Below are 206508 nucleotides of genomic sequence, written 5' to 3'. Positions count from 1 at the left end.
CCCCAACTCGAGCTCTCCTCCCCCAAGTCGGGGCAGGGAGCCCTGCCGTGGGGCCCCGTGTTCTCGGGCATCTCCTGGTGCGGGTCTCTGTGGCCCCCCGCCAGCCCCCACCCTGAAGAAGGCTGGGGACGGGCTCATCTTGGGCAGTGAGCTGCAGCTGTCGCCTCAGCCTCACCCACTCCAAGACCCCGTCTCAGGGTCCTGTTCGCTCTTAGGGTGCCTCCTCCCCTAGATCATCATCTAGTGACCCCCCCACGACCAGCTGGAGAGAAAAAAGGAAGAGTAAAGCAGGTCAGTTTCTCCAGATTTTCTTGTTTTTGTCCAACATTCCATCTCTGGCTCTCTCTCGGGTCACCTTTTCTGAGTTTGGGGGAGTCCCATAAAGACTCAGTGAGGAGGTGACCTCTTGGCTAAGGGACGCCTCCCCTTGAGCTCCTTTTCCACTTCCAGGGTCTGACCTAGCATGTGCCACCTCAGGCTTCCGGGACACAGAACGCTGAATGCAGGCTTGTCTGTCATGGGGTAGCTGGGAACTGAGCAGCCCCCCGAGGATGGGGGGTACAGTGGCTGCTAGGTATGGTGGTAACGGCCCGGGTGATCGGTCCTGCCCACCCAATGGCTCCTTTGGAGTGACCTGCTGAGACTGGCAGCTTCAGCTAAAGAGACCCCGGGTGTGTTTAATCTCTATTGGGTTTAATTTTCAACTGTGCCATTCAGTTGGCAGGTGGCAGGGTGCGGAGAGGACAGCAGAGGAACAGGCTTGGTGGCTGCCAACCACCCGGCTCCAGGCTCTCCCGGCTTGCACACCTGCCAGACACCAGGGCAGGAACAGTGTGTGGGTACTTCCTTTTGGGGTTAATTTCTATGAGAGGACGGGATTCCTGCTTAGTGGCCATGGTGGCCAGCAGATGGGCTTTATCGGTGGGGGCGGGATCCTCTGCTGACCGCCCCGTGCCTGAGATCTGCCCTCCTTGGGAACAGGAAGGCAGGAAGCAGCCCGGAGAGTCTGGCTCGGGGCTGAAGAGGGCAGCAGGCCTTGCCTTGCACGTGCTTGACTCGAGTTCCATCACTGGCACTAAAAATTGGTTTGAGCCCTGCCAGGAGTGATCCCTGAGCATAGCTGGGTTTGACTCCAAAACACAAATGAAACAAAATGGTCTAGTTCATCAACGAAGCCATCAGAACAGAGTTTGACACAGAAGGGACAAGAGAACTCCCTTCTCGCTTCTCCCACCCAGTGTGCAAGCAAGGCTGCAACTCTCTGAACCGAGCTGGCCTCCCGGGCCACAGTCAGGCCAGGGTCTCCCATCCAGATGGGTCCACTATCCGGACATAATCTTAATGCTACTTATACGGAGGAAAGGGAAACAAGACACTTCAAAGGCTGTCCCGTACAAATCAATTTTTAATAACTTCAACTTGCCATCCGCCCACGGGTTGCTGATCGCGGGTTTCGGTGGAAACACTGCTTGCCCAGGCCCAGCAGTTTCTGGTGATCGGAGATGACCCAGCCCCACCTGAAGACTCTGCCTCTGTTGGTGGCAGCGTGCTGGTGAGCCGCTGGAGCCGGAACTCCGGGCCAGGGAGAGCTAGCGTCCCCAGTAGACCAGAGGCAACAGCTCTCCGGCTGGAGTCCCAGGTCCGCCGGGGGCTGCCCTCCGGAAGGCTTTGGAAAGTGCTTTCAAAAGGGAAGATCTCAGAGCAGGTGTGGGGCAGGAAAGACCACAGCAGTCCCAAGGAGGACCCACAGACCGGTGCCCCTTCCTCAGAAGAGGTGGACAGGGGGGCCTCTTGGGCCTCTCAGGAGGAGATGCCCCTCCCGGGCAGTCCTCTCCCTCCGGTGCCAGGCCACAGTAGGAACAGGTCCTCCCCAGAGGAAACTCTCTGCGGGCTGGATGTAAACAACAGCCGGGTGAGGGGGTGGGACACGTGGAGGAGAGCTCGCAGCGGCAGGAGAGGCTTCCAGAGGAGGGGGCGGCGAGGTGGGGACGCTGCTGGAAAGGGAACCAGCCAAGCAGGCACCTGAGAGCTCCAGAAAACCCGTCAATGTTTATTTCACACGCATCCCTAAAGACAGTTCAGGCCAGACTCGGGTGGGAAGCTACGGAGGTGACTCTGGAGTGCTGAGGGGTCCGTGGCAAGCTCCTGGGGCGAGGGCTGAGTCCAGAAAGTGGTGGCGGGCAGCAGCGCACCCCGTGGGCTCTTACCTCCTGATTCCAGAAGTCAGCACAGGGTTTAGAGAAGAGGAAAAGAGGTGCCCGCTCCCGCCATGCACGACGCCTGAACTCAGGGTGGTCCTGAAGGCAGGACAGGGGGCCCTCGAGGGACAGGCTCAGCGTAATTCCAGCTCAGAGGAAGCTGCATCGGAGAGTGTTTTCAGAAGCTTTGGGAAAATGAGCCATCAACCCTCAGGGTCTTGGGCTTCACCCTAAGGTTTGTCCCAACAGCGTCTAAAAATTAATCAGTAGCTACGACTTGTTACCTCAACTGGAAATGCGTGGGAGTGCCAAGGCAGCCATCCCAGAAGCCCCCACTTTTTTTTTTTTGGCTTCTTGGGTCACACCCGGCAACACTCAGAGGTTACTCCTGGCTCTGCACTCAGGAATTCCTCTGGCGGTGCTTGGGGGACCATATGGGATTCTGGGGATCAAACTCGGGTCAGCCGCGTGCAAGGCAAATGCCCTACCCGCTTACTACGGTTCCAGCCCCGCCCCCACATTCTTGATAACTTCTCCCTATGCCCCCCCAACCCTCCCCTCGTCAGGACAGCCCTGGTCTGCCCCTCCTGGTCCCTGCTGTACAATCTCTGATGCCATCCTGACAGACTCAGTGTCTGTGTTTTCTCCAGCCTTGGGGACAGCCCCTTGGTGGGTAAGGACAGTCAGTGGCGGGTCAGTGCCGTGTGGTCTCAGGAGATAGTGGAGAACTCCTTGAGCAGGACTTCCTGGCTGAGCGTGTGGAAGGCCAAGTTCCTCCGGACGTTGGTGCTAATGGATCGGACCTGGGAAAGGGCGGAGGAAGGTGGGAGGGCACAGGCAGAGAGAAAACCAGGAGGGTCGGTTAGAAAAGCGGCACAAAGCCAAGAACACAGGACCTCAAACTTCTCTCTTAAAAAATTCACCCTAGGGGCTGGAGAGATAGCACAGCGGGTAGGGTGTTTGCCTTGCACGCGGCCGACCCGGGTTCAAATCCCAGCATCCCATATGGTCCCCTGAGCACGGCCAGGGGTAATTCCTGAGTGCAAAGCCAGGAGTAACCCCTGTGCATCGCCAGGTGTGACCCAAAAAGAAAAAAAAAAAAAGTCACCCTAAAGGCCAGTACCCAGGTAGTCCGAGAGCCATGAGAGTGGGAAGGAAATGAGAGGAGGGGAGCTGAGGAAAGCTGCGAGGAGAGAACCTGAGACTGGGCAGCGGGCAAAGCCCAGACAGGCAGCAAGGCTAAGGTCAGGCCTTGGCCGAGTGCAGAAAGGGGACTGCTCTGCCCAGTGCTCTGGTGGGAGGGGAGAAACTGAGCATGGATGTCTCAGGCTCTGGACTCCGTCACGTCCCTCTCTCCTTGTATCACCTGGGAGAAAGTGCATGTTCAGAGGTGGCGGACTGTCTGTCCGCGCTGGATGCAGTCTGTTAGGAGACCAGGGTGCAGGACCCAGCTGCTTAACCCCAATCTCACACTCTTCCCATGGCCAAAAATCTCTTCCCACTTCAGAGGGGAGAGTGCAGTCTCCCTGTGTGTCCCCATGTGTCCCCTTAGCTGCTTTCTGCCCACAGACCTAGAACTTCCAGAAAGCACTGCCTGGATCATCAGGAAAGAACAACTGGAGAATGGGGCCAAAGGCCAAACTCCTACTCTGAGCAGAGTCTCGGGAAGGAGTTTTGGCCGTCGGAAACAGACGTGTGTGTGGTATGAAGGACCCAAGTGGGAGGTGAAGAAAGGATGGATCTGTCCTGGCCCCCAGCCCAGGGAGACTGCCTTAGATTTCCGCTTTGCTGTGTGGAGTGTGATGAAGCCTTCAGGCAGGAAGCAGAGGAAGGGCAGCTCGGCACACAGCAGGCAGCTCCTCAGACCCAAGTCAGGGTGGATCCTCTTTTCCCGCGGCAAAGGTTCGGATGCATGTGGACTGGGGAAGGCAGCGGTCTCCCTCAGGAGCTCCTCAAATCTCTCCTCGGTACCTTCCTCGTCTATGACATCTCGGGCCCTGGAACTAGTCACCCTGCTGTCTCCTTACACTCATGGCGTCCCTGTCCCCAACGGACTCGCCGCAGCTGTGCGGAGGGGCTGAGGACATGCAAAGTAGGGACAGGGACCTGTGTGTCCTGGTTTCAGCCGTCAGCCAGAATGTTCTGTACAATCAGGCAGCTGGACTGGCAGGATTACAGGCAGCCCAAACTTTTCCGAGAGCAATGCTGAGCACAGGCAGGAAAGGCCCATCAACAGGGAGCTAAGGGCCCCAGGAGAGGGCTCAGAGGTCTGGAACGTGAGTTCTGGGTTTGGGGGCTCCATCATGGCCTCCCAGCATTGCAGAGAGCATCCTCTATGGGTGTGGGCACCCCCCACCCACCCTCCAGGAAATAAAAAACCCACAAAAGAACTAAAAACCAAGGAGAGGAGCCAGAAAGAAAAGACAGGGCACTTGTCTTGCAGGTAGTTGACCAGGTTCGACCCCTAGCAAAATATATGGTCCCCTAATCTCCACCAAGAGTGCTCCCTGAGCAGACAGCCGGGAGTAAGCCCTAAGCACAGCTGGTTGTGACCCAAAGACCCACAGACAAAAAATGCAGGGGCGGGGGGCCTGGAAAGATAGTGCTGAGGTTAAGACACTCGCTTTGCTCCAGCTGATCCTGGTTTGAACCCAGGTACTTCATAAGGTCGAGAATCAAAATCAAACAAAACCCCAAAAACCCGGGCAAATGGAGTTCTGTGGAGACGCTGACGAGCAGTGGGGTCTGGGCAGAGCCTGGTGTCGGGTCGGCCGTGTTCACGGCAGGCAAGAGCACTACCTGCTGTACTGTCCCCAAACCCCCACGGGTTCCTCTGAGGACAGGGAACAGAGCGATGAGCCAGGTCCAAGCTCAGGCCTAGCTGGAACAGGGCCATGCACAGTGGCTGTGGCCTCCAAGTAAGCAATGCCAATGCCACCTCAGGCCCTCACCCCCGCCCACCTGGTGGCACTAGTGCCCTTGGCAGTCGCTTTTCTCTCTCTCTCTCTCAGGCCCAGAACTGGTGCCAGCAGATGCCCTAAGTCGCCCCAGCCGCCTTCAGCAAACTGCCGCCGCGGCACCGAGACGCGAGCAGCTCACCAGCTCTTTGAAGAAGGCCGCTTCCTTGTGCTGCTCCGAGTAGCGCTCGTACTGGTCCAGACCGTCCTGCAGCTTCAGGGTGAGGGTGTCGTAGTTGGCGCGCACCACCTCCAGCACCTGCGGGCACAGCCAGGCGAGACTCACGTCAACTAAACCCGAGGGCCCGGCCCTGCTCCCTGCCCCTGTGACTGCCCCACAGGGTGGGATTCGGTCTGGGGTGATCCGCCTCAAGGAACTTGGCTCTGGAAAAGTCTGGCCCCGGGGAGCAGTCCCTTAGGTTTCCTTCTCGCTTCCTTCCTCTCTCCTTTTGCAGGGCGCTGATTGAACTCAGGTCTCAGACAAGCAAAACTTCATTAGTGAGCCACATCCCTGGCCTGCAACCATTTTATTATTATTATTATTTTTGGTAGGGTCTTTTTGGTTGTTGTTTCATTTTGTTTCTGGGCCACACCTGGCAATGCTCAGGGATTATTCCTGGTTCTGCACTCAGGAATCACTCCTGGCAGTGCTTCGGGGACCATACAGGATGTCAGGGATTGAACAGGTTTGGCCTTGTGCAAGGCAAATTTTGCCTTACCTGCTGTACTGCCGCTCTAGCCCCTATTGTTTTTTTGTTTTGTTTTGTTTTTTAATTTTGGGTCACACCCAGCAATGCACAGGAGTTACTCCTGGCTCTACACTCAGGAATTACTCCTGGCGATGCTCAGGGGACCATATGGGATGCTGGGAATCAAACCCTGGTCGGCTGCATGCAAGGCAAACGTTCTACCCGTTGTGCTATTGCTCCGGCACCCCCCCCCCCCCATTGTTTTTTAAAGTTACTTGCAATGCCAGGGCTTGAACACAGAGCACACACATGCACGGGATATACTCCACCAGCGCCTCCAGCCCGAGAACCACTTCCTAGCCTGTCCTGTTTGCAGCCTTTCCTTCTGGTCTAGCGAGGCAACAGGGCTCCCAGTGCCCCTGTGCCAGAATGTGCTCAGCCGTCTCTGGCTCTGTAGCCCTCTCCGACCAGGGCGACCTGGTTGCTGAGTAAGTCTTAATCACATCTCCCTCCTTTTCCTTTTCTGGGAACCACATTTCTTCAGTCCCGGGATGTTCCTAGTGCCATCTGCCACTTGTTTTCCTCAATGCCAGCTCAGTCCTCCTCTCCATTTTCCGGACTGAATTCTTGGGCATCCCAGACAAGGAGCACAGGGAATACTTTCTAGACACCTCTTGTGCGCAGGAGATGGGGGTTCTCCCCAGCGTGCTTCTGATTCTCTTTCAGGGTGGGTCCAGACTGTTGTTGCCCAAGGGACCTTGAATCTTTGCAGTTCCAGAAGGAAGGGGCTACCGAAGCCAGCCCCTGATGTATGACATCAGTGAACAAGACCCGGAACCAAAAGTGGGTACACCAAGTTAGAAGTGAGCTGGGCCGAAAGGAGAGGACAGGAGAGCAACTGGGTGACAGCTATTCTGCGGTTCGCAGGGGTCTGGGGGGGAGGCCATGGATACTGGAGCGCTCCCAGGCAGCAGGCTGCTAGTGAGACGTGACGGAGAGCTGGGGAGGCTTCGGTGCACAGAAAGTGAGGGCACCAAGGCTGGGAGATCCCATCAGAAGGCTGAGGAAGGGTGCCTTGGGGACGTTTCCCTTACCGATTCTCTCTGTGCCAGGGCAGACTGGACCAGGTTGAAAAAACACTTCTGCCTGCTAAGAACTGTTGAGGAGAAAGTGAGAGAACATAGGGAAGTGGAGGCCATAGGGAAGGCTGTGTCCTGAGTTTGGAGGAAAGGGACAAGGAGCACAAAGGCCTGGCTCAGGTCCCTGCCCTCCTACCTGCTAAGGTCAGTTCGCTTCTGGTTTCATATGTCAGCTGTGGTGGCAGAAGGACTGTACCCAGCAACAGCAATCAAGCACAGAGCAACTGTTTTCGTGACTGGGAAACCGACGGACAAGGTCTTGGCTCAGCAGTAAGAGGCTCAAGGGTTGGAGGAGAGAGAGAGAGAGGAGGGGGGGAGAGAGAGGAGAGAGAAAGAACAAGAGGAGAGAGAGAGAGAGAGAGAGAGAGAGAGAGAGAGAGAGAGAGAGAGAGAGAGAGAGAGTTCCTCGACACACTTTCCCAAGTGAACCCTGTACTCCAAGTAGCTGGTCAATGCCCGCGACACAGCCACTCGGGCTAGACTTCTCTCAGGGGTGTCAGTTCCACAAAGCGAATAGCACGTAAAAACTGAGTCTGAGAAGGTGCAGCCTGACCAGGGCCACTCCCTCCTGAGTCTCGGGTGAGGCCACCTTGATTGTCCATCTGGGTTTTCTCTTCTTGCTAAGATCTCACTCAGAGCTGTCTCTTTTGGTTTGTTTTTGGGCCACACCTGGCAGTGCTCAGGGCTTACTCCTAGCGGGACTTGGGGAATAATATGGGGTTCCGGGAATTGAATCTGGGTGAGCCATGTACAGGGCAAGCACCTTACCCCCTGTACTATCACTCTGGCCCTAACTCAGAACAGTCTTGAGGCAAAAGAGAAAGAAAGAGCTGGAGGCATGATTTGCATGCAGAAAGCCTGGGTTTAATTCCTAGCACCCTACTGTCCCCTGAAAGCATATCCAGGACAGTCCCCTCCACCCCAACCCCCAACACAAGCATCAGTCCCTGAGCCAAACAGAAAGAAGAAGAATATGGATCTTTCTTTCCCAGTAAAGTTGGAGTAAGCCTGAACGTAGTCACTGTGGTCCAAACAACAAAGAAAACAAAGCCAGAAAAATTACAATTAGCAGAAACTTCTGACCTCTGACCCTGTGGTGTACTCTGGTTGGCAGGCTGGTCTAACCTGGGGCATGTTACTGAGTTTTTTTGGTTTGGGGGCCACCCCAGCGATGCTCACGGCTTTTTACTGGCTCTGTGCTCAGGGACCACTCCTGGCAGTGTTTGAGGTACCATTTGGGGTGTAAGGGATCACATTCAGGTTGGCTGCACACAAGCAAGCACCCTGCCCACTGCACTATGTCTCTCTGCCCACTTCTGTTTTGTGTGTGATTGTCCTACCTGCTGTACTCTCTGTGGATCCGTGTTACTGAATTTGTAAGCTAAACTTGATCTTTCAAGAGAATCACCACAGAAGGAATTCAGACTCACTCCTGAATGTAGGAAGCAAGATCTGTGGAGAACTGGGAAAATAACTAAAAGCCTGACTTGATGGCTGGGCTCTGGGACTGTCCATTTCCACCACTGGAAGCCCCTTCTCAGTCCTGTTGAAAACTGGTGTAAACTTACCAACAAAACAAAACAGAATACTCCAAATTTAGTCTCAACAAAAAATGGTTTTGGTTGCTATTTTATTTTGCTTGGTTCCAGGAGTCAAATCCTAGGATCAAATTTATAGCACACAAGCTTCTACTGAGCTATAGCCCCGGTTTGGTTGCTATTAATTGCTTACTGTTCTCCTAAAGATTGCAATTCAAGGTCTTTAGTAGTTGGGCTTCTTTGACACGATTATCAGCTGGTTTCCAGTCTTGGAGCAGGGATTTAGGAATTCCTTCTACAATGAATGTTTGTACCATATGGCCAGTATCCCATTCTCCCAAAGAGATGTAACCACCCTGTTCCCATTTCCACGCCATCCTGCTTTCACTCCGCCCAACTCCCAGTCAGAGAGAAATTAATCTCTGGACGGTTTGAAACAGATAACAGCAGTTAAAAGAAGGAAAGAAGATAAAGGCTCTTTAGATAATTTTCATGATTATCCCCATTCATCTTTCCCACTGAACTTCATTTCCGATGTTTAGTCACTACTGAGAGGGTATGAATTTTCAGCCCCATTTCTTTCACAAATCAAGGAAGGCTGGCCTGAGAGCAAGCGGCAAAACCACAAGCATTACTGGGCCTGAATCTGGACAAGGTCTTTGTTTCTCTCTCCATTAGTTAGACGGAACAAACTGGATTACTGCTTATCCTACAGGCTGATGGTAGAAAAATAATGAAAGAGCGTGACCCATGGTAAATTGTTGGAAAATAAAATTCAACTCTCACAAAGGTTTAGGACTTTGGAAAAAACCTATTCTGGTGCCAAGTGAACCAAGGATTGAGCCATAGCTTTGCTTTCTATGCCCTTCCTTTAAAAGTATTTGTGACTTTAGTGGGCTGGAGCGATAGCACAGCAGTAGGGCGTTTGCCTTGCATGCGGCAGACCCGGGTTTGATTCCTACGCCCCTCTTGGAGAGCCCGACAAGCTACCGAGAGTATCTCGCCCGCACGGCAGAGCCTGGCAAGCTACCCGTGGCATATTTGATATGCCAAAAACAGTAACAACAAGTGGAAGCGTTACTGGTGTCCGCTTGAGCAAATTGATGGGCAACGGGGATGACAGTGATACAGTGATACAGTGATACAGTGACTTTAGTGTCCAATACCTAAAAGAAATATTGCTAAGCATTTTTGTAGACCTGCAAAATTGTGCCTGACATATGGACTGCTAGAGAGGAGAGAGTGCAAGTACCCACAGGCAGTTTTTACAGCAAATGCAAACTAAGAACGCCCTCTTAGGTCTACAGAGGGACAATATAACAGGTCAAATAGAGGTGGTCCTTTCACAATGCTGGCATAAGGAGAGTCAACTGCATCCACCCTGCACAACATACCCTGCAGTTGAAAATTCCCATATCACTTACAAAAACTTGCCCCCCACACCGTTTCTTCCATATCTATGGGCTCAGCATCTACCTACAGGCTCTATGAACCAATATCCACATTATTCAAATCTGTACTGTCCAGGTCAAATTGACAAGAAGGCTGACACCTTTTTCCTCCTGCTAACCAGGAAACTTGCTCACTTCAATGAAAGAGAGAGGAGAGCGAGAGGGCGAGAGGGCGAGAGGGCGAGAGAGAGAGAGAGAGAGAGAGAGAGAGAGAGAGAGAGAGAGAGAGAGAGGAGAGAGAGAGGGAGGGAGAGAGAGAGAGAGAGAGAGAGAGGAGAGAGAGAGGGAGAGAGAGAGAGAGAGAACACAACCTGGCCTGGAGAGAGAGCTTGGAAGGTCTGCGGGTATTCTACTTAATGTGGGAGGCCCAGGTTCAACCTCAGCAATGCACAGACCCCCAAATACTGCCAGGAGACTCCAGAACTAACCAATTAACCAACCACACAAACAATGAGAATGACCTACTCAGGGGCACTACTCTGTACTTGTTATAAGGGGATGACGATGTGCTCTATGTATTTTGGCAAGAGACCAAAGGGAGAGATCAGATTCTCTGGCCTTCCACTGTTTCTCTTTCTCTTAACCAGAATTTCCAGAGAGCTGGTTATGCATCTCCTTAGGAAGAACAATCGTCTGTGACCTTACAGCATCACCTTCTAGTGGCGTTCTTCTAATTCAGTATGGTCAGATGTCAGAGAGCTTGAAGGGTAAACCAGAAAGTAAACAAAAGAACTGCAATGTGCTGTCCAAGCAAAGATCTTAGTGGGTCACCCCTGATGGGCACTGAAAAGGAGCACGGACAACAGTTAGTGATATTCAAAAAGTCTAGTTTTGAGTTAAGGGTATGGCTGTAGCGTCAGTCTGCCAGGACACATATCTAGCTTCCCACTGACGAGCAGGGGTTGCTTCAGTTTCCTCATCTATGGAAAGGGATAAAAATGATGTTCATCATGTGTGGAGCGAGGAGGCAAGCATGCAGAAGGCCTGGGTTTGACCCCTGGCACTGCATGATCCCCTGAGTACCTCCAGGAACAACCTCTGAACACTAAGCCATGAACAGCCCCTGAAAACCACCAAAATAAAAACATCATATGGGACTTGTGAGGAATTGAAGTAGGAAATATTGTATGCCGCCAACTCCAGTTCAATCCACAGCAATGCACAGTTCCCTGAGCACTGCCTGCAGTACCCTCCACCCCAGCACAGAGCTGAGAGTAGTCCCTGAGAAACCATGGGTGTGACCCTATGAACTAAAGAACTAAAGCAATACTAGCTGTAAAGTGCTAGTCGTATTTGAGCCACAGAAAGTTCCATCAGTGATAGCTATTATTCTCTTTCATTTTACTACCACTCTATGAAAAAACTGCCAAAATTCTACACCCTGGCATTAACAAACTCTCCCCTCCACACAATAAGGTACTGCGTTATAGGAAAGAACACACTGCTTTAGGGTTTGTGCATTAGCAAATGGAGGAAGAATGGCAGACCCTCTCTTAGACAAACATGCTTCTAGTATTAATTTCCTCACTGAAAATGTATTATAGGTAGAGTCTCAGCACCTGAAAGAAGAGACATACATTACAGATTTTTCCCAATACCCTAACAGAGTCCAAAGGAACCATAAGTATTTAACATGCCTGGGGACAAATTTAGTAACACTCAGGACCAACTAAAAAGGAAAGGAATCTAATCAAGGTCATATTGCAATATTAAAGTTAGACCCTTGGGACTGGAGCGATAGTACAGCGAGTAGGGCATTTGCCTAGGATGTGGTTGACCTGGGTTTGATCCCCAGTATCCCATATGGTCTCCTTAGCACCGCCAGGAATAATTCCTGAGTGCAGAGCCAGAAGTAACTCCTGAGCACAGCCAGGTGTGACCCAAAAAGACATGAAAAAAAAAAAAAGCTAGACCACGTTAGGGATAATTTATACTATTCTCAGGAACTTTAGTAGGCTTCTAAGAACTACATAAGCTCTGTCTTTAAGGAGTTAATCTGAAAAATAAGGAATCAAGAGTGTACATCACAAAAGGGTATATTTACACTATAAGCTAATTATAGGGTCAAGTCAGTAGCACTAAGAGTAGTTTGGAGTCAGCGGTATTAACTGACCAGTAATGGGCACAGGGAAACTTGGGCTGGGGCAATAAACAATAGATAGGACACTTGTCTTACCTGGGCTTGATCTTTGGGCACCACATATGATCATCTGAACCCCATCAGGAGTGATCCTGAACCCAGATCCGGCACTAAGCCCTGAGCATTGCCAGGTGTGTCCCCCCAAACAAAAAGTTAAAAAACAAAAATCAGGAAACTGGCTAGGAGAGATAAGCGCTTGCCTGTCAGGTGGTCAACTCTGGTCAGTTCTGATCCCAGTCCTTTGAGCACTTCCAGAAGTCATAGAGCCAGGAGGAAGCTCTGAGTACCACTGGGTCTGGTCCCAACACAACAAGAATGGGTAGGAGGGACAGTCTAGGGGTTATGGCATTTACTTTGAAGGTGGGGTGGCTGACCCTGGTTCTATCCTTGGTACTACCTATGGACCCCCGTACCATCAGGAGTGACCTCTGGGTACATAGCTAAGAGTAAGCCCTGAGCACCACTGAGTGTGGACCCAAAAAGAAGGAGTGGTGAGACTAAGGAAATACACTCTCCTATTTTACATGATGACTTCAGTTAATTTTGGAGGGGTGGGGGGCATACCCTATAGTGCTCAGGGACTACGTGATACCAGGGATTGAATCTAGGCCTCCTCTATGCAAAGAATGCCTGTGAGTCCCTCCTGGGCTCTGTGTGAGAGAGCCTGAGCGAGAGACTTCAGTGAGGCCAGGCTCCGAGACAGCATCTGCAGGGAGGCCATTAGCTGACAGGTCTGTGACTGCAGCCCTGACAACTCAGGTTCCATTAGGGCCCCATCATCTCAGGGGCAAATTGTTCCAGGCTCAGCAATGATGCTGAAAGAAAGAGCCCACACAAAAGACTGACCAAGGTTGAAAGGATGGGGAGTTTTGTCACTTTGTCACAAAGGATGTCACTTTGCTCCTCAAACGTACAACCCATAGTTTCAATTTCACAGAAATCAGGTTTGAACCAGTCTGAAGTGCCTTTGTAAGGTGTATTCAATTTAGCAATGAGTTTCCACTGCACAAATTCAGCTCTACTGTGCAATGTTAACTGTCCAAAGCAATCTAAGTACATACATATGCTGATCTTTGAACAATTAAGTTCAAATTCTTTTTTTTTTTTTTTTTTTTGCTTTTTGGGTCACACCCAGCGATGCTCAGGGGTTACTCCTGGCTTTGCACTCAGGAATTACTCCTGGCAGTGCTTGGGGAACCATATGGGATGCCGGGGATCGAACCCGGGTCGGCCGCGTGCAAGGCAAACGCCCTACCCGCTGTGCTATCGCTCCGGCCCCCTAAGTTCAAATTCTTGCTAAGTTATTTTTAGTAGCTGTCTGCATACAGTTTCCCACAGATTTACATATAGAAGTCAAGGAGAAGAAACAAATTTATGAGTTCTGAGGTTAACTGATATCCAGTAAAACTGCTGACTTCCTTCAGATACTGTCTGCTTAACTTTCTGTTATGTAGGATCAAGCATGGTCCAAGTTCTGACGGGTATTGCATATAGGAGGCACAGGACCAGGCAGACAGGACAAAAAATAACCTAGCCAACAGTTTCCAGCTAGCTGCTTTTGTTTTTGTTGTTCTGGAGCTATACCGGCTGTGCTTAGGGCTTACTCCTGACTCTGCACCCAGGGATCACTTCAGACAGAAGGACCACATGGGTGGTCCACACAGGTGCCAGGGTCTGGGTTGGCAGTCTGCAAGGCAAGTACCCTACCTGCTGTACTATAGCTCCGGTTCCACTTTACTTTGCTTTTCCTCCCTCCTTTCCACACTTCCTTCACTTCTCTCTCTTTATTCTTCCCTCCCTCTTTTTCTCTCCCACACCCAGAAATGCTCAGAGTTCTGTGTTGACGTGTGTGTGCATGTACACATTCATGCATGTACATGTGAATATGTGCATGTTGAGCTCTTCTGGAACCAGAGCTTCATCTTTCAATGGCTTTTTTTTTTTTTTTTTGCTTTTTGGGTTACACCCGGCGATGCACTGGGGTTACTCCTGGCTCTGCACTCAGGAATTACTCCTGGCGGTGCTCAGGGGACCATATGTGATTTTGGAATTCGAACCCGGGTCGGCCTCGTGCAAGGCAAACGCCCTATCTGCTGTGCTATCACTCCAGCCCCTCAATGGTTTTTGTGATTTTGAAAGGTACAAGGGTTGAACCTTTGTTCAATGTCTTTGCCTGGCTCCAATGCAAGGCTGGGATCTAGACCCAAAATCAGAAGGATAAAAAAGGGAGAAAAGGATCCCCTGTGGACATGCAGTCCACACACTCGATCACTGAGTCACATCCGCTGTCAGGGAAAAAGAGACCTTCTAGTTTATGAGACTATTAAAATGCTCGTTTTATATATATATATGTTATGTATGTATTCATTAAATATATACATTACACACACATTTTTCATATCCATTCACGAGTCTCCCCTCCAGTAACTGAAAAGAGTGGAAGGAAAACAGAGAATGAAGTAAAATGGGACAATACATGTGAGCAGTTAATGAATGCAAGAAAGAGTTCTAGGGAGCTGTAGTGATAGTACAGTGGGTTAGGGAACTAGCCTTGCTTGTGAGTGACCCAGGTTCAATGTCCAGCACTTCATATAAACCCTTGAGCTTGCCAGGAATAATCCATGAGCACAGGACTAGGAGTAAACTCTGAGTACCTCTGGGTATAGCCCAACAATGCTCACCTCCACCAAAAGAAGAAAAAGAAAAGGTAAGCCCAGATAGTACAGGAGGTAAGGTTTGCATGCAGCCAACCCAGGATCAATCCCAGGCATCTCATATGGTCCCCTGAGCAATTTTTTTTAAAAAGAAAATTAAAAAACCAAGAACAAGAACAAGAACAAAAAACAAGTAGCAAGGTTAGTAAAGATGGAGTTTAAGACCTAAAGCACTGATCATTCCCCTGATCCTGAAAGAGCCCCCTTCGGGCTATGCTAGCATTCGACAGGGACGGATAGAGATGTTACTGGTGCCCACTCAAGCAAACTGATGAACAACAGGATGACAGCGATAAAATGAAAGCACTGATAGGGGTCAGAGAGATAGTACAGCAGGCAGGGCACTTGCCTTGCAGTGGCTAACCCAGGTTCAATTTCTGGCTTCCCATATGGACCCTTGAGCCCTCCAGGAGTGATCCCTGAGTGCAGAACCAGGAATAAGCCCTGAACACTGCTGGGTGTTGCCCAAAAACAAAAAGAAAAGAAAAAAAAATAAAGCATTTATAGAACATTCAACAACAGAATAGATACTCTTAAAATGTTGTGCTTTCCTTTTTGAATCACATCTGGTGCCTGGGACCATGCAGTGCCATGGTCTCAACTAGGGTTTCCCTCATGCAATGCACAGGCTCCAGCCTTTGAGCTAGCTCCCTGGCCCGCTTTGGAAGTATTTTAAGAACATTCAACGGGACATTGGGACTGAAGACAGCAGGGAAGTCGCTTGCCTTGCATGTGGCTCACCCAGGTTTGATCGTTGGTACCATATATGGTTCATTGAGACCTTGCCAGGAGTGATTACTGAGCCTGAGCCAGAGAAAGCCCTGAGCACTTCTGGGTATGGGCCAACGCAAACAAAAAGAGCATTCAAGGGGACAGACTAAGCGCCAGATCATAAGACATCTCAAGAAATTTAAAACTATTAAAATCATATAGAATTTATTATCTATCCATCAGGGAATTAAATAATTAGCAAAAATCTTTCTGGAAAATCTCCAAATAACAGGAATGGAAAAGACATTTCTAAATATCACAGAAGAAATGAGAAAATATTTAGAAAACGGCATAGCAAAACTTATAATACTGTAGCACAAAATTTCAATATTAGAAAGATTCAAAAATCAGTGAAAATCTTTACCCTAAGAAATGAGAAAATACCAAAGCAACATAGCTTTTAAATAATATATAAAAGATTAATTCACCTACTGCATGCTTGGCACGCAGGCGGCCCGGGGTCAGTCCCTGCCACTACACGGTCCCGAGTACCACTAGGAGTGACCTCTGAGCACAGAACTAAGAGCAGCCCCCAGCATGGCAAAGGATGGCTCCAAGATCCTCACCACCACACACATCTTATAAATCAGTAAAAGAGAAAATAAATTGAAAATAATTTTAAAATTGATAAACTAAAAACTGATTCTTTGAAAGATTTAATAAAATTCAGGTGACTCCCGTTATTACTTATCTATGAACAGAACAGAGAAGATATGCAGCACCCATATTTTTAACAACAGAGGGGACATCACTATAAATCCTATAGACATTTAAAAGATAACAGAAACATGAGCTTATGCCAATAAATTGAACAATCAGTATGAGTGAGAAAATTCCTTAAAGAGACACATGAACTAAAACTGGTTCAACAAAGAGCAGAAAACTTATTTATATCCTTAAAGAGCCAAACTATGGCTCAGTAGCACACCACATACTTTACTTTGCACTTGTGAGGCTCTAGGTTTGATAGAACCACATATGGTCTCCTGGGCACTGCCAGGACTGACCCCTGACCACAGACTCAGGCAGTGCCCAGAGAACTATATGGTCTGTTCTCCATTCTCTCTCTCTCTCTCTCTCTCTCTCTCTCTCTCTCTCTCTCTCTCTCTCTCTCTCTCTCTCTCTCTCTCTCTCTTTCTCTCTCTCTCTCTCTCTTTCTCTCCCTCTCCCTCCCTGTCCCTGTCCCTGTCCCTCCCTCCTCTCTTTCTCTTCTCTCTCCCTCATTCTCCCTCCCCCCAACACTTTTCTAATCATCTGATTAAATTGAAAACAAGTATTTTTATCAGGAAGTTACAGCTGGAATACTGAATGCCCTGAATAAACACTAAATAAATACTGAATGCCCTGAATGACCTGATGACCTCTTAGCACCTGAATTACAAACCATAATGCGTGAGAAAGAGAGAGAGACAGAGAAGAAAGGTACCTGCCAGAGAGGCAGGCAGGGGAAGGGGAGTTTGGAGGAGTTGGGGCAGGGCAACTGTGGACACTGGTGGTGGGAAGTGCACACTGGTGGAGGGATGGGTGTTGGAACACTGTATGACCGAAACCCAATCGTGAACAGCTTTGTAATGGTCTCTCTCACAGTGATTCAATAAAAAAACTAAGTAACATCTTAAGTGTCAAACAAAACTGAAAACAAGGATCTAAAGGGGAACACATATCTCTAGGCTGAAAGAGATGATGTCTATTGATAGGGTTTCCCTTCGTGATCACCTTGTATATAATATGCGGGAGTCTTTTTCATCTAGTATACTTAGGCTCAAACTCAATTTCAGAACCAATTAAGCGGGCCAGCTCTCCCAGGCCATCTATATCGTTTAGGCCTGCTACCACAGGGCTCTCCGCTGCCCTGAGACTGATCTGAACGACTGGCTCTGTCCTTCAGCAAGGTGGGCCAGATAATGAACCTCACAGTGGGTAATTAGTAAGAGGCTGGTTAAGGGCGCGGTGACAGTGACTTTCTTTAATTTCCCTGGGCAATTAATTGCCCCAACCTCTCTGACTTTATTCGGATGAAGCCCTAGACACCCTTTGTGAAGCTTTCTTTTCACTAATTTCAGATGCTGCATGTCAGGCTCCTTACCCTCCCAGTCAAGGCGTCTGATCACACTGGGCAGCAGAGAGGTTGGTGTGCTGGGGTGCCGTGTCAGGTCACCTCCCTCTCTGGGGCTCGCTGCCGGCAGGACACTGTGCAGCACAAACCAGGAAGCACATGTCTCCTCATTTTAAGGTTTTTTTTTCCCTTCACATCTGAGTTTGACAGAAAAACTCCACCTCTGCTCTTAACTCATCATGTGATATGGTCTGGGTCTCTCACCTATCCTCCTAACAGAATCATTTTCTCTCTCTACATATGTATGTATGTATGTCTATATCGTTCCTATTTTTTTAGTATATTGGAACAACATAGATATACATACATATATAAGTCATGCCTGGTGGTGCTTGGGGGACTATGTGGTGCCAGAGAACAAATCTGGGGCTCCTTGTATGCAAAACATATGCTTCAGCCCACTGAGATACCTTTCTGGCCCCTGAACAAAATTATTTTTTATTTTATTTTATTTTATTTTTTTATTAGTTTATTTTTAATTAGAGAGTCATTGTGAGGGTACAGTTCTTGAACAAAATTATTGAAGAGAAATCCTATTTGTGGGTTCTCCATAGTTTCCCTTCTAACTGGCTAAGCCTTCTGTTTGTTTTGGGCCACACATTGCAGTGCTCAGGGGGGTCATACAGTGCCAACAACGGAACTTGTCTTCTTCACACAAAGAATGCACTCCAACCGTTTGAGTCTTTTCCTTGGTTCTGGGTGAGTCATTTTTAAGATTACAACTTTCTAAGAGCAGGACCACTGTATGATAGCTTAAAACATTTCCAATTAATTTCAAACAAAAAACTTTTCTAGGGCAGCTTCTGGCCTCTGATATTATACACTGGAAAACAGTGCTCTTCTGCACATACCTCATGGAGTTCATGAGTTCTGAGACACATCCTGAGAAGGAGGTCATGGGGGAGATAAAAATTCCCAAGGATACTTTTGGAAGGAAGGGGGTGGCTAGAGAATGAAAGAGGGGAGACCTATATATACACTTCTATTCCATAACTGGCACGACGGCTCTTTCTTGGGTGAAAGCAAAAAAAAAAAAAAAAAAAAAGCAAGGACTGCAGTCTCCTATAGCCTCTTGGAAAACTGGTAATTTTCTTGTTCCTGGAATTCCAGTTCCTGGAATCCCTACACGCTCTAACAAACCTCGAATATACTGCCAATGACACTTCCCTGGCAATGGAGCCTGTCTGAGGGTGATCGGAAGTTTACATGATGGGCATTTTAAATTCATGCCTAACTGGAGAAAATGCAGTCTGTGGCAGAGGTGGAGAGCTGAAGTCTCCAACAGAGATCACTTTATTCAAACAGCTTGACTGTAGGGCATTAATTTTAAGATTCATTTTCACTCTTTCTTTTTATGTATGTATGTATGTATGTATGTATGCATGTATGTATGTATGTATGTATTGTTCTTGCTGATAAGCTACCGAGAGTCTATTGCCCACTCGGGAGAGCCTGGCAAGCTCCCCGTGGCATATTCATATCCCAAATACAGCAACAGACATATACATACCTCTTGGAGATCCCGGCAAGCTACCGAGAGTATCCCACCTGCACAGCAGAGCCTGGCAAGCTACCCATGGCGTATTCGATATGCCAAAAACAGTAACAATAGGTCTCATTCCCTTGACCGTGAAAAAGCCTCCAATCGTTGGGAAAGATGAGTAAGGAGAGGCTGCTAAAATCTCAGGGCTGAGAGTAATAGAGACATTACTGGTGTCCGCTCGAGTAAATCCTCGAACAACAGGATGACAGTGATACAGTGATTCACACACGCACACACACTCAGTATGTGTGTGAGGTGCTCAGAGGCTATGCCTGGCTCTTTTTTTTTTTTTTCTTTTTGGGTCACACTTGGCGATGCACAGGGGCTACTTCTGGCTTTGCACTCAGGAATTACTCCTGACGGTGCTCAGGGGACCATATGGGATGCTGGGAATCGAACCTGGGTCGGCCGCATGCAAGGCAAACGCCCTACCCACTGTGCTATTGCTCCACTCTAGCCCCCGGCTCTGTTCTTGTGGCACATTCCTGGCAGTGTGTTTGTTGGTCTGGGTGGCCTTTGTTGACCTTTGTTGGCCAGGTCACCATCCTGGCTCAGTTGGCTGATCTGTCTCTCCCCCTGAGATTCTATATTTTGCTCTTTTGGTTTTTAGGGCACATCTAGCAGTGCTCAGGGCTTACTCCTGTCTCTGGGATGTATCACTTCAGGTGACTGGTGGTGCTCAGGGGAAGATATGGGGTGCTGGGGATCAAATCTGGGCTGGCTGTGTTCAAGGCAAATACTGTGCCTACTGTATTGTTGCTCCAGCCCCTATAGTTTGTTCATTTTAAACAAATGGAACTACTACTTTAAAAACAACTAAAATTAATTGTGCTACCTTTTATGTTTTGAAATACATCAACATGTAATCTATTAAAATAAATTAATGAAAATATTTGGCGGTGGGCACTCTTAGCAGTGCTGGGGCCCTGTGCCACACTTGGTGATGCTTGCCCTGGGGACGTAAGACTATACCTGGCCGTGCTGGGAGGTGGGCCACAGTGTGGGGGGACCAAGAGCCTTGCATGCACAAAGGCTTAGGCTCTACCACTTGAGCTACATTCCTGACCTTAAAAACTCCTCATCCTAGTATCCTAGTGCCAGGGGTCACACCAAAGACCTCATATATAGAAGGTGAGTATTCTGCCACCAAGAAACAACCCCAACACTATTAACATGGTTTTTGTTTTGGCCACTAGGGCAGATGGTTCAATGCAGTACTTCTTGGACCCTGCAATGATGCAGATTACCACAGCCACCCAGAGGTGCTGGGGGGCCTCCAGAACTTTACCAAATGATGCCAGGAATTGAAGCAGGGGCAGGTGTGTGCAAGGCATAGATCTCAACCACTGTGCTATCTTTCTGGTAGCCCAAACATTATTTTGGTCGGGGGTTACACTGGTGTTGTTCAAGGCTCACTCCTGGTGCTATGCTCAGGGATCACTGGCAGTGGTGCTTGGGGGACCATATGCCATGCCAGTGTTAGGTATTAAATCTGGGCTGGCAGTCTGCAAGGCAAGGACCTTACCTCCTGCTTCCTGCTGTACTTTATCTCTACAGCTCCCCCAAGACATCTTTTTAAAAAGTCACTGTGTGAGGCTAGAAATGTGACTCAGTGGTAGATTTCATGAGGTCCTGGTTCACCAGGAAAAAAGGTCACTATATTCCTATAGTATGTGGAAGAACTTTATTTTTCGCATGACCTTCTTCAGTGTTGGAAAGGACAACAAAGATGCCCCTAGTTTATGAAGTTACTGTATTGTACCAGAGCCCCTACTGGGAGTTTTTTTTTTTGGGGGGGGTGAGGGGTGGGGACAAATACCAGAAGGTGCTTAGGGTTACTCTTAGCTCTGTACTCAGGAATCACTTCTAGTGGGCCCAGGGTACCATATGTGGTTCTGGGGATCAAACCTGGGTTGCCCACATACAAGGCAAGCACCCTACCCACTGTACTATCTCTCCAGCCCATATCTGTAACCACTTTAAATCCAAAATACCTTCTTCTCTCTTCAGGGGTTCTGGTAGTCAAGGCTAACCTTCTGTTCCAAGTGGAGCCATCTTAGTGGCACATAGTGAGCTGACCTGCTGATGTACACCACGTCAGATGCCATATGTATCATAAGAGTTGATTTGTGGTTAAGCAGCTTGTAAGAAAATCCCTCTGACTCTCAGTCTTTCTGGCTTTAGTGAATATGGTAAACGAACAACTCACACCATCTTTTCTTCCTGTCAAACAACAGGGCAACTGAAATGCCAGGATCTAAACAAAGCAACAAGGAAGACAGGGTCAGCCAGCACCCGTGCCGCGTGCCCTCACTCAGTAAGTGCTGCCACCACAGCCATCCATCAGGGCTCCAGAGAGGCCATGCAAAACTACAGCCGTTCTACAAAACCACGATGCCAAGTACAGCAATCTGAGTTATGGCTACTGTGGGAGTCTTAAGTCAGCTCTCGAGCAGGTCTGTCTGCCAAAACTGCTCTGCGTGGTGGCTAAGGCACTGTTTTAAAGAAGCAAACATCAAAGTGGGTCTCAGAGATAACTGCCCTAGGGAGGACGTATGTAGCTGACCCATGGGAAAAGGGAATCGAGCATACTTCTGCAGAGAAAGCCCTGCTTCATCCAACTTAATTCTCCCCAAATTCTTCCCATCCAGTGGTATGCTATAGCTGGCTCACATGGGCTTGGTCTAACAGGGCCAAAGGTAAATTGAAGTACTGTTGAGAGTCACTTGGCCTCAGGCTGGCAGCCGTGGCGGAATCACACATGTCCAACCCTACAAGTTACTCTCCTACCACCACTCACTTCAGCCACTTGTTAAATACTGTAGCAAGCCAAGGAATCAACAACTATAGAGCTAAAACTCTTTTTTCTTTCTTTATGGGCCATATCCGGCCGTGCTCAGGAATCACTCCAGGCAGTGCTTGGGGGATCATATTGGGAGCGGGTGATCAAACCTGGGTAGGCAGCATGCAAAGCAAGTACCCAGTGTATTTGCCCAAGCTCCTGAATCTCAGCTTTTCAAGATGAAAAAATTCTAGAGATCGCTTACACGATAGTAACCACAAAGTTAACATTACTGCATATATCAAATCAACTAAGGTGGAACTTTTTTTTTTTTTTTTTTTTGCTTTTTGGGTCACACCCAGCAATGCACAGGGGTTGCTCCTGGCTCTGTGCTCAGGAATTACTCCTGGCGGTGCTCAGGGGACCATATGGGATGCTGGGAATCAAATGCGGGTCGGCCGCGTGCAAGGCAAACGCCCTACCCACTGTGCTATCGTTCCAGCCCCTAAGGTGGAACATTTTGATATGTGTGGTTATATGGACAATACCTGGTGATGCTTGTCGAATGCTATTCCTGGATGGGTGGTTGGGGTTTGCGCCTAGTGGTGTGGAAGTAGGGGAGGGGATGAAGAAGACGGGTGACAGAAATCACATGGTCTGGGGTTGAGATCCCCATGTGTAAATGATGCACTCCCACCCTCCGTCCCTAGACCCTGGTTAATTGTCTTGGTTTGTTTCCTGAATCACACCTGGCAGCGCCCAGGACTATACTTGGCTTTGTGCTCAGGAGTCACTCTGGATGGTCACCATGCAGTGACAGAAAGTGAAGTAGGGTTGGCTGCCTGCACTTGCCTTGCATGCAGCCAACCCCAGTTTGAGCCTTGGCACTGCAAATAGTCCTCAGGGTATTTCCAGAAATAACGAGCTCTGAGCACTGCTGGGTGAGGCCCCCTTCCAAAAAAAAAAAACCCAAAAACCAAAAAAAAAAAAATAAATAAAAAGTGATTTAAGGGCCTGGAGCGATAGTACAGCAGGGAAGGCATTTGCCTTGCATGTAGCCGACCTGGGTTCAATCCTCAGCATCCCATATGGTCCTCCAAGCACTGCCAGGAGTACCAGGAGTAGCCCCTAAGCATTGCCGAGTGTGACCCAAAAAAGCCAAAAAAAAAAAAAAGTGATTTAATTAAAAACCATTAAAAACAAACAAACAAATTCACACCAAATTAGTTTCATTTCAGATAGAATAAGGGAGCTCTTAGAACACGTATTTAAATTACAGGTATAGATTTCCTATGCATTACTTTAGGACTTTAAAGTATTATGTGTAACATACAACACAAGTTTACATTCTTTAAAAACTTTTATTTTTATTTTATTTTATTTTATTTTGCTTTTTGGGTCACACCCAGCGATGCTCAGGGGTTACTCCTGGCTTTGCACTCAGGAATTACTCCTGGCGGTGCTTGGGGGACCATATGGGATGCCGGGGATCGAACCTGGGTCGGCCGCATGCAAGGCAAACGCCCTACCCGCTGTGCTATCGCTCCGGCCCCACATCCTTTAAAAACTTTTAAAAAAGAAAGAAAATAAGAAACTGGGACTAAAACAAAGACACCCTACTGGATGGGAGAAAATATTTGCATGTCACATATCAGATAAAGGGCTCATATCAAATATATATATGTGTGTGTATATATATGTATATATATATATAAATACAAAGTTCAACAACAAAACTAATAATCACATCTAGAAATGGGGAAAAGGGCCTGGACAAATTTATAGGTGGTTAAGGCATTTGCCTTGCATTCTGCTGACCCCGGCTTGAATCCCCAGCACTACATATGGACCCCCAGCACTGCCAGGGGCCACTCCTGAGAGCAGAGCCAGGAACAGTCCCTGAACACTGCTGAGTGTGCCTGACTTTTCCACTCTCCACATCCTCCCAAAAGGGGAAGAGAAAATGAACAGACACTTCCCCAAAGAGGACAGACAGATGGCCAGCAGACAGTATCAAAAAGTGTTTATCCTGACTTATTGTTAGGAGAATGACAATCAAAACAACAATGAGATATCATCTCACACGGGTGAGAATGGCATCTATCAAAGAAACTGGAAACAGGGCTGGAGATACAGTGCAGGGGGAAGAGTTTGCTTTGTATGTGTCCAACCTAGTTTGGATGCTGGCCTACAAATGGTCCCCAAGTACTGCCAGGAGTGATCCCTAAGCACAGAGCCAAGAGTAAGCCCTAGCACCACAACCATCGGATGTGGTCCAAAAATCAAAAAACAAATAGTTTGAGGAAAAACATGAACTTAGATTTGGCCATGACTTCTCTTTTCTTCCTTTCTTGGTCTTGTTCTGCTTTGCGTCCACATGCACCAGTTCTTAGGGGTTACTCCAATGCTTTATTTACAGGGTCACTCTAGGGCTAGGGATCAAACCTGCATATACAGCATGCGCTCCTGCCCCCGTAGCTATCTCACTGGTCTTGGTTTTCATGTTTTCTAATGGGGTTATACCCACAGATGTTCCGGGGCCACCAGGACCAAACCCAGAAAATGCTGCCTGGTAGAAGAGGGTAGCCTTGTGCAGGTTAGGCCTGTGCTCAAGCACTTGAGCTACTTCTCTGGTCCTCACTGTGGCTTTGACTTACATTCCCCCAATAATTATGGCTGCTGACATTTTTTCACGTGTTTTACTGGTCATCTTTGCTGAAACAATTGCTCAAATCTTTTGTCTAATCTTTATATTTCTTATTTTATTTTTGCCATTTTGGGTTTTTTTTTTTTTTTTTTGCTTTTTGGGTCACACCCAGTGATGCTCAGGGGTCACTCCTGGCTCTGCACTCAGGAATTACCCCTGGCCATGCTCAGGGGACCATATGCGATGCTGGGAATCAAACCCGGGTCGGCCGCGTGCAAGGCAAACGCCCTACCCACTGTGCTATCACTCCAGCCCGTTTTTCTTTTTAAGGTCATATCCAGTGGTGCTCAGGAGTCATTCGTCCACACTGTTCACAGTATCACTCCTCCTGGTGGTGCTCATGGGACTGTATGTGGTGTTGGGATTTGAACTAGGGTTGGCTGTGTGCTAGGCAAGACTTAACTCCCATATTGTCTTTCCAGTCATGGTCATAATTTCTTTTCTTTTTTTTTGCTTTTTGGGTCTCACCCGGCGATGCACAGGGGTTGCTCCTGGCTCTGCACTCAGGAATTACCCCTGGCGGTGCTCAGGGGACCATATGGGATGCTGGGAATCGAACCCGGGTCGGCCACATGCAAGGCAAACGCCTTACCCGCTGTGCTATTGCTCCAGTCCCCATGGTCATAATTTCTTAGATATGGCACCAAAAGTACAGGCAGCAAAAGAAAAATAGACTAGTTCTTCACTGTTTTTAGGTCACACCCGGCGATGCATAGGGGTTACTCCTGGATCTTAACTCAGGAATTACCCCTGGCAGTGCTCAGGGGACCATATGGGACGCTGGGATTAGAACCCGGGTTGGCCGCGTGCAAGGCAAACGCCCTACCCGCTGTGCTATCGCTCCAGCCCTACTAGTTCTTCACTGAAACAAAAAAACTTTAATGCATTAAGAAACACGTAGTCAATATAGTAAACATTTCACCCATTAAGATTAAAGAAAGTATTTACAAGCCACATATATGATGAATGATTACTATCCAGAATAGATAAAGAAGTCTTAAAACTCAATGACAAGGGCCAGAGAGATAGTATAGTTGGTAAGGCACTTGTTCTGCAAGTGGCTGACAGAGTTTGATCCCTTGTACCACATGTGGTCCCATCTAAGCACTGCCAGAAGTAATTTCTGAACAGAGCTAGGAGTAAGCTTTGAGTACCCTCTGGTATAACTCCTATGCTAAAATCAAAAAGAAAAATTTAGGGGAGAGATAGTACAGCGGGTAGGGAGCTTGCCTTGGAAGTGGCTAGGCTAACCTGGGTTTTATCCCCAGCATCCCACAGAGTCCTTGAGAACTGCCAGCAATGATTCCTGAGTTTAGAGTCAGGAGTAATCCCTGTGCACTGACTGCTAGATGTACCCCCACAAAAAAAAATAAATGAAAGATTTAAATGGTAAATACATACCTATTTCTACCCCACATATTCTACCCCACATATACAAAATAAAGTTTTACAATCAATCCCAAAAATGACACCTAGGTATACAATATAAAAATTAATGCAATTTATTCACTTGGAAGTGCATAATCAGTCATGCTGAGGGAATTAACTGATTAAAAAGCTTTGCCCTTCATGAAGTCAATGAGAATTAACCAGACAAAAAATGTCATCTATCTTCTGGACATCTGAAAAGAAACCCCAAAATGAGAGACTGGGCTACTGAAAATGAAGTAGGAATGGATTTACAAGTGTCACATTGAAAGGCCTCAAAAAGAAGCTGGAATGTATCTGAAGGTGGTCAGAATTAAAAAATTATCTCTTGTCAGAGAAAACAGCAGGCAGTTCTAGCCAACAGTCCTCTCTTAACTGCTATCTTAGCAAGTGCTATGAATTCCAGTTAACACCTATCTGCGGTGGTTGGATTTTATTTTAGGAGTACTTTAGAATCTACTTGGGGATTAAGTTCCTGATTCTTTTCTTACTAGTTAGTTTGCTGCTAAAACTGCTGGCTCTTCGGAAAGCTGTGAATACACTTAACATTAAGTGACATTAGTTCATAAGTGAAGAGAGAAGAGCCCCAACACATGCTGGAGATTAACAAAGCAGCCAAATACTTCTAATCTGAGAGGGCTAAGAATAAAACCAAGTACACCCTAATGCTTTCATTTAGCACCCTTCACAATCACAGAAGCAACAACTATTTTGAGGGCAGTTTTGAAAAGGGTCCCAGAATATTATCATTCTTCCTCTGCTCCCCAAATAAAAAGGATTGGTAAGAGAGGTAATGAGTATACACATTCTCGGAGAGTCAGAACTACACTTGGGATCATTCATACTCAGCATCACATCATGTTTACAGTAGGCATATAATTATTATTGAGGAACTGCTATCTCTCCCCCATTCCTGAATAGGCTTGGACACTCTCCCTCTACACAAAAATTGTCTCCTTCTGGCCCATGGACTCTTTTGAGAGTCACTTTCATCACTTCATTTAACTTTGAAAGAAGTTGAAGGAGGGTGAGGACATGTGTTTGCTAATCATCCTCTTCCAGATTGCCTCACGCGGCAGATCGGATTTTTATTATTGGTCTGTGACTGCAACTGCTGCAGAAAGACTTCAGCCTGACCTTCCCAAGCTGCTGAGGGATGAATACAGCACGTGGCTGGCAGAGAAAATTGTCTTCCTTCTTAATTTTTTAAGCAAAGCTTTTGGACTAGCCAGAACTGATGATGGTAAGAAAGTCACCCTTTGAATATACAAGACTCAAGATGTTCAATCTGTTAAATCATAGTTTGATACAATAAAACTTTGAACTGATCTAAAAGATAAAACGTAGCATCTCCAAAGCATTTCACAGAAGAGCAGCCTCATTAAAGGGCAGGTCTCAGGTCTACTCCATAAGCAAACGAGGACAGAAGGAAATGAAGTCCACTTATAAATGCAGTTTAAATATGAGGATGGGTACACAGCTGGCCTCATCAAGAGAACAGATATGTCAAAGGAAACAAATGATAGACTAATAGATCCTATCCATCTGGCTGAGTAGAGCCACTAGTAGGCATACTGAGGAACTTCTATTAGGAAGTCTTGTTTGGTGCTTCACTGGGTCAAACTAAGCAGGCTCTAGAACACTGAAACACATAGCTTTTTTGCTAGGAAGAGGTTCATGTAGACCCTCACCTTGTAGACACCCTGCACTCTCCCACTAGGGAGGTGGGTGGGATGGGAGAGGAACTGTGTACAGCCTGTCTCATTTTGTGCTTTTGTGTTGTTAGGGCTCAAGAGTCTCATTCTGAAACATCAAGTTCAATCCCAAGCCATGCTAAAGCCCCATCTGTACTTTATATAAACTCAGAGCTGAGGACAGGCACTTTGTGGGAAGGGAAAACCAGGGCAAACTCAAGGAAAACAGGCACACATACACAAGGCTAAATACATCTTCAGTTAAGTTCATACCATATAAAAACCGGCTCAGAAACAAATGCTTAAGGTAAACAGAACTCAACTTTAAAGAAATATGCACTGATAGGCGTTCTATTTATAAGAACCCCCCCCAAGGCCATGAATTAAGCTGAACTAAAGGTTTTTTCTAACTGGAAGTTTCATTCTATTCTAAATTTTCATTTTTTACTTTCAAAAACCAACATGACTCTCTTCCTAAAGTTTAAAAAAAAAACCTTCTCACCCACTCTAAAATAATAATTCACCAATTTTTCACCTACATATCTTCTACACAGTTAAGTAAACTCCTCATAGAGCACAAAGCAGAAGCCACATGCTATTTAAAGTACTATCAACAAATCCCTTACTAATTCCTCTTAGCAGCCTGGCACTTGTCTCTCCCACTAGACGCTCGGTTACAGAATCCTCTGCTGTCAGAGAAAGGGAACCCCTCAATCTCAGCTACCACACAGGTCACTCTGGGAAAAGCAGTGGCTTACCTGCTCCTCTGACAACTGGGATATGTGATTCACAGCAGCGTAAGATTCAATTTTGGGGTTAAAGTGGTTGATGATGGCTCTGAAACAAAGAATTAATGTTAACATAGCACTTCATGGAAGAGGATATTGAGGTCAAAGACAAATTCTGAGGGCTGGAGAGACAGCTCAAGAGGCTGCAATGCATGTGCTGATTATAGGAAGCCCAGGTTTGATCCCTGCTAACACATGATCTCTTAAGTACTTCTAGGAGTTACCTCCAAACTTAAGATGTGGCTACAATGTATGTATATGCTCTGATTGAGAGTACTAGCATATGGTAACAGCTATAAAAAGGAAACCATCATCTTATTGAGTGAGATCACAGGGAAGGTAAATTGCAAACTTTGAAATGGGAAGGGTTAGATAATTTATTAGAGAAAGAAATAGAACCAGGGGCTGGAGAGATAGTAAAGTAGGCAAAGCACTTGCCTTGCATGCGGCAGACCTGGGTTCAATGCCTGACACCCCATGTGGTCCTCTGAGCCCAGCAGGAGTTAGTTTTGAGTACAGAGCCAGAAGTAACTGCTGAGCACCACCAGGTATGGTCCAAAACAACAACAACAAACAACAACAACAAACAACAACAAACAAAAGAGTAGAGTCAAGGATCTCTGCTCTGCAAATAAACTAGGGGAAATCCCAACACTAGACTTAAGAAAAAACAACAGCAACAAAAGAGTAGAGTCAAGGATCTCTGCTCTGCAAATAAACTAGGAATCCCAACACTAGACAAGAAAAAAAAAAAGAAAAGAAAAAAAAAAGAAAAACGAAACCCCACAAAGAAATCAACCCTAAACCAAGCGACCTTAATATAACAAACAGGACCTAGGGGGCTGTCCACTAGGGGGCCCTGGCGTTTCAGTCAGAAAGAAAAGTCCACTCTGACTTGGAGACTCCTTCAGTCAAATTGGGCTAACAATTGTAGGCCAAAAAAACAGCCTCTGAAGATACTGAGATGATCTAGACTCAGAACCAATCTTCATACTTATTAATATCTGAAACCAAAATTTTACTTTGGGTGAGTTAAATCAAGTGATTGCTTTTTCTTTTTCTTTTTGGGTCACACCCGGCGATGCACAGGGGTCACTCCTGGCTCATGCACTCAGGAATTACTCCTGGGCAGTGCTGGGGGACCATATGGGATGCTGGGAATAGAACCCGGGGCAGCCGCATACAAGGCAAACACCCTACCTGCTGTGCTATCACTCCAGCCCCAAAACTGACTGCTGTTTTAAAAACTCTATCACTCCCTCCTACTCAAGGTCACCAAGTGCTACCAAGTTGGCATCTTAAAAATCACTAAAATCTGGGGCTGGAGTGATAGCACAGTGGGTAGGGCGTTTGCCTTGCACGCGGCTGACCCGGGTTCGATTCCCAGCATCCCACATGGTCCGCTGAGCACGGCCAGGGGGTAATTCCTGAGTGCAGAGCCAGGAGTGACCCCTGAGCATCGCTGGGTATGACCTAAAAAGAAAAAAAAAATCACTAAAATCTGAAATAAATTTCTCTAAAACCAATGCCTTGATAATAAGTCCTTGTCACTTCTTGTTTGGTACAACAGGGCAAAAAATGGTTTGAGGCTACAGGTTTTAGCTTGAGTTCATAGTTACATAAAAATGACTAAATAAATGAGAAGAGGAACTGCAGAGATAGTCCACAATAAAATAAAAATAATTAAATGAGAAACGGGCTGTAGGCTAAGACACTTGTCTTACACATGACAAACCCCAGTTGGATCAGCGATACCACATACGTACGGTTCCTTGAGCACCACCAAGAGTGATCTCCGAGTGCAGAGCCAGGAGCAGGCCTACTGCTGGTGTGGTCCAAACCTTCCCCCCACCTAACCCTCACAAGTAAATATATAAAAAATAAGTTCTTTTAAGAAAATATTTTCAAATTTTGCTGCAGACACTCTGCCCCCTTTCTGAGTTGGAGTTTAATAATACCCATTCCAATGGTGAGGTTGGAGGGGCTAGGCTGAGTGACTTATTTCCAAAGAGTAAAATAACCAAAGAGAAAAAGAGTAACTTTACAGTAAAGACACAGGGAAAATTGTCAATATTTTGAATAATGAAATTTGAGAACCTGTTATAGACCAGAGCATATGGGGGAGACAGGATAACTAAGCATAATATAGGATTTTGCACTGGACCTAGACCAGAAAGAGAAAGAATTTCAACATAGTATGGAATGGACTCTGTGTACTATTTTTGCTTTTTTCTATCATTTTAAAATTATTTCCCCAAAACTGTATTAACTTTTATGTGTAATGGATAATAAATATAATATTAACACAAATTATAATAATTATAAACCATTTAACTGAATTCAAGTAACAAAAGTATAAATCAGAAACTTAAATCATGATTTAGAATCTTAGTTTGATCACTTGTGATTCTGAGTAATTTCTGGAAGTCTATGTCTCATGAGAGGAATAAAGTAGGAATAATACCTATCATATTACTAAACACAACACCTAGGAACAGCACATTAGAGGCATACAAATGTTTGTTGTTGAAGTGTGACTAAATCTTGGGAGGCCTTTAACACATTTATGTAATAAAGCAATGTCAACTATCTAGTGCAATTCCTGGTACACAGCTGGTACTCAATAAATATTCAATGAATGAATAAATCAAATAGGATAGAAATGGGTCAGGAAAAAGAGGCAAGTTCTGGTAACAATCTTTTCCCAGAAAATACCAAGAAGGTTAGAGATATGGTTTGCAAGTTAAGACTGTGGCTTGGTCTAAATAAATCCAAAGTTGGAAAGAATTTGTAAACAAGTAGGAGTCAAATACTTTTCTCATTCAGAAAGTAAAGTCTGAGGACCTTGGGAGGAGCACCACAGTCCATGCACAGGAAGGAAAAGCCAATCTTAGTGAGAAGACTGAGAGAGTTCGTTAGAGGAACTGAGAATCCCTCCAAGCCTCACAACAGCCCCAACTTAGACTTTGAGTCCCGATGTCTAGCACTCAAAAATAACAGGATTGAAGGGAAGAAATACAGTAAGCAAATAAATTTGTTAGACCTCAGCTATAGCAAAAGTGAGTCTGCACTCCGTAAAGACACTGATTTCACATTTTGTAATTATTCCCCTTAAATTTCAAACCCCACTCCTTCTCTTCCCTGCGCTTATGTTGTTGCTACAACGACCAGGGTTGCACATTAGGTTATAGTACTTGTATACTTGGCCAACGTGCTCACCTAGGGTTCCAATTTTTTATTGGTTCAGTAGCACCCCATGACTCCCTGAGCAAGCATTGATTAGAAGTACCCTTGGAGTAGTGATCCAGAAGTATTCCCCGAGCACCACCAGGTCTGGCTCCCAAACCAAATAAATACATTATAAACTATAAAATTATTTTTTATTGTTGCTGGGGGTGGGACTTAAATCACACTTAGCAGAATTCAGGGCTTACTCCTGGTTCTGTTCGTAGAGATCACTTCTGGTGGTGCTTACGGGACCATATGTATTCCCAGGGGCTGAACCAGGGTCAGCCTCATGCAAGGCAAGTGCCTTACTCCTGTACTATCTCTCCAGCTTAAACACTGTAAACTTGGGGCAGGAAGAAGTTTGCCTTGCATGCGGCCGACACGGGTTTGATTCCCAGCATCCCATATGGTTCCCCGAGCACCGTCAGGAGTAATTCCTGAGTGCAGACCCAGGAGTAACCCCTGTGCATTGCCGGGAGTGACCCAAAAAGCAAAAAACAAACAAACAAAAAAATTGTAAACTTTTTGCTTTCATTTTTTAAACTATTATATACACATTTTAAAAAACTATTTAAATTTTTGGGGCCGGAGCGATAGCACAGCGGGTAGGGCGTTTGCCTTGTACGCGGCCGACCCGGGTTCGATCCCCAGTATCCCATATGGTCCCCCAAGCACTGCCAGGAGTAATTCCTGAGTGCAAAGCCAGGAGTAACCCCTGAGCATCGCTGGGTGTGACCCAAAAAGAAAAAAAAACTATTTAATTTTTTTTAAAATTTTACTTTAAAATTTTAAAAGAAAATGCAAGATAACATTCATGATCTTGGGTTAGGCAATGGTTTCTTAGCTAAGATGCCAAAAGTACAAGTGACAAAAGAAAAAGTAGGTCAAGAAATGGGACATTACTCATATGTGAGAAATAAAGATACAAAGTAAGGGAACAGAAAATGTCCAACAGAAGCAAACCTTTAGATCAAACCACAGAACTGAGGGTACCATGGTTGTGCAGGGGTGCGATAGAGTCCAATGGACTCTGGTGGAGGAATATTGGCACTTTGGTGTTGAGTGTAGCTGTCGTGATATTGTATTTCTAAAACACACAGTACCTCAATAAAAACTAAATTAAAAAGAAAAGTAGGTCAAGCTTGAAAAAATTTTGTGCTTTAAATGATACCATCAGAAAGTGAAAAGACAACCCAAAGAATAAGAGACAGCATTTGCAAATTACATGTATAACCAGGAATTCCAATAAGATATCACTTCACATTCACCAGAATGGGTATATAAAACCGATAGCAGTAAGTGCCAACAAGGTGCTGAAAGAATTAGAACTCTCATACATTGCTAGTGAGACTGTGAAACAGTGAAAGATCAAGTGTAAAACAGTAGCAGGTAAAGTGGCTTAGCATTTCCTCATATTTATATAGAGTTACCAAAAGGATCCAGAAATCAGTCCGAGATACATTCCCCAAGAATGAAAATATTATGTCCACACAAAAACTGATTTACAGGGCTGGAGCGATAGCACAGCGGGTAGGGCGTTTGCCTTGCACTCGGCTGACCCGGGTTCGATTCCCAGCATCCCATATGGTCCCCCGAGCACTGCCAGGAGTGGTTCCTGAGTGCAGAGCCAGGAGTAACCCCTGAGCATTCGCTGGGTGTGACCCAAAAAGAAAAAAAAAAAACATAAAAAAAAACTGATTTACAAATATTCTTAGGTGAATTAATCACAGTAGCCAAAATGTAGAAATAACAAAAATACTCATTAACTACAAAATGGATAAACAAAATGTGGAACAGTTATAATAAAATATTAAGCCATAAAAAGAATTATGTAAACCAAAAACTACTACAATAAGGATGAACCATAGCACTGTAGCACTGTTGTCCCGTTGTTCATTGATTTGCTCGAGTGGTCACTAGTAATGTCTCCATTGTGAGACTTGTTACTGTTTTTGGCGTATCGACTATGCCACGGGTAACTTGCCAGGCTCTGCTGTGTGGGCGGGATACTCTTAGTAGCTTGCCAGGCTCTCCGAGAGGAATGGAGGAATCGAACCTGGGTCGGCTACATGCAAGGCAAACACCCAACCCGCTGTGCTATCGCTCCAGTCCAAGGATGAACCATAAGAATACATTAAGTGAAATAAGCCAGATACAAAGGCCATATAGTGTATGATTCCATTTATAGGGAAGGTACAGAACAGGCAAATTTAGAGAATTAGAAAGACAAGTGGTTGCTTGGGCTGAAGGAAGGGTTAAAGGAGGATTGACTACTATTTGGTATTGAGTACCTAATGTAGAAAGAGAAAATATTCTCAAATTAGAGAGTGTGGTGATGGTCATCTAATCTTATGAATGTATTAAAAAAAAGTGTTATACATATTAAAAGTCTCCTTGTCAAAGCCAGAGTGATAGGACAGCGGTTATGGCATTTGCCTTGCAGTGCTGGTCTGGGTTCAGTCCCTGGCACCCCATACGGCCCCATAGTCCAGCGGGAGTGATCTCTGATACTGGTGTGATGGGGTTGTGGTCGGGAATAACGTTGTAAATTATAGTACCTCCATAAAAAAATTGATAATAAAAAGTCTCCTTGTCTAGTTTTTTTTTTTTTTTGGTGGGTAGGGGCTACAGCTGGTGGTGCTCAGGAACTTCTCCCAGGGATGGTGGGGAAAGGGGCACACAGTCCCGGGGATGGCAAAGCATGCTGAGCTTTGCCAACCAGACATTGAGCCATCACCCAGCCCCAGCTTCAGCTCCAGCACTCCTTGTTAAGCTGCTTCCCTGAACAGGGACTGGTCAGGACTGGTATCTAATTCTACAAAACATTCATGGAACTCAGCGTACTTTGGTCAGATAACTTTTCTAGAGTTTTGGGGTTTTTTGAGGGATAAGGGGCACATCTGGCAGTACTCAGGGCTTACTTCTGACTGTGCTCAGGGATTACTCCTAGTGGGGCTCAGGAGTGCCGGGGATAGAACTCAGGTCAGACACATGCAAGGTATGTACCCTACCTGCTGTATTATTACTGTGGCCCAGGAAAGATACTTTCTATTTTGTTTATTATTGGGCCACACTGGATAATCAGGGATTACTCCTTATTTGGTAATCAAGGGGTTACTCCCAGAGATGCTTGGGGGTTCATGCAGTGCCAGAAACTAAATCCAAGCCTCCTGCATGCAAAGCATGTGATCTAGCTCTCTGAGTTGTCTCCTCAGTCCCAAAGAATTTAATTGTAACTACTCTTTACGAGCTCTTAATCAAACTGGAATTAAGAGCTTCATGGACCAAATTAATTTTGCTCACCAATAAATTCTCAGGTCTTTAGCAAAATGCCTGGCATATTGAAGGATTAGTCTAAAAAGGGTTTTTGTTTGTTTTATTTTGGGGGGCCACACCTGGTTGTGCTCTGGGCTTACTCCTGGCTCCGAGCTCAGGAATCACACCTAGTGGAAATCAGGGTATGATATAGTGTACTGGGATCAAATTCGGGTCAGCTGCATGCAAAGAAAATGCCCTACCTGCTGTATTATTGCTACAGCTCTAAGAAGGGTCTTTATTGGTGCTGATGGAGTGCACGGTGATGCTCAGGGTTGCATTCCAGGAACTGAACCCAGACCTCAGACATGCAAAGTATGCTTTGCATGAGCTCAGTCCACAGAGCTGTCTCTCCAGCCCTAAAAAGGATTTTCATTTAGTCCCATCACAAGTAAGGAGATCCAAGATTAGCATCCTTCCAAAGTATGAAAATAACAACAACAATAAAAAAATGCTTAATCAACAACTCCAGAAAAAAAGGTGGTTTTGACATGAACAGTTGTTTTCAAAGGAAAAACAAAAGTTGTCACTGAAAACAGTAAAATGAAAGCGTTCTCAATCTCTTATATCATACCTGGGCAGTAGAAAAAAAGCTTTTTGACTTTTCTTTTTTTGCTGGGGATGGGGGCAGGTGGTGAGGTGGAGGAATCAAACTTAAGTTGGCAATGTGCAAGGCAAACACCTTGTACTATCTCTCTGATCCTTCCTGGCATTATTTTATTAAAGTAATCTAGGAGCTGGGGAGGTAGCTCAAAGGTCAGGGATATATGCACTGCCATGTGCAAGGTTCCGAGTTCTAATCTTCAGCACAGTGTTCCCCACCAAAACTGCTGGTGTAGCCCTGGAGGGCCTGAAAACCATTGGGCCTCAGGAATCACATCATAGGACCTTAGCATTGAGCGAACACTGGCTAAGAATCATTCCCAGGGCCCTGAACACTGCCTAGGCCATCTCCTCCAAAGATTACCTTCAGAAAGTGTCCATGTAGGTGGACGGAGTGGGGGAATGCACTATATTCTCAGAGTAAGTTTGCTAATGCTAATAATTAGTGTCAAATGGGAAAAGAAAAAGATGGGGCTGGAGCGATAGCACAGCGGATAGGGCGTTTGCCTTACATGCGGCCAACCCGAGTTCAATTCCCAGCATCCCATATGGTCCCCTGAGCACTGCCAGGAATAATTCCTGAGTGCAGAGCCAGAAGTAACCCCTGTGCATTGCCAGGTGTGACCCATAAAGAAAAAAAAAAAACAGACAAGTCATAGTAAATGGAAAGAGCCAGCAACAGTGAGGGGTGGCTCTGTACCCAAAGCACCTCTAAGGGCAAAAATCTGGGCCACCCTTCAAGGCAACTTTTCTGACTCCTGAAGACAGAGGTCACTTATACAAACTGAAGCAAAATGCAGTGGACAGATGGTACACCAAGGCTGAGTTGCAAACTGGCTGGGGATTTCTTGGTCCACTTTTGACTTATCTGACTGATGACTGCAAAGCAGCTTTCTTTATCCTAGTGCTGGGTGGATGACTGTTGAGACACACAGCTAATGCCCAACTTACCTAAGAAAAACATGCAAGTATTACCTTAACACAGAAGGCAAGGTAGCTCAAGGGAAAATGTGGGTTTGTCCTCATAAACAGTCTAAATTTAGAGCAAATCCCCAAAGATAAAATTTCCAGCAATCAAAAAATCCTCAGCTATTTCGCATTGCATTCAGGATCTTTCATGAAAAAAAAAAGATAATAGTTTCACCTGGAAGCCTAGAATACAGAGATTCTTGTTCCCTTACCTAGACATTCAAAGAAAACAGAATATCTCTAAAAACTACTATGTAAATCCTTCTGGAAGTATGAGAATAAAAAGATGTAAAGGGTGTTTCATTTTCATTTTCTGATTTATTATTATATTATTTTTGCTTTTAGGGTCTCAGAGGTGTCCAGGGCAAGTGCTCTACCACCAAGCTACATCCCTAGTCCTAGGCAAAGGTTATTTACATGAAAGTTTCTTTTCTTTTCTATTTTTTTCTTTATGGGTCACACCTGGCAATGCACAGGGGTTACTCCTGGTTTTACACTCAGGAATCACCCCTGGCAGTGCTCAGAGGACCATATTGGATATACTGGGAATCAAACCTGGGTCAGCCATGTGCAAGGCAAACACCCTACCAGCTGTACTATTGCTCCAGCCCCTACGTGAAAGTTTCTATGGCTTTAATTCTTTTCAGTTTCACCCTGAAACTATTTTTATAAGGCGACCAGATTTGGACCCAATAAAGACCTTAAATGGAGAGTATGCTTTTCATGCTGTAGGTCCAAGTTTGATGTGAAGCACTATATAATTTTCCCATGGAACAGACACACATACACACAAACACTCCCCCCAAAAGGCTAACAATGGGTAAATATTGAAGCCTGATAAGCCCCATTAAAGTATCACTGTCGCCATGAACAGCAATGACATGATATATATCATATATATCACAGAGATATACACACATATGTATACACATATATGTATACTGTGTATACACGCATACATATATGATATAACAAGCAAGTCTTTAGAAGAAATCCTGTTTCTTGGGGCCTGGAGAGATAGTACAGTAGTTAAGGCACTTGCCTTGCATGTGGTCATCTGAAGTTCAATCCCTAGCATCCCATATGGTCCCCTGAGGAGTAATTCCTGAGCACAGAGCCAGGAATAACCCTGAATATTACCACGGGTGTGACCAAAAACCAAACCAAACCAAACAAATAAAAATACTACAATGGTATGGCGCTTGCCTTGCACATGGCCAACTCATTTTCAATCCCCGGCATCCCATATGGTCTCCTGAGCACTGCCAAGAGTCCTTCCTCAGTGCACAGCCAGGAGTAACACTTGAGCATAGCTGGGTTTTGTTCCCCACACCCCCCAAACCCTGATTCTTGGGCCAGAGAAACAGAACAGAGAGTAAGGCCCTTGCCTTGCAGAGAGATTTGATCTCCAGCACCACCTATGGTCCACCAGGAGTGATCCCTGACCACTGGGCCAAGAGTGAGCCCTGAGCATCCCTGGGTGTGATCCAAAAACAGAATTCAAAAATCTTGATTCTGGGGCTGGAGCGATAGCACAGCGGGTAGGGCGTTTGCCTTGCACGCGGCCAACCCGGGTTCGAATCCCAGCATCCCATATGGTCCCCTGAGCACCGCCAAGGGTGATTCCTGAGTGCATGAGCCAGGAGTGACCCCTGTGCATTGCCGGGTGTGACCCAAAAAGAAAAAGAAAAAAAATCTTGATTCTTTTACTTTTATGCTGTGTGATCTTGGGCAAGAGATCAGCCTCTGAGTACCAGTTTCTGCATCTCCTTCAATTTCCTTTCCAAAACTTTCCTCTGTACTTTCTTACCTCTAACTTGCTCTAAACAAAACTCCTCCAATTCCATCCCTAGCGAATTCCCCCTTCTGAGACCAAAAGCCCAATAGGGTGATTTATATTACAGAGCATATTTTCAAATATCTGGAAATAAAGAAAACCAACATTCATTCTAGGCTTCTACCTAGAAAAACGTCAAACAGGTTGAAGAATGGATAAAGATATCTAAGTAGTATGTGGAAGCAGTTAAAATAGTTCACCTGAGGTTGGGTTACTTAATTTTAAACTAACATTTCTTTTCAGCTTCATGATTGCCCCACATACTCTCATTTCATGCAGTAATAAGTTTCCTTCTTCATGGAGTCAATGAATCTTCAGCCCATCTAATTCAGCAGCAACAAAAAAAGCAATTTCCCTTGATGCCTGTTAACAGCAGTGCATTACAAGCCTCAGAGACTCTGCTGATTAACATTAAACAAAATAAAACTCAAATAAGAATACCTTCTAACCTTTTCACTTTGAAAACTATATAGTCAAAACTTCACCAACTGACCTGCTACAACATCTAACGTGTTTTCCTGAACCAGGCTATTGTTGTTTTGCCAATGTTCTCTTTTTTAAAAAAATTTTTAAATTTTATTTTCATAAAGTTTGTTCACACTAATTGATTACATTCAATGTTTCAACTCCAATCCCATCACCATTACACCTTCCCACCACCATTATTTCAAATTTACCTAATATCACTCAAGCTTGCTTGCCACATGCAGATGCTAGATAATTTATTTTGTACTGTTTGTTATGAATAGCATGAGATGTCACTCCTGGAATTCTAAAATTTTAAATAACTGGGGTCCGGAGACATATCTACCGTGAGCTAATCGGTTCCAAGATTCATTTGTGAGTTTCTGGATCATGGCCATTAATGAACTTAAATGGCACCTGGAGGCAGTTCGTGGGCATGACAGCAAGGACCTCAAAGAGGCAGAGATGGGAAGGAGTGGCCCATCCCTGATCCCTTGAGGCTTGGAGTTTTCAGTCACTGGTCCCACATACCTGGTTTTTCATTGGGTTCTGGAAGTTCAAGGCTGCCAGGATTCATTTGGGGCAGGTGGAGGGACCTGCTCTCATCTGAAGCACCCCGGTGAAGTCAGCCTGGCACAAGGTTCGGCGACATCTCTGGGTGAGCCATTCAGTTCCGAGATTCATTTATGAGTCTCTCTTGCCAGTGATCTCTTTCCTTGTATTTTTAGGCCACATATGGCAGTACCTTAGGATCACATAGTGCTGGTATCCAACCCAGGCCTTCTGTATATAAAGCACACACTCCAGCCCTTTGAGCTACGCCCCCTGCCCCAACCCCCTTCCCTGATCTCTTTCCTTATACCACTGTTCCTATGGTTATTCTGTTCAGGATCAGAAACTCAAAGTGGAACCTTATTATAGAAGGCATATTGGGGGTGGGGCACAGGGTGGCCATGGTGTGGAGAGTGTCATACCCAGCACTGCTCAGGGCTTATTCCTGGCATTCATGATCACTCCTAGTGGTGCTCAGGGGACCATATGTGGTCATGAGGATTAAACCAGGGCCATCCACATGCAAGGCAAGCACCTTACCCACTGTACTATCTCTCTGGACCCTAGAAAGCACTTTGACAACCATCAGGAAGGAAGATCTGTTGATCAGTAAAGCAGTTATTTACTCTGTGTAAACTAACCTAATTACTAAAGAGAATTTATGTGTATGCCTTAATGTACTAGTTGAAAATCATGGAACAGGGAATGTGTATTACTGACTACACCATAGTACCTTTCATATTTTAACCTGGAAAGTGATTTGGGTCAGCACTGCTTTTTATTTTGAGGAAAAAGAAAAGTCATACCAGACACATTATTTGTCTACTGAGATAATGATTAGTCACTATTCAATGACTGCTTTCATTCAGGACTGCACTGGACAAAGGGCCACAATTCACTGAACTGCAGGGAAAGCGGGAACAGTTAATATGTCTGAAATATACACACCCACTCCTGGGGGACAGATGTCTCATTTATAAAGCTGTGTGTATGCTCTGTGTTGGGCAGCTTGGGTTTTCTATCTGGATGCATGACTTTGTCCAACGGAGGTTTCCACCTCATCAGCAGTTGGAAATTAAGCAATTGGTTACAGCTACTTTGTTTGAAAAACAAACAAACCTCTAGCTATGAGGACCCAAAGACAGATTTAAGTCCAACAAAATGCCACAGACTTTACAACTTGGCTAAATTATCTTCTCTAGCACCACCATAAGAGAAGAGTAAAATTTCTTTCTGCTTCAGATATCAGCCTGACATGTTTTCACTATTTCAACGTTCACAATAAATATTGATGGATTAGAATGAATCACAAGACTTGAAGGAAACACATAGTCAAATAACCTATTAACACTCCCACCAAAGATGTCACTATAAGGGAGGTGTCTCAAGGGTTTGACTCTGCACCACATGGTCTTCCTTTATAATAGCTTTCTCTCAATAAATAGGCTCCAACTTTCCTAAGGAACAAAATACCTACAGAATTAGCCTATCCCGACCTGCTCAGATCCTTAGTCTGTACTCAGATTCCCTTACTCCATCTTTAGTGGCAGGCCAGTTGCTGGCAGAATTCCTGGAATATAAACTATTGACAATAGGTTTGGCCCTGAATAGCCTAACTCTAGAAGCAGGATTCTACATTCACAGAAATAAAAAGGAACAAAGCAGGCCAAGCAAAAATGCCAATTAGATTTTCTGTCAACACTTCAGACAATAAGAAAATCTTAATACACATCTGCTAGGACTTCTGAGGCAGCAGAAATCAGCTCAAAACCCCAAGAAATAATCTGATTTTAATTAATGGTAAACATTCCAATCCTTTGAATGTGACTGGCGAGAATTTTATAAAAACCGGCATAAGCCCAAAAAAAAAAAAAACCCCAGAAGTATTTTAATTACAACTCATTTTCTCTATCCCAATTAATTATGACATTTAACTTTTAAGCATGGGAATGCAGAGAACAGGAGGGGGAAAAAAACACCCAAATCTCCAACAGCTAGCAATTGACCATGGTTGGCTTCCTGTCCTATCATTCAAAAAATAGAAGGATGGGGGAAGCATGAGCATAAAGATGTATGGATCTGTAACTGTACCCTCACGATGACTCTCTAATTAAAAATAAACTAATAAAAAAAATAAAAAAAAACAAAAAAAAAACAAAAAATAGAAGGAGGTGAGGCCAGACAGACAGAACAATGGGGAAGGCATGGCACTTGCCTTGCATTCAGCTGACCTGGGCTTAATCTCTAGCACCAGATACAGCCCCCAGATCACTGCCAGGAGTGATTTCTGAGTGCAGAGCTAGAAGTAACCCCTGAACATTGCCAGGTGTGGCCCCCAGACAAACAAACAAAGAACCACATATGGTCCCCTGAGCATTGTCAGGAGTTGCCCTTGAGCAGAACCAGGAGTGACCCCTGGGCAGCATCCAGTATGCCTCCCCGCAACAAAAAACAAAAAACAAAACCCAGAAAGAGAATATTTAAATGAATCACATGCTAGAGAGGCAAATTTTTCTGTGGATCTCCATACTAGAGAGAAAAAAAGGCACAGAGATCTTATTTTTAGAAAAGCTGTGCATGTACCTCAATGACAGAAAGGGAAGAATGGGGATCTTGGTGGACAGAGAAGGAGAAAGCTGTCAAGATTTCTGAGCAGTCCAGTGTGGGCCATATGGCCACCACCCTAGAAAGAAGTGGCCCTGATGTTCACATACAGGAGAGAGGGGATGATGGCCATATGGATCACATACGGTTTTCAAGAACGCCAAGCAAAGAATGAAATTAAAAGACATGGAAAGAGGTTTATGCTCCATCTCAGGGGGGCCTTTTAGAACACCTCAGGAAAGGCAATCAGCTAGTCTGCCAAAGTAATTAAGCCAGCGAACATTTACCATAAAACCTACATCAGTTAAGTGAACAGAGATGAATCTTATTACAGTGCACTGTCAACTCAGAGCCTGCAGGTGCTAACCACTGAGACGTGGCATTACTCGGCCCTGGCTGCTGGCCCGCGCACTGTGACAAAGACTTTCGCTGTCTTGTCAGCTCCAAACACACAGGCTATTTTCACCTGCCCTGGCAATGACCATCTTTTCTTCAGAAAGGACCTAACATCAATGATTTCCTCTAAGGAAACCAGGGCATTGTATGGGCATGTGGCAGGGTTGGCTAGAGAAAGGAACCTTGAGAGGCCAAGAGGCTAATTGTGGGTCAGAGAAAGTGGGGAAGCTATTTCAATGAGTAAGGTAAGGAGAATGGAGACTTTAGAAAATCAAGAGTAAATGAAAAAGGGCCAGGGAGATAGCTCGGTTATCTCCTTACAGGAGTACCTCCTTACAGGCGTAGGCCTCTAAGTTCAGCTCTTGATGCTGCTGGCATGTGCTATAAGCACAATGCTAAGCACAATCTTGGCAGCTCTGCTGTCTATGACCCCTGGAGATTCAAGGGATTTCTGGCTGCAACACAGCTAGACATCCCTTGCACAACTAAAGAGTGCAACCCTTGGTGAGCGTAGGGCAAAGAATACAACTAAAGAAGTGCAATTTTTGGCCAACACCACAACCTGATTTTTTTTTTTTTTTTTTGCTTTTTGGGTCACACCCCGCAATGCTCAGAGGTTACTCCTGGCTCTGCACTCAGGAATTACCCCTGGTGGTGCTCAGGAGACCATATGAGATGCTGGGAATCGAACCTGGGTCGGCCGCGTGCAAGGCAAATGCCTTACCCGCTGTGCTATTGCTTCAGCCCCTCACAACCTGATTTTTTACTCCTGGCAAGCACTACAACTTATTGTGCAGTCATCAGAACAACAGCAAAGGGAAGTGAGTATGTTTGTGTGTGTGCATGCGCATGCCAATAAAGTGAATTTAACATGAAAAAAAAAAAAGCACAGACTTTGGTAAATAGCACAAAGGGTCAATTAAGCACACGTGTTCCATATGGGAGGGCCCAGGTTTGACTCCTAACATCATACGGTCTCCTAAGCACCGCTGGTGAGTGATCCCTAAGCACAGAGCTGGGAGTAGTTCCCTAAGCATTACTGGATTGTCACTCACAAACAAAATGAATTTAAAAAATATGCTGAAGGGCTGACATAATAATACAGTGGATAAGGCACTTGCCTTGCATGCATCTGACCCAGGTTCAATCCCTGTATCCCATATGGTCCCCCAAGCACCACCAAACATCTTTTTTTCTTTTTTTGGGTCACAGCCGGTGGTGCTCAGGGGTTATTCCTGGCTCTGCACTTAGAAACTACTCCTGGCAATGCTAGGGTGACCATATGGGATGCCAGGGATTGAACCCGGGTCAGCTGCATGCAAGGCAAACATCCTACCTATTGCTCTGTCCCCATCAGGCGTAATTTTTTTTTTTTTTTTTTTTTTTTTTTTGCTTTTTGGGTCACACCTGGCGATGCACAGAGGTTACTCCTGGCTTTGCACTCAGGAATTACCCCTGGCGGTGCTCAGGGACCATATGGTATGCTGGGAACCGAACCCAGGCCGGGTGCAAAGCAAACGCCCTACCCGCTGTGCTATTGTTCCAGCCCCATCAGGCGTAATTCTTGAATCAGCATCACCAGATGTGACCCCAAATTTTTTAAAAATGTATTTTTTTAAGGTGCTGAAAGTGTTGAACTATTATGCCTAAGTGAAGCTAATGGTATCTCTCATTAAAAAGGGAAAAAATTTAAAATTTCATTGCTATATACTCTATCCATAGGAACACAAATACTACTCAGGAAAGCTGCTTTTCCAAAACTATAAAAACCTTAATATCAGTTCAGTAAACTACAGAGCTAAAGGGTCACTTTTCAATAACCTAATCAATACCTATTAATGAACAAAATCCATTCTTGGTTAGTAAATCCCACAATTTACAAATGGTACCTGGAGCAGCTTTTGACCTTATTTCTGTCAAAGTAGTTATGATTCAAAATGAAAGCATCCAAAGCCAAATAAGTAGCTGACTAAGGAAGAGATTCCAGAGCTATTTCCCATAAGTGGGCGATGTATCTACGTCCTTCTTCCCCACTCATAGCCTCAGGTGCTTTGGGCAAGGGGTGGGACATGTACTTTATTATTCACTCCAAAAAGGTAGTTCCCAGGTGACACTGAGTAAAATAATTTTTTTAACTGAAAACAAAGTTGTTAGCCAAATAAGTTTGGGAACCTCTGCTCATTCAACCCTGACAAGAAGATCTTTTGTTGTTTCTGGTTTGTTGGTTACACATGGTGGTGACTCCGATCACTACTGGAGGAGCCTAGAGTATTATATATGATGGCAGGCAGCAATCCAGGATCAGCCGCGTATAAAGGAAGCACCTTAACCTCTTGTTGTCATTCTGACCATGTTTTATTTATAATTATTCATGTTAAAATTTGTGGTGGGGCACAACTAACAGTGCTCCTGTCTCTGTACTCAGGAATCACTTCTGGAGGTACCTGGGAAAACATATATGGTTCTGGGGCTTGAACCCAGTTGGGTACAAGACAAGAGTCTTAACCTCTGTATTATCTTTCTGGCACTGCAAGAAGACGTTAGTACCTGCAGGAGCAGAATTAAAATTCATAGAAAAAAGAAGCTTTGGGGGCTAGAGAGATAGTATAGCAGGTAGAGTGCTTGCCTTGCAAGCAGATTACCTAGGTTTGATCCCCAGCATCCCACATGGTCCCCTGAGCACTGCCAGGAGTCCTGAGCACTGCCAGTGTGGTCCCCAAACCAAAAAATCCCCCCAAAAAACCCCAACTTCATAAAAACTTTTTCAAAACTCATCAGAAGCCAGAAATAGTATGTCCATAACTCAGAGGAGTAGATGAGTAAGTGAGTTAGGAAGGTTAGGCCCTGCATTCAGAAATCAATACACCTAACTCCAGACAGAAGAGCACAGAGACAGTGCTGATGGGATGACGGAGAGCGGGGCTGGTGACTGACACTGGTGTTGGAGCCCTCACAGCACACACACGTGCAGGCACTCATGCACTCGAGTTTCTTTCTAGACCTGGAACAAAAGCAAACGAAAAGCTGTGGCAGGGAAAGCGCTGTTGCAACCTTCCTTTCTACCATAATTCTTTGTTTGCAGCAGCGCCTGCAGTTTCCTTAGACTCCAAGGCAGTGGGAGGTGGGGAAAGGAGGGGCGATGAGAACACTACTACTCAGAAGCAAGCAGCGCTGCCCAGGAGAGGGCTTAATAGGAGGATAAATTTGGGGCCTGGTTCTTTGACAGTACCTCCAGTAATAGCTGGTAAAGCAGGGGGTGAGAGCCAGCTCTAAACATTCATCATAATAGTGCAACGAGATGAAGGTCTTTGGGGGAGAAGCTATGAAATTCCGAAGTAACAGAATGAAGCCTGTATGGAGGGCGAGGCGGCTACTCCGGCAGATTGTCTCTATGGGAGGCTGGGTATAATTGTTTTATGCTCACGAAGAAGCTATTAGCTGCTTTTCTTCCAGAATACCAGAAATAGTGGCTAAATTCTCCCCCTTCTGAAGAGGTGACACTACCAAAAAGAGAAATTTAGTTTCAAAGTGAACACAGAATGTTGTTTATTCTATGCGAACCATTTTAGAAAGAGAACTACTACATTTCTCTACCTCCTTTTGTGAATAAACTGCTTTCTCAAAAATCAAGGAACACTCAGTCTCTGGAAGAAAGTTCCATGGTATCTGAAGCTAGGACTGGCTCAAATTACTTGTGATACTTGGTAGTTCAGTCTGCCTGAAAAACATACAGACTATGGGCAGAATCTACGCTAGACAAAGGGGAAGGTGAATAGACTTAAATCCCCGACAGCAAGGAACTTGGAGATTAATGAACAGACACATACCCCAAACAGATAATTCCATCATGACATGCTAAGGGGCCAGACAGACAAAGCAGATAAAGGGTTTAACAGTAACACACAGCATGGGTACTTAGCCCATTCTGGGCACTTACGAAAGGTACCCTGACAATGTGAGCAGAGTCAAGAAAGAAAAGGTGAAAATGTTCTGGCGCACTTTGTTACAGGGATGAAGGCTGATACCCACTTTTACTAAATCACACTACAAACCCCTACCAGGTAAGTTAACTTAGGTTCAGGCATTTAATAATCAGCCAAATGTTCCAAGTAGACAAAAGTCACAGCTTCCTTCCCAGGGGCTTGATCCAGCTACAGGGTAGCAGAACAGCTCTAAGAGTCATGAGACCTTTATCTGTTGGGGCCCTGTTTGCACCTTTTTTGTTCAGTGCTAATTCAAAAGACACTCAGAGAGAGGCCATAGTAGGTTCTGTACCTCTGTGCTCCCGAATCAAAAAAAAAAAAAACAAAAAACTCACTGTCTGTGTTGAAGGCAATCTTTTCAGTCTCATATGGGAGAGGATGGAGCTCAGCTGCGAGGTGCCCGCCCTCTGCAGTTTGTCAGTCTCCAGCTGGCAATGCAGCTGCTTCACTTAAAGCCACTCTGAAGCCTCCAGTTTCTGACTCCACTAAACCACAATGGAGAGACTAAATGGCAGTGTTGCAGCTGTCTGTTATTTAGAACAGTTTCCCTAGTTCTCTTTTGGCTTTCAAGACAATAATATTCAGTTGGGAAAGTTCTTATAGCACGAAAAACAAATGAGAACCTTTTAATCTCATGAGAAGTCTGAAAAAAAGCACCAACCAAGAGCAGTTAGGCCTCCAGATACCTGGAACAGAAGTAGAAGAAATAGCACCAGAACGCAGATCCCTTCAGCAGGGTCTCTAGTTTATTTACATAACTGACAGCAACCCATCACTCAGCAATAAGGTTTTTTAAGGCACCCTTAAAATCACTTATAATTCAGTAAATCTGCAAGAGAAAAATAGGATTAATTGTCCTCACTTCCTTTTTTAAAAAAGGAAGAAAAATAATGTACAATGCTATCAATAATTCACTTTAAAGTGGCTTTAGTTGTCTCTAAGCCCCATTTCAGATAATTAAAACCTTTTGGCTGTCCTCTTATTAAGCCTGGAGGGAATTAGAAGCCAGTAAATTCTACTGTGTTGGGATAAACAATTTAGTTCATTGAGAAAGGGGACTCTAGTGATAATGCCAAAGTACATTCCTGGCTATCCTAGGTTAATACGTGAGCTTTTTTTATTTTTTCTTTTTGGGTCACACCCAGCGATGCTCAGGAATTACTCCTGGCGGTGTGCTCGGGGGACCATATGGGATGCTGGGAATTGAACCCGGGTCGGTCGCATGCAAGGCAAACGCCCTACCTGCTGTGCTATCACTCTAGTCCTAATATGTGAGCTTTCACGGCTGCACTGAAGTGGACTATTTTTGTGGAAACCTCCCAGGCAGTAATCAGGGGGCCCAGGAACCATCCCTGGTGATCCTCTACTAGTGAGGATGAAAGTTCACTGCTAGGACCGAAAGACATAGTACTTGGAGGTGATAAGAGCTATCTCCCCCAAAATGCTTGGAGGCCATGTAGTGTTGGGGATCAAACTGGGATCCAGTACAAGTAAGACATGCACCCTATCCCCTGTACTCCCTTCCTGGATCCTGAAGCAGGGTACTATAATGGGGCTCTAGAGACACTCTGGGGAGCATAATCAGAGGGGGGAGCCTGACAACCACTTCTTAGGCATTTCAACAGGCATGTCCATAGTTTAGGACTTCAGGTCAGCTGATGATTCTGGAAGATGAGGTAGCAATATAATACCCTGAAAGATAAAACCATTCATTGCAGTCATTCACTCAATGACATGACATTTATTGCATTTTACTGCACTGTGCTAGGGGCAGATAGTATAGACGTTCCAAAAAAAGCAAAACTCAGTGTATGTCCTTAGAAGGTCAACATCTAGTAATGGATAGACATGTAAAGTGCCATACCACTCAACAGTGGATGTCAAGTGCTCAAAGAGAGAAATGCAGAGTCCAGTGGCACTGCTGGTGTGAAACATGCATCCACAAAGAACTGGGCAAGTTTCCAAGGAAGGTGACATCTTGTTAGATTCTGAAGCATAAACAAGATTCTGGTAGGTAAAAAGAGAAAGCAAAAGACATGCTAATATGGGGTTTGAGGAGGAGACTCAAACAGACAGTGCGTGTGGTCCCTGGCAATGCAGGGAGAAACCTCCTGGGTAATGTACTGGGAGTAGCACCTGAGCACTGCCAGGTCTGGGCCAAATGTAATAAATCATGTGCAAATGTATGAAGGTGTGAAATTTTAGCTTTGCAGTTGAATTATCGAGATCTTAAAGAGATAGGTGAAAGTGGGGCTGGAGAGACAGCACAGCGGGTAGGGCGTTTGCCTTGCACGCGGCCGACCCGGGTTCGATTCCCAGCATCCCACATGGTCCCCCGAGCACCGCCGGGAGTAATTCCTGAGTGCATGAGCCAGGAGTGACCCCTATGCATCGCCAGGTGTGACCCAAAAAGCCACCCCCCAAACAAACAAACAAACAAAAAACTCCAAAAGATTACTTTCAAATCTCCATGTATCTTTCCTTGACTAAACATTTGTTTCTCTTTTGTAGAGGTAAACATGCCTCTCAATTTGGTAATTTCTTACTCACAGCTTTAATAGTTTAGTAAAAAGGAATGCATCTGTAAATAAAGTATATGCTTTTCTTTTCTTTTTTTTCTTTTTGGGTCACACCCGGCGATGTGACAACGGGTAGGGTGTTTGCCTTGCACACAGCCGGCCGAGTTCGATTCCCAGTATCCCATATGATCCCCCGAGCAAAGCCAGGAGTAATTCCTGAGTGTATGAGCCAGGACTAACCCCTGTGCAACGCCGGGTGTGACCCACAAAGAAAAGAAAAAGAAATAGTAAGAGCTAAAGGAAAAGAATGGACCAAGCGGGAAGAGAGACAGAAAACACCAAAAGTAAGCTTTAGGCAGCTGAATGGATAGGAAAATGTTAAACTGTGTGGTTCAAGGCACATCAGAGGTATTTGTGAGACACCCATGTGGGGCATAACATTTCAGAGGCAAGATCACATTGGTAGTAAAGATAGGGAGGCTTGTTTACATAGGGAGAAACAAAGAACCAGAAACCAGGCTCAAACAGTGAAGAGGGAAAAAAAAACTGAAACAAGAAAAGGATCTCACACTCATCAATTTTATTCAAAATAGCATTAGAAGTCCTATCTAAGGCAATTAGGCAAGGCAAAAGAAACAAAGGCAGCCAAATTTTAAAAGAAGTAAAACTCACTATTTTCAGGTGGCATGATATTGTGTACAGAAAGCCTTTTTAATACCACACACAGAGAAATAATAAAAGTAAAGTTGCAGCATCAAAGTCAACTGAGAAAAATGTATTTCTAGTATGCTAGTAGTATATTTCTAAATGCTAATAAATATGAGAAAGAAGAATTAAGAAAAAGGTCTTGTTTGAATTTTCATTTAAAAAAAACCTAGAAGTAAGTTTTATCAAAGAGGTGAAAGATTTGTGTACTGAAAACTGTAAGATATTAGTGAAAAAAAAGTGAAGGCATAAATTCATGGTAAAATATTCCTTTCTCATGGATTCGATGAATGTTGTTAAGATGTTCATACTACCCAAAGCAATCTAAAAATGCAATTCCTATCAAAACTTTAATTACATTTTTTCATCACAATTGAACAATCTTAAAATATCTATGGAACTACAAAAGACCCTAAATAGCCAAAACAACCTTGAGAAAAAACAAAGCTGGAGGCATTAGACTCCCTGATTTTAAAGCTATTATAATCAAAATGGATGGTAATGGCAAAGAAACAGATACACAGATCAAATCAACAGTACAGAAGGCCCAGAAATAAAATTCCTAGGAAAAAACCACAGGGAGTAACTCCTTAATATTCTTCTTGGCAATAATATTTTATTTTTCTAAACTTTTTTATTGAATCACTGTGAGATAGAGCATTACAAAATTGTTCATGATTGGATTTCAGTCATACAGTATTCCAACACCCATCCCTCCACCAATGTACAGTTCCCAGCACCAGTGTCCCTAGGTTCCCTCCCTGCCCACCCCGGCAGGCCTCCCCCTCTCTCCCTCCCCACCCTCTGCCCCTCCCCCCTCTCTACCTCTCTCCCTCCCTTCTTTTGGGCATTGTGGTTTGCAATATTGAACTGAAAGGATATCAAGAATATCTCTGTACCTACTTTTAACCCTCAGACCTTGATCAGTACGATCATTCCTAGCTATTATTGTCATACTAATCTCTTCTCTATCCTATCTACCCTCAGTCTCACTCACACTTTTTTTTTCTTTTTGGATCACACCCAGCAATGCTCAGGGGTTACTCCTGGCTCTGCACTAGGAATTACTCCTGGTGGTGCTAGGGGACCATATGGGATGCTGGGGGACAATATGGGATGCTGAGGATGGAACCTGGGTCGGCCGCATGCAAGGCAAATGCCCTACCCGCTGTACTATTGCTCCGGCCCCTCACACACACTTCTGATTAGTTCCAACCAGGCAATAATATTTTAATTTGACTCCAAAAACAAAGGTATCAAATAAGGAATAAATGAGATTATATTAAGCTTAAGAAGATTTTTTTTTTCATAAAAAGGAAACCACTTACAAAAGGAAAAGGCAACCTCCTGAATAAGAGAAAAATATTTGTAAGAGATATACAGGGGGTTAATATTCAAAATATATAAGGAACTCAAACAATTCAATAGCCAAAAAATGTAAACAATTAAAAAAGACAGATATAAAGTTCCCAGTTGAGAAATGCTACTCTAAGCTCCCGCACTATTTCTCCAGATCCAAAAATGACACGAGAATTTAATTTTTTTGGTGAGTGTCATCTGACTGAAAACCTAACATCTGAATCTGAAAACTGCTTTGTTGATAGTGACAAATTTAGAGCCTCATTTACTATTTATACCATACCTCTTTGAATTTGGTGCCAAAATGTGGAAGAGTAAAATTCCTTAACCTGGACAAATATAATTTTGAAGTCAGAGGAACTCTGAAAAAAGATGAGCCAGTTTTATCAAAGTGAATACAAGTGTTAAAGGAAATAAAAATTTTGCTTTGTTTTGTTTTGGGGCCACACCTGATAATGCTCAGAGTTGACTTCTGGCTCTGCACTCAGGAATTACCACTCCTGGTGGTGCTCAGGGGGACCATATGGGATGCTAGAGATCAAACCTGGGTTGGACGAAAACAAGGTGTAAAACACCAGATAAAACACTGTACTATCACCCTGGAACCAGGAAAAATATTAAGGCATCTATTAAGTTATTAGAAAATTATAATACAAACTGCCCCTCCGTCCCCTCCTAATTTTTGCCCTCCCACCCCCTTCCTAAGGATCCCCAGCCATCTAGTCCAGTGGCTAAATTCAAGTTCAGTTCCAGGATCACCCAGCAGTGCTCAGGAAGCTTCCAGAAATGTACCCAGGGATGCTTGGGGGACCATTAACCAGGGATCAAACTGGGATTAGCCACATGAAAGGCAAGTGCTTTCCCATATACTAGCCTGCTGGTCCTTCGACTATCTTTTCTCTCTCTCTTTTTTGGGGGGTTTGGGGGATGAGGCCAAACCTGGCTTTGTGCAGGGCTTACTCCTGGAGGGCCAGAGGACCATATGTGGTTCTAAGGACTGAACCAGCTGGGCTGTGTGCAAGGCAGGTGCCCTACCCACTGTACTATCACTCCAGCCCCTTGACTTATCTTTTCAACTGAGATTTTATGAAATACAAATACAGATAAAATATTTTTTTTGCTTGTTCATTTTTGTTTTTTGGCCACACCCAGTAGTACTCAGGGATTATTCCTGACTCTGCCTCAGGCATCATGTCAGGAGAGCGTATAGGGTACTGGGGATCGAATCCAGGTCAGCTGCATACAAGTCAAACACCTTACCAGGTGTACTGTCACTTCGACCCCATAGATAAAATATTTCTAATTAAAACTTATCTTCTGAATCAAGATGTGCTCCAAGTGCAAAATACCCATCTAACTTCAAAGACTTAAAGGTATTCCTTGTTGAGTGTGTATAAGCAGCACAGTGACTTCCAGCGAGCACTATAACCAGGATTGCAAAACGAAGTTCAACTCTCCCACAAGCACCAAATTCAAAAACTGGTATGAGTTCCACAGCCAGGAGTGTTTGATCCCCTAAGTCGTCCAAACAAACAAAGCAACAAAAGGAATGGAGAGAAGATCATATTAAAGAATACCTGATACCTTGTTAAAATTTTAATATGATTACATGTTGGAATACTTTTTTTTGGTATACTGGGCTAAATACAAATTAAAATTTATTTCAGGGGCCAATGATTATGGCTCAAGCAGTACCGTGCATGCTTTGTACTTAGGTTTGATCCCTGGCAGCGTATGCACTCCTCCAAAAACCACCTGTGTGGTCCCCACAAAAAAATAAGTTTAAAAATCAATTTCACTATTATAAATAATAGTTACATCTGGCTCACAACATATTTATATTGAATTACTGTATTATGTTTTTGCTTTTTTAAAAAAATTTTGCCACATCTAGCTGTGCATATTGGATATGCCAAAAACAGTAACAATAAGTCTCTCAATGAGAGACGTTACTGGTGCCCACTCGAACAAATTGATGAGCAACGGGATGACAGTGACAGTGACAGTGACTAGCTGTGCTCAGGGCTTACTCCTGGCTCTGCTCAGAGCTCACTCCTGGTGCACTCAGAGGACCCTATAAGATCAAACCGTGGTCAGCCCCCTGCAAGGCAAGTACAATCCTGCCCACTGCACAATCTCTCTGACCCCTGAACTATCTTATTTAAGCTTTATTGCAACTGTTTTCCTTCTTATTGGCCTCTTCTGCTTCTTCTGGAATTTATCACCAATGGAAAACAATCTTGTCTCATAAACTCACTTACTCTAGCAACTCTTTGTGGAGCCCAACTGCCCCCTTTTGTTTTTATTACTATTACTGGTGGTGAATGGGATTGAACCCAGGGCCTCAGACAAACAAGGTAAGTTCTCTACTGCCGAGTTATACACCCTCCATTCCACTTGATTTTTGTCTTGACAACCATGTGGTATTCAAGTAAAGACAGTTTACATCTTCCTTTCCTATCCAAATACTTCTTTTTTTGGTGGTGGTTGATGTTTTGGGGGGCTCACACATAGCAAGGCTTGAAGACTACATGGTATCTGGATTTGAGCCCTAAATAGACCTGCTAGATTTAGTGCTAAAAATGACCTCCTCCTTCCCAGAGTGACCTCCACAACTGTACAGAAAGGAGGAAATACAGCAGCAACTTTCCAGAAGCAAATAATGGGTGGTAAGCAGTAGTCTGTCAACTCCTAGAGATTTTTAGAAAGCTATAGTGGGAGCACAGCTGTCCTGGTCACATTCTATCTTGGGTACAGCATGACTGCACCCTGGCCTTCAGATGTCCTTCTAAAGTCTTAACCACAATGACAATTGACACCATAAAGTCTTGCTGTACCATCAGTGCAGACAGTACCAGTTCAGGAGCTGAGGGAGCCTGTTGGGTACACAGTAAATACATAATAATTAATTAAGAGTTAGCCAAGATTGACCTACAAATCCCAGCCAGGGAAAAGTGCTCTGTGTCTACTATGTATAGTCAGCAAATTGCACTTTAAATCCCTTTTGGGCTGAATGACCATAAAGACACAGGATTAAGATGTGACATACTGCTGACACAAGCCTTTATCTCAGTGTTTCATTGTTGCCTTTTTATCTACTCAGATACTTTAAATACCATCTTAGAAATTTTTCCCTTCAAAAATATGCCTTTTTTTTAAACACAAGGACAATTACAGCTTTTCATTTTATTTTTATAATTTTTAAAATTAAAAACATTTATTTTATTTTTTTTTTTGGTCACACCCATCAATGCTCTGGGGTTCCACCTGGCTCTGCATTCAGGAATCACTCCTGGCGGTGCTCGGGGTATCATATGGGATGCCGGGGATCAAACCCAGGTTGGCCATGTGCAAGGCAAACGCCCTACCCGCTGTACTATCACTCTGGCCCCCAAAATTAAAAAAAAATTTTCCTAAAGTTGTTCATAATTGTTTACATTTAATATTTCAACACCAATCCCACCCCATTACACCTTCCCATCATCATTACTTTGAATCATCCCATAACCCACCCAGCCGGCCCCTTAGGGCAGATGCTAAATTATTTATTTTGTATTGCTTGTCATGAATAGTATGAGGTGTCATGTGGTCACAAAAGTGGCTGCGCCCTCCTAGAATTCTAAAATTTTTATTTATTTATTTTCTTTTTGGGTCACACCGGGTGATGCACAGGGGTTATTCCTGACTCATGCACTCAGGAATAACTCCTGGAGGTGCTTGGGGGACCATATGGGATGCTGGGAATAGAACCCGGGCTGGCCGTGTGCAAGGCAAATGCCCTCCCCGCTGTGCTATTGCTCTAGCCCCCTAGAATTCTAAATTTTTTAAATATTTGGGGTCCGGAGGCATATCTGTGGCATGTTGCTCTCTTCTGAGATTCATTTGTGAGTCTCTGAATCATGGCTATTAATGCACTTAATTGGCACCCAGAGGCAGTTCTTGGGAGTGACTGCCAGGAAACAGGAAGGGTGGGGAGATGTAGGGAGGTTGTCCATCCCTGACTCCATGAAGCCTGGAGTTTTCAGTCACTGGTCCGCATACATGGGTCTTTCAGCAGGTTCATTCTCATGTTGGGGGATCAGGACAAACCTGTGAAGGTTAGCTGTGAGTGTGGAAGCGACTGGGTTCTGGAGGTTTGCAGCTGCCGGGATTCATTTGGGGCTGGTGGAGAGACACACCTGGCCTCCTCCAGGTGCTGGGTAGCGAGACATCTCTGTGGCGTGCTGCTCTCTTCTGAGATTCATCTGTGAGTCTCTGACTCATGGCCATTAATGCACTTAGCCTGCTTTTGATCTCTTTTGAGATTTATTTATGGGTCTCTGAAGCAAGGCCGATAAATGAGCATGTATAGCTGAGCCGGAGGTGGTTTGTAGGTGCGACTCCCACATACCTAACTTTTGGCTGTATAATTTCTCAGGAAACTTGGTCCAAAGTTGTTGGGGTCTGGCCAGAGGCACAGTGGGAATTCTGGGTATCAGGAAGCCTGAAGGCACCGTCAGGCTGCTGATGTACTCACCCCACGGGTAAAGGATCATCTGCTGGGCGGCACCATACCTCCCAATTACAACTCTTTAATAATTACTTGCTAGACCCTCCAAGTATTGGAGAATATGCTAAATCAGAACAAGAAAACAATAAACCATTTGATATATGTGGCTGAGAAAATCCCATTTCTGATTAAATTTAGTTTAACCCCAAGCAAAATGATTAGAAGTTCTGTTCCAATGATAGGCTCCATCTAGTATATGTGCATTATTTATCATACTAGAAGAAAAAGGGACAGATTTTTACAAAGAGGGATACAAGTCAATATGAGGTTTTAACAGATGGGGTCTTGGTTGGGGGCCACAGCAGCCTCTTCAAGTCCAGTGCTAAAAATCATTCAGCTGAAAACACTGAAAGTCCCACAAATATTTGCTTGCCAAAACACTCGAGAAACCAGCATCTTACTGAATGTATGAGTCTGGGTCAGAATGATGCCCACACGTCTGCTCAGGGTAGTCAGCACTTAGCACACTAAGTTGCCATCACAGATCAATACTGAATATTACTGCCGCAAGCAATACATTAATATTACCATGATATAACTTTCCTGTTTAGAGATATTGAACAGAGATAGTTTGGCATTCAAGCAGTTGCTTCAAGGTGGACATGGGAAGCACTACACACAGGGCTCAGACTATTGGAGAGAGGCAGAAAAGAGTCACAGTATCCCTGACACTGTCTAGTGTGACCAAGCTTTTTATTTCAGTCCAAATAGAGATCAGCCTCTGGATGATCTGAATTCTGGCCCTAGGATTTTGCCAATGCCATACTCATAAGAATCATGCACAATGTAGCTTTCCTTTTTCATGTTTTTTTTTTTTTTAATTGGCAGTAAGGGGGCGGCCTATAATCTGTGGTGCTCGGGACTTACTCCTGGATCTGCACTCAGGGATCACCCCTAGCAGTGCTTGAGGGACTATATGTGGCAACAGAGATTGAAATGTGGTTGACTGCATGCAAGGCAAGTGTCTTACCCTCTGAACTATCCCCACACTATGTAGCCTTTTGAGTTTAGCTTTATTCAAACTGCACAATCCAATTAAATTTATCCATGATGTTACATTTATCAATAGTTCACTGCTTTTTATTGCTTAATATTTCGTTATATTGATGTACCATGGTTGGTTTACTTCCTCAGTTGAGGGCCATCTGGGTTGTTTTCGGGGTATTTTTTTTTTATTTGTTTTGGCCACATCCAGCAGTGCTGAGAGCTGCTCCCAACTCAGAGCTCAGGGGGCCATGTGCTACTGGGGAATCACTTAGCCCACTGACCTTCTCTCTGGTCCTGTGCCCGTTTTTTTTTTTTTTTTGCTTTTTGGGTCACACCCAGCAATGCTCAGGGGTTACTCCTGGCTTTGCACTCAGGAATTACTCCTGGCAGTGCTTGGGGGACCATATGGGATGCCGGGGATCGAACCCGGGTCGGCCGCGTGCAAGGCAAACGCCCTACCTGCTGTGCTATCGCTCCGGCCCCCCTGTGCCCAGTTTTAAGAGTATGTATAAATAAAGATTGTGTAAACATTTGTTCAATCCCAAGTTTTCATTTTATTGAGTAAACATATAGGAGTGGATTGCTTTTTATTGGGAGTGGGAATCCTCAGGTGGCCTGGGGCCCCATGAGTAATTCTTGGTCAATATATATAATGCTTTTTTTTTTTTTTTGCTTTTTGGGTCACACCTGGTGATGCACAGGGGCCACTCCTGGCTCTGCACTCAGGAATCACTCCTGGCGGTGCTCAGGGGACCATATGAGATGCTGGGAACTGAACCCAGGTCGACCGCGTGCAAGGCAAACACCCTACCCGCTGTCCTACCACTCCAGCCCCTATAATGCATTTTGAAAATAGTTGTATTTATAAATTTTATCTCTCTCCCTCCATTCCTCCTTACTTCCTGCTTTCAGGAACTGAAGCCAAGGTCTTCCATATGAAGGCATAGGCATGTGCTCTCTTGCTGAGCCACATCCCTGGCTCTTAGATGCTATTTCTAAACAGCAGATACATTCTCCCAAAAGACTAACTATAATGCTATCTCTGTGATGCTTCTCATCCTGGTCCATCTATGGTCCATCTACTTCTCTGCCCTCCTGAGTATAGAAACCATCTCCAAAACCATACCACAAACTCCATTAACATTTTGTTTACTCTCAGCCAAGGATCATTAATAACAATGCTAAATATGCCAGGTTTCCTCATCAGCACCCTGCAGCATCCCAAGAAACAACACTCGAACCGGCCCCCAGTCCACACTACAATTTACATTTACTCCACTTCTTTTAAAGCACGAACTGCATCAAATTGCTTCTCTACAGCCTTAATCAATTTTCAACTGAGCCAAGAATCTTCAGTATATCACCTTTAGTAACAACAGAAAAACCAAACAACTGTTCCCAACTAATTAGCAGTCAGTGTATTTTCTACAAATCATGAACTGTGGTAAGGACCACAATAAAAACATCTGAGGTGTTAGTTATTCCCTAACACTAAAAGCAATGGTAAACTTTGTTCCTCCTAAAAGAGTGTCCGATCCTAAAAACAGTCTTTTAAATAAACTATTAATTAAACTAGAGAACAGGGGGGGAAAAAAAGTCAGCATAATTAACATACAAAGCAACAGTATGGCCTAATTAATCACCATGAAGAGCAATCGAATGAAATACTATGCATTTTTATGAAGCAATTTAATCTGGCAAGTAATTAATCACAGAAACACTAAGCAAAACAAATGGATTTCCCTTTAAGGAAGTCACATTTATCATCTATAATATATCCCAAACTCTAATTTGTTATCCACCTCAAACTGTCTGGGAGAAAACGAAGTGTCAGCCTTGGTAGAACACTGACTTCTGGTGAAAAAGAACATTTAGCTTTCAAACATCCAGAGCTTCAGGATTATGGGAGAGAGGGCATGCCAAGAGGCAAAAGGTCATGTTTTTTGCTTTGGGGCCACACCGGGTGGTGCAAGGACAACTCCAGCTGGGGTGGTGGTGGTGGGGGGGGCGGGGTTGGATCAAAGTGGGTCAGCCCTCTGAGACATTCCCCTGGCCTGAAGGTCCTAACCTCCTCAAGAGTTCTTTCTACTAGGTCAGATAGTCAAATCCATATTGCTAAATGTCTCATGAAAAGAAAATATTCAACATTAAGGGCGATAATTATAGATAGTACCAAAACCTAAACAGAGGACCCTCAATAGCAAGGGGAAACACCTTTTGATATTCAGAACAAGCAAAAGTGGGAAAAGGGAGAAATGGAGTATTTAATGCACTGAGACCTAAAGAAAATTTCCTTTTTCCTTCCTTCTCTTCCACTCTCCTCCTCTCTTTAGTTCTTTAAACAATGGCCTGCTTTAATGGTTTTCCAATTTTGTTTTGTTCTGTTTGGGGGTCATACCTTTTGGTACTCAGGGCCCTCTCCTACCTCTGAACTTAGGGATCGGATCACTCCTGGCAGGCTCAAGGGACATTAGGGAAGCCGAAGATCAAACCAGGGACTGACACATGCAAAGCAAGCACCTTACCACCTGTACTATCTTAACTCCTGAATGTCTCAAGTTTTAAAGACCAAGTGACACATAATACCTTTTAAATTTTTTAAAATCAGAGGCCAGAGTGATAGTATAGTGGGTTGGGTATTTGCCTTGCATATACCCACCTGGGTTCAATCCCCAGCATCCCATATAGTCCCCACGCACCTAAGTGCAGAGTAATTTCTGAGTGCAGAGCCAGGAGTAGCCCCTGAGCATCATCAGTGTGGTCCAAAAACAAACCAAAAAAATTAAAAAAAATTTTTTTAGTTAGCTTTTCCATTTTCAAAGCTACAGTGACAAATATTAGCACACAAAGTAAAAGGCGATCTTCCTATTTCTTTCCTACTACCCTGTCTGCTAGGTTTTAAGAGTAGATAAACTTACTCTTTCTTTATCAAGGACCCAATGACACTTATTTCCCTTTGGTCTTTTTTTAGCATACCCCTGTGTATTAAAGCACTTGACAGAATCCCACACATCTGCTGGCTGAAACCAAAGTACCAACACTTTAACGACCTGCTCAACCCCCAAAGCTCTTTCCCATGAAACACTCAACACTTACAACTGTACAGGGAAAAATCACAGGGTAAATCATACTTTTCACACTTCCATTCTGACTTTTCTCACAATTTGAGAAAAGACAACATGGATACCATAGTTGACGCAGGGCATTTCCCTTGAAATTTAACTCTTTCATGCACCCCTCTGAACCTTTTGGCTCTTTTCAGACAAGTCCACTCACTGGTATCTCAACTCTTCTGTTGTTTGTCCCTTCAATCCATTTTTCTTTTGAGAGTCCCAGTATCTTTTTTGGGGAGCTGTGCTGGGAGCTGTTCCCGGTAGTGCCTGGGGGATCAATAAGTAGTGCTAGGAATAGTACCTGGGCCAGTTGCACACAAGGCTAGCCTCTTACCCCTGTACTGAGAATGCACACTGTGGTATCGGGGATCCTAAATGGCAGGGCCACCAGAGAGGGCATGGGAGATGAGGTAGTGTCAGGGACTGAACTGTCAGCCTATACTTCTAAGGTAGGTTCTATGACATAGAAACATGCCTAAGTTTCAGCTATGCTCAATTTGGTTTTTTGTTTTCCTGATTCTTTTTTTAGTTTTTGGGTTACACCCAACAATGCTCAGGGGTTACTCCTGGCTCTGTGCTCAGAAAGTATTCCTGGCAGTGCTCGAGGTCATATGGGATGCTGGGGATCAAAGCTAGGACACTCATATGCAAGGCAAGCACCCTACCCACTGTACTATTTCTTTAGCCCCTACATTCAATTTTTTTTGGGGGGTCACACCTGGCGATGCACAGGGGTTACTCCTGGCTCTACACTCAGGAATTACTCCTGGCGGTGCTCAGGGGACCATATGGGATGCTGGGATTTGAACCCAGGTCGGCCGCGTGCAAGGCAAACGCCCTACCTGCTATGCTATCACTCCAGCCCCTACATTCAATTTCTTATGGTGGGTGGTTCACAGATGTTTGTGTTGTGATCCATCTTTATAAAAAATTTATATTCATAAATAATTATTTAGAATATACCAAAAAGTTAAACGGAGGGAGAGGGCAAACAGTTCATATATTTTAAGTAAACTTTTAAGTAAACAGAAAATTTGTTAAGACTTAAAAAAACAAATTTGGTTTTATTTTGAAGGTTCTTCGGTCATATCATCTAGAGATCAGAGGTCACTCCAGCAATGCTTAGGGTACCCTGTAGGGTGCTGGGAATTAAAATGAGGTTGGCCACATTAAGGCAAGTGCCTTAACCCCTGTACTATCCCTATGGTCCCAAGAAACAGATTTTAATACATTCCTACCTGAATGTTATCTAATAAATTATGCCATAGGAAAGATGAAGCACTCAAATGCCCAGTGAGAAATCTTCCACACCCTCTTATCCAGAATGAGCTACTCCTGCTGTCTGTTCAGAGGGGGCACTACCATAAATGCAGGAAAGGAAAAACCAATGAGAATCAACTGTCTTTGGAGAGTCCCGGAGATTGAGAATTTTCATCATAAGAAAACAGTGTCAAATGAGAGAGAAATTAATATTCTTGAATGCAGTGGGTAGTAAAAAAAAATGCATTTGCACACTCTGTGTTTGACATCCCACTCACATGTTATTGGTTTTAAAAGAAATTATATAGAAAACAATTAGAACAAAAAGAAACCTCATTAAGCCTCTTACAACACAAGCACACTTTGCTAAAGCATGCACAAAATCCAGGCTCCAGGGAGAAATGCATAATCGAGGTAAAATTAATCAAAACCTACATAAAAAGGATAGCAAGAGACAGTTTAACAAGAAAATCTTTCCTTAGTGTTAGAAATTCCTGAAGTCTGATTCACTGAGTGCATAATTCTGCTTATTATTATCTTCTACTATGTAACACTATATTTATAATTAGGCTGATATCACAGTAAAATGACAGTAAAATGCAGACACAATTCATTTAACAATTAATCTACTGGAGCTAAAAATTCTTACCATGTCATTAATTGCCTGCATAAAACGCAGACTCGGTTTCAGTTTTAGATTATCACACACCTTCTTTAAAAACCCAGGGGAAATGCAATGCACAAGGCAAGGCTTGTTTAGGGGAGAACAGGCAGCAGTGAGTTTCATACTTTTTTCTGATGGACCCCGACTTTATTAAGGCCACCAAGCTTCCTACTAATTAAAGAGAAATAATGAAGAGCATGTTCTTTCTCTCTGAATCTTTCCCACCCTCATTCCAAACTGCCTTTTTACTATCCTTTACCTATATATTCAAATTTCTCAACATCTCAATTTTAAAAATAATGTTTGTGAGAATTTAATTTTTTTTCTAGTATATCAATTGGTAAATCAATCCCTCTGCTGGGATTCTGGAAGAGTAGGAGGATAGAAGGAGATCTGAAACACTGTATGAAGTTTGCTGTCCCTGGTTTTTCTATAAAAGGATTTTATTTTTCTAGTCTGGCCCTGGCTGATGACTGCCCACCCACAGTTTTTCTTCACAAATCTATTCTTTACGAAAAAGCTTTGCAGTTAAGTCTTAAGGAAAATTTTTCAGCCTCTCAGACCATTTTACATAACAGTAGAAAGTCAAAACCCAGAAAGATGAGAGGTTATTGCCAAATTATCCACTAAATCAGTAGCAGAATCAGGATGAGATCAAAGCATCTGAAAAATTCAGAGGGCGTATTTATCAAATGTACTGATGATACAAAGATGCAAAGGGAAACCGTTATATAAAATGGCAAATTGGGGTCATAAAAAACTCTAGTAAGTTGGGGATTTGGGATCAGATATGACGGTGCTCACACATGATGGGGCTATTCCTGAGATGGTGATCAGGAGTAATCCCTGGATGTGTTTGGAGGTCCATATGCAGTGCTGGAGTTGGCAGCACGCAAGGTTAACCTTCTGTACTATCTCCTTTTTAATTATTTTTGACACACCTGGCAGTGCTCAGATCACAGCTGGCAGTGTTCAGATTACACCTGGCAGCCAGGTGCTCAGGGGTCTCTCCTGGTAATGTTCAGGGGACTCTGTGGTGCCAGGCATGGAACCAGTGGCTCCTACACACAAAGGATGCACTCAATCCTATGAGTGCTCTTGCCAATCCACAGATTAGCTAATTTTTAAGAAAAATTTTTATTAGTGGGGCTGGAGCGATAGCACAGTGGGTAGGGTGTTTGCCCTGCACGAGGCCAACCCAGGTTCAAATCCCAGCATCCCATACGGTCCTCTGAGCACCGCCAGGAGTAATTCCTGAGTGCAATGCCCTGAGCACACCAGGTGTGACCCAAAAAGAAAAAAAAAATTAGTGAATCACCGTGAGGTATAATTACAAACTTATGAACTTTCATGTTTGCATTTCGTTTACATCCCTCCACCAGTGCCCATTCTCCTCCACCAATGTTCCCAGTACCCCTCCCACCACGCCCACCCCAGATTAGCTCATTTAAATGCAAAGTTTTTTGGTTACGATTTTGTGACTGCCACACTCAGTGGTATACTGAAAGAGAAGGGCATGGGGTATGCAACCCAGGGTGCTGCACTTTTCAAAATTTTTATTTCTGGGTTGAAGAGATAGCATAGGGATTAAGGCATCTGCCTTATTTATGGCCAGCCCTAGTTTGACCCCTTGGCACCACGACTTCCCAAGCACTGCCAGGAGCAATCACCCCCCACTCCGATACACAGTGAGTGTGAGCATCACCCACAAGTAAAAAAATAAAGGTTGATGTAATTAATTTGGTTGAGGGGGCTCTCACACAGTGCTCAGGGATGTAGGGAGACCACTCCCAGGAACGCTGGATCCAGCTGTACCAACTGCAATGTTCGATGCTTAGGTGTGGCAAAATGCTGTCAGATGTCTGGGCTATACCTGGCAGTGCTTCGGCGGCCATGTAGCACCAGGGATCAAAAATCATGTCTGTGCAAACCCCCTGGCCCCTGAACAATCTCTGGGCCCTGCAGTCTTACTTTCCTATTAACTTAATAGAAAAAAATATATACATCATATGAGAGATGTGTCCGATGAACAAAAAAGTTGCTTTCATATCTGATTTTTGTTCTGGGGCCACACCTGGCTGTGCTCACTGTTTATGTCCAGCACTGCACTAAGGGATCATTTCTGGTGGTGCTCAGGGGTGCTGAGGGTTGAAGCTGGGTCAAGCTGTGTGCAAGGCAAATGCCTGACCCTCTGTTCTCTCTCTCCGGCACCTACTTTCATATCTGAAAATAAATTACTGCAGTTCTTTCTTTTTTTTTACTGCAAATTTCATATCAACAGAATAAGAAACAAAACCTACATGACCGTCTTAATAGATGTGAAAAAATATTTAAAAAACCCAATACCTTTTCACAATTACAAACATGCAACAAGTTAGGAACAGAAGAGAATTTCCTCACTCTAATAAAGGATGTCTAAATTTTAAAAAGCTATGCTAAAATATATTTAAAAATCTTTTCTGTGGCAGCAGGGTGGAGGGTGTGATTGGGCAACACCCACCCGGGCTCATGGCTTACTCCTGTTTGTGTGGTTCAGGGGTTTTTCTTGGTGATGCTTGGGGAACCATATGCAGCATCAGGAATAAACCAATATCAGCCACATCAGGTAAGCAACTAAACCCCTGTACTCTCTCTCAAGTCCAATAATCACTTAAAAAAATAATTAAGGTCATTTTCATTTATTATTTTGGTTAAACCTGGTGCTCAGGGCTTGTGCCAGAGATCACTTCTGGTAGGGCTTGGGAATCAAACCTGGATTGGTCAAATGCGAGGCAACTGCCCTACCTGCTGTACTGTAGTTCTGGCCCCCCAATAAAAACTTTTTTGCTTCGTTTTGATCCATATCCAGAGATTCCCAGGGGATACTCCTAGTTCAGTGCTCTGGGGTAACTCACAGGGGTTCTAAAGGCGCTATGTTGAGGAAAGACCCAGGCCTCCCCCATACAAAGCACACAACTATCCTTTCAGCTATAACCCCCGTCTCCATAGTCACTATTTTGGAGGATCATACCAAGCAGTGTAGTGTCTGGGGACATTCCTGAGGTTTCCAAACACATGCAACCCAGTTCTTGGAGCCATCTCTCAGGTCCATACTTTTTTTTTTTTTTTTGGCTATGCCACGGATTGCATCCAGGGCTTTATTCATGCAAAGCAAGTGCTCTACCAGTGGGTAACATCCTGGTCCTAAATAGTATAATCTTGTATCCTGGGTCTCTTGTAAGTCCATGTAAGGTGGGGGGGGAGGGGGGCGGTCAGTGGACTTGGCTACAGAAGGGATTTGCTAGTCTACAATTAAATTCCATAGAAATCATCAGAACCAGGCTGATAAAATCCCCAGATTTGCACTTTCAGGACAATAACTAGAAAACAAAATAAAACCAAAAAGCAGAGGGCTAGGGAGGTAGCCCAGTGACAGAGTATTTACCCTTGCAGTGTGAGGCCCTGGGTTTAATCTCCAGCACTGCTAACAAACAACAGGCTAAGAGTCAAACTGAGATAAGGTGTTCAATCCATCCTTTCATCCACCATATTATGCTATCTCTAAAATATGCAGAGGAACAAACAAATCCAAAATACAAGAATGCAGGGGAAAATGTGAAGGGTATACATTTCCAGTGCTTAGGAGGAAACATAGCCTGTTTCATGACATAACTGGCAATAGCTTGTGGTGGGGGTCCACTAGGCAATGCATGGACACTACTCCAGGTTTGGAGCTCAGTGGTTGAATCCTGGTCTCCCACATGCAAACCATGTACTCCAGTCCCATAAAGCCATCTCTCTGGCCCAGCAATGATCTTTTATTTTGGGTGTCACACAGTCAGTGCTCAGGGCTTATTCCTTGCTCTCCACTCAATTATTACTTCTGGTGGGGCTTGGGGGACCTATGGGGTACTGGGGATCAAACCCAGGCCAATCATGCTCCAAGCCAAGTGCCCTACCGGCTATGTTATCTCTCTAACCCACTAATAATCTTTTCTTTTTTCCTTTTTTTTCTTTTTAGGTCACACCCAGTGATGCTCAGGGGTTACTCCTGGCTCTGCACTCAGGAATTACTGCTGGTGGTGCTCAGGGGACGATATGGGATAGTGGGGATTGAACCTGGGTCTGCCGCATGCAAGGCAAACGCCCTACCCACTGTACAATCTCTCCAGTTCCCTAATAATATTTTCTATATAGCACTAAAAGCACAGGCAGCAAAAGGAAAAAATGTGCAAACTGGATCTGTCTTGTTTCTGTGTATATACGAGGCCTTGGGCTATATCCCCAGCACCACCAAAACCAAACCAAAACACCAAAATTTAACAACAATTAAAAATCTGATTTAAAAACTAGCAAAGAATGTGAATTTTTTTTTCTTTTTTGGGTCACACCCGGCGATGTTCAGGGGTTACTCCTGGCTCTTCACTCAGGAATTACTCCTGGCGGTACTCAGGGGACCATATGGGATGCTGGGATTAAAACCCGGGTTGGCCATGTGTGGTTGGCCGTGTGCAAGGCAAACGCCTACCCACTGTGCTATTGCTCCAGCCCCAGAACGTGAATATTTTTTCAAAGAAGATATATGGGCAACAAATACATGAAAAGTACACCACCACTAATCATTAGGGCAATGTCAATCTATAAGAAATCATTATCAAAACTATAAGAAATTACTTCATATCCATGAAAGCAATTGCTGTTGTGGATATGGAGAAAGTGAAACATTTGTGCATCACTGGTGGGAATGTGAAATGGTACAGCTACTTTGATAAAAGGTATGGTGCTGTCTCAAAAGCCTGAAAATAGAAAAAATAAGAAAAAGAAAAAAGAATAAATTGAAAACAGAATTAACATATGATCTAATAATTACACTTCATGGTATATACTCAAAAGAACAACATCAGGTTCTCAAATATTTATGCCTATGTATACAGTAGCAATGTCTACAAGAGAAAAAAGTAGAACCCAAGCAAGTATCCATCAATGGCATTAAAAAAAAAAGTGCAGAAAGTGCAGGGGCCAGAGAGCTATTACTGCAGGGAGGGCGCTTGCTTCACATGCAGCCTATCTGGGTTCAAACCCCAGCATCCCGTATAATCCCCGAGCACCACAGGAGTAATTTTTGAATGCAGAGCCAGGAGTAACCCTTGAGCATTGCTGGGTGTGGCCCCTCCCCAAAATAGACGCTGTGCACACACAGTGGAATTGTATTCATTTTTTAAAAAGGAAATTCTAACACCTGTTATAACATATTCAAGAACTCTGAGGATGTTATGCTAAATAAAATAACCCCATCACAAAAAAGACCAATATTGCTTAATTCTTCTAAGAGATTTCTAGCGTAGTGAGCTGGAGGAGGAAATGCAATGAGGAGTTACTGTACAATGAGTACCGGTTCAACTGAGAAAGATGATGTAAAGGTCCTGAGAAGGATGGCAGTATTCGCTGCACAACAGTGGATATATGCAGACTTTAAGAGGTTAAGCTGGGGCCAGAGAGATATATCGTGCAGCATGTGGTCAAGCCCAGTTTGCTCCCTGGCACTGCACATGGTCCCCTAAGCACACAGCCAGAGATGAACCCTGACACACAGTCTGAGTAACTACCAATCCTGAGTACCACCAAGTTTGGCCTCAAATAAAACAAAAACGAAAGGTGAAAATACTATACTTTCTGTTAAACCTATTTTCAAAAAGATATTTTCTAAGTATCCAAGACCCCAAGGGAACTTCAAGCTGAGGTAAGAAGGTTTTATATGCTAAAGCACACTATCCTAAACTCATAACAGACCTATCTAAAAATCACTGTATTTCATTTAAAAATCTCACTCTCTTAAACCAATTTTTTTAAGTGCACTGCAGTTCATGAAGCCCATAAATGACCTGATTTTAAAAAAAAAAACTATTTTGTAGCATTAAACAAGTTAAAACAAAACAGATAACTCACCACATGGGATTCAGTGTTTAATTTTTCTTTTCTAGTTATAGTTTTAAGAGACTGGCAAACAACAACTATTAGAATAATATGTAATGCTCCCAGCCACTGGGGAAACTAAATTATAACAACCTCATTTTGGTGCTTTGTTTTAATCTGCACAATGCTTTTCATTCTCTGTAATGGTCCAGCAGGGTCTGATTAACAGATGAAAGGTCATTACTGATAAATTCTAATCCACTGGATAATCTGAGCCTGCCTGCACTTCAGAGCAACAACTGGACTAGACAGAAGATTATGCTCATGGACTGCTTGCTTGCCCAATGCCTCTGTTGCTTTCGTTAATCACTTGAGCTCATATTTACTTTTAATGAAACTAAATTGCATCCTTCAGCTAAAGTGGCTAGTGTCAAACTGCTCCTCCTCTTGCACTCATCAGAGAACTGTGACTAAGGGACAAATACTGTAGTCCAAATATGTGCAAGGGCAAGGGATTTAGGGGTGTTTTGTCTGGCTGAGATCTCACATTCCCTTCCCAATTTTTTTAATTATTATTTTTGTTTTGTTTTGGAGCCATATCTGCAGTGCTCAGGCTCTGCACTCAGCGATCACTCCTGGAGGCACTCAGAGCAAACACCCTATCCGTTGTCCTAAATCTTCAGCAGCCCCTTCCCAACTGTTTACTCCTGGCCATCAACAGTGAGTATATGATTATTGATTCCTGCCTGAGGGCTTTCCCCCATGACATTCAGAATTCTATACATAGCATGCTCCAAAGAGTGTTATGCTCAATGAACCTCCTTATCTAGAGGTGGCTGAGAGTTATTCTTGTTCCTTATCCTTTCCAGTGGAGTGTATTTTTAATGCTTCACCCCTCCCCCTTTGTTTTAAGGGTGAAGGGGAACAGGTATGTAAGCAGGAAGGATGGGGGAACTAACTCAGTACTGAAACAAACAAACAAAAAAACCACATGAAACAGAGACACTGAGGCAAACTTACTACAGGAACAACTATAAGACTTACAAATGAAATGCATTAAATTTTTTTTATCTCAGACTCAGGCTTATCACTAACCAGAAATACGTAAAATGTTGTTCTCAAAGGAAAACTAAACTTTAGCTGAATGCATTCCAGGAAAGGGGGGGGAATTAATATATTAATTATAGAGTTCAAACTTCATCCACCTTAAGAAAATTACAGATCAGGAGAAAAACCTATCTGCAGTGATTCAGTCACTATTTCTTTCTGTGAGCAACCAGAGAATACGATTGTGAACCTGGTGCTAATAAAATGCTCATTAAGTGAAAAGCATTAAGATGTTAACTTGAAGAGATTCATTAAGGGTTTCAAATTACTTACCTTGAAAGCTATTTGCTTAGATGAAGGTCAGGCTTTAGTCTACCATTTTTCTTTTTCTCTTTTGACTAATTAGGCTAATAGTGAGCAAACATCCTCCTTATGTATTGGACCTCAGTGGGGTAGCTTGCTAAGCAGTGGTAGGAAGTAAAAGCATAGCGCACGGAGATAGCTCAATGGTAGAGCACTTGCCCCGGCGTATGTGAGGCCCTGGGGCAGATCCCTGGCACTGCATTAAAGTAAATAAATAAAGTGGCAGCGGGAAATATTTAGTTAGAAGTCTACCAGCTCCGAAAAAAATGTTTCCTTCCAGCCTATACATAGCACCTCAGAGTATTTTTCCTTTGTAGATCATTAAACTGTGGAGAAAATGAAGTTACAATTATAACACCAAGTGGAATTTTTGTTTGCTTGATTCTTTTGCTTAGGGGCCATACCCAATGTGCTCAGGGTTTCTCCTGACTCTGTACTTAGGAATTGCTCTTGGGGGACCAGATAGGCAAATGTGCTTACTTGCTCTACTCTCGCTCCAGTCCCTCAAGTGGAATTTCTATTTATTTATTTATCTATGGCTTTTTTGGGTCATACCCAGCGATACTCAGGGGTTACTCCTGGCCTCTGCATTCAGGAATCGCTCCTGGCAGTGCTAGGGGAACCATATGGGATGCTGAGGATTGAACCGGGGTTGGCTGCATGCAAGGCAAACGTCCTATCCACTGTACTATTGCTCTGGCCTCTCAAGTGGAATTTTTAAATGCAAGTAATAATTTATTTACTGACAATATGTCTCCTGCATGCAAGGCATGCACTGCACCACTGAGCCACACCCCCAGCCTCAATATTTTAGCCTTATTATGGCAACATATGAAACAGTACTCCTATGGGAAGGGACAAACATATGACCTTGGTGTTTGTGACATCAGGTGCCCCAATAAAAATAGTAGTGTTTGAGCAACTGCAGTTTAAGAATCTCTCTGAAAAGCCAAACAGGGAGAGACAAATTGTTTAAACAAATAATTTTTGACAATTAAAGAACTAGCATGACTAAGCTATGAAAGGTAAGTGAAAAGCAAAGAGGCTGACACATAAGCAAATGTAGGCCTCCAAGCATATAAAAGCACTGTTAACATTCACTGTCACAATCTGAACTCAAACAACAGCTGTAGTCTCTCCGCTGCCTTTCACCTGCTGGGGGCAACAGTGGTAGGGGTGCCAGTAGTGCAGTGCCTTCCAGCGACCTGCCTCAGCCAGGGACTGACTTAAAGTTCATTTCTATGGCCTTATAAAAGCCATCAATGGGCAAACCAATCTCAGAGGCACTCCAAAAATAAAACAACTTTCAAGTTTCAGGATAATGGGGCTGTGGATGTAGGTCAGAGGTTTGAACTCTTGCCCTGTATGTGTGATTCCAGTACTACAAAAAATAATTTTAAAAATTTCAATAAGGTAAAATATATGATTACTGTGCTGAGTATTTTGACACCTAATCTGATTTTTTGGTGTTTTTTTTTTTTTTTTTGCCACCTGGGCTGTGCTTCAGATTTTCTTCTGGTTCTGTGCTCAGGGATCACTTCTGGCAGTGCTCAGGGGACCATAGGAGGTGCCAGGGATTAAACTGGTATTAGTTAGATGCAAGGCAAGAGCCTTTCCCACTGTACTAACTGCCCAACCCTGTTTTTTTGGGGGGAAGGTGCAGGGGATCACACCCAGTGGTGCTCAGGGATTCAGGTGCTCTGCATTCAGGAATCACTCCTGGCTGACCATATGGGATGCAGGAGATCGAAACCGGGTGTTTTGCATGCCAACACCCTATCCTACTGTACTATGGGCACTCATTCAAAGATCAGCTCAGTCCTTTGTGGACCACTCAGAAAAAGGATAGGCCAAAAGCTTAAATCAGCTCTTAGAAAGAATAAAGACAGGAGCTGGAGAGACAGTACAGCATGTTGGTGCTTGCCTTGCACATGGCCAACCCAGGTTCATCTCCTGATATCCCATATGGACCCCCTGGGCACTGGTAGGAGTAAGCCCTGAATATGACTGGGTGTGCCTCACTCCCCACCCCCAAGGACAGCAACCAAGACTGAAGCCAAATAAGGAAAGGCAACAAAGTAGGAGACAAGGCCGACATAAAGGAATGTGATTGAGGAAAGAGCCCCAGATGAAAAGGAGCTGAGTGGAAAGCCTAAGTAAATACATTAATAAATAAGAACAACATAAATTATAACTATAGCGCACTTCATATGCTAGCCCACATTTGTCATACTGCCCTTGGGTCACAAAGGGATATTTGGGAGAAGACAGTATGTAATTCCTTGTTTTTACAGAAAATCACATTCATCATAAGGTCTTTCCATACTATCTGGCTTATTTGCTAGGTACAGATATGCATTTATTTGTAAGATTTATAAAACTATGTTTGCTGGGGCTGGAGAGATAGCACAGCGGGTAGGGCGTTTGCCTTGCACGCGGCCGACCCGGGTTCAAATCCCAGCATCCCACATGGTCCCCTGAGCACGGCCAGGGGTAATTCCTGAGTGCAGAGCCAGGAGTAACCCCTGTGCATCGCCAGGTGTGACCCAAAAAGCAAAAAAAAAAAAAAAAAAAAAAAAAAACTATGTTTGCTGCAAAATGTCTCTGGAGTCAGGTGAGGCAGATCAGCCTTCAAGCCTATCTTGTTAGCACATCTCATCTCCATGCTCCCTCTGCCCAGACCTCCCAACACATACATTTCACACTTTTCTTTTTGTTCCCAGATGTGCCAAGAACTGTAGTATATTAAAGCAAGCACGGGATATTCCACATTAAAAGAAAAAAGAAAGAGAAAGGGAAACAGAGAAATACTTAATTTCAGCTCTGTCACACATCAGGATCTATACCAAGTTGTAAATGTGTATTACTATTACTAGGATTATCTGGCAAGGCTTACATCTGGAGCTAAATCAAGTTTCCCCATCTGCTGGGTTTGCCTCTTCTACTCAACATTAATTTTTCAATTGTTTGCAAGAACAATTTAATAACTGTTGAGAAAATGGAAAATGATAGGCACAAAGGGAGTGAGGAATATAACAAAAGTCAGCTTTGGATTTCATAACACTGAAAACACATTTTCTCCATTTACAAAACAGCTCACTTTTTGAGTGAGTAGTATCTCCTGAAGACCCTAAATTAATTCTATTTCTGACTCAATATTATTGTCCATTAAATACAGCATTCTATAAATGCCTTCCATTTTATAATAAACTTTTAAAATAGAAATGACTTAGCCCCATGAGTTCCATTTGTCTCTGTTTACCACAAATAGAATAGCCATGCAAAGCAAAACGTCAAAGTTCCAGATCCGCATGAGTCATTCACGGAACTCACAGAACAAAATTTCAGAGAAAAGCTTTGAGATCTTATCAACATAACACACTCCAGCAACAAAGACTCCTAAAAAGGGTTTGCACTCATCTCTTGGTAGGAAATTCACAGAATAGTACCGTGAGCTGTTTCAGCAGGACAAAAAGGAAAGCCTCACGTACTCCTGATGTTCTTGATCAAATCTCTTCCATTTCTACGGACAGCAGGTCTTAAAATTATAGGGTGCTGAACAAACTTCACTTAAAAGGTATAAAAAAAACACACCTCAGGATAAACCAAGATAACTTCTGACTCTTACCTGATATTAACCAATGCATGGGTCACCTTGCTAGCTGCTTCTTTCCACTGGCCTGCATTGGTAGAAAGCCTCAGAACTGAAAAGAAGAACAAAGATCTATCAAACCCCTAGTTGGAAATACAAGCACAGGGAATGAAGACGCCTCTAAAAATAGCTCTATTCGAATACTCAGAGCATATACTAATTTTCTCTTCATCCTAGAGTTTTTAAAAGCATATATATATGTGTATGTGCATGTGTGTATACGTACATATGTATACTTCTTTCATATAACTTGTTATAAGTGATAGAGCTAGAATTATAACCTGAAGGGAACGACTGGAGTCTACAGTTCAGGTGGAGTAGTGAGTGGCTCAAAGTAGGACTTTTGACGCAATCGTCAAATCCTTTTCCAGTCTTTTGCACTTAGAGAATAGCAGCAATTCTTGCATGAAAGGCGTAAGTGAAAGTTAAATGAGTTAATATGCATTAAGTCTTAGACTAGTGTTTGGCAAGTGGCTGATTTCCAATGCTTTCTAAATGCTTTCCAATGCCCCTGGGCATGGCCTCAAGCACCACATGGTCCCTGTGCTGCACCAGGTGTGTGACTGCTAAGAGCCCTTGGGCACTGCAGAGTGCCTGCCCACCACCACCACCCCCAAAGGAAAAAGAAAAGGAAAAAAAGAAAAATGTGGAAAAATTTCCCAAGAACTTCATATCTGAATACTACAACTCACCCAAGATCCTTCTAGAAAAAAAGAGTAGCAGCAGCAACTCTATCAGAAATAGGGCCTACACTGCAACTGGGTAGTTTTGGCTTTATATCTGTTCTAATAATAACTTATTTTTATAAATTCATACATTTTATGAAAGAGAAGGCAGGAGCCTTAATAAAATGTTTTTTCAGAGTGTTGTTTTTCTAATTAACAAGATTTAGTACAGGGGAATTTGTTATGGCTCCAAGTTAGACCACTATAGTCTGAACTCTGGTTTCAGGCAGTGTATGTGTAAATTTATTCATGTAATGAACTAAATCAGGCCAGACAGCTCTCTTTCAGCTCAACTGTAAAGATTATTTAGATGTATTTATTTTCTCCTAGGTCTTCCACTAGTTCTCTAATAGGAGAGACCCAGTGGTGCTCAGGTATCACTCCTAACAGTACTTAGGAAACCGTAAGCAGTGCCAGGGATCTAACTTGGGTCAGTTTCACGCAAGGCAAGTGCCTTTTCCTGCATTCTATCTCTGTGGTCCCAGGTTTAAAAAAAAATGAAATCAAATGGACTCAATTTTTTAAGTTAATTTTTTTAGGGGGAGGCCACATCTGGCAGTGCTCAGGGCTTACTCCTGGCTCTGCACTCAGGGCTCACTACTTGGCAGGGGTCAGGGGACCATATAGGTTCCCAGGATTGGGCCTGGGGATCAGCTTCCTGCAAAATAAGTGCCCAACATGTGATACTATTACTCCAGCCTAAAGTTAATTTTTTAACTAAATTAACACGGCCCAGAGGAAACACCCAGCTCCTATGGATGTCTCATGTAAGATAGTGAGATTTCTTGTTACACATAGTCCAGTAAATGTGAAGCTAAATAAATTTGTGGAGGAATGAAGGATGTATGAGTATGTCAAGCAAGCTGTGATAGCACACTTGTGAAGAAAGAAGGTATCCATTCTCCACTGGTCTTTTGATGATGATGTATCAATGTTTAACCAGATTGTTAATCACTAGTTAATCATTGTATCACTGTCATACCATTGGCTCGATTTGCTCGAGTGGGCACCAATAACGTCTCCATTGTGAGACTTGTTGTTATTGTTTTTTGCCTATCGAATACACCACAGGTAGCTTGCCAGTCTCTGCCGTTCGGGTGAGATACTCTTGGTAAGCCTGCCGGCCTCTCTGAGTTAATACTTGAAAAAATAAGTTTTATTCTACACAATGGAATACTATGCAGCTGTTAGGAGAGATGAAGTCATGAAATTTGCTTATAAATGGGTAAACATGGAGAGTATCATGCTAAGTGAAATGAGTCAGAAAGAGAGGGACAGACATAGAGGGACTGCACTCATTTGTGAAGTATAAAATAACATCATATGAGGCTGACACCCAAGGACAGTAGATACAAGGGCCAGGGGGATTGCCCCATAGCTGGAAGACTGCTTCATGAACAGAGGGGAGAAGGCAGATGAAATAGAGAAGGGACCAATAAGAAAATGATGGCTGGAGGAACCAGCTGGGATGAAAGTTGCATGCCGAAAGTAGATAATGGACCAAACATGATGACCTCTCAGTGTCTGTTGTTGCAAGCTATAATGCCCACAAGTAGAGAGAGAGTATGGGGAATATTATCTGCCATAGAGGCAGGGGGAGGGTGGGAAAGGGGGGGTATACCCGGGATATTGGTGGTGGGGAATGTGCAGTGGTGGAGGGACGGGTGTTTGATCATTGTGAGATTGTAACCCAAATGAAAGCTTGAACCTATCTCACAGTGATTCAATAAAATTAAAAAAAAATTTTATGAGGAACCTGGTTGTTATACTGCTGTTCATTGTGTGATAGGTTGTGGGAGACCTCCAGTGCTTGCTTTACTAGCATTAAGGGTAGAGTAAGGGGCTTGAGAGTCAGAACAGCAGCTAAGGCTCTTGTCTCGAATACACTGACCCAGGTTCCATTTCTGGCACCAAATATAGTCCTCTGAGTCCTGCCAGGAGTGACCCACAAGTGCAGAGTTAGGAGTTTACCCTGAACACAGCTGGGCATAGCCGGCCCAAAACAAACCAAACTAACTAAAAAAAAAAAAAATCGGACTGAAATATGAAGATAAAGAACATTGCTCATGATAAGAGGGGTGTGAGCTTTTAGCACTATGCAACTTCTAAATTTGGAGAAGTACTGTCCCAAATTGGGGCTATGTTTCCAAAAATCCAATGGTCACAGAAACAATAGCGGCATTCAATAAAAATGTGGTGCCAGGTGCCACTGCCTTAGAAATGGAACCTGAGGCAGGACCTAATTTGTGATGTATCTTGGTCAACATGGTAACCTAATGACTATGTCTAATGAAGCTTCTGTGGGGGTAATGGAAAGCAGTTTTTATCAGATCATAAGCCTGACAGAATTGCAATCTCTATTCCTAGCTTACAATCAATCTACTTGGACCCTTAGCAAAAATATTCTTGTGGGTCAGCATTTAAAATGTACTTGGAGACAGATAGATATAGTATAGTGGGTAAGGCATTTGCCTTGCACGCAGCCAACCTGAGTTCGGTCCCCAACACCCCATCTGGTGCCCCAACCTGCCAGAAATGACCTCTGGGCACAGAGCCAGAGTAAGCCCTGAGCACACTGGATGTGGCCCCCAAACAAAACAAAACAAAACTAAACACTTACCTTGAATCCCACCAAACCTGGTTCAAAATGCTCGCATTATATATCTGTATCTATATCTATATCTGTATCTATATCTATATCTATATCTGTATCTGTATCTATATCTATATCTATATCTGTATCTGTATCTTAATCTATATCTATGTTTCCTAGTCACCACTAGGGGTCACATGTGAGCACAAAGCACAGGAATAGCCCCTGAGCACCACTGGTGTGGTCCCAAAACAAAATTGAAAAATAAGTATCTTAATTGTTTGTATCAACAGACCTTTCTGAAATCATATAATCCTGAAATAGGTTTCTAAACCTATTCCCGAGACAGAATCTTAAACATGCTGGAGAGGTATATTGTACAGCAGGGTACCTTTTATGTGGTCGACCTGTGTTCAATTCCTAGCACCACATATGGTCTCCTGAGCACTGCTGAGGAGTAATCCCTGAGCCTGTTAGAGCCAGGAGTAAGTCCTAAGCACCACGGAGTAGATGCAAATTTAAAAATCTGAAATAAGAGGTGTCAAAATACTCAGCATAATACTTGTGTATTTTCAGTAACATACAGAATTTAAAATCGCATAAACTATAAATACTTTGGCTCTGATATGGTTTAGTCCTTTAGTCATTTTAAACATAGAAAATACATGGTTATTGCCTGCTCACTTTATGTTCACATCTTCCATACTCATATCAATATACATCAGGTTTGCTGCCTTAAAAAACAAAACAAAACATCATGCTAAGTGAAATGAGTCAGAAAGAGGGACAGACATAGAAGAATTGCACTCATCTGCGGAATATCAAACAAGAGAATGGAGGCCTAACACCCAAGAATAACAGAAGTAAGTACCAGATTTGCTCCATGGCTTGGAGGCCAGCCTCACACGCTGGGGGAAAGGGCAGCTCAGACAGAGAAGGGAATACCAAGCAAAAATGTGGTGGGAGGACCCGTTCGGGATGGGAGAGGTGTGCACGGAGCAGACTATAGAAAACACATTGGCCACCCAAGACTTCTATTACTAACCACAATGCCCAAAGGGAGAGAGGGAACAGAGGGGAATTCTCTGCCAATAAGGCGGAGTGGGGAGGAGAATGGCGTGGGAAGGGTGGGAGGGATGATGGGGTTAACAGTGGAGAATGGGTACTGGTGGAGGGATAGATACTCAAGTTGTATATGACCGAAACACAAGCACGAGAATATGTAAACCTGTATCTGTACCCCCACGGTGATTCATTAATAAAAAATTTTTTAAAAATAAAATGCTATAAAAAGAACATAATATTTATGTACTCTTAATTTAAAATTATATCTAATACCCTGCTCTTAATACAGAATATATTTTAGAAATTATAGAAATATATTTCTGAGTGAAAGTCTTCTCCATAGCTTGTCATAGCACTATAATTTATTGATAATGCGTATGCTAAATCTCTCAACTTTCGAGGTTGCCTGACTAATGTATATGAACTATCACCACTTGTCAACAGAATAAATTTCTAGCTCTGTTGCTTTCTTGGCAAGGCAATGTCTTCATTTGATAAGCTATGTATGTATAGAGAACCTCCATATTTTCAGTAGGTTAGTGTTCTAAAACTCATTTCCAAGTTTGTGATTTAGAACTCAGAATACATTTTTCTATAATTTAATTCATCACCAATAGATACATTTATATCAAATAAGCTAATTATGTTTTATTTTTATTATCATAATTTGATTTATAGAATACCTTTATTATTCAAATTATATGATATAAAAAGTGATTAAAATAGAAGTTACCTGCAAAAAAAACAAAACAAATTTTACAGTGATTACTTAATGTCTTTGTATAAATACCATTTTATGGAATTATGGAAAACAACCAATTTATGTTTGGAAATCTACATCGTACAGAAGCACATCTTTCTCTTGTTTTTTTTAACCACATTCAGTAGTACTCAAGTCTTCTGGCTCTGTGCCCAAGGATCATGCCTGTTGGGGCTCAGGGTGCTATATGAGATGCTGAGATCAAACCGTGGCCAGCTGCATACAAGGCAAGCACTCTCCCCTCCCCACTGTCTTATCTCTCTGGGCCCAAGAAGTACATGTCACATGTCTTTTATATTCCCCTACAAAGAAGCCGTCTTAGGAGCCAGAACGATAGTGCTCACGAGGACCCCTGGAGAGGCTGTAAGGACCTTATGTGGTACCAAAGACTGAATCTGGGAGAAGCACTGTAGCATTGTCATCCTGTTGTTCACCGATTTGCTCAAGCAGGCACCAGTAACGTCTCCACTGTGAAACATGTTGCTATTTTTGGCATATTGAATACACCATGTGTAGCTTGCCAGGCTCTGCTGTGTGGGCAGGATACTCTCCGTAACTTGCCGGGCTCTCCGAGAGGGACAGAGAAATCAAACCTGGGAGAAGCACTGTACCTCCTGTATTATCTTCTCCAGTTCCAAATTTAGGGGGAAAATATTTATATATGATTTACTGTAGCTTAAAAATAAAATTCCTGAAACTGTGATTCTCTTCATACTTTTTTTGAGCTGGGAGGTAGCTTGGTACATCTCACAATGCTCAAGGGTAGTGCTGGGAATTGAAGTAGAGTCAGCAACATACAATGCAAGTACCTTAATACTATCTCTCCAGCCCCATAAATTTCTTTATATTTATCTAAAGTTGATTACCAACTTATTTTTGTTAGACATGTGATTTGACTTTTTAAAAATTTTTTATTAGAGAATCGGTGTGATGTACAGTTACAAACTTATGAACCTTTGTGTTTGCATTTCACTCATACAGTGATCGTTTATCCATCCCTCCACCAGTGCCCATTCTCCTCCACCAATGATCCCAGTATCCCTCTCACCACCCCCACCCTATCCCCCACCACCACCCCCTGCCTCTGCGGCAGGGCATTCCCTTTTGTTCTCTCTTCTTTAGGGTGTTGTAGTTTGCAATAGAGGTATTGAGTGGCCTTCATGTTCAGTCTATAGTCTACTTTTAGTTCGCATCTTCCACACAGAATGGGTCCTCCCAATATCCTCTACTAGGTGTTCCCTTCTCTATCTCAGCTGCCTTTCCTCCAGCATGTGAGGCCAGTTTCCAAGCTGTGGGGCAGACCTCCTGATCCTTATCTCTACAACTCTTGGGTGTTAGTCTCCCACTCTGTTATTTTATATTCCACAGATGAGTGTAATCTTTCTATGTCTGTCTCTCTCTTTCTGACTCATTTCACTTAACGTGATACTTTCCATGTTGATCCACTTACATGCAAATTTCATGATTTCATCTTTTCTAATAGCTGCATAGTATTCCATTGTGTAGATGTACCAAAGTTTCTTTAACCAGTCATCTGTTTTTGGGCACTGTTTTTTTTTTCCGATTTTGGCTATTGTAAACAGTGCTGCAATGAACATACAAATGCAGATGTCATTTCTACTATACCTTTTTGCCTCTCCACGATATATTCCCAGGAGTGGTATTGCTGGGTCAAATGGGAGCTCAATTTCTAATTTTTTGAGAATCGTCCATATTGTTTTCCAAAAGACCTGAACCAGTCGGCATTCCCACCAGCAGTGAAGTAGAGTCCCTTTCTCCCCACATCCGCGCCAATACCCATTGCTTTTGTTCTTTTGGATGTGGGCCAGTCTCTGTGGTGTGAAATGATATCTCATTGTTTTTTTTTTTTTTTTTTTTTTTTTGCTTTTTGGGTCACACCTGGCGATGCACAGTGGTTACTCCTGCCTCTGCACTCAGGAATTACCCCTGGCCGTGCTCAGGGGACCATATGGGATGCTGGGATTTGAACCCGGGTCGGCCGCGTGCAAGGCAAACGCCCTACCCGCTGTGCTATCTCTCCAGCCCCCTCATTGTTGTTTTAATCTGCATCTCCCTGATGATTAGTGATGTATAGCATTTTCTCATGTGTCTTTTAGCCATTCGGATTTCTTCTTTGAGAAAATTTTTGTCATTTCCATCCCCCATTTTTTGATGGGGTTGGGAGATTTCTTCCTGTAGAGTTCAAGCAGTGCCTTGTATATCCTTGATACCAACCCCTTATCAGATGGGTATTGGGTGAATATCCTTTCCCATTCTGTAGATTGTTTTTGTATTTTGGTCACTGTATCTTTTTTTTTTTCTTTTTTTCTTTTTTCTTTTTGGGTCACACCCAGCCATGCTCAGGGGTTACTCCTGGCTTTGCACTCAGGAATTACTCCTGGCGGTGCTTGGGGGACCATATGGGATGCCGGGGATCGAACCCGGGTCGGCCGCGCGCAAGGCAAACACTCTACCTGCTGTGCTATCGCTCCGGCCCTGGTCACTGTATCTTTTGAGGTGCAGAAGCTTTTTAGTTTAAGGTAGTCCCATTTGTTAATCTCTGTTTTCACTTGCTTGGCCAGTGTCGTATTGATTTGTTTGATTTTATTTTTCATTTAGGTTCACACCCAGCGGTGCTCAGAGCTTATTCTTGACTTTGTGCTCAGGGATTCCTCTTAGGGCTTCAAGGGACCATATGAGCACCAGGAATGGAACCCAAATCAGCTACATGTAAGACAAGCGCCTTACCGACTGTACTGTCTTCCCAGCCCTAGAATTGTGATTTGTTCCCTTCTCTTTCTAACCTCGCCTGCCACTGCCCCTCCCAAAAAAGGGTTTCTGCTAATGAATTAAGCAAATATTCATTATTTTATATGCTTTTTGAGGCATGTAACGTTAGATACTTAATCTTTGTTTTATTATACAATCAAGAAATAGTGATGTGTATTAATGTTCGTTCAACCATACATTTATATAGTCTGATTGTAGTTCCACAGAGAAACAATTTGTCGGTGTTTACTTTGCTGTAAATATCTGGTGCAAGAGCTTAAACATCTAAGTAAATAATGAAATGCAATTTATCATCATTGAAATTGTTTTTGCTTAAGATTAACTTGTAATGGGCTGGAAAGATAGTAAAGGGTTTAAGGAGTTTTCATTGCATGCAGCCAACCCTGGTTTAATTCCCAACACCATGTATGTTACGTGAGCACGGCCAGGAGTGACCACTAAGCACTGCTTGGTGTGGTCGTAAAACAAACACAAATCACTTGTAGAAAACTGCATGGATGAATTATACTTCATATTAATAGTATCTGAGGTAAAGTATGTAAAATGATTTTTTTTGGGGGTGGGGTTTGGGTCACACCTGGCAATGCACAGGGGTTACTCCTGGCTCATGTACTCAGGAATTACTCCAGGCTGTGCTCCGGGGACCATATGGGATGCTAGGATTCAAACCTGGGTCGGCTGCGTGCAACGCAAACACCCTACCCGCTGTGCTATTGTTCCAGCCCCTAAAATATATCTTTTTAAATAAAAGATTAGAACTGAAGTTTCAGCATTAAAAAACTTTTTTTTTCTTTTTGGGTCACATCTGGTGATGCACAGGGGTTACTGCTGGCTCTGCACTCAGGAATTACCTCTGGTGGTGCTCAGGGAACCATATGGAATGCTGGGATTCGAACCTGGGTTGGCCGCGTGCAAGGCAAATGCCCTACCCGCTGTGCTATTGACCCAGCCCCAGCATTTTTAATTTTTTAAGGGTCAGTGAGATACAGTGTGTTAGTCATGAGAGTTGTGTGATATTAAAATGCTCTCTATTTTTGAAGGACTGCCCATATTGTTTTCCAAAAAAGGCTGGACAAGCTGGCATTCCCACCAACAATGAAAGAGAGTCCCTTTCTCCCCACATCTGCGCCAGTACTCGTTGTTCTTGTTCCTTTTGATGTGTGCCAATCTCTGTGGTGTGAGATATCTCATTGTTGTTTTGATTTGCATTTCCCTGATGATTAGTGATGAAGAGCATTTTTTCATGTGCCTTTTAGCCATTTGCATATATGACCCCGCAATACCACTCTGGGAATATATCCCAAGAATGAAAAAAAGCACAGTAGAAATGACATCTGCACCTGTATGTTCACTGCAGCACTGTTCACAATAGCTAGAATTTAGAAACAACCCAAGTGCCTGAGAACAGACAACTGGTTAAAGAAACTTTGGTACATCTACACAATGGAATACTATGTAGCCATTAGGAAAGATGTCACTGTCACTGTCATCCCGTTGTTCATCGATTGCTCGAGCGGGCACCAATAACGTCTTCATTTGTCCCTGTCATGTGCTAGCGTAGCCCAATGGTGTCTGCTCGCTTCAGGAACCCGAAGAGCATGTTGTTGTTACTGTTACTGTTTTTGGCATATTAAATATGTCAGGGGTACCTTGCCAGGCTCTGCTGTGTCCTGCCAGGCTCTGCCATGCAGGAAAGATGAAGTCATGAAATTTGCTTATAAGTGGATGGTCATGGAGAGTATCATGCTAAGTAAAAAAGAGAGGGACAGAAACAGAATGACTGCACTCATTTGTGGAATATAAAATAACATAATATGATACTGATACCCAAGGACAGTAGAGACAGGGCCAGGAATATTGCTCCATGGTTCGCAGCCTGCCTCATGAGCTGGGGAAGAAGGCAGCTGGAATAGCAAAGGGATCACTAAGATCACTAATGATGGTTGGAGGGATAGTTTCAGATGGGAGATGTGTGTTGAAAGTAGATAAAGGACCAAACCTGATAGCCTCCCAGTATTTGTATCGCAAACCATAATGCCCAAAAGCAGAAAGAGAATATGGGGAAACTGTCTACCATCGAGGCAGGAGGAGGGGTGGGGTGGGGGTTGGGGGAGACCGGGGACATTGGGGGTGGAGAATGTGCACTTATGGAGAGATAGGTGTTCGATCATTGTATGATTGAAGCTCAAACATGAAAGCTTTGTAACTGTATCTCATGGTGATTCTATTAAAAAAACGCTCTCTGGGGGCTGGAGCGATAGCACAGCGGGTAGGGCGTTTGCCTTGCACAAGGCCGACCCGGGTTCAATCCCCGGCATCCCATATGGTCCCCCAAGCACTGCCAGGAGTAATTCCTGAGTGCAAAGCCAGGAGTAACCCCTGAGAATCACTGGGTGTGACCCAAAAAGCAAAAAAAAAAAAAAAAAAAAAAGCTCTCTGGAGGTATGATGCCGCCAAAAGGTCAACCTGTACCTGCAGGGCGAGTCCATCAGCAGCCTGATGGTGCCTTCATGCTTCCTAACACCCCAAATTGCCACTGTGCCTTTGGCCGAACCCCAACAACTTGGGGCCAAGTTTACCAAAAATTTAACAGCCAAAAGTTAGGGAGCCATGCCTACAAACCCTCTCCAGCTCAGCTATATAAGCTCATTTATTGGCCTTATCTCAGAAATCCATACATAAATCTCAAAAGAGACCAAAAGCCATAGTTAGTCTCAGACCCACACATGGCTGAACAGACTAGGATAAATCAGAGGGGAGCAGGCCGGCCTGTGCCTGCCCAAGCAGAGCCCCCAGCAGACGCTTGCTTCCACAATCCAAAATCGTTGCCATACCCCAGGCCTGACTCCACCATCTCAGGACCGACCTCACCAAGATATAATCTGCTGAAAATTCAAGTATGCGGGTTTTGTGACTGAAATCTCCAGGCTTTCATGGAGTTGGGGTGGGCTACCTCCCCCCACTTCCCAATACATATGGAAGCACTCGCAGTCACCCCCATGAACCAACTCCAGCACCACCCTGTAAACTCTATTACTGGTCTTGCTTCACAGACCCATAAATAAACCTCAAAAGAGGTCAAAAACCAAAGACACCACAGAGACAGTGATCTTTCCGGGCCCCATACCGAGCCAATTTTACCAGGGCACCCCAGATGGAGCAGGAGCAGCCTCCCTACCTACTCCAGATGGAATCCCAGTGACCAAGAGCTTCCACAAGCAAGGCCCAAGTATGCGGGTTCCAGGATTAAATCTCCATGCCCCATGGCTGCAGACACTGGGCTGTCCTTCCCTGGGGCTCTCACCTGCTTGTCAGCCTGGCTGTCACCCCAACAATGTGCCTCCAGGCACCACCTTAGTGAAATGGTCCAAAGACGCCCAGTTGAATCCCAAAATGGATTAGTGCCCTACATAAATGTCTTGGAACCCAACCATTTACAATCTAGGATTCTAGAAGCATGCGGCCACAGCACCCAAGATGTTAAAAATGAGTAATGAACAATAAATGATCTAGCATCTGCCCCTGGCAGGCAGGCTTGAATGGTGGTGGGAAAATTCAAGAAAAACATAATGCCCAAAAGTAGAGAGACAGTATTGGGAAAATTGCCTGCCACGGAGGCAGGGTGAGGACTGGGATGTGTGTGTGTGGAGGGGGATATACTGGGGACACCGGTGATTTAAAGTGTGCACTGGTGGAGGGATGGGTGTTCGATCATTGTATGGCTGAATCTCAAACATGAAAGCTTTGTAACTGTATCTCATGGTGAGGAACCAGTTGGGATGGGAGAAGCATGCCGAAAGTAGATAATGGACCAAACATGATGACCTCTCAGTGTCTGTGTTGCAAGCTATAATGCCCGAAAGTAGAGAGAGAGTATGGGGAATATTGTCTGCCTTAGTGGCAGGGGGAGGGTGGGAGCAAGCTACCGTGTGTATCCCGCACGGCAGAGCCTGGCAAGCTCCCCGTGGGTATTCGATATGCCAAAAACAATAACAAGTCTAACAATGGAGACGTTACTGGTGCCTGCTCAAGCAATCAATGAACAACGGGATGACAGTGACAATGCTACAATGTGGAGTTCATGCCCAATTCAATCAGCTTAGTTAATGGCTGAATAAAAAACTGTACTTCTACATTTTTAAAAAATGCTCTCTATGACAATTAAACATTCAAGTTTAGATAATTTTGAATCAATGTAGTATTTGGCACTGAAAATAAATAACATCTAGTAGAGGAAAGAAAGTTTTGTGTGTAGCTCAGTTCCACAGTTAGTACTGGTTTGGATAAAGTTTAACTTCTGAATCTCAATTTTTTCACTGATTAGTATAAAAAGACAGACATGCAGATACTACTGAGTACCAAAGCTGCCATATTAATATCAGACAAAACAGACTTTAGAACAAGGAATAAGGGTGAGTAGCTAACACAGCTGGTAGGGTGCTGACTTCACACACACAGCAGACCCAGGCTCGATCCTTGGCACCCTATATTGTCCCCCAAGCCATGTCAAGAGTGATTCCTGTGCACCACCAGATGTGGACCCAAATTAAACCAAACAAAACCCAAACAGAACAAGAAAGATGATTAGGGATTGTAGGATAACATAGCCTCAGGTAGTTTAGGTTTATTGGGCTACTCCTGTTACAGTGCTCCCATTCCTCTTTGTTTATTTGTAGCTTCTTTCTTAGTGTTCTGTTGACTTGTAAATATTGTGTTTCTCTTTTCCTTGAGTCCTTTGCATAGTTTATTCAGAGCCATGTCCTTTTTGTATGGACACAGGAAGACTTAGCAAATGCTATGCTTTTGTAACCTGGGAGTCATTTGACTCTACCTGATATTTTCCTCCTGGGCATCTGTTCTCTGGACCTAAGCTTCAGCTGCCCTTACGTCCTCGCACCCCCAAAAGCAGGGTCCCGACGAGGGACGGGACTGACCCAGGGCAAGTGGTGAGTTGTGTGCTAGCCTGGCATCGAGATGGGCCTGGTCAAAGTGCCTAATGCTTAACTATAAGTTAAGAGCTTGGTCATGGACAAATGTTGTCATGATCCAAACAGTGATAACTAGATTTGGACCCTGCTAGGGTGAGGAAGTATTAATCTGGCCTGAGTGCTGTAGTTAGTTGAGTCTGGCAAGATGTTCCCAGGAGAGCAGCCTTGCAAGCCTCAATGTATCTCTTGCTATGTCCATACAAAAATAACTAGTATTAAGATGTTAATGAGTGTTTGGACTAAGGAAAGGAGAAAAACACCTTAAGAGTCAGGAAGGGCTTTGGAATGCCCGAAGGGCTTTCTTATGATGATTTTGCTACCTGGCTGTGTGTAGCCTAGGGGCAAGGGGGAGAGAGAAAGAGGGAGGCGAGAGACAGAATCCAGAAAGGCTGCAGCAGATTCAGAGAGAGGACAGAGCTAGAAGTGCGGGAGATGAGAAAGATGGAAGATTGAATAAACGGTAACTAATCAGCAACCAGCTTGGTCCTCGTTCTTCCTTCACCTGTCCTTGACCACCGGCCGTCCCGATCCAGCCCATACACAGCGTGGAGTTCCAGAGTACCAAATGCGGGCGGTGAGACAGAGCCGCCCAGAGAGCCCGCGAGTGCACACGCCCATCAGCGTGCTTTAGTTTTTTACAAGGGATAAAGAGGGACATTACCTAATACTAAGAGAAGCACTTCATTCAGATATGATCATCCTAAATGAAAATACATGAACGAAAGAGTGAAATAGGCTAAGGAGATGGCTCAAAGGGTTTTGCAGGTGGAAACTCCAGGCTCAATCCCTGGCACCTCTAAGAACAAATTCCAAGCAGAGAGAGAGAGAGAGAAAGAGAGAGAGAGAGAGAGAGAGAGAGAGAGAGAGAGAGAGAGAGAGAGTGTGTGTGTGTGTGTGTGTGTGTGTGTATACACTTTTTAAAGTAGGGGGTGCTGGTAAGATAGTATGTACAAGAGTTATAGTGGTTGCCTTGCATCCCACTGATGCTGGATGGACTCCCAGGCATCACATATGGTCCCCTGAGCACTGAAAGGCACCATTCACTCGTCAGTACAGTCAGGAGTCAGCCCTGGTCAATACTAGATGTGGTCACAAATCAAACAAAAAATAGTTTATTATCTCTTATTAACGAAATGAAAACCAAAGCACAATGTTTTATCATCTTACCTGTCAGAATGGCTATTATCAAAAAGATATAAAATAAGTTTTGCCAGGCAAATATTACATATATGGGTATATATATGTATACATACATAAAGAGAACTCTCATATACTATAGCAATACTTGGTGCACTGATTATGAACCACAATACGATGATTCCTCAAAATATTAAGAAGAAAACTTACATACAATCCAATCATCCCACTTCTGACTGTCCAAAGAATAAGAAAATCTTAATTAGAAGAGATGTACACACTCCATGTTCATCAAAATCAAATCATTCCTCAGTTTCCAAGAATTGGAAATAATCTAAGCATCCATAGACAGACTGATAAAGATTTAGCACATCTATATGGTGAAGATGGGGCTTCTGGCCAACATAATACAGTACAGAATGATATTGGTATAAACTTAGCATTATATGTTACAAACCAATGATACTTTTTTTAAAAATGGCCCAAAACCCAAAAGTGGGGGGGAGGGGGGAGGAAGAGAGAGAGAGGGGAGAGAGAGAGAGAGAGAGAGAGAAGAAAAGTGTCTGCCATGGAAGAAGGCAGTGGAGGCGGTGGCAGGAGGGAAACTGGGACTACTAATGGTAGGAAATGTACACTGGTGAAGGAACCAGTGGAAATTTATTGGAAAATTATATGACTGAAACCCAATCATGAACAATTTTGTAACTGTGTATATCACTATGATTCAATAAAAGGAATTTTTTTTAAAGGAAAAAGTCCAAAAGACCCCCAAAAAAGCCCCCAAAAATAAAACCAGAAAAGAGGAGCAGGATCGATAGTTCAGCGGGTAGGGCGTTTGCCTTGCACGTGCCCGACCCAGGTTCGATTCCCAGCATCCCATATAGTCCTCTGAGCACTGCCAGGAGTAATTCCTGAGTGCAGCGTCAGGAGTAACCCCTGTGCATTGCTGGGTGTGACCCAAAAAGAAAAAAAAAACAGAAAAGATGTAAGAAAATCCAAACTATAGACCAATATCCTCTAAATATTAACAAATCAAATTAACAATGTAAAAACATTAACAATGTTTATAAAACATTAACAAATTAACAATGTAAACATTTTCCTCACAGAAAAACAAAGTCTTTTAAGATAACAAAATTATTATTGGCAATAATTACATTATAAGTAATTATAATTTCAGGGGTGAATTTTCCCATCCCTTAGCTACCATGGTATTTGGGAGTCACAGAGATATAATGGATCCACTCACACTTGGGACTAAAATAGTTACCGTTTGCAGGACTTACAAGGAAATATGTCTCTGGATACTCATGCCCTTCAGATGAGATTGTTCAAGTCTTCAAAGATAAACTCCCAGTTTAATATTAAAAACTTAGCTCAGGGTACTGCAGGGTCTCAATCTGAGGTCATGGTGGCCAAGTACTACCCATGCTATTGGCAGCGTTGGTAAGGCCTTATGTATCACGTACATTTTATTGATTATAGGTTCCTGCCTCTTGCATAAAAGACTAGCCAATGCTGAAGGCCTGACTCATCATGTCTATTTCAATTTTTTTCAATCTACAAACGGAAAAGGAGGGAATGTTGGATTATAGTTTATGTTTAGGCTTAAAACTGAATTGTAAACCAATGCCTGGTTACAGTGTTCATGCATCTGACTCTGGTACTCACCAAAGGGTGTGCACTGATGTTTCTGATCAGTCACTGCACTGTGGCATGCGCACACATTTGGTCTCTGTGTACAGGTGATGGTACACTTTGTTGTGGTGTTAAGAGTCCCAAATGGCAGTGCTGCCAGGATCAAAATGCATGCATAGTCCCCTGGCTGCAGAGAAGGAGCTCCACCACTAGGCTATCCCTGGGACTTCACGTGGGTGAATTTTACTTTATACATTGTTTATGCCTCAAAAAACTTGACCTAAAAAAAGTGTTTTTCCCCTCATCAGAAGTTTTATCATTCTTTATATAAGAGAGAATGCCAAAATATTTGTTGGGCCTCACTTAGTGAAATACTGCAAACTAAGTGAAATACTAAGTGAAATACCCAAAAAGCAAATAAATAAATAAATAAATAAAAATAAAATTTAACTCTAGCTCTATTACCCCATTAAAAAATTTAGAATTCCTGGAGTGTGTGGCCGCAAATGTGGCCATAAAACATCTCATTCTCCAAGCCACTGATGTACCAGGAATAGCATACTACATTTGATGGGGTTTAATGTAGAAGGCAACCGATCTCAATAAAAAAAATTAGCACACATAATCAACCTGTAACAATATGTTAGTAATCTCTTATACAAGAGCTTAATGTCTCCAGGGTGAGATATAACAATCCTCACACACTTTCCTCTAAGGAAAGTTTTTTAGATCATTTTTAGCGGAATATTCATAACAGGCTACAAAAAATTAATTATTTAGGACCTGCCTTTGGGGCAAGCTTGGTAATGGTGGGAAAATTTGAAATAATGGCAATACAATTGGTGTTGGAATACCGAATGTAATAAATTATCAGGAACAACTTTATAAAAATTAAAATTAAAAACTAAAAAAAAATTATTAAAAAAAAGTGCAAGGATTAAGGCACCTGCCTTGTATGTGGCCAACCTGGGTTAGATTCCAGCACCCCATATGGTCCCCCAAGTCCTGCTGGAAGTGATCCATGAACATAGAGCCCTAAACACTGCCATGTATTGTTCAAAAAAACAAATACATACCTCTGGAGTCTCACTTAACCCTCAGGAAACTCTATACTCTTGACACTGGTAAAGTCAGAAGCAAAATATACCAGGGCACTTTTTTTTTTGGGGGGGGGGTCACACCCAACAAAGTTCAGAGATTACTCCTGGCTTTGTACTCAGGAATTACTCCTGGCAGTGCTTGGGGGACCATATGGGATGCTGGGAATTGAACCCGGGTTGGCTGTATGTAAGGCAAACACCCTACCTGCTGTGTGCTATCACTCCAGCCCCGTACCAGGGCACTCGAGTACACTGACTCAATAGGAAGTGTACTGGAGGAGTCTCATAGACTTCCTAACTCCCAGCAAAAATTCACATGCATCGATGTGACAACTGGAATTTGTTATTCTGAGGGGAGCAAACCTGATGCTAATTTGGTCATTAAACCGAGAATGAGAGAGATTAGTAACAGAAAAACCTGGATCCTTATAAACTTAGCTGAGCATGTGGTCACAGCATTTTGGAACTGTTATCTCTGAGAATTACTATAAAGTGAAATAATGGCTTGAGTTCCTTGATATTGTTAGTAAGCATAAGGCCCCATTGCCACTACTAATGTCATAGCAAAATTATACATGGCTCTAGTATTTCTCGACTGCGGTCAGAGAGACAGTCCAGTAAGTAAGATACTAGCTTTGCATGTGGCTGCTCTGGGTTCAATCCCTTGTACCCCATAAGGTCCCCTGTATACTTCCAGGAGTGATCCATGAGCCAGGAGTAAGCCCTGAGCACCTATAGGTGTGTCCCCCCCAAAAAAAAAATATTCCTCTACTGATTTAAATATGAAAGTCTATTTTTTTAAAATATTGGGGGGGTAGATAATACAGTGGATATGGGCACTCGCCTTGCATGCAGCTGACCTGGGTTCAATCTCCAGCACCCTATATGGTTCCCCGAACCCTGCCAGGAGTGATCCCTGAGTGTAAGCCAGGAGTAAGCCCTGATTACTGCCAGGTAAAGAAACAAAAAATTATTTTTGGAGGGGAGGGTCATACCCAGCAATGCTGGAGGCTACTCTCAGTTCAGTGTTCAGGGACTGCTCCCAGTGGTGCTGAGGCTATCATGCAGTGGTGAGTATTAAACCCAAGTCTCCTGCATGTAAAGCATGGGTTCCAACCCACGGTTCCTCCCAGTCCCTCAAGCTGTTTCTCCCATTTTCCTAAGCACTATTTCTTTCCTACTATCTGTTCCTACTCTACTTTCTTCCAAATCCTCTTTACTTTTCTCATTATACAGAAGTCTCAAGTAAAAAATGGAGTTTTCACAGTCTTAAAAGGGATCAAGCAAACCCATCTATAGTGACAAGAAACAGATCTATACCAGTTACTCAGGGATGGGGCTGGGGGAGTGGGTAAGAGGTATTAATTGGTAAAAGGGATATTAGAGAAGAAACTTAAAGGGTTATAAAGAAATTTTTCAGAAGGTGACAGATTAAGTTTATTATCTTAATTGTAGAGACAGCTTCATGTTTGTATATATATATGTCAAATCTTATCAAAAACTACACAGGCAATCTTGACAGCAGAGATATGGCCCCATCATCACAGCTCCAAGCGATCATAAAACTGCAATTCTTCCCAGGTAGACTGGTCTGGGCTGTGAAATCTGGGGCCTTATCTGACTGGAGATGGACAGATTCCCCTTTCTGCTGGAAGGCCCAGCAGCCTGCAGCCACAGCTGATACCCTCTGATTTAGAAAAGGCCCAGCTCCACAACTGAACCTCATCACACTGCCCTGCCAAGCCATCAAATTGTTAAGAGATTTAGAGCTTGTAAACCACATGGTTGCACATGTGGCCTCAGGCTACCTGCAAATTTCATAGCACTGTCTGTCCAGTACGGTAACAGCAAATCAGATCGGAAAGTTGCGTAGAAGATCACCAGGCTCAGTGAGTCTAAACAACACAAAAGGCTCAACTAGCATTTCCAGAATAGTAGATCCTCAAATACTGACTTTAGTAACATCACTGTGAGATATAATAATGATCACGAATTGACTTATTTATCTAAGTTTTGATAATTCCATTTGTCTTGTGTTGAAACAAACAATATGAAGTAATTTTGATTGTGCCTTCAAGATGGCATGCTGGGGTAGTAGGTGGGAAACCTGGGACACTGGCAGAGGGAAGGGCACACTGGTGGTGGGATTGGTGTTGAAACATTAAATGCCTGAAACAACTGTTCATAATGATGAACAATTTGGTAAATCATGGGGCTACAATAAAAATAATTTTTTTAAAACTATACACATTAAGTGAGAAAAGTTTTCTACATTATCAATTATACCTTAAAATAAATACAGTAAATACAGTATGGAGATACTAATAGGTAGTTTTACTACGTGACTATTTCTGTGCAAACAACAAAAATCTTTTCTCAACTTTCAAAGTCTAGATAGGACTGACCAGACTCCCAACTCACATTTACCAGGGTGCCTGACCACTGTCAGAAATAAGTAATACTCACTAATGTCTGCAGAGTGGAATTTCTGTGAGCCAATCACCAAAGTTTTATGGAAAAGATTTTTAGCTAATGCTCACTTCCTCTTGTAAGCTAGGCTAAAAATATATAGGTATTAAAACTCCTTAAAATCCTGTACCTTTTCAAATCACACAATGTTCCTTTGGGATTCAAGCTCTTCTATTTGTCGCTGTCAATTCCCGCCTACTCTTTCACTCCCATCTCACTGGTATTCACTTAATCCAAATTTTTCTTATTCTTTATCTGTGCTTTGTTTTTGAGCACAATTGGTGGTATCCAGGGGTCATTCCTGAGAGGATCATGGGATGTAGGCAACAGAACCGTGGGCCCCTGTGTGCAAAGTCATCTCTTCCAAACTCCCACCCCCTTTTCTGTATGTGAAAGAAGTCTACATATACCTTCTGATTGCCTGAGAAGAAACAACCACTGTTATTTCTTCTGGAGAGGGAAAGGGGGTAGGGTCTTATGGAGAGGTCACAACTGACAGTGACTGAGAATACTCCTGGCTCTGTGCTTAGGGGTCGCTCCCTGTGGTGCTAGGGATGAAGCCAGGGCAGTCACATGCAAGGCAAGCACCTTACTCATCTTAACTATCTCTTCACACCCTATATTTCTTTTTTTTCTTTTTGGGTCACACTCAGTGATGCACAGGGTTTAAGTCCTGGCTCTGCACTCAGGAGTTACTCCTGATGGTGCTCAGGGGACCATGTGGGATGCTGGGAATTGAACTCGGATCGACTGTGTGCAAGACGTTTGTCTTACCCACTGTGCTATCGCTCCAGCCCCACCCTGTATTCTATGCCAAGCCAAAACACCAAGGAAAGTTTTTGTAGACATCCTTTTATACTCCCAAATCTGACCTCTGGATAGGGAATAAGAGTAAAAAGAAAAAGAGAGCTTACCCATGGAGTACAGATTGTCAAAGCTCTGGTGCATGCGAATAATCTCATAGTAGAGCTCATCATAGCTGCTAGGGGTAGGCAGGAAGGTGTCGCCGTATGTGATAAACATATTAAATAGGTTCACAATCTAAAAAAAACAAAAGCATCAGTCTATGAAGACCAGAAAGATTTGTTTGTTTTTGGGTTACAAAGTAGTTCTTCGAGCTTACTCCTAGCTCCATGCTCAGTACTCTCAGCAGTACTCAGAGGGGCTTTCCAGTGCCTGAGACTAAACTGAGGACAACTGGTGCAAGACAACTGCCTTATCTGTTGTACTATCTCTCTAGACGAAACCCAAGAGGTATGGTCAACTTGTATGAACTGTCAAATTTACAGGAATTTTATGAGCTGATGGTTAAACATGGCTATCATTCAACAGGGCGTGTAGAATATATGCTTTACTTTTATGACGTCTGGGGCCGGAGTGATAGCACAGCGGGTAAGCTGCTTGTCTTGCATACAGACAACCCAGCTTTGATCCCCAACATCCCATAAGATCCCCTGAGTCCCATCAGGAGTTATCCCTGAGCACAGAGCCAGGACTAACCCTTTCAACATTGACAGGTGTGCCCACCCCATCCCCCAAATTACACTTTTGTGAGGCCTGAATTCCATCCCCGACATTGCAAAGAAAAAAAAAGAGATTAATATTAGAAATTAAACATATATTAAATAAATTATATTAAAATAAAGATAAGGAGCCTCTGAACTACCTCTGATGCCATATAAGATCATTAACCTGCCATGATCCAGAAACTCATAAATAAATCTCAAAAGAGATCAGCAAACTGCAGAGATGTTTCTGGACCCCAAAGTCACCATCCAGTTAAAAATTTAACCTCAGTGTATCACTCCATCAAAATTTCAGAATTCCTGGGGCTGGAGCAATAGCACAGCGGGTAGAGTGTTTGCTTTGCACGTAGCCGACCCAGGTTCGATTCCAAGCATCCCATATGGTCCCCCCAAGCACCTCCAGGTGCAATTCCTGAGTGCATAAGCCAGGAGTAACCCTTGTGCATTGCTGGGTGTGACCCCAAAACAACAACAACAACAAAAAAAATTTAGAATTTCTCGAGCACACAGTTGCATTTGTAGCTACGCAACATCTCATACTCTACACTACTGACACACCAGGAGTAGCACACCACACTGAATGGAATGTAAAGTAGAAGGTAACTAACCTCGATTAAGAAAATATTAACACACAAGGTGTAATCTGTAACAATATGTTAGTAATCTCTTATACAAGGGCTTAATAGCTCCAGGGTAAAATACAATTCACATGCTTTCATCTAAGGGAATCTTTTTTGATCATTTTTAAAAGTTAATTATAACAAACAATAAAATAAGTGACTTAGGTCCTGCTACTGGGGCAGGCTTGGGTGGTAGCTGGGAAAACTAGAAATAATGGTAATGAGAAGGTGTAATGGTGGTGGGATTGGTGTTGGAATACTGAATGTAATAAATCATTGTGAGCAGCTTTATAAAAATTAAAAATAAATAAATAAGTAAAATAAAGGTAAAGGGCCGGGGCAATAGTACAGTGCGTTGGGCATTTGCCTTGCACATGATCAACCAGGGTTAGATCCCTGGCATCCTTTATGGTCCCCCAAGCACTACCAGGAGTGACTCCTGAGTACAGAGCCAGGAGTATCCCCTGAGCATTGCCAGGTGTGACCCAAAAAGCAAAAATAAAATAAAGGTAATATTTAAACTGATCACTCCTACATATATTCTACTTGTTACTCTTATTGTTCTTGAGATTATTTTATACCTGTTACAGTAACAACAAGTCTCACAATGGAGACGTTACTGGTGCCTGCTCGAGCATTCGATGGACAACGGGGCGACAGTGCTACAGTGCTACATTTATGAGGTGGAACTATCATAAAATGGTGTTCTAACTTCACATTTTCAATGATGGTATACTGATAGCTTGAAATTGACCATGATAAGTATGCTTTTACCATTTGAAATCAGCAATTCTACAATAGGGCTTTTTCCTCCAAATATAGTACACATTTACAAACACCCTAAGTAATATCCCGGGAAGATAGTCACAAGACAGAATTCCTTCCTTCAACTCCAAATAACCTTTTAGATATACAATGTACTACAATGTTCAGAAACCAAGTATGGCCATGACAAATTCATTCATCTTACCTAGAAGTAGAGACTTTTTTAAGCCTTTTGTTTGGGGTGGAGGCAGGAGTGGGGGGAGTAGGGGTAGAGGATTGGGTCACCACCCAGTGGTGCTCAGGGGTATTCCTGGCTCTGTATTCACGGATCAGTCCTGTCAGGCTTGGAAAATTATATGGGGTACCAGGATCAAACTCAAGTTGACCATGTATAAGATAAGTACCCTACCTGCCATTCTGTCTCTCCGGCTATTAAACGCTATTTTTTTAAAAGCTATTTTCCAAAGTAGAAATTACAGTAATAGAGTAAAATTTCAACAAGGATTGAGTCTCACTATACATACTATCTTATACCTGCCTCTGCAGTGTACTTTCAGGAAATACTCAAAACACTTTCAGGAATGAGAAAGTATCTGAGATACAGCAAAGATATAAGATTGGAGAGCACAAGTCTGCATATTCTGATCAAACAGGAAATAAAGACTTGGATCCTCCTGCAGGTTAATCCCCAAACCAACAGCTCTTATTCCAAACCGGCTCAGCCTCCCTTAGGTATGAATTCAGAGAAAAAAATACTTTTTTGCTACTCACCATAAGGGCCAAGGTAAAAATGTTGTGTTTGGCCAAAAGGACGGTCTCATTTGACATAAGGAACTTCAGCAAATTTATCAAAGCTTTGGAAAAGAAAGAGAGAGAGAGAAAAAAAAACATTTAAAACATAATCTATAAAGTTAAATGAATAATGAATACAATGAAAGTAGACTGGTTCTACAGTAAGTGAAATAGGGCTAAAATAAGTCAGGCTATCAAGGACTTTTATATGTGTGAGTATGTGTGTTGTGGGGGGTTGGGGTGGTACTGGATTATACCCATCAGTGCTCAGCAGTCCTTCGGTGATGCTTCAAAAGACCATGTGGGGGGCTGAAGCGACAGCGGCGAGTAGGGTGTTTGCCTTGCACGTGGCCGACCCGGGTTCAATTCCCAGCATCCCATATGGTCCCCTGAGCACCGCCAGGAGTAATTCCTGAGTGCAGAGCCAGGAGTAGCCCCTGAGCATCAACGGGTGTGACCCAAAAAAGAAAAAAAAAATACCATGTAGTGCTGGGGATTAAACCAGAATTGGCCGTATTCAAAGCAAGTGCATTAATCACTATATCTATAGCCTCCTACCAAGGACTTTTAAAACGGAAGTAAGGGGGGCTGGGATGTGATTCAAGTGGCAAGCTCATATGTTGCAAATGTAAGGCCTAGGTTCACACAGCACCACATGGTCTCCAGAGCTTTGGTGTGCCACCTTCCCCATATGTGTGCCACTGGGTAAGGGCCCTCAACTACAACCAAAAAAAAAAAGGGGGGGTGGGGACTAAAAAGCAAGCAAGAGAGGTACGTTTGGAGCACTGATCCTCCCAAACATGTGCCTGCTCATCTCCCAAAGGTTTTTAAAAATCAACTACTTTTTGCCACTTTTTAAATAGTAAGCTCAGAAATTTGACTATAAAACAGAAATCTTCATGTTCCAAATTTACTCCCACATGGCGATTTCCCCTTCAAATGTGCTCAATTTACAGGCAAAATTGAGCACCCCCCTCCTTCGCCCCTGGCATGTCATTAAGCTTTAGCTATGTATTATGTTTCAAACATCATTACCTGAAGGGATATAACTTAATCCTAACTGGTCACCAGTTTGCTAGCAGTAGCATAAAACCTACAGCTGGACTTTAGCTCTGAATGGGAGGCAAAAATAATGAGCTGCTTACTCTGGCCTCTATTAATGATGGCAATATTTACTGAAAAGGCCCCTATTTTGCCTGTCAATCTTTTTTTTTCTTTTGGTTTTTGGTTTCTGGGCCACATCTTGTAATGCTCTGGAATTACTCCTGTCTCTGCACAAGAATTACTCCTTGTGGTGCTTGGGGGACCATATGAGATGTGGGTGATTGGACCCAGGTCAGCCACATGCAAGGCAAATGTTCTACCTGCTGTATCAAGCCCCTCTGCCTGTCAAGCTTTAATGTGGGTGTGATTCCTAAAACCCAAGCAACCCAAGTAAAGAGACTATTAAGTTCCTACGTTAACAATGTAAGTATAAAAATATTTTTGTGGGGCTGGAGAGCCAGTACAGTGTGTAGGGTACTTGCCTTGCACAGTTGGTCCCAGGCACACATATGGGTTTCTGAGCCCCACCAGTAGAGATCCCTGAGCACCAGCAGGTGTGACCATCCCCCACTATACAACAAACTAAAAAACCAAAAAAATTATGGAGATATTTTTGCAGCTACCAGGAACCTTACTCTTTAACCCAGGACTGTGAACTAAGTGCTCATTCCATATCCATTTAGAATAATGCTCCTGTATTCAATTTCCTAGCTATAAAGGACTGATGATCTTGTCTTCCTTTCAGCCCTCATCCCCATACTTCACAGACATAAAACAGGCTTGACATGACCCTTTCTTTTCGAAGACCATATCTGCTTCTTTGCAATCAAAGAACTTCATTCTCACTCACTGTCTAACTTTGTGTGAAGTTTACCACTCTAAGTGAAGAGATGTAAGCTTTGGTGTGAAACAGCAGGGAATGACGAGTAGGAGTAGGACTCTGTAGACACCTGCTGCCTGCCACACGAACCCTCTCACTCTCAATCCCCTGAAAGCACAGGTACAGTAAAGGAAACAGCAGGCAACAAAAAGACATGAGTGTCTACATTCTCTAAAGCCTGTACTTTCCCCCAGAAATAGCAAAAATGCTTTGGATGAAGGAGGTAGGCACCATCGTTTATGAACTCTTCACCTCTGCCCTGACAACTTAAATTCCTGAGGTTTCATAATAGAAAGGCAAGTGATAGACAGCTGGCCCTTTTGATGCTGTTAGCAAGTGATCTGTATGACCAGACCAAAAAGAGGCTCTATGGGAGTCCATGCTTAGCTCCTACAAGGAGCACAGAGAAATGAGACTAGCGAAATTCACATAAAGATGATTAACCTCAGCCAAAGCCTCTCTCCTGAATGATCATCTTGCTGAGTTATTTAAGAGCTGCTCACTCCAACCCCTAACCTCAGAACTTACATAAGCCCTGATGGTGGATAAATCACCTGACAATCAGCCTCAGCCTCTATAAAGTCACAAGAGACAAGAAAAAATGGTGGGCAGGACAAGTGGCACTCTGCACAGCGGAACAGCTGGAGAGGACAAAGCAGCTTCTATGTACGGATGTCAAGGGTTTTTGTTCCCAGTACACGCAGCACAAAGATGCAGCCTCAGCGCTGGTTATGTGGTAATTAAGGAGTAAGAAATCCAGAAGAAAGAAGTGGGAGCAATGATTTATTGCTCCTCCGTTGGACTACAGCTAGTCTTCATCTCTGGGATTCAGAGCCAGGGATGACAAAGTGATAAATATGAGAGCAGGAAGAGAGCAATTCTGACACAGGCTAAGAGGTGACCTGTTTCCCAACTGCCACAGACATCACAGAGAAGGTGATACTGAGTGTTAGCCATATAAGTTACCTGCAGTCTGCTCCTGACTATTCAGTACATCCTCTCCCCTCCAAATTAAGCCAAGAATTTCTCACCCGAAAGCAATCATTTTCTAGACTGGAGTTTCTCAGTTGGGAGCCACATGACCATGCCCAGGATAGTCCAAGGAAGCTACAGGTAAAAATGTAAATAGAAGGGGGCTCTGCATAAGACTAGGGGGCTACCCGGCGACCATGAGCTTCAACAAGCATGACTCCAGTATGTGGGTATCAGGACTATTCTTTTGTTTTTGTGTTTTTGCTCTTTGGGTCACACCCGGTGATGCACAGGGGTTAACTCCTGGCTCTGCACTCAGGAACAACTCCTGGCGGTGCTCGGGGGATCATATAGGATGCTGGGAATTGAACCTGGGTCGGCCGCGTGCAAGGCAAATTACCTGCTGTGCTATTGCTCCAGCCCCCACACGACCTTTCTTGACATATAAACTGAACAATGGAAAATAAACGATCTAGCATCTGTCCCTGGACGGTAGGCTTGAATGGTGTTTGGAATATCCAAGCAAAATATAATGCCCAAAACTAGAGAGAGAGTATCTGAGCAATTGTCTGCCATAGAGGCAGGGTAAGGACTGGGATGGAAGTGGAGGGGATAATGGGGATACTAGTGATGGAAAGTTTGCACTGGTGAAAGGATGGGTGATCGATCATTGTATAGCTGAATATCAAACATGAAAACTTTGTAACTGTATCTCATGGTGGCTCAATAAAAAATTTAAAGAAAAAAAGAAAAAAAATACTAGGGGCTAACCAGTAGGACAAAGGGGACCAAAGAAAGAAAACAAGGTTGGACAGGGGGCACAGTCAGAAAAGAATATCAAAAACACTGCTCTAGAAGGAATTTAATAGGCAGCTAACACGAACAAAGCAACCTTAAAGTTGGTCCCACAAGCCTCTGACAAGATTACAATTCCCATCTAGAGGCAATGTCCTAAATATCTCATGAAATAGTGCTTTCCCTTCAACAGCTCCTGCCTCTGTACCTTTGTACTCATCCTATGAACCATTCAATGTCTTACAGCATTACATGCATTCTTCTGATATGACAGAATGGGTATCCTAAGTTTATCTGGCTTCAACATAGCAGACAAATATATGTATATACACACACACACACACACACACAAACACACATACACACACACATATATATATATCACTGTATCACTGTTATCCCGTTGTTCATTGATTTGATCAAGTGGGAGGCAGTAACTTCTCCATTTGTCCCTATTGCATGCTAATGTAGCCCGATGGCGTATTGGGGGCTCTTTCAGGGTCAGGGGAATGAGGACCGTTGTTACTGTTTTTCGCATATCAAGTATGCCATGAGCAGCTTGCCAGGCTCTGCCATGCAGGTGGGATACTCTCACTAGCTTGCTGGGCTCTTTGAGAGGGAGGAAGGAATCAAACCTGGGTCAGCCACGTGTAAGGCAAACACTCTACCCGCTGTGCTATGGTCCAGTCTCTCTCTCTCTATGTGTGTGTGTGTGTGTGTGTGTATGTATATATATGTATGTGTGTATGTATATATATACATATATGCATGTGTATATGTACACATACATATACTCTCTATATATGTATGTGTGTATGTATATATATACATACACACACACATACACACACATACATATATAGAGAGAGTGCTAAAAGGAACCATATAGGCAAGTAAATAAAATTCCCTCCATTTTGTTAAGGAATCTTACCCCCACCCTTCACCCCAACTAGCTAATGACCAGGCAGGACTAAAACCTATTCTCCCATTTAGTGATTTCTTTATGATTTCATTAAAATACACTTAAACAGGGCCAGAGAGAGAGCTCAAAGGGCTAATACTCATGTTTTGAAAGCAGGATACTTAGGTTCGATCTCCAGCACCACAGAGGTCCCCTGAGCACATAGCCAAGAGTCGTTCATGGTCACTACCAAGTGTGTCCCAAAAGCAAAAACAAAAACATGATTAAACACATATAGGTGCTAGATGGAGTTAAATGCTCAAAGGCAGAAAGCACACCTGGAAACAGTATGCTTACTCAGACAGGCCCACTGCTCTGCTACCAGCACTTTTATGGAGGCTAGCTTACAACTTCATCCATCTGTGCTGGTCTGTCCAGGTTATTTCCGCCCATTCTGGTACCCTTTTCTATGGGTTCTCATACACCTTTATTAGAATGCAGGTGAAATACTTTTCTACTCCTCACTCTCAACATTCAACAACAGTAACTTTTCTCGTCATAAGCCCCCTAAGCAGGCTGTCAATACTTCCATCTCACTCCTTTACTCTCCCCTCACACACCACTCCCTCCTCTTCTGTTTTCACTTGCTCTATTATTTATTAAAATACAAAAACAGGGGCTGGAGCGATAGCACAGTGGGTAGGGCGTTTGCCTTGCACGCGGCCGACCCGGGTTCTAATCCCAGCATCCCATATGGTCTCCTGAGCACCGCCAGGGGTAATTCCTGAGTGAAGAGCCAGGAGTAACCCCTGTGCATTGCCAGGTGTGACCCCAAAAAACCAAAATAATAATAATAATAATAAAATAAAATAAAATACAAAAACAGAGTCAAAGAAACCACTCAACAGGCAAAGCAGCAAGCTGGGGTTAAATCCCCCACTGAACATGGTCCTTCAAGCACAGCTGTGAGAAACCCCCTGAGCCATAGAGCCGGGAGTATCCCCTAAGCACTGTGGAGAACTCCCCCAAACAAACAAAAAAACAATTTTTTTTTCCCAATGCAACGGACACAGTAAATTTTATTGCTTACATAATGACATTCCCTGGACAAAGTGATGACGACGGAGACAATGACAACATTTAAACTCCTATCACAAACTGATCTGTTACAGACTTCCAGTGGTTTAACAAAGTGAATGTAAAATATATAAAGAACAAAAATACTCATATTTTTGCAACACAAAGCAATTACCTTTTTAAAAAAGTGTCTGTGGCAATTGAGTATTTATTTCTGGCAATAATTAGAAAACATGTAAACACACATACAACAAAAATCACACATTTGCCTATCCACCCCCAAAATCTGCGTGTGGGGATTACAGTGTAGAAGTATGCAAATATAAAAAAAAGCTAGTGCTCACAGGATTAACACTGGGAACTCCAGCCACCACCTCTGCCTCTCTGACAGGTTTCAGTCTAGGTTTCAACAAGCCTTCAGCGTCTGCAACACCATTTACTCTTCCTATTACTTCTACCTCAGCGGGCGCTCTTAAGTCTTTCATCCTTTCTGACATCTATTCCGGCAGCATCCACAGGATTTACTCTATATAATTTGGGTGAACCAGCAGCTACCACTACAACTGCATCAACAGGCCTTTCTTTAGGGGTGGCCTTACCTGGTCTGGGAAGTTCACTTTTCCAGAATACAAATGCGGCAACATCAGGACTTGAACAGAATGCGTTAGGATTGACTTTGGGAACTACAACTGCTACTTCATCTGCGGGCAATGAAGGCCTTGGTGGCATAGATTTTAGTAGCTCATCAGATAAAAAGAGTGATAAAATGGGAACAAGACCAGAGGATAGAAAAGCACTGAAGGATGAAAATCTACCTCCTCTCATCTGCCAGGACGTTGAAAATCTCCAGAAATTCGTGAAAAAACAATTTTTGAGACAAAATGGATGAAACTTAAGTTGATTATGCCATGTGAAATACTGAAGTGGAGGTGGAAGACAATTATTAGATGGTTTCAATCCTATGTAGAATATGAATTTCTAATGCAAACTGGGCAGAGACAACAAAACACTGAAACTGTGAAACATACAGCGGGAACAGAGGGAAAGGGGATGGAGGGAGGAATGAGCAGACAGATCTTTTGGATTTGGGGAACAATTATACACATATATGAAATTAAACACCTGAAATTCCATAATACTGTAAACCAATGACAAGTCAATGGAATCATTAAATCTTTAAAAATTAGGGCTGGAGCAATAGTACAGAGGATAGGGTGTTTGCACGCGGCCAACCCAGGTTCGATTCCCAGCATCCCATATGGTCCCCTGAGCACCGCCAGGAGTAATTCCTGAGTGCAAAGCCAGAAGTAACCCCTGTGCATCGCTGGGTGTGACCCAAAAAGAAAAAAAAATTAATAGGGCTGGAGTGACTATACGTAGTAGGAAGGGCACTTGCCTTACATGGCCAGCCTGGATTAGATTTCCAGCACCACAGTTTCTCCCTGAGCCACACCAATAATGATCCCTGTGCATAGAGCCACAGAAAGTCTCCTGAGCACCATCAGGTATGGTCCAAACACCAAGAAACAAAATCAAATGAAAACTAATAAAATTAAAAGAACAGTAGTCTAAAGAAGTAGCTTAGTGGCAGAGTGTACGCTTGCTGTGCATGAAGCCCTGTGTTTAATCCATGATAGAAAAGAAAAAAGAAAAAAGAAAAGCTCAGCATAGGAAATAACTCACCTAAAATTATTTCTACTGGGGGGGGCTGGAGCAATAGCACAGCGGGTAGGGCGTTTGCCTTGCACGCGGCCGACCCGGGTTCGATTCCCAGCATCCCATATGGTCCCCTGAGCACCGCCAGGGGTAATTCCTGAGTGCAGAGCCAGGAGCAACCCCTGTGCATCGCCGGGTGTGACCCAAAAAGCAAAAAAAAAAAAAAAAAAAAAATTATTTCTACTGGGGCTGGAGCGATAGCACAGCAGGTAGGACGTTTGCCTTGCACACAATCAACCCAGGTTCAATTCCCAGCATCCCATATGGACCCCTGAGCACTGCCAGGAATAATTTCTGAGCGCAAAGCCAGGAGTAACCCCTGTGCATCGCTGGGTGTGACCCAAAAAGAAAAAAAAAAGAATTATTTCTACTGCCCTTATTCAGAATTTCCTCCTTCAAAATTATATAGTGAGGCCAGCAAGACAGCTTAAAGGGCTGGAGTGCATGCTCTGCATGCCAAAGGCCTGGGTTGGATCCCAGCACTACACGATCTCCTAAACACTGAGCCAGAGAGTAGCCTGTGAGCAGTGCTGGATGTGGCTTCCAAACAAAACAGAATAGAACAAAAGTATATAGTGGACATGAATGTCATTAGAACATGGAATGTGATTGGGCCAAAGGGAAGCCAGGTCTCCTTTCCTTGGTGCAACATTAGAACTGAGACAAAAATGAAACTCATAGGTATAAACAATTAAAAAACAAGGCTTCTGCATAAACTGTTAATAGTATAGAGATTCAGACAGTGAAAGCCAAAGAAGACAATGCTTGATGTCAGGGCAGGTTCAAAGACAGTAGAAAAGAGGTACTCAAAACCTCAGTGCCAAAATTCAAGTAGACAGAGCTCATGCCGGCTGGCTCCTGGTTCACCTCCACTCTCCACACAGACACATTTTTAGAAAACTGCCCTTGATCTACTTGATGCCATCTGGGCACCTGACCAGTCAAACAGTTCCAATGACACAGAGAGAAGCAGCAATACACAGAGGGAAGAGTTACAATAACTATGAGAGATAAGGCGTTGTTGGTTTATGAACACAGCATGAATATAGTATTAACAAGTCATGTGTTTTTTAGAGTTCGATATCAAGTATAATACTTGCTGTAATTATTTTAAAAATAAGAGGAGCTGCCGCCATGATGTGATCCCGGGGGCTGCATGTGTGTGTGGCCTCTCCGCAGCTGCACGAGCATGACTCCAGACGCCAGCTAAATTTTTCGGCATGGGCAGCTCCTCGCAGAATGTCTCCAGACTGAGAACTAAGCCGCAGCCCCATGCCCACCCAGGAGGGGAAAGGTATTTCTCTCTCGCCTCTTCCTTGTGGGGGTGAAGGGTGTGGTGACCGCCATATTATGACGACCACAGATGGGGTTTACAAGCTTGCAATGATCCAATATCTGGAAGAAATCTCCCTGGACTTAGTTGCTAAAGTACAGAAATCGAAAACCTCGTATCTCTTCACAACAGATCTGACTCTAGTGGGGTACTCCTAACAATAATAGTGAGGTTTGTGTTGAAATATTGTAAGTAACGGGGCCGGAGCGATAGCACAGTGGGTAGGGCGTTTGCCTTGCATGCGGCCGACATGGGTTCAATCCCTGGCATCCCATATGGTCTCCCAAGCACCGCCAAGAGTAATTCCTGAGTGCAAAGCCAGGAGTAACCCCTGAGCATCGCTGGGTGTGACCCAAAAAGAAAAAAAAAATTGAATGTAACCAAAGTAAATAGAAAGTAAAATGATGAACATACATGTGCAGATGTTGTTTCGATTGTACTTTTTTGCCTCTCTGGGATATATTCCCAGCAGTGGTATTGCTGGGTCAAATGGGAATTCAATATCTAATTTTTTGAGAGTCGTCCAAATTGTTTTCCAGAAGGGCTGAACCAGTCGGCATTCCCACCAGCAGTGAAGAAGGGTCCCTTTCTCCCCACATCCTCTCCAACAGCGGTTGCTTTTGTTCTTTTGGATGTGTGCTAGTCTCTGTGGTGTGAGGTGGTATCTCAAAGTTGTTTTGATCTGCATCTCTCTGATGATTAGTGATGCAGAGCACTTTTTCATGTGCCTTTTGGCCATTCGTATTTCTTCCTTGGTAAAGTTTCTGTTCATTTCTTCGCCCCATTTTTTGATGGGGTTGGATGTTTTCTTCTTGTAGAGTTCAACCAGTGCTTTATATACCATTGATATCAACCCCTTATCTGATGGGTATTGTGTAAATATCCTTTCCCATTCTGTAGATTGTCTTTCTATTCTGGTCACTGTATCTTTTGCGGTGCAGAAGCTTTTTAGTTTAATGTAGTCCCATTTGTTGATCTCTGTTTCTACTAGATTGCTTAGTTCCATGTCATCTTTGAAGATACCTTTATCTTCAATATCGTGGGAGACTAACACCCAAGAACTGTAGAAATAAGTACCAGGAGGTTGACTCCATGGCTTCGAGGCTGGCCTCACGTTCCGGGGAAAGGTCAACTCAGAGAAGCGATCACCAACTACATTGTAGTCGAAGGCCATGTGGGGGAAGGGAGTTGCGGGCTGAATGAGGGCTAGAGACTGAGCACAGCGGCCACTCAACACCTTTATTGCAAACCACAACAGCTAATTAGAGAGAGAAAACAGAAGGGAATGCCTTGCCACAGTGGCAGGGTGGGGTGGGGGGGAGATGGGATTGGGGAGGGTGGGAGGGACACTGGGTTTACGGGTGGTGGAGAATGGGCACTGGTGAAGGGATGGGTTCCCAAACTTTGTATGAGGGAAGTATAAGCACAAAAGTGTATAAATCTGTAACTGTACCCTCACGGTGATTCTCTAATTAAAAATAAATAAATTAAAAAAAAAAAAAAGAAAGTAAAATGAAATTTATCGCTTTAATAAATTTCAAGGCGGGGGGCGGGTACGGGATGGGAGGTGTACTTTTTTTTTTTTTTGGTGGTGGGATATGGGCACTGGTGAAGGGATGGTTGTTTCAGCATTGTATAACTAAGACTTAAGCCTGAAAGCATTGTAATTTTCCACATGGTGATTAAAAAAAAAATTCTTAAAATAAATAAATAAATAAATAAATAAAAATAAAGATAAGAGGACATGATGTAGGGTCAATGCCACAGTACAGTGGGTAAAGTGCTTGCCTTGCATGTGTCACCATGATCGTGATAGTTGGAAATGATCACTCTGGACGAGAACTGAGTGCTGAAAGTAGGTAATGGATGTATATGACAACCTCTCAGTACCTGTATTGCAAATCATAATGCCCAAAAGGAAAGAAAGAGTGGGCGTGTGCGCTCACAAGAGAAAAAAGTGCCAGCCACAGAGACAGGTGCAGGGGGTGGGACAGGCGATGGGGTGGGTGGTGGAAGGGAAACTAGGGATACTGGTGGTTGGAAATGTACAGTGGTGAAGGGACAGGTGCTGGAACATTGTATGACTGAAACACAATCATGAACAACTTTGTAACTGTGTATTTTAGGGTGAGTCAATAATAAATAAATAAATAAAAACCAGAGTTAGGGAAAATAAAACCGAGAGATCAATGTGTTTACTTCCAGTCCTATAAATACTCCATTTTATTTTATTTTATTTATTTATTTATTTTTTTTTTTTGCAGAGTGGGGCATACTCAGTGATATGCAGGGCTTATTCCAGGCTCTGCAATCAGGAATTACTCCCAGTGCTGCCGAGGGGATTGTATGGGATGCTGGGAATCAAACCCAGGTTGGCTGCATGCAAGGTAAATGCCTTACCCACTGTATTCCTCTCTGTGCCCTTCATTTCAATATTCTGTCTGGCTGGAGCGATAGCACATCGGGTAGGGCGTTTGCCTTGCATCCGGCCGACCCGGGTTTAATTCCTCCGTCCCTCTCGGAGAGCCCAGCAAGCTACCGAGAGTATCCCACCCACACAGCAGAGCCTGGCAAGCTACCCGTGGCGTATTCAATATGCCAAAAACAGTAATAACAAGTCTCACAATGGAGATGTTACTGGTGCCTGCTCGAGCAAACTGATGAACAACGGAAGGACAGTGCTACAGTGCTTAGCATAACTGACTAGCAGCCATTGACATCAGAGTGCACCTCACTGAGTCCAGGACCAAGTCCAGGAAAAGGAAATGAGCTAAAAATTATACAGAGTCAATACAGTCATGGATCCTTGGGCAGAAAAGCAAATTCAAATTGAACTCTAGGAAGCAGTTAAAACCAGCTAATGCAGTTTTCAGAATTAGAATCCAAATTCACAGTCAATCAACAAAATTTTTATTTTTGTTATAAGTATAAATTTAAGTAATAACAACTATCTAGGAAATCCTTGGAAATGCTGAAGTTGATTCCTAATCTTTACTATCTCTACTAAAAGGATTCAAATACATGGAGAAAAATAATGAAATTTTATCAGTAAAATATTATAAGCATTAAATATTTAAATATTGCAGATTAAATATGTTTAAGTTTAAGGAAGGGAGTGTTCCACACACACACTTCCTTCTTTGTTGGGAAGCCTTTTCCACCAGGCACTTTGGAAACTTTATTTCTGGACTCTTTTTCAGGAACTACTAATTGGCTCCAGGTGCGGCCGCTCTTGACACAGTACTAGAGGCAACTGTCAATCTTATGCTTAGCTGTAGGCCCAAGCTCTTTTCCTTGGAGAATCTTGTACCTCAAATATGGCAGCAGCGTGCACTAGTACTGACTTCTTTGTACAGAGACATAAGCAGAATAAGGATAATGTACAGGTTCTGAAAAGCTGAGCCAGGAATGGTTAGTGATTAGTGATTCCCTGAGTCACAAGTGTATTCCCAGAGGCAGAGACAACCAATCTATTTCTTAAAGGGGAAGAATCAGTATCACCCACCTAAGAACCTCACTACCTTCTCACCTAATAAGGAATCTTATTTGCAGAGTTGTTCTAGTATTTGTACATCCTGCATAAGAAGGTCTTTCCTAGATGTCTTCCTATTCTGATTTGAATTCAAGGAGAAGGAAAAAAAAGGAGCAGCAAATTGTATTGTCATGTAGAAGAGAATGAAAAATAGATGTGGGAACTTCTCCAGGACTGAAATCTGTGCCCCACATTTAGGTAAACCAGGTGCATACATGAACAAGCCAACCATGTGAAGACACAATTAAGTAGTAGCTCAAATGCCAGCCTCAGAGAAGCAGAGAGGAGGCTTAATTACAAAACCAAGTGAATGACATTTAAATAAGATTAAAAACAGGAGGAAGACAGAGGGCCTCCAGCAGAGCACAAATAAATGTCTCCAAAGAATCTGGTCAGAGAGAGTTGACTGTTTGAATAGCTTTTAAATGCTGTGAAGGGAAAAAGAAAGCGAAGACAGCACTCAGCCAGACCCTGTTTGAAGGCCTGGCATAGAGCTACGATGAGATGCTACCAATCAAGTCAAAACACACTCATTAGAGAAATGGGTACTTTCACAATGACTGATAGAAGAGAAATTTGGGCATCACACTGTTTAGGAGAGAGGTAAAGGAACTCAAAGAATGAGCTACAAGTAGTACTAGTGTAATAAGCTAGTCCCTCCTCTCCCCCCCCCCACCCTGCCAAACAAGAGCCATTAACAACTCTATCAATTCTAACATCTCTGGACAAGATCACCAATTTTATTGTGTAAATGCCAACATAAGGAGCACTTAAAAGCCAATACAGACTAGAAGAATAATTAAAAATAAACTAGATAGTGTGTCAAAATGCAGGCATCTGTATAGCTGCAAATCCAAGCATCTACTGAAAGTGGCCAACACATAGATTTCCAAATTGATGTGGCCTACCACCATAAAAAGCACCCCCAAATGCACCCAAGGCTACTACCACTCCCTGGATCAGTCCAATCACGGGGAGGGAAGGGTGGTGAAAAGGTTCGGGGAGAATGGCCTAATGAATCAAATATAAAAACAAAATGGCTTTAGCTGTGGAGCTCATCAGTGTCCTTAGCAGAACAGAATACAAGTCAGTACATCTAGTTTGGGGATTCTGAGAGATGGTGGAATAGGAAGCACCAGAGATCTCTCTTCTGCACGTAGACACAATCTGTATGATGTAGCACTGTAGCACTGTCCTCCCATTGTTCATCGATTTGCTTGTGCGGGCACCAGTAACATCTCCATTGTGAGACTTGTTGCTGTTTTTGGCATATCGAATATGCCCCGAGTAGCTTATCTGGCTCTGCCGTGTGGGCAGGATACTACTCTTGGTAGCTTGCTGGGCTCTCCGAGAGGGGTGGAGGAATTGAACCTGGGTTAGCCACCGCATGCAAGGCAAACGCCATACCTGCTGTGCTCCAGCCCCTGTATGATGTAACTATCTTGGAACTTTGGGCTGTACTGATGGTTTACAATTTCCCAGGGAAGCTTTAAATTTTGTTTAATTAGCTCATGCCCCGTCTCTATTCAGCAGTAAGCAGCTGTACAGCGGGCTCTGAAACAGCTCAGGGGAGCTAAACAGGGCCTGTCCTCAAATATTCTGGAACTATGTACTACCTACTGAATACTGCCTCTAATCACAGAAGAAGGAAGAGTGGACAGCCTCCCCTACATGCCCACAAAACCCTCCTAGATAAATGACTACCAGGAAACTTAGAAGACCTTCCCTGTGCCCTACAAGCCCTTTATTTTCACTTTGCTATTGGGAGCAACGTCAATAGTCCGCTTACAATAATAAATAGAACATTCAGACATAAGAAACACAAGAAAACATAAGACTTACATAATAGAATAAACTGACTAGGTCTAACAGTCATATACAGAATTCTCTACCAAATAACAGCATTCACATTCTTCTCTAGCACACCTGGGACATTTTCCAGGATAGAACATATGTTAGGCCACAAGTTATATCTCAACAGATTTTTAAGGAAATGTAACAGAAAGGGTAAAGTATCTTTTGTTTTTGTTTCTGGGCCACCTCTGGTGGTGCACAGGGCTTATTCCTGGCTCTGTGCTCAGGATTCCTCTTGGCAGCGCTCAGGAGATTGACTAGATGGGGTGCCAGAGATGGGACTCAGGTCAGCTTCATGCACGGTAAAGACATCTTACCTGCTGCACTACTGCTCCATAAACAACACTCATTTAAACAACCACATGATTGGGACCCAATAAATGGCTCAAAGGGCTAAAATGCATGGTTTTCATGCAGAGGTCTTGGGTTCAAGTCCTGAGTACCATCAGGATTAGGGAGGGAAGGAGAGAAGAAAGGAGAGAGGGAAGGAAACAGAGAAATTTGGAAATACTGAGAGACAAAGTAAGACTAACAAAATGCCAATGGCTAGTGGGAGAGAATTTCCCTTCTTGCAAACATGAGGTCTTATGTTTAATCTTTAACACCATAAAAAAGAAAACACACAAAATATTACGGCAAAAAGCAGTGCTATGCAGAAATGTACAGCTATAAGCACATCAGAAAGGAATGGGGAAATAGCTCCAGTGGTAGAACACATGTCTCACATCTACATGGTTCTAAATCCAATCCCTGACACTGCATGCAGGAAACCTGCCCAAGCACTGCCAGGTGTTGCTCTGTGGGCCCCAGGTCTGAGCACCAAACTACCCAGCAGCATTCCTGGGCTGAGCATCTCTGGAAGTAGCCTGAACCTCCCAACCCTAGCACTCTAGTGTGGTACTTACTAAACATGCAGGGGCAAGCACAGAAGATGGCAAATCAAAATCCTAATTCACATCTTAAATTATAAAATAAAGAGCATCAGAACCCAAAATTAGTAGAAGTTTGGAACAGAAAGAAACAAAAATAGAAAACAGAAAAACAAGAGAGAAAAATCAATGAAACTAACAGTTGTTGTTGAAACAATAAAACTGACAAACCATTATTAGCTACTCAAAAAATAGAAAAGACTCAAATTACCAAAATCATAAATAAAAACAGGAATGTTACTACCAAGTCTATGAGATAAAAAGGACTATAACCAAATACTTGGACAACTATGTGCCCCAAAGCTGAGTAAACAAAATAAGTTGGATATATTCCCAGAATCACAATATCTACTAAAGTAAATCAGAAAAAAAGAAAATCTGAATAAATATAAAGAAATTGAAGCAGAAATCAAAAAAATCCCTCAACAGGGGCTGGAGCAATAGCACAGCGGGTAGGGTGTTTGCCTTGCACGCGGCCGACCCGGGTTCGATTCCCAGCATCCCATATGGTCCCCTGAGCACCGCCAGGGGTGATTCCTGAGTGCAGAGCCAGGAGTAACCCCTGTGCATCGCCGGGTGTGACCCAAAAAGCAAAAAAAAAAAAAAAAAAAAAAAAATCCCTCAACAAAGAAAAAACATAGAGTTAATGACTTCACTGAAATATTCTACGGAACAGCTAGAGAATTACTAGTATCAAATCCTCCTAAAATTGTTGGAAAGCACCGAGGAGGTCACTTTCTAACTCATGAAATGGGGTTAGCACAACTCTGATACCAAAGCCAAACAGATAACACAAGAAAACTATAGACTAATATCCTTTATTGCATGGATGCAAAAATTCTCAATAAAATACTGACAAACAGAATTCAGCAGCATACTAAAAAGATTTACATGGAAACCATATAGTACTTAATCACTAACTACAAGGATAGAAATTATTTTCAAAAAATGATCCTGGGGAGCCAGGAATGTATGGCTCAGTGGCAGAAATACATGCTTTGGACTTGACAGATAGCACAGGGATTTAGGTATTTGTCTTGCATGCTGCCAGCCTGGTTCTATCCCTGGCACCATGTGGTCCCACAAGCACCAAAGAAATGCTACCTGAGCACAAAGCTAGGAACTATGCCCAAGCACTGCTGGTGTGATCCAAAAACCACACAAATAAACAAAAACCAGGTGCTCTGTATGTATGAGGCCCTGGTTCTAACTCTGGCACCAAAACAAAGACGGGTGGTGGGGGTTGTCAAGGAGGAGGAACTGAACATGATCAATATGTATACAGGAATAAAGATGGATCTTTACCTAACATCATAAACAAAAATGATCTCAAGGGGGCCCGGAACAATAGTACAGTGGGTAAGGTTCTTGCCTTGCATACGGCTGGCCCGAGTTTGATCCCCAGCATCCCATATAGTCTCCTGACTCCACCAGGAGTAATTCCTGAATGCAGAGCCAGGAGTAACAACTTAGCATTTTTTTGTGTGTGCAGTTTTTGGATCACACCAGCAGTACCGAGTATGACCCAAAAAGCAAAAAAAAACCAAAAACTAAAAACAAAATGATCTCAAAGTGATTACAAACCTGCAACCATAAAACCCTTAAATAAAATATAAAGCAAAGCTTCATAACTTTCAATACGGCAACTGGATTTCATGAAGTTTTTAAGCTTTGTAAAGACAGAAAGTATATGGTAGGGGCTGGAGCAATAGTACAGCGGGTAGGGCGTTTGCCTTGCACTCAGCCCACCCGGGTTCGATTCCCAACATCCCATATGGTCCCCTGAGCACTGACAGGAGTAATTCCTAAGTGCAAAGCCAGGAGTAATCCCTGTACACTGCCAGGTGTGACCCAAAAAGCAAAAAAAAAAAAAAAAAAAAGTATATGGTAGCTGCAGGTCAGTGAAGAAAGTAACGAAGAGTTATAGTTTCGGATTTATCAGATAAAACAGTTGTAAATATGGATGGTGGTGATGGTTACATAACAACCACAATATAAGTACTACCACTGAACTATACACTTAAATGATTAAGATGGTTAATTTTGCATTATGTGTATTTTACCACAATAAAAAAGTCAGCATGTCATCAGGCTGCACAGCCTGAAGGCTCAATGCCATTCTCAACAAATGGGAAAATGAACAAATCCTTTCTTTAAATGAAAGCCAGGTTTGTCTTACTATTTTTCCTGCTGCTAAAGTGAATCCACTAAAATGGAAAATAAGGTTCAACTGTCTCCAGTTCCCCACTTACTTGGGGACACTGCAATTCTCACAGTTACCACCCACCCTGTTCTTTATCATGAAAATGAATTTTTATGTGAAACCTCCCTTATGGAACTTAAACTCTTGGAACTGCAGGACCCCATACGTCTCATAGCCATGCTGCTGCCTCTAATTAAGCATGGTGAGAAGTCACTGCTCTCTTCTAGGGTCCTCTAGGACCTGCTTCTATTTTTCTAAAATTGTCCAAATCAATGTTAACCAAACACTGCAAATCACCCTTTCACAAATCTGTCAAAAGACCGTTGTTTCAAGAGAGACATCTGATATTGAACAAAGACATTCTGCCAAAGTGAGGGGGATCAGTAAGAGGCCTGTCAAGCTCACTAGAGACCCAAGAAACAATGATACTTGAAGAAACCCAAACATGGCCTACACTGGCCATCTTTTCGGCACAGAAATGGCCCAGCTCCATGACTAAGCTCGAAAAGAACACGATGCCGCCAAATCTTCCCAGGTAGACAATATCAAGCTGACAGGTCTGGGACCTTCTCAAAATGGGGAGGGAGAGGCATATTCCTTTTTTCTGCCTGAGGCACAGCAGCCCAAAGCCATACCCAACACTCTCCAACACAGCTCCACAACAGAACCTCATTAAACTGCCAAGCCACCAAATCGTTCTGACTCCATACCTCATGGGTATGCACAATACTGCCAAATTTCAGTCAACCCAGTAAGATCGCAGCAAATCTGATGGGAAAGTCACGTACAAGTCCACCAAGCTCAGTGAGAAAAAAGACAAAAAAAAGCAGTAACACAGAAGGCTCAACTAGTGCCAATCGGCCTAGTAAATCCTCTGACAATAACTTCAGTAACATCATTGTGAGACATAACAATGATCACAAATTGACTTTTATCAATCTAATTTTTGATAATTTCATTTGCCTTTGTGTTGTGAAAAACAATGTAAAATAAATTTGTTTGTGCCTGCAAGGGGGCAGGCTGGGATGATGGGTGGGAAACTGGGGACATTGGTGGAGAGAAGGTCACACTGCCAGTGGGACTGGTGTTGGAACAATAAATTCCTCGAGCAACTGTATTACGAACTTGGTAAGTCACAATACTGTAATAAAAAAAATTATTTAAAAAAAAGAAACCAAATGAGGGGATATGGTGCTGCAGGCAGGTAAACCTGTACCTATGGGGCGAGAGCAGCCTGATGGTGCCTTCAGACTTCCAGATACCCCAAAATTGCAGCTGTGCCTTTGGCCAGACCCCAACAATTTGGGGCCAAGATTACCAAGAAATTAAACGGTCAAAAGTTAGGTATGTAGGCCACACTGGCGTCTGCCAGGTGGTGGTCGCTGCCATCTTCACACTCGTAGCTCAGCAGGCGCTGATTCTCGACTTGTGATGCTGCGGCTCTGTCTGGGGCACTCGAGAGGCTGAGTGGAGCTGCCTGGCCCAGGCAGCACAGTTTTGTCCATTAAATAGCAAAAATGACCAACACAAAGGGAAAGAGGAAGGGCACCTATTATATGTTCTCTAGACCTTTTAGAAAACATGGAGTTGTTCCTTGTATATCTGTACATTCGGATATACAAGAAAGGTGATATCGTAGACATAAAGGGAATGGGCACTGTCCAAAAAGGAATACCCCACAAATGTTACCATGGCAAAACTGGAAGAGTCAACAATGTTACCCAACATGCTGTTGGCATTGTTGTTAACAAAATAGTCAAGGGCAAGATTCTTGCCAAGAGAATTAATGTTCGTATTGAGCATACTAAGCACTCTAAGAGTCAAGACAGCTCCTTGAAACGGGTAAAGGAAAATGATCAGAAAAAGAAGGAAGCCAAAGAGAAAGGGACTTGGGTTCAATTGAAGCACCAGCCTGCTCCACCCAGAGAAGCACATTTCGTAAGAACTAATGGAAAGGAGCCTGAGCTGATGGAGGCCATTCCCTATGAATTCATGGCATGAGAGGTATTTGTTTAAAAATAAAGAGACTCCTGGACTAATAAAAAAAAAAAAGTATGTGGGAGACACACCCACAAACCACCTCCAGTTCAGCTATATAAGCTAATTTACTGGCCTTATTTCAGAGACCCATAAATCTCAAAAGAGATCAAAAGATGCAGTTAGGGGCTGTAGCACAGAGATAGATGGGAACCCATGACTGAGAGCTCCAGGCTCGCTTGGATCAGGACTGGGCCTCCTCCCGCCATGTTCCCAATTTTCCAGAAGCTTGGCAGTCACACCCACTAACTGCCCCGGATGCCATGTAATCTCATCAACGGCCAACACCTATAGAGACTATAAACTAAAGCTCCTGGAAGAGAGAGCTGAAGAATGTCCTGACCCCGCGCTAGGCTGTCTTCACTAGGGCACATTGGAGGGGGGCGGGCTGAGTCTCCCTCCCAGCCCCAAACAGAACCCCAGCAGCCGAAAACCTCCAGAACCCAACCACCGCCATGCCCAAGGCCACTCTCCACATGCTCAGATGAGCCTCACCCAAGAAGGGACGAGCCTCACCCAAGACAGGATGAACCTCACTAGAGAGTGGACCGGCAGGAAAACCCAGGTATGCAGGAACCTATGACTGAGATCTCCAAGCCCGCTTGGATGGGGACTGGGCCTCCTCCCCCCATGTCCCCAGTTTTCCAGAAGCTTGGCAGTCACATCAACAAAATGCCCCTCCCCCACCCTCATCCCCCATGTAATCTTATCAATGGCCAAGACCCAGAGACTATAAACTAAAGCTCCTAGAAGAGAATGACACTGAATTTCCTGGACATTATATTCTATCCATAACAAGCAATACAAAACAAATTGTCTAGCATTGCCTTTTTGGAAGGTTTGAGTAGTGGTGATACTGGTGTCAAAATATCAAATGTAACCAAAGTAGAGGGAGAGTATGGAAAAATTGTCTGCCACACAGGCAGGGGAAAAGTTGGAACGGGGGTGGGGGGTGGGGAGGGCTCTGGGGATTTTGGTGGTGGAAAATGTGCACTGGTGAGGGGATGGGTGTTTGATGATTGTATGACTGAAGCTCAAACATGAAAACTTTTTAACTATCACATGGTGAATAAAAACAAAGGGGGGATAATAATAACATTCAGAATAGATTTTTTTTTAAAAGTAACGTGGAGTTCATGCCCAACTTAATTAATGGCTGAATAAATAGCAGTATTCCTACATTATTATTATAAAAAAAAAACAATATGTCCTTAGAACCAGTATAAATGCATGGCTACTTCTGAGTCTCATATCTGACACGATTCACATGGGACTGTGAGTGGACATATCTCTGAAGCAGAAGTGACTTCATTTGCAAAGAACAGATTTCTCAGTCTTAGGGATGGAGAGACAGTACAGGGATTTTGGTGTTTTCCCTGCATTCAACCAAGCCCCATTTTATCCCTGACACCAGGCATGGTCTCCCAAGCCTGCCAAGAGTGATCCCTGAACACACGTGGGTGTGATCCATAGATATAGCCTTAATAGGTGACAAAGAGGGTGACAAAGATTCCCTTTTAAAAGCCCTCAAAGGACTTAAAAGTCCTTTGTTTTGGTTTGGTTTTTGGGTTTTTTTTTGGACTAAACTTGGTGGTACTCTGGGCTTACTCCTGGCTCTATGCTAAGAAGTCATTTCTGGCAGTGCTCTGGAAACAATATGTGGTGCCAGAATTCCAATCAGAACCAACTGATTAGAAAGCAAGTGCCTTATCTCCTGTACTATCTCTCTATCCCCTAAACTTTAATTTTGTTTTTATTTTAGGGGGATAGGGGCCTCATCTAGCAGGGATTGAACCAGGGTCCGTTATGTACAAGGCAAACGGTCCCTTTCCCACTGTATTACACTGCCCTCCAGGCCAAAAATATCAGAAATTCTTACCACTGTTTCTGTCAAGTTTGTGAAAGAATGAGAAAAAAATGTGCAAAATAATGAAAATTTTGAATTTCGCCAAATGTGGTGATTTAAAGAAAGACTTAACTGACATTTTTTTTTTTTTTTTTTTTAGTTCTGGAGCACTCTTCACTGCTGTAAAGCATTCTTATTAACAAAACTACAAAATGAATTGATGTTGTTTTGTTTTTTGTTTTGGCATTGCTCAGGGGTTAGTCTTTTTTTTAATTATTTTTTTATTTTATGCCTTTTTTTAATTGAGACACCGTGAGAACAGTTACAGGGCTTTCAGGATCAAGTCTCAGTCATACAATGATCAAACACCCATCCCTTCACCAGTGCACATGATCCACCACCAAGAACCCCAGACACCCTCCCTCCCTCTCCCCCTCTGCCTGTGTGGCAGATTATTTTCAATTAACTCTCTCATTGCTATAATAACATTCAATTTTTGGCCGAAAACTCACTATCATTATTTGGAGTTTTACCCCCAACAGTCAGACCTGTCAGAATGGCATCATTAGATCATATGTTTTTCTATTGTTGATAACAATGAGCATATGATGTTGCATGGTCGTGAAATTGGCCACCCAGTTTTGGGATTCTGGTATTAAGACCAGAGGTATTTCTGCCAGCAGCTGCTGCATTCCGAGATTGGTTTGTGTGCCTCTGTGATCATGGCTGTTCAGGAGTGGGGGAGCTGTTCGTGGGAGGCCGCTGGGGTCTCACTACGGCAGAAAGCAGGGCCGGTTCTGTCAGGGATTAGTCTTGGTTCTGCACTCAGGAATTACTCTTGGTGGGACTTAGGGGATCCTTTGGGATGCTGGGATGAAATCTCAAATGGCCACATGCAAGGTAAGCGCCTGACCCATTGTACTATAGCTCCAGTCCAACAAAACTAATAAAACAAATATTTTCTAATGTCTTTTATCTTTTTGTTTGCTTGCTTTAATTTTTTTAATTTTATTGAATCACTGTGAGACAGTTACAAGCTTTCATGTTTGGGTTACAATCCCACAATGATCAAACACCCATCCCTCCACCAGTGCACATTCCCCACCACCAATATCCCGGGTATACCCCCTTTTCCCACCCTCCCCCTGCCTTTATGGCAGACAATAGTCCCCATACTCTCTCTCTACTTTTGGGCATTATAGCTTGCAATACAGACACTTGAGAGGTCATCATGTTTGGGCCTTTATCCTTTATAATTGGAACATTTTCTTGTTTTCATTTTGTTTTGTTTATCTTTTATTTGGGGACCACACCTGGTGGTAACTTAGGGCTTGCACTCAGGGATCATTCCTGGCAAAGCTCGGGGGACTATATGTAATACTGGTTATCAAACCCAGGTTCGCTGTGTGCAAGCAAGCACCCTATATGCTATACTCTCTCTCTAGTCCCAAAACAGTCTAGCTTTGAGAAGAACTGATTATCCAGAGAAGAAAGGAGCCTCTTATTTTTACATGCAATCTCAAATAGCTCTTATTAGGCACATTAAGATTAGAATCTTTTAATACATTCTTCTTCACAGAAAATTTAGGGGAAAGAGAAAGGACAAATTAAAAACCAATTTTAAAAACAAAACAGCAAGAACAGCTGCTCGAATTATTCTTTCCATTTACTCTGTTTACTGCTAAGTTCTTTCCCACCTGGACACCCTCTCTAGAACTAAAAGCAGCATTACCGTAGAGTTATATAAGGTGTCACCATTGGAGGAAGCTGGGTGAAGGGTACAAGAACTCTGTACTATTTTTGCAACTTCCTGTGAGTCTAAAATTTAGCAAAATAAAAAGTATAAAACAAACTAAACTAAAAGCAGCAATAACAAGTTCAAAGGATAGTTTCCCCAAGTTAGTAGGGGTTGCAAAACTGTCTAAGCTCTATCATCTATATAAAAACTACCAGAAGGCTGGAGCAATAGTCTAGTGTAGCGAGGACACATGCCTTGTACAAAGTAAATCTGGGTTCAATCCCATATGGTCCCCCAATTTCGGCCATGAGTGATCCCTGAGCAGAGCCAGGATTAAGCCCCGAGTACTGTTGAGTGCCCCCCACCAAAAAAAAAAAAAAACCAGAACTATGAGATAGGGTTGGGGAGATAGCAATAGGGTTAAGATGCTTGCCTTGTGCAACTATGTAAAACCTTGTGCAACCTCGTGCTTGCCTTGCCAACCAGAGTTTAATCCCTGGCACCACATATAGTTCCCCAACTACTTTCAGGAGTGATCGCTGAGTCTAGAGCCAAGGTACCACTTGGATATGGACCCCCCAAAAAAAACAAAAACACTAGGATTCAAGTGCATCTTTCTCTTAAAATACTTGTCCTACAGTATAATGACACCATCTACGATTAAATAGTTTCCAAAGAAAGGCTCTTGAATCCCAGTGTCAAGGTGTAACTTAACCATTGAGTCACAGGTATCTGCACTGATAAGAAAGTCAACTGGGTCTAGAGGGCTGTGACACTGTGGGTTTTCCATTTTTCCCAGTAGGCATCTGAAAGGTCAGGCTGCATGTAATTTCTTTCTTCTTCAGAAAGCTGTGAATGCTTTGGATGCTATTTAGCACAGTGAAGCTGAACAGATTGTTTTCGGGGCCTTTCTTCCTGCAGGGAGGCAAATGTTGCCTAGCGATCTGCATCTGAGCATAGGAGTCAGGAACTCTAAGTTCTAATCATGACTGTTTGGTGTCTGGTTCCATGATTCTCTTAAGTCTCTTATCCTTCCTATACCTCTACTCCTTTCCTCAAGTAACAGTGATAAAAAATAATGACTTCCACTCAAGGACACCAATAGTGAAAGGGTAAGAAGATATGTGATCCAGAGGTTAATGACAAATACAAAATTTTGCATAGGGCCAGGGTAATAGTAACAGGAGGTAGGGCGTTTGCCTTACACGTGACTGACTAGTTCAATCCCCAGCATCCCATTATGGTCGCTGGAGCCCACCAGGAGTGACTGCTAAACACAAAGCCAGGAGTAAGTCCTGAGCACTGTCTGGTATGACCCAAAAACAAAAACAAAAAACACAATCCAGACTGCAGTAGAAATCAATCCATAATATCAGAGTATGGAAAGATAGACTATTAACATGTAAGTTACTACCCAAAATACCTCCTCTGTGTGAAATAAGCTGATCTATGATACTGTGTTCCAGTATTTCCCCCTTTTAATAGCAGGTTTCTCTCTAAAAAAATCTGCTTATTCACTGATAATACTGGTTTAAAAACCATCAAAGTTCCTTTTCCTTCTTACTTTTTTCTGGTAATGGGCACAGCAGGTACAGTTCTCAGGGTCACTCCCACCTCTGCTCAAGAGACAGTGTAGTGCCACCAATCAAAACTGGGCCTCCTACATGTAAAACATGCACTCGGCCCACTGAGCCCAAAGTTTCCTTTTTTCATTTTTGCTCTTGTTTTTGGGCCACACTTGGTAATGCTCAGGGGTTACTCCTGGCAGTAATTGGGGGATCAGATGGGATGGCAGGTATCAAACCCTGGTCAGCCATGTGCAAGGAAAGCACCCTACCCACTGCATTATCGCTTTGGCCCCCAAAGTTTCCATTTTTTACATGGTTAAAAGCAATCCATGTATGAGGTAAGAAAAAAGAAAAATAAGTATGATAAGTAAGAAGAGAGATAAAGAGAAATAAAGCAATCAAAAGAAATATGGAAAAAAAAAAACCATGATAGGCCAGGCAGAGGTTGAAATGGCTAGAACACAGGCTTTTTTTTTTCTATTTTTTTCCTTGTTGGGTCACAACCGGTGATGCACAGGGGTCACTCCTGGCTCATGCACTCAGGAATTACTCCTGGCAGTGCTTGGGGGCCATATAGGATGCTGGGAATTGAACCCGGGTCAGCCACATGCAAAGCAAATGCCCTACCCGCTATGCTATCACTCCAGTCCCTATAACACAGGCTTTGCATAGGGCATTCCTAGGTTTGATCCCTAGCACCACATGGCCACCCAAGCCCTGACAGGAGCAATCTCCCCACAGACGGCAGTAGCTCACACCTTGCCTTTGAGAAACGCCGGTCCCCATGACAACAGCTGCTGTAATCCAAAGACCAAGAGCAAAGTTACTGGTTTCAGACATCTCTGTTGTCTTTCAGCTTGTCTCTTTGTTTTCACACCTAACAGCATAAACCCATAATCAGTGGAAGCTTTACTGATGTAAGACCTTAAAAAGGAACAGCTCCAACAACAAGTTGCCATATTCAGACTTAGTGTCAGATTTAGTGTCAGAAACATTGATGGAAACCTGGAGGGAAAAAATGTGTGAAAGGTTAAGAACAGTTGGTCCAATACACCTGCCTATATGTTAACCCTGAATTCAAGAATCAAATTTAGGAGTCAGAGGGATAGTATAGCGGGAAGGCGCTTCCCTTGTATGAGGCCAACCCAGATTTGATCCCTGCCATCCCACCTGGTCCACCAAGCCCGCCAAAAGAGATTCCTGAGCACAAAGCCAGTAGTAATCCCTGAGCAATTCCAGGGATGACACCAAAGCAAAACAGAAACCAACAAAGAACCAAAGCTTCCAGTGCAACTCCAGAAGTTTATAGAAAAGGTACATAGCAGCTGCAGGGACCCGTACTTAACTGCGAAAGTCTCCCCAGGTTGCTCTAGTATGTAGTTGGAGACCCCATGGCCACTACCAGCAACAGACCTTGGAAACATACTACCTGCTGTTGTTTTGAGGCCCTTAGACCACACTGTAGTGCTAAAAGAGAACTCTGATTTATTATTAATGGAAATTCTACCTATCCATTCTCCCACTTAATTATTCACTCAAATGTTTTCTGAAATGTTTTAGCGTTAGTCAAATAGTGTACTAGAAATACAACAAAATTTTCTGGAGAGAGTACAATAGGTAGGACACTTACCCTGCACATAGATGACCCAAGTTCAATACTTGGCACCCTCCATGGTTCCTCAAGCCCCACCACAAGAGACCCCGAAGCACAGAGCCAGAAGTAATCTCTGAGCAGCACCATGTATGGCCCCAAAATGAACAAAACAATCTAATCTTAAATTTAAAAAATAGAGATCCGGGTAGCCTAGAAGTCAGAGAACTTCAGAAAGTTGGGCAGTGAGACAATTCAAAGAGCTGAGTACATGTTCTGCATGCAGGAGCTCTGGGGTCAATCCCAGGCATACATGATCCTCTCAGGACCACCAAAATGACCCCACGCACAGAACAGAGAGGAGTTGCTGAGCATTTGCCAGGTGTGTCCAAAACAAAACAACGAAAATAGTGAGTGCTCTCTTGAGGGAATTTAATTTCCATATTCTAGTTGGAGTTAGCCTAAATATTCATTTCCTCAGATACCATGGTGACAGGCCTTATAAATAGAGAGTGGAAGCAGAGTAGGTCAGGGCTCATATTTGCAGAACTATTAGGAAGGAAAAGTCTGTCCAGCAGATTAACCTCCCAACTAATACAGATGACTCTTCTTGGCACAAAGAAAAAGCCTTGGAATTCCAGACAGGAATATACTGTGGGCCAGCGAGATAGTACAGGAGTTAAGGGTGCTTCCTTTGTATGAGGCTACTCTGGTTCGATCCTGGGCATTGCATATGGTCCCACAAGCACCATCAGATGATCCCTGCAAACAGAGCCAGGATTAAGCCCTGAGCATCACCAGAAGAAGCCCAGAAACTATATTTTTAAAGCCCATATAGGAATTTGTGGCATTACCACTAGCTACCTTCCACTTAACAAAGATTACTGTAGTCATGTAACATATGAAGAAAACCACCCCAAGTGTGGTGATATTTGTGATACTTAACATCCACATTCCAAAGGATAAAGGCATCTGAAAGTCAACCCAATTTAACAACACGTGCCTTGTCAATCTCATCCATAAATAAAATTTAACTAAGGTTTGGGCATATGTACAGTCAAGTCTCTACACAGATAAGAATGGTGAATGTCACACACCTTCTTCAAATCCTTAAGTCTAGAAGGCAAATAAAAAGTAAAACATGGGCATACCAACATATGACGGGTAGTACCAGCCAAAGAGTGGGTGGATCTATCACAAGCACATTTATATGCACTGATGGCAGTATTATACATTACGATGGGCTCAGATGCATCAGATATAGCGTAGTATTTTGCAGTTTTCCTTAGCACCTGCTACTCTGTATCTCACTGTACATTCCATGTATGAACACATGGAGCCAGGGTTCCAGAAAGGCTCATTGAGTCTATACAGAAAAAGGAGCTAACCACATTTGGCTGAGAACTCTAGTAGAAAAGTCTATGACTTAGGAACAAGCAATCATCTAGATCTCACTAAGGACACTCAAATACACATCCTGTCAACCTATCGAGGCTATCAGAATGCCTATCAGTACTGAAATAAAACATAATTATAAACAGACCAAAAGAATAGGTATCCTGCCCCTCAATTTCCTAGCAGGACTAGGAAATGTGAAGAGCTAAACAAGAGAAAAAGTTATGTTAAGGGGCTGGAGCGATAGCAGAGCAGGTAGGGCATTTGCCTCGCACACAGCCGACCTGGGTTCGAATCCCAGCATCCCATATGGTCCCCTGAGCACCGCCAGGAGTAATTCCTGGGTGCCTGAGCCAGGAGTAACCCCTGTGCATCGCCGGGTGTGACCCAAAAAGAAAAAAAAAAGTTATTTTAAAATCTTCTTTAAATAGGGAGGATTAAAAAAAAATACTGTTTTTAAATCAAAAATGCTGGCAACATGTCTTGAGCTCTATAACAAGAAAATGTATGATATCAACAGCACGCAGGACAAGAGGGACAGTGCATATGAAAATGAAGTCAAGGGGCTGAAGAGAAAGAACAGCATGGAGGGTACTTGCTTTGCACACAGCTGACCTGGGTTAAACTCCTTATGGTCCTTGAGCCCTTCCAGGAGTGATTGTTCCCTGAGCACAGTGCCAGGAGTTAGCCCTGAGCACCACTGACCATGGCCAAAAAAAAAAAGAAGGATGAAAGGGAGGGAGGGAGCAACGGAGAGAGGGACAGGGAGAAAGAAAGAAAAAAAGAAAGAGAAAGAAAGAGGAAGGAAGGAAGGAAGGAAGGAAGGAAGGAAGGAAGGAAGGAAGGAAGGAAGGAAGGAAGGAAGGAAGGAAGGAAGGAAGGAAGGAAGGAAGGAAGGAAGAAGTGAGGTGAATTTGTCAAAGTTTCAGGATACCTAAGGCAGAGGTAGGAGAATAAAGGGAAGCCCTGGGCTCAGGGAGATAGATCAAGAAAAGCGATAGAAGACAAAAGGAACAGGTAATGGAATGGGACCATGGGGAAAAGACAATGGATTAGTAGGACAGGAGAAAAGCCCGAGACCCCAGAAGCTAGAGACAAGATAGTTAGAATGAAAAGGAAAAGAAAAATTATAGAAATAGAATGAAATGAGAACCAAAAGCAGGGCCAGAGGAGAGGTAGGGCACTTCACTTGCACTGGGGTTTGATTCTCAGCATCCCATCTGGTCCCCCAGGAGCCGCCAGAAGTGATTTCTGAGTACAGAGCCAGAAGTAAACACCACGGAGTGGCCCAAACCACCCCACCCCAAAACACAAAGCAAAAACAAAAGCAGGCGAAAATAACTACTACCAGTACTATCACGTATCACTTCATCCCAGTTACAGACAGGAACCATTTTGCATTTGTTTTCAGTTTTATAATTGTACCCGCATCCACAGATTTGCATCGTTTTTTTTGTGTCTTCTTTTAATTTGAGGCTATTAGAGTTTAATTATAATATAACTATCCAGACAACAATAGTCCTTTATGTTAAAAAGAATTGTTCCTACCTAAGAAATTCTACTAATTGCAGTCACTTCAGTTATCTTTAGATCTCTAGTTCTCTTGACAGTTTCTCAATCTATCTCAAACTCTCATAAAAATCATACTCTTGTCTCCTAAAATACCAAATGCCACTACTGCCATTTAGTGTTCTTCTCCTACTCACCAAAGGCAGTAACTGCAAAGAACTTGCTAATCCATTAATTAAAGATCTTTACTTCCCATTATGGAGGACTAAATTTAGAAAACCAAATTGGGTTGGGAGGAAACCATGTGTCACAACAAGTGAGATGAATCCATGGAAGGGGGCTGTGCTACTGGCCTGTTTCTTATAAAGTCTCTGACACTAACACACCCTCCTCCCGCTGCAAATACAGAGAGCACTCTCATGGGTGGGGTAGCCATTCATCACTATAATCATCTGGAGAAGACTTTATTGTACCACCAGGTCACAAAAGCCACAGGACATATCAGCAAGCAAATGCCTCAGGGAACATATCTCCTCTCGCTTTCCTGAAACCTCCAATTAGTTGCACAAAAGAAAGGGGTGGGGAGCAGGCATTGATTGCACCCTTAGAGAAGAGCCACTTCCCGCCTGCAGGGGTGGCAGAGACTTTACTGGGCGACCAAATGGATCTAAAGACAAAAGTAAACACTGTAATTTTCTGTTTTTATCTCTGGCACAGGGGGAGTGGTACAATTGACAATGTCTGTAAACAGTAATAATGCCAGATGTAATACACAGAACAGGATTCCCCCATCTCTCCTGCCCTCCCTACCCCCTCCCTGTGACATTCCCCCTGTGATTACTCACTTTGAGGAAACACAAAGAAGCCTCCCCCTATAGCCCATATGCTGCTACCAAATGGAACAGAGGGAGAATCCAAATTTGTAATGGCTCCACCTACCTCAATCTTACTGAAAGAAAGAATCACTGGAACTCAATAAATATTCACTTGTTCCTATGAACTACAAAATAAATAGAGGGAATGAGAGAAGAAAGGAGGTATGAAGGGGACATGTGATCAGTCCAGGTCTGCATTAGAAAAGCGGAAATGTCAAAGAGGAACCCAGGAGCATACGGCAGGCAGGTAGGGGGCTTGCCTTGCAGTCAGCTGACCCGGTTACACTCCTGGCATCCCATATGGTCCCCTGAATTACTTCTGGTAGTATTTCCTGAGTACAGAGCCAGGAGTAACCCCTGAGCATCACCAAGTATGGCCACCCCGATCCCTCCACTTCAAAAAAAGAGAAGCATTCTAGACAAACTAATGAGTTGAAAACAACAAGAAGAAATAAAAACTCAGAGCCACAGTACAGGAGGTAAGAAATTATCCTTGTAAAAAGCCACTGCAGCCAAATCTTGCAAGATGCCCTGCATCACATTTGGTTCCCTGAGCACTGTCAAGAGTCACTCCTGAGCACAAAGTCGGGAAGATCCAGTGAGCACAAATTGGGTGTGATCAAAACACCCCCCAATTTTTCAGGGGCTAAGAAGATAGCTCAAAGGGTTGTAACACACACTTTTCATGTGGGAGACCTGAGTTCAATCCCTACATTTAATGCTAGTCACCCGAGCACTGTTCTGGGAGTAGCCCCTGAGAACTGCTGAGTTGCCTGAAAACAAACATACAAAATCATCCTGAGGCAGGGCTGGCGCGATAGCACAGCGGGTAGGGCGTATGCCTTGCACAAGGCTGACCCGGGTTCGATTCATTAAAGATGTAAGAGAGGCTGAATCCGAAGAAAGTTACCTGACCAGAGTTCCCGCCACGTGTAATGCAGGCGTACTCTACACTTCTTCTGATAGCAAAGCAGTTTATGTACTACCTGAATGCAGCGTCTGTGAAAAAAAGAAAAAGAGAAACAGATGTAAGAAACAATATTGAATATTTTAGATTCCAGAGTTGAAAACTTACTTACATAAATGAGAATAAGCATTTTATTCAACTGTATTAAAGGGTTTTATTTTCCTTGCTTACACAGGTTAAAATCACATAGTAATCACAAACTGGCTCCTGCTGATTTATTCTCTCATCATTCTATTTCCCATTTCTTAAAGTTTTGTTGGAACGAATAATATAAAGTAAATTTGTTATCTGTCTAAGGAAAAAGGCTGGGGATTGGAGATAAATGGGGAAACTGGTTGAGGAAAGGTCACACTGATGGTGTGAACACTAAATGCTTGAAACAACTGGATAATGAACAACTTTGTAAACCATGGTGTTTTTAATAAAATAAAATTTTAAGAAAAGAAATAATAATGAGCAACTCAACACTGAGAAACTCAACCTTTTCTCTTATTTTTATTTATTTATTTTTTTAGATTTTGGGGTCACACCTGGCAATACACAGGGGTTACTCCTGGTGGTGCTCAGGGGACCATATGGGATGCTGTGAATCAAATGAGGGTTGGCCGCATGTAAGGCAAACACCCTACCCGCTGTATTATTGCTCCAGCCCCTTAAATTTTTTTTTGTTTTGTTTTTGAGCCATACCAGACAGTGCTCAGAGGTTACTCCTGGCTCTGCACTCAGGAATCACTCCTGGCGATACTTGAGGGACCAGATGGGATGCCAGGGATCAAACCTGGGTCAGATGTGTATAAGGCAAATGCTCTACCACTGTACTATTATTCTGGCCCCAAGACAGCTGTTTTTTTTCAGAAAGTGGACTAAAGGAACTAAAGATGGGACCAGGGTCAGAGCAATAGTACAGTGGCTAGGGCATTTGCCTTGCACATGGCTGAGCAGGGTTTGATCCCCAGCATTTCATATTGTCTTCCGAGCACCACCAGGAATAATTCCTGAGTGCAGAGCCAAGAGTAACCCTGAGCATCATCAGGTGTGACCCAAGTCAAAAATAAAATGGGACCAGAGAGAAAATATAGAGGTTAAGGCACTTACTTGCCTTGCATTTGGCTGACCTTAGCACCTCACATGGTCTCCTGAGCACTGCCAGGAGTTATCCCTGACCACAGAACCAGAGGTCAGGCTTGAGCATTGCAGGGGAGAGGATGGCCCCCCAAAATACAATGCTAGACTTTTTTTAAATGTAAAAAAAAAAAAACTTTTAAAAAAACATGTCAGATATGAGTGCTGAGGAAAACCCCAGGGGCAGAGCTCAAGCACCAATATCATCACGTGGAGAACCAACCCCACAAGCACCATGGAGTACTGTTCTGGTGCCCCTTGGCAGTATTGTCAGGGCCCAGGATCAAGCCCTCAAACCCACCAAGTAAAATTACAGGACTGCAAGGAATGACCCCAGGCCTCCAGCACCACTGGCTGTGACTTTTTTTTCGTTTTTCCTTTTTGAGCCACACTTGGCAATGCTCAGGGATCACTGCTGGCTTTGCACTTGGGGTTACTCATAGCAAGGCTAGTTCTGGGGATATAGACCAGATCTGCTGCATGCAAGGTAAATACCTTATTTGCTATACTATCTCTCCAGCCCCACAACCTCCATTTCTAAAAATATATACATATACACATATATTTTCGATATGAAATCTACACATTCTGAATAAATCCTGTCTCTACCCCCTCACACACACACACACACACACACACACACACACACACACACACACACACACGTACTATCACTTGATTCCCCTTATCACTAGAAAAAGGGAGCTACTTATCTATAGCTACAAACAGATCAACGGTCTGTAAGGCAACATATACCGTGTTGGTATCGGATCTTTTCCGGAGGGCTGGGAGGGAACCCAGTTGTGCTCAGGGATTACTCCATACTCTGAGTGCCTAACCCTAGTAAGGCTCAGAAGTTCTAGTGATCAAACCCAGGCCAGTTGCATGCAAGTCAAAGGCCTAGCCACTGTACTAGCATTCTTGCCCCTGGAAGGAAATTCTAATACATGCTATAGTGCAGATGTACTGTGAAAACAGGCTAAAGCCAGTCACAAAAGGCCATATATTCTATTGTTACATTTATATAAAACGACCAGAACAAGCAATTATATAGGGTAGAAAGTAGACTAGTGGGAAGGAGTGGGAGGAGAGACAGATGGACATAGGGGATGTGACTAATGCATACGGAATTTCTTTATTCAGGAGGTCAAAAATCAGACTGATTATAGTTACAAAAACCATTGTGAATATATTCAAAAACAGTGAGCTGTACAACTGTCACTGTCATCCCATTGCTCATCAATTTGCTCGAGCGGGCAGCAGTAACGTCTCCATTGTGAGATTTGTTGTTACTGTGTTTGGCATATCAGATACGCCATGGGTAGCTTGCCAGGCTCTGCTGTGTGGGAGAGATACTTTCGGTACCAGAAGGGCGGAGGAATTGAACCCGGGTCGGCTGCGTGCAAGGTAAACACCCTACCACTGTGCTATCGCTCCAGTCCAACACTTTGTACACACTGTACAACGCATGAGTTATATCTCAATAAGGCTGCTAAAAAAATACTTTGCAGGGGTTGGGAAGATATAGCTCAGAGAGCTGGAAGGCATGCTCTGCACGCAGGAGGCCTGGGTTCGATCCCTGCACAGCATGGTCATAAGTATCAAGTCTGGATTAGACCTTGAGCACAGCCAGTGTGACCCCGGAATGAAAACAAAAACATACTTTGCAGCCTAGCTTCCAAGCTGTCAGGAAAAGCAAACTACAGTTCTCCCAGCAATGTTAATTTAAAACATTCTATATAGCTAAGTAAGCGTGATTCCTGACTAAATCATTAAAAGTCCACTTTAATATTCACTTCATTTAATGTGGATAAACTGGTGATCCTTATTTGTGGGAATTAGCTTTTACATATCCCATTTTCATTTTAAATTTGCAATTTCAATGTTCAATTAACTAGAATCATAGCCCTTGGAATCATTGGTGCTTTTAGGTCTCTACAATGCTGTTAACTCCAGATTCTAGGCCCCATTTTTTGTGTCCTTGATGTCCTACAAGTACTTAAATTATGATGGATAAGGGACAACTTGTTCAATCAGTTGCTCAAAGTTTATATTGTACCCCTCTGGGAACCCAGGCACTTTTCACAACCAAAAGGCTCAAAAGGAACTGTCAGGGCTGGAGCAACAGTACAACGGGCAGGGCATTTGCCTTGCACAATCCCCAGCATCCCATATGGTCCGCCAAGCACAAGAGTGATCCTGAGTACAGAGCCAGGAATTACCCCTGAGCACCACCAGGTGTGGTTCCCAAACAAAAACAAAAAGGAAGAAGCTGTCAGACCTATCTTTCATTCATCCAATAAATACTGATTACATTCCAACTAAACATCTAAAACATTTTCTTAGAACTAAGTTGTCACATTCCTAGAAACTAGACCCAGAAAACCTAGTTCCAGTCAAATGAAAACAGCTCTTTGTTGAAGCCATTTGATATAAAATAAAGGACCAGAAAATAAATAGTTCAAACAAATAGGTAAATAGGGCATTTGCCTTATACAATCCCTAGCATCCCATAAAAGGAGGGAAAATGGTTCCTCTCCATCTAATAAACACCAATTTGCAATTTATTTTATTTTTTTAGTTTCTGGGTCACCCCCACCAATAGGCATTCAGGAATCAATCCTGGCAGTGCTCAAGGGACCAGATGGAATGCTGGGAATCAAACCTGGATCAGGGATGTGCAAAGCAAGCACCTTACCCACTGTAGCCCTTCAACTGCAATTTATCTGAAAGGGAACTTCACGAAAAGAATATCTCTAGAGGTAGGTCTGAAACTCCCAGGTTCTGTAACTTCTGATGTGAAATCAGGATATTCTTTGTCTTAAACTATACTCTTTGACCTGGAGAGATAATAGAGTGGTTAAGGCACTTGTCTGGCACATGATGGACCCAGTTTCGATTCCCAGGCCCCCATATGGTTTCCTGTGCCCTGTTAGGAGTGATCTCTGACCTCAAAATCTTGAGTAAACCCTGAGCACTGCTGTGTCAGATGCCCTCTCCCCCCAAAAAAGAAACACTCTCTGTCTACTAACTTCAACAAGTATCCCATCAACTTGTGGGATGTCAATATGACATTTCATAGAATTAAGCATATAATTAATTTATTGGCTTTCTTAGCAGGGGGGGAGAAGAAAGCAGAAAGACATCACTAGCCTCCTTCTGTGGAGTGAGAGCCAAAGACAAAGCAAAAGGAATGAAAGAAACCAACAATATGTCAAGACACAAATGAAGAGAAGACAATTTCTAAGTCCTAAAACTACTCAGCTCTGAAAGTTTTCAAAATATTTCCAATGATGGGACTGCATTGCTATCTTATTAGACTGTACTCTCTACTATTCATTTCTGTTCTTTACATTCCTTCTAAAAGAAAGAAAGGTTTCCCCATAGAATTTAATTAAAAGACTATGTAAGGCCCAAGCATAACCAGGTGTGATCCTGGCAGACCCCTAACATCACATCACCAAAGACTGAACCACACTAAGGATGTAAGCACAAAACGATAGTGTGTGACCTCTGGCCATTACAGAAGGGAAGGAAAGAACAATAGTTTTAAAAAATTCATTTGTTTTTAGGGGCCAGAGAGATAGTACAGCAGACAAGGCATTTGCCTTGTACACAGTACACCCAGGTTTGATCCCCCGCACCCCATATGATCCCCTGAGCACCACTAGGAGTAATCCTTAAGCACAGAGCCAGATGTTAGCCTTGAGCACTATCAGCAGAGGCACAAAAACAATTTTAAAAAAGTATCTCTAAGGGCTAGAGCACATTTCACATGCTGAGTCCAGGGTTCAATCACCAATACTACATGTGGTCCTCCAAGCACCACCAGGATCTAGGACTACAGAAACACATCTCAGTATGGGGGCTATAGTATCACTTCTGGGAATATATCCCGGAGAGGCAAAAAAGTATAGTAGAAATTACATTTGCACTTGTATGTTCATTGCAGCACTGTTTACAATAGCCAAAATCTGGAAAAAACATGAGTGCCCAAGAACAGATGACTAGTTAAAGAAACTTTGATACATCTACACAATGGAATACTATGCAGCTGTTAGAAAAGATGAAGTCATGAAATTTGCATATAAGTGGATCAACATGGAAAGTATCATGTTAAGTGAAATGAGTCAGAAAGAGAAGGACAGACATAGAAAGACTGCACTCAGCTGTGGAATATAAAGTAACAGAATAGGAGACTGACACCCAAGAATAGAAGAGATAAGGACCAGGAGGTTTGCCCCATGGCTTGGAAGCCGGCCTCACATGCTGGGGGAAAGGCAGCTCAAATAGAAAAGGGACCACCAAGTAAAGGGTGTGTGAAGGACCCACTCAGGATGGAAGATGCGTGCCAAAAGTGGACTATAGACCAAACACGATGGCCACTCGATACCTCTATAGCAGACCACAATACCCAAAAGAAGAGAGAGAACAAAAGGGAATACCCTGTCACAGAGGTGGAGTGGGATAGGAAGGATTGGGTGGGAGTGCTGGGAGGGATGCTGGGACTACTGGTGGTGGAGAATGGGCACTGGTAGAGGGATGGGTACTCGATCATTGTATGACTGAAATGCAAACATGAAAGTCTGTAAGTGTGTAACAGTACCTCACAGTGATTTGCTAATAAAAAAAAATTTTTTTTTAAACATGGGGGCTGCAGAGAAACTACAGGGGTTAAGAACCTTCCATGCTTTCAATCAACCCCAGTGCAACCCTTGGCACTGCCAATGGACCCCTGAGCACAAACAGGAGTGATCCCTAAGCACGAGGCAAACGTCCTACCCACTGTGCTATCACTCTAATCCTCTCCAAAGAAATAAGCTTATGAACTATCAAATGATATGAATCATAGCACAAATCATCCTAATAATTTCCAAATCAGTTGTTGACTTTAAGGTATTGTAGCGCAGTCTACACATAGGTAGCCAGAGTCAGCTGCCAGAATACTCTTGCTTGATCCAGTACTAAACTTAGGTATCTGTCAGCTCTTCCATTTAACTTCCCATGAAACTGGTGGCTTTGGGTTCCAGTACTGAAAGCTCAGTCATGCCAGCAGCACTTGCCTAGACATCAGCACACCTCACACAGTGCAGGTCAGGAAAATCTGCTCTGTGGTGCCGTAAACAACACCACTCCAACGCTGAGCTACTGAGGAGTAGCAGCAAGATACCAGGGGGGTCCTACCCCTTCCACACTGCCCTCTGGTTCAAAGCCACCCACATGCACCTCCATGTTCTGCAGCTCCACACCTACCTCTACAGCCACCCGAGGGACGACATCATTAGCCTTGTCATCTCTATAACATGTACTATGTATAACAAGCAGAAACTACAATAAATGCTCTATGATGATGTATTAAAATCTATCATAATGATATACAAGGGGTTGGAGTGATAGCACAGTGATAAAGTGCTTGCCTTGCACATAGCCACCAAGGTTTGATTCCTGGCATTCCATATGATCCCCTAATCTCCACCACTTGTTATCCTTGAGCAGAGAGCTAGGAGGAAGCCCTGAGCACTGCCAGGTATGGCCCCGAAACCCAAAAACAAATTAAAAGTATATACTAGGGGCCACAGTGATAGTATAGCAGGCAGGGCACTTGCCTTGCACACAGTCGACCCCCAGCATCCCATATAGTCCCCCGAGCACCTCCAGGAGTAGTAATTCCTGAGTGCAAAGCCCACAGGAGCATAACCCCTGAGCATAGCCTGGTATGGTCCAAAAACAAAAACCTAAAAAATTTAATAAATGCGTCTAGGTGTATCTCCACACAAAATGACCACAGACCATATTTATGCTTTGTTTTGGTTTTTTTGGCCTTCTCAGGCAGTGTTCAGAAAACTCAGGGGCGATTCCCACCAACACTCAGCAGATCAGACTAGATAGTTCAACCCTCAGGTCTGGCAGTATTGTAGATCACTAGGACAACACCTGGCAGTGCTCAGCAGCCTTCAGAGCTATACCCAGCAGTGCTCAAGAGCCAAGTGGTGTCAGAATTTGAATTCCAGCCCTAGTACATGCCAGTCACATACATGACTGCTGAGCTATCTTCCTGACCCCTCTGTATTTTTCGGTCTTTGAACCATAGACAGTGGTACTTAGAGACTCTTATCTCAGTGCTCAGAAGCTGCACCCTGTAGTACTCAGGGGATCATGTGGAGGAAGAAATCAAAATGGGGCTGCAAAGCATACACTCCAGACTTATCAGCTATTTCTGCAATCGCAAATTTACTCCTCAAAAAGTTTTTTTTATAATGTGTACAGTGGTTTCCTACTACAAATATAAAATAGTGCCATTTCAACTTGCTATCTTTATGTGGAGTTCACTGAAATATACTTTCCTTCTCGTGCCCAACCACCAATTTGAAAATCTTAGGTAGTGGCAAATTTTTCCAAATGAAAGTAATAAAGGAGAGTTTACTCCAAATTCCTGGGGCAAGGCCAGAGAGAAAGTACAGGGGATGAGTACTTGCCTTGCACATGGCCAACCCTGGTTCAAACTCTGGTTCAACCCTGGTTCACACATGGTTCCCAGAGCCCTGCCAGGAGTGATCCCTAAGCACGGGACCAGGAGGAAACTCTGAGCACAGCCAGGTGTGGCCCAAACCCTGCCCCTCGCCCCCCGCCCCCCAAAAAAAGAAAACAAAACTGGCAGCAGTGGAGTGACTGAGGAATAAACAAGCACTGTCAAGGAGTAGAAATTAGCTGGCTGAGCTGGAAATGTCTTACCTCTTACTGCTTCGAGTAATTGGTAGTTTCACCTTTTCTTCCTTTCTTCCCTCCCTCCTGCTCTCGTTTATATGTGTGTATTCACACATGTATAAGTATATGTATGTTGGTTATATATGCATCATCCTTCAGAATTACTTTGCCTATGCACTTTATACACATATGAAAGTGCTTCAATTCTGATCCAGATTCTACCACTAAAGTTTTCCACACTCTGTACTTCTTCATATTTCATCAGGAGTATAAGCTTATCTGAAATGGTAGAACTTCTTTCTGCTTTCAACTTTCCATTCTGCTGCATGCTGTTGAAAAGTAGTACATAACAAGAATTAAGAGCAGCAACCTGGCCTGATGCCCAGCTGGGAGCATGTAAGTTCACCCAAAAAGGACTTGAGGCTCTAAGTGCCAAAAACTGGAAAAGGAGTTAGAAGTGGAAGGAGGAAGAGCTGGAAATATGCCCATGGGTAATAATGAAGAAAGTGCACTCAGCCTGAGGGGGAAGACTTTCGGCCCAGCCTCTGTCAGTTTGATACCTCATTAGCTTCTCCCTTTCCTAACCTCAGAACACTCTATTAGGGAGCAGGCAGAAAAAGCAATGAGAGAGCAAGGTAATATAAAAAACCTTTTTAGAGGTAAAGATATGAACTAGAGGGAAGAAGTTAATAGAGTATGGGCTGGTTTCCTTGATTTGAAGTGTAAAGGTCTGGGTGGAGAGATAAACAACTGACTCTACATACTAAACAATCCTTTCATGTTATGCCTCCTTCAACTATCCCCCACCATCCATTTAGCTTTAGGTAACCTTTTTCATACTCTCCCAAACTTTGTCCACACACCCTCACTCCATTCATCCTGAATTATTTTCTATTGCCCAAATACGTCACTTTTCAAGCCTTTGAAAATGAGCACTCTGGTTTCTTCATGACTCGGGTCAAACGTAACTTTCTCTGCTATCTGTTCTGATGTTCAGCCAGCACAACTCATACTGCACCAGTCTTTTCTTTGTCACTTAACACAGTAGTAGTTAAGAATACAGCCTCTAGCGGTGGAGAGATAGTACAAGGGTTAAGGAATTTGCCTTGCAAGTGACCTACCCCTATTAGAATTGACATTTCAAATGGTCCCCCAAATACCACCAGGGATCATTCCTGAGCACAGAGCCAGGAACAGCCTACTTTCCAAATACACACAAAGAATACAGAGAGAGAGTACAGGGTGCATGTGGCTGACCCTCGTTCAATTCCTAGCACCATGTGGTACTCAGGAATAACCTCTGAGTACAGAGCCTGGGCTAGTCCCTGAGCAATACGCAATGCTGGAGGGGGAGGGGAGGAGGAAGGGGAGGAAGGGAAGGTAGAGGAGAAGGAAAGGCAGGGGGAGGAGGAGGAGACATCAACCTCTAGGATCAGAGTGACTTGAATATGAATCTTGGCTATATAACTTATTAACTGACCAACTGTCATGCCCACCTGAAAGAGTCCCTAGAAATCCCCACCACCTGACATCCCAAAATCTGTATCAGATTGGTTTATATTAAGACATTATGACTTCCATTCTGAACTCTCACTCACCTCTTCCTCTCTTGGATTATCAGCTTTGGGGAAGTCAGGTGCCATATGAGCCATTATGTGAAAAGGCCTATGTGGCAAAAAACTAAGGCTTGACAACAACTTAGTGGAAGGAAGTGCATGGAGAAAGTGAGCCTGAAGGGATGAAGAAATAGTAAAGGTTGAACAGAAACAGTAAGTAGCACCACCGGTGCTAGAGATCTCCGAGCACTGTCAGATGTGGCCCAATTCCCTGTTCCCCCACAAAGAAGAAAGTAGAGCTTAAAAGAAAATTCTCCAGCCCCAGAAGAGCCTAAGATACCCTAGAGCCCAAGTGAAAATTTTAGTTACAACTTAGTGAGAAAGCTTATGCCAAAACACAGGCTGTTTCTAGTAGTTCTACATTCCTGAACCACAGAAACGGAAAAAGTAAATGTTTTTCTTTTATTTTCTGTTTGTTTGGGGGCCACAACCAGCAGTGCTCAGGGGTTACTCCTGGCTCTGCACTCAGGAATTACTCCTGCAGTACTCGGAGGAACCACATGGGATGCCCAGGATTTAACCAGGGTTGGCTGCTTGCAAGGCAAATGCCTTACCCACTGTACTATCCCTCTGGCCCATTTCTATTTCTTTTTTGTTTGTTGAGGGGCCACACTCTACTGTGCTTGAGGCTTAGTCCTGGCTCTGTGCTCAGGGATCACTCCTGGTGAGGCTCAGGGGACTATGTGGTATAAGGGATTGAACCGGGTTCGGCAATAGACAAGGTATGCACCCTCCTCACAATACTACCTCACTGGCCCCAATAATGTTTCTTTTAAACTTCTAGGTTTGAGCATGGCTTGTTACACAGCAACAGATAACTAACACTTGAGAAGGGACGACAACAGACTCAGATTTAGAGAAAATTTTTAAAAATGTGGAATCATGCCTGAGGAGCACAATGGCCTGGAGCACATGTTTTGCATGCAGGAGGCTGGGTTCAACCCCTAATATCACATGATTCCCTGAGCACCAGTGGGTATAGCCCCAAAATTAAAAAGAAAGGGCAGGGGATGGAATTCAAAGCTATGGTGTGAATAAAAGGACTCTCAGACACGACTTACTCTCCTGAGCCTCAGTTTTATTACTTGGCAAATGAGAAACTGAGATTATAATAATATATTACAAAATAAACAGCACATCCTAAAACTAGAACATAAAATAATCAAGCTAAAAATAAAGTTTGCACCAAAACAAATCTAATCCCTAAAGTACTGAGGTTCAGAGATACCATCTAAAACAAGCAGAAAATAAGTGTTAGAAAAGTCAGCTTTTCATGGTCTTCAAATGAAAACAAAGGATCGAATTTTACTTCTAAATGTCCTTCCCACCCCAAAACCAAAAATTTTTAAAGCATTACCTAAAAGTAAAATTTGTATCACTGCTTTAGATTTAAGAAACCCAAACTATTTAACTTACAATCAATTGAGAAAGCTGGAGGTCTACACCAGCTGAAATCAAATTCTTTCTGCAGTTGTTGTTCTTGGCTCAAACCTGGTAGTGTTCAGGGACTGTTCCTAACAGTGCTCAGAAGACCATGTGGTCTGGGATTGGAGCCCAGGCTTCCCACATGTAAGCATGCACTCAGCCAACTGAACTATCTCCCTGGCCCCTAGAAGAAGAATGCTGTAGACCTTTTCAGATGCCAGGCTTCGTATTTGAAATGAGGTACACTGAGTTGCTGGGCATCAAACTGCTCTTCTGCCCCCCCAAAAAGTGGAGATAGTGATTCTATTGTCACTCAATTCAGATACTTTTCAGGGAACAAAAATAATAAATTAGGATCATACATTGCACAGCTGTTTTTGAACATTAAAGGTAAGAAGAATCTAGAGGGGCCAGAAAGATAGTTCAGTGGGCAGGACAGTATCCTTGCATGCGGTTTGACCAAGGTTCAGTACCTGCACCTGTATATGGTCCCCTGAAGCCCACCAGGAATGATGTCCAAGCACAGATACAGGAGTAAGCCCTGAATATTACCAAGTATGGCCCCCAAACTAAAACAAAACAAACAAACAAACAGGGCCTGAACTATAGGACAACACGTAGGGTGCTAACTATGCATGTGGCAGACCCAGGTTCAATTCCCAGTATCCCATATAGTCTCTTGACCATCGCCAAGAGTTGTTTCCTACATGCAGAGCCAGGAGTAATCCCTGAGCACTGCCAGGTGTGGCCCAAACCACCCCCACAGAACAAATTTTTAAAATATATTAAGAAACAGAGAATTGGGGCTGGAGCAATAGCACAGCGGGTATGGTGTTTGCCTTGCACATGGCCAACCTGGGTTCAATTCCCAGCATCCCATATAGTCCCCTGAGCACCGCCAGGGGTGATTCCTGAGTGCAGAGCCAGGAATGATCCCTGTGCATTGCCGGGTGTGACCCAAAAAGCAAAAAAAAAAAAGGAAAAAAAGAAACAGAGAAGAAAAAAATTCCTAAAAGCTTAAATTTTATTAAGTTATGATGATTTTAGGTTGTCTCTAGCTGCAATGGTTGTAACAAATTGCAATGGACCTTCAGAAAGCAGGACCTCCAAGCCACACACACACACACACACACACACACACACACACACACACACACACACACACACACACACACACACACACACACACACACACACGCTGGGGAGGATGGGCCCCTCATAACTAGTGGTTCTCAGCAGCCACTCCTAGTGGTGCAAAGGGAACCATATGTGGTGTCTGGGAACAAATCAAAGTCATCACGTGTTTTATTCCTGCACTCTCTCTCCAGCTCTTGCTATATGAATAATACACCTATTTAGCCGTCATAACTAGGCTCCTAGGACAACATAGGCTAAGAATGGATGATAAGAAGTTGGGGAGTTTGATCCTGGCACTAAGTGGCTCCCAGCACTACTTGACCCAAGCAGTCCCACACTGCCAAGCCTAAGCTCTGAATCATCAGGTCATAGAGCTGGGCATCCTGAGCACTGCTTGGGAGTCTCACTACCCACCCCAAAATATCTATATATGCTAATAAGTAAATAACTATAACCAGATGCTAGTTAAATAATAAGTTTATGTGCTAATATGTACATATGCTAATATATACAAAATATGTATATATGCTAACAAGTAAATAACTAGAACCAGATCTTGTTCTTTCCCAATCTCCTGACAAGTGCTGACTACTAAGTAGTCAAAGCCCACGAATGACTAAGTGGCTTGGATCTCTTTCTCTCTGGATTACAATAATCACCCAGGACCCCTGCTTCAGCATATCACCCGTTTGTCACACAGTGTGCCTAAAAGTGATAGTGAAGATAGGAGCAGAATTCAAACTGCACTTCCGGCCCGCCCCCCCCCATTCAGAAAGATGAGGAAGTCCAGGCCAAAATACGTTTCCTAACCCTCCTCACACTTAAATGTGCTTTTCATGAAATCAAACAAACACTGAAATTTTCAAACTATGAGTTTCCCGATCAATAGATTTGCACATATTATTTTAGGCAGGGTGGCTACATACTACAGAGGTTATTCCCAGCTTTGTGCAAAGGAGTGACCCCTGGAAGTGTTTAAGAGGCCATATGTGGTGCTGAGAACTCAAAAAGGATCAGCAGAATATAAGAAAAATGCCTTAACCCCTGTACTATCTCTCTGGCTCCAATTTCACACATTAAATATTCACTGTACTTACACATAGAGATCCATAGGAAACTCCTTCATCATGTGTGTTACAATAAACTCTACCATCAAGTCTGGATGGAAAAAGAAGAAAAATTAGATCAATCTTGATGAAATTCATTCTTAGCCTTTAAGCTGAAAAAAGAGCCTTCTGAGTATTCCTTGTATACATGCAAGAGCCTTCCACTAACCACATCTTTATTCACATGCATTTACATTTATTTTACATAATGTACACTTTGAAACTTTTCACCACCTGTCACAAAGAATAAGAAAATTAGTCCACTCTTATACTTACAGAATACCATGACCTGCCAATAACTTCAGATATACGGGAGATTTCACTATACAGATATTTCATATAGTGGCACTAACACAAAATGCCACAGGGAAATCATATTGAGAACCAAGTGATGAGGCAAGCAGAGAAGAAATTAAGAATCATATTCTTATAATACAGACTCCGCTCTAAAGCTATGACAGTCTATTTCATCTCACTATCATGCTCAATTTGGCAGATATTGACTGCAATGGTCTGTGGGGCTCTGGGTCAATAAAGGCTTATTATATGCTCTTAATTACTGTTTCAAAAATCAGGCAGATTTAGCAACTGGAGCTGACTACCCAAATGAATGGGTTTAAGAGTTCAAATCATTCCCCTGAGGAAAATTCAGAATTCTGTGCAGACAAAAGTACCTAAGATATAGCCCCCTACCTGTCATCTCTGTCAGCCTCATCTCAGTTTAATTTACTCAGAGATGTTTTATATGCCTGAACCTTGAAGTTCAAGTCTCCTTGGCCACTGACACATCAATTTGGAAAGGAAGAAAAAAGTTGAAATCTTGATTTGGAGTAAGATTTTTTTCTTTTTTTGAACAAATTTAAACTTGTAAAAATTTAAATTTGAAAAAATAATTGGGGGGCTGGAGTAATAGCACAGCAGGGAGACGTTTGCCTTGTACACTGCCGACCCGGGTTTGATTCCCAGTATTCCATATGGTCCCCTGAGCATCGCCAGGAGTAATTCCTGAGTGCAGAGCCAGGAGTAACCCCTGTGCATCGCCAGGTGTGACCCAAAAAGCAAAAAAGAAAAAAAAAAATTCTTTTTACACACCACAATTTAAAATTTAGCCAATTATTTCCCTGAAAAGACCTTTTTTAAAAAAGACAGCACCTTTTATTGGACATTTTATTCACATGGGGCTGCAATAAATAAGTTCAATGATAAACGTAGTTTCTTAGGCCAGAGATAAAACATGACTAGTAACTTCTAAAGGAAAAAGCCTATCAACTAGGATGAATTCAAAATATAAATATTAATCACAAAAGCCAAATACTGGCTTAGGAAAATGGTAATTTTGATGATACTCACCCAATACTGCACATACTAAAGGGCGACAGGGGAGGTTCTTGTCTGCTGCCTTCTTTCTGTGTCTCATAGGCTTCACACACAAGAAACAAAATTAATAGACACCTGAACTGACATCCAATGGTTCACTGTCATCTTTTTTATCCAATGGTTCATGCAAATAAAACCACTATAACAAAGATGCTACCTTTTCTGTTTTTCTAATGATGTGGGTGGGCTGGGCAGGGGGACTTGTTTTTCAATTATCAAGACAAGCCTATAACAAAAACATAATTCACAGCAAGACAACAGTCCCAGAGAATGCCAGAGCAAAATACAATGGGAAAGCTGTTGTTTTAACTCTGATTTTATCTATAAAGTGACCTTACTAACAACAAAAGAGGTGCACCGGTATTTTTCTTTGGAACAATCAAATAATCAAGAAAAGGAAAAAGTGATTATGTAGAGGCAGGGGGGAAAAAAAAGCCCTAAAGAAGTTTCTAATATAAACCACAATGTCCTGCTGTTTTAACATACTTCCAAGTTTTAGGAGCTCCCAGTACTCCACCTCTCAGAGGAATAAATCAAAGCAACACCTAGTCTCAACAAAGACCACACTATAGACACATCTATCTCCTAGATCAGGTTACATTATTGATGCATTCAAATATTACTGCTATGGGTATATGGTTACATATATTTCCATTTTCTTTTGAATCAGATACAGCTCTATACCACACAAAAATCCCAACAACAAGCCTGGGCGTGTTGAACAGCAGTCAACAAGAGTCCTTTTGCCCAACTTTCCTCCCACATTCGTTCTAGTAGGATCAATTTCCTTCTCCCAATCCTGCTAATCCCAAAAATTTTCGCTAAGAAAAAACAAGAAGCAAAAGCCACACATACCATTCTATGTAAGTTTACTCGAAAATTCATGTTGTCATCGTGCAAAAATGCATTGGCATACTGATCCTAATAAAAATTAGAACAGAGAAAAAGTAAGAAATAGAGGCTATGTTTAAGTAACTAAATTTATAATCTATCACACTTGCTACAAATCCTTGGATTTTCGACAGTACTCTTGAGAGCAATTTGAAGGGCTAATGGAATGAGTCCAGCATCTCTGTCAAAACCCACTTAAGCCATGAGATTTTACTTGGACATCTTTCCCAGTGTCTCTCCAACTGGCCAAAAATCTCTAAGCAAATTATAAACAACAAATTATAAACAACAAAAATTAAGAGAGAGGGACTTGAAACAAATGCTGAGATAAAGTCTGTTTTTCTAGTCTCTCTTCCTTCCCATCTGCCCGAGGAGCACACTCTGTTTGTGACAGCTTGAAGGTTTCACAGGGGCTGCAGGCTGCATGTGCAGGCTCCAAATGAGAATCCATGATGAAGCCCTGTACTCCACTGGGAGCTGGCTTGGCACAGTAAGAGAAAACTGCCACATAGCCAGCACTGCAGCAGGTAAGATCTGTCTATCCTTGCTTTGTTAAAGACTGATGGAAAATCAAAAATCTCTCTCCATAGATCGGTAATAACATCCCTTGGCCCTTTCCTAACACCTTTTCTAAAGATCTGACATGCCTACAGACTCCAATTACTAGAACTGTTACAATTTGTGAAAAACAACTTCTTTAACGATTTTCTTAGAGATTTTTGAAAAGCAATTACAAAAGGCCCACTGCTAATAAGCAATACTTCTATAACCAGCTACACTAAACCTGGTGAAAATAGGTCATATTTTTACAGAAAGCATAAAAAAGGATAGATAGAGAGGTGGTCCACCTGGACCACCTTTATTATTTTACTTAGGAGGAAAGATCAGAATAAGATAGGATGAGGGGCTGGAAAGATAGTACAGAGGATAAAGTGCTTGCTTTGCATATGGCCAACCTAAATTCAATCTCTTGCACCCCATATAGTCCCCTGAGCCCACCAGGAGTGATCCCTGAGCACATCAGAGCCAGGAATAAGTTCTGAGCACCACCAGATGTGATCCCAAAACAAAAAATAGGAAATAAAAAAGCTTCAGGGGAACTGAAGCTACAAATTTACATTTAAATGTTATCTCTGGTAATTCAATTAAAAATTCATTTCTAAAGTATGATTTTTTTTTAAAAAAAAGAACAATTAGCAACCAAAATCTTCACCAAAATCTGCACCAAAAAAACAACAAAAAGGGGCTGGAGCAATAGTACAGTGGGTAGGGCCTTGCACGCGGCCAACCCAGGTTTAAATCCCAGCATCCCATATGGTCCCCTGAGCACCGCTAGGGGTAATTCCTTGAGTGCAGAGCAAGGAGTAACCCCAGTGCATCGCCAGGTGTGACCCAAAAAGAAAAAAAGAAAAGAAAAAACAAATAAAATACGGACTCATTAGGTCATACCTGTGTTGCCACCAAGATTTAGGGTAAGATACAGCCACATTAATGCAAGATAGAGTGCCTCTCTCCAAAGTCAAAGGACCTCTTCTTTTGATGCTCTCAAGCTCCTACTCTTACTTCCGTCCTGGGAGCCATTCTCAGCAACACTTGAGTCGGTTCTGCCCAGGGCATCTCAGACCCAGCAGTGCAGAGGGCTGTCAGGAACACCTCAACAATGCTTAGGAGACCATGCAGTGCCAAGAATCAACCCAGGGCCTCCATATGCCAGGCACACACTCCAGTCTCTAAGCCATCTCCTGATCCCAAAACAATTTTTTTGAGGGAAAGAGGCAATTCTAGAGACCAAACCCAGGGCCTCATACATGCAAGATAAGTGTTCAACTACTAAGCTACATCCCTGGCCTCTCCTATTCTTCACACAACTTTATTCAGTTTTTAATTCACGGTTTGTTTTTTTTCCTCCACCTCCCCACACAGAAAACTTGAATTCCTTCTCCCATTTTCCTGAATAAAAAAGACACAACTTAAGCAGTTTTAAAGAATTTTTTTTTTTCTATAAAGAAGTAATTGTCTGGGACTGGAGCAATAGTACAGCAGGTAGGGCATTTGCCTTGCACGTGGCTGACCAGGGTTCGATTCCCAGCATCCCATATGGTCCTCTGAGCACTGCAGGGGTGATTCCTGAGTGCAGAGCCAGGAGTAACCCCTCTGCATTGCCAGGTGTGACCCATAAAGAAAAAAAAAAACTTAATTGTCTCTTGTATTTGGGTTTTGGTTTTAGTTTTTGTTTGAGGCCACAGCTGGGTTATTCAGGGGTTACACCTGGCTCTGTGCTCAGGTATCACTCATGGTAGGCTCAAGGACCATACGGGATGGCAGGAGTTGAATCTGGGTCAGTTGCATGCAAGGCAAGTGCTCTACCCACTGTACCATCATTCTGGCCCAATCTTTTAAACTGTGAAAAAGCTAGAATATTTCAATTCCCAATTATAACAGTTACCATATGACAATTCACAATTAAATCATGTAGCAAATGCTAACAAGTATTTCCACTATGTGCCAAACCTGAGAATATCCTAGTGTAGGAGACAAAGTATCTGTACTTTGTGGAAAGAGACAAATAATTCCAAGGGGGAAAAATTTCCCTCCCAAGCTTTGGAACCAAAAAATCAGACATAGGAACTGGAGCAGAAGGGAAAAAAAAAAAATTACAGCACTTTGAACCTTGGTTGTTTGTTTTTTGGTGACATTCACGGTGCTCAGGGATTACTCCTGACTGGGCTTGAAGGACCATATGGAATGAAGACTGAACGCTAATCAGCCACATGCAAGGCAAGCACCCTACCATCTGCACTATCTCTGGCCTTGTACTTTGTAAGATATTAGTTAATACCAGATGACTGGTGAGACCTACCTCTGCAATACAAGTAAGGATAATCAGACAAAGTTTGCCACTGTGAAGTCGGTGCTCATCTGTAAAGAAAAAATAACACTTCTCTCTAAATCATCCAAAGATTTTTTTTTTCATTTCTCTTTTAAACCATTGTTATTGAGACATCAGGATAAGTGCTAACCACACTTATCATGCACCCATCACTCTATCACCACCACCACAGAGCCTTCTACTCTCAAGTGTCAAGGACTCCTCCCAATTCCACCCACTTCAAGATAGACAAAATCTACAGTTCTAATGACTTTGACCATTTCTTGTTCTCTTACGATATCCCTCACCTCCACACCCCATATATAGGAACAATCTCTTTTTTGTGTGGAGTTAGTTAAATCAATACACATATAGATGAATAGAGCTTATGTCCTCAAGTTAAAAACAAATTTTTTTCCCCAAAAAAACTAAGTCTGGACTGGAGCACTGGATAGGCAATCTGTCTTGCATGCAGCCAACCTGTATTCAATCCCTAGCATTCCATACGGTCCCCCGAGCACTGCCAGGAGTGATCCCTGAACACAGAGCCAGGAGTAAGCCCTGAGAAATGCTAGATGTGGCCCTCCCACCCCCCAAAAAAAACCTAAATCTTTATACACTTGAGGATAATTTGGGGTGGCTTTTTTTTTGGGGGGGGCACACCTGGCAGTGTCCTGGGTTTACTCCTGGCTCTGTTTTTAGGGATCTCTCTTGAAAATGCTCAGGGCACCATATGGAATGCCGGAATTGAACTTGAGTCAACTGCATGCAAGGTAAGTGCCTTACCCACTGTACTATATCACTCTGGCCCTTTTTAATAGTTTTATAAATTTAAATATCATAGATATTTCTATACTAGTACATTTTAAAATTTACACAAAGTAGGAAAATCCTATACATGTAAATTTTAATAAGACTGAAAAGAATTCATAAAATTTACAAGACAGAGTGACAGTACAGCAGGTAGAGCACTTGCCTGGCACATAGCCAATGAGAGTTCGAACCCTGGTGTCCCATATGGTCTCCTGAGCTTTGCCAGGAGGAATCCCTGAGCACAGAGCCAGGAAAAAGTCTTGATCACCTCCATATGTTCCCGAAATCAAAAAAGAAATCATACTACAGATAATTCTGTCAGACCAAATTTCTAAAGAATAAACATATCATTGAGATTCACATTCACATTTCCCTCCCCACAAAATTTATGAATGAAAGTTAAGGTAAGGTTCTACTAAAGTAATTCTCAAAATTTCCCCAAAAAAATAGTTTTCCATAAGTGTTGCGGCAAGCTGATGGATAGTTAGACCCTCCTGAGGGTCATGAAATTACTAAAGTAGTTACACTACCACAGCCCCAACCACATCCTTTGATTCTGTATCAATCCTGTTCTTCAGAAGAGTACATGTTCTCTTCCATCCCTGCCCACCCATGCTCCACGCCCCTCTACCACAATCTAGAAATGTTGGATAACTGTTACCAAAAGCATAGACTTAGGGGGCCGGAGTGATAGCACAGTGGGTAGGGCATTTGCCTTGCATGCGGCCAACCCGGGTTCAATCCCCGGCATTCCATATGGTCCCCCAAGCACTGCCAGGAGTAATTCCTGAGTGCAAAGCCAGGAGTAACCCCTTAGCATCTCTGGGTGTGACCCAAAAAGCAAAAAAAAAAACCACATAGACTTAGAAAGAAATTAACAAAAGGCCAGCCCCAGGCCCATGCATCTCTTTATACAATGCCCATTATTTCTGACCACTGTAGCACTGTAGCACTGTCGTCCTGTTGCTCATCAATTTGCTCGAGCAGGCACCAGTAACGTGTCCATTGTGAGACTTGTTGTTACTGTTTTTGGCATATCGAATATGTCACGGGTAGCTTGCTAGGCTCTGCTGTGCGGGCGGGATACTCTTGGTAGCTGGCCGGGCTCTCCAAGAGGGACAGAGGAACCGAACCCGGGTCGGCCATGTGCAAGGCAAACACCCTACCTACTTCTGACCAAGAAACAATAAACTCTGAATCTCATATCTCCCTGCCAAAGTGTCCAATCTAAAATTATATATTTAGTATCTACTCTGTGCAAAGGTACTGTGTTAAGCAGGAGGGATTGGAACTAAAGTAAACATAGGTGCCTGATTTCTCAAAATTCACATTTCAGTTAAGAAAGAAGGCAGAGCCTTCCTGGTGGCCTCCATGCCTGACCTCCGCCATTTCAGCTTGCTCACCTCCATCTGTCAGACCCTCTCCTTGCTCTCCCATCCCTACCCTCCGTCTTCAAGGTGAGGTTAACCTCACAGAGGACATTCCCTCGGCCATTTTGAAACCAGGATCATACACTGATATCCCAGGGCTTTTTGGAACAGGAAGCATATGCAGCCATGTAACAGCTCTCCTCATCACACTGTTCAGTATTAAACCTACTGGCACTGAGTGAAAACGGGCAGGGACGGAGAAAAGCAACATCCAGCTAATCCCTTAGAAACTCCCAGAGGGACTACCTACAAAGATTCACCCTCAGCACAATAGGAGCACATCAATCACAACAAGAAAGTAGAAGCCCACCAAGCTCAATGACTGAAAATAACAGCATGAAAGGTTCTACCAGAATCAATTATGAGAGAATTAAACTTGGTGATACTATGTTGAAATATTTAATGAGCTCAAAGACATGATGGCATAGGTAGTCAGCAAAGCACAAGAGCTGAAATGAGAAAACTACAATCAGAAGTGATAGAAAGCGGCTGAGAGATAGTACAACAGGAAGGGCATTTGCCTTGCAGATGGCCAACATGGTTTCAATCTCCAGCACTACATATGGTACCTCAACCCCACCAGGAGTAAATGCTGAGCACCATGAGGTGTGACGACAAAAAAAAAAAAAAAAGAAGTGATAAAAATTATGAGTACAGAAGATGATAATAAAAAAAAATTCAAAGGGGGTGGGGGGCTGAAGAGACAGTACAGTGGTAGGGAACTTGCCATGCACACAGCCAACCCAGGTTCAATCCCCAGCATCCCAGATGGTCCCTGAGCACCTCAAGTAGTGATTCCTGAGTTTAAAGCCAGGAGTAATCCCTGAGCATTGCCAGGTGTGGCTCAAAATATTAAAAAAAAAAAAATTGCAGGATGGGCTGGAGCAATAGTACAGTGGGTAGGGCATTTGCCTTGCACACGGCTGACCCAGCTTCAATTCCCAGTATCCCATATGGTCCCCCAAGCACCACCAGGAGTAATTCCTGAGTGCATGAGCGAGGAGTAACCCATGTGCATCACCAGGTGTGACCCAAAAAAAGCAAAAAAAAAAAAAAATTGCAGGAGGAGCCAACGACCCAGCTCAATGGGTTGAAGTCCATGTTGGAAGCCCAAGTTTAATCTTCAGCACTACGTGGTTCCCTACATACTACCAGATGTGGCTCAGAAATCAAAATTATAATAGCAACAATAAGTGGAAAGCCTAGGAATGTGCCTCCGTCACAAAGGGAGACACCAGGCCAGTGCCATGCCCACTGCAGACCACTGCTTTGATCCCCAAAACCACAAGTGTGCAACTGCTGGCACATTGCTACCACGCATGTGCAAGCACTCTGACCAATTGTGAGAGCATGACAACAAGGCACACAAACTTGAAGGCACAACAGAAGGTAAGAAAGGGACAGAAATGCTATTTCAGTGTTACCATGAGATAGAGGGATTTATTTCCATAGCGTGTGGAAAACTAGAATATATTTCAGCAAGTATCTGGTTTAATGTGAACCATTTTTTAGCTTTTAAAAACTTGATTAAGGTGGCTGCAATTTTCTAGAACCCAACTAAAAGTCCAGGTAGGTGGAAGCAGAAGCAGCAAACACCAGGCCTCATGGGACAGGGAGGAACTGGCCCTTCTTTCCCCAGCCCTGATGGGACTCTGAGACGATGTCCACAAACAGCCCCCGGGTACTTATTAAGCTCCTACATGGCCATGATCCAGAGACACACACACGAATCTTGGAACCGAGATCTCTACAGATGCTAATTATTAAAATTTCAGAATTCCTAGAGTGTATATGCTATCCATAACAAGCAATACAAAACAAATTGTCTATCATTGCCTTTTCGGCAGGTTTGAGTGTTGGTGGAACTGGTGTCAAAATACTGAATGTAATTACAGTAGAGAGAGAGTACTGTGAATTGTCTGCCACACAGGCAGGGGAAGGGATGGAATGAGGGGATACTGGAGATTTTGGTGTTGGAAAGTATGCACTGGTGAAGGGATGGATGATTGATCATTGTATAACCCAAATTCAAACATGAAAGCTTTGTAACTGTATCTCACGATAAATCAATAAAAAAGAAAAGAAAAAAACTTGACTGAGGGGCCAGAGTGATAGTAAAGCTAGTAGGACACTTGGTTGTTAACCAAGTGGTTGTTAACCAGGAAGCTAACCAAGGTTTGATCTCTAGCATCCCATATGGTCCCTGAGCACTGCCAGGAGTAATTCCTAAGCACGGAGGCAGGAGTTAAGCCTTGAATCTTGCCAGCAAAACAAAAACAAAAAAATTGGGGGCAGGCGGGGCGGGGGGTAGAGTGATAGTACAGAGGGGAGGGCATCTGCCTTGCATGCCACCAACCCAGGTTCAATTCCCAGCATTCCAGATGGTCAACCAAGGCATTTCATATGGTCCTCTGAGGAACAATTTCTCAGCTCAGAGACAGGAGTAACCCCTGAGCATCACCGGGTATAGAACCCAAACAAAACAAAATAGTGCTGAGATACAGTTCAGTGGTAGAGTACATGCTTCACAAGTATGAGTCCCCAGGGAGGGGTTGATTTAATTATTTCTTAGGTATATTTCAACCACATAAAAAACAATAGGGGCTGGAGCAATTGTACAACAGGTAGGGCACTTGCCTATTACATGGCTGGCTGACCCCAGGTTCATTCCCCAGGGTCACATATGGTCCCTGAGCCCACCATGAATGATCCCTGAATACAGAACCAGGAGTAAACCCTTAGCAACACCAGGTATGGCCAAAAAACAAATAAAACATTAATTAATAATAATAGTAGTAATACATGGGGCGGAGTACATATAGTACAGTAGGTAAGGCACGTGCCTTGCATGCAACTGACCCAAGTTCCATCCCCAGTGCCCCATACGGTCCCCCAAGCAGTACCAAGAGTGACCCTTGAGCACAGAACCGGGAGGAGGCCCTGAATACTACCAGATATGGTCCAAAAACAGAAACAAAAAATAATAGTAGAAATAAATATTTGAAAATCAAATAATTCTAGTATAAAAAACAAAACAGCTTAAAAGAAAACTGGGGAGTCAGAGAGATAGCACAGTGGCTAAGGTGCTTATCTTGTACACAGTCTACCTGGGTTCTATCCCTGGCACCCTAATATGGTCCCTGAGCCCCCCAGGAGTGATCCCTCAGCAAAGAGCCAGGAAAAAGTCCTACTGGATAGAATTTGCTAAATTTCCTCCCATTCCTCCTCTTGCTTAGCTCAACTATTTCACTACCCTGGCCACCAAAACAGTTATAAGAACATAGAAAAAAATCACAAACAAGAGATTTTTACAAAAACCAAAGAAATTAAGGCTCAACTTTCCCAAAGAACCATTTCTCTCCCACATCCACTTGCATTTCTGCGGTGGGCACGGCACTTCTATTTTAAGTGTTAAGGAACATAGTCCCTCTGAATCTCACCTTCCTACTGCACTGTGTATGACAGTCCTCTAATTCTCACCACAAGCTGATGCTTTCAGTTCTTGTCCTCAGAAGGGAATTCCCTGAAGTGAGCGCTCCCCCCACTTCCCACACATGCGTTTGCATCTACTTACCAAAATCTGCTAAGACTTGCTACTTTTTGTAGAGACCAATTTTTTTTTCCTGTTCTATTTTGAAGCACTCCCCCTCCAACTCCAGGTTTTCCCAACACCACCTAATTACCATCTGGTAGTGAAAAATCTCTGTTTTCTATAATCAGGACCATCACCCTGCATAAGAGGCCCCCACGGTTCATCCAATGAAATCTCCCAAGTATTCATGCTCCTCCTTGCTTTGAGGTTAACAGCCACACCTTCTGCTTCCTGAGCCCCCAGAGGAACATGCCTCACCTTTGGTGTCCTGCATGACAATCGAGCTATACTTCAGGAAGGTTATCAGCAGATTACTGGTCTGTACATCTGCATCCAGTGGGAGTTCCACAGAACTTATAACTGAAATAGAACAGATGAAATGCACTTAGTCAACAACATTCCATCTTACACCTCTACATAAATAACCAACTTGCCAGGAGGTCAGTAAATCACTGAAGAGGCTTTTTCTACCACAAAGGACTAAGTACTTATCATAAAAACTTTACCTACTTTTCATGTGTCTCTAAAGTCCTTCTTACTCCCAAGATTAAGATCAATGCCCCTTTCTCACATTTCAGAGGCCAGTCTTCAGGAGCAGTGCTTGTCAAATTCTCACATCTAAAGGGAGATTTTATTACAATTCCAGGATCCAAAGGGTTCAAGGTCTCTTATTATTACTCTTGTTACTATTGTTGTTATTGAGATTTTATTTAATTTTATTGGGAAGATAGGTCACATCCAGCAGTGCATAGTAACTACTCCCACCTCTGCTTCTGGAAGTTTCTTCCAGGGATGATCAGGAGACCATGTAGTATAGGTACAAAACTAAGGTTGGTACCCTGCAAGGCAAGAGCTTAGCCTTACACCATCTCTTCAGCCCCCACTGCTATTATTTTAACTGAAGTTGGCTTATAAACTACATAAATTACATAACAATTACCAAAGTCTATTTTTCATCTTCCACTACACAATTTACCCTTTTAACCCAATTTTACCCACCCTCTTTGCCCCTTATTTTCTGTTAACAACCTTTTTTTTAGTTTTTTGTTCATTTTTGTTTTGGGTCACATCTAGCAATGCTCAGGACTTACTCCTGGCTCTGCACTCAAGAATCACTTCTGGAAATGCTGGGGGACCATACGGGGTGCCAGACACTGAATCCAGGTTGGCCGCATGCAAGGCAAGCACCCTACCTGCTGTACTATAGCTCTGTCTCCCCCATTTTGTTCTGATAGTCAGTTTTTGTTTTGGCTATTTGTTCATTTGTTTTTCTTTATTTCCCACATAGGAGTGAAAACATACAGTTTGGGTAAAAACATACAGTATTCCAAAAATGAGTGAAAAACATAAAGGAGAAATCTTTTTCAACTTTGAGAATAAGGCTTTAGACAAAAAAATATCCAAGACAGAAAGGAATAAAATAAAGCAGAAATATGTTCAGCAGCCGGAGAGATGGCACAGCAGGCAGGGTGCTTTCCTTGCAAACAGTCAACCCAGTTTTGATCCCCAGTATTCCATAAGGTCCCCTGAGCACTACCAGGAGTGATTCCTGAGTGGAAAGCCAGGAATAACCCCTGAGCACTGCCAGGTGTGGCCCAAAAAACAAAACAAAAAAAACTTTAAAACATTCATTCAAATTCTACTCCTTCATTCACCCTTACACCTAACTCCAAAAGAGACCCTGAAAAGAAATAACAGGCTACAAATGGACATGAGTAATTTGGACAATCTAGAAACTGAATTTTACATACCCAGCGATTTGCTATTTTGAAAAGACACCATCCACCCCCCAGTCTTTGAGTCATAGTCCTAGTAAACAATAAGAGGCCAGACCAAAGTTGAGCCACTCAGAAAAGCTTATGGAGATTTCCCGAGTTTCTAAGACTTTAAATTAGACTAAGACATCTAGTTAAGTGTCTTAATACTAAAATATAAATATAAGGCAGGAGGAGACTCAGGAAGGCCCAGACAGTCTACAGAGAGAATCTACAGCTTTCTGCTCTATTTTCACCCCTGAAGACTCAGCTAAGTTTAAGATATTATTCATAATATGTATTATAACCATAATGGATCCCTCTGGAGTTATTATGATGCATGCAGAGGACATTTATTAACAATGGGAAACATTTGCATATTATGGACCCACAATACACAGCAAGCACAGCAAAAAAAAGTCTTATGAGAAAAAAATTAGCATGCCCAACCCTTGGCTGTTTTCCCACAGTACAGCCCCCAAGAACTAATAAAAGACAAATACATTTTTATGTTGAAATACTAAAAGGTCTTAATTCATGTTACAGGTTAATGAACTGAGACTGTCATTTCAAACAGCTTATTTTGAAGCTCAGAGTCTGTAACTATTCCTTTGTCCAATACAAAGATCTAACTGGTAAGTGGGACTATTTTTCCCACTCACATGCAGCAGTAACTGGAAAATCTCTTATGTAATATGTAGAAATAAAGAAGTATATGTATTTTTAGTTTACCAGAAAGTCCTCTCATGCCAAGGCTGAGTTGTCAAATGTCAAGCCTGAGCTGAGAACAAATGTTACAGCTATAGTGCTGCTTTTTAAAAATAATGGCTCCAGTAACATACCTTTAAATATAACTAGGGCTACTGAGCACCACCAAAATTAAAAACCAAAACCTGAAAACAAGGCTATAATATTTAGGACCCCTACAGAAAGAAAATTATTTAGGAGAGAAAAAAATATAACAACAAAAAAAAATCAAACAAAATCTCTCACATGTTACAATCTTCCTTCTAAGGAAGAGGTTTCTTGTTCTTTGACTTCTAACTCTTCACAGAAACCTTTGTTAAATGAGACAGCCATTGGAAAAGGGGCCTACTTTATCTTTCCACTAGGGGAAAAGAAAAAAAAGCTCACTGGTTGTAGGTAAGCAAGCACAAATTTTGCCATTGCATAATCAAATGTGTGGGTGCAAGTATTCACAATGAACAGTTTGAAAAGCAGTTCTCTAAGGCATCCAAATCTCAGCATCACATGGAACGCAGAAATGCATACACATATACATGTACATATATACAGCTTTTGATATCCATGGCAACTAAGCAGCCTTCCTCCTTAGGAGGGAAGGAAAAATATTACCATGGGATTATTCAGTGACCTGAATAAGCAGACACACTAGACAATCCTCACTACTTGCTAACTTCTCATTACAGATATTTCGGATTTGATTTTCAATTCTAAGTAGATGCAATCTGTTACAAAGACTTGACCATCAATGGCAGTTTCCTGTCATGCTTCTGTTGCAACACTACCTATACTATCATCTTGAACTGCCACTGTCATGGGTACTGTATGAAATAGTAAAGAAGAGAAAACAGATTAAATAAGGTTACATCAGGAACTGGAAAAGAGCTCATGAGGCTGGAGTAATTGCAAAGCACAATGGAGCCCAGATTCAGTTCCTGAAACTGGGTAGACCACTGAGCATCACTGGAGGCAATCTCTCAGCACTGGGAGTAGTTCCCAAGTACCACTGGGTGTTGTCTGAAAACCAAAAAGGGAAAAAGAAAGAAGGGTCTGAGAGAGCTCAACAAGCTAAGCTGAGCACACACTTTGATGCAGGGGGCCATAATTTGATTCCCAGTATCACATGGTCCCCTGAACACTGGTCCCCTAAGCCAGGAGTAGACCCTGAGCATGGTAAATGTACTGCCCCCCCCCCAAAAAAAAGAAGGGTAGTAGAGAAGCACAAGGACTATAGTGCTTGCCTTGACTGCTACCAATCCCACTTCAATCCCTGGTACCACACAGTTCTCCAGCACCGAGCCAGGAATAGCCTCCAGCATTGCTGAATGTGGCCCAAACCCTCTTTCCCCCCAAAAGAATTATTTCACAATATAGACAAGAGGGAGATACAAAGAAAAAAATCAAAATTAGATTTCCTATTCTTTCTATCCAAATAAGATCAACAGATGAGCAAACATCAAGTATAAACATTGCTTTTAAAGGAAAAGGAGAAAGAGAGGAAGAAGGAAAGTGCCTCCCATAGAGGAAGCTGGGGTGGGGAGTGGGGTGTTGAGGGATGGTGGGAGGGAAACAGGGGACATTGGTGGTGGGAAATGTACACTGGTAGAAGAACAGGTGCTAGATCATTGTATGACTGAAACCCAATTATGAACAGCTTTGTAATGGTCTATCTCACAGATACTCTATTTAAAAAAAAAAAAAAAACGTTTAAGGGGCTGAAGCGATAGTATAGCAAGTAGGGCATTTGCCTTGCACACGGCCGACCCAGGTTCAATTCCCAGCATCCCATATGGTCCCCTGAGCACCACCAGGGGTAATTCCTGAGTGAAGAGCCAGGAGTAACCCCTGAGCATTGCCAGGTGTGACCCAAAACGAAAAAGAAAAAAAACCTTTTAACTGAAAAAAGAAGTAATGTGGGGTTCATGCCCACTTCAATAAGCTTAATCAATGGTTGGATGAATTGAAGTACTCCTACATTAAAAAAAAATTGCTTTTAGGTTAAGACATTCATCTAACATATACAGCTTACTACAAACCAACCCCAGAGGCACAAAAATGCATTGGACAAAATTCATCGTTGTTTTCTTACCTATGACTTAAGTTCTAGCCACAAAACTTATAAAATGAAATGGTGTCATTTTTGTCTTGTTTTTGCAATGCCAAGATCAAATCCAGGACCTTGCATATGCAAACCAAGTCAAGCATATGCAATCACTAAACTACAGCGTCACTTATATTTGGTTTTGAGGGTTTTTGTTCTGTTCTGGGTCTTCCTCTTCGTGATGTTCAGGGGTTACTTCTGGCTCTTCTCCTGGTGAAAGTCAAGGGATGCTGGGCATCATACCTCGAGACAGCCACATGCAAGGCAATTGCATACTAGCTCTACTATTGGTCTAGCCCTTATTGTTATTTTTTAAGAGAAAACCCACCAAACTAAAATTAAATTACATTCAAAGTTTGTCATTTTCTGACTGGGAGTGAATGGCAGATATGTAACAGTGAGAAAATGTCAGGTTCACTATTATTTATTTATTCAGGAATATATCAGCTGAAGTATAGTGGGTAGGGCACTTGTCTTGCATGCTGTCAACCTGAGTTCGATGCCTATGGTTCCCCAAGCCCACCAGGAGTGATCCCTAACACAAAGCCAGGAATTAGCCCCAAGCACAATTAGCCCCTGATCAAGAAAAAAAAAAGAAGAAGAAAAAAAGAAAAGCTATGTTCTTTGCTCAACACAGCTATGTTCACTCCAAATGATTAACAATCAAGAAAACAAGAGGGGCAGTATGTTTACCATCAGAAGAGGGTGGCGTGGTCCCAAGTGGTGTGACAGGAGTTGTTGGGGCAGGACTGACAGGAGTTGTCACCAAGCCCATTTCTGGATGATTCTGAAAAAGCACAGAGACAGGAAAATAAGGAGTTCTGAGTATTCTATGCTTAATATTCATTCTGGTATTCCTGGTCTCATCTCATAATTAGACAGAAAGTTTATTAAGGGGACTGCTTTTGCATTTGGTTCCCATGAGTACCTGATTACTGTTGAGGCTTGCTTAAACGCTAATGAAAAGCTCTGAGGCCTAGTTTTCTTTAAACAATGAAGTTGCTATTATATAAGTTTTTCTGCAGAATGATACAAGGAAAAAACTAGGGTAAACGAATACACAGGACTAGTCTACAATAGGACATCAGTGGAGCCATTGCGGAGCAATAGTACAGTGGATAGGATGCTTGCCTTGCATGTGGCCAACCTGGGTTCAATCCCAGATATGGCCCTGTGAGCACTTCCAGGAGCAATTCCTGAGTGTAGAGCCAAGAGTAAGCCCTGGGCAAAGCTGAGTGTGGCCCCCCAAAATAAAAAATGAACATTTGTAACCGTATCTAAAGCTAGAAAGGAATAACTCTGTTCATATAAAACACATCTTAAGGCCAGGGAAACAGCTCGTACTTTGCATACAGGAGCCTCAGATTCAATCTCTGACACCACCTGGTCCCTGAAGCACTGAGGGGAATGACCTGCAAGCACCAAGACAGGAATAGTCCCCAAAGATCACCAAAATTAAACAATGACAATATGTAGAGAAGGAAGAAACTTAGGGAAGTTACTTACTGGAAAATAAATGACTCCTTAGTGTCTGACCTTACCCAGTTATCCCAACCTCAACAACTCTTTGAGACTTAAGCAACAAGGGCAGCTTAGAAATTTTTTGTCTAACAGCTTCATCAGACTCTTACAAATTAGGGGCCAGAGAGAGAGAAGAGCAGACAAGGCACTTGCCTTGCACCTGCTGGACAGGTTCAATCCCTGATATCTCATATGGTCTCCCAAGTCCCATCAGGAGTAATCCCTGAGCACAGAGCCAGGAGGAAGCCCTGAGAACCACCACGTATGCACCCACCCCCCCCCAAAAAAAAAAAACCAGCAGATAAAAGTTTCCTATGTTACCAGTCATGAAAAAAGTGGCAGGAGGCGGCAGGAGGAGGAAAAAAGGTAATGTACTAGGAAGACCCCATATTAACATTTTTTTTTAAGCATAACCTTATTTTTGTTGTTGAAAATCAGTAGATTCCAAAAAACAAGAAAGGGGATGAAAACTAAATTTTTTTTTTTCGTCCCCTGAGCACCGCCAGGGGTAATTCCTCAGTGCAGAGCCAGGAGTAACCCCAGAGCATTGCCAGCGGTGACCCAAAAAGAAAAAAAAGAAAAAAGTTCTTAAGATGAACTTAAAGTATGCAAAGTTTTATTGCATCCATTGATTATGGTTCTGAGAGAGTATTGAGTAAATCTATAGAAAACAAAATAAAAATCAACAGAGTATTTGGGAAAGGTAGAGCACTTGCATGTAGGGCACTTGACTCGTATACAGACCACTCAAGGTCAATCCTTGGCACTCTATATGGTCCTTTGAGCTCCAACAGTACTGGTCTCTGAGTGCAGTCAGGAGTAATATCTGAGCACTATCTGATATGGCCCCAAAACACCCCCAAAATGAAGCAAATAGAATAAACTTTCTTTACTCAGCCTGATTTCTTTTTGAAGACCCTCCAAATGAATTCTAGAAGATGAGGGTGGGATAGTTTGGTAATTTATGTTAACTAAAATATGATAATGCTCCTAAAGATTCTTAATATTTACAAGACATGAAGCAGGAAAACTAAAATTTTTAAAAAGAAAATCAGTGTATTCTATACTTATCTGCCTTTTGAGGAAAAAAATAAAACAAGAAAATTTTCTTTTAAAAGAAACCTGCATACGTATTTTAAACGCTCTGGTTTTAAGATAAAAATACTTCATCAATTTTTTAAGACAGCTTTCATGAACAGCACTTGAGTTCTCAGCCTAAAATAGTCCCCTTCTGTGCCAACTGCTAAGGATATCCCTTAGAAAAGTGACCTGGAACTCACTATTCTATGACTTCCTGTTTCCAGGAGCTGTAGAGTACTTTTTTTGTTAACAGCTAACTTTATCCTAGACAGGGTTTTTTGGTTTTATTTTTGGGACCAAACCCAGAGGTACTCGGGGATCATTACTGGTGGGCTCAGGGAACTAAAGGTGCCCAGGATCAAACCCGGGTCCACTGTGTGCAAACCAAGTCTTTGTCCATTGTGCCATCCTTGTGGCCCCTAGAGAGGATAACTTTTTAACGGTTCTTTTCTGGAAACTGGTGAGATAATAAGTGACTTGGCCTATTTGTCTCTAATTCTACAATGATTCAGAAAGCAGAGAACATAATATAAAAATCCATGTGAAGGGGTCAGAGCGATAATACAGCAAGTAGGGCGCTTGCCTTGCAAGCAGCTGACCTGGGTTCAATCCCCAGCATCCCATATGGTCCCCGAAACACCGCCAGGATTAACTCCTGAGTGTAGAGCCAGGTGTAATCCCTGAGCATCGCTGGGTGTGACCCAAAAACAAAACAAAACAAAACAAAAAGTTCATGTGAGCAAATAATGGCAAGAGTCTCAATAAGCAAAATAAAGTAATTTTAATTCATTTTGGCTAACAGGTTACTAAACTGGTCAAAACTATTAACTTTACCTGCTATCACACTCAGATTAGGGCCAGAGCAACAGTACAGCAGAAAGGGCACTTGCCTTGAATGTGGCTCACCCAGGTTTAACCCCTGGTACCCCAAATGGTCCCCCTTATCCCTCTAGGAGTGATCCCTGAGTGCAGAGCCAGGAGTAAACCCTCAGCATCACCAGGTGTCGGGGATAAAAAAAAAAAAAAAACTGACTCACAGCAGCACAATAGACATATCTGAGGATATTATGATATAAAGGAAACTGAGGCAAAGCTTTCATTCCCACCCACCACTTGCCAATGCAAAACAGGCCTTTAAAGGGAGTAAATGTGTACAAAATTTAGGGATAAAAGGGATTGGAATTTTTAATATAACCCACCTGGGCTAACACTGTGATGAAGTTGCGATTTAAATGAACAGCTTCGTAAAGTGCCAGAAGGATAGCTTCATTGGTTCTAAAGAATAGGAGAACAAATCAGAGAGACACTTAGAGTGGAGCAGTTAAAACAGTACAACTATCAGGAGAAGGTTTTACCTCATGGGGTTGGAGAGATAATACAGGGGTTAAGATGTATGCCTTTGATGCAGCCAACTCAACTCTGGTTCAATCCCAGCACCATATAAGGTCCTCCCACAGTGAACACAGAACCAGGAATAGCCCTTGAGCATCACTGGCTGCGGTAAAACCAAAATAAAAATAAAGGTCTTAGGAGCTGGAGTGATGGTACAGTGGGTAGGGTGCTTGCCTTGCACACAGCCATCCAGGGTTCTACCCCAGCATCCCATATTGCCCCCCAAGCACCACCAGGACTAGTTCCTGAGCACAGAGCCAGGAGTAACCCCTGAGCATTGATGGGTGAGGCAAAAAAAAAAAAGTCAGGCACTAGCCAGCTCCCCAAGCCCATGCTTTCCCTTCAACATGCGTCTCACTTGCTTGACTCAGTGTTTCTTTGCTACCTTTGTTCGCTGTTGGACACATTTTCCCCATTTCTCTCCTCTCAATCCTTCCCTATCTTTCCCCTCACATCTTTCTAAATAAATTTCAAAATGAACTATCTTGTTTCACCAGAAGAGAAAGAATACCAGGCACTTACTGTACTGAGATCTTCTCATGGGCATCTGCTATGAACATGCTGCCCACCTGTGGAAGGAAAGGGGAATTGCAGATTACAGCACAGGCAAGTATCAGGCTGAAATGCTAAGCTGCCTACAGCCAAGGAAACTTTCAACTCTGGCCCATCAGTCACACACTCAAAAGTAGAACATATAAAGATCTTAAAAGAATCAGAACTTACGAATAAATAAATAAGAACTCCACAAAATCATTGTTCCTTAGAGGGACTTGAAAAAATATTCCCAGTAGACTAGATATCCTTGACACTCCATCACTTTCCCTGTAATTTGCTAATTTGAAGCCATAAACCAATTCATAAAAATTATCATGGCAAGGGGGCTGGAGTGATAGCACAGTGGGTAGGGCGTTTGCCTTGCACACGACCGACCCAGGTTCAATTCCCAGCATCCCATATGGTCCCCTGAGCACCGCCAGGGATAATTCCTGAGTGCAGAGCCAGGAGTGACCCCTGTGCATCACTGGGTGTGACCCAAAAAGCAAAAAAAAAAAAAAATTATCATGGCAAGCAGGCTTTCTTTCTGCAAAGAGTCATCTTCAGAGGAATATGTGGATTTCAGACCAGAACTGTCTACGTAAGACCCACAGACCATCTTTCAAATAACAAATTTAGTTTGTGTCCAAGGCAGAGCAGTGATAAAAGTAAACCACATAGGCTGCCTCCAATATATACAATATCAGGGGCATTGAGAAGAATGCCTATCCCTCGGGGCTGGAGTGACAGCACAGTGAACAGGGCATTTGCCTTGCACGTAGCCGACCCAGGTTAGATTCCCAGCATCCCATATGGTCCCCTAAGCACTGCCAGGAGTAATTCCTTAGTGCCTACCTCTCTAAAAATTGCCTTATCTGCTAGGTATAAAACTTTCTCTTCCTGAAAAAACAGGCCAAATCCCCTGGGAATAATATACATAATGCTTAACCACCAGTCTGTAGCCCATTGCCCACAGGTGTAGAAAGGTAGAAACCACTGGTTTACCACCTTGGTTATAACTGCCAGTCTGAGAATCATGTGCAGGACATGTGCCAGTCCACAGGTGTAAAAAGACCAAAGAATGCTGATCTAATTCATTTAATCAAACATCAAAGCAGCATTCATATTGCTCTGAGAGACTTATTCATTCTTAAAGAATTTATCAAGTCCTTTCCTGGGAGATGGTTCTGAAAAATGGAAGAGGGCAAAAGCATGGGGGAGAGGGGAGATTGCATTTTAGGGACCCCCATAAACAAGGGTTCCTACAACTAACTAAAAAAATTGACTTTCCCTCGAGTTGACTATGTAAACACTAACTAAAGCTCAAAAAGACATCTTCTGTGCTGAAGCAATAGTAAAATGGGGGGCTAGAGCGATAGCACAGAGGGTAGGGCGTCTACCTTGCACTCGGCTGACCCGGGTTAAATTCCCTGCATTCCAGGCACTGCCAGGAGTGATTGCTGAGTGCAGAGCCAGGAGTTACCTCTGTGTATCACTGGGTGTGACCCAAAAATTAAAAAAAAAATTAAAATTAAAATTAAAAATAGTAAAATGGGTAGGGTGCTTGCCTTGTGTGAAATCAAAATGCTCTTTTCCCATCTCATTTGGTTTTGGAAATCACTAAATGAGACGACACTGTCAAAAAAATCTGCTCTGAGCAGCCTGTCCACCCCTCATTAGGCTACTACCTCAAACATTTACACTCCTAAGCCCAGTGCAAACCTCATGTATTTTTGGGCTAAAGAGAAAAAATAAGTAGGACTTACCATATTTGTTAAAGCAGAGAAAAACCCACTCTGATGTTCTTCTTCTTTGTCTTTATACTGCCTGAACAGAAAATAACTAAACTAAGTTTACTGCTAATTATTTAAGCTCAGCTTTGTTCCTTGGCATTCTGGTTTATAACAGGGGAGGGCATTTACAGGAAGCACTGACTCCTGGAAACAAAAGTATCACCACAACCGAACCATCACCATGGCCCTGCAAACTAAGAGGCACCCATCTGTGCCTGAGGTAGTACATATCAAAATGCCTGGCTACTTTGGGAGAGACATAGAAAGCAAGCTGCAAAAGTGTGAAACTGCTCTAACATATGGCTGATCCAGTTATTTCTCAAACAGACTATTACTTGAAAAGTGAAATTACTTTAAGGCCGTAACAGTGAAAATCTTGTTTATTTTTGAAGAATGAGGAGGGAAATCTGTGAGCTGAACTATTTGTGGAAATAGGACAGATTTGAAATTCCAATACCCAATTGTGTGTGAGGAAAGTCTGGAGAGGAGCAAGAAGGATGCTCCCTAGGGGTTGCTGGGAGAGCTCAATGAGCTGAGCACGTGGTCTGCATGTAGGAGAGCCTGGGTTTGATCTCCAGCATGGTATGGTTCCTTAGCACCAGCGAGACTGATGCTCAGACACAGAGCAGAGGGTGGTCCATGAACCCTGCCAGATGTGGCCCCTTGCCAAAAAATAAAAATAAAAAAAGCAAGATCTCCCTGGAAGGTATACGGGACACTTCCTAGTTCCATCTAGTTTCCATTTACTGGATACCAGATCATTCCCTATCCACAGCAAGGGGGAAAGCAAGCATCAGTGAAAAGAGGCCCCAGAACAGACATGAACTCTGTGAAGTTGCAGTTGGTTCCTGATGAAAAAGAAACCTCTGTCACACTGAGCTAATTCAATATGTTTCCTTAGCTTGTTTTTTTAAAGGCACAAAACAGCAATGCTTCACAACTATGTTTACATAGAACATGGAATTTGTAGGACAAACTGAGCTAAAGAAATAGAGCCCACTTCTGGCTAGAAAATGAGCTTAAAATACAAAATAAATTATTTAAGACCTGCTTTGGGGCAGGGTTGGATGGTGGTTGGGAAAATTGGAAATAAAGGTGGTAGGAAGGTAAAATGGTGTTGAGAATGATGTTGGAATACTGAACGTAATAAATCATTGTAAATAATTTATAAAATAAATTTTTAAAAATAAGAGTTTAGGGGCTGGAGTGATAGCACAGCAGGTAGGGCCTTTGCCTTGCATGTGGCCGACCCGGGTTCAATTCCCAGCATCCCATATGGTCCCGTGAGCACCACCAGCGGTAATTCCTGAGTGCACTGCAAAGCCAGGAGTGATCCCTGTGCATCGCCGGGTGTGACCCAAAAAGCAAAAAAAAAAGAGCTTAAATGCTCAGCAATAAAATATCAAAGGTTATAAAAGAACATGCCTAACTGCTTAGACAAAAAATGAGCATTTGAGAGAGAGAGAGAGAAGAAAGGTGCCTACAGGGTGGGGGGGGGGACTGGGATCGTTGGTAATGAGAAAATTACATTGGTGGTGAAGGGACAGATATTGGAACATTATATGACTGAAATCCAACCATGAACAACTTTGTAAATGTTGTATCAGTGTGATTTAATAAAATTTTTAAAAAACAATGAGCACTAATCTGGTTAACTATTTTTCCCTGTGTCAGAAACTAGCCCTGCTAAAGACATCCAGTCAAGCTAGGGCAAATGCATCTCTCACAGCAGCTATACTTCTAGGGTAACTAAGGATTCTTAACCTAGTAATTTTAATACACCCATCTCCTACTCAATAACTTAAATAAATAACAGATCCTTCTCTCTGTAAAGGTGGACTTACCTGTTATACTCAGATAAAGCCTGAGCAATCACAAGCCCCATTCCCTAGAAAAGAGAAAGAAAAAAACAGAAAAGGTGACAAAAGGGGCTGGGGAAGCTAAGACTAAGCCAGAAAAAAAAAAAAAACACTAATCAAAACTGCAGCGTTTTGAAGCCCTAGAAATGGACAAAACAACATAAATTATGAATTCCCAGGGGCTGGAGAGGTAGTAGAGCAGGTAGGGTGCTTGCCTTGCACATGGTTGACCCAGGTTCAATCCCCAGCATCCCCTATGGTCGCCTGAGCACCACCAGGAGTTAATTCCTAAGTGCAGGAGAAAGCATCGATAGGTATGCCCACTCACTCCCCAAAAACTAAAGAAATTATCAATTTTCATACACAACTAAAAGATGATGAGAGATGAAAAAAAACAGCCCAGAACATTGATAATTTTGATTGGGGTCATTTCACCTTAAAAGAAAAAACTTAATATTTTCAAACACAAAATTCTCATATATCTTTTAAAAATCTTCAGTAAAAATGATAGAATACCAGTCTAAATGAAGATAACTTGCTCTCTCTCTCTCTCTCTCTCTCTCTCTCTCTCTCTCTCTCTCTCTCTCTCTCTCTCTCTCTCTCTCTCTCTCTCTCTCTCTCTCTCTCTCTCTCTCTCTCTCTCTCTCTCTCTCTCTCTCTCTCTCTCTCTCTCTCTCTCTCTCCTCTCTCTCTCTCTCTCTCTCCTCTCTCTCTCTCTCTCTCTCTCTCTCTCTCTCTCTCTCTCTCTCTCTCTCTCTCTCTCTCTCTCTCTCTCTCTCTCTCTCTCTCTCTCTCTCTCTCTCTCTCTCTCTCTCCAGGGATGAAGGGCGCGGTGTCCGCCATATTAAGACGACCACAGATGGGGTTTTCAAGCCTGCAATGATCCAATATCTAGAAGAAATCTCCCTGGACTTAGTGTTAAAGTACAGAAATTCAAAACCGCGCGGCCGCAGACCTTATTTGTCTTCACAGTAGGTCTGAATCTAGTGGGGTACTCCTAACAACAATAGTGAGGTTTTTGTTGAAATATTGAATGTAACCAAAGTAAACAGAATGTAAAATGAAACTTATCAGTTACAAGGTAGGGGGTTGGGGGGCGGGATGGGAGGTGTACTGTGTGGGGTTTTTTTTTTTTTTTGGTGGTGGTATATGGGCACTGGTGAAGGGATGGTTGTTTCAGCATTGTATAACTGAGACCTAAGCCTGAAAGCATTGTAATCTTCCACACGGTGATTTAATAAAATAAAATTTTTATTTAAAAAAAAAAAAGAAATGTTAAGAAAGTGAAAGGTTTCATTGTTAAATTTGATATGCATACCACCTCTTCCAATCCAATTCTTAAAATTGTAATTTGTTGACTCTATAAGATAATCAACAAACTCTAACATAAAATAGAACCATTTCAACATAAGTAGCAGCAAGTGAATGTCCTCTCCAACCTTCCCGTGATTAGATAATAGATGGCAAAAAGACAGTTGCACTGATGCTCTCAAAAGAAAAACCGATTTCCTCTTTATAGCCAGATGAAATTAACACATTAGCTTTCTGCAATCTGTTCTAATATCCACTGAAAGTACGGCCACCAAATGCAAGTAATTAAAAATAATACATAAGAATCCAGATACTCACATTGAGCGTAGCCTCATCATCCACAATGGATAGTTTCACAATGTACGGATTCACAGACTGTTAAACAAGAGGAGAGACTCAAGGTGAGTGTGACCCAGTCAAGAACGCATTAGCTATTAGAAGGTGTTAACTATAGACTTCATTTATTTATTTATTTATTTGTTTGTTTTGCTTTTTGGGTCACACCCGGCAATGCCCAGGGGTTACTCCTGGTTCTACACTCAGGAATTACTCCTGGCGGTGCTCAGGGGACCATATGGAATGCTGGGATTCGAACCCGGGTCGGCCACATACAAGGCAAACACCCTACCTGCTATGCTATCACTCCAGCCCCTAGATTTCCTTTTTTAAAAGACCCCTTTCTCTCTAGTGATAATCCTAATACCCAGGCCTAATTTATCTTGCCAGCTGATTCCTGCCATTTCCCCTCAGACGCACTGGCCTTCACCAAGCACAAGCATGCACACATGCACATGCATCTGCACGTGTGCACACACACAAACAGTTCTGTTCTATGTGCATTTTTTTCTAATTTTAATCAGGTCAGACCTATGCCTGCCACTTTCCCCATCTCTCCCTCTAATATGTTCCTTTCTCTTCCTTTCTCTTTTTTTTTCCCCCCGGAGATCAGACCCAGGGCATCATACACATAAGGCAAAACCGAGAGCACTACCACTGAATGAAAGGCCACGCCCTCCTTCTTCTTTGTTTCAAAGAATTGAAGGAGCTGACAAAATGTACTTTGTCCTTTCCTGACGATAACGGACTGAGTCCATAGGGACAGCTGTCTTTTGGGGAACATAAAAGTTTCTTTGCCATAAGGCACAAATTTATAAATTGCTAACTTACATTCTCATCCCAAAGGCTCGCTAACCTATTCCACATGCCAAAGCAGGGATGGATTCACCCACCCGTAAAACAAAGCCACCTTGGGGGTGGAAAGTGGCAGCTGCTTAACAGCCAGAGAGGCCATTTATGGATCTGATTCCCAAATAACACTGCAGGGGAACTGGAAAAAAAAAGGATGTAATTACCCAAACTACAATCTGCTCAGGACACTGGGATTTAATGATTGTCCCATCACTTACAGCACTGGAAGATTTCTTGAGTTTTTCCAGAACCAGTCTCAGCTGGGCAACATATGGAAACGGACATATATTTAAACTCATTAAGCCCTTAGGCCATCCCCTACCAATGGGAGGAGAACCAATGACTGGCTTACCTTGAAAACATCCCACCCATGGGATATGAGAAAAGATCTGATCTAGATCAGGCAACAATTCTAACCCAAGGGAAGCAAGAAACAATAGTTCTCAGATTGGTAATTTTTACAGCAACCAAGAAAACTCATTACTGAGAAAGTTGGAACTCTAACTGAAATGCTAACCCCCCACATAGACCTTATTTAATCAAGTTTCTGAGGGCATCTCTCTAATGTCAGTTGGGAATAGAGAAAGCAACAGCTTTGCTTTCTTATAAGTCTAAATGTTTATAAGGTTTTCTGGAATACAACTCAAGGAGGGAAAACCTACTCCTGTTGTCACTGAATCACTTCTTCCCATAGCCAAAAGAAAAATCTTGTTGATGCTACAGATTTCAGACGAGACCCCAGGCAAAGAGATCCTCCAAAAGGAAACCAACAGGACCAGAGAGTTAGTACAGGGGCTGAGACACGTGCCTTCACACAGTCAACCCTGGTTCAATCTCCAGCACCACATATAGTCCCCTCAACACATCCAGAAGTGATCCCTGAACACAGATTCAGGAATAAGATCTTAGTACCACCAGTATGTCCTATAATTAAAACAAAAGAAAAAGGAAACTAGCAATAGTTGCCACCAGGATAAGGACAAGGAAGTCACCATTTCTTGGCTTTTGTTTTGGCCCACACCCAGCAGAGCTCAGGAATTAGTCCTGGCTCTGTGCTCAGGGATCACTTCTAGAAGTACTCAAAGGACCATAGGCACAGCCAGGAACCGATCAAACCAGGGTCAGCACATATAAGGCAAGTCCCTACTCCTTTCTCTCTGGTCCTGATACTTTCTAAAAATTATAACCTTGTATTCCCAATGTGGACTATTCTAAGTAATGACAAAAATTATACAGGGTCACAAAAGATCACTCAATGGAATGAGTGCATGATCGCATACAGGACACCTGGGTTCAACACCCAGTACTGCATGGTCCTGGAGTACTGTCAATAACAACCCCCAAGGATAGATCTGAGAGGATCCCTTGGTGTAGCCAAAAGGAAAAAACAAATGAATATCTGATGCAGCTCAAAGTGCCCGAGCAAATGCTTTAAATGCAGGAGATCTTGGTCAGCACTGGGAATGACCCTCAAAAACAGCACTGGGAGCAGCCCCTGATCATCAGAATGTGTGGTTCAAATTTTTTAAAAATAATAATCATCGGGGCTGGAGTGACAGCATAGGGGGTAGGGCGTTTGCCTTGCACGTGGCCGACCCGGGTTCAAATCTCAGCATCCCATATGGTCCTTGAGCACCGCCAGGAGTAATTCCTGAGTGCAGAGCCAGGAGTTACCCCTGTGCATAGCCAGGTGTGACCCAAAAAGCAAAAAAAAAAAAAAAAAAAATCATCATCATCATCATTATCTAGTTACTAAGAAGAAGTTGAGGAAAAAGCAAGAGTTTGAGTCCAACATCTCTGCTTTTCCTCTGAGTTTTGGGTCATAACCTGCAGTACTTCAAGGTTAGTCCCTTGGAGCTCAAGGATCACTCCCAATGGTGGTTAGGGATCCATGTGGTAACAAAAAGCTTCCCTGGGGCTCCCAAATGCAAAGCATGCACTACACCCCTCTAAGCAACCTGCTTAGTCCCATTCTTTTTTAATTCCAGGGACTTAACTTAGGGCCTCATTCAAACAAATCATGTGTTCTACCACCCTACCCACATTCCTGGTCTATATGAGTAACTGACAAGGAGCTATATAAGGCCCAGGCAATCATGTAATCTGGCCCTGGTATATGACAGAACAGATACATACGCTTATATGCTTCATGTTGGTTGCCACAGCCCTTCTGCCTGTATTGCATGGCCCACAAATGATGCTATAACACACAAATGACCCTTGACACCAAAACTATTCCCCACCCCTGCAAAGGACCAATACAGAAAACATTATTTGGAGTGAAGAAAAATTATCTACACTCAACACATAACATATTTGCCATCCCTCCCAGCTAAGACCTTACTTGTTTTCTCTGTATTTAGCTGGGCTCACAGCCTCTCTGTTTCTAAAAGGTTACAACTTACCCCACTGGTCATGGGATTAATCAAGATGGTGAGTTGAATACTACTCTCCCTGGCAAATAGTTTACATAAGAATTTCAGCAGCTTTTGGTTGTGCTATGTTCATGTAGAATTCCTTATGTTCCTGTCAAAAAAACCTTCCTGCTCCATGGTCACCCGGCTTACTTGATGTTTTCTGGCGAGTGATTTATATCAAAAGCTGCAAAGCCCAGATAAATTATGCCCACCAGCTTGCCCTCGCCTACTATATTAATTCTTCTGGGACTTCTGACAGACTAGAGATGCATACCTCACTCCAGAAATATGATTTTCTCCAGATCCTTGGCCATGTCCAATTTTTCAGGCTGACATTTCAGAAAGCCTTACTGGGCCGGCCAGGGTTCATTTCACATTTAGAGAAGCCAAGCCATTGCCTCAAAGAAGCCTACATCCAGCCGACTATTCCAAAAATATTCATTACTGACAATGGTATTTTCCTATCAGATATAATTCAACTCTTTAACTATCTTCAGCATATCTCCTCAGCTATTTTTCTTGCTATTTTATAAGGTCTCAGAGGCCATTATACATAACGGAGACCAGAATGATCATCATGTCAGCCCCTATAGACCCCTAGTTCAACAGGTGTTGGTTAAAAATTACATTATAATTAATCAGTTAGTATTAAAATTTCTTAGTAGCTATACTATTTGTCAGTAACTCCAAAACAACAACAGAAATAAGTTCCCAGGGGGCTGGGGCAAAAGTATAGTGGGCAGGGCATTTACTTACCTTGCATGCAGCGGACCCAGGTTCAATTCCCAGCATCCCTTATGGTTCGCTGGGCCTGCCAGGAGTATGCCTGAGTGCAGAGTCCTGAGTAACCCCTGAGCAACACTGGGAATGGGCCAAAACCCCCAAAAAACACAAAAAGTTGTTTCCAGGATTTATAACATACTAATGCTGCTTCACATATTATAATCACTTTTTTCTCACAGCTTTCTACTCTTCCATAGTCCTTATATAAGCTCTATATTTTTAGCACCTGTCACTGGGCTTTTTGGGGGTGCGAGGTTGTATGCTTCTGAGCCACACTCAGAGATGCACAGCGTTTACTCCTCACTCTACACTCAGGAATCACTCATGGCAGGCTCAAGGGACCATATAGGGCACTGGGAATTGAACCTGGGTCAGCTGCATGCAAGACCTTGCCTTACCCACTGTACTATTTGGCTGGTCCCTGCTTTTTGTTGTTGTTCCGGACCCACATGTGGTGATGCTTGGGGAGAGAGGTGAAGGAGTTACTCCTGGCTCCACATTCAGGAGTCACTCCTGGTGGTGTTCAGGGGACCATATGGAATGCCAGGGATCAAACCTGGTTCTGCAGTGTGCAGGGCAAGTGCCCTACCAGCTGTACTATCACTCTTGTCCCATGCCTTTTTATTTTTAGGTGAGGGAACACAAGCAATGGTGCCTGGCGGTTACACATGGCTCTGTGCTCAGAGAGTACTCTGACTAATCCCTAAGCACAGAGCCAGGAGTAACTCCTGAGCATCTCAGGGTATAACCAAAGGTGGGGGGTGGGGTGGGGCTGGAGGAAGTTCCTAGGGAACCTACGAATAGCAACTCCCTTGCATATGTAAGAAGCCTGATTCCTAGTGCTGCCCACATGCCACTACACAAGCTCCCAGCAACTCGGCTCTCTAGAATCTCTGGAGCTACATGAGAGCATACGATCTCAAGAGCACCAAGCTGGCTCTATGCAAGCACCACAACTAAAATTACAACCCGGGGCTGGAGTGATAGCACAGCGGGTAAGGCGTTTGCCTTGCATGCGGCCGACCCGGGTTCGAATACCAGCATCCCATATGGTCCCCTGAGCACCACCAAGGGTGATTCCTGAGTGCATGAGCCAGGAGTGACCCTGTGCATCGCCGGGTGTGACCCAAAAAGCAAAAAAATAAAATAAAATAAAATAAAAATACAACCCTCAGGAGCAAAGGAAAAAACACAGGGGTAAGATGCCTGCCTTGCACAGTGCTGAATCCAAATTGATAACCAGTACCACTATGGTTCCCTAACAAATCGAGAAGTAAGTCTTGAGCATGACTCAGTGTGACCCAAATAAACAAGGTGTGAGGGGCCAGAGAGATAGTACAATGGGTAGTCTTCATTCCCAGGCATCCATATGGTCCATGAGCTCTACCAAGAGTGATCCTAAGCACAAACCCAGGAATAAGCCTGGAACACCAAAAAGTGACACAAAAACAAAACAAATAACCCAAATTGTGAGACCTTCAACAAGCACAACTAAAGACATAAGTACCACAGACAGAAGTACACCCTCCCCCCATTAGTATATATATGTTTGTTTGGGGACCACATTTGGCAGTGCGCAGAGAGCACTCCTGAGCACATGGATCACTCCTGGCAGGGTTTGGGGAACCATACTGGATGCCCGGGACTGAACTTGGGTCATTTGTCCTGAGCATATAGAAGCTCCATAGCTACTCCCATAACTACAGTCATAACATACAAGAGCACAGTAACTACAGGAGTGTGATCAGGCAAATGCTATGACCAAATGTGCACTCATCATAACCAAGCATATGCATGATTCCCAGTCATCAGCTCTGAAAAATTATAGTCACAATAAAAAAAAAAAGGTTGGACTAGACAGAATACAGCGGGTGGGGCACTTGCCATGCACCCCACATGGGCCTCTGAACCCGAAAGAGTGATTCCTGAGGGGCTGGAGCGGTAGCACTCAGCCAACCCAGGTTCAATTCCCAGCATCCCATGTGGTCCCCCAAGCATCACTAGGAATAATTCCTGAGTGCAGAGCCACGAGTAATTTCTGAGGATCACTGGGTATGACCCAAAAAGAAAAAAAAATTATTCCTGGATGCAGAGCCAGAAGTAAGCCTTAAGCACCACCAGGTGTGGTCTAAAGAACAAAAACTTAAAAATTAAATTAAATTTAAATTTAAAGTTTCCTAGGTAACTTTAATTATAAGCTGGGCTTGGAAACACTACTTTAAGGAAAACTATGTTTTTACATACATAATAGTGATTGTTTACTTTGGGTAGGAGCAAATTTTTGTGCAGAAAAAGTGACTGGTGATCATTATTCGAGGCTTTTTTTTTTTCCAGTTGTGGTGGTAGGGGTCAAAGGGATAGTACAGCATTCCTTTGGTGCTGTAGGGTGCTTGGCTTCCACGTGGCTGATCCAGGTTCAACCCCCAGTATTCCATGTGGTACCAGAACACTACCAGAAGTAATTACAAAGTGCAAAGGCAGGAGTAACCCCTGGGCAACACTGGGCGTGCTGACCACCCGCCCCACCCACCCCCAAAAAAGAGTAAATTGTGCTAGTATACTGAAAATTCAACATGTGACAGTTGGGGTTGGGATACGTAGGGTTCTTGCCTTGTACACAACTGACCCAGATTCAACCCCTAGCATTTTATCTGCTCCCCTGAGCACTCCCAGGAAATGATCCTGAGTGCAAAGCCAGAAATAAGCCCTGAGCACTACCGAGTGTGGTCCCCCCAAAAATAGCAACTATGTTTTTTGTTTTTTTGGTTCTTTTTTAACTTTTTGGGTCACACCCGGCGATACACAGGGGTCACTCCTGGCTCTACACTCCAGGAATCACCCCTGGTGGTGCTCAGGGGACCATATGGGATGCTGGGAATCGAACCCGGGTCGGCCACGTGCAAGGCAAATGCCCTACCCGCTGTGCTATCGCTCCAGCCCCGCAACTATGTTATTTTTGATGTGACAACTATGTGGTGGTAGTGATAAGGAATAAAACACACTATTTACTCAATCTATTAAAAAAAAAACAAACTACACCACAGGAGCCAAAGTAATATTACAGTAGGTAGGGCATTTGCCTTGCATGCAGCTGACCCAAGTTCAATCCCAGATATCCATTATGGTCCCACAAGCACCACCAAAGTAATACTTGAGTACGGAGCCAGGAGTAACCTCTGAGTATCGGTGGGTGTGACACAAAAAGCAAAAGAATAATAATAATTGCAACCACAGACACCCTCTGCCCTAAGCATTTAATATAGGATTTTCAGAATCTGGCCTACCAAAATTAATCTATATACCATTTACTAAAAAATATGTCTTCCACTATGAGTGGCCACATTTAGGGAGTTTACAACTGACTTTTAGGAGACTGCTTACCTCATATTTTCTATAGTTCACCAGCAATGCCAAGAGGACAACTGCATCATACCCATGCTCCCTGCGACTTGGAGGGTGGGAGAGTATCTGAAACGAAACCCAAAAATGTGAGAGTGCTAACTCCTGGGAATGCAGACAGAAGATGTAGGGGGTGGTTCACCAAAAGAGAAAAAGGAGAAAATGGAATAACCTACTTGTAAAATTGCTTCGAATATGCTGTTGATCATCACATACTCCAGGATAGTGTTCTGGCTGATGTTATCTGTCACCTGGATACAATAAAAGGCTTTTTAAAAATGTTTATCAAGGCACTTCGGACACTGTACCTTTGGTTTTTGTTTTTGGGGGTTTTCTTTTGTTTTTTTTTTTTTTTTGCTTTTTGGGTCACACCTGGCGATGCACAGGGGTTACTCCTGGCTCTGCACTCAGGAACTACTCCTGGCAGTGCTCAGGGGACCATATGGGATGCTGGGGATCGAACCTGGGTCGGCCGCGTGCAAGGCAAACGCCCTATCTGCTGTGCTATCGCTCCAGCCCCTGTACCTTTGGTTTTTTGAGGTTTATTTGTTGTGGTGGTTTTGGGGCCACACCCAGCCATGCTCAGGACTTACTTCTAGCTCTGCATTCAGGAATTACTCCTGGCAGTGCTCAAGGGACCATCTAGAAAGCCAGGGATCAAAGCCAGATAGGTCAAGCGCAAGGCAAGCAGTCAGCCTGTTGTATTATCTCACTAGCTCCAAATTTCTTGTATCTTCTAATATCTCATTTATTTCTCTTATACCTCAACACAAGCATTTGCTTAACAGCTTCTTGGGTTTTATTCCTCAAATGCACAGGAAGAAGTTGATGATACAGAAGCCTGTATCATAAATTTTCTAAGGATGATTTGCAGAGAAAGCAAATCACCCTCAAAACCTGAGTGACATGACAGCAGGTGGGGCAGCGACCTTGCATCTACTTTGCATTCATCTACCTTGCCTTGCACTCAGCCAACCCAGGTTCTATCTCTCATACCCCACATCCCTGAGCACTGAGCCAGGAGTAAACCCTGAGTATTACCAGGTGTGGCCCAAAAATAAAAACAAAAAAAGGATCCCACCCCCAGAGAGAGTACAATGGGTAGGGCACTTGCCTAGCACGTGCCAACCCAGGTTCAGACAACCCAGGTTCGATCCCTGGCATCCCATGAGGTTTTCCTGAGCCTATCAGGAGTGCAGAGCCAAAAGTAACTCCTGAGCACTGCTGGGTGTGGCGCAAAAACAAAACAAGCAAACAAAAAAGGGTAAAAAAGACATTCCAGGAGAAAGCAGTTCTCTAGCAACTACTAAAGTGTTACTCCTGCAGGCTGGATAGGGTCGAGTGTTCGCCTTACACGTGGCCAACCCAGGTCCAATCACCAGCAGCCCATATGGTTCCCTGAGCACTACCAGGAATAATTTCTGAGTGCAGAGCCAGGAGTAACTTCTGTGCATCTCCAGGTAGGGTTCACAAACAAACAAAAATAACTAAATACATTTTCTTTGAGGGGGTACATCTGGCAGTGCTCAGGGGACCACATAGGATGCCAGTGATCAAACTTGGTCATCTGTGTGCAAGGCAAGTACCTTACCTGCTGTACTATCACTCCAGCCTTAAATAAATAATGTGTTACTTCTCAAATGATAAATATCATATATCCTGCAGCTTACAAAGGCTAGCAGTTACTCCAAAGAGAAATTCTGAGGAAGTAATACCCATGAAATTACATAGCTTCCATGTATTCAAACACTAATTTTTTTTCCTTATCTTACTGTGTTGCTCAGTATTCAAATAAGCTTGCTCCTACTAACAATTAGTCTCCCTGATAAACACCTTGATGGATCACTTACAGTCACTAAGCAAAGAAGAAGCTTCAAACATAAACTCTTCAGACTTTCAGAACCTTCTGCGCAAAGCAATGAATCCAAACTCTCCATCAAGTTCTGAGAAAGAAAACCATTAAGTATTAATGCATATCAAATAACATCTGCAATGGATCTCTGTCAAAATTGGGATTATGGTACAAAGGTTAATGTGAATAACTTACAACCATATCATCCTCTTACAAGATCTGGGCCTTACAAGATTAGACAAAGGAAAGAAGACTTCATGGGGGCTAGAGTGATAGCACAGCAGGTAGGGGGTTTGCCTTGCATTCGGCTGATCTAGGTTCGATTCCCAGCATCCCATATGATCCCCTGAGCACCGTCAGGAGTAATTCCTGAGTGCAAGAGCCAGGAGTAACCCCTGTGCATTGCCGGTATGACCCAAAAAACAAAAAACAAAACAAAAAAAAAAAAAAAGAGAAGACTTCAAAGTCTAGTTCTTTCTGAAAAAATACTTTAAAACAACTACAGAGAACAATATTCACTACTGAGGCTGTAAATACAGAAAGGTAGGATGTCTGTCCTGCTTGTGGTTAACCGGGTTTGATTCCTGGCACCCCATATGGTCCTAAGTACTGCCAAAAGTGATTCCTATGAACAGAACCAGGATTAAGCCCTCAGGACTTCTGGGTGTGACCTCAAATTTTTTTTATTAAATTAAAAATGTAAAGAAAAATAATTCACTACTTTGTTAAATGAATGTCTGCAGCCTGATAGCTTCAGATAAACCTCTAGCTTACAACGAAGTAAAACAAATATTTTTTGGTTTGATTTTTGAGTCACACCCTGTGATGCCCAGGTTCACTCCTGGCTCTGCATTCTGGGATCACTCCTGGAGGGAATCTGGGGACCATATAGGATGCTGAGGATCAAACCCAGGTCAGCTGTGTGCAAGGCAAGTGCCTGAATCACTATACTATTAATCCAGTTGCTAAAGTAAAAACTTTTAAAGGTTAAAAAAAAAAACAACTTAATGTTTACATTAAATTGCAAGTATATAACTTTTATTAAATTTTAAATAAATAAGTTCAAGATTAATAATAGTTAAATAACTGAAGATAGGTTTTATTTGTCCGTCCATTCATCCCAGCCCTGAGATTTTAACAGCCTCTCCTTATTCATCTTTCCCAATGACTGGAGGCTCTTTCAGGGTAAAGGGAATAAGACCTGTTATTGTTACTGCATTTGGCTTATCAAATGGAGACGTTACTGGTGCCCGCTCAAGCAAATCGATTAACAACAGGATGACAGTGATACAGGTTTTATTATTAAAGAAAACATATCATTTAATGTAAGCATACTTAACAGACAACAGAGAGAAAATACTACTATCACTGGTCTTATGCACTACCCAACAAAGCTAATTCATGCCCACCCACAGACAATAAGATTGTAGCACACTGCTTGTTTGTTTTATTTGTTCTGGGGGAAGTCACACCTAGCAATGCTCAGGGGTTACTCCTGGCTTTGCACTCAGGAATTACTCCTTGTGGTGCTCAAACAACCATATGAGATGCCCAGGATTGAACCCTGGTTAACCATGTGCAAGACAAGCACCCTACCAGCTGTACTATCTCTCCAGCCCCAGGGACCCATGGAGCTCATCACTTGTCTTAACAAACAACTGACAAGATGAAATTCTTAAAGACTATAATAAAAAGAGGGAAAAAATAAGCTCCTTTAGGACCAGACAGATAAAGCAAAGGACTGAACGGAGTGCTTAGCATGCAGAGTTCCTGGGCTGAAGCCTGGCATTACATGGTCACCAAAGCACTGGCAATGTATAGTTCCCCTAATGCCACTAGGAGTATCTTCCAAGTATTGTGCCAGAATAGCCCAAGCATACCCAGTGGCCCCTCAAAAAATAATGATAATAATAATGGGGCCACAGCAACTGTAGAGTGGGTAGAGTATTTACCTTGCACACAACAGACCCAGGTTCAATCCTGGGATCCCATATAGTCCCCCAACCACCATCAGGAGTAATTCCTGAGTGCAGAGTCAGGAATAACCCCTGAGTATTGCCGGGTGCAACCCAGAAACACAAATAATAATAATAATAATAATAATAATAATATAATAATAGACTGTACTGTAGCACTGTTGTCCCATTGTTCATCAATTTGCTCAAGCGGGCACCAGTAATGTCTCCATTGTGAGACTACTTGTTACGGCTTTTGCCTTGCACGTGGCCAACTGGGGTTTGATTCCTCCGTCCCTCTCGGAGAGCCTGGCAAGCTACCAAGAGTATCCCGCCTGCACAGCACAGCCTGGCAAGCTATTCATAGCATATTCGATATGCCAAAAACAGTAATAATAATAATAATAATAAAATGAAGTAAAATAATGAGTTCCGGAAATAGCTCAAAGTACAAGAATACTTGCTTTGCATGAGGAGGTCCTGGTTCAATTCCTGGCACAAGTCTCAAGTATTACCAGGAGTAACCCCCAAGCATCACACCAGGAGAGCTGCCTAAGCACTGAGAGTAGCCCAAAGTCAAAAAAATTAAAACAATGACTATGACAAAACTCCTAACGCCACCAACAGTATCATGGTATTTTCAGTCTAATAGGAAAGAGTTTTAATCCCATGGCTACTGTAACAGAAATATAGCACTGCACTGTACAAAGAGAAATGGAATTATTTCATATGTCTCCTACTCCTCAGAGTGGGTTATATTTGAAAAAGAAATCATTGGGGCTGGAGCAATAACACAGCGGGTAGGGCGTTTGCCTTGCACTCGGCCAACCCGGGTTTGATTCCCAGCATCCCATTTGGTCCCCTGAGCACCGCCAGGGGTAATTCCTGAGTGCAAAGCCAGGAGTAACCCCTGTGCATCGCCGGGTGTGACCCAAAAAGCAAAAAAAAAAAAAAAAAAAAATCATTAAAATTTCAGAGCCTGGGCCGGAGTGAGAGTACAGTGGGTAAGGCGTTTGCTTTGCACACGGCTGACCAGGATTTATTTCCCAGCACCCACTATGGTCCCCTGAGCCTGCAGGAATAATTGCTGAGCGCAGAGCCAGAAGTAACCCTTAAGCACTGCTGGGTACAGACAAAAAAATAATTAATGAAACTTGAGGAGAATTGGAAGATACCACACAAAGGGCCGGAGTGCTTGCCTTAAATGCATCAGGAACAAATTTCAATCCCTGGCACCATATTCCTCCCGAGCACCACCTGCTGTCACCCTGGCAGGATCTGTGCAGCACTGCACAGCAGAGCCTGTGCACTGAACAAAGGACAGATACCTCCAGGTACAAGATCTCCAGGAATATGCCCCAGACTTCCGGTATACTGCTGGAGTACCCCCGCCACACACATCTACAAAGAACTTGGGGAGAAAAGCAATTCTAGCACAATCAAAGGTTGAGGAAGAATAAAGCAGCTCTAGGTGTGGAACACAATACAGAAGTGTTGTGTGAAACACAGTACTAAGAGATGAGGCTAGAGAAGTACATAGGAAACAGATTATCAAGGTTTTATAGGCTAACTAGAGAGCTCAGCCTTTATCCTGTTAAGTGATAGAAAAATTAATGAGGGATTTTAAGCAGAAAACATAGGAATGGTGTCAATGTAGATGACAGATTTAAAGATAGTAAGCCTGGAGGGAGGGAGACAAATGAGGACTAATCCATCAATTTTCTGAGGATAGCTGCCATGTCTTATTTGCCTCTGTATCCCCAATGCCTGACATGTAGAAGTCTAACAAATGTTTTTTTAAAAAAATGAATGAAGGCGGGACTGGATCGACAGTACAGCAGGTAAGGCGTCTGCCTTGCACGCAGCCAACCCGGGTTCGATTCTCAGCATCCCATATGGTCCCCCGAGCACCACTAGGAGTGATTTCTGAGCGTACAGCCAGGAGTAACCCCTGTGCATCGCTAGGTGTGACCCAAAAAGCAAAAAAAAAAAAAAAAAAGAAAGAAGGCATCACTGCAGGAGTGAAGGTGAGAGATAACAGAAACAATGGCAGCTGAGAAGGGTAAAAAGAAGAGCCCGAGCAATAGGACAGCAGGTAGGGTGCTTGCTCGCATGCAGCCAACCCAGGTGCAATCCCTGGCATTCCTTATGGTTCCCCAAGCCCCACCAGGGGTGATCCTTGAGCACAGATTTAGGAGAAAGTTCTGAGCATCACTGGGTGTGGCCCAAAAAACAAAAAAAAAAAAAAAAGGAAAAGGAAAAAAAAAAGGAAAAGCAGATATGAAAAATATTAGCTAAACCAAATTAGCTGAACCTGGTCCTGGTGATCATATGGACGGAAAAGATGAGAAAGAAGAGTTTAGAATAACTCCCAGGCTCATGGCTTAGGGAACTAAGAAGGAACTGAAAAGGACAGGTCTCCCCATTGTAACAGGGACGATAAGAGGATGAACAGATACAGGTGAAATAAGCTCCATTTCCATACATTAAACAAAAAGTACTTAGGGAAGTGTGAGTGTGTACATTCACCAAATGTTTACAGAGTACAGTAAATCCCCAATGACTCGGGTTAGTTCTGGGAAACTGTGACTATAAGTAAAATAATACACAATATAAGCATATGTCAAGAAATGTAAACAAGGGGCTTGAGCGATAGCACAGCAGGTAGGGCTTTTGCCTTGCATGCGGCCGACCCGGGTTCGAGTCCCAGCATCCCATATGGTACCCCGAGCACCGCCAGGAGTAATTCCTGAGTGCCATGAGCCAGGAGTAACCCCTATGCATCACCGGTGTGACCCAAAAAGCAAAAAAAAAAAAGTAAACAAGACTGTATTTCTAGTCACAAGAACCATAAAATTATTTTCCCTTTTGTTGTTGTTGTTGTTGGTTTTAGGGCCATACTAGTGATGCTCAGGGCTTACTTCTATCTGGCTCTGTACTCAGGGATTACTCCTAGGAGGGCTTAAGAAATCATATGGGATGTCGGGGTCAAAACCTGGGTTAGCCACGTTCAAGGCAACTTCCCTACCCTCTGTACTATCACTCTGGATGTCAAATTTCAAAATGAAAGTCTAAACACTAATGATTATTAAATAACAATTTGTATTCATCCATTATCCACCCCCAACCCACTTATTCATGTTCAGGGTCAAAGGTAGCAAGATTGTATCCAACATCCAGGACACAAAGACCTCACCTCCCAATCCCCACACACAAACATACACACTCACACTAGGACAACTTGACATTGATGAACATGCACATCTCTGGGATGTGGGAGGAAACCAGAGTACTCCAGGATACCCACACTAACATGAGGAGAATGTGCAAGTTTCACACAGACACTAGTCCTGGCTGGGAATACCATTTTTTTCTCATCAATGTTATAATGAAACAACACTGAACAAGACAACTTTATTCCAGGACCTCCTATATATAACTCTAAGGCTTGTAAGGGAATGTTAGGCTAAATATAGAGACTTAGTAATCAGCAGCACATAGCAGCTAGAGCTATAAAAATAAAAATGGTATCTAGGATTTTACCATTATACATAGACTGAAAAGCTAAAATAAAAACTGATTCTAGATACTCAATCTCTGCATACTCATAACATTTGTGAGTGGCGGGATTTTTGAGCCACACCCTTTAGTACTCAGGGACTCCTAACTCTGCACTTCAGGAAATACTCCTGGCGGTGCACAAGGGACTATATGGGATGCTGGGCATCGAACATGGGCTAGCCACATGCAAGGCAAATACTCTACCCTACCTACAGTACTATCACTCCAGCCCCGATACTCCTAACTTTTAAAATAATTACCTAATCAGGGTCAGAGATATAATACAGAGGTTAAGACGTTTGCCTTACAGCTTTTGGCTCTCCAAGCGGCACCATGATGGTCGGCAAAAAAAATGCGCCTTACCAAAGGCGGTAAAAAGGAAGCCAAGAATAAAGTGGTTGATCCATTTTCTAATAAAGATTGGTATGACATGAAAGCACCAGTGACATTTAATATAAGAAATATTTGGAAAAATGCTCGTCACTAGAATCCAGGGAACCAAAATTGCATCCGATGGCCTCAAGGGTTGCATATTTGAATTGAGCCTTGCTGATCTGCAGAATGAAACTGCTTTTAGAAAATTCAAGCTGATTACGGAGGATGTTCAGGGCAAAAACTGCCTGACAAACTTCCATGGCATGGACCTCACCTGTGGACAAAATGTGCTCCATGGTCAAAAAATGGCAGACCATGATTGAGGCTCATGTTGATGTCAAGACTACCGATGGTGGGGGCTGGAGCGATAGCACAGCGGGTAGGGCGTTGCCTTGCACGCGGCCGACCCGGGTTCGAATCCCAGCATCCCATATGGTCCCCTGAGCACCGCCAGGGGTGATTCCTGAGTACATGAGCCAGGAGTGACCCCTGTGCATCGCCGGGTGTGACCCAAAAAGCAAAAAAAAAAAAAAAGACTACCGATGGTTATTTGCTTCACATCTGTTCTGTGTTGGTTTCACTAAGACGTACAAAAACCAGATTCAGAAGACCTCTTATGCTCATCATCAGCAGGTTCGCCAGATTCAGAAGAAGATGATGGAGATCATGACTCAAGAGGCGCAGACAAGTGACTTAAAAGAGGTGGTCGATATGGGGGCTGGAGTGATAGCACAGCGGGTAGAGCGTTTGTCTTGCACGTGGCCGAACTGGGTTCGATTCCCAGCATCCCATATGGTCCCCTGAGCACTGCAAGGAGTAATTCCTGAGTACATGAGCCAGGAGTAACCCCTGTGCATCACCCAAAAACCAAAAAAAAAAAACAGAAGAGGTGGTCAATAGAGGTGGTCAATAAATTGATTCCAGACAGCATTGGGAAACACATAGAAAAGGTTTGCCAGTCTATTTACCCACTCCATGATGTCTTTGATAGGAAAGTAAAAATGCTGAAGAAACCTAAATTTGAACTGGGAAAACTCATGGAGCTTCATGGTGAAGGTAGCAGTTCTGGAAAGCTACTCCAAAAGATAAAAAAAAGAAGAAAGAAAAAAGAGGGCAAAGGTTGTAAGCAGTAAACAACAGTAAATGTTGTTACTGTTTTCTTTAAAAAAGAAAAAAAAAAGTATGTGGGGCCAGAACAATAGTACAGTGGATAAAACACTTACCTTGCACACAGCCAACCCAGATTTGACCTGGCATCCCATATGGTGCCCCAAGCAATGCCAGGAGTGATTCCTGAATGAGGAACCCTTGAGCCATCACTGGGTGTTACCCAAAAACAAAAACAAAAATGTGGACCTGGCGAGATAGTACAGTGGTTGGGGCGCTTGCCTTGCATGCAGCAGACCCAGATTAGATCCTCAGTATGGTCCCCTGACCCTGCCAGCAGTAATTTCTGGGCACAGAGCCAAAAGTAATAACTGACCATCACCACATCACTGTATCACTGTCATCCTATTGTTCATCGATTTGCTCGAGTGGGCACCAGTAACATCTTTTGTCCCTGTCGAGTGTAAATGTAGCCCAATGGCGTCTGCTCACTCCAGGAACACGAAGAGCATGTTGTTGTTACTGTTTTTGGCATATTAAATACGTCACATATATACACAAATATATGTACAGTGATATCGTAAAGTACATGCCTTGCATGTGTGAAGCCTTGCATTTGATCCCCAGCACTACCCCCAACATCAATAACAAGTTATGACAAACACTGCCAGGTATAATTCCTTGTGCACACCTGACACAGTAACAAGTATGTAGGTCTCAGTACAGCAACAACTATGAAACCTGACACAAAAGATAAATACTTGATGGGGATGTGAAGATCCTGGAACCCTCATACAAACTAGTGAAGATATAAAAAAGGTACTGCATTTTGAAAAACAGATTGGAAGTTCCTCGCAATGTGAAACACAGAATTACCAAATGATCCAGCAATTCTATTCCTAGGTATATATCCCCCAAACCAGAAAATACTTGTCCACATAAACTTTTTTTTTCCCCGCTTTTGGGGCCACACCCAGCAATGCACTGAGCTTACTCCTGGCTCTACACTCAGGAATCACTCCTGGAGGTGCTGGGGGACCATATGGGATACTGGGAATCGAACCCGGGTCGGCCGCATGCAAGGCAAACGCCCTACCCACTGTGCTATCACTCCAGCCTCCTGTCCACATAAACTCTTATAAGTAAATGTTGACAGTAGTATTATTCACAATAGTTCAAATGTTCAAACATGATAAATATCTATGAACTGATGAACTGATAAATTATGTGGTATATTCATAAACTGTAGTATAGTCCTAGAGGAGAAAAATAATCAGAAATTTTTTTAGAAGAAATGAGAGGCTGGGAATGTAGCTTGATGTATAAGACCCTGGGTTCAACTCCAAACTACTAAAACAAAAATTACTAGTATATGCTACCCTGTAAATAAACATTGAAAACACTAGGTTACATAAAACACCAGACCCAAAAGACAACATATGATATGATTCCAATTATATGACATTTCCAGAATAGCAAATCCACAGAGACAGAAAACAGACAAATTAATGGCTGCCGAGAGATGAAAAGAAGAAAAAAATGAGAAATTTTTCTAATATTTGTTTTGTTTTGGGGCCACACCCAGTGTTACTCAGGGCTTACTGCAGGTTTTGCACTCAGGGATCATTCCTGGTAGGGCTTGGGAGACCATACTGGGTGCCAGGGATTGAACCTAGGTTGGCATGTGAACAAAAAATGTTCTACCCTCTGTACTGTATCTTCAGCCCATTTACAAATGATTTTTAAGGTGGTATAAAATGTTCTGAAATTAACAATGGGGGCAGAAGAGGTAGTACAGCAGGTAGGGTGCTTGCTTTGCCAGCGGCCAACCCAGGTTTGATCCCCAGCATGCTATATGGATGGCCCCCATGTTCTGCCAGAAGTAATTCCTGAGTATAGAAGTGGCAGAAACAGGAGTAACCTCTGAGCAGCTCCAGGTATGGCCCAAAAACCAAATTAATTAATTAATTTATTTATAGTGATGGTTGTACAAAACCACTTAATTGTTAACTATTAAAAGGGTGAACTGTATTGAGGGGCTGCAGCAATAGCACAGTGGGTAGGGCGTTTGCCTTGCACGTGGCCGACCCGGGTTCGAATCCCAGCATCCCATATGGTTCCCCGAGCACTGCCAGGAGTAATTCCTGAGTGCATGAGCCAGGAGTAACCCCTGTGTATCGCCGGGTGTGACCCAAAAACAAAAACAATAACAATAAAAGGGTGAACTGTATTGTATGTAAGTTATACTTTAGTGAAGCTTCTATTTAAAAATAGCCCCTTTCAAGAGGCTATATAATCCAGTAAGTAATGCAAGTACACAAGGCCTGGGTTCTATCCCTGGCGTCCCATAAGTTCCTCAAGCACTGCCAGGATAACTGCTGAATGCAGAGCCAGGAGTAACCCCTGATCATCATAGGGTATAGCCAAAAAAAAAAAAAAAAAAAAAAAAAAAAAAAACTCTGGATACAATAAATGTCATTTTGTTAAAAAAGAAAGTTTCAAGTTTAGAGAGTTAAAGTTATTTTTATGTTATACAGAATCAGTTATAATTTATTTAAATTCTTTAGTGCTGTTAAGAATGCATGATCATGGGGCTGGAGCGATAGCACAGCGGGTAGGGCGTTTGCCTTGCACGCGGCCGACCCGGGTTCTAATCCCAGCATCCCATATGGTCCCCTGAGCAACGCCAGGGGTAATTCCTGAGTGAAGAGCCAGGAGTAACCCCTGTGCATCGCCGGGTGTGACCCAAAAACCAAAAAAAAAAAAAAAAAAAAAGAATGCATGATCATCTGATATAAAATAACTGCTAAGTCTTTATGCTACAGGTAAAAAAATGTCTCAATTCAAATTTGAATTTCAAATTTTCCTTTATTTAGGTAAACCAAAGAGGTAAGATTAAAAAATCCCAATGCAAGACCAAACTCAATCATTGTTATGAGTCCAAATCTCCTAGTTTATCAGTCTGCAGATGGTTTCCACATGCAGCTGTCAGAAGCAGCCACTGCCAGGTATATCTGCAGCTAATGTCTCACCTTCATGCACAGCTCCGCCTTGTCAAAGCCCATCAACATGTTGATAATGTCAAACCCAGAGGTAGATTTATTCTTCTGATGAACTCCTCGAATAAGTGCACACAAGGTCTGCAAAATAAGAGAAAATACTTTCTAGAGAAAAAAAAAAAAATCTCAAAATAAACTTCGCATTGCAATCTCAGACACTCTCAAAAATGACATTTATGTGCTATTACTGAGTTCCAAAACAGTCTAAATCTTGGGGCTAGAGAGTTACTATAGAGGGTAGGGAGTTGGCCTTGCATGTGGACAACCCAGGTTCAATTTCCAGCACCCTATATGGTCACAGGAGCCTGCCAGGAGTGATCCCTGAGCATTCACAGGTATGACCCAAAACAAACAAACAAAAAAAAAAGGATCACTTCTTTTTTAAGAACCATATAGAATGCCAGGACTTGAACCCAGATATGCCACATGCAAGGCAAGAACCCTACGCACTGTTCAATGAGAGGAGGGCTTGGTGACACAGTGACACTCAGGTAAGCAATGCGGGAGGTCAATAGGACTATATCCTGTAGTACTTGGGGAGAAGAGTGATTTTTGTTGTTGTTCGTTTGAGTGACAGGCCCATTTGAGAATCTGATAAAAGCCATTTCTTTTTTTTTTTTTCTTTTTGGGTCACACCCAGCAATGCACAGGGGTTATTCCTGGCTCATGCACTCAGGAACTACTCCCTCCTCGGGGGACCATATGGGATGCTGGGAATCGAACTCAGGTCAGCCACATGCAAGGCAAATGCCCTACCCGCTGTGCTATCGCTCAGCCCCAAAAGCCATTTCTTAATGTATATATGGACACAAAATATTTTTCAGGGAGTCAAAGAACACCTTGGATTAAGAATTCCTTAGAAACACACAAAAGAATCTCGGAACCAAGCAGCTTGCTGCAGAGATGCCAGGCCGAGTTCATTGGGGTGCCTCAGACAAGAGCAGGCATCGTTCCTCCACCTCCTCACTAAGAATCCCAATGGCCACCAACTTCCAGAACCCAGTGAAAAGCGCAGGTACTCGATACAGTGATGGCAAACTCCAGGCCTCAAGGGATAGGAGAACGGGCCGGTCCTTCTCATCTTCTCATCCCTATGGGACTCTGGAGGTCACACCCATTAGCTGCCTCTGGCTGCTATTTAAGGTCCTTAATGGCCATGATCCAGAGACACACAGAAGAATCTCGGAACTGAACAGCTCACTGCAGAGATTTCTCCAGACCCTAATTATATAAAATTTTAGAATTCTAGGAGTGCACGGTCACTCTTGCAGCCGCACAACATCTTATGCTACTCATAACAAGCAATACAAAATAAATTATCTAGCATCTGCCTTTTCAGGTTTGAGTGGTGTAGAAAAATTCAAAATAATGGTGATAGGTGCGAGGCTGCTTTTGCAGTCACACAACACATCATAAGACACTCACTACCCATTCTCCATAATTACAACACCACATGATGGGGTTCAGATAGCAGGCAACAAATCATAGAGGGAAATATATATATATATATGCATATATACATATTTTCAGATATATATACCAACGCTCACATCACCCAAACTTTAACAACACATGAGTGATATCCTATAGAATATCTAAATGGCTCCTGCCAAAACAGAACAATCTTCACACTGTTTCCTATATGAACACTATTTTTTTTTTTTTTTTTTTTTTGCTTTTTAGGTCACACCCGGCAATGCACAGGGGTTACTCCTGACTCATGCACTCAGGAATTACTCCTGGCAGTGCTCAGGGGACCATATTGGGTGCAGGGAATTGAACTCGGGTCGGCTATTTGCAAAGCAAACACCCTACCCGCTGTGCTACTGCTCCAGCACTATGAACACCTTTTTGTAAGCATGTTCAGCAGTTCTTCATAACAGACAATATGAAATATATTGTATCGGTTGTGTTTGGGACAGAGATTGGGGCTTTGGGATGGAAACATCCTGAATTTGGTGGTAAGAAGGTATAATGGTGGTGGGATGGGTGTTTGAACATTAAATGTAAACAAATATTGTGAATTAACTTACAAAATAATTTTTTTTTTTTTTTTTTGCTTTTTGGGTCACACCCAGCAATGCACAAGGGTCACTCCTGGCTCATGCGCTCAGGAATCACCCCGGGCGGTGCTCAGGGGACCATATGGGATGCTGGGATTTAAACCCGGGTCAGCCGCATGCAAGGCAAACGCCCTACCCGCTGTGCTATCACTCCAGCCCCAAAATTAAAAAAATTTTAAATGGTGATGGGAAGATGTAATGGTGGTGGGACTGGTGTCAAAATAATGAATGTAATCCATTATTGTGAACAACTTTATAAAAAAAAATTTTTTTTTTTTTTGCTTTTTTGGGTCACACCTGGAGATGCACATGAGCTACTCCTGGCTTTGCACTCAGGAATTACCCGTGGCGGTGCTCTGGGGACCATATAGGATGCTGGGAATTGAAACCAGGTCGGCCGTGTGCGAGGCAAACGCCCTACCCACTGTGCTATTGCTCCAGCCCCCAAAAAAATTTTTTAACTTTACTGAGAATTCAAACAAATGGAATCTTATGATTTGGGCTACTGACTTAATAAAGCAAACAGTTGGGACTGGAGTGATAGCACAACGAGTAGGGCATTTGCCTTGCACGCGGCCGACCTGAGTTTGATTCCCAGCATCCCATATGGTCCCCCAAGCACCGCCAGGAGTAATTCCTGAATGCAGAGCCAGGAGTGACCCAAAAAAGCATCAACAACAAAAAAAAGCAAACAGTTAAACGGAAAAAAAAAAAGAATTCCTCAATCTAGGGGTTAGGGATATAGCTCAACAGCAGAGCACCTGTCTTGTATGTTTGATGGTCTGCATTCAAGTCACAGCACTACAAAAAAAGAACTCCAACGCTAGTGAGGAAATACAGGGGGTAAGGCTCTTGCCCTGTATGTGGCTGACCCCAGTTCAATCACCGACATCACATACAGTCCCCTGAACACTACCAGGAGTCAGAGCCAGAAGCAGTCACTGAGAACTGTCAGATGTGGCCCAGACCCCAACCGACCCCCCAAAGTAATACTATCTTTTAATCTTCGCTATAAAGTAAACATCCCAACCTTAATTTCCTTTCTTCAAGTAATAAGAATTCTGTCAAACCAATTACATACATGGACAAACTACAAGTGAACAAAGTGCTGCCAGAGCAATAGTACAGCAGATAGGCTGCTTGCCGTGCAGGTGGCCTATGTGAGTTCAATCTCCAGTATTCCATATGATCCCTGAAGCCAGCCAAGAATGATTCCTGAGCACAAAGCCAGGACTAACCCCTGAACACCACCAGGTATTAACCAAAAAACAACAACAAAATGGCTAATGTAGGCATTCATTTGTCTAACAAGGAAGATAGCCAAGCAAACAAAGATTACTTAAATGACGAAGACAGAAAACCCTATACCAAAGGGCAACTTTAGATTGCTCAGGTTCCAACAAGTGTGTTTTGTTTCTTTTTCCTATTAAACACTTCCCCAGTCTCCCAGCCATGTACCTGTAAAGCATTGACAACTCGAATCGGATGCTCTTCTCCCAAAGCCTGGATGCAGTGTTGAAACAAGCAATTAATATTGTCCTTAATCTTCATTAACTCCTCGCCATCAAGAGATTCCAGCTTGTCTTCCAGGTACTCTAAATTCACCTACAAGGAAACAACAAAGGCCTCAGTATATTTTTAGCATAGCACCCAGAACTCATGAGAGATGTAATCTAAGTTAACAAGACAATACACAGATGTCATCAAGTCTTACCTTCATGAGGAAGAGTTCCTCCCAAAATCGAGGAGTGCACTTACTGGGGTCCTCTGCCTGAAACCAGAAGACAAGCAAATTCAACATCCCCAGCTAAGACCAAAGCATTAAGAACACAAATAAAGGTGGAAATATGGCCCAAAAGGCTGAAGAGTATCTCTGAATACAGGAGTCACGGACTCATCCCTGGCACCACAATCTATCTCCTAGTACCACCGAGTATGCCCACGGCAAAAGAAAGAAAAAATTATACACACACACACACATACACACACACACACACACACACACACACACACACGAGTCACTACTCATAATCAACCACAATTTTCTTAATTAACTTTAAAAATGTATTGTAAACAATTGCAACGAGAAAGAAAATAAACTTGAGGGCTCTCTTTTTCCCAAAAGATGACACTACACTTGTAAATATACTCCCAGCACCAAGAGTTAAATAAAGGTTCACAGAATCTCTTTCAAATATTTCTGTTCTAGAAAGAAGCAAAGCTAACCTTCAGAATATGTTAGTCACGTTATATGTCGCATAGCATTTGAATGGTTACTCAGTTTTTAATCACATTCACAAACTGTGCCTTTCAGAAAGAGGGTTCAAAAGTTAAGTAATTTACGCAGTACAGGAACTTGAACCAAGATCACCTAAATAATACTGTCATGGGAGGTTGGTTTGTTTTTTTGGGTTCTTTTGGGGGCTTTTTTTGGGGGGGGGCATACCTGGCAATACTCAGGGTACCGTGTAGTATATGGTATTGAACCCAGTGTTTCCACATGCAAAGTACTTCAGCCCTTTAAGTTAAAAAGCTAGCCAGCCAGGGGGCTGGAGCAATAGCACAGCGGGTAGGGCATTTGCCTTGCACGCGGCAGACCGGGGTTCAATTCTCAGCATCCCATATGGTCCCCTGAGCAATGCCAGGAGTTAATTCCTGAGTGCATGAGCTAGAAGTAACCCCTGTGCAGCGCTGGGTATGACACAAAAAAGCAAAAAATAAATAAATAAACTAGCCAATATTTTTCACAATATTGTATACTAATTTTTGGGGGGTGGTGAGGAGGAAGATGTGGGGGGATTGGTTCTTGGGTCACACCTGGTAGTGCTTAGGACTTATTTCTGGCTCTTTAATCAGGAATCACTCCTATTGGATATGCAATGCCAAGGACTGACACTGACCAGAGCCAACTGCATGCAAGGCATGCACCTTATACTTACTATCTCTCTGGCCTGTTATTAACTATTTCTGAGCCAGAGCGACAGTACAGTGGTTAGGTGTTTGCCTTGCATGTAGCCGAGTCGGGTTCAATCCCCAACATCCCATATAGTCCCCAGCACCGCCAGGAGTGATTCCTGAGTGCAGAGCCAAAAGTAACCCCTGGGCATTGCTGGGTAAAGCAAAAAATAAATGAACATTTAACTATTTCTATAACACTTCAATATGTCAATATGGATTGCATCCTCTGTGTGTGTATATATATATATATTTTTTTTTTTTTCAGTTCTTGGGCCACAATCAGCAATGGTCAGGGCTTACTCCTGGCTCTAAACTCAGGCATCACTCCTTGCAGGCTTGGTGGACCACATGGGGTGCCAGGATGGAACCCGAGTTAACTGTGTACAAGTGACTATACCTATCCACTATACTACTGCTCTAGTCCCATCCTCTATGCAAAGATTTTAATATGCTTTTTCCCTAATTCAACCAGGTCCAAAAGGTTGGCAAAATATAGTTCTAAAATCCATAATTTTTTTCTTTTTTTTGCTTTTTGGGTCACACCCAATGATGCACAGGGGTCACTCCTGGCTCTGCACTCAGGGATTACCCCTGATGGTGCTCGGGGGACCATATGGGATGCTAGGAATCAAACCCGGGTGGGCCGCGTGCAAGGCAAACGCCCCACCCGCTGTGCTACCAGCCCTAAAATCCTTAATTTCTTAGCAAAAATTTCCACACAGAAATTCTGCAGATTTCTGATTGATAAGCAATGTAAGTAAAATAGCTGCTTCAAAGCAAATTCAATAATTTTACTATTTCCTTAACCTTAAATTGATCTTTTCAAGTTATTACCAAGTATCTTTATTAGATAAGAATTGATATAGGAGGCTTTCAGGGGGAGGGGGCCAGAGAGACAGTACAACAGGCAGGGCACTTCTCTTGCATGCAGCTGACCCAAAAATAAAAAATAAAATGTAAAATTAAAATTAATTGCCAGAGAAATAGTACAGGAGGTAAGACAAATTTGCCTTGCAAGTTGCTCACTCTAGTTCAATTTCCCAGCACCAAGGAAGACAAGTCCCGGGGCTGAAGACAGTACAGCAGGTAAGGTGCACAAGGTGGACCCCAGGGACAATCCCTGGCACACATGCAAAAAAACCAGGAGAGATCCCTGAGTGCAGAGCCAGAAATAAGCTCTGATCAGAGTCAGGTTTGCCCCAAACCCCACCCCATCCTCTCCAAAAAAAAGAGAGTTTTTTTCCCTCCCACTTTATTTAAACACCATGGTTTACAAAGTTTTTTATGATGATTTATTACAAGAATTCAATATTCCAACACCAATCCCACCACCACTGCCACCTTACCTCTACCCTTGTCTCCAATTTCCCAACCACCCTTCAAGCCTACCCCCATAGCAGGCCCACAATAATTTATTTCATATTGCTTTTTACCACTAAATGGCTAATGGAACAATCAAAAATTATTTCAGGAAAAGAAAATTTGTGAAAACTGCTATATCTCACCATAGAGACATTAAATCCTTGTCTGAGGTTTTACTAAGCTGTTGCTGCAAATTAAGCCTTCTTTGTTAATGATTTTGTTAGTTGAGATTGGTTGGCTTCTGTTACATTCCCATCCAATCTGGTGTGCTCCTACTGAGATGTTAGGATAGTAAAGTTTGGAGGTTGCAAATGCAGCCATAAACTCCAAAAAATCCAGAATATTTAATTGGGCAGTCCAGCGAGAGGTATGGTGGCACTTCTTGGGGTGTGACTGCGACTGCCAGGGAGACAGTATTTCCTGAAAATATTCAAAGTGAAGCTTCCCCTGCCCTGCCCCCTCAAGTCAATTGTTTTACTCAGCTGATGGCAATAATCATAAGGACAAATAACAACAATCTACATGATATATATATATATACATATATATATATATAAAGAGTTTTGCTTTGGTTTTTTTTTGGGGGGGGTAGTGGGGGTTTGAGTCACACTTGGGAGTGTTCAAGGGTTACCCTGTCTCTGTGCTCAGGGGTCAATGGATGTGCTCAGGGGACCATGTGGTGCCAGGGAGAGAACCAGAGTTGTACCCTAACCCCTGTACGATCTTTCCAGCCCACAAGATAGTATTTTCTCCCACTCCCCCCCTCACTCCCTTATTTTCTCCCTCTGAAGAACTAAAAGGGGGCAGATAAAGGTGGCCTTATTTCTCACTTTGCAACAATAAACTAAGTCAGAGTGTACAGGAAGTCAGGGTTTCAGGCCTTACCATGAAGATTTCATCATACATCAACACGACTTTTTCCTTCAATGGTTTTTTGGATGCTGAAGATTTCCGGAGCAAACCCCCTCGTTTCTCTACCTGTGACATGGTTAGAGAAGCTGTGAAGAAAAAAATAAGTCAGTGCTAGAATTGCTAGAGAGCCTCCACACTAAAATACCTTTCAATAGAAAACTTTTAGGGAGAAGTAATGATAAATAGCCAGCATCCTGCATATCTGTCCAACACCACATCCCCTGAAGAGGCAATGTCACGGTTTAAATCATTACTTGGCCTACAGCACAACACATCTGACATCCTTAAAACATGCCAGTAGATGAGGCATAAAGAAGATCCAAAACCAAGCAGAAAAGTATAACTAGCTCCATCTATAATAGGTCTGGTCATATATTTGAGGTTGATGGAAAGTAGGCTGCAAAGCACACACAACCCACAGTCTCATGGTAAAGTTAAATTTCAAGTATTGATCGAGCTTGGGACCATTAAGGCAGGAAGTGTGCTGCAGACTGATGTGCTCTATTGATTTCCCCAAAGTAAGTAGGGTCCTCATCATTGCAAAGTACTTGGCCTTCACTGCCTCATAAATCACACTGCACTTGACTGTCTTCAGAAATTCCTCTTAGAAAGAGACCCAAGGCAGAAAATAATAGTTATGAAAGTCAGAAATTAAATTTGATTTCAAAGTAACTAAATATATCAATTTACTCCTTTGAACTGAATTATATGTAATACAACTGTTGATCAAATTTCAACATTTTTTTATTTCTATATAAAAACAGTTCTATGAATCATGCCCGTATTTTCCCATCTTGCTTCAAGGAAATCTCAATTTTTTTTCAACAGGAACTTGAAATACCACAAATCTCACCTATGAACGTACACATATACCTCACACCTCAGAATCTGTTATTGACAATTTTTTTTGTTTTGAGGCTACATATAGTGTTCAGGGGAACTACTCCTGAGTCTGTTTGTTTGAGACTGTTCCAAGTGGAAGGGACTCTGCAGTTTTGGGTATCAAACCCAGACCTCCATAGTTCAAAGCATGTGCCCAGGGATCATTCCACTAAGCTCTCTCTAGCACTTGACAACATTTTTAATTTAAATCCTTATCTTTAGAGGCTGAGGAGATAGTCCAAAGAGTTGGGGTGCATGCATAACATGTCGGAGGCCTAGATCAACGATGGCATAGCCAGGAGAGATTCCTGGGAATAGCCCCCAGCACAGCAAGTGGGGTCACATTTAGTGACAGTCAGGTGCTGCTGATTCTGCCTGGGGGTTGCCCCTGGTGGTGCCCAAGCCTTTGTTTGGTGCTGGAGACTAAACATGCCAGGCAAGTGTTTTAAGCCCTGTCCTCTCTCTCCAGCCCAGGCCCTTTCTGTGGCTTCACTAAGTTCTCAAATTCCACTACAGTCCAGAGAAAACTGAAGGCAAAATTAGCAACCACAAAAAGAGAATATTCTTTTGGCCAATTTATATTATATTGATCATGGCTTTGCCTTAGAGCATGAAATACGCCCTCTGTTCAAAACATTGCTGTGTCTTTTAAATAGGCTGTCAAGAATAAGATGTCCTTATCGAGATAAAATAAATTGGAAATCAAGAAGACCCTATTAAAATAAATCAAAAGCAATGCAATTCTAAGCTTAGTGGATATAGATCTTCTGTGTACTCAACTTCAACCAGTTGATTAGGAGAAATTGTGGGAATCACAATTCCTAGATGTGAAAAGCTCATGTTTACAAACATCCCTCCCAGAGAATTTATAATTGGATTACAGCTAATCAATGTCCACCCCCAAATCTAATACATTCACTTTCTCTATTTCAGAATCAATATTCACTGATAAGAAACAGGAAAAGAGAGAAAAACAATCCTAATCCAAAGCACCAAATTTCCTAAGAAATTTAATTCTTTTCATCACACTTCCTTCTATCTGAAGCAGGATCAAAATCAACCAAGGGTCTCTGCTCATTACTCTCTGTCATTATCTTAGGCAACTGGAATTTACCACCCAAACAGAAATGTGACTGGCTCTGACACCACCATGACTCTTCCTGCCATAGAAATGCTCTAAGAAGAGCATTTCTAGGATGGTGGAGTAGAAAAGAGAAAACTCTCAGAGAAGCTGTTTTGTTTTGATGCGGGAGATCTCAGAAATTAAGCTCGTACTCCTAAATTTGATAGAAAAAGATCTGAATCATAAAGGGGCAAAATGCATAACATCACTAAAAGAGAGCAATCTGTTTACAGATCCCAGAGATTTTTTTTTTCCTCTTTTACAATCCCCATCTACTGTAGAGTGTGGTGTTCTCCAACCTTGGTAGACCTAGAGGCCAGAGAAAATAAGAAATAATTCACAGACCAGCTAACAACTGAAACAGAAAAATCAACATAGATAGTATTTTATTAAATTAAATGTTAACTACAATAAAGCTCCTAAATCATGTAGCCACTACCTGATTACAGACTGCCAAAAAATTTCCATGGAGAAGGGGCTAGAGAGATAGCACAATACCCAACCCAGGTTCAATCCCTGGCATCCCATATGGTCCCCGAGCACTGCTAAGAAAAATTCCTGAGTGCAGTACCAGGAGTAATCCCTAAGCATCACCAGGTGTAATCCAAAACAGGAAAAAGAAAAGACAAAAATAAATAAATGTCAATGGACCAGAGACCACAAGCTGAGAAACAGGGATACAAAGAAGCACCAGCTGAGTGATGGAGGTGTCCACCAGAGAACACTAAGTCACTGTGCATCTCAGTGTTCTTCCAAGTAAAACAAGGGAACTGAACTAGACAAACTACTTGATGATTCCCTCAGTATCAAAGAAATATCACAAATACAAAAGGAATATCCAAATATTGTATGTTTGGGGGATACACCCAGCAGTGCTGAGGGTTACTTCTGGCTCTCCACTCAGAAATCACTCCTGGTGGTGCTCAGGGGACCATACAGGATGCCAGGGGTCAAATCCAGTCAACCAAGTGTAAGGCAAGCACCCTACCCACTGTACTATCTCTCCAACCCCAGGAATATGCAAATACTATAAAGCATTACTTCAGGCACTATAGTTTTAAGAAGGAAACTCTAGACTCAATCCTTAGGGAGCTCAGAATCTACTAACAGAGACTCACACAGAATAACCCATAGGGGCCAGAGAGATAGCTCAATGGGTTGGAGCTCAAGCTTTCCATGCAAGCCCCACAGGAAGCAACTCCCTAGCATTAACTGAATAATAAATTCTAAACACAAGAACATCACACCAGGCAATGTTCAGGAGTTACTCCTGGCTCTGCACTCAGGAATTACTCCTGGCAGTTCGTAGGGGACCATATGGGATGCTGGGAATCGAACCCAGGGTCGGCCACATATAAGGCAACTGCCCTACCCTCTGTGCTATCGCTCCAGCACCCCCACCCAAAATTTTTAAAAGACATTTTTATGTGAATCCGGGTGATAATTAAATAAAATATTTATACAAATCAAAGATTTTTCTTCACAGTTTTAATAACCTATGCACTAGAGGATACAGCTATGAACTTCTGAAATGAAAGCAAACAAGGAGCAGCCCTGAGTGCAGCTGAGGTGCTCCCCTCAAAAAAAAAAAGGGGGGGCCAGACAGATAGTACACTCCCCCAAAAAAGTTTCTACAGGGCCACTGGAGATAGCTCAATGGGCTGAGAGCGTGCTTTGCATGCAGGAGACCCGGGTTCAACCACTAGTATAAGTCTCCAAGCACTGCTGAGCACAATCCCAAGATCCCCAGAGAACAGAACACAAGGCCAGAGGTAGCTCCTGAGCACCAAGCACCACTGGGTACAGGCCCTCTTCCCCCCAAAAAACAACCATGGAAAACCTAAACTTAAAATCATTCATATCAATATTTATACCCTATCCAAGAACTCAGTCAATAAATATTATCCCTATTTTCTAATGCCAGAACAGAACAGAGCTGACTAGGTTTTTGTTTTGTTTTGTTTTGTTAATTTATTCATTTTTTAATTAGTGAGTCACCGTGAGGGTACAGTTACAGATTTACATATTTTCGTGCTTGTGTTTCCCTCATACAATGTTCGAGAGCCCATCCATCCACCGGTGTCCATTCTCCACCACCGATGAACCCAGTATCCCTCCCATCCCCCAATCCCATTCCCCCATCCCACCCCACCTCTATGGCAGGGCATAATTTGTTCTCTCTCTCTCTCTCTCTCTCTCTCTCTCTCTCTCTCTCTCTCTCTCTCTCTCTCTCTCGCACGCGCGCGCGCATTTTGGGTGTTGTGGTTTGCAATAGGGGTATTGAGTGGCCATCATGTTCAGTCTCCAGTCTTCTTTCAGCACGCATCTTCCTTCCCCCGAGGAATCTCCAATCACATTTTACTTGGTGTTCCTTCTCTATCTGGGATGCCTTTCCCCCAGCATGTGAGGCCAGTTTCCAAGCTATGGAGCCAACCTCTTGGTATTATGTACTACTATTCTTGCGTGTTAGTCTCCTACTCTGTTATTTTATATTCCACAGATGAGTGCAATCTTTCTATGTCTGTCCCTCTCTTTCTGGCTCATTTCACGTAGCATGATACTTTCCATGTTCATCCACTTATATGCAAAGTTCATGACTTCATCTTTTCTAACAGCTGCATAGTATTCCATTGTATAGATGTACCAAAGTTTCTTTAACCGGTCATCTGTTCTCGGGCACTCAGGTTTTTTCTAGATTCTGGCTATTGTAAACAGTGCCACAATGAACATGTAAGTGTAGATGTCATTCCGACTATATTTTTTTGCTTCTCTGGGATATATTCCCAGAAGTGGTATTGCTGGACCAAATGGAAGCTCAATTTCTAATTTTTTTTTTTTTTTTTTTTTTTTGCTTTTTGGGTCACACATGGCGATGCACAGGGGTTACTCCTGGCTCATGCACCCAGGAATCACTCCTGGAGGTGCTCAGGGGACCATATGGGATGCTGGGAATTGAACCCGGGTCGACCGCATGCAAGGCAAACGCCCTACCCGCTGCGCTATCACTCCAGCCCCCTCAATTTCTAATTTTTTGAGAATTGTCCATATTGTTTTCCAAAGGGGCTGGACCAGTCGGCATTCCCACCAGCAGTGTAGAAGGGTCCCTTTCTCCCCACATCCTCTCCAGCAGCAGTTGCTTTTGTTCTTTTGGATGTGTGCCATTCTCTGTGGTGTGAGGTGGTATCTCATGGTTGTTTTGATCTGCATCTCCCTGATGATTAGTGATGCAGAGCATTTTTTCATGTGCCTTTTGGCCATTCGTATCTCTTCCTTGGAAAAGTTTTTGTTCTTTTCTTCGGCCCATTTTCTGATGGGGTTGGATGTTTTCTTCTTGTAGAGTTCAACCAGCCAGAGCTGACCAGGTTTAATTAGCCCACAAACTACTGCAGAGGGGGCTGGAGTGATAGCACAGCAGGTAGGATGTTTGCCTTGCACGCGGTCAACCCAGGTTCGATTCCCAGCATCCCATATGGTCCCCCGAGCACCGCCAGGAGTAATTCTTGAGTGCATGAGCCAGTAGTAATGCCTGTACATTGCCAGGTGTGACCCAAAAAGAAAAAAAACAAAACTTGTCACTTGTCACCTGTCATCCCATTGATCCTCGATTTGCTCGAGCAGGCGCCAGTAACATCTCCATTTGTCCCTGTCTCGTGCTAGTGTAGCCCAATGATATCTGCTCGCTCCAGGAACAGGAAGAGTTCCTGTTCATTCAAAAAAACTACTGCAGAGAAATTTCCATATCTTGTGTGTGCTCTGGAAAGTGTTGCTAACCATGTGGGTATTTAGCCTTTACCCCTAAGAGAAATAACTCAGGGATTTCCCAAGCCAACACAGCACATAGTGAGACCAGGTATTTCCCAGTCCCTACTCTATCTAGGTCTAATCACGCAGACTACATTCAATAGAAGTAATCCGGCTTTACAGGAGATAATTCAGTTCCACCCCTACTACACCCCAATCTACAGGACCTGCCTATGTACACAAGTAATGTAGAGGCTTAAATAAACATGACTAACTAAAGGTTCCCTATCAAATTATTTTATACAAGAAGAAATGTATCTGCACCTTCAGAAGAAACCAATTCCAAAGTGACAGAAGTATGGGAAATTGACTGAAAATCACTTTTTTCCTGACATCTCCCAGAATGAAAAGTCACTGTAAAGTCTCTTCTCAATGAGCAGGAGACTCTTGTAATTTAATACTGTCTGTCTCCTGCTCAAGCCCTGAACTTCCTCAAGCATCGAAATGTCATTCATATCTTCATTTTCTTTCCTGGTGAACCATACAAGTCTCATGAATGCAACCTAAGTATAAAATAAAAATTACAAGACTTCCATAATCCTCTGAAAGACCAAAACGTAACTGTAACTTTGAAAAGTATATTGAGGGACCACAGCAAAAGTACAGCAGATAGGGCACTTGTCTTTCACGTGGCTGACTTGGGTTTGATTCCTGGTACCCCATATGGTCCCAAGCCCCACCAGGAATAACCCCTGAGAGCAGAGCCCTGGGCACCGCCAGGTATGGACCAAATACAAAAAGAAAAGAAAATTGATCTTCAGTTAGTTTAGTGATTTTTAGTGGATTTTTTTTGTTGAGGGAGTCACACATAGCTGTGCTCAGGGCTGACTCCTGGGTCTGTGCTCAGGGATCATACCGGGAAGAGTCTGGGGGACCATATGTGGTGCCTGAGATGAAACCAAGGGTCTGCGGCATGCAAGCATCTTACCCCCTATCTCTAGGATAGGGGAGAAGGGTATTTTGGTTTGGGGTTCACAGCTAGCTGTGTTCAGAGCTTACTCCTGGCTCTATGCTCAAGGATCACTCCTGAAGATTCAGGGACCATATAGGGTCCTATAAACAGAACCTGGGTCAATGGCATAAAAGGGAATTGTCTTATCTGTTGTATTATTTCTTCAACCCCTAGTTTAAGAACTTATGAAAACTTTTTTTTTTTTTTTTTTTTTTTTTTTGCTTTTTGGGTCACACCCTGCAATGCACAGGGGTTACTCCTGGTTCTACATTCAGGAATTACTCCTGGTGGTGCTCAGGGGATGCTGGGATTCGAACCCAGGTTGGCCGCGTGCAAGGCAAACGCCCTACCCACTGTGCTATCGCTCCAGCCCCAACTTATGAAAACTTTTTAATAGAGGTAGTGAGACTAAAAAAGACTCAAATGGTTCCAACTATTACATGGAATAAGTGCATATACTTATATCTCCTTATAAATAAGCGAAATAAAACATTCTTCTCCAAGATTTTTTTTTTCATAATATGCCTTCATTTACTCCAAGTTCACTGTATATCAGTGTCATCCCATTGCTCATCGATTTGCTCGAGCAGGCACCAATAACACCTCCATTGTGAGACTTGCTACTGTTTTTGGCGTATGGAATACGCCACGGGGAGCTTGCCAGGCTTTGCCGAGCAGGCGAGATACTCTCAGTAGCCAGGCTCTCAGAGAGGGATGTAAGAATTGAACCCGGGTCAGTCGCGCGCAAGGCAAACACCCTACCCGCTGTGCTATGGCTCCAGCCCTACACTTGGAGTTAACTCCAAGTTATAACCTAAATAATATGCTCACTAGGTCTTACTAATAACTCCACGTGTAACCTGGTTACAGCATAACTGACGATCTCCACTATGCCTCTAACCACTCCCACCTCAACATCCACTCCAGGCCAAAGTGACAATACAGCAAGGTGCTTGTTTTGCATGAGGCCAACTCAGATTCGATCCCCAGCATCCCATACGGTTTTCCAACTCTACCAGGAGCGACTAATGAGTGCAGAACCAGAAGTCAACCCTCAGCTCTACCAGGTGTGGCCCAGGGGGAAGGAAAAAAAGGCTCTACTTTTCTAATTCATATCCTGGTCAATGAGATTCCCATTCACCTAATCTATCAAACTAGAAATCTTAGCCCAAATAATCACTAAGTCCTGTTGTATCTATCTCAGAAATATTTCTAAAATCCATTCTCCTCCTCATTCCCATTGTCACATTTTATTGACACTCTCAGTCAACCGCAACAACTTTAATTAGTCTCACAGCCACATTTCTCATTACTTTCATCTGTAGTTCTGTCACTCCCTCACACACACACACACACACACACACACACACACACACACACACACACACACACACACATCTCCAATAGCTTCCTACTCTTTTTAGTCTCATTTCCTTGCAATTTTCCCATTACATAGCCATCTGGTATTGGACAAGTTACTGACACTACAATATCATGTTTTGTTTTATTTTTTCTGGCAACACCTGGTTGTTCTCAGGGCTTACTCCTGGCTCTATCCTCAGGGATCACTCTGGTGGGCACAGGTGACCACAAGGAGTACCAAGAATCGAATCTGGGTCAGCCTCGTGCACTGGTGCATGACAAGCACCCTACCCACTGTACTATGGCTCTATCTCCTCATCATATTGTTTTTTCCCTCACATTCTCTCTCTATTTTTTTTTTTCTTTTTGGGTCACATCCAGCGATGCTCAGGGGTCACTCCTGGCTCTGCACTCAGTAATTATCCCTGGCGGTGCTCAGGGGACCACATAGGATGCTGGGAATCAAACCTGGGTCAGCCATGTGCAAGGCAAATGCCCTACCCGATGTGCTATCACTCCAGCCCCTTTCCCTCACACTCTCACTGTGCCTTTGTGCATGCTGCAAGCTCCAAACAGAACAAACGCCTTTCCTTACCCACTTTTCCTTCCCCATGCAAGCTCCTCCTCATTCTTCAACATTTACTCAATTATCTTGCCATGATGAAGCTTCCCTGCTCTTGGCCAATGCCAAAGGCCCCTTTGTGCAGCAAAAGTGCTTCATATGTAACACTCAGCACCACAATCTTCAAGTGAAAGTCTCTAATGTCCTTGAAGATACTAATTTTTCTGAAGTCCTTGAAGAAAGATACTCAGTGCCAGATATACATATAAATACTACTTAAGTGCTCACTAAATGAATATTCAGCCTTCCTCATTCTGGATAAATCTGTTTTGTGGCTATTTCCTCAACTCCTGGGGTAGGGCGGGCACCAGTGAGTACACGTGCACAGGCAGTGGACCAAAGGATGCCCAGTACTCCTTCCGGCTATCACCCTTCCAGCTATCACCCTCCCACCCCCAACTTGACTACTTTCTCTAAATGTTATGAATTCCTGAACTTGGCGCAATGTGCAACTCCAACTTTCTTGACCAAAGCTGAGTTTTCCAGGTTTTTCAAACTCTTTAACAAATGCTGTGAATAAATCGCTGCCAGAGCACCAATGAAAACGCCTGAAAACCTCCCTGCTAGTGAAGAGTGGGAAATCTTCACTAACTCGCCCTTTCCCTAACAGGGAGCCAGCTCTCCCCACCCGGCTCCATCATCGACACCCCGAAAAGCGTCACACGGCGTTCTGTGCCTATTTCTGTGCACACTGACCCATTCATTCAACGGGCGGCACCCCCAAAAACCACCCCCACGGACGCGTGTGCCCCAGACCGGCTCTTCCCGGTCTGCAGAGGAACAGAGCTCGGCGGAGCAAAGCAACAGATCTAACCGAGCTCCAAACTTTTCCTGGAGCGGCAGCACTGGGCAGGGTCTGGAGATCCAGAAGCACGCACCTGGGCCTGACCCTGGGGGGCGCGGGGCGGGGCGGGGGGAAACTTTGGAGCGCTCTCCTCGCCCCACGCCCCCGCCTACCCCAGGGAACCAGTTCCTTCTGGTTCCGTGCGGAAACGGGTTGGGGTCCCAGACTCGCCGCCCCGAAAGCCCGAGAGCCGCCGCCCAGCTCCGGGGACCGAACCGGGGCGGAACGGGCGCCCTTCCGGGCCACCTGCCCACCGGGACCGAGCCTCAGGCCTCCTGCCCCTTCTCCAGGGTCGAGCCCGGGCGCCGGCGACCGGGAAGAACCACCCGGGAGGGGGGAGGGGAGGGTCACCCCAGTGCTGGGGTCAAAGGTCGGAGCTCCGGGAGGGCTGGGCCGGCACCGGCGGGCGGCCGGAGGGACCGACCCGCTCCACGGCCCGCTCGGCCGCCCCCCCGGCGCAGCCTCCCCGCTGCACGCAGCCTCGGCGGCCCCCACAGCTCCCTCCCCGGCGACCCCTGAGCCGGCGCAGGCCCCGCCCCCAGAGCCGCCTCAGGAGCCCAGGCCTAGTGGTGACAGGAGCCGCCGGGGCCGGCCAGGTTCGGAGACCCGCCCGGGCGGCGCCGCTTACCGAGGCTCGGGCTCCTCCTCCACCTGCCGCGCCGCTCCCGGGGCCTCTCGCTCGCGTCGCCCCCGACGCCGCCGCTTCAGGATCCCGGACGCGCGCCCGAACTCTTCCCCCCACGGCGCGACCCTTCCCCGCCCGCCGTGCCCGGCCGGGTCCTAAAGCCCGCCCGCGAGAGCGCTGCGTCCACGCCCGCTTCCTGAAACGGACTCAGACCGCGATTCCCGGCGAGCATCGCAAAGACTACAACTCCCGAAATGCACCGCGGGGGAGGGGGGTGGGAAGGTGCCGCCGCAAAGTTACGCTCCCTCGTGAGGTTCCTGCTGGATGCGTCTGCAGTTGTTTGGTTTTTGTGGGGTTTTTTTGTTTGTTTAAGCGGTAGCGGACTTTTTGAACTAGGCAGTTCCACATCCAGGAATAAATGTTTTCTCTAGAAACGATAGAAAAGTATGGAAGGAATATTGCAACGTTGCGAGTGAAAGATTGGAAATAAGCTCATTCATGCAACAACTATGTATTTATGTCGAAGAACCACGTGTTAACTGGGCAAGGATTCTGTCTGAATCTTGGTTTCCTTATCTAAAAAATGGAAGATTATGACGGGGGTTGAGGATAGTACTGAGGTTAAGGCGCTTGCCTTGCACGTAGCCGACCCGGAGCACCGCCAGGAGCACTTCCTGAGTGCAGAGCCACGAGTAAGTCCTGAGAACTGCAGGGTGTGGCCCAAACACCGAAACAAGAGAAGCTTCCCACCCATCTGAAATAAACCTTTTCCATACCAGATTCCCCTATAATAAACCTTTTGAGCACTGCACTCAGATTGCCTGTGGTTGGAAACGCACTTCATCTACCCATTTGCAGGCAGTGTGAGTTTAGTCCGTTTACTTCATTTGTGTGTGTGTGCTCGCTTCATTTTCCTTATCTGAGACAGGAAGTAAGGGAGGCGGCAGTCTCACAGCGTAACTGCTATGGAAATATTCTGTATTCTGTTAAAATTGTCATCTCCATGAGGTTGAGGACTTTTTTTTGTCCAGGACTGTCCACCACTCCGAGCCCAGCACTTGATAGGTGCTCGATAAATTCTTCCCGGATCCATGAATGTTGGGGGTGGGAGAGCGAGGGCAGAAAGCCAGCGGAAAGCGCCGCTCTCAGCTTAGTGCTCAGCGGGGCTGGGGTCGCGATCCCTGAGCCAGAGCCTGGGCCGTGCCGCGCCTTCCTAGCGCGGGTCTGCAGCGCCGCGAGGCGCCGAGACCCACGGGTGTCCGGGAGGCCCCTCCCGCGGCTCCTCCCGGCGGGGCGTGGGCTGCCGCCGCCCCGAGCGCTGGGCTGGGCGGGGCCGAGCGGGATCTCTGACCCGGCCTCGGTCCACCTCATCGCCGCGGGACGGAAGTCTCCGGAGCGCCGCCGGCCGGCCCGCCCGCCCCGGGAGCACCCGCCCGAGAGCCGCGCCGAGCCCCCCGCGGGCCGCCCGGGCCCCGGCGAGCGGCAGCGCCATGAAGCGCGCGTGCTCGCTGCGGCTGCTCTCGGACCTGAGCAACTTCAGCGGCGCCGCCCGGCTCCGGGAGCTGCTGGCCGGGGACTCGGCCGTCCGTGTCCGCTGCAGCCCGGACGGCCGCCACCTGCTGCTGCTGCGCCCCCGGGGGGCGCCGGCTCCGCAGCTGCTGGTCGCGGTGCGCGGACCGGGTGCGGAGCTGGAGCGAGCCTGGCCCCCTGACCACCCGTCACCGCTGGACGCCTTCTTCCTGCCGTGGCCGCTGCGACCCGCGCTGGTCCTGGTCTGGGAAAGTGGCCTGGCCGAGGTGTGGAGCACGGGCCTGGGACCGGGCTGGAGGCTGCTGCAGAGCATTGAGCTGTGCCCGGGCGGTGGAGCCCGCGTGGTGGCCTTCGCGGCGACCCGAGGCCGCCTGGTTTGGTGCGAGGAGCGTCAGGCTGAGAGTTCGGGTGCTTTCAGTCACTGCGTGTGCACCAGAACCCTGGAGCCCAGTGGGGAGGCCGGTGCTAACGTGGGCCTCACACACACCCTGCTGCACCGTTGCCCGCCTTTTGCCCTGCTGGCCACCCGGAAGGACCTCTACCTGTTGCCCACTGATACCGCCTTGCCTGGTCTGGCTCACGTTCTGCTCATCTGGAACCCCAGCAAGGGCAAGGTGCTGGTAGCTGCCCCGTGCCTTGGCCTCTCCCACAGTAAGAGCCTGAATCCCAAACGAGGGGACACCTGGGACTTCCCCACCCTGCTTCGAGGCCTTCCTGGACTGCTGACCCCCAGGGAGCCAGTGGCTGTGCATTCCTGGGCCCCCGCTGCCCAGGGCCTGCTGTTGCTTGATATCAGGGGCACCGTGAGCTTGGTGCAAGCCCATGGTGGTGTCCGGGCGGTGGGTACCCTGCAGGAGGCCCCTGCAGGCCTGGCAGGGTCTGCAGCCCTGGGAACATTTCATGGCACGCTGGTCTGTGTGCTGGGTGCCACCATGGAGCTGCTGGACATGGGCAGCGGGCGGCTCCTGGAGAGGAAGGTCCTAAGCACAGACCGGGTACATTTGCTGGACCCCCCAGCCCCTGGTGCGGAGGATGAGGAATTGCTGGGGAGTTGCGGGGGCCTTCGTTTGCTCTCCGCCCTGGGTCTGTTTGGAATAAGCTGGGAAGCCCCCCGGGACCTTGCGCTTCCTGCAGCTGAAGATCTGGTGTTTGAGGAGGCCTGCGAGTACTACCAGCGGCGGAGCCTGCGCGGTGCCCGGCTCACCCCAGAGGAACTAAGACACAACAGCACGTTCCGGGCACCTCAAGCCTTGGCCTCCATCCTCCAGGGCCACGTGTCCCCCTCTACGCTCCTGACGATGCTGAGAGCCGAGCTTCGGGATTACCGGGGCCTCGAGCAGCTCAAAGCCCAGTTGATGGCTGGAGAGGAGGAGGAGACGGGCTGGACGGAGCTGGCCGAGCAGGAAGTGGCCCGCCTGCTGAGGACCGAGTTGACGGGAGACCAGCTAGCCCAGCTGAACACAGTCTTCCAGACTTTTCCTACAGCGGCCTGGGGAGCCATCCTCAGGGCCCTGCAGCTCCAGCCCGATGGCAGTGGCCGGCTCAAGTCCCAAGCTCCCCCTGACATGTGGAAGAAGGTACTAGCGGGTACAGCAGCTGGAAAGGAACCCCCAGCGGGGGTGCTGCCTCTCTTTGAACTTCTGTGCCAGTACCTCTGCCACCTGGAGCCGCAGTGGCTGCCACCCTTTGTGGAACTGGCACAGCAGCAGGGGGGGCCGGGCTGGGGGGCGGGAACCCCTGGGCTGCCGCTGTATCGGAGAGCCCTGGCAGTCCTAGGGGAGGAGGGGGCCAGGCCTGAGGCCCTGGAACTCGAGCTGCTCTTGGGCAGCGGGCGACCCAAAGCTGTGCTCCAGGCTGTGAGGCAGCTGGTGCAGAAGGAAGAGTGGGAGCGGGCCCTGGAGGCCGGCCTGGCCCTCGGTCCCTCCAGCCCCCTGCTTCAGAGCGAGATCTTCAAACTACTGTTGGCAGAATTTGCCCAGCACCGACGGCTAGATGCCCACCTGCCCCTCCTGTGCCGCCTTTGCCCATCAGACCTGGCTCCAGCTGAGCTCCTGCTTCTACTACAGACTCACCTTCCTGATGAGATGCGGCCCCCGACTCCATTCCCTGAGCCCGGGACAGACACCCCTCTCACCGTGGGCTTGCTCAGAGCCCTGCTGGAGCAGACGGGGGCGCCTGGGCGGCCTTCAAACTCAGTGCTAAGTCTATATGAAGACATCCTCTGGGACCTAGGCCCTCCGCCCCCCACCCCACCTCGGGGAGGACCTATGACGGCACTCCAGGCACCAGAACATCCCAGCCTAGAGGCCTGGACACCATCTGGACAAAACCTCTGTGCAACGGACACAAGCTGAAAAGCATCACAGTGACCGGGGAAGGGTGTCCAGGAGCTGAAAAAGCCCAAGATGGGCCCTGCATGTGCAATACTCTTCTGGAGCAATTTTAAGGCATATATATGTGATATTATGGCATAATAAATATATTCGGTCTTGTCTTCAAGTCTGTCCTGGCTTAAAGCTGAAATCCTAATTTTCCCAAGTGTTGGGAATGCCTTTTGTGATTTTTCATAAAGAGTCCTTTAAGCCGCAGAGTTAGCACTGGGGTTCATTTGCAGGCCTGGTTGGATTGCTGTCCTACAGGCAATCCTCCAAGCACTGCGAGGTGTGGTCCCAAAAACCGCCCCCCAAAAAGGAACCCTTTAGCATGTATACTGATGAGATGACTGTGGGGCTCATCACCAAGTAATAGAGGGTTGGAACTTTTTTTTTTTTTTTGCTTTTTTGGGTCACACCTGGCGATGCACAGGGGTTACTCCTGGCTCTGCACTCAGGAATTACCCCTGGCCGTGCTCAAGGGACCATATGGGATGCTGGGATTTGAACCCGGGTCGGCCACGTACAAGGCAAACGCCCTACCCGCTGTGCTATCTCTCCAGCCCGAGGGTTGGAACTTTTAAGTCCCACCCCTGACTTCCTGGGCTATATAAAAAGCTTCAGAAAATCCCCTCAATGATGTGATGAGCTGGAACTGGAGTAGGTACAGTAGGTAGGGTGTGGCTGACTGGGTTTGATCCTTGGCACCCTGTATGATTCCCCAAGCCCCACAAGGACTGAGCCCTGAGCACCACCAAGTGTGGCCCCAAAACAATAATAACATG

At 43.7% G+C, this 206508-nt stretch overlaps 2 protein-coding genes, 1 non-coding gene and 2 pseudogenes across 4 annotated transcripts; 3 read left to right on the top strand and 2 right to left on the bottom strand.

Annotated features, from left to right (window-relative positions):
- Window positions 1-1387: 1387 nt before the first annotated feature.
- Window positions 1388-202040, bottom strand: ARMH3 (armadillo like helical domain containing 3). Of its 2 annotated transcripts, XM_055119462.1 has the most exons (26): window positions 201825-202035; window positions 191584-191696; window positions 188093-188149; window positions 187837-187983; window positions 184289-184396; window positions 174257-174349; window positions 172583-172657; window positions 172389-172475; window positions 164938-164994; window positions 163294-163337; window positions 161423-161483; window positions 159645-159691; window positions 158930-159005; window positions 155823-155916; window positions 150789-150890; window positions 144687-144745; window positions 141791-141856; window positions 140909-140978; window positions 139550-139610; window positions 126391-126479; window positions 95665-95747; window positions 92897-93023; window positions 72694-72769; window positions 28626-28704; window positions 5298-5414; window positions 1388-3001 (listed from the first exon to the last, which is right to left on the bottom strand). In XM_055119462.1, exons 2-26 carry the CDS (start codon window positions 191683-191685, stop codon window positions 2909-2911), a joined length of 2070 nt encoding a protein of 689 aa, XP_054975437.1. In that variant the 5' UTR covers window positions 191686-191696; window positions 201825-202035; the 3' UTR covers window positions 1388-2908. The 2 variants fall into 2 exon arrangements, 1 of the variants encoding a protein (XP_054975437.1); XR_008627069.1 differs by lacking the exon at window positions 28626-28704 and having other exon boundaries at window positions 201825-202040.
- LOC129399423 (60S ribosomal protein L21-like) lies at window positions 114439-114922 on the top strand (annotated as a pseudogene).
- On the bottom strand, window positions 121412-121538 carry LOC129399480 (small nucleolar RNA SNORA44). Its single transcript, XR_008627116.1, has one exon. It is a non-coding gene; the product is annotated as a small nucleolar RNA SNORA44 (small nucleolar RNA).
- On the top strand, window positions 180124-181282 carry LOC129399341 (40S ribosomal protein S3a-like; annotated as a pseudogene).
- Window positions 202041-202134: 94 nt separating the features above from the next.
- On the top strand, window positions 202135-205850 carry HPS6 (HPS6 biogenesis of lysosomal organelles complex 2 subunit 3). Its single transcript, XM_012934447.2, has one exon. It carries the CDS (start codon window positions 203312-203314, stop codon window positions 205703-205705), a length of 2394 nt encoding a protein of 797 aa, XP_012789901.2. The 5' UTR covers window positions 202135-203311; the 3' UTR covers window positions 205706-205850.
- The last annotated feature ends 658 nt before the right edge of the window (window positions 205851-206508 follow it).

This window comes from Sorex araneus, chromosome 11, assembly GCF_027595985.1.
Source record: "Sorex araneus isolate mSorAra2 chromosome 11, mSorAra2.pri, whole genome shotgun sequence".
Lineage (NCBI taxonomy): Eukaryota > Metazoa > Chordata > Mammalia > Eulipotyphla > Soricidae > Sorex > Sorex araneus.
The sequence above is the reverse complement of the archived record's forward strand: the minus strand, read 5'-3'. Positions and strand labels throughout refer to the sequence as shown.

Coding starts and splice junctions, on each gene's coding strand:
- ARMH3 (XM_055119462.1), bottom strand. CDS start 191,685: ATGTCACAGGTAGAGAAACGAGGGGGTTTGCTCCGGAAATCTTCAGCA. Junction 161,484..163,293: donor GCTTTATCTGAGTATAACAG/GTAAGTCCACCT, acceptor TTTTCTGTTCAG/GCAGTATAAAGACAAAGAAG. Junction 159,692..161,422: donor TCTCTGCTTTAACAAATATG/GTAAGTCCTACT, acceptor TTCCTTCCACAG/GTGGGCAGCATGTTCATAGC.
- HPS6 (XM_012934447.2), top strand. CDS start 203,312: ATGAAGCGCGCGTGCTCGCTGCGGCTGCTCTCGGACCTGAGCAACTTC.